The 272,620-nt window shown below is 45.5% G+C and overlaps 2 protein-coding genes across 5 annotated transcripts; one reads left to right on the top strand and one right to left on the bottom strand.

The window, feature by feature from the left end:
• Positions 1-17,864: 17,864 nt before the first annotated feature.
• On the bottom strand, positions 17,865-109,358 carry tmem255a (transmembrane protein 255A). 3 transcript variants are annotated; one of them, XM_070882818.1, is made up of 9 exons: positions 109,230-109,358; positions 108,901-109,043; positions 106,136-106,198; positions 89,647-89,736; positions 76,817-76,897; positions 59,692-59,780; positions 47,344-47,503; positions 39,650-39,796; positions 17,865-19,813 (listed from the first exon to the last, which is right to left on the bottom strand). In XM_070882818.1, the coding sequence occupies exons 1-9, from the start codon at positions 109,282-109,284 to the stop codon at positions 19,661-19,663; spliced, it is 981 nt and encodes a 326-aa protein (XP_070738919.1). In that variant the 5' UTR covers positions 109,285-109,358; the 3' UTR covers positions 17,865-19,660. The 3 variants fall into 3 exon arrangements, with proteins under 3 accessions (XP_070738919.1, XP_070738920.1, XP_070738921.1); XM_070882819.1 differs by having other exon boundaries at positions 109,009-109,043; XM_070882820.1 differs by lacking the exon at positions 39,650-39,796.
• A 39,344-nt stretch (positions 109,359-148,702) lies between these two features.
• atp1b4 (ATPase Na+/K+ transporting subunit beta 4) lies at positions 148,703-265,058 on the top strand. Of its 2 annotated transcripts, XM_070882044.1 has the most exons (9): positions 148,703-149,037; positions 149,236-149,307; positions 225,364-225,532; positions 247,580-247,708; positions 248,062-248,166; positions 249,175-249,371; positions 258,329-258,385; positions 262,206-262,298; positions 264,472-265,055. In XM_070882044.1, exons 2-9 carry the CDS (start codon positions 149,245-149,247, stop codon positions 264,631-264,633), a joined length of 975 nt encoding a protein of 324 aa, XP_070738145.1. In that variant the 5' UTR covers positions 148,703-149,037; positions 149,236-149,244; the 3' UTR covers positions 264,634-265,055. The 2 variants fall into 2 exon arrangements, with proteins under 2 accessions (XP_070738145.1, XP_070738146.1); XM_070882045.1 differs by lacking the exon at positions 247,580-247,708 and having other exon boundaries at positions 264,472-265,058.
• Positions 265,059-272,620: the final 7,562 nt, after the last annotated feature.

Genomic DNA, 272,620 nt, shown 5'->3' with positions numbered 1-272,620 from the left:
TTGTGGGACCATGCTGTGCACAAAATGTCCACGTTGGCCTACAATACCAGTGATTACACTTCAAAAGTACTTAATTGCTTATGAAACACTTTGGGACCTACTGAAAGTTCTTTCTTTACATCAACCTATTAGCCTTGGAATTATTTCTTCTGATATGTCACTCACTCAACCATACAAGAGAATTTGATGCAGGACCTGCTTACAAAAGGCTGAAGTCATGACAAAAGATTTCAAAGCTGATGCCTTGGTGCCAAAAAATGTTTCATTGAACTTTAACCAAGTGATCCTTCTCATCACACATTTGCATTTCTTTTGAAAATAGCGGTGCTTTGTTCATTTTGTTGAAATCTTTCCTCAGTCTTTGAAGGGCTTAGTTAAGCCTCAGTTGGTTAATCATTGCAGGTGTGTTCCACAAGGAGGACTGAAACCTTCTCGCCTCCCTTTTTGGATTTTTGGTTGGTTATTAGGGGGCAAGGACTTGTCTTTTATTTAACTTTTTTTAAAAAAAGAGATTTAATTTTCAACCATTTCTCCTGCTTCCTTTCAGTTCATTTTGCTTCTTGTGTCTCTGTTTTGATTTTGGCTTTATTCCCCTTTGCAACTAGGCAGTAGACAACTGACCAGATGGGAGAATAGAGAACTGGGGTGGGTTTGTGCAAAGATGGCTAGCAGGAAAGCGAATTGAGCTTGGATCAAGAAGAGATAGTCGGGGTTGGCAGGAGAGCATATGGAAAGACCAGAAGGACAGAGCAGCAGAAAATTGATTTCCCACACTGCCACTTTTGGCAGGGAGCAACACTCAGTTTTGCTGTGTAGACTGTGCAAACAAATGTTTTTTCTCTGGGGTATAAACTAAGTTTACTGCAGCAGTTGTGCATTCTGGAACATTTTTAATATTGCAGTTTGATTGTGATCTCCAAATAAAAAGGAACACTTTCCTGCATTGTAGAATGAGGTATTGCCGTACAACGATTTTCAAGTAGTTGGGAGAGTGTTAGTTATTTAGCCCCATCTCTAAATAAACTGGGCTTGTATCCCCTTAAGTCCCCATGTAGTGTGCAGTATTTTACATGATTGAAGCGAGCAGTCAGGAGACTTGCCAGTGGTTGCTGGAGGGTGTATGACAGCATACTTGGATTGCCAACTCCTGCAGACTGACAGACATTTATTTCCTTCACCCTCCCCTTTCAAAAAAACAGGCAAGGTTTCTAAACAATTTTCCATCATTCGGTATTTTTAAATTTTTAATGGAAGGCTATTTTGTGCAATATAGATTGTGGTAATGTTGTGCAATATAAATGCAGTTATACTGGCAGATTATTTGTCAGTCTGTTTCACACACCAGCCTGGAACAAAAGTTGGACGGATTAATTTTCCGATCTCTATAAGGTATATTGAGTACACATTGCAATTAACGATATTGTGATGTGTTAATTAGAAAATAATTTAAAACCATGTGTTTTTTTTTCTCCAGATGTTCTCCCTTTCCTGAAGGTAGTAACACACAACCCTCCCTGCCCAAGAGTACGTGCTTTATGTGTGTCCCAGGCAGTGCTCAACAAGCTATTCGACTGTGGGCCACGTCAGGACTGAGCTCTGATTCTGCCCACATCTGACGTGCTGGCTTACATTTTCTGCAGCGGTGAACTGGAATAGGAACCCTGGGTGATTTTCCCCTCCCCCACAACAGCCTGGAGATACTGAGGGCAATTATTGTGCCAGTCTCCCTCCCCGAGGCCAGCTGCCCTGGCGCCGATCAGTGTCGCAGAGCATATGTTTACGATTTTAGTAACCCTGGTATTTTTCAGAAATTTTATTTTGGTTATCTTAAAAATGTTTGACCACGTTTGCTTTAAGTGTGATTTTTAATTAGCCTATATACTGAAAAAAAAGTCTAGTCCTGATGTTTGCGGGCTTTGCAGATAATGACATGTCTCTGTAGCTGTGCAGGGCAGGAACTGGAGGTGGTGCTGCAGAAATAATGGACAGAAACGCCAGTTTCATAAATGCGACCAGTCCAGCGGAACCCGAAGCGTGTGCCTCAGTCGCTGCATTGTGCACTTGGAGGAAATAGCCCCAATTGTGGATGCCTCAGTTCTCCATACAGCTGCTCACCTCCCCAGCGTTTCGCTATCCACAGGGAACTAACTGCAAGCTGAATTAGGGGTCTCTGCCACCGCTAAGTCTATATATAGTCGGTCTTTGGTTGCTTTTACTCGATTTTTTTTGTCTTCTGTGTCTCAGCCTACTCTCAGAAGCGAGCCCTCTGTAAGAGTTCCTACTTGCCCCGATTTTCAGGGAGGGGGACTCAGAATTCTTAATCCGGATCTGTATGTACTGATTGGTAACGCCGAGGAGTTTCCCTGTCTCTGTTGCTTTGGGGGGTTGGACTGGATTTCTGCGTGCAGCTGTTTTTTTTGTTAACCCCCTGATGTACCGCGACTGAGTTAAAGGAGCCGCTATCAAGCCACAGCGAGACAGAAAAACTTTATTTTTTTATTTTGTCACCAATGAGCATTTTAGTTTGCTGTAACATAATCAGTACAAGTGATTAATGCAGAAGTACATTTGGAGACAACCCCTCAAAGTTGCAATCAGTATTCCCTTTCCCCCTTCACTGGGGTCATTAATCCAGTCACACTTCAGGACTCTATAATTAGTTCTGCTACCGACAAGCAACAGTCCTATTAGTATTTTAATTTTTTCCCGTACCAGCGTCATTAATAAAATGTTATGTACAGCTGCCCTGATTATTGAGTGGGTATAAATACTGACTGCTGAGATACTGAGCCACACAAGTGCTAGATTTGTTCCCTGGTTATTATTATGCTCACTGATCGCAGGCGGGGCAGACTGTGTATCATAGAATGGTTACAGCACAGAAGGAGGCCATTCGGCCCGTCGAGCCTGTGCTGGCTCTCTGCAACAGCACTTCAACTAGTCCCACTCCCCCACCCTTTCCCTGTAGCCCTGCAAAAATATTTCTTAAGGTTCTTATCCAATTCCCTTTTGAAAGCCATGATTGAATCTGCCGCCACCGCCTTTTCAGGCAGTGCATTCCAGACCCTAACCAAAAGTTGCTCCTCATGTGGCCTTTGGATCTTCTGTCAATCACCTTAAATTTGTGCCCTCTTGTTCTCGACCCTTCCGCCAATGTGAACAGTGTGTTGTAGTTAATGCCATTACCAGGCTACAGGGATCAATCACACTCCACTCGGCTAATTTGCATTGCTGCCTTACTATTCTCTGACAGTTATTTGTAGCCGGTTCCATTCCGTTCACAACCCTTCACCATGGAGTATTGTGTACAGTTTTGGTCTCCTTTCCTTAGGAAGGATATACTTTCCATTGAAGGAGTGCAATGAAGGTTCACTAGACAGTTTCCTGGGAATGGGGGGATTGTCCTATGAGGAGAAATTGTGTAGACTAGGCCGATATTCTCGAGTTTAGAAGAATGAAAGGTGGTCTCATTGAAACATATTACATTCTTTCAGGGCTTGACAGGGTAGATGCAGGGAGGATGTTTCCTCTGGCTGTGGAGTCTAGAACCAGGGGTCACAGTCTCAGAATAAGAGGTCAGCCATTTTGGACTGAGATGAGAAACTTCCCCATTCAGAAGGTAGTGAATCTTTGGAATTCTCTATCCCAGAGGACTGTGGAGGCTCAGTCTTTGATAAATTTTTTGATATTAAGGGAATCAAGGGATTATGGGGATAGGGCAGGAAAGTGGAGTTGAGATAGAAGATCAGCCATGATCTCATTGAATAGCAGAATAGGTTTGAATGGCCTACTCCTGCTCTTAATTAAGCTGGGACATTGAATAAATTTAAGACAGAGATAGACAGTTTCTTAACCGAGAAGGTAATAAGGGGTTAAGGGGAGCGGGCAGGGAAGTGGACCTGAGTCCATGATCAGATCAGCCATGATCATATTAAATGGCGGAATAGGCTCGAGGGGCTGTATGGCCTACTCCTGCTCCTATTTCTTATGTTCTTAAACTTTGCTCACCTTGTTAACTTACCCATATTGGTCAAGTATACACTATCCAGTGAGCCCCTGCTGGGAAGTGTGCGTGTATGGATGTCAGCTGAGAACAGGATTGGGCTTGGGTATGATACTTGCCACAGTCGAATAGCCTATAACCTCTCACTGTCTTAGATTAATGATGAAGGATATCCTCTGGGCTGAGCTACCATGTGTTGTTGCTACCTATGAGCTGTGCTCCAGCAGTGTTGCTATCTTCAGGAACGGAGGAGAAAAAATGTAATGTACCTTTTGAATTGTTAAGTAAATCTCTTTAAATTAATGCTACATAGCAATCCTTATTTCATACCATCGAGGCAGAGAGCTACCGGTTGCTATGGAGGCCTGGTCCATTAAGCTACAGTACCTGGTTCCCCACACCTTGCAAACCTAGAGAAGATATTTCCACTTGGGGTGGGGGGGGTGTGTGTAATGGACCAAAACTAGTCACTAATAAATCTAATTGGGTAAAAAAGTTTCTTCTGAATTCCCTGAGAGTGGTTAGAATGTAGAACTCGCTACCACAAGGAGTAGTTGAGGTGAATAGCGTAGATACATTTTAAGAGGAAGCTAGATAAATACATGAGGAAAGAATAGGTTATGCTGAAGGGGTTAGATGAAGAGGGGTGGGAGGAGGCTTGTGTGGAGCCGAAGCACCGACATGGACTAGTGGGCCAAATGGCTTGTTTCTGTGCTGTACATTCTATGTACTTGTGCGCTTTGCTATGAAAGTCTGTCTCAGTCCACCCCATTTCTATTCTTAGTATTCTCATTATATGTCTACTGGGTCAGTTGTAGTCCATCCTGGCCAGTTCTACTAACCTTGCACCCAATGAAGGTCAGCCACTGACCTACTACCTGTTTATCTGTGATGGTGGCCATTAATTAAATTACCAATGTTTCCTGTCATGTTACAGAGATCCATCACTCAATCCTATTGATTAACTGCTATGCTATTGTGAATGCATCAGTCTTATTTACTTTCTTGCGATGGGTGTTTGTCATTTATCTTTACTTAGTAAGTAATGGACAGCATTTACATTGACCTATTATGCTTATGGATGTTTATTACAGTCAATGCATTAGTTGCTCACTCAGCATTAGGATTCCATCACAGTCCATTTACATTGCTACCTTACTGTGTGTGTGGCGTGACCGTCATTTGCAGTCAGTCCCATTAGGTTCACAACCCTCCCAAATTGTGCTGCTTCTGTTAACCTACCCATTATAGATCACATTTACATTATCCAGTGATCCCCTGCTGGAAAGTGTGCATACATGGATGTCAGATGGGAACAGGACTGGGCTTGGGTATGATGCTCGTCACAGTCAAACAGCCCGTCGCCCCTCACTGGCTAAGAGCACTGATGAAGAGTGGCCTCTGGGGTGAGGTACCAAAGGGTTGCTGCTGTCCATGAATCATACTGCAACAGAGTTGGCACCTTCAGGAAAGGAGAAAAAAATTGAATGCATTTTTTAAATTGTTAAGTATGCTGTGGTTAACAAGCATTTCCACTAGCCGTTGGTCATGATAAAATGGAGAATATTGGAAAGACCAAAGCCATTGTCTTCAGTCCCTGGTCACCGACTCCATCCCTCTCCCTGACAAATGTCTGAGGCTGAATCAGACTGTTTGCAGCCTTGGTATCGTATTTGACCCAGAGATGAACTTCCGACCACATATTTGCGCCATCACGAAGACTCCCTACTTCCACCTCCTTATCACCCGACTCTGCCCCTGCCTCAGCTACTGAAACCCTCATCCATGCCTTTGTTACCTCTAGACTTCACTATTCCAATGCACTCCTGGCCGGCTTCCCATCTTCCACCCTCCATAGACTTGAACTCATCCAGAATTCTGCTGCCTGTGTCCTAACTCGCAAAAATCCTGTTCATTTATCACCCGTGTTTGGTGACCTATATTGGCTCCTTGTTTTCAGATCCCTCCATGGCCTCACCCCTCCCTATCTCTCTAACCTCCTTCAGCCCCCCATGAGATATCTGCACTGCTCCAATTCTGGCCTCTTGTGCATCCCCAGTTTTAATCACTCCATCATTAGCATCCATGCCTTCAGCAACTGAGGCCTTAAGCTCTGGTATTCACTCCTGAAATCTCTCCGCCTCTCTATCACTTTCTCCTTTAAGACGCTCCTTAAAACCTACCTCTTTGACCAAGCTTTTGGTCATCTTTCCTAATATCCCATGTGAAGCACCTTGGGACCTTTTGCTATCTTAAAAGGTACTATATAAATGCAAGTTGTTGTTGAACCATAGTAACCAAATGTTACCATGCTGTGGTCAAGTCAGTTCCTTTTATTACCTGTGTCACATGATGGTTGGCAATCATAGCCATTACTGCTTGCATGTTGTGATGGAGGTAGGTGCAGATAGTCACATTATCTGCCAATTGTACCACCATCACAGTCCTACCCATTGTGTTATATTTATCATGCTGGGGTGATCAACCCCATTTGTGAGCTAGCATGCCACGATCAGCCATAGCTAATATTACCTGCTCTCCAGCCCCACTGTGTTGGGAGGCTAGTGCACTACTGTGAGTGCAAAACATTTGATCCTATACTAAAAAAAATTTTTTTTGCAGTATTTCATTGGCTGTAAAGCACTTTGGGACATCCAGTGATCGTGAAATGCCCTATATAAATGCAACTCTTCCTTTCGTTGCACGCTAACATCAAAACTGTATTCAAAAATTCTATGACATTGTAATTCTGGAACTATTTGGACCAAGTATTTATTTAATCCACCTTAATGAACAGTGTACAAAAGCAAAATACTGCGGATGCTGCACTACAAAATAAAAACAGAAAATGCTGGAAATCTCCGGGTCAGGCAGCATCTGTGGAGAGAAAAGCAGAGTTAACGTTTCGGGTCAACAAACCTTCGTCAGAATTGGCAAATGTTCGAAAAGAACAGATTCTTAAGAAGCACTGAAAGGGGGAGGAGGAAGAAACAAAAGGGAAGGTCGGTGAGAGGGTGGAAGGTAGGAGAGATTAGAGAGACAAAAGGGATGATGGGCCGAATTGAAATAGTAATGACATGAGTTAGAAAAAGGTTGATCTAGATAGGGTGTGAGTGGCAGGATAATGACCAGCTGCCATTGGCGACGAGGAGAAAAAAAACCATAAGATCGGGAGGAGGGTGGCGGCGGGGGGGGGGGGGGGGGTGGGGGAAGAGAAAGGAGCCAAAGATGGGCAGAGGTTATGCTCTGAAATTGTTGCACTCTATGTTGAGTCCAGAAGGCTGTAAAGTGCCTAAACGAAAGATGAGATGCTGTTCCTCGAGCTTGCGTTGAGCTTCACTAGAACAGTGTAGGAGACTGAGGACAGAGATATCAGAGTGGGAGTGGAGCGGGGAATTAATGAACAGTGTAATATTTTGGAATGGAATCTCAACCAGTTCGGTACATTACTCCATATAATCAAAATACAGTCCAAGAGTTAACAAGTGACACTTTCAAAAGTAATGAGTATTACAAAACCACATTGAAAATATTTGGCATCTGAAGTAAAAGCAATTGAAGAAATTATGTACTCCTAAAACTAATGGTGAATGGTCAAACCTGGATTGGAGGGAGGAATGAGAGGGACCTTGGCAGTTTTGTGTATGAGCAAGGCCATTTGGCCTGTCCAGCTTGCTAATTCATGAGAAATGCATTAGCAACACATTTCAGTCAATCGTAGCTTCTCTTCATCAGAAAGAAAACTTAGCCACTTTCTGCATCTTGTACTATATCTTAAGCTTGTATCACTTTATTATCCGTACCAGCAATCTGTTGTGCTCTCTTGAAATGGTCCCTGAAAATAATTTGTGGTTTTCATGTTATGAAGTTTGTTCATTGTCTTTAAAGGGCAGAATCACGTTGCTTTCTCAGTTTACTTTTCTATAATGTGTACAATCCAAGCTCCTCAACTGTGTTTTCAAAGCACTTTGATTTAGACCCAGCTATTCTGGTTTCTGTACTTTGTGCTCTCTCTAGTACATTGTAAGGTAAGTTCATTACAACTGGATTCAATATTCTAAGGGCGGTCTCACTAGCAATGCTCCTATAAATGCATCTTAATACTGTGCTTTGTTACCACAATCTCATGTAGTTTGCACATTTTACATCACCTCTCAACTAGAATTTCCAAATCTTTAATATCACTGCCTAGTGTAATCATGATTGTTGTATTATCTTGCATTTTCTCACTTTTTAAAAACATTTTCACTCTGGTACTTTGGTACTTCAGTTCTATATTTTGGATGGTCACCTCTTTGTACATCATTTTGCAAGTTATTTGTTATAATTTTGTATGCTGCAGGTGTACAGATAATGTTCAATGTGAACATTCAATTGAAATTTTCAAGACTGAGATCGATGGATTTTTGTTAGGTAAGAATATCAAGCAATATGGAGTCAAGGTGGGTAAATGGAGTTGAGGTACAGATCAGCCGTGATCGAATTGATGGCTCGAGGGGCTGAATGGCCTACTCCTGTCCATATATTTATTTTACCCTTCTGTTATCATTTTACTGTTTTGTCCAGCCTAATCTCTTTCAACCTTCCTCTACTCTTCTCTCTGACATTATCCTTCCCCTTTCTATATTAGAATAAACTCTTCCCTATAAGGTTTCTGTTTAAGAAGTGGGTTGTTCAGTCAATAAAGCTCATTCCTGCCCATAATCATGGAACTAGTTCCCCTTGAATATGAATCCTTCCCCTCCTACTCCATGCCTCCAGCCACACGTTAACTTCTCATCTGGTTGCTCCTGTACTGGCTGGCTCATGGCATCAGTAGTAATCCTATCCATTGCTGGTCCTATAATAGGGTCGCCAACACTGGACGGACATATTCCTGGAGATTATCACATGACCTCACATTTCCAACTACCCTGTCAAACAGCTTTTTTCCCCCTCATGTCCACTTATTTTATAAATAATAAACGGTTGTGTTCAAAAATATTTTTTAAAAACACCTTTTTAATCATTTTTCTCCTGGATTGCTTGCAGCAGTGTCTGGGAGATTACTCTTCAATTCCTGGAGATTAGGGCAAGCCTGGAGATTAGGGCAACCTCAAAACTATAAAGTGATCTGAAAGTTGAAACATGTTGAATTTTCACCGTAAAATAGTAATTACACACGGCTTGGAAGAGAGTGGTTATTTGTAACAATATCTTCCATCTTGGCTATGGGCCCCTGCATTATTGTAAGTCAATGTGAAAGTTGAATCTTGACAAATAGAACACAGTTTTAAATTGTTTATTTTCAGGTTTTCTAGAAATGCAGTCTCGTGTAGAAGTGGAACATGGAAGCATAATTCAACTTTTAAATCATGATCAGGAAAAAGGATTCAGTTTTTCAGCAGAGTATTATCCAACAAACAGATGATTATTATATAATATATATAATCCCATTTGGGGATTCCTTAGAACAGTTTTAATTGTTGTTCCATTGCCATTATTTCAAAGGTTTGTCAGGAGCTGAAAATAGCTCAAATTAGGACATTCTTCTTTGAGTATACCCCACCCACCACTGGCGTTCACCAGGCTGGATTCAAGCAGCGCCACACGGTGACCGGATGTTTTGAAACACTGCTACGGGCTGATGTCAGGTTACACAATATCCCGCTGCCACGGTTATAAAACCCTGTGTATGGGGTCAGGGTGCCGATTCTCACTCTTTCACCTCTGTGACATCACCTGCCCCCAGCGCATGCCCTGCTACTCTTAAAATCCTTATCTTGACCATTATTCTCGTGAGGTTTGTCCTTCCTCAGGTTAGGAGACCAAAACTGTACACAATACTCCAGGTGTGGCCTCACCAAGGCCCTGTACAACTGTAGCAACACCTCCCTGCCCCTGTACTCAAATCCCCTCGCTATGAAGGCCAACATGCCATTTGCTTTCTTAACCGCCTGCTGTAGCTGCATGCCAACCTTCAATGACTGATGTACCATGACACCCAGGTCTCAGAAGAATGAGAGGGGACCTCATAGAAACGTTTAAAATTCTGACGGGGTTAGACAGGTTAGATACAGGAAGAATGTCCCCAATGTTGGGGAAGTCCAGAACCAGGGGTCACAGTCTAAGGATAAGGGGTAAGCCATTTAGGACCAAGATGAGGAGGAATTTCTTCACCCAGAGAGAGTGGTGAACCTGTGGAATTCTCTACCACAGAAAGTTGTTGAGGCCAATTCACTAAATATATTCAAAAAGGAGTTAGATGAAGTCCTTACTACTAGGGGGATCAAGGGGTATGGCAAGAAAGCAGGAATGGGTACTGAAGTTGCATGTTCAGCCATGAACTCATTGAATGGCGGTGCAGGCTAGAAGGGCCGAATGGCCTACTCCTGCACCTATTTTCTATGTTTCTCTCCAATGCATCGCTTATTAAGCTCCAATCTCCTCAAAATACATCTCACCCAAAACTCGAGAGCTGGTGACCTCACCTGCTATGCCGCCTGCCCTCTCCTCGTCAAACACCACTTGCTCTCCGTGCTCCAGCGAATTGTCACTCAAGGCCCTCATCTTTACTTTCAAATCCCCACTTAGCCAAACTACTTCAGTGGTCCTCAGACGTATGTCCCCGCATGGACACACTGTTCCTCTCACATTGGCCCGCTCCTCGTCCTCTGGTCCCCCCACTCCACCATTGGTGACTTACCAACTCCCATTCTTCCTTCAAAAGACCCCATAACTCTTCAACTTTGCTTTTGTCCTCCATCTGTCCCTCTTGCTGTGTGCTTATTCTCTGTCTGCTACCTTGTAGAATACTTAGAGACACTGCTCTGCATGCGAGGAGCAATATAGTGATACAAGTAGTTTTAGCAGCCAGGATGAATATTCTCTGCTCTTGTTCTCTATTGATTTTGATAGTAACCCTGTTGATTATCTCCTTATCTCTCGAGGATCATTTTATCTTAACAGCTTTTTTTTCTATCAACCTTTCTCTCTACTAGTTTCATTTTAGTTGCTAATTCCCCTCTCTCCGCGGCTTTGACTCCTTACAGGTTCTAATCACTCTCTGGTACTTTACCGAAGTGACCATTAGCCATACGCAAGCCTTGATTATTAGTGTTGCCAGGCTAGTTGATAATATGGATGGATCACAGCTGAGCCTAATCCTATGAATTCAATTATTTGACTAAAAGTAGCAAGGCCCTCACAGCGTTTAACAGACAGGATAAATGCCTACAGTGCCTGTAGTCTAAGCACGATGCTACCATATGCTGTATCCGCCCAGCATTTACCACCCAAATTCATCAGCTTTCCAGTCACAGAATGCCCCAAATTATTCAGGTGAGAATAGAGCAAAACAGCAGTCATAGGCATAAAACAACCAGTTCTGTTTGTCCCAGTTGGGCAACATTGGCTCATCAGTACCTCTGGAGAGGGGAGAAATGAGGGAGATGCTTGCCCCTCCCCACTGAAATTCTTTTGGTTCTTCCCTCTCTCCCTTGCTTCAACTCCTGGAATTGCCCAGATTATCTCCCTAATTGGTTGTACGTCAAGCTCTACTCGAGTCCCACCTCATCTACTGTCACCCAGTGCAAAATAAATCAAAATTAACAGTACTCAGCCATATTCTTTTCAAGTGTCTGCTTGCATTGCTAGCCATCTGGGAGGCGGTCTACAATATTCTGAACCACATGCAGTGCTTCAGTCTTCAAAACCGTTAACGGGGTTTGCAGGGCGGGAGGAGGAGACTGCACATTTTCAGGCTGAACCTCCACCATTTGCAGCATGGTCCGGCCATATAATCTGAGACACCTATGTTGGGCAATTACATTGGTAGCTCATCTTGACAGTCTTATGTTATATCTGGCAATTGAATCGGTTCTGCCACTGCAAAGGATGTCCCTTACTCATAATATTTAATAGAGCCAAAGAAGTTAGCAGCGATCTTTGTTGTACCCAATGCCTGACTGTTCATGACATCCTTATAGTTGAAATTGCTGCTTCAGTGATCCCAGAGAACCGTTTTCCCAGTCTGAGATAAATCGAACTACCACATGACTCAAATTGGGATCCCAATTTAGCCACACACAAATTCTAGGTGAATGGTACCAGATCACTCCACCAAACATGAAGGCTATACATTTCATATGGCCCAAAGCAAAGGGAAACAGGCTTCCAAGCAAAGGCATGTGAGAAGGATAGTATGGCACTTTCTCCATTACAGTATTTCCAGCAGGAAACCCAGTGGTCCAGTAAAAGGTGATTCTACCTGTTCCATATGTGCTCCATTGGTATCCTTGAAATAGGTCTTTGTCGAATCTACATAAGGCAGCTATGTGGAGTAACCCACATATGTTAACAAAACAAAATTGCTCGAGTTTAACAGGCATAGATGGTAACACTTTTGGTAGATGCATCTCGACCAATGGGATGTCTATTGCTTTCCCTTCCCTCCTCCTGGTCCTAGGTACTTTGGGGCTAGTCTCCATTGGTGAGTTGAAGATCCTGAATGAAAATTAAACTTTGCAAGGTCATCTTCATTCTTTGATATGCTGCACCATCCGCATAGTGTTCCCACCCAACCATCTCCTCAGACCTGGTGCAAGGATACATGTAAGAAGATTTTATACACAGGGCACTTTTTACTTACAGCTCAGGAGCAGTGGCGATATTTGGGTTAGCGCTACCAATGTAGCACGAGTGGCCATTGTCCACCACATGGGTTCCTTGGAACGTTGAATCCAGCGGGGTTTGGAGGATGCATCATACCTATGGATGTATGATGACGACCCTACGAGATAGGTAATCTTTCTTTGTACAAATCAATGGTTCTAAGCTACACATTTTATTAAACTCTAGGTGGCTACTCAGCTATTGCATGGGATACAGCAAAATATATTCCCATCATGGTCTGTTGAAAAATAATTTATAAATAAATCTATTACCTAGACATCATAATGGTAATTTTACATGACTTTTTAAAATTATACAATTCTAATATATGGTAGAAATAAACAGTAGACTGTTAAGTGGTCAACACAACAATAATTCAACTAATGATTCAGGAATAAATGTAATGTAGGTGTTAGTTGCCCTCTGTGTACTAGGCATATTGAAATTGTTAATTCATCTCTTATAAACTCGCTACATCAAGCAGACAATGGAAATCTGCCCCTGTGTAATTATTCCACTATTATTGTACAAATGTGCAGAATCTGACTGAGAATTTTATGCACAGGGCCTGGATTAAAACACATTTTGTGAAGCTTTTCAGTTAGTTGTTACTGGGAAAGTGAATTTCCGTTAAACCCCTGTGAAAATTCACCCCTTAGGTTTCCAGGGCATTACACGTTGGAAACCGGATTAATATCAAAAACTGGCAACAACATTTCTTGCAAAGAACCAAAATAGGTTAGCATTTACATCAATTGTTTTAAATTGGTAGCTGCATAGTTGGATAACTCACAGTTTATAGCAACACCTAGCAAGCAGCAAGGGTCTCAGGAATCACATTAGCAAACAAAATAGTACATTAAATACAATAAAGATTTTTTTTTAAATCTGCACACATACAATGTAGTGATAAGTTAAGGAGGTGTAGCTGTAACACTAAAGATGATTTTTAGTAATCATAAAATATGAAAGCCAAGTTCGACAGTTTAGTTATCAAACCCCAATGTTCTTTTATACCTTGAAAGATACCTTAAAATAAAAGTCTTTCATTCTTGTTCCAATTTGTGCCTTCCATTTTTACTGGTGTTATGACCAGTTTCAGCATTACTTCTTTACTTTTGTACTATATGCCCCTATTTACAAGACCCAGAATGCTAGTGGCCTTTTTATGGCTTTGCCTATCTGCATTCACACATTCAGGAAATTATGTATTTGACCCCCTAGGTCTCTCCCTCTCTCTCTCTGTTGATCCTTCAGTATCTTTCTAATAAGTGCACACTGCTATACCTTGTTTTTCTCCCAAAATATATATTAGTGTACGCACTTTGGGCATGGTGTGGCCCAGAGTCCCAGTATAGCCCAGTGCGGCTGTGTGGATTATGGTCTCGGTGAGACCTGGAACGCTATTGCTCAGACACTATTTGTTGAAAACTGGTTGTTCTCTTCCCCTCTTACTTGTCAAAATAAAATGATATATCTCAGCTTTTTAAAAAAAAAAGAGTAGATGTTCATTTTTGTGGCGCGGGTAATGGTGGTGGCCACACTGACTTCTCCAACAAATCTTCGAGAAGATTAAAATAGAGCAGGGCCCGAGCGTGTCTTATCCCCTCCAATCATCACACCTCAGATCTCCCACCATCTCTCCCGAAGGCGCTGCTCAGTGCCGAGCTTACGGCTCACACCCCACCGTAGGCAATTAGGCCCATACAGGAGAGCCTGGTCTCCAGTCATCTCGGAACCCCTTGCAAAAGGACCAAGACCTAGCTCTGCTAAGCCCGTGTGGTAGCCGGTGTGCAATGACCACCCCACGTTAAAAGAACTTACGCACCGGCATCTTCCACCCTTCAAAAATTAATTTCCGTATTGGACTGTACAGTCACCTGAGAACTAATTTTTGGAGTGGAAGCAAGTCTTCCTCGATTTCGAGGGACTACCTATGATGATTACTGTGCATTTATCAATCTTAAATTGCATCCGTCTGTCTGGCCATTCTGCTAACCTGTCTATGTCTTCCTGAAGAATTTTACTTTTTTGCCAGCCTTCTACTTTCTGTTGTCAGCAACTTGAGATTTTTCCTCCAAGTCCAAATCACCTATTTATATGGAGAACAGAAGTGGATCCAGTACTGACCACTGGGGTACACCACTTCCGACCCTTCAACAGTCCAAGCAACACTTTTTACGGCCTAACTCTGTTTCCTGCCCCCTAAACCAACTTGCTATGTCTAGACAATGTGATGAAGCAATTAAAGTGAAACAAAATTCCTATATACAGCCAGAAAAGTGGACTACTTGCTTAGTGAGGTTACACAATGCTGATACTTGGGGTACTTGCGTGTAGCCTTCGTCATCGTGCTACAAAATGGACAGTCAAAAACGCTCAATCCCAATACCCTAAAGCGAAAAAGTTTTAAACCTGTGGAGGATATAAATGACATCGTTTCCGCAATAACCTAGGAACTCATGCAGGCACCGCCCTTTCACGTGGGGCCACGGATAAACCGTAGATCTAACCATAGCTCCGCTTACCCGAATTTAAACAGACAGTCTAAACTGGATGAAACCCTGGCAGAACCAGGTTCCGTCTCAAATTTCCTTCCCCCCCCTCCTTCTAGGTAAAAATTTGGCGTTCCACCCTCGCTCAACACAGACATCGCACTTTAGGGGCATTGAAAGTTAAACTGGAAAAGACAGACAACTAGAAGAACAACTAGACAGACAACTAGAAGAACAACAGAACCTACAAGGGAGCAAGCTATCTTAGATCTGGTCCTGTGTAATGAGACAGGAATAATAAACAATCTCCTAGTAAAAGATCCTCTAGGAATGAGTGATCACAGTATGGTTGAATTTGTAATACAGATTGAGGGTGAGGAAACAGTGTCTCAAACGAGTGTACTATGCTTAAACAAAGGGGACTACAGTGGGATGAGGGCAGAGTTGGCTAAAGTAGACTGGAAACACAGACTAAATGGTGGCACAATTAAGGAACATTGGAGGACTTTTAAGGAGCTCTTTCATAGTGCTCAACAAAAATATATTCCAGTGAAAAAGGGCGGTAAGAGAAGGGATAGAAACATAGAACATAGAAAATAGGTGCAGGAGTAGGCCATTCAACCCTTCTAGCCTGCACCGCCCTTCAATGAGTTCATGGCTGACGGCATAACCAGCCGTGGATAACCAAGGAAATAAAGGAGTGTATCAAATTAAAAACCAATGCGTATAAGGTGGCCAAGGTGAGTGGGGAAACTAGCAGATTGGGAAAATTTTAAACGACAGCAAAGAATGACTAAGAAAGCAATAAAGAAAGGAAAGATAGATTACGAAAGTAAACTTGCGCAAAACATAAAAACAGATAGTAAAAGCTTTTTCCGATATATAAAATGGAAATGAGTGACTAAAGTAAATGTTGGTCCCTTAGAAGATGAGAAGGGGGATTTAATAATGGGAAATGTGGAAATGGCTGAGACCTTAAACAATTATTTTGCTTCGGTCTTCAGTGGAAGACACAAAAACCATGCCAAAAATTGCTGGTCACGGGAATGTGGGAAGGGAGGACCTTGAGATAATCACCATCACTAGGGGGGGGTAGTGCTGGACAGGCTAATGGGACTCAAGGTAGACAAGTCCCCTGGTCCTGATGAAATGCATACCAGGGTATTAAAAGAGATGGCGGAAGTTATAGCAGATGCATTCGTTATAATCTACCAAAATTCTCTGGACTCTGGGGAGGTACCAGCGGATTGGAAAGCAGCTAATGTAACGCCTCTGTTTAAAAAGGGGGGCAGACAAAAGGCAGGTAACTATAGACCGGTTAATTTAACATCTGTAGTGGGGAAAATGCTTAAAGCTATCAAGAAAGAAATAGCGGGACATCTAGATAGGAATACTGCAATCAAGCAGATGCAACATGGATTCATGAAGGGGAAATCATGTGTAACTAATTTACTGGAATTCTTTGAGGATATAACGAGCATGGTGGATAGAGGTGTACCGATGGATGTGGTGTATTTAGATTTCCAGATTTCCAAAAGGCGTTCGGATAAGGTGCCACACAAAAGGTTACTGCAGAAGATAAAGGTATGCGGAGTCAGAGGAAATGTATTAGCATGGATAGAGAATTGGCTAGCTAACAGAAAGCAGCAAGTCGGGATAAATGGGTCCTTTTCGGGTTGGAAATCGGTGGTTAGTGGTGTGCCACAGGGATCGGTGCTGGGACCACAACTGTTTACAATATACATAGATGACCTGGAAGAGGGGACAGAGTGTAGTGTAACAAAATTTGCAGATGACACAAAGATTAGTGGGAAAGCGGGTTGTGTAGAGGACAGAGAGGCTGCAAAGAGATTTAGATAGGTTAAGCGAATGGGCGAAAGTTTGGCAGATGGAATACAATGTCGGAAAGTGTGAGGTCATCCACCTTGGGAAAAAAAACAAAAAAAGGGAATACTATTTGAATGGGGAGAAATTACAACATGCTGCGGTGCAGAGGGACCTGGGGGTCCTTGTGCATGAATCCCAAAAAAGTTAGTTTGCAGGTAATCAGGAAGGCGAATGGAATGTTGGCCTTCATTGCGAGGGGAATGGAGTACAAAAGCAGGGAGGTCCTGCTGCAACTATATAGTGTATTGGTGAGGCCGCACCTGGAGTACTGCGTGCAGTTTTGGTCACCTTTCTTAAGGAAGGATATACTAGCTTTGGAGGGGGTACAGAGACAATTCACTAGGCTGATTCCGGAGATGAGGGGGTTACCTTATGATGATAGATTGAGTAGACTGGATCTTTACTCGTTGGAGTTCAGAAGGATGAGGGGTGATGTTATAGAAATATTTAAAATAATGAAAGGGATAGACAGGATAGAGGCAGATAGGTTGTTTCCACTGGTTGGGGAGACTAGAACTAGGGGGCATAGCCTTAAAATACGGGGGAGCCAATTTAAAACAGAGTTGAGAAGGAATTTTTTCTCCCAGAGGGTTGTGAATCTATAGGATTCTCTGCCCAAGGAAGCAGTTGAGGCTAGCTCATTGAATGTATTCAAATCACAGATAGATAGATTTTTAACCAATAAGGGAATTAAGGGTTACAGGGAGCAGGCGGGTAAGTGGAGCTGAGTCCACGGCCAGATCAGCCATGATCTTGTTGAATGGCGAAGCAGGCTCGAGGGGCTAGATGGCCTACTCCTGTTCCTAATTCTTATGTTCTTGTGTTATGGGCCTTTAAAAAAAATCCTTGATCTTTCTCACACTCTCTAACCATAAGATTGTGAGTGAGTATCCTTAGGATTTAAAATCAGTTGAACGCACTTCTGGAATATCACATGAATGGTTAAGATCTTTTAGTCACTCACTGGAATTACTTTCTCTCATTCTTCCTGGATTATGCGACCTGCCTGCTGATCATGGGATAGATGATGACTATGGTGTATATATACGTACATATCCAATAATAAAAGAGCATGTGTGGTTGTGAGCTGTGTAAATAACTGCACAATTTCTGGCACAAGGCTTCACACCTTCACAGAGCTGCCTCCATGAATTTGCACACACCACAACCATTCCCAAACACTAAAGTAACATCTCCTTTATATTCTATCAGATGGTAGTCAGGTTACAGGCAGTTCTGGAACGTAATCTTCAGCGAGGTTATACAAGCCTCTCTATGCTCATGCATGTTTTAAAAATTGCATCAGCCTCCAGACACACTCCAAGCCATTTGTTATCACACGTATAATGCAACAGTTACCGTTAAAAAATAAAATATTTCCTTGCCTGCCCCCAAGTTTTCCAAAATGTTCTTTCCCAGGAAAGGTCCACGCAGTATACAAACACCAGGAAACAATTTGATCTCAGGTTCCAACGGTGGCGCCCTGTAAGCAGCGGTTGTGCATTGATGCTTCTATTCATTTCTGAGCCTGTCTCCGTGCTTTGGGATAGGTGCTTCACGTGTGGCCACAGTTAGCTTTGAGTGAAATTGGTGACCAGAGCCATACTTGTTCCAAGGCATAATTTTCTCCCTCGCCCTCCCCTTCGCTTCTGAAGGCACTGACTCTTTGCTAGAGTGTCGCCTGTACCTTGTACCTCGGGCCATTACTCGATTGAACCATGATCCATGAAGAGCTGAGCCTTATTCTGTTCTCATGTCCTCGCACATGGACTTCCAACAGGGCAGTGATCAGGAATTGAAATCCTGGATGATCTTCCCTACTCCTTAATCCAGGAGCACTCAGATCAATTGCAGTGCCCACACACCTACCAGCAGACAGCACCTGACGCAGCACAGAAAGAGGTACAGACCTGGGGCCTACCTGGTCTGGCTGGCTCGTATTATGGCAACAAGGAAAATAAAATGGCATAATTTTCTAGCACACTGACCTGGTATACCACCAGTCCATGATATGAAAATGAGCCTTTGAACTAGTTTAGCACAGGATCTATTTCATAACAGTAGCATTGAAACTTTTATCTAGACACCAAGAATATGCACAGTCTTCATAAAGAGCAACACAGATTACTAAAAAGTGGGATTTCAATGGGTTTTAAAAAACACAATCAAAAGGTCATTTTATACTCCAAAGCTAAAATAGATTATTCACTTTAAATTATATATTTGTACAGCTTAATTGATAAATTAGCAACATAGGAATATAGGAACAGATGTAGGCCAATCAGCCCCTTGAGCCTGTTCCACCATTCAATTAGATCGTGGTTGATTGGACACTGCTTCAAATCTTTTATCGATCTTTTTTTAAAAAACTACAACCTAGAGTATAAGTGCGCCATTTCCCAACAAATAAAGACTAACTGACCCTTCACAATAGGTAGCAGGATGATATGCTGATTTTTTTTTTTTAAAAACAGGAGAGTTCCTCTCTACAAACTCATCACAATGAGTGAGTAATAAGAGTACGCACATGGAGATCGCAAAGTGATCCGCGTGGTTCGTGCCCTCGCCGTGGAGCGCTTCGAAAAGACCGAAGTCTGTAGTGATGATGAAAGCAAGGACTGATTTATGGCGTGTAGGGTGGTGGCTTTTCATCGGGTGGATAGTATGCCGGGGAATAGCGAGGAGGAGTGTTTGGTGGCCACATGTAACTTGACGCAGATTGTGAAATCGACTGTGAATCGTCAGATGGCGTTGAGGCTGAGAATATACTGGGATGCTGGTATAGAGAGAGAAACAGTAGTCGTTAAATGCATCAATTACACCAAACACCCTAATGTCTATGATTTGTTGTTTACCGTCAAATATTCCCATGTTATAGAAACAAGCTCATAAAATTTATCAAGCGTTTATTATAATGCTACTTTAAAATGCCTAATTTAGTACAAATGCATTGTTCATTTTTACATGATTAGGCACCTTGTTTAAAGAATAAAGCCATACAATAACTAGCATCCAGAGTTTAGTAGAAATAGTTTCTTTAAAAAATAGCAAATGCAATTTTACAGATAAAATTAGCAGTCACTACCAAACCAACAACAGACAATTAAAGGAAGTATTGTTTATTGGCATTTAAACATAAATTATTTCTTTACAGATATATTTATTTTCAATTTCAGTCCCTCTCCTCTCCTCTTTCTCCCCCCCCCCCCCCGCCCCACCCCCGCGCCCCGCAGGATAATCTGAAGATTGGAAAGGACTGTATCTGCAAACAGAGGGAAACCCTGTGTGGTAGGATGCAGCATTAAGAGATTGAGCTGCCAGCCATTATATGTTATAAGCTGGGGATGTACCCAGTAATCGACTGCACGCTTTGCTCACAGGCATGAGTCAGGCACGCAAACTGTGTCTTACCCAACAGCATTATCTCTGCAATTTGAATGTTAAGCATCCCTTCCTATACATGTCACATTTACAAAGTATTTACAGCTCAGAAACTGACCATTTGGCCCAACAGGTCCATACTGGTGTTTATGCTCCACACGAGCCACTTAAGTCTATTTTTTTTTAAACATAGAATTGGACATTGGATATATGGCACAGAAACAGGCCATTCGGCCCCACCAAAACATTGGTTAACGAACAGAAAATAGAGTAGGAATAAACAGATCATTTTCGGGTTGGCAGGCCTAAAGGATCAGTGCTTGGGCCCCAGCTATTCACAATCTATATCAATGATTTGAATGAGGGGACCAAATGTAATATATCCAAGTTTGCTGATGATACAAAGCTAGGTAGGAATGCAAGTTGTGAGGAGGGTGCAAAGAGGCTTCAAGGGGATATAGACAGGCTAAGTGAATGGGAAAGAACATGGCAAATAGAATATAATGTGGAGAAATGTGAAGTTATCCACTTTGGTAGGAAAAATAGAAAAGCAGAGTATTTTTTTAAAATGGTGAGAGATTGGGAAATGTTGGTGTTCAGAGGGACCTGGGTGTCCTTGTACATGAATCACAAAGTTAACACACAGGTACAGCAAGTAATTTAGAAAGCAAATGGTATGTTGGCCTTTATTACGAGGAATTGAGTATAAGAGCAACGACATCTTACTGTAATTATATAGGGCCCTAGTGAGACCACACCAGGAGTATTGTGTACAGTTTTGGTTTCCTTATCCAAGGAAGGATATACTTGCCATAGAGGGAGTGCAATGAAGGTTCACCAGACTGATTCCTGGGATGTGGGGATTCCTATGAGGAGAGAGTGAGTCTACTAGTCCTATATTCTCTCAAGTTCAGAAGAATGAGAGGTGATCTCATTGAAACATAAAAGATTGTTACAGGGCTTGACAGGGTAGATACGGCGAGGTTGTTTCCTCTGGACGAGGAGTCTAAAACCAGGGGTCACAGTCTCAGAATAAGGGGTCGGCCATTTAGGACAGAGATAAGGAGAATTTTCTTCACTCAGAAGGTGGTGAATCTTTGGAATTCTCTACCCCAGAGAGCTGTGGATGCTCAGGCATTAGTATATTCAAGACAGCGATTGATAGATTTTTGGATATTAAGGGAATCAAGGGATATGGGGATAGTGCAGGAAAGTGAAGTTGAGGTAGAAGATCAGCCATGATCTTACTGATGGCGGAGCAAGCTTGAGGGGCCGAATGACCTACTTCTGCTTCTATTTCTTATGCTCTAGCCCATGCTGGCGTTTTTGCTCCACTCAAGACTCCTCCCGTCTTTTCTCATCTAACTTTCTAAGTATAACCCTCTATTCCCTTCTCCCTCTTATGCTTATCTAGCCTCCCCTTAAAAGCATCTATGCTATTCGCTTCCTGTGGTAGTGAGTTCCACATTCTCACCACTCTTGAGGTAAAGAATTTTCTTCTGAATTCCCTATTTGATTTCTTGGTGACTACCTTGTATTGACGGCCTCCGATTTTCCTTTGTTTGCTAATGTGGATGAACATGCGTCCCCAAAAAACTGACCCAACATTTGAGACATGGTGAAAATGGAAAAAAAATACGGCTTTGTAATTTTGTAATTTTAAAAACAAATGACAAAAGCTGTAAATCCAAAATAAACACAGCGTAAGCACACAGCAGGTCAGGCAGCATGTTGTAAAGAGAAAAAGACAGATTAACATTTCGGGTCTAAACCCTTCATCAGAATCGTTTGGAATTAGTTGGCCGTGTGGTTTAACGTGACAGTTTTGAATGATCGAGAGCGTGGGACACGACAGATAACCAAATGTTCAACAGTGTCACTGCGCGTTCAGAACTGGATGTCCTCAGTGGGGGGGGGGGGGGGGGGGTGAGGGGATCAGTTTGTGGTCAAAGGCTGAGGAACCAAAAATGTGGTCCGCACCTTAGGGAGGGAGGTCCGAATGGCAGTGAGTGCCCCCTCTTTAAACCCCAGGACTCATTTGCAGTTCGGGAAGAAGTTTAATGACCCCACGTGAGCAGCCACGGTAAGCTGCCTGCAACCCCACCCCAACACACACACAGCCTTCCATGCAGTCTCATTATATATGCACCACTCCTTCATCTATTACCCTCACAGTACCAAGAGTCAGCTCTGAGAGCGAGATCAGACAGTTGGAAGCAGAGGCTCTGCGGAGGTCAGCTCCTGGCTCTTGAGCCCACGGACTCAGCTCTCTGGCATCCTGCTCCATGAAGAAACATAGAAACATAGAAAATAGGTGCAGGAGTAGGCCATTTGGCCCTTCTAGCCTACACCGCCATTCAATGAGTTCATGGCTGAACATACAAATTCAGTACCCCCTTCCTGCTTTCTCGCCATACCCCTTGGTCCCCCTTGTAGTAAGGACTTCATCACACTCACACAAAGGCACTGAGTGCCATCTTGGAGGATCTTCGACAGATGAAAGAGGTTACAGCGAAATCCAATGCCATCGTCAGCGCCAATAGCCGAGAAGAATCCAACACAAAAAGAGTGTTACCTTGAGTGGTGTTAGGACCAAAAACGTCTTTCTCGTCAGTGCCTTCCAGACAGATCAGTGCCTCCAAAGTGGATGCCTTGACTGCTGACCTCCAGGGCTTGAGAACCACTGAGAGAATAGCAAGTATAGGTGCAGCGTCCAGAATTCGGAACCCTCGGGACCAAGGGCGTTCCGGATTCTCCGTTTTTGCGGAGTTTGGAACATCTTTCTGACATCACGAATCTGGAAACACCCGAGCCCAGGTCCGGGTATTTCAGAACGTCAGAAAGGGGGAGGGGGGGGGGGGTTGCTCACCAAGGAGCTGTTCGGGCCGCTGGCCCCATTGATGAGGTCGTCGGGCGGGGCCCAGCTGCCAAGGAGATGTTCGGGTGGGGCCCCGCCGCCAAGGAAGTGTTCAGGTGCCCCGAGGCAAGGGCAACAGTGGTGAGGCGAGGTCAGAGGTCAGGCAGCAGCGGGACCTCGGTCAGCAGGGTCCTCGAGGTCAGCAGAGTCCGGGTTCCGGAACATATTACAGATTCCAGACGACCCTGCCACCAATCGGTCCAGAGTCCGGAACTCCGGAATTTGGACGCTGCACCTGTAGCTACGAAAGTTTCGGGGCTACATCTCTTGGTGTCTGCAGCATCTAATTGATACCATTAGGCCTGCCCTCCTGCTGATCAGTGGGCACTCAGATCCAGGGCCCAGCACAAGTGTCATGACTAGTATCTGCCTTCTTCTCTTCCGATGGCAGCCCACGTGACCTTTCCAGTTACACCCCCTCAGATGTCAAGATACAGGACTAGGCTGCCCATGTACCCGCAGTGGCAACGGAAGAGTTCTCTTAGGTTGATGGCCGCCAAGAGGATCATTGTACCTCAGCACAGCCAAAGCCAAGTGTTCCTTGTCTCAGGTATCACGGTAGCGGAGAATAGGGATAGGTTTAAGTGAGTGAGGCATTGGGGCAGGTAGCGTAGTGGTTATGTTACTGGACTAGTAATCCAGAGGTCTGGACTAATGATCCGGAGACACCAATTCAAATCCCACCATGGCAGCTGGAGAATTTAAATTCAGTTAATTAAATAAATCTGGAATTTAAAAAAAAAAGCTAGCATCAGTAATGGTAACCTTGAAACTACCGGATTGTCATAAAAACCCATCTGGTTCACGAACATCCTTTAGGGAAGGAAACCTGCTGTCCTTACCTGGTCTGGCCTACATGTGACTCCAGATCCACAGCAATGTGGTTGACTCTTAACTGCCCTCTGAAATGGCCTAGCAAGCCACTCAGTTGCACCAAACCGCCACAGAACAGTGGTTCAAGCAGCCGACTCACCACCATCTTCTCAAGGGCAATCAGGGATGGGCAATAAATGCTGGCCTTGCCAGCGACACTCACATCCCAGAAATGAATAAAAATTTTTTTTTTTTTTTTTTTAAATGGTTACGAGAAGCCTGCTGTAAATAAACACGTACATAGAAAAACCACCTTGTGATATGAAGTGTAGTGTTCAGAAGCAAGTCTGTTCTTTGGCGTTTGAGAGGATGTTTGGAGGTTAGTTTTCACCAGGTGACTGTTTCTTCGAAGCCTCCTTACCGAACCTTTGCCTCCTTAAGCAGACATCATCATTAAAGGATTGGCGTGGTCTGTAGACTCTGCTAGAAGGTATCTCTTAAGTTGGCCTTGTTCTCCTCATTTACATGAGGCTGGCGAGCCTTGCCCAAGTAGCTATTCTTGATGGGTGAGCCTCATAGTACATAAGAAATAGGAGCAGGAGTAGGCCATACGGCCCCTCGAGCCTGCTCTGCCATTTAATACGATCATGGCTGATCCGATCAGAGACTCAAGTCCACTTCCCCACCCGCTCCCCATAACCCCTTATTCCCTCATCGTTTAAGAAACTGTCTATTTCTGTCTTAAATTTATTCAATGTCCCATCTTCCACAGCTCTCTGAGGCTGCGAATTTTACAGATCCACAACCCTCAGAAGAAATTTCTCATCTCAGTTTTAAATGGGCGGCCCCTTATTCTAAGATTATGCCCTCTCGTTCTAGTCTCCCCTATCAGTGGAAACATCCTCTCTGCATCCACCTTGTCAAGCCCCCTCATAATCTTATATGTTTCGATAAGATCACCTCTCATTCTTCTGAATTCCAATGAGTAGAGGCCCAACCTACTCAACCTTTCCTCATATGTCAACCCCCTCATCTCCAGAATCAACCTAGTGAACCTTCTCTGAATTGCCTCCAAAGCAAGTATATCCTTTCGTAAATATGGAAATAAAAACTGCACGCAGTATTCCAGGTTTGGTCTCACCAATACCCTGTACAACTGTCGCAAGACTTCCCTGTTTTATACTCCATCCCCTTTGCAATAAAGGCTAAGATTTCATTGGCCTTCCTGATCACTTGCTGTACCTGCATACTAACCTTTTTGTGTTTCATGCACAAGTACCCCCAGGTCCCGCTGTACTGCGGCACTTTGCAATCTTTCCCCATTTAAATAATATCTTGCTCTTTGATTTTTTTTTGCCAAAGTGCATGACCTCACACTTGCCAACATTATACTCCATCGACCAAATTTTTGCCCACTCACTTAGCCTGTCTATGTCCTTCTGCAGATTCTTTGTGTCCTCCTCACACATTGCTTTGCTCCCATCTTTGTATCATCAGCAATCTTGATTGCATTGCAACTTGGAAGAAGGGACAGAGTGTCAGAGCAAGATTGAATATCAAAGATGTTATCTGGCTATTATGGAGGCCCTGAGCTGGCTAAACAAAAAGGCATGCTTAAAACCACATGTACACAAGATGACCACTCATTGACCTCGGGCTCAATTGAGCAATAAAGAACATCCAAAGAGGAACTAATATAACCATATAATAATATAAGGCGAGTGACACCTGGAAGAAGGGAAGAAATGGGTATTTGATCATGCGTTGGTACGACCAATCATGTCACTGTTAAGGTCTGTCCACGAGGACACTCGTGCCAAACCCTGTATAATTAAGGTGCTATTTGAACAGGTCGTTGGAGATCCTCTCTCAGGCGGTTGAGAAGTGAGATGTTCCCCCCTTCATGTGTTGGAATTAAAGTCACTGAAACTTATCCAAGGTCTGTTGAATCCAGCTTGTTGAGAAGGTAGGGCGATTCTCCCCATCAACTGGAGTAGTTGGCAGGAGAGACTCGCTGACCTGAAACGATGTGGCAGCTGTTGGGGTGAGTACTTTTTAAATACCACCTACAAGTTAGAGCTGTTAACTGTTTATGGGAAAGGAGGAAATCTGTAGAAAGAACAAATAAACGAGCCACGAAGAGGACAGAGACCAAGGAATAAGGATGACTTGGGTTATGAGTAGGCTCTGGCGCGGTCAACCGGGGCATGGTACTAATGAACAAGTATTGGTCAGGAGACGTGACAGAGATACAAGAGTAGCCCACTAAGGGAAAGGTAGCCGCTTAGCGATCTTAGAAATGGCCGACGAATATGACTGGTGACCCGAGGGATCTATAGGAAAAATGCCAGCAGATAAAACCATGAAACTAATTGAGGGAATGAAGAAAAAGGGATGGCAACCAGGCGATCCACCGGAGAGACAGGCAAAGTGGTGGGAGTGCCAGCCAAGAAATAAAGGGGACCGAGCTCATATGGTAGTATTTGCCTGCTATCGGGAACAAAATAAAGAGATGGAAAGAAAGGATAAGATAATACAGGAACTAAAAGCTAAAATAAAAAAGATGCACGAGGCAGAAGTAGGAATGGTACAAAATGTGCAGCAGTAACTGGGCGACCTACAGCGCCACCTATTCCACTACCTGCACCGGTACCAATATATCCCCCACTGGAACATTTAAGTGAAGAAATCGAGAATAGTGGGAGACCAGAGTGGGATGAGTTGGCCGATGAGGCTCGCAAATATAATCCAGACAATGATGATTGGGGAAGAAAAGGTGGGCCTCCCCCATACCAGAAGGTTTGGGCAGCCCCAATCAAGGTAGAATCAGTACCCGGCACCCTAGCTGTCCCAGCGGTACCGGCTGCCGGGCACGCCTGCAATTCCCGCCGTGGCGCCTCGGATAAAAACCACCTATGTGTCACTGACACCCGGGGTCACAGTGAAGTTATTACAAATGTTACCCAAGTTAGAGAGGAGATGAAGTACTGAAGAGTTTTGACAGAAAATACGGGAAATAAGAATATGCCACAGCTTTCACAACTGAGATGTGGCATATAAATTGGCCAGAAAAAGCAGCAAACCTGAGGACTGGGAGAATTTTATAATACAGCAGAGGAGGACAAAAGGGTTTAATACCAAAGGGCAGAAAAGGCTAGTGGGAGTTGTGTACAGACCACCAAATAGTAGTAGTGAGGTTGGGGACAGCATCAAACAAGAAATTATGGATGCATGCAATAAAGGTACAGCAGTTATCATGGGCGACTTTAATCTACATATTGATTGGGCTAATCAAACTGGTAGCAATGCAGTGGAGGAGGATTTCCTGGAGTGTATTAGGGATGGTTTTCTCGACCAATATGTCGAGGAACCAACTAGAGAGCTGGCCATCCTAGACTGGGTGATGTGTAATGAGAAAGGACTAATTAGCAATCTTGTTGTGCGAGGCCCCTTGGGGAAGAGTGATCATAATATGGTAGAATTCTTTATTACGATGGAGAGTGACACAGTTAATTCAGAGACTAGGGTCCTGATCTTAAGGAAAGGTAACTTTGATGGTATGAGTCGTGAATTGGCTAGAATAAACTGGTGAGTGATACTTAAAAGGTTGATGGTGGATAGGCAATGGCAAACATTTAAAGATCACATGGATGAACTTCAACAATTGTACATCCCCGTCTGAAGTAAAAATAAAACAGGGAAGGTGACTCAGCCGTGGCTAAGGGAAATTAAGGATAGTGTTAAATCCAAGGAAGAGGCATATAAATTGTCCAGAAAAAGCAGCAAATCTGAGGACTGGGAGAAGTTTGTAATACAGCAGAAGAGGACAAAGGGTTTAATTAGGAGGGGGAAAAGAGAGTATGAGAGGGAGCTTGCTGGGAACATAAAAACTGACTGCAAAAGCTTCTATAGATATGTGAAAAGAAAAAGATTAGTGAAAACAAACATAGGTCTCTTGCAGTCAGATTCAGGTGAATTTATAATGAGGAACAAAGAAATGGCGGACCAGTTAAACAAATACTTTGGATCTGTCTTCATGAAGGAAGACACAAATAACCTTCCGGAAATACTAGGGGACCGAGGGTCTAGTGAGAAGGAAGAACTGAAGGAAGTCCTTATTAGGTGGGAAATTGTGTTCGGGATTGAAGACCGATAATTCCCCGGGGCCTGATGGTCTGCATCCGAGTACTTAAGGAAGTAGCCCTAGAAATAGTGGATGCATTGGTGATCATTTTCCAACAGTCTATCGAATCTGGAGCAGTTCCTATGAACTGGAGGGTAGCTAATGTAACACCACTTTTTAAGAAAGGAGGGAGAGAGAAGACGGGTAATTATAGACCGGCTAGCCTGACATCAGTAGTGGGGAAAATGTTGGAATCAATTATTAAAGATGAAATAGCAACGCATTTGGAAAGCAGTGTCGGGATCGGTCCAAGTCAGCATGGATTTATGAAAGGGAAATCTGCTTGATAAATCTTCTAGAATTTTTTGAGGAGGTAACTGGTAGAGTGGACAAGGGAGAACCAGTGGATGTGGTGTATTTGGACTTTCAAAAGGCTTTTGACAAGGTCCCACACAAGAGATTGCTGTGCAAAATTAAAGCACATGGTATTGGGGGTCATGTACTGATATGGATAGAGAACTGGTTGGCAGACAGGAAGCAGAGAGTCGGGATAAACAGGTCCTTTTCAGAATGGCAGGCAGTGACTAGTGGGGTGCCGCAGGGCTCAGTGCTGGGATCCCAGCTATTTACAATATACATTAATGATTTGGATGAAGGAATTGAGTGTAATATCTCCAAGTTTGCAGATGACACTAAGCTGGGTGGCAGTGTGAGCTGTGAGGAGGATGCTAAAAGGCTGCAGGGTGACTTGGCCGGGTTAGGTGAGTGGGCAAATGCATGGCAGATGCAGTATAATGTGGATAAATGTGAGGTTATCCACTTTGCTGGCAAAAACACAAAGGCAGAATATTATCTGAATGGTGGCAGATTAGGAAAAGGGTAGGTGCAACGAGACCTGGGTGTCATGGTTCATCAGTCATTGAAAGTTGGCATGCAGGTACAGCAGGCGGTGAAGAAGACAAATGGTATGTTGGCCTTCATAGCAAGAGGATTTGAGTATAGGAACAGGGAGGTCTTACTGCAGTTGTACAGGGCCTTAAGTGAGGCCTCACCTGGAATATTGTGTTCAGTTTTTGTCTCCTAATCTGAGGAAGGACGTTCTTGCTATTGAGGGAGTGCAGCGAAGGTTCACCAGACTGATTCCCGGGATGGCAGGACTGACATATGAGGAGAGACTGGATCGACTGGGCCTGTATTCACTGGAGTTTAGAAGGCTGAGAGGGGATCTCAGAAACATATAAAATTCTGACGGGACTGGACAGGTTCGATGCAGGAAGAATGTTCCTGATGTTGGGGAAGTCCAGAACCAGGGGACATAATCTAAAGATAAGGGGTAAGCCATTTAGGACTGAGATGAGGAGAAACTTCTTCACTCAGTTGTTAACCTGTGGAATTCCCTACCGCAGAGAGTTATTGATGCCAGTTCATTGGATATATTCAAGAGGGTATTAGATATGGCCCTTTCGGCTAAAGGGATCAAGGGGTATGGAGAGAAAGGGGTACTGAGGTGAATGATCAGCCATAATCTTATTGAATGGTGGTGCAGGCTCGAAGGGCCAAATGGCCTACTCCTGCTCCTATTTTCTATGTTTCTATGTTAGTAAGAGCAAAAATGACTGAAGAAATGTGGCAACAGTTGGGACAACGATACAGGGACGACACTTGGTGTACGATGATGGCCCCCAATGTTGCGCAGTCGGAGGCAGAATATCAGATGTTTAAAGCAGACTTATCTCGGGTAGCAGGAGCAATACCCATAAACTGGGGAATAATCATGGGGGTCACTCAAAACAAGGGGGAATCCACACATGACTATGCAGAGCGAAAATGGTTGAGCTTCCAAGCATATTCGGGAATACTGAACCCCACCAGGGATAATCAAGCATTCCTAACAATATACAAAGATGGGTTGAGTACTACACACCAAGACGTATTAAAAACAGGGCTAGTCATAATGCAAAACTATGATGACTTGTCCAGATGGGCATCGGAGTTGGATGCTACTCAGAAAAGGAAAGGAGTCGGTAGAAGCGCACGTGGCCGCAGCTGCGGAAGGAACGAGTAAGGAAGGAAAACTATGAGCAGCCCCCTGACTTGTTTTAATTGTGGAAAAGGCAGCCACTTTAGTAGAGAGCACCAGCAGAAAAAGGAGGCTCAACGGAGGGGTGGACAATCAAGGTCGAAATGCCAGAACTGTGACAAACTAGGCCATACAGCGAGGAAATGCTGGGCTAAGAGGGGAGGGGCGGAAGGACAGGGACCTGAACAGATTAGAGGAGTCCCAGGAGGAGAACCACCCCTGACTAGGGAGAAGTGGTAGCGCTCCTTAGAGAAGCTCAGCAGCCTCCGCGGTCAACCCCCCGCAAGATACGCTTTCTAACGAGGACATCATAAGTATGCTGCGGTTGGCAGATACTCAATACGGGTTACCAGCTCCCGGTGAAGATGTGGGACCACAAAGAGAGGACCCAAGAATGTTTGTTAGCGCAGTGCGAGATGCTGATAGCCACGGGAGCGTCAATATCCATAACTAATCTAGACTTACCCCTTACCAAGGACATGATCAGCATACAAGGAGTGGGAGGAGGTAACAGAAAGTCAACTTCAAGTGAAATTGTACTATTGGAAGTATAGGGGATAATACTACCCACCCAGTTTTGGTGCTGCCTCAATCCTGAATGCACCATATTAGGAATAGAAACATTAAAAGGAAATAGGGGTACTAATAGACCCCCCCACGTGACTGAGTAGTCTGGGGAGACAAGCACCAAACTCAGTGTAAATTTAACCACCCGGGCCAGCAGCAGCAGCGGGTGGCTGGGATCCATCCAATAGATCTCAAGTGGGAATGAAAGGGCGCCTGGGGAAGTATATGTCAGTTATACCCTGCCCTATGGGCCCAACACAAACAGGTCTGAGAGTTGGTAGGGCACGAGTCAGTCAAGATCCCAGAACATAAAGCCCAACGGCAATACCCACTGAAGCCCGACGCTGAAGCAGCTGTCTTTCAGATCATGAAAGAATTGGAAAGGCAAAGGGTGGTGAGATAAACAATAGCTATGACCAACTCATTAGTATGGCCAGTAAAGAAACCAGACGCCTCATATAGGCTGATTATAGACAATACCACCTTAAATAAAGTTACACCCCGGGAGCACCCGATCGTGGCCAGCCCGACAAGAATTTTCAATAGCCTAGGCCCGGAACATAAAATATTCACCGTACTGGATATAGCAAATGGATTTTGGACCATACCCTTAGACGAGGAATCACAAGGGAAGTTCGTCTTCACTAAGACGAAAACAGTATACATGGACTAGAGTGCCCCAAGGATTCCAAAACAGGCCGAGTATATTCCACTGGACATTGGCTGGGGTCCTGGAGCCAATAGATGTAGGGGAAGGAAGTACCCTCTTGCAATATATGGATGACATTCTTATAGCGTCCACCACAGAAAAACAGCACGTGCTGGCATTGACCAGGTGCTTGTGGCCCTACAACAGGCAGGGCTGAAAGCTAACCCAAAAAAGGCCCAGATAGGGAAGGGCCACGTCACGTACCTAAGGTACGTAGTAACACAAGGGAAAAGGCAGACGTCCGAGGATAGGAAGGAGGCCGTTAGGACGATGCCAAAGCCAGGGACCGTAAAGGGAGTCAGACAGGTAGTATTCGGACTGTTTAATTATTGTCGGAACTTTATCCCGGGATATGCAGAAATGGCTCAGCCCATACAAGATTTAGTAAAAGGGGGAAAGCCCTCCCAGAACTGATAGATTGGGGCTTCGGACAAGAAGCAGCGTTTCAACAGCTGAAACAGACCCTTATGGGTGCCCCCACCCTGGGACGGAATAAGCCCTTCCACATTTATAATCACCACAGCAAAAACCACTATAATGCGGTGGTGACTCAGCAACATGGGGACAAGCAACGACCAGTGGCGTATTACTCCACTAAGCAACAACCTGTAGCTGCAGGATTATCTAGATGTGTAACTGCTCTCGACTGCACAGCCTGGGCAGTCAGAATTAGTGAACCCATAGTAATGTCAGGACAAATTATCCTACATACGCAACATACCCTGGTAGAGCTACTAAACACGGGGAGACTGAGAACAGTGTCAGACACTAGAAGGGTGATGTGGGAGGTGGTACTAATACCCCCGAGCTGCACAGTAACAATAGTAAAAGATAGCGGTAACAACTCCGCAGGATGGATCATTACGGAAGGCCAAGATCATGACTGTAACCCGATAGAGGGGGCAGAGCAAAGCAGCTCGATAAAAGGAAGAGCCACTTGAGGGAGTGGACATGGAGCTTTACGTAGATGGGTCCCATCGGTACATCGACGGAACGCCACGAACAGGATGGGCGGTAGTAGATGGTGAAGGGCAAACACAGGGAGTAGGGCAGTTAGAAGGGAGCCAAGTGGCCGAATTAGTCGCTCTAACACAGACAAAAGGTAAAAAAGGTAAATATACATGCAGACAGCCGATACGCGTTTGGGGTGATCCACGATTATATGGTAGCCTGGAGTCGGCAAGGTTATATGAGGGGAGGACCAATTCGACACGAAAACATAGTTAAGGAACTGGTAAAGGCTTCCCTCCAGCCCCAGGAATGCGCAATAATAAAGATCAAAGCCCATAAGAAAATCACTGACAGACATCAGCAAGGGAATGCATGAGTGGATGAGGCAGCTAAGCGAGCGGCAGAAGCAGAGGGCCTACAGGCTAAAATAAGCGCCTGTGCGCTTAGGCCAGAAGACGTAAATATGTTTAAAGTACAGGAGGTAACCCTACAGCAGGAAAATGACTACTGGAAAAGACAGGGAGCTAAACAAGGCGGGGACAGAATCTGGAAGAAAGATTGTAATGTGGTAGCCCCAGAGTGCATACGACAAAATCTACTGAGTATATACCATGGGTATGCGCATACAGGTAAGACCAGCATGACGAGTTCAATGTCCTGATGCTGGTGTTGGAGGGAATGGGACGAAATATAGAAAATTATTGTAGGAAGTGCTTAACATGCACAAAGCATAACCCAGGTGGAAAAATAAAGGTCAGAATGGGACACCAACCCCAACCAAAAGGACCATGGGAAAACCTGCAGAAAGACTTCACGGGCCCACTGCCCAATCACCAGGGAAAAACGTATTGTTTGGTTATAATAGATCAATTCACAAAATGGGTAGAAGCTTTCGCAACTAGAAATTGCTCAGCTGAGACGGTGGCTAGAATATTAGCAGAAGAAATTATATCTAGGTGGGGAATGCCCCTACAGATAGATTCAGATCAGGGTACACACTTCACAGGTAAAGTAATGAAACAAGCATAGAAACATAGAAATTAGGTGCAGGAGTAGGCCATTTGGCCCTTCGAGCCTGCACCACCATTCAATAAGATCATGGCTGATCATTCCCTCAGTACCCCTTTCCTGCTTTCTCTCCATACCTCTTGATGCCTTTGGCCGTAAGAGCCATATCTAACTCCCTCTTGAATATATCCAATGAACTGACATCAACAACTATCTACGGTAGGGAATTCCACAGGTTAACAACTCTATGAGTGAAGAAGTTTCTTCTCATCTCAGTCCTGAATGGTCTACCCCTTATCCTAAGACTGGCCCCTGTTTCTGGACTTCCCCAATATCAGGAACATTTTTCCTGCATCGAACCTGTCCAGTCCCATCAGAATCTTATAGGTTTCTATGAGATCCCCTCTCATCCTTCTAAACTCCAGTGTGTAAAGGCCCAGTTGATCCAGTCTCTCCTCATAAGTCAGTCCCGCCACCCCGGGAATCAGTCTAGTGAACCTTCGCTGCACTCCCTCTTTAGCAATAACGTCCTTCCTCAGATTAGGAGACCAAAACTGAATATAATATTCCAGGTGAGGCCTCACCAAAGCCCTGTACAACTGCAGTAAGACCTCCCTGCTCCTATACTCAAATCCCCTAGCTATGAAGGCCAACATACCATTTGCCTTCTTCACCGCCTGCTGTACCTGCATGCCAACTTTCAATGACTGATGAACCATGACACCCAGGTCTCATTGGTTGGAAAGTGGGAGGTACATTCAGATAATATTCTGCCTTCGTGTTTTTGCCCCCAAAGTGGATAACCTCACATTTATCCACTTTATACTGCATCTGCCATGTATTTGCCCACTCACCTAACCTGTCCAAATCACTCTGCAGCCTTTTAGCGTCCTCCGCACAGCTCTCACCGCCACCCAGTTTAGTGTCATCTGCAAACTTGGAGATATTACACTCAATTCCTTCATTTAAATCACTGATGTATATTGTAAAGAGCTGGTGTCCCAGCATTGAGCCCTGCGGCACTCCACTAGTCACTGCCTACCATTCTGAAAAGGACCCGTTTATCCCGACTCTCTGCTTCCTGTCTGCCAACTAGTTCTCTATCCACGTCAGTACATTACCTCCCAATACCATGTGCTTTAATTTTGCACATCAATCTTTTGTGTGGGACCTTGTCAAAAGCTTTTTGAAAGTCAAAATACACCACATCCACTGCATGCGCCCTACTGGGAATCAGGCAGAAATTACATATCCCCTATCATCCGGATTAGTAGAACGAACGAATAGGACCCTGAAGAATGCATTGGCCAAGGTGATCAACGAGACAGGGAAGGGATGGGTAGATATGCTGCCCCGGATTTTAATCAAGTTAAGGGCAACTCCAAACCGGACCCACGCATTTCAAACTAATGACGGTGGTGTGTATCTGTAAAGCATGCACTCCCATGTTCCGCCACCAGGGAGCTCATGCTCTGAAGTCCCAAGGAATCCCAGCATCCCTTGGGAGCACTGTATATAAGCCGGCCCTTAAGGTCTGTTCCTCATTCTGGAGTATCTTATTAAAGACTAAGGTCACTGTTACTTTAACCTCCCTGTGTGCAGCCTCATCTGTGTTAGGAACACAATAGACAGGAAGGGCAATGAGATTACTTGAGGTTCTAGTGACAGGGAGTGATGACGTTGGACCCTACCGGGACCGAGTGAGGAGATGGGTGATGGAATTATGTAAACAATTACACGATCCGAAGGCACACGCCAGGGATCAGCAAGTGATCAAGGACTTGGAAACTGGCAGCAAGGAACAAAAGGCTGAGATACCACAGGATGGGAGAAAGTTAATGGTAAAAATAAACCCTGAAAAACCAGGCTTTTCACCAAAATGGACAGGCCCTCACCAGGTAATAATGGTAAGCGATACATGCCGTGTGTGGCGATAGGTGGAACCGGACGGTGGAAACATTGGACACAGCTAAAACATTATGCATAACATGAGACCCTAACTGACCGGTGACGACCGGGAAAACATGTTGTGTTTTACAGAACCTTAGTCCTAGTAGGAGGAATACTGGGTAACTCCATCTTATACCATGACCCAGCAGTAAGTTGCCCATAAGGCTATCAAGGAAATATTTCTACTACAAACTCAATCTTTTGTGGAAAATGCCAAAGGGGGCGACTTTAAGTGGAACGGACAAGCCCGGATAAGGGACACTCATGGCAGAACCAATCATGGACATGCATGAATAGCTCGGACCAAGAAAATCCACACGTGTGTGGGTAAGATGTAACCTCACCAGAGAGGCAGAAGGGACTACCCCCATACCCATCAGGGAATCACAATGCGGTAATGGTTCCTTATGGGGAATGTTCGTGTGTAAGATAGAGATCCCAACCACCACAATAGCCCCAACCACAATGACCCCAGAACCCCCAGGATGCCCAAACATGACACAGGGGGCAAGCGGAGAATTAGTAATAAAAAGAACTAAAGACAAAATCCACTTCGGGGTACACCAAAGGGTAATTACGGTATTGTTAAACCCAACGGATATAACTATCCCACTGTTTTGCGGTAAGAAAACTATAAGCTTAGATAAAAACCTAACCCTAAGAGCCCTTGAGGGGTCTGAATCCAAGACTATGAAGTTCAACGTAAAAAAAGGGGAACAAAAACAGGAAAGGCGGGAGGAGAGAGAGAGGAATATTAGAAATGGTGGACGCGGGATACGCGCCAGGCGTTGACGGTTAATACAATAGATCTTCAAACAATAGAAGAGCAGGTCATCACCCTCACACAGACCTTCAAAGGACTGCTGGAAAGGAGAGATGACGACAAGAAAATACAGGCCCAGCTGGGGGATGGGGTGGAACGGGAACTGCTACAGGTTGCCCTTACATTGCGTGACCATGCAAAAACGATACATTTGATAACCAGGCTGGACAAACTATGAGTAAAAGAATGGCGACCGAGATAGTTTGTGCGGGATATGGGGCTTGGATGCTCAATACAGTAGAACATAACCTAGAACAACTCCAGAATGGGGAGGTGCCGGACTGGATGACCAATGATGTATTTGCTAAATGGACATTGGACAAGAATGATATCCAAGCCTGTGAGAAACATGGAAACATAGAAAATAGGTGCAGGAGTAGGCCATTCGGCCCTTCGAGTCTGCACTGCCATTCAATATGATCATGGCTGATCATGCAACTTCAGTACCCGGAGGAATAGCCATACCTGGGTCACTAAGAACAGGTGTGTAACCAGACATCAGAATATAATCGGGTTTGTTTTATCAATACCACAATACGACGTGACAAAGGGCAACATATTGTACCAAGTAAGTGATATAGGAGAAATTAGGAATCAGACCAGTGTGCGGTATCACAAATTGCACCAGTCCGTAATTAAAAAAGGGAAAAAATACCAAAAGGTGTCTATATTAAAGATTGTTATAAGAATAATCAAGTTGTTTTATGCCGTGAGCACCCAGACCTCGATAACAACGACTGTGGATATAGCCGAACAGAAGGATGTTTATTGAGTGTCACATAGTTGACATTGGACTCTGAAACGACTGCAGCCTCACAAGGGAAGGTAGGATGGTGTGTGAGCACCACGGCAGTCAACAGTGACGGTGGGGGGAGTTACCCACTGCCCTATCATGACCACCGACTTCTGCTTTGCGCCAAAATAAGTTGTCGATATTCAGGGATAAATCATATATCCAGAATTGAAAGGAGAGTCTATCAATGGGACGGTGGTGGACACTATTAAAGCAGGATATAAAGGTTTCGAGGAACCACAAGGACGACATTATACCCAGACTTAGTGAAGAACAAACTATGTTGGAACAGGGCATCCATGAACAACGGCAGAAGTACATCATCCTGATGAAGAAGATCGACAAACTCCAGAAGGACATTAAAGAAATGTTGGCAAACCAACCCTGATATGCGAGGCTTTGGAACTTTGGACTAAATGTGCAGGTGCGCCTCTGGATGAGAATAATATCCCAAGTATTGGTGATTGTGCAATGTGTGGTTTTAATGATATTTTAGATTGAATTATGTTGGAGATGTAAACGACGGATGAGGAAAGCCATAGCTCAGGCCCCCATAAAAACCTTAGAAGAAACTAAACCTTTAGTATCTAAGGAAAAATCTATAAAGCAGATAAATGGTGTGTAAAGGGAAAGAGATACGAGAAGCCAGCCGAAAGTAAGGGCTTGGCCACCCAGACGAACGGATTAAGCTGACAATATCACTTCCCCTTTGGATGAAATAATGAGGGGACGGCACATTGACCTATCTTGGGGTATATAGCCAAGGGCCAAAAGGAGGGATTGCAAGAGCAAGATTGAATATCAAAGATGTTATCTGGCTATTATGGAGGCCCTGAGCTGGCTAAACAAAAGGTATGCTTAAAACCACACGTACACAAGATGACCACTCATTGACCTCGGGCTCAAGGGAGCAATAAAGAACATCCAAAGAGGAACTAATATAACCATATAATAATATAAGATGAGTGACACCAGGAAGAAGGGAACAAATGGGTATTTGATCATGCGTTGGTACAACCAATCACATCACTGTTAAGGTCTGTCCACGAGGACACTCGTGCCAAAACCTGTATAATTAAGGTGCTATTTGAACAGCTCGTTGGAGATCCTCGCTCAGACGGCTGAGAAGTGAGATGCTCTCCCTGCACGTGTTGGAATTAAAGTCATTGAAACTTATCCAAGGTATCCATCTGTTGAATCCGGGCTTGTTGAGAGGAGAAGGGCAATTCTCCCCATCACAAGTCGTGGCATGATATTTGACTGTAGGATTCAGGACAGTAGAGCCTGATACTAGTCTCACCCGACATCTATACATTCTGACATACTTACCAGATCAAGTGCAGGAACCCTAGGATTATATAAGATAACATAGGATATATAGAAACAGGCCATTTGGTCCAACCAGTCCATCTAGCGTTTATGCTCCATTTGAGCCTCCTCCTGTCTTTTCTCATCTAAATCTATCAGCATAACCCTCTATTCCCTTCTCCCTCATATGCTTATCTAGCCTTCCCTTAAATGCATCTATACTATTCACTTCAACTACTCCCTGAGGTAGCGAGTTCCACATTCTCATCATTCTCTGGGTAAATAAGTTTCTTCTGAGTTTCCTGGTGACTATCTTATATTGATGGTCTTTAGTTTTGCTCTTTCCCAGAAGTGGAAACATTCTCTCTGAATCTGCTTTCATCATTTTACAGAACTCTATTAGGTCACCTCTCAGCCTTCTCTTCAAGAGAAAAGAGACCCAGCCTGTTCATCCTTTCCTAATTAGGTATAAACCTTGCATTTCTGGTATCATCCTTGTAAATCTTCTTTGCACCCTCTCCAGTGCCTCTATATCCTTTTTATAATATGGTGACCAGAACCGTATGCAGTGGAGGAAGAGCATCCGGGAGGATGCTGAGCACCGAGTCTCATCGCCGAGAGCATGCAGAAACCAAACGCAGACAGCAGCAGGAGCATGCGGAAAACCAGACTACCCACCCACCCTTTCCTTCAACCACTGTCTGTCCCACCTGTGACAGAGGCTGTAATTCCTGTATTGGACTGTACAGTCACCTGAGAAATCACTTTTAGAGTGGAAGCAAGTCTTCCTCGATTTCGAAGGACTGTCTATGATGATGATGACACAGTACTCCAAGTGTGGTCCAAGTATACTATCTGACTTTTCTTACCCTTTGAAGCCCAAGTATGCTGAGGCCAATTGTAACATGGCTACATAGATCAGCTATCATAGCACAGACCAAGCAACAAGTCTGGGATCCTTCTGGTCCATATGGCTCAGTGCCATCATGCTTTGCGCTCACCTATTGGACAAGCCGGCACTGCATTAATCTTAAAGCACTGGCAAAAAGTTTGGTATCAAAGAATAGCAAGATTTAAAGAACAAACACTCAGCAAATATTACAGAAATAAATACATTTCATTAGTGAAGTGGATAAGGTATTGGAAGAAGGGGCAGCGATATTATCTAAACAGTTCAACAGACAAGTACCTGAATATCATATGGGCTGTAAGGTGGCAGGTGTGGAGGCTCAGGGTAAAAGTTGGTATAGGCCAGTACCTGCTGTCCAGGATCATACATTATGGGTGGAGGTGGTGGTTCAGGTGCATGGGTAACACGAGAAGCAGTAGGGGTCTGCTGGAGTAATATCAGAGAAAGAGACATAAAACCACATGGGTGCAACAGGGGTGAACTCATCCTAAATCAATTTTGAAATCGCGACTTCCCGATAAACTGCTTAAAAGTTTTTCACCAAATTACTTCAGTTAAGCAGTTCTCAGGGTGATGTGGGTGAAATCAAAGGCTGATGTAATTTTTTAGAATAAAACCATTTTGTGCTATTTGCATACTTGAATATTTTATTTCTGAAATTTGACCACATAAAAGGCATCACAATCACCATTGCCTGCCATCAACCCACACTGCCAATGAGACGACAGATAACTGGGATGTGCAGAGTCAACTGAAAAAGTGTTCTTCCAATGGGAACGCTCCCACAATATTATTCGAGATGCAAGAAATGTTTAAATATTTCTCCAATGCACGCGGACTAAAAAGCAGGAGGAATGATTTTACTTAAAAGTGTTTTAAAGTTGTATACGTGAGCTGTAGTTTAAAATTATTCATACAAGAAATGATAAATTCCGCACTCCTGCCCGCACCGTCCCATGCTGGGGTACATTCGGATACCAGCTGCCGTCTGGTACTCCTCAAATCATGGAATCATTTGTGGCTCAGAAGGAGGCCATTCGGCCCACCTTGTCAATGCCGGCCAAAAAAAACCTAATCCCACTTTCCAGCTCTTGGTCCGTAGCCCTATAGGTTACGGCATTTTAATTGCATATTCAAGCACTTTTTAAATGCGATGAGCAATTCTGCTTCTACCATCCTTTCAGACAGCGAGTTCCAGACCCCTACCACCCTCTGGGTGGAAAGAAGTTCTCCTCAACTTCCCTCTAATCCTTCAACCCATTATTTTAAATCTATGCCCCCTGATTATTGACCTCTCTGATAGGGGAAATAGGTCCTAGGGATATGTTCGAGCCTAGCGAGTGAACATCAGCGGGCTTGACAATTTCCAGCACGAATGAGTGGATAGTGATTAGAGTAGGGCACCTGGCTACTTTTCCACATTTCATCGCCCAGTGGGGGCTTGGGACCATTTGCAGCACACTAAATGCTGCACTTGCTGAGGCCACCTAAATCGCACAGACTGGCCAACAATCTTGGGACCTTCCTGCTTCTATATCTCAATTCCAAACTCAGCAGTACCTTTACAGCAGTGCCAGCTGTGGTTCAGTGGGCAGCACTCTCGCCTCCGAGTTTCAAGGTTGTGGGTTCAAGTCCCACTCCAGGGACTGGAGCACAAAAATCTAGGCTGACACGGCAGTACAGTGCTGAGGGAGTGCTGCACTTTTGGACGTTGAACCGAGGCCCCGTCTGCCCTCTCAGGTGGATGTAAAAGATCCCAAGGCACTACTTCGAAGAAGAGCAAGGGGATTATCCGCGGTGTCCTGGCCAATATTCATCCCTCAATTAACGTAACAAAAATAAATTATTTGGTCATCATCACATTGCTGCTTGTTGTGTGCAAATTGGCTGCTGCATTTCCTCCATTACAACAGCGATTACACTCCAAAAAGTACTTCATTGGCTCTAAAACAAATGCTTTGGGACATCCGGTGGTCTAGAAAGGTGCTATATAAATGCAAGTCTTTCTTTCTTTAATAACTTAGCCACTGGGAGGTTCTATTGAAGATATCTGATTCAATGTTGAAGGGGTCTGGCCGTGACTCCTGATGGCACACTATAGCTACTCAACTAACATCCTCCTGGTTCGAGAGCAAGGGAGGCAGTTTGAGAAATCACTTGTCCCCTTCCAGCGCTCCCAATCTTCTTGCCATACTGAACAGAATGACTCACGTTGGGATTTGGCTCCACCGGCCATGGAAGCCCTCTAATACCTTGTCAAAATTGCTGCTCTTTCCACGGCAGCCTAGACAGTGAGGATTGGCAAGGCTGTTTGACTGTGTAGTGGCATTACAGACGAGCTAGATCCTGTCATCACCCAATGCACACACATGGATGTAGCTTGTGACTTTGTGCGACAGTGCAAAACAGTGAGTTTTACCACGACCACTTAAAGTCGAGATCTAACCCACGGACTTTCCTGTATTGGTCACCGGATAGTGACCAGGGAGCCCTTGCTGATTTTATCTCTCCCTAGTCCAGGGATACAGAGACCCTTCAATGAAGAGGTTAGTGGTATTTTAATACTGTAGAAAAGGGGAATTTAAAAAAAAAAAGCTCTTCACATGCGATACTTCTAAATGAATATTATTTAAATTTGACCAATTATTCAATGCATCACAGCCTTGGTCATGTCTTTATTGGGTTAACGCAGGCACTCGTCCCAAATGATACATGACTTCTCAATCATGATGAGCACTTAGCTTGTAATAGACACATCTTTTGGTACAGATTCTTTAACAAGGTCAGAGTTATTTTTCAAAACTGAAAGTAGCACACAGCCCCCTACGTCCTATTTCATCATCAGAATTTATTTTTGCTTCTTCACATGAAGATAACCAATAGGAGAATTTTTTTAAAAATTGAAGAGCTTAGAGGAAACAGAAAAACATTACAGAAACCACATTCTTTTAAAGACCAAATTCATTTTAAACTGTTCACTCAACCCAATTGCTAATTATGCTTTGCAAGTGTGCTAATCACTGCCGTCAGGCTAACACTTGCTGAGGGAAGAAACAAGTAGCAATATCTGCCCATTTATCACACGGTCTTAACACTTTGAAGCCAGCATGATAAATCGATTCCGTAGTAGTTATAGCACTGTGAAGAGGCAGCTGGTAACCTGGCACTGCACAACTCAGAAGTATGTCTCCAAGGCATTTTATATGACAATACCTGCCCGACGTGACGAGATCGCAACACTCTAGAAATGTCTTGTCTTAGCACTTTAAAAAAACATTTCATCTTTTGCTTTTCTCAAGGTGCAGGCTCACACCAGGGCCCCATTCCACATGTGCGAGCAGCTTTCCGGTAACTCACTGCATTGTAACAGAAAGGAGGCCATTCAACCCCTCAGGCCCGCTCTGCCATTCAATTCGATCATGGCTGATCTGTACCACAACTCCATTTCCCCACCGCAGCTCTATATCTAACAAAAATCTATCGCTCAAGCTTCAATTGTCCCCCCAGCATCCACAGCCTTTTGGGAGGAGAGAATTCCAGATTTCTACAACCCTTTGTGTGGAAAATACAAACACAAACTTACGTGTGGGTTGCATTTCATACTTAGAAGCAGTCAGTAAATGAGGCGTCAGTGCTGTCTGCATTAACAGCCACCCATAAGTACTTTCTCGTGGAGGTCACTGAATAGTAATTGGGAGCAGGAATCCAGGTTGAATGTTCTCTGCCTACCCGAGAGACATGGAGACTAACTGTAATATCCTACCATCACCTCATCAGCTAAATTAGCACAGAATCTGGACTGAATTCGAGCTATTCCTGGTCTGAATGGCTGAGCACCATCCTGAGTGATGTACTCACCTTATGGGGCTCTGTTGCAATTCTAGTCAGATATTATAAATTAGGATACTAATTTAGTTTTCTGATAGCTATGCCGGAGCTCAGGCCCTAAGCTCTAGCATTCCCTGTCTAAACCTCTTTGCCTCACTTTCCTCCTTCAAGACACTCCTTAACACATACCTCTTTGACCAAGCTTTTGGTCATCTGCCCTAATTTCTCCTTATGTGGCTCGGTGTCAAATTTTGTGTCTCCTAATACTCCTGTGAAGCGCCTTGGAAAGTTTCACTAGGTTAAAGGCACTATATAAATACAAGTTGTTGTTGTTGTTGTTGAAGCTAGTGATCATAAATCAGCACCAAGCTGAATACTCCGTATCTTCCAAGTGGAATCTGGGCCTAGAAATTGGTTCTAGCCAGCAGATCCCTTATTTGCATGTGCAAAGGACATAAAGCCTGTTTCTATGGGAACAGTAGCATAGTGGTTATGTTACTGGACCAGTAATCCCAAGGTCTGGATCAATGATCCGGAGACATGAGTTCAAATCCTACCATGGCAGCTGGGGAACTTAAATTCAATTAATTAAATAAATCTGGAATAAAAAGCTGGCATCAGTAATGGTGACCATAACCCTACCGGATTGTCGTAAAACTCCTTCGGATTCACTAATGTCCTTCAGGGAAGGAAATCTGCCGCCCTTACCTGGTCTGGCCTATATGACTCCAGACCCACAGCAATGTGGTTGACTTTTAACTTCCCTTCTCAAAATGGCCTAGCGAGCCACTCAGTTGTATCAAACCACTGGGAAAAACTGCAGCGGTTCAAGGCGGCTGCTCACCACCACCTTCTCAGGGGCAAGGAGGAATGGGCAATAAATGCTGGCCTTGCCAGTGGTGCCCACACCCCGTGAACAAAAAAAAATTCAGGCCTAGGCCCCGGATGTCTTTGTTGATGTCTACGCCAATATGGCGGCCAAGCTCGTCTGGTTCAGAAGGCGTGCGCACACGCTGCACGCTTTGGCAGGTGCAGCATCATTGAATTGCTAGAAGATAGTCCATACAAGGCATGCCCACCCAAAGGCCTGGGCTGAATCCAGATTTACAATTACTTTAATTCCAGCTTCCTGCCCCCGCCCCCACCAAACAACCACAATCATAGAATCATAGAAATTTACAGCACGGTAGGAGGACATTTTGGCCCATCGTGTCCACGCCAGCTGACTAAGAGCTATCCAGCCTAATCCCACTTTCCAGCTCTTGGTCCGTAGCCCTGTAGGTTATAGCACTTCAAGTGCACATCCAAGTATTTTTTAAATATGGTGAGGGTTTCTGCCTCTACCACACTTTCAAGCAGTGAGTTCCAGACCCCCCCACCACCCTCTGGGTGAAGACGTTTCCCCTCATATCTCCTCTAAACCTCCGCCCCCAATTACTTTAAATCTATGCCCCCCCTTGTTGACCCATCTGCTAAGGGAAACAGGTCCTTCCCATCACTCTATCCAGGCCCCTCATATTTTTATACACCTCAATCAAGCCTCCCCTCAGCCTTCTCTGTTCCAAAGACCAATCTTTGACCTCAGACACTATAAAGATCAGCAAAAAAAAAAAAATCACAACTCCAAATTCACTTTAAAAGGGATAATATAGGCCAGGAAAGTGGAGTTGAGGTAGAAGATCAGCCATGATCTTATTGAATGGCGGAGCAGACTCGAGGGACAAAATGGCCTACTCCTGCTCCTAATTCTTATGTTCTTATGACTCTTTTTTGTTTTACCTCAATTTTTAAGGAAAGTATTCTGTACATTATTTTGATGAATTTTTGTGCAAAAGATGATCTTTTCCTGTCCAGTTCTGATTAAAGAGGCAGTAAAATAAAAAGTTTCCTTCTCACGCGGGGGCATAGCTACTGCGAACAAGGTAATAAATCATTTGTATAGCTTTTCTTTTGAATCCAACAATGAATGCCCTTTGCATTACTCACACACATTTAATCACAACAGAAGAAATTCCGGAGGATTACATGAGCACAAAATAATGCAGAATTGCAGAATGTGACGAGTCGCCAGAGGGACTGGCCAAGGACTGCTGCGGAGATGGTGTGCCCTCTGGGAAAAGTAGCACTTACTCACTGTGAGGGGGCCGGGGAGGTGGGGAAATCAGAGCAAGAGCAGCACATCATTTAAAAGGTTGCTACAAAACTTCCCAAGATTGAGTTATTGGGCGGGATTAGAAAAGACCCGTGAGCTTGTTTGGAGAATGCTATGTGATTAAAAGAAGAACTTGCATTTATATAGGGCCTTTCATGAACGCAGGACATCACAAAGCACTTTACAGCCAATGAAGTACTTTTCAGTGTAATCACATTGTGCACAGCAAGAGCTCACAAACAGCAATGTGATCATGACCAGATAATCTGTTTTAGTGATATTGATTGAGGGATAAATATTGGCCAGGACAACAGGTATAACTCCCCTGCTCTTCTTCAATATAGTGCCATGGGATCTTTTACATCCGCCTGATTTAACGTTTCATCCTAAAGACGGCACTTCGACAATGCAACACTCTTTCAGTACTGCACTAGGAGTGTCTGCCCAGATTATGTGGTCAAGTGTCTGGAGTGGATTGGAGGGAGATCTTCCTCCACATCCGCTCCAAAAAGGAGAAAGCAAGTTTTTACTTATTCCTACCTCTCAAAAAAAAAAATGACACTGCAGCCAACGTGATATTGGGGCCAAGTTTTGGCCTGAGTTGCTCCTGTTTTTTTGGAGCAACTGGTTTAGAATGGAGTATCTTAGAAATTTGAATTCTCGGCATTTAGTTTGCTCCAGTTCTAGTCAGTTAGAACAGTTTCACTTTGGAACAACATTTTTTTTCCCAAAAGGGGGCGTGCCCGGCCACTTACACCTGTTTTCAAAGTTTAGGCAGTGAAAACTTACTCCAAACTAACTTAGAATGGAGTAAGTGAAGAGTTTTGTGCGTTCGAAAAAACCTTGTCTACACTTTAGAAAATCAGGCGTAGGTTACAAATTAGGCGTAGGGAATGGGAGGGCGGGGGGGGTTTAAAGGAAAGTTTACAAACATTAAACACTTCAGTTTTACAAATAAAGAGCCATCATCAATAATAAAATGATAAATACATCAATAAATCAATCAAAAAAATTTTATAAAAAATAATTTTTAAAAAAAGTAAATAAATAAAACATTTTCTACTTACCGACTGCAGCACCGAGAGTCCTCCAACAGCGTGCTGGGACGCCCCTCCCCCCCAGTGTGTGTCTTTCACTCTCTGTGTTTCTGACAGGGAGGGGAGGGGGAGAAGAAGGAGAGGAGAGAGAGAGAGAGAGAGAGAGAGAGAGAGAGAGAGAGAGAGAGAGAGAGAGAGAGAGAGAGAGAGAGAGAGAGAGAGAAGGAGAGAGGGAGGGAAGGAGAGAGAGAGAGAGAGAGAGAGAGAGAGAGAGAGAGAGAGAGAGAGAGAGAGAGAGAGAGAGAGAGAGAGAGAGAGGAGAGAGAGAGGGAGGGAAGGAGAGAGGAGGGGAAGGGAGGGAGGGGGAGAAGGGAGGGAGGGAGGAAAGTAGAGGGGGGGGGGGGGGAGGAGAGGCGGGGGGGGGAAGGGAGAGAAGGAGGCTGAACGGCCGGGCCCAAGACTTCAGGCTGGATTTACAGGTAGGTGGCGTCGGGTCTCGGGGGGGGGGGGGGGGGTCGTGGAGGTCCAGGGGTGGGGGGAGAGTCGCGGAAGTCCAGGGAAGAGGGGGGGGGGGGGGGGGAGAAAGAAAGAAAGAGAGTCGCGGAGGTCCGGGGGGGGGGGGGGGGGAGAAAGAGAGCGGGGGTCTGGTCGGGTGGGAGGAGCCTTATACACGCAGCCCTAGTGAGGCCATTCGGCCAGGGCTAGGGGCTGCGTGCTTCGGGCCCCTCTTACAGTTTTGGGCGCCTGGAGCTACTGCACATGCGTGCCCACTGTAGCGCGCATGTGCAGAGGTCCCGGCACTGTTTTCAGCGCCCAGCTCCAGAGGGCCTTCAGGGAGCCGAAGAATAGGCAAGTTTTTTTTTTTAGGCGCACTTTCTGGCGCGAAAAACGGGTGTCAAACTTGGGCCCTATATTCCACAATTGCTTGCAAAAATAAAGCTGAGAAAGTTCAATACCATATCTTTAAAGGAACCAAGGACTGCGGCTGTGATGATTCCAAGAAATAAACCCACGATGTTGAGGATCGTCGACGACCACAGCAGGTGGTACAGGTGGATAACCTCTTGGCAACTTCCGACATCATTATATTCATAATAACCACCCAAAGCGTCTCGACTGCATTAAAAGAACATAGAAAGATGAGAAAGTCTTCACGCCACATACCACCGAATTTCCTCCACTCCAAAAATGGGAGGGTAAACTCTGCAGGGGTGAATGTCCCATCCTGCAACTAAGCAGGGCGTACAACTTGACCAGCCTTTTCATCAGCGACATCCAGCTAGTTTAGGCAACTGGTTTGGAGAGCCAGGCAGCCAGACCCGACACTGTGAGCTGAGTATTCAGTGCTCTGAGTGTCAGACTGCCTGAATTCAATCGTAGCAAGTGGGGAATCAATTTTTTCCATTAATTTTCTCATGCATGGATACACAATACTTTCCAAACCATTTATCAAAAATAAATATGGTTTAACAAATGGATATATTTGTAATTCCCCCTTATTCCATTCATCCTTCATACAGTGCAGCAAAAACATCAAATTTACAAGGTGCGAAGATAAAAGCTGAAATATTAGAATCAATCTGATACTTGATACGTCCAGGTATAAAGTAGCAGATTCCTTGCAGGAGAGAATGCATTCCAGCTATCCTAAGGTGCTGTATCATAATCCAAACTGAAACGATATCTGCCTTTACTTGGAACTAGAAATGCCTTCTAAAGTGTGGGAAAGTTTTTAAGACACTGTGTTGAATTCATTGTTTTGAATATGTAAACTTGTGCCAGGTGACAGACACAGAATAGAATTTGTATATTACAAAATAAATGTGTTTGAGAAAATATGTTGATGAGGCAAATTTTAAGACAATGTAGTTGAATGTGTAATGAGACTAATTCAACATTTGACAAAATAAAATGCATGAACGTCATCAACACCAAGTGGTTAAAGAATAGAAAATATTAATAATGCTCATGATTGAACTAATGATTGCCATTTATAGCTTACATCGTTAAACCACTTGGTATTCAGTGACATACTTACCAGTGTGTTTATTTATAGGGTTTCTGGGGAGTAGAGCAATTTCACCCTAATTGTATTTGCATTCTCCACAGAGATGCACCCTTCTATGTATTTTATCTCGGCACCAATCCATTCATGCCCAAAGAGCAAAGGAAATTGAGAATTGTTGTTTTGTATATTCCGAACCAAAACAATATTGAAAATATAGAGTAGCAAGAAATATATTCCAGTGAATTACAGGAAGCAATCCACTTGCTCACATCTCCACACACACATTGCTATTAATAGGTGATCGGAGGGAGAGGGACCTGCAAATGCAGCCCTTGCCTCAGTCACTATAAAGTTCACTGCACTCCCAAACCTCCATTAGTAGAACAAACGCCCACTTCCATCAATTTACCCAACAATGTATTCTGCACAACTTATTTAACGGGCGATCAATTGCTGAGATAATAATGCATTAATGGTGCTTGCCATTATTTGCGGCAACAAATTAACGCGATATGAACAGTGAGGTTAAAAAAATCCAATTAATGGTATTTGCCGTGAGATGTGCCATTGCAGCAAATTCCGACCCAAATCTCTCAAGAGAAGACTCTGAAATGTCCGTGCACCTCCCCCCCCCCTCCCCCCTAGAAGCACAGGTATTGAAGAAAACCGCAGCACCATTTTGAATGGCAACATACATTATTTACCTATGACCAGTTACTTTCCATGGCATGGTGTATCCACGGTGCCAGGAGCTCAGAAGCATTTATTTGTGCTAACGCGAAGAACCTTTAATCCTATTGTTGTTTTCAAAGGCAGAGACAAACAAACTTTCTGTACCTGCCAGAATAATCCTGTTTTGCTTTTTACATGGATTACTTTAATTTCCTACAAGAAAAAGAGAATAATGGATGCACGTAAATGAATTGCAAGATCATAATCTATTCAAGGGATCCTAGTAATGATCATAAACCAAAAGAATTTAATTACCTAAACTACAGGAAATGAGTGAGTGCCTTGTATTTAGTCACAGCTTGCCACACCATACACTTTGCAGTGCAAATTAGCCTCTCCAACTTTGACGTCGTGGGGTGGGGGTCAGTAGATACCAGGTGGGCTCGCCGAGGTGGAAGGGGGAGGGGGTTTTGAAGAACAGGTTCAGCTGGTGGACAGGTTTCCCTGTAGACCTCACCATGTTATGTGAGGCCTGTCTCTTTCAATGCGTGGTCCCTTTAAACTTCTGCGCATGCACGGCATTTCCAATGTAAAAGCTTGTGAGCAGGCTGCACAGGGCCTTGCGGATTACTGTGTGGCCACGTACGGGCGCAGCTTAGAGGGAATATTGGTGGTGGGGAGAGGGGGATGAACCACAGCGAGAGTCTCCCTGGGCCATGTTCATGCTCCTCTTGGTAGCCAATTTTCAAGGTCCATTAGCAGAGGCTCCAGGAGGAATTCACATGCCTACTGTCTCACCCCAGGATACTGCAGGGTGTAAAGAAAAAGGGAGAAAACTCTAGGAGAATAACAACAATTTGTATTTATATAGTCCCAAGTTGCTTCACAGGAGTATTACAAGACAAAGAAATATTGACACTGAGCCACAGGAGATATTAGGGCAGATGACCAAAAGCTTGGTCAAAGAGATAGGTTTTAATGAGAATCTTGAAGGAGGAAAGAGAGGTAGAAAGGCAGAGAGGTTTAGGCAGGGAATTCCAGAGGTTGGGCGCAGGCAACAGTGGTTGAGTGATTACAATCGGGGATGCTCAAGAGGGCAGAATTAGAGGAACGCAGACATCATGGGGGGTGGGGGTGTGGGGCTATGGGGCTAGAGAAGATTACAGAGATTGGGAGGGGCAAGGCCATGGAGAGATCTGAAAACAAGGATGAGAATTTTGAAATCGAGGCATTGCTTATCCGGGAGCCAATGTCATCATCATAGGCAGTCCCTTGGAGTCGAGGATGACTTGCTTCCACTCTAATAGTGAGTTCTCAGGTGACTGAAGAGTCCAATGCGGGACAGTGGTTGAAGGAAAGGGTGGCCGGGGAGCCTGGGTTGACGCACGCTCCTTCCGTTGTCTACGCTTGGTTTCTGCTTGTTCTCGGCAATGGGACTCGAGGTGCTCAACGCCCTCCTGGATGTTCTTCCTCCACTTTGGGCGGTCATGGGCCGGGGATTCCCAGGTGTCGGTGGGGATGTTGCACTTTATCATGGAGGCTTTGAGGGTGTCCTTGAAGCGTTTCCACTACCCACCTGGGGCTCATTTGCCGTGTCGAAGCTTCACGTAGAGCACTTGCTTTGGGAATCTCGAGTCAGGCATGTGGATGATGTGGCCCGCCCAACTGAGCTGATCGAAGCATTGACCACGCTCTATGCTGGGGATGTTGGCCCGAGTGAGAACACGGACGTTGGTGCATCTATCCTGCCAGTGGATTTGCAGGATCTTGCAGAGGCAGTGCTGGTGGTACTTCTCCAGTGCTTTGAGGTGCCTGCTGTATATAGTCGACGTCTGTGAGCCATACAGGAGGGCGGGTATCACTACTGCCCTGTAGACTATAAGCTTGGTGCCAGATTTGAGGTCCTGGTCTTCAAACACACTCTTCCTCAGGTGACTGAAGGCTGCGCTGGCGCATTGAAGGCGGTGTTGGACCTCATCATCAATGACCACTCTTGCTGACAGTAGGCTCCCAAGGTATAGAAAGTGGTCCACATTGGCCAAGGCCTTATTGTGGGTTTTGATAATCGGGGGGGGGGCGTGGAGGGGGCGCGTGGCACTGCTGTGTGCCGGGGTCAGGTTGGTAGAGGACCTTTGTTTTACGGGTGTTTAGCACAAGGCTTATGCTCTCGTACGCCTCGGTGAAGGTGTGACGATGGCTTGGAGTGTGGCTTCCGAGTGTGCGCAGACGCAAGCGTCATCTGCGTACTGTAGTTCAATGACAGGATGGTACGACCTTGGATCTGGCCTGGAGGCGGGGCAGGTTGAACAGATTCCCATTTGTTCTATAATTTAGCTCCACTTCAATGGGGAGCTTACTAAGGGTGAGATGAAGTATTGCAGCAAGGAAGATCGAAAAGAACGTTGGTGCGATGATGCAGCCCTGCTTGATCCCGATCCAGACGTGGATTGGATCGTTGGTGGATCCATTGATCAGGATCATGGCTTGCATGTCATCTTGGAGCAGACGGAGGTTGGTGACAAACGTTTGAGGGCAGCCGAAACGGAGGAAGACACTCCATAATCCCTCATGGTTGATGGTGTCAAAGGCCTTTGTGAGGTCAAAGAAGGCCATGTACAAGGCTTGGTGCTGTTCCCTGCATTTCTCTTGTAGTTGTAGCGACGGCAACAGAAATAATGCCACAGAAAATCAATGCAGAGGCACTCAAGGACCCTGATAAGAAAACCCTATTCAGCCAGCGCCTCACTCCCAACCTGGCGACCCTCAATGACCCAGGGTGCCCACAGCGCCTGGTCTGCCCTCAAGGCCTCCATAATCAGCACCTGCGTAGAGATGCTCAGTCACTCGACCAGGAAACACCAAGACTGGTTTGACGAGAACGACCAGGAGATCCAGGAATTAATTATCCGCAAGTGCAAGCCATTTCTGAATTTAAAACAGCAACCCAACTCGAGAGCGAGAAAGCAGCTCTACAGACGGCTGAAGGCCGAGGTCCAACGAAAAACCCGCAACCTAGAAAACAGATGGCGGGTGCAAAAAGCGCAGGAGATCCAGCAGTTAGCCGACAACCACAACGTGCGTGGATTCTTCAGCGCTGTCAAGACCACCTACGACCCAAGCACCGAAGGCCCTACCCTACTGCTGGCCAAGAACAGAGAGGTCAGCGAGCATAGGGGAGAAAGGAAATAGGAAGTTGTTGCACTCTCACTGTGGCGTAGAAAAGTAAAAAAGATCTATTATTTGTTAAATTTCATTGTACACAATCCCCTTTTTGAAATGTTATTAATTTTGCTCTATGTAATAAGACAGCAGCACAGCAGAAGGAAGATCCTCTTCACCTGTCTTCCTGGAAAGCCTGAAAAATGGTACTGGGAACAAAGCAAGTTCCATGCTTCCCGGAAACCAACTTGCTATTTTCTTCCTCCCCAAAAAATGGCCATTTACTTTCCAGAGAGTTTTTGAGCTGGAATAGCCAGCAAGCATACTGGTCAGGGTTGAATAGCATATTATACATTGAGAAATTGATATATTAGAATTTTCACTCCGTTACCTTCAGGAGGGCTTGGGAAAAATTGCAGAGTTTTTAATCCTTTTCCTGCATGTGTTACCTGCGGTTATTTGGCTCCCTCATCAGAATAAATATATTACTGTACAGGCATGCTGAAAGAAGCAGGGTTAACGAGCCTGCCGGCCTGTTTGCAATTCATCTCCTGCCTTTTGCACAATCCAATTCAGCCACTCTCACTGCCTGGTTACCCTACGTCAACAAATCCACCAGTTCTTGCACATTCACAACGGAAGGAGCCAGTCTTATCTACAGCAGTCCGATATCCTGATCGGACCTTTCCCGGAGTCCACGTTTCTCCCAGATTCCCCCACCGGTGTTTTGCTTGTTTCTACTGTACATATTGTACTAAAATCATACACAAGATAAGGTGGTAAAACTGGGATCTGGTTTACCATAATTAGTGAGCAGAGTTTTCTGTAAGACCTCAAATACAGCAAAATGTATACATAGAAACGATAAAAGCAGCACTTAACACAGGACTGTTTTAAAAAAATTTACGTGTAGATTAGCAGCTTTTAGAAGGCAATATCCTTCTCCATATCAATAACCTGTGAGAAGCTATCATTCTACCTTTTTAAAATATTGCCCCTGGATTCCAAATTAATGAAGATTAATTTGGGATGTAAATGTCACCTACTTGTATTTCTAAAAAGGTTTTTCTACAAAGTGCCTGATGAGGGATGTTATGCTAAAATTAAGATCAATGGTGTTAAGGGGGATATAATCAGATGGATTGCAAATCAGCCAGAGGTGGTTTTAAATGGGAGTGTTTCCCCAATAGGGTCTGGTCACTAGTGGGGTGCACCAAAGATCTGTGCCAGGTCACCGCCTGTTCATTAACAATCTGGAGCAGAACACAGAAAGCACGGTTACTAAATTGCATCTGTCTTCACTAAAGAAGATGCTGCCAATGTCACAGTAAAGGAGGAGGTACTGGAGAAATTGGATAGGATAGAAATAGATAAAGAGGAGGTACTGAAAAGGTTGGTTGCATGCAAAGTAGAAAAGTCACCTAGTCTGGATGGAATGCATCCTAGGTTATTGAGGGAAGTAAGGGTGGAGAAAGCAGAGGCTCTGGCCACAATCTTCCTTAGTTATGGGGGTGGTGCCAGAGAACTGGAGGATTGAAAATGTTACACCCGTTCAAAACAAGGTGAGGGATAAACCCAGCAGCTAGAGGCTAGTCAGCCCAACGGTGGTGGTGGGGAACTTTGAGCCCAAGTTTCCGCCCCCTGTAAAAACGGTGCACCTCCATAAGGTGCGCCGACTTTCTGGAATAAAAACTTACCTGCTAACTCTCCGAGCTCCTCAGGACGTCTTCGGGCTCGGCGTAGCGTTGCACAAGGGGTGTGGGGCGGTGCCAGGTCCCCGCGCTGAAAACAGTGCCGGGACCTCTGCACATGTGCGCTAGAGCAGTAGCGCCTTGCAGCCCGACGCTCTGCAGTTCAGCCCCCACCGCGTTCAGCCTCCTACGGTCAGGTAACACATGGGTAAAACTACTGAATATGGCTGGGAGTAGTTTACTTCTCTGGCAATGTGTTTTGTGTATATGATGCTGTTTAGCATTGTTGTGTTCTTAATAAGACTGGTTGTCTGGGCAGAAGCCAATGGCTTTATAACTTTGAATCTTGATTTTTGAAAAGTTTGGGGCAAATGTATTATTTAATGGATTTTGGTCTAGTCAATTGTCAAAGTGAACATGTATTACTTGTAGCCAGAACCAAAATATTTGGCACAGTTTATCCATTTATTATTTCATGTAGACTATAATAGTAAACTGTCAATCTCAGGAAATTTACGTAGAATTATTGGAATACAGGCAAGAATTTTGAATGAAAGTCTAGCTGTAACAAATCTACAGGGCCTCCTGTTCAGCCCCCATGTTCAGGCTCTGTTCAGCCCCCCTCCCCCGCCCTCCTGTTCAGCCGTTCCCTGCCCTCCTGCCCCCCCTCTCTGTCACAAACACAGAGACACACTGACAGAGACAGCGAGAGACACACACTGACACAGAGAGCGAGACTGACAGAGGCACAAAGAGAGAGACTGACAGAGGCACAAAGGGAGAGACATGGACAGAAACACAGAGGCTGACAGAAACACCTTTCCTTCACATAAAGGTAGGACTTCTATTTTTTACTTGTTATTGATTGGTTGCTTATTATTTTGGTCTTGGTGCTTTAGATGCAGGGTTCCTTCTATTTTTTAAATTTGTTAATTAATTGCTTATTACTTTTTGTGCTTCGTTTAGTGCTTGGTGCTTTAAATGTACTTATGCTTCTTTAATGTTGTTGTATCAATGCAGAAGTTTTAGGCCATTTTAAGTGATGTGTTTAATGCTTTAGCCCTTTGTGTTTAATGCTTCCCAACCCCCGTCTCTGGCTGTGCCTGCACTGAACTTAACTCTAGGTAAGGTTTTTCAGAACTTACAAAGTGGACACTTACTCCATTCTAAGTTAATTTGGAGTAAATTTTCACTGCCTAAATTTGCAAAACAGGCCCAAGTGGCTGGACACACCCCCTTTTGGAAAAGAAAACTGAACTAAAACGAAACTAAACTAGCTCACTAGAACTAGAGTAACTAAATGCCGAGAATTGCGATTTCTAAGATACTCCAAACTAAACTAGTTGCTCAAAAAAAATTGGAGCAACTCCACCCGAAACTTGGGCCCAATAATCCAGAACAAAATTAATTGTCACGTGGAAGAATATGGGTTAATAAATGACAGCCAGCATGAATTTGTAAAAGGGAAATCACATTTGACTAACTTGATTGAGTTCTCTGATGAAGTAACGGAGAAGGTTGATGAAGGTAGTGCGGTAGATGTGTATATGGACTTTCAAAAAGTTGTTTGATAAAGTACGCATAATAGACATGTTAGCAAAATTGAAGGCCATGGGATTAAAAGGGACAGTGGCTGCATGGATACAACATTTTCTAAGACAGAAAGCAGAAAGTAGCAGTTGTTTTTCAGAATGGAGGGCGGAATACACAGTGGTATTCCCCTAGGGCAACTGCTCTTTTTGATAAACATTAATGACCTGGACTTGGGTATAGTGCATAATTACAAAGTTTACAGATGACACAAAACTCAGAAATATAGTAAGCTGCGAGGAGTGTAACAGACTTCAGGAGGCCATAGACAGACTGGTTAAATGGGCAGACACATGGCAGATGCAATTTAATGCGGCGAAGTGTATGTATTTTAGTAGGAAAAATTAGGAGAGGCAACATAAACGAAAGGATACAATTTTAAAGGGGGTGCAGGAACAGAAACACCTGGGGGTGTATGTACAAAAATCTTTGAAGGTGGCAGGACAAGTTGAGAAGGCGGTTAAAAAAGCATATGGGATCCCTGGTTTTATTAATAGAGGCATAGAGTACAAAAGCATAGACGTTATCCCATAATCACTGGTTAGGCCCCAGCTGGAGTATTGTGTCCAGTACTCAGCACTAAACTTTAGGAAGGATGTCAAGGTCATGGAGAGGATGGAGAAGAGATTTACTTGAATGGTACCAGGGATGCAGGACTTCAGTTACGTGGAGATTGGAGAAGATGGGGTTGTCCTCCTTAGAGCAGAGAAGATCAAGGAGAGATTTGAAAGAGGTGTTCAAAATCATGAATGATTTTGATTTTGATTTTGATTGAGTAAATAAAGAGAAACTGTTTCCAGTGGCAGAAGGGTCAGTAACCAGAAAACAGAGTTAAAGTAATTGGCAAAAGAACCAGAGGTGAGAATAGGAGAATTTTTTTTTTTTACGTGGAGAGTTGTTGTGATCTGGAACGTGCTGCCTGATAGGGTGGTAGAAACTGATTCAATAGTAACTTTCAAAAGGGAACTGGATAAATCAGTGAAGGGGAAATATTTGCACGGCTGTGAGGAATGGGACTAATTGGATAGTTCTTTCAAAGAGCCGGCACGGACATGATGAGCCGGATCTATAAGTTTATAGATGATATGAAATTGTGCTGTAGAAGTGCTTTAGAAGATGAAATAGAATACAAGTAGAACTGGACAGATTGGGCAAGTGGGTCCAAAAGTGGCAAATATGGTTCAATGTAGATAAGTGTGCAGGTTTCTGCTCTAAATACATGTACTAAATCTTTGCACCGAGGTGTGCAGAATTCAAAGATAGAGTATAATGAATGGGTGCAAGTTAAAAAGTTTGTAATGGAGAGATACTTGGGAGTGATCCTGGACTGCCCCTGAAGGTTCAAAGCTCAATGCCAGGCAGCCAAAGCTAGAAGGGTACTGGGCAGTATTGTTCAGTATAAAACTGGGATCACATTAATCATAGGATTTACTGAGGCTTCATCTGGAGCACCCTCTGTCTCTCCCCCTCACCACCCACCCCCACATCAAGAAGGACATATTAGCTCTGGTTTAGAGAAGAGCAGAGGATGTGTAAGTGCACTGAGTTATAGAATTAGACTTCATGCCTTGGGTTTGGGGACTTCATGTCTTTGCCAGGAGTGTAGACATCAATCTGATTCAGATCTTTAAAGCTATTAAAGGCATTCAGCTGGATGGATTGTTTGAAAACATGGGGCTGAGTAGAGATGGGGCAGGGAGGGAGAATTAAAGATGGGGATACAGGGATGAGTTCAAGAAGAAGTGGGACGAGTGCATATGGGCTTGATGGCCTTTCCTCATCCAGTGTACATAAAAAAACAAATCTATATTGCAAAACAAATCAGTAATAACAATTTTCAAGTAGAGATTGGAGAGGAAGAGGCAGAGAGTGTGCTTTATATACTGCTTTTTACATCCTCTGGATGTCCCAAAAGACTTCTCAATGAATTATTTTGCAAGTGTAGTCACCATTATTATGTAGGCCAATACAGCAGCCAATTTGTGTACAGCAATAATATAATAACTAGTTAATCATTTTTTGATAGGTAGAGAGATAAATCTCAGCTAGGACACTAGAAGAATTCTTCTTTATATATTGCAATGGGATCTTCGGTCAGTCAGTTTAGCATGTTAGCTTTTGCCATTTTCAGCACTTCCTCATTATTGCACCGAAGTGTCAGCTTAAATTATGTGCTCAATTCCTATTGTGGGGATTGAACCCACAGCCTCGTGTCACCCCTCGTCTTGGCAAAAACTCCCAAATAATTCACGCCATTCTTGTCGCAACAAAAGCTCCTTTGAGCAATGTATAAATAGCCGCATCTCCAAAGCTAAGCAATTGATCTTTACCGTGAGATCATCAATATGGGATCTAGACGGTAAAATACAAAGGGTTCCCTGTCGAACTCTCAGAAATAACAAAATATGGTCTGCATATAAAGATGAGGCCTGCTCCACACCAGTTGACCAAAGCTACAGCTCAAATACAGTGACAGATAAAAGTGGAGACTGTGGGCTCGACTCAAATTACATGCAAAGCAAATGGCTCCAACAAGAAGCCATTGATTGGGATCAATAATGTGGGCAAGGAGTGAAGTGACGCTGCAAAGTGGGCATTTAAAAACAAAGTGTTTTCATCGGAAAATTAATCAAATAACATTTATATATAAGTAATAGTTTATTTTATATAAATAGAGTGGCACCTTAAAACATTGCTCTTTCATTTTAGACGTCTGATTTAAGCAGAATCTAGGCTGACACTCCAGTGCAGTGCTGAAGGAGTGCTGCACTGTCGGAGGTGCCGTCTTTCGGATGAGATGTTAAACCGAGGCCCCGTCTGCTCTCTCAGGTGGACATAAAAGATCCCATGGCACTATTTCGAAGAAGAGCAGGGGAGTTATCCCCGGTGTCCTGGACAATATTTATCCCTTAATCAATATAACAGAAATAGATTATCTGGTCATTATTGTTTGTGGGAGCTTGCTGTGCGCAAGTTAGCTGCCGCATTTCCTACATTACAATAGTGACTACATTCCAAAAGTACTTTATTGGCTGTAAAGCGCTTGGAGACATCCGGTGGTTATGAAAGGCGCTATATAAATGCTAGTTTTTCTTTCTTTTAAAATCTAAGTGCTCAATTTCACATCCGATCAATTCACTTAAATGAGCAAGTATCCCAATTTTGCTCGATCATCAGAAGTTTTTTCATGAACTAGGGTGCTGTCGGCACCAATCTCCTACACTTTAAGGCGTATACAAGTTTTTTTTTGTGTGAAAAATTTGCAGTGCTATTTGAATTTGAAAGCATTGCTCCATGAAGCAGAACGGGATTACTCATTTTAATAATAGATTCTGAAAATACATTGGATTACATCAGAGGAACTGCAATATTACAAATGTGATTAACAATGACATATCTGACCAATAGTCATTGCCTAATATATGTTTTATAGTAGATTCCTTAAGAAAATGAATAGGGTGGGTTATGAAAATATTGGTACAAGGTACTGTATTTTTGGGACCTTGGCTACAACAACTTGCATTTATATAGTGCCTTTAACGTAATAAAACTTCTCAAGACGCTTCACAGGAGCGTTATCAAACAGCATTTGAAAACGAGTCACCAATGTTCCCTTTAAGCTGCGCAGCCATGCAGCCAGCTCTCCAGCTTTTAAATGCAAAGACCATGCATGCACTGTTAAAGGGGCTGCTCGCCCCCCCCCCAAAAATAAGGGGGAACATTACGAGCCACATAAAGAGATGACCAAAAGCTTGGTCAAAGAGATACGTTTTTAGGAGTGATTTCAAGGAGGAAAGAAAGGCGGAGAGGTTTAATGAGGGAATTTTGAGAGCTTAGGGTCAAGGCATCTGAAGGCATGGTCGCCAATGGTGGAGCAAAGGAAATTGGGGATGCACAAGAGGCCAGAATAAAGGAGCGCAGAGATCTCCAGGCTGGAGGAGATTCTAGAGATAGGGGAGGGACGAGGGCATGGAGGGATTTGAAAACAAGGATGAGAATTTTAAAATCGAGGCTTAGTCGATGAAGGTCAGCAAGCACAGGGGTGATGGATGAATAGATTTGGTACAACCCCCAATAGTATGTACTTCTACTGATGTAGACTGAAAAAGAAAAGAATAGTTAACTCACATCAAAGCAAACATTACTTCAAAATGTACAAATGGAGAGGTTGAAGTGAAACCCACCTGCCACATTTATAAAGGTCACAACAGTAGCAGGTATTGCTCTTTATTTTCAGAATGCAGGGACCACGTGACTGACCTGGACACGTCACCTAATGGAAAAAATAAATCCCGTCACCAGACAATAAGCAATAAAACTTTATTTCTGTACTTAACCTGAAAGAAAAGAACCCAAACAGAGCAAGTGAACCTATCAGACATTTATCGACAAACATAAATAATGCCACAGATGCTGCCTGACCCGCTGAGATTTCCAGCATTTTTTTGTTTTTATTTCAGATTCCAGCATCCGCAGTATTTTGCTTTGTATAAATAATTTCTTTCTGCCAAGTTGTGTAATACACAAAACCTGTACACTTTGAGCCCAAAGTATTTTGGCGGTTTTGTTAAATGCTATATGACTTATGTATTTTTCCCTTTTCAGTTGCCCACCTTTAAAGGCGAACATGCTTTAAAAAAGCAGCAGATTTGCATCTATCTAAATATACTGACCTCCTGACACTAACAGTAGCAGCCAATGTTCCGCCGAATTCTTATTTGGATGCATGGTCCCTTTAAGGGGCTACATGGCCAGAGTTTCACACTAACATTAGAATGTGTGGGCAGTTTCGAGGGAACGCTGGTAACAACTCCACTATTTCAATAGTAAATTAGTTCAAAGGAAGTTTATATATTCCATATTTGTTTTGAACAGGACTGAGTAGTTCCACACTTTTACAGGTCACAACGTCAGTACATGTTGGAACTTGTTTCTTTAAATAAATTCCCTAATGCCAGTTTTCACTTCATTCTGTGGGCTAGTTTATTGACCAGAAATTGGTAATTAATTAGTGAGTAAACATTTAAGCTAACAACTTATATGCACAAGGTATTAGAAGTAATTTGTAATAAGGTGTCTATGAAGGAATACAATACATTTCAATTAACTAAATTTGCTTTATTTTACATACTACATCTGAAATATAATAGAAGGGATACAATCTCAAAGTGTGCCATAAGGCATTTATAATGAAGTTAAAAGAAGAAAGAAACAGAGGCTAATTCTATTGATATAAAACTTTTAATATGTAATATGGTATTTGACAATTCGGAAGGACAGACAGAAAGGAAAAGAAGGTGGGGTAGCTCTGTTAATAAAGGATCAGTGCATTAGTGAGAAACAATATTGGCTCAGAAGATCAAGATGTTGAATCAGTTTGGGTGGAGATAAGGAATGATAAGGGGAAAAAGTTGCTGGTGGACATAGTCTATAGGCCCCCTAACAATAGCTACACTGTTGGATGGAGTATAAATTAAGAAATAATGGAGGCTTGTAAAAAAAGGAACAGCAATAATCATGGGTGATTTTAACCTTCATATTGATTGGACAAAGCAAATTGGCCAGGGTAGCCTTGAGGAGTTGTTCATAGAGTGTATCCGGGATAGTTTCCTTGAGCAGTACATTGCAGAACCAACCAGGGAGCAGGCTATCTTAGATCTGGTACTGTGTAATGAGACAGGATTAATAAACAATCTCCTAGTAAAGGATCCTCTAGGAATGAGTGACAAAAGCATGGTTGAATTTTAAATTCAGTTGAAGGGTGAGAAAGTTGGAACTCAAACCAGTGTCCTAAGCTTAAATAAAGGAGACTACAAAGTTATGAAGACAGAGTTGGCAAAAGTGGACTGGGAAAATAGATTAAAGTGTGGGACGGTTGATAAGCAGTGGCAGACATTTAAGGAGATATTTCATAACTCTTAACAAAAATATATTCCAATGAGAAGGAAAGACTGTAAGAGAAGGGATAACCATCCGTGGCTAATTAAGGAACTAAGGGATGGTATCAAATTGAAAACAAGGGCATACAAAATGGCAAGACTAGTGGGAGGCCAGAGGATTGGGAAACTTTTAAAAGCCAGCAAAGAACTAAAAAAATGAGAGGGGGAAGATAGATTAAGAAAGCAAACTTGCACGAAATATACAAACAGAGTTTCTACAGGTACATAAAAAGGAAAAGAGTGGCTAAAGTAAATGTTGGTCCCTTAGAGGATGAGACTGGGGAATTAATAATGAGGAACAGGGAAATGGCAGAGACTATGAACAAATATTTTGTAACGGTCTTCATGACAGAAGGCACTAAAAACGTTCCAATAGTGGATAATCAAAGGGCTATAGGGAGGGAGGACCTTAATACAATCACTATCACTAATGAAGTAGTACTCAGTAAAATAATGGGACTAAAGGCAGACAAGTCCCCTAGACCTGATTGCAGCCACTTCTTTTAAGACCCTAGGATGCAAGCAGAGATAGTGGATGCATTGGTTGTAAATCAACCAAAATTCCCTGGATTCTGGGGAGGTCGCAGCGGATTTGAAAACCACAAATATAACGCCCTATTTAAAAAAGGAGGCAGAGAGAAAGCAGGAAACTATAGACCAGTTAGCCTAACATCTGTGGTTGGGAAAATGCTGGAGTCCATTATTAAGGAAGTAGTAGCAGGACATTTGGAAAAGCATGATTCAATCAAGCAGAGTCAGCATGATTTTATGAAATGGAAATCATATGACAAATTTGCTGGAGTTCTTTGAGGATATAACGAACAGGGTGGATAAGGTGGAAACCAGTGGATGTGGTGTATTTGGATTTCCAGAAGGCATTCGATAAGGTGCCACATAAGATGTTACTGCACAAGATAAAAGTTCACAGGGTTGGGGGCAATATATTTTCATGGATTGAGGATTGGCTAACTAGCAGAAAACAGAGTCTCGGGATAAATGGGTCATTTTCCGGTTGGCAGACAGTAACTAATGGGGTGCCACAGGGATTGGTGCAGGGGCCTCAACTATTTACAATCTATATTAATGACTTGGATGAAGGGACCGAGTGTAATGTAGCCAAGTTTGCTGATGATACAAAGATGGGTGGGAGAGTGAATTGTGAGGAGGACACAAGAAATCTGCAAAAGGATATAGACAGGCTAAGTGATTGGGCAAAAATTTGGAAAATGGAGTATAGTGTGGGAAAATGTGAGGTTATCCACTTTGGCAGAAAAAATAGAAAAGCAAATTATAATTTAAATGGAGAAAAATTGCAGAGTGCTGCAGTAAAGAGGGACCTGGGGGTCCTTGTGCATGAAATACAAAAAGTGAGTATGCAGCTACAGTAAGTAATCACGAAGTCAAATGGAATGTTGGCCTTTATTGCAAGGAGGACAGAGTATAAAAGCAGAGACATCCTGCTACAACTGTACAGGGTATTGGTGAGGCCACAACTGGAGTACTGTGTACAGTTTTGGTCTCCGTATTTAAGGAAGGATATACTTGCATTGGAGACAGTTCAGAGAAGGTTCACTTGGTTAATTCTGGAGATGAGGGGGTTGACTTATGAAGATAGGTTGAGCCTATACTCATTGGAGTTTAGAAGAATGAGAGGTGATCTTATCGAAACATATAAGATAACAAAGGGGCTCGACAAGGTGGATGCAGAGAGGATATTTCCACTCAAAGGGGAAACTAAAACTAGGGGCATAGTCTCAGAATAAGGGACCGCTCATTTAAAACTGAGATGAGGAGGAATTTCTTTTCTCACAGGGTTGTAAATCAATGGAATTCTCTGCCCCAGAGAGCTGTGGAGGCTGAGTTATTGAATATGTACGGATTTTTGAGTGATAAGGAAATAAAGGGTTATAGGGAGCGGGCAGGGAAGTGGAGCTGAGTCCATGGTCAGATCAGATATTAAATGGCAGAGCAGGTGAGAGGGGCCAAATGGCTTACTCCTGCACCTATTTCTTATGGTATGATTTAAAAAAAATACTAACCAATCTCCCATGGCATTGCTCATGAGGGGTTAGGGTTTACCCTGCTGCAAGGGGGTGGGAACAAGGATCTGGTAGAATTTGAGAGGTGCGCATTTCCACAGAAAGAATTGGGAATAAAGTTTGTATGAGATCCTCCCAGAGAAAAAGACGACATGTTTTTTGATTGATTATTAGAAATTAAAAATGCAAACCAAAGAAAATATGTCCCTTGTATACTGCAAGTAGAAAATTAAATAAATAAATCTGGGAGAGCAGCAATTTGCCTTTACTGCCCATGTGATTAGGGTTTTCGAGTTTTCATATTAAACACCAAAAATATATAAAACCCAAGACAAATTAATTTCCAGCTTTCCTTATTTACTAAATAACCTTGCAATAGTGGTGTTCTCAAATGTTTCATTTAAATTAATACTATTATTGAGAACATCCCTCCAAACATGAGGCATGGTGCAGTCCTTTCAGAACTTGCTATCCTGTATATGAACAATGATTGTTTCAAGGTCTCGAGGTACAGGCACAACTAAAAAAAAAAGGCAGCGGCTGTAACCATTTAGAATACATTGCAGACGAGCATGACCTCGATCCTGGGGGGACGGGGTAAGAGATCGGGTTGACACAAAGAGGTTGTCCTGGAAGTTGCGAGGGGGTCGGGGGGGGGGGGGGGGGCGGAGGAACACTCCTGCTCCTCCTGGCCAGCAGTCAGTTCTGAAAAAGCACTTACCTGCTGGATCCAGGAGTTCTCGCCTCCCTTTATCTGCCAGGTTTCCAGAGCCCCGGGAAACCCAGCCCATAGCCATTAAACCCAAAATGGCTGCTAAAATCTGAGTCACACAGCAGGTTGGGGGTCAGGCTTTCCATTTTTAAGAATTTATCACCCCCCCCCCCCCCGCTACCATCAATGTTCCCCCTAAGGTGCGCGACCATGCACCAATCATGAGGTTCCACACAGGCCAATCACCAGCTGCTGCCGCTGGAAGAAATACCGCACCGAAAAAAATATTAGAGGGAACATTGTTTAAAGCCCCCCGCCCCCAGCCACTGTTCCTTCCCCATTTTTGTTTTTTCTTCTAGCTATAATCTAACTTTGACTCTGTTCTTGCCAATTGCATTTGTGGAACTTCAGCTATACATAGTTTTGCTTTCAAAGTTACATGTGGAATTCTCTGCTCCAGAGAGCTGTGGAGGCTGGGTCACTTAATATATTTAAGGTGGAGATAGATAGATTTTTGAACAATAAGGGAGTGAAGGGTTATGGGGAGCAGGCAGGGAATCTGAGCCCAAGATCAGATATGATCCTATTAAATGGCGGAGCAGGCTTGAGGGGCCAAATGGCCTACTCCTGCTCCTATTTCTTATGTTCTTATGTCCTTATACCTTTACCTTGTTTTTGCATTGAGTAAATTCAAAATGACTTTAACTGGGGATTTTCACCTGCAATTGATTTTTTAACCAATACACAGAAGTGCAGGATGGGTTGTTGGTCTAACAAACGGCAGGTTCAGGCATGCTCTGTTAATTGCCACTCTTATCACAGTCGGGGAAGATACACTTGGCCCTGGATTGAGGAGGGGAACATTGACGACAGTTCCTACTCCTAATAACTCGTCACTGACTCCAACCGGAAGGTGGTTTGTGCAGATGTTGCACGAGAACAGGATTGCACACTTGGCTAATCCCCACCTTTCTCTCTTCCCCTTCCCGCCCCCCCCCCCATTCCCATAGTAGAATGACCCCTCAGCACTCATTGTGGAGACTTTCAGGTGAATAATGGCTACTTGAAGAGGCAGAGGGCCACTAGTGCCTGTGGGTCTGTCATCCACTTGTGAGTGAATACCTTCTAGCGTGAAGATGAGGGGTAAAAATTGGCAGAGGAGGAGGAAGGAGAAGAAAAGGGAGATATATTGGAAGTGCAGGGTTTCAGAGCTTGAGGGGCGGCTGGCGTCACTACAGCACGTACAGGAAGCGGTGAGTTTTTGGATAGCACGTTACAGGAGGTGGTCACCCCTCAGCTGCAGAGAGTTCAGGCGGAGATTGAGTGGGTGAGTAGCAGGCAGACGAGGAGGAACAGGCAGGACTCCCCTGGGAACGTGGCACGCACAAACTAGTCTTCAGGGTGATGACACCTCAGGGGAGTACAGTCAGAGCCAAATCCACGGCACCATGGGAGACTCAGCTGTATGGGGGGGGGGGGGATGATGTGGGGGGGGGGGGCACAAGAAAGTGTAGAAATGCAGTTGTTCTAGGGGATTCGATAGTCAGGGAGATAGATAGTTGCTTCTGTAATCACAGGCGCAAATCTTGAACAGTGTGTTGCCTCCCTGGTGCCAGGGTAAAGGACATCACCGAACAGGTGCAGCACATTCTGTGAGAGGGAGGGGAGCAGCCAGAAGTCACGGTCCATGTTGGAACCAATGACATAGGTCGGAAAAGGGCGGAAATCCGACCGGCAGAGTTTCAGGAGCTAGGAAAAAGATTAAAGAACAGGACCTCAAAAGGTGGTAATCTCTGGTTTACCCAATGCCACGTGCTGGTCAGTACAGAATCAGGAAGATGGTGTGGATGGCCAAGGAGGTGACGCAGGAGGGAGGGCTTCAGATTCCTGGGGCATTGGGACGGGTTCTGGGGCAGGAGGGACCTGTACAGGCCGGACAGGTTGCACCTGAACAGGGCCGGGACTAATGTCCTCGCAGGGAGGTTAACTCGTGCTGTGGGGAGAGTTTAAACTCATTTGTCGGGGGAGGGGAGACAAGGAACACAGAAAAATAGGAGGGACAAACGACAACAGAATATAGAATAGTGTAGAAAGAATAGGAATTAGATGGGGGTCAATTGAAAATATCAAAACGGAGACTGATAGATTTTTGTTAGGCAAGTGTATTAAAGGTTGCAGAACCAAAGTGGACAAGCAGAGTGAAGATACAGAGCAGCCACAATCTAATTGTATGGCAGAACAGGCTGGAGGGGCTGAATGGTCTCCTCCTGTTCCTAGCTTCCATTTGTTCCTTCCTATGTTATTGGAAAGTGAATCAACTAAATCATTTCTATTTAAAAAAACAAATTGTCTGGGAGATTACTGTTAAAATCTGGCTCAGACTTTTGAGCTGAAAAATGGCTGCAATGGTTCTGAATGAGTTGGAGAGCCTCAACTTAGTTCCAACTAGTCCACAGATCACATGGCTCTGGTTGGGGTGGAGTATAGAATGTTTCAGTACAAGGGGGTCTCAGTTGTGTGGGGCGGACTGGTTGGGCTGGATGCGCTTTACCTGTCCGCCATTGTTCATTGGTTTATATGTCATCTTCAGGGTTGCTGACCAAGGGCTGTGTGGCTCTCTGTTGGCTGGCACGGACACGATGGGCCGAAATGGCCTCCTTCTGCACTGTAGATTTCTAAGATCGGGAGAGATGTAGAACGGGCAGCTGATCTGATATCACCAAAAGTCAAAATAACCTCCATATCTCTTTGAAGGTGGGCAATGTTAACCCTTAAAATGCAAGAAGAGGTTTTAGCCACCTGTAGTTATTATAAAAGCGACAGGCTCATGCTCAGCAGTTGGGACTGCTATGATAGTTGAATACACAACTCTCCGCACTGAGCCACATGCATCAGGAAGTCCCCAGGTACAATTCCTAGATGGGGCCGAGTTAGCCAATCTCAATTGGGGTGGCATTAGGGGTATGCTTTCCCCAACCCCCATATTTTGGACATGGCTTATGTTGTCCTCCCTGTCACATCCTGGAATTGATCTGGCTATCTGTGCCTCTATCTCTCCCAAATTCTTGATATATGGTTGTACCTCTCCCTTTGGCCTGTGTTCCTAGTGAGGAAGGAGAGGTGAGGGGGTGGAAGGAAAGAATGATCAGCCAGGGCTCCTGTTCCTGATTGCTATAGAGTGACCCTCGTTAGAAAGGGTGTGCACAAGGAGAGGATTAAAGCACTGCTAGAATGCCTCTCATGAACAATCACCAGGTTAGCCATCATTGTCTAGGATTCACACAGGACTAACATATGAGGAGAGACTGGATCGACTGGGCCTGTATTCACTAGAGTTTAGAAGAATGAGAGGGGATTTCATAGAAACATAAAATTCTGATGGGATTGGACAGCAAGAATGTTCCCGATGTTGGGGAAGTCCAGAACCAGGGGTCAGTCTAAGGATAAGGGGTAGGCCATTTAGGACTGAGATGAGGAGAAACTTCTTCACTCAGAGAGTTGTTAACCTGTGGAATTCCCTGCCGCAGAGAGTTGTTGAGGCCAGTTCATTGGATATACTCAAGAGGGAGTTAGATATGGCCCTTACGGCTAAAGGGATCAAGGGGTATGGAGAGAAAGCAGGAAAGGGATACTGAGGTGAATAATCAGCCATGATCATATTGAATGGTGGTGCAGGCTCGAAGGGCCAAATGGCCTACTCCTGCACCTATTTTCTGTTTCTATGTATGTTTCTATGAAGAACGGTGACTCAGCCAAGGTACCAGAACATTGATTTCTCCCCCTCTCCAAAGGCAGTTTTCATTCCCCAACTTCAGAATGAGGAGAAAACTGGGGGTGGGAGGAAAGGGGCTCAAAGGAAGAAACGTTCACAATGCAGCATGGATTTCACAAGTACTATACACAAAGCTGGCAAAATGTCTGGACTCTGCTGTAACAGAGGACGTACGATCGCAGAGCCTGCATGATTACCTGAAATTAGTGGCTGGAGTTTTTTTTTCTAACAATCATGTAGAAATGTGCAACAAAAACTGAGCTGAAGGTGTGGCTGAGATAGCGAAGAACGTCTGAAAATTGCAACAAAAGAAAAGGATTTATTTAAGACTAATGTTCTCCGATTAAAATCTAGTTTTACAAAAAAAAAAATCATACTTCATTTTTTTCCTTCTTCATTATATCGCCTCCAGTGAAACTCTCTCAGAGTCAGACACTAAGTAGAGAATATCAAGTTGTAGTTTTCAATACTAAGCATGGCAGTGCTGAAGTCTTAGAAATGGCAGCACAAGAGGAGGACACTTGGCCCACCGCACATGTCCTGCTGACAGCTCATCAACTGGAGCCACTTACTCTAATTCTACTTCTATGCCCATATCCAGTATTCTCTTAAGCAAGTCCTTTACAATTATGCAGCTCCTTTTTAAATGATGGTTCTGATTTTGGGACTGTATTACAGGGGCAGACTGACCCCACCATCCCCCACCCCCCCCCGAAAAGGCTTGGGACTTTTGGGGGTTTTCGTGAACAAACAGGAGCACGGCACCAATATTATGGAACCATTTGCTCGATCTCCCACATGATGCGTTCGATATTTTTCTCAGTGCTCTGTGTCAACATTACTCCTGTAAGTGAATCCTTGTGCCTTCTGAACAGATGGACCTTATACATACAGTATCTGGTGATGTAGGGCTGCCCAGGCTTGAAGCAAAACTCTAACTTGCTCGCTGGAAAGCTGAAGCATGCTCACACTATCGGAGTGTGTGGCTTATACTATAATCTACGAATCGGGCTACTGAAAATAAAAACAGTAGCAATAGATCAAGGCCACCGATGTCTCTTGATTACAGAAAGTTTACAATTCCTTGGACATATAAATAAAAGGTGTCCACAAACAAAGACTTGTAGTGGAAGTTGAACCCACCCTCGGGGAGCTTCGGCACAGGCCCCCTCTCCACGGACTGTAGTACAGTACAACTGGAAGAGCTGATCAATGGGGTGAAGGTCATCATACCCAGTAGGCAAATGGTCGATGCCGGTGTTAATGCTCCACACGAGCCTCCTCCCACCCCTCTTCATATCCTTCTATTCCTTTCCCCCTCGTGTGCTAGCCTCCCCTGAAAAGCATCTACATTATTCGTCTCAACTACTCCTTGTGGTAGCAAGTTCCAGATTCTCACCACTCACTGGGTAAATAAGTTTCTCCTGAATTCCCTATTATTAGTGACTATCTTATATTTATGGCCCCTAGGCCCCAAGTTTCCACATGATTTGCTCCTGATTTTTAGGAGCAACTGGTGGAGAACGGAGTATCTTAGAAATCGCAATTCTCCACATTTAAGTTTTCTGCAGTTCTAGTCATGTAGAACAGTTTCACTTTGGAACAGAATTTTTTTCTCAAAAGGGGGCGTGTCCAGCCACTGACGCCCGATTTGAAAGTTTCCACAGTGAAAACGTACTCCAAACTAACTTAGAATGGAGCAAGTGAAGATTTTTGTAGGCCTGAAAAAATCTTGTCTACACATTAAAAAAAATCAGGCGCAGGTTACTAAATTAGGCGTCCGGAACGAGGTGGGGGGAGGGGAAGGGATGTCATTACATTCTACAATAAATCCTTAGTTATACTTGTACAAATATTTCCAACCTGAATAAAAATTTATAAGCAAAGAAAAGATTAAATAAACCATGTTCCTACCTGTGTGAAAGTGCTTCAGGCAGGGAGAAGGCTGCAGGAAGCCTCACAAGTTGAGGCAGCCGTTCCCGACGGCAGCGGGGGGGGAGGCAGTGAGGGCCCAACCGACGGCAGCGGGGGGAGGCAGTGAGGGCCCGACCGATGGCAGCGGGGGCAGGAGCGGGAGGCAGCAGTGAGAAGGCTGCAGGAAGCCTCAGAAGTTGAGGCAGCCATTCCCGATGGCAGGGGTGGGGGGGGGGGGGGGGAGGCAGTGAGGGCCCGACCGACAGCAGCGGGGAGGAGGCAGCCATTCCCGATGGCCGGGGGGAGGGGGGGGGGGGGAGAGGCAGTGAGGGCCCGACCGACAGCAGCGGGGAGGAGGCAGCCGTTCCCGATGGCGGGGGGGGGGGGGGGGGGGGAAGGCAGTGAGGGCCCGACCGACAGCAGCGGGGAGAAGGCAGCCGTTCCCGATGGCGGGGGGGGGGGGGGGGGGGGGAAGGCAGTGAGGGCCCGACCGACAGCAGCAGGGGGGGGGGAAGCAGGGAGGAGGCAGCCGTTCCCGACGGCAGGGGGGGTGGGGGGGGGCAGTGAGGGCCCGACCAACAGCAGCGGGGGGGAGGCAGTGAGAAGGCTGCAGGAAGCCTCAGAAGTTGAGGCAGCCATTCCCGACGGCTGGGGGGGGGGGGGGGGGGGGGGGAAGGCCCCCATGCCGTCGGTCGGGCCTGTCGGGAAACGGCTGCCTCAACTTCTGAGGCTTCCTGCAGCCTTCTCACTGCTGCAAGAAGTCTCAGTGCTGATGGCAATGTGGTTTTATTAAAAAATGTTAAAAACTGAACTACAAAATGGCCGATTGCCAATGTTTCCTTCACACTGCGCGTGCGCGAACGCTCCAACACGCACGCGCAGGGTTGCCGGCACGAAAAAACTCATTTAAATGGTATCCGCCCCCTCCTACTTACAAAATCGGCGCGAGTGGTAGGCTCCGCCCCCTGGGCGCCGCACCAAGCAGACATCGAGCTGCAAAGCGCTCGAGAATAGTGCGTTTTTTTTTCAGGCACAGTTTTCGGCGCGCAAAACGGGCGCCCAGCTCGGAAGGGCGCCTGTTTTGCCGTGTGTGGAAACTTGGGGCCCTAGTTTCTGAATCCCTTAAATGTGAAAACATCTCTGTCTACCCTATCAAATCCCTTCATCATTTTAAAGACCTCAGGTCGAAGGTAATTTCTCAGCCTTCTACAGCCAGGTAAACAATATTCAGTGATTCTGTCGCCTATATGGACTCATCTTGTCCAATCAGCAGCAACTCATTTGCCTTTGAAGTGACAGTTTACATACCTGACACTATCCACTTCAACATGGAGAAGACAAGTCAGCAGAGACACACACAGAAAGCCGAGAGATTCTCTCTTATCATGCAGTGAGCAAATTAAAGTGACTCTCAAAATCTCCTAATAGATATCTTTAAGACGTGAAGTGTAACAGATCTCTGTATCCGTCACAATTATGTGATCATCTCTGCCTGAATAGACACTTGTGGTAAAACATTCCATTTTAATGACCTGCTGTGAATTTGATTCTAAATGCCTCCTTCATAGTGATAATCCAGGAGGTCATGCCTCCCCTCATTACGGATACGCCAGCCAGCAGAAGCAAACTTTCATGGCTTACCTTTTCATTACTCATCCTCTTTTTTTAAAAAAACCTTTCAGAATTATTTTTAAAAGCCACCATTGTTTGAGCTTTTCTCCGTAACTAACCTCTCATTCTTGGTATCATCCAAGTGAATCTATACCAATGATTCTGATATCCTTTTGTAAGGGGCTGTCGAGAACTGCGCAATATACTCAACTATGGCCTAATCAATGTCTCGTACAAATTCTACATTACATCCTTGCTTTGAATTCAAAGGACAGAATAAATCTTCACTTAGAAAGACACGGATTATTCAAGGACAGACAGCACGGATTAGTTAAGGGAAGGTCGTGTCTGACTAACTTGATTGAATTTTGAGGGGAGGTAACCAGGAGGATCGATGAAGGCAAAGCGTATGATGTAGTATATATGGATTTTAACAAAGCTTTTAATAAGGTCCCACATGGCAGACTGGTCACAAAAGTAAAAGCCCTTGGGATCCAGGTCCGACTGGCAAGTTGGATCCAAAATTGGCTCAGAGGCAGGAAGCAAAGGGTAATGGTTGATGGATGTTTTTGTGACTGAAAGGCTATATCCAGTAGGGTTCCGCAGGGCTCAGTACTGGCTCCCTTGCTTTTTGTGGTATACATCAATGATCTAGACTTGAATATAGGGGGGTATGATTAAGAAGTTTGCAGATGATACTAAAATAGGCTGTGTGGTTGATAAAGAAGAAGAAAGCTGCAGGAAGATATCAATCAACTGGTCAGGTGGGCAGAACAGTGGCAAATGGAATTTAATCCAGAGACGTGTGAGGTAATGCATTTTGGGAGGGCCAACAAGGAAAGAGAATACACATTAAATGGTAGGATACGGAGAAATGTAGAGAAACAAAGAGACCTTGGAGTGCATGTCCACAGATCCCTGAAAGTAGCAGGCCAGGTAAATAAGGTGGTTAAGGCGGCATACGGAATGCTTGCCTTTATTAGCCGAGGCATAGAATACAAGAACGGGGGGGGGGCTATGCTTGAACTGTATAAAATACTGATTAAGCCACAGCTAGAGTATTGCGTGCAGTTCTGGTCACCGCATTACAGGAAGGATGTGATTGCGTTGGAGAGGATACAGAGAAGATTTACGAGGATGTTGCCGGGAGTGGAGACGGATTGGATAGGCTGGATTTGTTTTCATTGGAACAGAGGAGGCTGAGGGGATACCTCACTGAGATATATAAAATTATGAGGGGTCTAGATATAGTGGATAGAAAGGGCCTATTTCACTTAGCAGAGGGGTCAACAACCAGGGGGCATAAATTTAAAGTAATTGATAGAAGGTTTGGAGGAAATTTGAGGGGAAAATTTCTTCACACAGAAATGTGGGGGCTGTGGGGGTCTGGAACTCACTGCCTGAAAGGATGGTAGAGGCAGAAACCCTCACCATATTTAAAAAGTACTTGGATGTGCACCTGAAGTGCCGTAACCTGCAGGGTTACGGACCTAGAGCTGGAAAGTGGGATTAGACTGGATAGCCTCTTGTTGGCTGGCATGGATCCAATGGGCCGAAATGGCCTCCTTGCGTGCTGTAAACTTCTATGATTCTATGGTTCAATGCCCTATATACAAGGACAATCCAAAACAATATCTCTTACAAAGGCAATGCCTATAATAACTTGATTACATTTGTCAAAGGTGTCATCCAAGACTTGGAATGAACCCTGTTTTACTGAAGTATACCTCTCATGTGCAAGTGGCAAACTCAAGGACTTTCCTGGGATGTATAAATGCTCTCCTAAAGTAGTCTCCTGGATTTAAGTTGTACTCGAGTACATTATAGGATACATTGCACCGAGTACAGATCACTTAAATAATAAAAGCTAACAATACTTCAGGGATCCATTCATAGTCCAGTCCAACTCAATCCTAAATATGGCATTTAAAATACTTGAATTTCAAGACCTATCTCTGCCACATCCTTTTCTATTTGTAGGTTGTATATCTGAGGACACTATGCCCTCCACAGTTCATGTACATATTTTGTCAGTCACTCTGGACTTCAGCACATTACTTGTATCTCCCTTTCATTTCTTCCATCTCGGGCACTTTGCCCCCTAATCCCTACCCCAACCCACCATTACTCCTCTACCATTCTGCTTTCCGGTCACCGTCCCAGGCTTGAATCCTCCTTGAATAACCCATAATGCCTACCCCAACTGGGCCTCTCTTGGCATTCTTTGAAGGGTCCATCAAGACACCTGTCACTGCCTCATGAGCAGCAACTCCAACTGCCCCATTCCCTTCTCTCTGACCTTGCTATCGAGCAGGTCACTGGGTGCTAACCTGCTACTTAATGATCCTCTAATTTTTTGGGTGCGCGGCCTCTTTAACATTCCAATTATCGCAGGTGTGGTTTTTCCATTTAAAAGCCGGTGAGCCAGCCGCGTGGGACCTCCAGAGTGCATGCAGTTTTAACAGGATCACTGCTCCTACCTGTATTGCTCCCCCCCACCCACCACTGTCCTCATGGACACTACAAGTGGAATTAACAATCATCGTCTGTCTCCACATTGTCTGTTCACATGCCGACAAGATCATAGAATGACACAGCACAGAAGGAGGCCATTCGGCTCATCGTGCCCATGCTGTCCTTGCCATCCACGACCTGATTATGAGTCACTGAATTGACATCATGGCTTTGACTGAAATCTGGCTCACGGGTAGCAACACTTTGCCCCTTACTGAAGCCTCAATGCCTGGCTGTACTTATTATCTCCTGTCCCGCCCAAACCACCATGGTCGTGGTGCGGCGCTCATCACTAAAGCACAACATGGCATCTCGCCCTTCTCCTCTGGTAGTCTCCTCCTTCAAACACCTCACATTGATCCATCCTTTTCGCCTTTTCTTTAAAATCCTCATTGGCTATGGCTATCCCAAGACCCACCCCGAGATTTGCGCTGATATCTTCCATCCTTTCGTCCCCGAGTCTCTGCACTGAACAATCTCCCAATTTCAACCTCTGTCTTGGCTCCCCTTACCCGTTCGCCTTTGAATTCACTGCCCTCCCTAAACATCAACTCTTCTATGCATATTCATGGGCATTTCCTGGACCTTGGCCTCTCTACTCCCATAGTCTTCATTAAAGACAAAGCCATCTCCGACCATTTCTTGTAGCCCTCACCACCCACATCCCCGCAACCCCTTACAATCCCTCTTCCTTATGCGTACAGCTCAGAAAAAACTTCCAAGACACTTCCAACTACACCATCAAACTTCCAACTTCCTAATCTTCAGCTCCTCTATTCACCACGAGCCTACTGCAGCCTCCATCTGCTCAACCACGCCCCCTCCTTTGAAGCTCTTGTCCCCAGCAAAACCTTTACTCTCTCCCATCCTTTCTTTCCCCCGGTATGACCCCACATCTTCGCTCCAAGTTCAAGGGGCGCAGACATGAGTGTGTCTTGCACACTGGTTTTGCCATCCATCACCAGATCTGGCTGGATCACATCAAGTGCCATCAGGCCTCACACTCCTCTGCCAGAACCACCAATTACTTGGAACATTATGCACAACACATATTAAACCATCGGTTTAAACGCCTCTTCCTTGCTCCCTCCACCCTCTCTGCCCACAACGGGTGTGAGCAGCTCATGAATTTCTTGGTCACCAATATTTGAGATCATCTATTCAACTGCTTCCCCGTGCCCATAAAGCCAAATGTCCCACAAGGCTCCCCCCACCCAACTCTGAACCCACGTCATTCTCTACCATCTCCCTCACACTCACCCTGATCATGAGATCCATCTCCTGCTCCCTTAACCTCATTCCCACTAAACTGCTGCCCACCCAACTTCCCTTCCTGGGTCCCATGTCAGCTGACATTGTAAATGGTTCCCTCTCCTTAGGTAATATCCAACTCCCCATCATCACCCCTTCCCAAACAAACCATCCTAAACTACAAGCTGTGTCCCCATCTCCAACTCCCTTTCCTCTTAAACGTCCTTCAACATGTTGTCACTTCCCAAATTTGTGCCCACCTTTCCTGCAATTCTAGATCTGAATTTCTCCAATCAGGTTTCCACCCCTGACACAGTACCAAAACTGCCCCAACGAAAGTCACAAACTACAGTCCATCCTTTGTGACTGTGACCACAGTGCTTTGTCCTTCCTTGAGGTGACTCATCCTTTAATTATCCTTCACTCCCTCACTGTGGGGAAGTGAATTGTGAGGAGGACCCAAAAAATCTGCAAAGGGATATAGACAGGCTAAGAGAGTGGGCAAAAACTTGGCAGATGGAGTATAATATGGAAAAATGTGAGGTTATTCACTTTGGCAGAAAAAATAGAAAAGCAAATTATAATTTAAATGGAGAAAAATTGCAAAGTGCTTCAGTACAGAGGGACCTGGAGGTCCTTGTGCATGAAACACAAAAACTTAGTATGCAGGTACAGCAAGTAATCAGGAAGGCAAATGGAATGTTGGCCTTTATTAAAGAGGGATAGAGTATAAAAGCAGAGAAGTCCTGCTGCAACTGTACAGGGTATTGGTGAGGCCACATCTAGAGTACTGCGTACAGTTTTGGTCTCCGATTTTAAGGAAGGATATACTTGCATTGGAGGCTGTTCAGAGAAGATTCACTAGATTGATTCCGGAGATGAGGGGGTTGACTTATAAAGATAGATTGAGTAGGTTGGGCCTCTACTCATTGGAGTTCAGAAGAATGAGAGGTGGTCTTGAAACATATAAGATAATGAGAGGGCTCGACAAGATGGATGCAGGAGAGCATATTTCCACTCATAGGGGAAACTAAAACTAGGGGACATAGTCTCAGAATAAGGGGCTGCTCATTTTAAACTTAGATGAGAAGGAATTTTTTCTCTCAGAGCATTGTAAATCTATGCAATGCTCTGCCCCAGAGAGCTGTGGAGGCTGGGTCATTGAATATACTTAAGGCGGAGATAGACAGATTTTTGAGCAATAAGGGTGTAAAGCGTTATGGGGAGCGGGCAGGGAAGTGGAACCGAGTCCATGATCAGCTCAGCCATGATCTTATTGAATGGCGGAGCAGGCTCGAGGGGCCAAATGGCCTGCTCCTATTTCTTATGTATCCACATGATCCTTGTAGGGAGTCATCTCACCTCCCCACAGTACTGCACGAAGATATGCTGAAACAAAAAATAGGAACAAAACCAAAGTAATAGGAGTAAAAGGGGTCCGTGTACATGATAGAGAATGTCCAGGTTTGTTATGTTTGAGCCACGGTAAAGAGCAACTTTGAGCCACTCAGAAATGCCAACACAATAACAATGCTGAGCCCGCACTGGCAAACGTACCTCTGCATTATAATCATCTGAAGGGTATGGAGTGCCACTGGAATAATACTGACATCTCCCCGCATGGAACGGTCTGATATCCTGCAGCAAAAGGAAAAAAAGCATTACTATTCAACATTTTATAAGGCAACTGAGATCTGCTTCACTCTCTGCACTGAAAACAGACAAGATTTTGAAGAGCAAATTTAAATTTTAACAACTGTATCAAAGCTTAACACTTTTATTGAACCAGTTAGAAAGTCTCACATTGTAGAGTGAAGGGTCTACGCTGGGCAATAGGGCATTATCCCAAATGTGACGAGTTCACGGTTGGCACGAATATTCGGAATTCTGGGGCACTGACATTCGGCACAGATCGGAGTCCTTCAACCTTAGCATTGTTCAGGGGCTCCTACGCCCAAATTGGAGGGGGGGGGGGGAAGAGGGGGAGGGAGGGGGAGGGGGAGGGGGAGGGAGGGCCAGAGTGGGGTGAAACATGCTTCAAGGCCCCACATAAAACAAACCATGTGCCTTCAACACTTGTATTTCCTTCAGGCTGTTGTGTGCTGATGGGGTTATCTGTTCCAAGAGTGAAGTAACGGAGTATACAGTAACAGATTAGGTTCCAAGACCACGTCTTGCTGTGCATCCAGTAGTTTGCACATGTCATAAGCTTATATTTAAGATCTGTTTTTGAGTGGTCAGCTGTTTTGAAACTGCTGGTCAGCTCTTGCTAGTTATTTTTAGGTTGGCATTTATATTTTCCACTTTTTGCATCCAGCACACCCTGGTCAGATACAGCTCAGCTTAGATGCAGGCACTTTAAAGCTCTCTCAATACTGTGCCATAATACAGCTCAACTCCTAACTCAGTAAAGAATCCTCAATGGCACCGATAGGGCAGCCACTGACAGTCCAGCCAGATTGTTAATTTAGCGCGATTTGGCAACTGGATCGAGATTGCAATTTAATTATGCTTTGGTTCCTCGCCGTCACAGAAGAGACTATCCCATCAATGGGGCATAACCTTAAAATTAGAGCTAGGCTGTTCAGGGCTGATGTCAGAAAGCACTCCTTCACAGAGGGTAGTGGAAATCTGGAACTCGCTCTCAAAAAGCTGTTGAGGCAAAGGGTCAATTGAAAATTTCAAAACGGAGATTGATAGGCAAGGCTACTGAGGATTACGGAACCAAGACAGTATATGGAGTTAAGAGACAGATGAACCATCATCCATTTGAATGGCCAACTCCTGTTCCTATCAGCCTGAACTAGATTCAAACCTAGTTCCCAAACAGTAGCGCTAAATCTGGTACATCACTCATCCCCTCGTAATAAGTATCACTTTGTAAAGTCAGCTAGGAATGGACAATAATTATTGGTCTTGCCAGTGACGCCCACATCCTGAGTATTAATAGAAGAGTATTTGTAAATTAAGCAGCAATTTCTCAATAAGCAAGTTTAGCTCAGAATAAAACCCAGCTTCTCAGTATACGAAAGCTGTAAGCAATGTTTGATCTTGAGAATCAAACTGCATGGCCCATTAAGCACATCTGTTTCAGTTCAGTTAAAGATTGAATGATCTCTGTAGTCAAAATGACAAGCAAAGCAGATGCAACTCAATGCAGTAATCAGTGTAAAAAGTTGCCAGCTGTTTCTTTGCAGCGTTGGGAGGATAGGTGTCCTTACTTATAATTTACAGCACAGAAACAGGTCATTCAGCACAACAGGTCTGCGGAGGAGCGGGAAGGTCATGGCGGAATTGCGACGAGTGATCGGGGTGGAGGAGTGGTGGGTGATCGTGGCGGAGGAGCGGCGAGAGTTCGTGGTCGCAGGTGCGGCGAGAGCTCGTGGCGGAGGAGTGGCAAGAGCTCGTGGTCGGAGGTGCGACAAATGTTTGTGGCGGAGGAGCGGTGAGAGATCGTGGTGGAGGTGCGGCGAATGAGGGTACGGGGCCCAGCAGAGCCGAGGGCCCAGGGGCAGTACGGGCCAGCCCACACTGCGATGTGTGTGTGCACTAGGTCCATGCAGCAGAGCAGGTCTCCAGTCGTCCTAGTTAACCCTTGCCACTGGATAAAGGCTCAGCTCTGTCAGGCCCATGTGGTGACTAATGTGCAACGGTCACCATACGTTAAATAAAATCCACACACGGGCATCTTCCACCCCCTCAATTGAAGTTCAGGACTGGAACATCAGGGCCTTCATTGAAACATCTGTGAACTCATGTGGAAGCAAGTCATCCTCGTTCAAGGGACCACCTATGATGATCTATGGTGTTTATGCTCCACATGAGCCTCCTCCCACCTTACTTCATCTCATTCCATCAATTTACTCCTCAAAATAATAGGATCTACAATATTAAATGTCAGATTCACTGATTTATTAAGCATACAATAATTAAACATACACTGAATAGCAGCCGCTTAAGATAAAAACTTGCTAGTTTTAGCCGGAGAATTCGAACATATTACACTTTCGAGCTCAGTTGTACAGGTTGATCAGACCTTAATCGAATGCTACAGTATCTGCTCCAACGACCACTTTTGATAGCTTTTTTCCACCACCCCTTCTACATGACAAACCACACATTTCTGAATTATCCAGTACATCTCCATAACTTTAACAAACTTGTCCCTTATTAATAATTTTAGTTTTAACAAGTTCTTTTTGCATGGACCTGTAAAATTCCCCAACTTTCTCTCTCGGGTAGGTGCTTATCTTCAAGGCTTCAAGGCATTCTAATGCATGAACAAAGGGAGGGTGTCTGCTTGTACATAGTCACTGGAATGTCTTTTGATTAAGTTTATTGTCTATTACTTTGTCAGTTATTATTCGACAGTTCAGTGGTCACGGCATCAAAATTGACTTATACTTTCTTGCTTAACCGGTAAAAGCTAAAGGTGACTATTACTGCAAAATAAAAGGGAAATCAATAGCAGCATAACATTAGCAGACTTCAGACATTCTGATTAACTCTTGCCTTACAACAGCACAAATACTAAATACAAAAGTACTGCCGTCAATATCGCTTCAGGCCGCAGGGTTGCTGCTGCAGTGCAAATTGATCTCAAATTTCTCCCTATGTACTGTTGAACACAGGGAGGCAATACATAATATAAGAAATAGGAGCAGGAGCAGGCCATTTTGCCCCTCGAATCTGCTGCGCCATTCAATAAGATCATGGCTGATCTTGCACTATCCCCATATCCCTTGATTCCCTTAATATCCAAAAATGTATCGATCTCCGTCTTGAATATGCTCAACAACTGAACTTCCACAGCCCTCTGGAGTAGAGAATTCCAAAGATTCACAATCTTCTGAGTGAAGAAATTTCTAAATAGTCCTAAATAGCCAATCCCTTATTCGGAGACTGCGACCCCTGGTTTTGGACTACTCAGCCAGGGGAAAAATCCTCCCTGCATCAACCCTCTCAAGCCCTGGAAGAATTTTGTAGGTTTCAATGAGATCACCTCTCATTCTTCTAAACTCTAGAGAATATAGGCCTAGTCTATTCAATCTCTTCTCATAGGACAATCCCCCCATCCCAGGAATCAGTCTGGTGAACCTTCGCTGCACTCTCTCTATGGCAAGGTAACAATTTAATTTCAAGTACAGATTTCAACCAATAAAACAGTTGCCAGATTAGAAGCAATTATGTAAACATGAATTAATATTATATATGGCACAATAAACACCCATGAGCCAATAATTCAACCAGGACAACTTATATGGTCCTAGCAGAAATTTTCATGTGATCATACTCAGCATGCTACAGAAAAATGTGAATTAAAATTCAAAATGTTATAAATTAACTGAAACATTTGAAACAAAATTAGTACTGTAAAGTCCTGTCCCTGCATAGTCTACGTGCACCCGCGACCACGGTTTGGTGTGCCAGGGCCAGGGGCTCAGGTGGGCCTCCCTGGGGGCATTACTGAGTTGGGCACAAATGGTGCACCGCCGGACGCAGAGCTCCAAGTCCGTGTCAATGCCAGGCCACCAGACGTAGGATTTGGCTATGGCCTTCATGAGAACGATCCCCGGGTGCTCGCGGTGGTGCTCCCGGACAAATGCCTACTCGGCTGCCCCACATCAGGCAGTCTGCCTGTAGTGACAGCTCATCCATGCGCCTATGGAAAGGTTTGATCTCCTCGGGGCAGGCATCGCGAGCCTCTGCCCAGTTACCAGTTAAGACACATCTTTTTACTAGGGATAATGTGGGGTCGCTGGTCGTCCAGGCTCTGATTTGGCGAGCCGTCATGGGCGAACCTGTGGACTCAAAAGGCATTGATTGCCATAACTATCTCACAGTCCTGTTCGTCAGACTCTTCCGTGGTCGCCAGGGGTAGCCTGCTAAGTGCGTCGGCACAATTATCTGTGCCTGGTCTGTGCCTCATGGTGTAATCTTAAGAGGCCAGTATGAGTGCCCACCGTTAAATTCGTGCCGAGGCGTTGGCATTTATTGCCTTGCTCTCAGATAGTAGGGACGTGAGGGGCTTGTGGTCAGTTTCTAACGCGAACTTGGCCCCGAAAAGGTATTGTTGCATCTTTTTGACACCGTACACGCACGCGAGCGCCTCCTTCTCCACTATTCCGTACCCGCGCTCCACCCGTGAAAGTGATCTGGAGGCATAAGCTATGGGTTGTAATTTACCCGCACTATTGACATGTTGTAAAATGCATCGGACCCTGTACGCTGATGCATCACATGTAAGAACTAGCTTTTTACCTAGATCAAAGAAAGCCAAAACACTGTTGGAACACAGAAGGTTGCGTGCCTTATTGAAGGCACGTTCCTGGACGTCCCCCCAAAACCAATCGCACCCCTTTCTGAGTAGCACGTGGAGAGGCTCCAGCAGCGTGCTTAAGTTCTGCATAAAGTTCCCAAAGTAATTGAGCAGCCCGAGAAAGGCGCGCAGTTCTGAGACATTCTGGGGCCTGGGTGCCAGGTGAATTGCTTCGGTTTTGGACTCTGTTGGGCGGATTCCATCAGCGGCAATCCTTCTGCCCAAAAATTCAACCTCGGGTGCGAGAAACAGGCACTTGGATTTCTTAACTCTTTGGTCTACCCGATCCAACCACTTTAGTACTTCCTCCAAATTGCAGAGATGGGAGTCGGTGTCCCTGCCCATGATAAGTATGTCGTCTTGAAATACAACCGTCCCCGGGATGGACTTGAGCAGACTCTCCATGTTGCGCTGAAATATAGCAGCTGCCAACCTGATGCCGAATGGGCATTGATTGTACATGAAAAGGCCTCGATGTGTGTTGATGGTGGTGAGTAGCTTAGACTCGTCGGTCAATTCTTGCATCATATACGCAGATGTGAGATCTAGTTTTGAGAAAAGTTTTCCTCCAGCCAATGTGCCAAATAAGTCCTTCGCTGTGGGCAGCGGGTATTGGTCCTGTAGGGAGACTCTGTTTATGGTAGATTTGTAGTCCCCACAGATTCCTACAGATCCATCAGGCTTCATGATTGCGACGATGGGACTTGCCCAGTCGCTAAATTCCACGGGTGAGATAATGCCTTCCCGCAGAAGCCTGTCCAGTTCATGTTCAATCTTTTCCCTCTAGCCTTGTGATGGACCGGTCTAGCATCCTGTGTGATGTAGATTTTGACTTTAGCCGCTTTGAAGGTGCCCACACCTGGCTGAAAGAGATGTTCAAATCGACTTAGAACTGTTGAGCAGGAGGTCCGTTCCTCTGACGACATGGTGTGAACATCATCCCATTTCCAGTTTAGTTTTGCCAGCCAGCTTCTCCCCAGCAGTGCTGGGAGATCTCTGGGGACAATCCACAGGGGAAGTCAGTTCACTGTCCCTTTGTGTGTGACTGAGAGCATGGCGCTGCCAAGGACTGGGACGATTTATTTGGTATAGGTCCTTAGTTTGTTGTCGACCCTTGTGAGCTTTGGTCTGTCTCTTTTGTGTGGCCACAGCTGTTCAAATTGTTGAGCGCTCATGAGAGATTGACTCGCTCCCGTATCCAGCTCGGGTGACGGGTATCCCATTGAGTAGGACCCTCATCATTATTGGAGGCGTCTTGTTGTAAGAGCAGTGGCCATTGATCGTGTTGACCCACTGTACCTCCGTGTCCTGGGTACTGTCCCCACCGTCTTCTGGTCTGCTTTCCGACTCTTCCGATTCATATTCCAGCCGAGCTGCCATTTTTCTGCAGATGCAGGCCAGATGCCCTGTATAGTCGCAGTTTCTGCAAACAGCATGCTGAAATCGACACCCCCTTGATGAGTGCCTTCCCCCACATCTCCAGCACAGACCGCTTCCATTGTTTCCAAAGGATGAACTGCGTCTGGCTGATCTCTCAAGCTTCTCTCAGTTTGTAGTTGATTGCTCGCATTGTGGGTTGATGAGGTGTGAACGGCCGTTCATGTGGCCCTTGATGGCTTCTGGCACCACTGCCTGCTGTTGAGGCCTGCTCTCCTGCCTTTGTCTGTGTGTGGGGGTAGCGGCTTGTTTCACGCTGTGAACCCCTTGTCCGCTGTTTCGTTAGTTGTCGTACCCGCAGTGTAGATCAACCTAGTTTCTTCTTCTCCTGCCAAAAATGTCTGTGCAACCAGTGCTGCTGCCTCTAAGGTCAAGTTCTTGGTCTCTAAGCTTTCGGAATATGCCTGCGTGGCCTATTTCCTCAATAAAAAAGTCTCTCAGTACTTCTCTCCTTAGTTGATCAGAGAACTCACAAGCTAGCCAACCTCCGAAGTTCCGCCACGAAGTCGGGTATGCTCTGGCCCACACAGCGTCTGCAGTTGTAGAACCTGTGTCTGGCCATGTGTAGGCTGCTCACTGGCTTCAGGTGGTCTCTTACCAGTGTGCTCAGCTCCTCAAACGACTTGCTTGCTGGTTTCTCAGGTGCCAGCAGGTCCTTCATTAAGGCGTATGTTTTCGAGCCACAGCTGGTCAAGAGATGGGCTCTTCTCTTGTCTGCTTTATCGTCGCCCAACCAGTCTTTGGTTACGAAGCTTTGCTGGAGCCTTTCTATAAAGTCCTCCCAATTATCTCCAGCATTGTATTTTTCATCTGAGTCGTTGGTCGCCATTCTGTGGATTCTGTAATCCCATCCTCGTCACCACTGTAAAGTCCTGTCCCTGCAGTACAGATTCACACGAGGCACATACTAAAGTCAAGGTCACTCAGGACCTGCACCTTTATTACACAGCTCTCGAATGCCACACTTGCCTGAGACCTGTCCTTATATACCTGTCTGGGACAGGTATCCAGTGTCTTCTGCAAGTGCACCCCTGGTGGTAAGGTAAGCTTGTGGTTACAGGTCATCTCTAGTTACAGTCATGCATAGCATGGTAAGATAGTTATGTACAGTAGTGTGCGATACATGACAAGTACAATGTTGTTGTTGTTGGTTAAACAGACCTCTACCTGCGGAGGCTGAACGCCAACTCTCCGACACCTCCTCCTACCTCTCCCTGGACCAGTACCCCATCACCAAACATCTAGGCATTGTTCTGGAGAACTTACCTCCCTCCGCCCCTCCAGTCAACCCCACCCTGCACAGCCCGCTTCTATCTCCTTCCCAAGATTCACAAACAGGACTGCCCTGGGAGACCCACTGTTTCAGCCTGTTCCTCCTCCTACTAAACTTATTTCTTCCTATCTCGGCTTTATTTCTTCTCTCCTTGTTCAGTCTCTTCCCATGACCTCCACCACTTTTAATCGTTTCCAGTTTCCTGGCCCAACCCGTCTCCTTTTCACTATCGACACCCAGTCCCTCTAAGCCTCCATCCCTCACCAGGACCGCCTGCCCCCAGTCCCCATCCACTACCACCTTCTTCCGTCTGGCTGAACATCTCCTTTAACGCCACTGATTTCCTCCAAATAAGAGAGGTCACTATGGGAACCCCTATGCGTCCAAGCTATCTATGCCTGCCTCTTCATGGGATACGTGGAACATTCTTTGTTCCAGTCCCATCTCCACCTCTTTTTCCAGTACATTGACAACTGCATCAGTGCCGCTTCCTGCTCTGGCCCAAACTGGAAAATTTCCTCAACTTTGCTTCCATTTTCCACCCCTCCCTCAGTTTCACCTGGTCCATCGCCACCTCGTCCTTTCCTTGACTTCTCTGTCTCCATTTCTGGGGATTGGCTGTCGACCAATATCCACTATAAGCCCACTGACTCCCACAGCTACTTTCATTACACTTCCTCCCACCCCGCTTCCTGTAAGGACTCTATTCCATTCTCTCAGTTTTTCCATCTCTGTCGCATCTGTTCTGACGATGCCACCTTCCACCCGAGAGGGCAGACCTTAGTTTAATGTCTCCTCTGAAAGACGGCACCTCCGCCAGTGCAATACTCCCTCAGCACTGCACTGAAGTATCAGCCTAGATTATGTGCTCAAGTCTATAAACTGAGGCTTGAACCCATGACCCTTCTGACTCATAAGCAATTGTGATACTACTGAGCCAAGGCTAATCAGGAAGGAGTTAAATGTCAATAAAGAGAGAATTGTTAAGTGTGAAGTGGGACTCGAGAGGAGAAACTTGTGTGTAAATAGAGGATAACTAGAAATAAACAAGTATTTTGTTTGTGTTTACAGAAGAACAGGATTATGGGGAGAAAGCAAATTCTGAATTGATTAAAAGCAAGATGAGAGATATAATGAATTTAAGGAACGAATTAGAGAAGTTCGTTCATCTAAACGGAGGACAAAGTGCTGGGACCTGATGGGATACATCAAGGATCCTGAGGGAAATGGAGGGGGTGGAATAACAGAAACCCAAAGAATTATATTTCATGGTTCTATTGAAAGTAGATGTGTGCTGGAGCATGGGAGAGCGGAAAGCAGCCCACATGGAATTCAGATAGGAAGATCATGCATGAGTGAGTTCTTCGAGGAGGTGACGGATATGGTGGATGGGAGAAATGCAGTGGATGTGATCTCCTTGGACATTCAGAAAGCTTTTCACAAGGTACCACACAGGGGCCTGTTGGGGAAGATTAAGAGATATGGAATTAGAGGAGAAGCGCAAATTTGATTTGTAGGGAGAAAAGAGCAAGCAGGAGTTAAGGGCAGTTTCTGAGTGGTTTGAATGTGGGTAATGGTCTCCTGCATGGCTTTGTTCTGGGACTGCTTCTACTCGCCGTGTATTTCAATGACTTTGATATACAGCTACGGGGAGTGGTGTCTAAATTTGCAGACGATACTAAACTAGGGGCAAAAATAAATCAGTCAGAGGACCAAAGGAAACTGCAAAGGGATATTGACAAGATGGTGGAATAGGCAAAAGAGGAGTAGATTGAATTCAATGTCAATAAATGTCAGGTGGTCTACTTTGGTAAAAAGAATAAAAGTAATAATTATACGTTGACTGGGGGAAAGCTGGGTGATGTGGAAGAGGGAAAGGATTTGGGGGCTCAGATTCATAAGAGGTAGGTATTAGGCAGTCCCTCGTATCGAGGATGACCCACTTCCACACCAAAAAAGGATGAGTTCACAGGTGTTTCAATGAGGGGGCTGACTTTCTAGGTCCTGAACTACACATTGAAGGGTGGAAGGTGCCTGTGCATGGATTCTTTTAATGTGGGATGGCCATTGCACACCAGCCACCACACGGGCTTGACAGAGCTAGGTCTTGATCCAGCGGCAAGGGTTAACCAAGACGACTGGAAACCAAGCTCTGCTGCACAGATCCAGTGCGCACACATGCTCCTACTATCCATAGATCGCAGTGTGGGCTGGCCCGTGCTGCCCCTGGGCCCTCGCCTCTTCTGGGCCCCGAATTCGCCTCTCCTGGGCCCCGATCAAAAATGGAGCAGTTAGTAACAGGACATCAATTAGTCTCATAAGACATTAAAGGCAGCTCCTCAAATTGATAAGTCCATAAAAAGACGAAGGAATTCTGGGTTATATTGCAGTAAGTTTAGAATATAAAAGTCAAGGTGTGATGGTATATCTATATAAAACTTTAGAAAGAATACAGTTGGGAGTACCGTATCAGAAGGATATTGAGCTAATAGAGAGGGTACAGTCCAGATTCACCAGGATGCTGTAGAGTATGAGGAATTACAAATATGAAGATTTGAAAAACTGGGATGGTTTTCAGCAACGTGTATTTATATAGCGCCTTTAACGTAGTGAAACATCCCACGGTGCTTCACAGGAGCATTATGGGACAAAATATGTGTGACATCAAGCCGCATAAGTAGAAATTAGAGCAGATGACCAAAAGCTTGGTCAAAGATGTAGGTTTTAAGAAGCATCTTAAAAGGAGGAAAGAGACGTAGAGAGGCTGAGAGATTTAGGCAGGGAGTTCCAGAGCTTTGGGCCTAGGCAACAGAAGGCATGGCCACCAATGGTTGAGCGATTATAATCAGGGATGCTCAAGAGGGCAGAATTAGAGGAGCGCAGACATCTCGGGGGGTTGTGAGGCTGAAGATTACAGAGATAGGGAGGGGCAAGGCCATGGAGGGGTTTGAAAAGGATGGGAATTTTGAAATCGAGGCGTTGCTTAACCGGGAGCCAATTTGGTCAGTGAGCACAGGGATGATGGGTGAACAGAACTTAGTGCGAGTTAGGACACGGGCAGCCAAGATTTGGATCATCTCAAGGTTATGTAGGGTAGAATGTGGGAGGCCAGCCAGTGCAACAAAAGGAGATTATGGGTCGATTCAATAGAGGTGTTTAAAATTATGAAGGGGAGGTGCGAACCAGAATAGATAGAAACAAACTTTCCAGTGATGGAGGCATCCTGACCAAGGATACATAGATACAAGAGTAAATGCAAGTATTTTAGGACAGAGAGCAGGTGAAATGTTTTCTTTTACACATAGGGTTGTGAGGCACTACCAGAGTTAGTGATTCAGGCAGAGGCCATGGCAACTTGAAGAATAGGATCAGTATACGGTTGAAGAAAAGGGGAATAAGCTGAAATGAGAACAGAGCAGGCACATGGGATTATGCTGCAATGTGTGGAGGATAAACACCAACACAGACTGGTTGGGCTGAATGGCCTGCTTTAGTGTTGTTATTCTCTGTAACTAGGAAAAAAGGAGGAATATCTGCATTGTGAACTTCCCCATGGATGCCGTCCAATGGCACTTCAAGATCGACCAACACTGTCCAAGCAGCAATTCCTTTCTTCTCACCCCAAAGATGCCATGTCCACCAAGCATCCCGGCCGGAAACGCAAGGCATTGGTCCAACGCTAATGAATTCAGCAGAGGCGGAGATACAAACGGGTGACCATGGGAGTGGGAGTTCAGCACTAAGGCTAACGATTTGAAAGCCAACAGATCCCTCCAGTGCGTTGTTTATTAATTGACACTCCTGCGACTGTATTAATGGTCCACAGTAAATAGTGGAGAAAGATCAGGGAGTGGAAATTCGATCTGTCGTCGCCTCAGTTTGCATCCCAGAGGAGCGCTAATGGTGGCGGAAAGAATTTCTGGGCGGGCGGGCAGCCAGTTTCCAGCGCCCCGCCGAGACATTCGGTGTTGGATTTGCGGAGGCGCGGAGCAGTGCCGCAAGGGGGAGTCGGGCCGGTGTGCAACGCCCGTGGTAGCGACACCATTTTGAAATTTGTTTTCTGGGGGACCTGTAGTGCCTCGGAGCACCCTACTGGGACCGCCTGGGAAAGCGGGCGGTCTGAGCTGTGAGGGAAGCAATGTCTACCCGAGGGAAGTGTGATTATTTTTTATTTTTGCGATTTTGTGGCATCAGTAAGGTATTGGAAATGATTTCGGTGATTTTTTTTTGCCGATTAGGGCGTTCCGAGACCGGCTCTTTAGCTCAATTGCTCAGCTGGCCATGCGCCCTACGAGAGGTGTGAAACAGCTCCTTAACGCTCCGCCCCACACTCTGGGCCCAGCTGATGAATTTTGCAGCTCCAGATGCAAACCATTTCCCGTCGCAAAATTTACCGCCCGCCGCCATTGGTGCCTCAAAATGGGCGGTACCGAATTTCCATCCCCAGGTCTTTATACCGAAGCAACTAAGCAGGCAGTGTGTGTGTGTGTGCGTGAAGGGCTGCACTGTATGCTAGGAAGACAGAGTCAAACTGTTCAGATCAAAGAGTTTCTTTGAGAAAGATTTGTTTGAATAAAACAGAAAACAATGCATCTATAAAATAGGTGTATGCAAGCAGTTTTTTTTGTTGGTCTCGGCTCTCAAATAAAATTAGGGAATATGCAAAGGCAAGATACAGTGTAGATGCTGAGAGATTGTTTCCCCTGGCTGGAGTGTATAAACTAGGGGGCATAATCTCATAAGGTGTCGATCATTTAGGACTGAGATGAGGAGGAATTTCTTCACTCAGAGGGTTGTGAATCTTTGGAATTCTCTACCCCAAAGGGTTGTGGGTGCTGAGTCGTTGAGTATATTCAAGGCGGAGATAGATAGATTTTTGGACTCTAAGGAAATCAAGGGATATGGAGATCGGGTGGGAAAGTGGAGTCGAGGTCGAAGATCAGCCATGATCTCATTGAATGGCAGAGCAGGTTCGAGAAGCTGTATGGCCTACTCCTGCTCAGAATTCTTATGTTCTTATGTAACCACAGAGAATTACCCTGGCGTTCTTGATGTCCAGCATTTATCTCTGTTGCGTCTATCATTACTTGGCAGAAGTGGCACATGGACCACAGGTTCCTGGAATCAGAGTGTCTCAAGTAATCACATGAATTCCGGAATGTACATGCAAATTATTTTACAAGGGCTTGTCCCTGTGAATTGATATTAGTATTCTTAAAAGCCAAGTGCCTAAAAGTCAGGAGAAGATAAAGATACTTTCCAAGTGCCTTAATACATGGGGCTGTACGAAAACAAACACTAACACGCAACATTGAAACTCTTTGGCAAAACAACATTGATAGAAGGGGTCATACTCACAATATGTCTGGCAGCAAATACACCATCAACAATGGCACAACAGAAAGACGCCACTACACCAAAACTGATGAACACGATCGATGCCACCAGCTGAAGAAACAGAATGTACATTTAATGCAAAAAATACTGGCGGTGCAGAGTATTCAGACATGAAAAGCCATTTTTGTATTTTTACTTTGTCTTGAGAGACACGACGATAAAATGGGTTGCAGAACTTATCCAAATGTTGGCTTGAACAGACCAAAGTTAACCGCTTGAGAAGTTAGACCAAAAAGGGCACAATAAACATGGACATGGCTGGCAGATGATCTTAGATGTTGCATGCATTTCATAACTTGTGCGCACAGTGACAACGCAAGGTCCAATTTCCTGAATGTTTGCTTCTGTTAGGGAGCCTTCACACCAGGATCACATAAAGCAACAAATTGCACCAGTGCTCCCCACAAATTTCCATCCGTCAATTGGATGAAAAATCATTCAAAGCACCCAGGATTCCCCAATAACTATTTCTGGCTCCCCAGAAAGAGCTTCCATTCGGAAAATCAGCTCCACCATGTCAATGAGCTACAGTTTTTGTTTTGCCGAGATGCTATCATAACTTAAAATTAAGTTAAATTATAGAATCACACTGCTTAGAAAGAGGCCATTTGGCCCATCGTGCCTGTGCCGGCTCTTTGATGGAGCTGTCCAATCAGTCCCAGTCCCCTGCTCTTTCCTCATAACCCTGCACATTTTTCCTTTTCAGGTATATATCCAATTCCCTTTTGAAAGATGGCATTGTATTTGCTTCCACTGCCCTTTCAGGTAATGCATTCCAGAAGATAACAATTCACTGTGTAAAAATATTTGTCCTCATCACCCCTCTGGCTCTTAAATCTGTGCCCTCTGGTTACCAACCCTCCTGCCAGTGGACACAGTTTATCCTTATTTACTCTATCAAAACCCCTCATCATTTTGAACACGAGATTGGGAAAATCATTATTCTTTTCACAGTGCCTCAAAACTCTTAAACTGTTACTTTTTTTTTCCAGTTTTCACTTCCTCTTAATGTACAGGTTTGTTAATGTCAAAACATGGTGTCACCTGACCAGATCTTCATCCCCACCTTCATAGTTATTCCAGCTTCAGGAAAGGTGAACAGGCTGGCTCTCTTTTCTCTTGAAAAAAGGCTGAAGGATGATTTAATAGAGGGATTTAAAATTATGAAAGGTTGAGAGTGGATACAGAAAGAATTTTTCCACTTGTGTGTAAGAGCATAACTATAAGGCCATTAATATAAGATAGTCACCAAGAAATCCAAATAGGGAATTCAGAAGAAATTTCTTTACCCAAAGAGTGGTGAGAATGTGGAACTTGCTACCACAGGGAGTGGTTGAAGCGAATACTATCGATGCAGTTAAGGGGAGGCTAGACAAGCATATGAGGGAGAAGGGAATAGAGGGTTATGCTTGTAATGTCTGTAAGCTTGTAATGTTTGATTACATATTGAAATACTCCTCATACAACTACTGGTGGAACACCAGCAGAGTTGTTTCTCAAACGACAGCCACGAACCAGATTCTCATTGTTAAAACCAAATTTGGCACATTCCGTAGAAGAGACACAATTAAGACAGAAAGAGAATCATGATAGAGGTAGAGTAAAAGAGAGAAGTGTGAAATTAAACCAGAAGGAGAGAGTGAAGAACCATCACCATAAATGGTTAAAGTGGTTACCAGGAAGAATAGTGAGGATATGTGGTCCTTGCACATATTTGGTAAAGATGTTTGATAATGGACAAGTTAGGTTTATTCATATTTTACCTGCAGACATGGAAGGAGTTGAAGGTGGGAATGGTTCAATTATTTCTGACTCATCAGATAGTTTTGATACACCAGTAGCAAATCTTAAATCCAATGTACTGGAAACAAATCCAGGAGAGAATCAGAATGAAAGTCTGAGTCCGAGTCAGGAAAACAAAGAGCCTGAAGTTAAAGTGAGTTCAAATGAAAATCAAGGAAATTCCGTGGAGGAAAACGTTCCTCAGGATGAGTCTCGAATGAGTGTGAAATCGACTCCATGTTTGGAAGGATCTGTTCGAGACGAAGATATCCTCTTCGAAACAGAAAACAAGTGGTAAAGTTAAATTTGTAAATATGGAAAAAAATAAGTTTATATCCTGTGTTATGTATAAACATGAAAGTTATGTATGATGTTTGTTATAGTAACTTCTTCATTAAGGAGGGAGAAGTGTAATGTCTAAGCTTGTAATGTTCGTAGCGCCACACTGTGGATGTGGATGTTTTGTGTACTGCAAGTGCAGGGTTAATAATAAACAGAACCAGGCAGATTTCCAGAGGCTTCCGAGAGAGCTGCCTGCCATGTTGGAAGCTGTGTGTGCTTGTGCTCTGTGAAGATATCACAATGCTGATAGAGTTAGATGAGGAAGGACGGGAGGAGGCTCGAGTGGAGCATAAACGCCAGCATGGACTGGTTGGGCCGAATGGCCTGTTTCTGTGTCATATCTGATGTTATCCTATGTAATGGGGCTTGACCCTTCACTGAGATGGGGGGGCGGGGGGGGGGGGGAAGGAAATGGAAAGGGAGAAAGGGAAGGGGATAGTTTTAGCATTTCTTGTATCTGGAAAAAAAATGCCATCGCTGTAAGAGAACAGCTTTAAAACAAGCTATGCAGCGAGTTTCTGACCGCAGCTGTGCCAAGCAGAGGCCAGCTGCTTGCTCTCAAACCAGGAGAAAAGGCTGATGAACCCAGGCCGTTCCCACAGCTGGCTACTGAGTGGCACTGACAAAGCTCTCAGAGCAAGTCAACTCCCTGGCTTTTGCATCTGGGGATATTGTATAGTACGATGACATCCCAGAAAATCAAATGGTGGAAACACACAAACAATAACTTCAACAATAAAAATGTATTACTGAGTGTAAAAAAATTTGCAGTACATATGACAATAAAACTAAGACAGATTCTTGCAAGGATTATGTGAAGTTGTTTCCCATGTTTACAACAAATGTCCACCGTGGTTCAAGTGGGTAGCACCCTCGCCTGAGTCTTAAGGTTGTGGGTTATAAGAACAGAAGAAATAGGAGGAGTAGACCATACAGCCCCTTGAGCCTGCTCCGCCATTTAATACTATTATGACTGATCCGATCATGGACTCAGGTCCACTTCCCTGTCCGCTCTCCATAAACCCTTATTCCCTTATTGGTTAAGAAACTATCTCTGTCTTAAATTTATTCAATGACCCAGCTTCCACAGCTCTCTGAGGCAGCGAATTTCACATATTTACAACCCTCAGAGAAGAAATTCCTCCTCATTTCAGTTTTAAATGGGCGGCCCCTTATTCCAAGATCATGCTCTCTAGTTCTAGACTCCTCCATCAGTGGAAACATCCTCTCTGCATCCACCTTGTCAAGCCCCCTCATAATCTTATACGTTTCGATAAGATCACCTCGCATTCTTCTGAATTCCAATGAGTAGAGGCCCAACCTACTCAACCTTTCCTCATAAGTCAATCCCCTCATCTCCAGAATCAACCTAGTGAACCTTCTCTGAACTGCCTCCAAAGCAAGTATATCCTGTCACAAATATGGAAACCAAAACTGCACGCAGTATTCCAGGTGCGGCCTTACCAATACCCTGTATAACTGTAGCAAGACTTTCCTGCTTTTATACTCCATCCCTTTTGCAATAAAGGCCAAGATTTCATTGGTCTTCCTGATCACTTGCTGTACCTGCATACTAACCTTTTGTGTTTCATGCACAAGTACCTCCAGGTCCCGCTGTACTGCAGAACTTCGCAATTTTTCTCCATTTAAATAATAACTTGCTCTTCAATTTTTTTCTGCCAAAGTCTGTTCAAGTCCCACTCCAGAAACTTGAGCACAAAAATCTAGGCTAACACTCCAGTGCAGTACTGAGGGAGTTCTGTGCTGTTGGAGATGCTGTCTTTCGGAGGAGATGTTAAACCAAGGCCCCGTCTGCTCTCAGGTGGATGTAAAAGATCCCATGGCATTATTTTGAAGAAGAGCAGATGAGTTATCCCTGGTGTCCTGGCCAAAATTTATCCCTCAATCAACATCACTCAATTACAGATTATCTAGTCATGGTCACATTGCTGTTTGTGGGAGCTTGCTGTGCGCAAATTGGTTGCCATGTTTCCTACATTACAACAGTGACTGCACTTTTTTTTTTATAAAGTACTTCATTGGCTGTAAAGCCCTTTGGAACATCTGGTGATTGTGAAAGGTGCGATATAAATGCAAGTTTTTTTTTTTTAAACAGTTTAGAGAATACAACTATACTCCTTAAATTAATGATTATTTCTAAACACTAGAAAATAGAACATTTTCCTGAATGACAAGAGTGTTACAGTGTGGATCAGGGCAGAGACCTATCAAATACCTCATTGTTATCTACATGGTCAGAGCAGTTTCTATATTTAATACTAATTCAGAGCATTTTTTCAGCCTGTGAATAGATCATTTGCATTTGTCATTACCACGGTCAGGACGGGTTAAATTACCCGTAACACGATGACCAGAATTGAATCAGATAGCAGCACTTATTCCGGATGAATAGACTGTCAGACAGACAAACAAGTTCATAGAAAACATATATACTGACAGCTACATTTAACTTTGAGTGTTTAGCATCATTCTAAATATTGTATTACCATCAATGAAAAGTCTCTGGTTAAGACCCATGGTAATTCTTGATTTTAACAGATCTATACTGACCAGAAATTCGAAACCATCTGTGCAAATACGGCTACATGAATCATTGGGTTTCCAGACTGTAAAGGGTAGAACTGGTCTGGTACAAAAAAAATGATTGAGATGAAGTTACATAATCCATACTGTTATTAATTGACCTTCAAGTGAAGCCTAATGGCCCAAATGTTGCCTCAGTTTCCAAATGGAGACCTTAAGTCCACCACTTACTTAGTCTCAATATCCATTAGGTTATATTCGACTCTTGGAGAAAATCCAGTCCTTGATTTCATGCCTTACTCTGCATAAATTAGTGTAAATGTTCAGCAGAAATTACTTGCATTCACGTGGAGCTTCCCTGTGTGAAAACTCTGCATTTATAATTGGGAAGCTCAGCATTTCAGGAGCAGAGCTAATCAACGTGTAACTGGGAGCGAACAGTTTTAATGTAGGTCTCCGAGAGGTCAGGAGCAAGAAATGAGTTTCAGTGCCACAAGATCAAAGCTTCAATGGTCTATGTAGATCATATGAATCCAAAAGGTAAATGGATCTTGCCATTGGCCTTCTATTAATTCTTATAAAAACACTAGTTAAATCTCCTGTCAGTGGACAAAAGGTCTATCTCAAGTACATTTGCTCGTGATTCTGGTTGTCTCGGACGACTTCTCCTTCCTTGTGTAACTGTCTCCTTCTATCTGTGTCCTCCCTGTTCTATACATGTCGTAAACTCAACATCTACCTCTCCCTTTATCCTCTTCATCAGAAAGGTTGGCCTTGTGACAGCAGGCCTCGTGTGGAAGATGAATGTGAATTTCATTGAAGATGTGTGAAGACAGGATGCGTCATATTTTGATATGTTTTGCTGCTCAGTGAGATGCATGCTGTCAGAATATGATGGCATGACGAAAGTACTGGTTTGTATGGCTTCAATCAGACCTCATCTGAAAGCTTGGCTTGTGAGAATTTTATTTATAATCTAAAATAAAAACAGAAAATGCTGGAAATACTCAGGTCAGGTCAGTCAGCATCTGCGGAGAGACACAGAGACAGAGACAGAGTTAACGTCTCAGGTCGACGACCCTTCATCAGAATTGATTTTCATTTAATTAAGTTGTGAAGATCATCATCATCATCTGGGGTGCATGGATTGTCCTTTGGAACAAATATGTGAAAATCTCAGTGCCAGTCTTGATAATCAGATAGCTAGCCAGGGCACTCACCAGATAGCGTAACTCACCAATAACATCAGAGGAGCAGATTCATTATTAGTAGCTAAGACTCTTCTTAGTCTCAGCATCCTTTACTTATAAGAACATAAGAAATAGGAGCAGGAGTAGGTCCTACAGCCCCTCGAGCCTGCCCCGTCATTCAATAAGATCATGGCTGATCATCGACCTCAACTCCACTTTCCCGCCCGATCTCCATATTTTTTAATTCCCCATGACTCCAAAAATCTATTGATCTCAGCCTTGAATATATTCAGAGACTCAGCATCCACAGCCCTCTGGGGCAGAGAATTCCAAAGGTTCACAACCCTCTGAGTGAGGAAATTCCTCATCTCTGTCTTAAATGGCCGACCCCTTATCCCGAGACTGTGCCCCCTATACACTCTAGCCAGGGGAAACAACCTCTCAGCACCTACCCTGTCAATCTCCTTCAGAATCTTGTATGTTTCAATGAGATCACTTTTCATTTGTCTAAACTCCAGAGAGTATAGGCCCATTCTACTCAATCCATCATAAGACACCCCTCACATCCCATAAATCAATCGAGTGAACCTCCAATGCACTGCCTCCAAGGGGGTGTAGATAAGGAAACCAGGAGTTTTGGCACAGTGGAGCCCTGGGTTAGGTATGGTCCAATGTCATCATACATTGAGCACCAAGAGGAATGAAGGCCAGTATTGAATTATCTGCACATAATCACGTCTGAAAATGTGTTGCCTTGTTGGAATCGTTGCTGAGAAGCTTGACAAGAGGCATTAGTGGCAGTGCATTGGAAAGCAAAAGTGCTTTTCCTTTGCCAGTGTAACCACTATTATGGAGTACCAATAGTACCGCAAACTGCCATGATTTCACGCCACAGCACGACAGTAGGTGGAGGACCTAGTCATGCAACCCAGTGGATGGTGGGAAAAATTAAAATGCAGATTCACCTGAAAATCACAGCTTTCACTGTACGACTCTTCCAAGGTCACTGGTTGCATGATAACAGCAATAGTTACAAGTTACCATCAAGGTTGTGTTTTGTCAAGCAGTACTATCAGTCTTCAGCTGTTCCCTCTGAGGAACATACTAGCAGACACAACAGCTTTGTTCAACCATGTAACCATTAGGTTGCATTGACTAGGTTTTCCTCTGAGCGGTGAACGAACAGGGCCAGCCATTTGTTAGATTTGCACATTCCCATTGATGGCAAGTTACTGAAAGCCAACACATCCAAAAAGCACAGCACCCTCTACAGGGAAGCTGGGTCCTGTGCGAACAACTGTGTATCTTTTTAACCAGAATCGTTAATGAGCAGCGCAGAGTCTGAACCAGGAAGTGTAAGTTAGAATATTGAATTCAATGTCAAATCAGATACAGAAAGTAAAATACAAAGAGGGAAAGAAAGATTGGATTAAGAGAGTGAGAAAAAAAACAGAAAGAAAAAGTAAAGAAAGGAAAATTATTTTTAAATCTAAATTATTAAAAGCTGAAGGAATGAGACTTCACGCTTGTAAAAGTTAATTTTCAGTGCCAGGGTGGTCGTTTGGCAGTAATTAAGACTTCACAAACCATTAAAAGGATACTTAGACTGGAATGTACATGCCCGAATTTTGGGCCCAAATTTGGCCCTCCATTATTTTCGGCACATTTATGTGAAGTGTGCCGACTTCCTGCGCTCAAAACGGTGCCGAAAAGATATCCCCATATTCTAACCCCTCTGCTGACTCTCCCGGGGCTTGACGCGGCGTGGCGAGTCCATTGGGAGGCGGAGCTAGGGCCCTGCGCCTAAGAGTGCCGGCAGCTGTCCGCATTGGCAGTAGAGCGTTCGCGCAATGGCAGTAGCTCCTCCCATGATTATGATGATGCGTGCCTGCAGCATGGGACCCAACGCGTCCCGGGCCGAGTGGCCTGCCGCACAGGCTGGTCACTGCCTTCCCGTGCTGAGGGCTACAAGAAACAGGTTGGTGCGAGGAGACTTTTGATCGGGGGGGTTGGATGGAGGAGAGTTTCTTTAAATGATTTAGAAAAAGTCTCTGTCAATAGCACAATGCAATTGGCTGTTGAGGTGAGAATGACCAGAGAAAACTTTCCTTAGGTTTGATCTCAGTACCAGCAAATATCTGGTTGTGGCTTTTGTTTTGGTAGTAATCATGACTTGGGTCAATTTTTTAAAAAATATCACCAATTCTTAGTGAACAATTGCATGGATGCCCGTAGATACCCTGTTGGGAACATTCCATCAGCACCCACGGGTGCCTTATTGGGGAGTAACTACATGGGCACCCTCAGGTACCTTGTGTAAGTGACCATTGTTCATTCATGTGCAAGCCCAAGCCTTGACAATTGGAGAAAGGCAGGCTATGTGACCACAAGGGACTTCACAGCCTGTTCCACTTTTCACCTGACCTCTACACATAGAACAGTTCCATCAGGCTCAATGGATAGCGACCAAGAGCTGGAACCTCGGTTGATTTTCCGCTCCCTAACCCGATGACAACAAGGCCAGTTGTATTACTCCCATCATTGCACCACCCACGATCACTACCTCATGATGGCGTGATGAAACAAGATAACAACTTGCATTAACATAGCCCTGCTAACAAAATATTTGATTCATAAATGGTTTTATGAAATCCTTTGTCTTCTGATATAAATGATATTAAAAAGTGCATATTTTATGAAGCTTTATATAGTGGAATGTGTAAATTATGCAACGGTTACAGTACAAGATCTGTATTAGCTGTTGTGAAGGTGTTTAGTGCTTTGCAAGGTCCTCTCCACTTTCCCCCCGCCCACCCCCCATCTCTGGCTACCTGCGCTGATTTCTTAACTCTCCGCAAGGGTTTTCTGTGTGGCCACAAAAGTTCGTTTGGAACAACTATTAGCTGTCCAATCTGGCTTAAATGGCCAAAACTGGTGTAGGTGGCTGGTAACACCCCCTTTTGAAAAGAAAACGAAACTAAAAAAAAAAATCCTAACTAATTCACTTACACTGGCGCAAATTAAATGTGCAGAATGGGGATTTTTAAGATACTCCAGAAAAATCAAGTTGCTCCAAAAAAAAAAAACAGAGCAACTCCTGGGCAAATTTGGGCATTATCTAGTGAGTTTAGTTCATATATATGACTTCATGCTGTTCAATGTATTTGAATGGTGAGTCAGGCGGTGTGATACCGTTTTCACGCAGCTTCTGGAGCAGCAGGGCATCTCGGACTGCAGCATCTGGATTTCTGCGTTTAAGTGGGTGTGTGTGGTTGCCAGAAGTTGTTGATTCACACATAAATAACGGTGAGCACCGTTCGCCTCACCGTTATTTTCGCAGCAAAATCTGGCCAAATGCAAATTCTCGACACAGTAGAAACCACTTCATTGGCGTGCAAATAAACAGGTTGTGTATGGACGGAGCAGCTGGGAACGGATTTCACTGAATGATTTCCAGTGGACTGATTGGGATGGCCAAGGCCAATCCATCGCGTTAGAGAAGGATGATTGCGGTTCAACCGACCGACATTTCAGTCAGCTCCCAGACTCAGCTGTGTTAATGCACTAAGACAACAACTGGGCGAGTGGGGAGATGATAAGAACATAAGAACGAGAAATAGGAACAGGAGTAGGCCATACGGCCAATTGGGCCTGCTCTGCCATTCAATAAGATCATGGCTGATGATCATTGACTCAGCTCCACTTCCCCGTCCGCTCCCCATAACCTCTTATACCCTTATCATTTAAGAAACTTTCTATTTCGGTCTTAAATTTATTTAATGTCCCAGCTTCCACAGCTCTCTGAGGCAGCGAATTCCACAGATTTACAACCCCCAGAAGAAATTTCTCCTCATCTCTGTTTTAAATGGGCGGCCCCTTATTCTAAAATCATGCCCTCTAGTTCTAATCTCCCCCATCAGTGGAAACATCCTCTCTGCATCCACCTGGTCAAGCCCCCTCATAATCTTATGCTTTTCGATAAGATCACCTCTCATTCTTCTGAATTCCAATGAGTAGAAGCCCAAACTACTCAACCTTTCCTCATAAGTCAACCCTCTCATCCCCAGAATCAACTTAGTGATCCTTCTCTGAACTGCCTCCTTTCGTAAATATAGAAACCAAAACTGCATGCAGCATTCCAGGTGTGGCCTCATCAATACCTTATATAGCTGTAGCAAGACTTCCCTGTTTTTATACTCCATCCCCTTTGCAGTAAAGGCCAAGATTTCATTGGCCTTCTTGATCACTTGCTGTACCTGCATACTCTCCTTTTGTGTTTCATGCACAAGTACCCCCAGGTCCCACTGTACTGCAGCACTTTGCAATCTTTCTCCATTTAAATAATAACTTGCTCTTTGATTTTTTTTCTGCCAAAGTGCATGACCTCGCACTTTCCAACATTATACTCCATCTGCCAAATTTTTACCCACTCACTTAGCCTGTCTATATTCTTTTGCAGATTTTGTGTGTCCTCCTCACACATTGCTTTTCCTCCCATCTTTGCATCGTCAGGGGATCGGCCAGCATGCCAATAGGTCAGCTCAGAGTCTCAGGTCACTGGGCCATTTTCCCTGCATTTCAGCGCGACGCAGCTATCCCGGGTGCCAGAAGATTAGCCGAGGCGCACAGCTGGGGAGAGCACAGCAGAGAAAGCCCAGCCTCTCCCACAACTGTTTGCGTATCTCCCTGACTGGATGATCTACCCAGCGACCAGTATTTCAGTCAACCGTGAGACTCAGCTATTTTATCAGCCCCTAAACAAAGCAGTGTCTTACAATGGACTGAAATGGGGGGTGGGGGCGGTGACGGAACAGTAGTACCAGTGCGCAAACAGGATTTAGTCTCAGTTGAATGAAATGCCTGGGCCAAGGAAGACTGCAGAACAGTCAGTCATTGTGCCTTCTGTTAGGCAAGACGACCACATAATTGGGGAGACTTGCTTTTCCCCAGGAGTGCCCTAATATCTTCATAAGGCTTCATATCCTTCCTGTGATTAGGTTTCTAGAACTTTATACAATATTATAAATAGTTCAACAACAGCCTCTTTAGATTTGTACTCTATTCCTCTGTTAATGCAACCTTATTTAGTGCCTTGTTTACCATTTTTTTTTTTAAAAACAGCCACACGCAATACTGAGAGTTTCATCCATTGGAACCCCTGTGGCAGGTGAAATGTCTCCTATTAATAATTTGTGAAAAAAAAATCAATTTTGTCTTCAATGTGATTCTATTTTCAGCAGAAGCAGTTTCATCCCATAGGTCTTTTTTTAATTAGCACATACCACTTAATAAATCTTTTTTTTTGCTTCCTTGCTCCAATGCTAATTATCTTACATTCGGCCACAATGAGTTGCACCAACCTCCCATTGGCCCAGTTACCTAAAAGATCGAAATCCTTTTAAATACTGTAGTTACAGTGGGCCCAAGTTTCCACACGATAAAAAAAACTGGTGCCCCTCCGAGCTGGGCGCCCGTTTTTCACGCCAAAAAAAAAAAAAAAAAAAAAAAAAAAAAAAAAAAAAAAAAAAAAAATCGCAATTCTGGAGCGTTCTGCAGCTCCTTGTCTGCCTGGCGCGGCGCCCAGGGGGGCAGAGCCTGCACTCACGCCGATTTTGTAAGTGGGAGGGGGCGGGTACTATTTAAATTTGTTTATTCCCTGCCGGCAACGCTGCGCGTGCGCGTTGGAGCGTTCGCGCATGCTCAGTGTGAAAAAAACATTGGCACTCGGCCATTTTTGTAGTTCTTTGTAGCTGTTTAATTTTTGAACATTTCTTTAATAAAAGCACATTGCCATCAGCACTTGCAGCCTTCTCACTGTTTCCTTCCTCCCCCCCCCCCACGGGAAAGAACGGGCGCCTGCTCTCCCCTCCCCCCGCGGGAAGAACGGGCGCCTCCCCTCCCCCCGCGGGAAGAACGGGCGCCTTCTCCCCCCCCGCGGGAAAGAACGGGCGCCTCCTCTCCCCACCCCCCCCCCCCCGCGGGAAGAATGGGCGCCTCCCCCCCCCCCCGCGGGAAAGAACGGGCGCCTCTTACCCCCTCCACGGGAAGAACGGGCGCCTCCTCCCCCCCCCCTCGGGAAGAACGGGCCCCTCAGGCTGACTGCAGCATTCTCCGTGCCTGAAACACTTTCACACAGGTAGGAAGATGGTTTATTTAATCTTTTCTTTGCTTATAAATGTTTATTCAGGTTGGATTTATTTGTATAATATTTGTAGAAGTATAAATAAGGATTTTTGTAGAATTTAATGACTTCCCTTCTCTCCCCCCCCCCCCACCTCATTCTGGACGCCTAATTTGTAACCTGCGCCTGATTTTTTAATGTGCAGAACAAGTTTTTTCAGTTCTACAAAAATCTTCACTTGCTCCATTCTAACTCAGGTTTGGAGTACGTTTTCACTGTGGAAACTTTGAAATCAGGCGTCAGTGGCCGGACACGTCCCCTTTTGAAGAAAAAAATTCTGTTCCAAAGTAGAACTGTTCTACCTGACTAGAATTGCAGAAAAAAAAGTGGAGAATTACGATTTCTAAAATCAGGCGCAAATCATGTGGAAACTTGGGCCCATAATTCCTCATTACTTGATCTGCTTCATAATTTTGGTATCCATTGCAAATTTGAAGACAGCTTATCATACACTCATCGAAGTCATTCATACATATTAAAATGCCAAGGGTCACAAGACCGATCACTGGAGGATCCTACTGGTAACCTCTTTCCAACTTGAGGTGCTCCCACTGATAGCAACCCTCAATTTCTTGTTACTAAGCCATTGTTCTATCCAGTACCATATTTTACACTCTATACTGTGACTCTTTGCTTTAGCCATTAATGGTCAATATGGAACCTTATCAAAAGCGTTTGGAAAATCAAATATATTAACTGCATCGTCCCTATCTTCAAGATCAAAAATGTTGTTTGAAGAACTCTGTCAGATTTGTTAGTTATGACCTCTTTCAGGAATCAATGCAGATCGTCCTTTAACAAGTTATCTTTTATCCAAGTGTTTTTACCTGCTAGATTTCAAAATAATGTCAAACACTTATTTGTCTGATACTGGTGTTAAAATCTTGACTATATTTTCCAGGGAAGCTTATTTATATTTTTTTCCAATGGAGGTACATTAGCAACTTTCCAATTCTGTTGAATTTCTTCCAAATTTAATAATCTTGCAAAAATGTCACTAATTTCAAACCCCTCTAAGAATTACAGGAACAATTTTAACCTAACCCAGCCCATCGAGAAATCGACGGAATCGGGTGCAAGGCTGGTTTATACCCACCATGAGTTTACTCTCCATCATCTGATCCCGTGGGTTTCCTGTCCGGAGAAATTACCCCCCAGGTGTCCAAACCAAGTGCTTTCTTTATTTTATGAGTGCCCAGTGCTTCTTTTCCACAAGCCGCAGCCATTCCACAACAACAATGATCGACAAACTGAGCCAAATGACATTTTATGATTGTATTGGTCAAAGGAGGGAATGCTGGCCAGGGTGCAAAGAGCGCCCTGCTCTCCTCTGAACAGTGCCAGGGGATTCTGAATATCTACCCGAAGAGCAAGATGAGGGCTCGGTTAACGCCTCTTCCAAAGGCCCGCTCCTACGACAATGTAGAATCTGGAGGGTTGGCTGAAATTTGTACCAAAGTGGGGCTCAAACTCTTATCTTTCTGTTCCTGAGCTGAGCCAATGGGAAACAACAGAGCTCTTCCTGGACCATTATTGATACTTGCCCACAGGGTTCCTACTATATCATCAAGGATAAGATCATATCCGCACAATTCCTGCTACACCACCACCGATGGGCACTTATCTGCACAACTTTCCCTATTCCATTATAGATAGGCATTTACCATTACATGTTGCCCATTACATCCTCATATACAAATTCACTTTTTGTAGATCCACCCTACAGATTCTCCATTATATCTGTATTAATGCCAAAGAAAATTCATAAAGTAACACTTAACCCCTGATAACAAAAGAATGGAATTTCTTAATGAACAGATACAAATACTAAAGGCACTATTAATAACAACTTTTATTTATATAGCACCTTTAACATAGTAAAACGTCCTAAGGCACTTCACAGCAGTGTTAAAAGTCAAAAAGTCAAAGAGAGATAAATTTGACACCGAGCCACACAGATGAAATTACAGAGATGACCAAAAGCTTGGTCAAAGAGATAGGTTTTAAGGAGCGTTTTTGAGAGGGGTAGAGAGGAAGCGAGGTTTAGGGAGGGAGTTCCAGAGTTTAGGGCCCAAGCAGCTGAAGACTCGGCCACCAATGGTTGAGCAGTTATAATCAGGGATGCTCAAGAGGGCAGAATTAGAGGAGCGCAGACATCTCGAGGGGTAGTGAGGCTGAAAGAAATTATAGAGATAGGGAGAGGCGAGGCCATGGAGGGATTTTTAAACAAGGATGAAAATTTTGAAATCAAAATAGTAAGTAGTTACCATTTAACCAGTTCTGCTCCATCATTCATATGATGCTGAGTTTTGAAACCATCTATTTCACTCATTTTATTGCAGAAACAAATTGAATCTTCACTTTAATGGGTCACAACCACGTTTTTGGTTTTAACACATCTTTCCAGCTACAAAGGGAATGGCATCATCAAAAAAAATCTATACTTAGAAACACTCAATATAAAATACTAAACAGAATACCATATGGCCTTCCATGTTACGTGATTTTAAATCGAAATCTACCAGTCTGGTTAGAACTTACATAGCACAGAAACAGGCCATTCGGCCCAACCAGTCCATGCCGGCATTTATGCTCCACTCAAGCCTCCTCCAATCTTGCCTCATCTAACTATCAACCTTCTCCTTCATATGCTTATCTAGCCTCCCCTTAAATGCATCTATACTAATCTCCCCCAATTACTCCCTGTGGTAGCGAGTTCCACATTCTCTGGGTAAAGAAGTTTCTTCTGAATTCCCCATTTGATTTCTTGGTGACTATCTTCTATTGATGGCCTCTAGTTATGCTCTTCCCCACAAGTGGAAACACTCTCTCTGTATCAACTCTATCAAAACCTTTCATAATTTTAAAGATCTCTATCAGCCTTCTCTTTTCAAGAGAAAAAAGAGACCCAGCCTGTTCATCCTTTTCTGGTGGGTATATCTTGGCATTTCTGGTATCATCCTTGTAAATTTTCTCTGCACCCTCTCCAATGCCTCTATATGCTTTTTATAATATGGCGACCAGAACTGTACGCAGTACTCCAAGTGTGGTCTAACCATGAACTTCTTCATGGCTTTGTTTCTTGTTAGTTATACGGGCAGCTCCACTCGTGGAAATAAAAACAAGAGCCATCCATTGAGCATCGTCTATGTGTAACACGACTTAGCCTTTGAGTTCAAGTCATCCTCTATTTTCTGTTCTAAAACAATGTCAAAATGGATATGTTGGGAGAAGGAAGAACAGACTTACTTTTGAAGTAATGTAGGGAAACATAACAGCCAATTTGCACTCAGCCAAGTCCCACAAACAGCACTAAGATAAATAACCAGATAATCTAATGTTGGTGCTGTTGGTTGAGGGATACATGTTGGAAAGGACACCAGGGAGAATGCCAATGCTCTTCTTCGAAAAGTGCCTTGGGATCTTTTACATCTGTCCTGAGAGGGCAGACAGGGCCTCCGTTTAACATCTCATTTAAAAGACGGCACCTCCAACAGTTCAGCACGCCCTACATTATATGCTCAAATCTCTGAAGTGATCCTTGAGCTCATGACTCTCTGACTCAGAGATGAGAATGCTACTCTGAGCTGTCCAACACTTACTAAGTGAGCTACTAACTTAGAAGAATTTTATTTATTTTGAAATCCAGTGCTATGATTAGCCGGTCACTATTTAATCAGAATTTTAATGACAGATTCCCAAAACACATCAGCGACTATGTAAAATTCAAACCAGCTCCATACTCAATTAAAGTCAATTTTCTATTGTACTGGTTGTATTTTTATTGTCATTTTTTGTTACAACTGAACAGCTTGCTAGGCCATTTCAAAGAGCAATTGCTGTGGGTCTGGAGTCACATCAGGTAAGGACAGCAGATTTCCTTCCCTAAAGGACATTAGTGAACCAGATGGAATTTTAGACACCATCTGATAATTTCATGGTCACCTAGCTTTTTATTGCAGATTTATTTAATTAACTAAATTCCCCAACTGCCATGTCCCGATTATTAGTCTTGGCCTCTGGATTACTAAGTCCAGTAACATAACCACTATGCTACCGTTGCCTTGAAGCAATACACAACAAATTAAACATACTGGAGATAATGTGGTGTCTGTCAGTTATCACTGTCTAACCAAACTCCTGGAGTCTATCCTGGCAAGTGCTTCACCCACAATCCATTAAACTGAATGTAGTCACCTCATTTCACTTCTGACTCTTTTACACTGACCATATCCAATACTCAGTGCAGCTAATGCAATTTTCTATTAAAGGATCTAGGGAGTAAGCATTGCAATGAATAAATAGCCACACTCATATTTACATTTCTATATTTTACAGGGCCTTCCGAAGGGTACACATGTTGCAGCTCACAAGTATGCAGCAGTATTCCTTTAGAAAACCTTCTACTTACCATCTGTCTTTTATTTTCAAGTAGATTCGCCCCAATCAGTCCCAGAAATGATCCGAAACCAAGCTGAAATAATCCAAAACCAATGAAAATTATACTTTACAAAAAACAACCAGAAACTATAGTTTGAAAAATTCAGTCACTCCGTGCTTTGTTGACATACACACTATCTGCATTGTCAGATGTTGCTGAATAACTTTTGTTTTCATAACTTTCAGAATATTAAAGGCAACATGAACACAAACAGTTAAAAATCTGGCACGGTATGACACGCATCAAGTGCAACTTTGTTTTAAAAAGCTACATGGAACATTTTGGAAAGCTGAAAACAAATAAAAATAAATATTTCCCTGAATGAGTTGCATTTCTGATGCATCACGGTGCCAAAGTAACAAAAAGGGAACAGCACACTTGTATGGTTTTACTTATATCCCTTAACTCCTTATTCTTTTACATTATGTGTTATCTTTTTTTAATTTCCTTCACCTCACACATCATTCCCAGCTATTTTCTCTTTCTCTCTGTGGGGAAGACAGTCCGTGCTCTGAGTCTCCTCAATGACCTGAATGAATACTGAAAGTCACTGTGTGAGGACACAGACACTAATACATTGCACCACTGGGCCATCTAGAAGTAAAAAGAAGGCACTGCACTCGTGAAAGTGCTTAAACCATTTCTTATGTTGCAATAATGTAATGCACAAAGTGGCAAGTTACATTTCAACATGATTTACATCAACTCACTATCAGACAGTGAACACCAAATCAAAATGTAATTAACTTTTTCTCATCTGGTGCATTTTAGCATTTTCAGATTCTCATTCTGTTCAAAGGATTTGGCTGCAATTTAAAAAAAAAAGATAAAATCTGTGTTCTGTACCACTGCTCTTCACTGTTTAACATTAAACACACAAAGGCATAACTACATCACTATATCATGGAAGTCGATAGACATGGCGTTTCCGTGCTTGGATCATATATCACACAAGCAACAAAAGTTGCAGCTTCTGCCACCACGCAGGTTATCAGATGTTGCCAGACATAGTCAGTAAATCTGGCCCTCACAACAGTACTGCTAAACTTGGACAACAGCGAGGCAGGGTGTAAGCAGATATCCCCATCAGCCTCTGCAGAGACAGCCTTTATCCGAACCGTTTCTCTCATGTAATGCTTCGCCATCCCCCAACGCTGCACTCTCAGTCCTCACCCGTTACACCACTGGACGCTCCCAGGCAGAGCCTTGAATTTTCCATCCATTAAAACCGACCTCGGAAAATCATGGTCTGTGTGCCCTTGATGGACTCCCAACAAACACCGTTTTCTGACGGGAGCACAAAATCACACCCTCTCCAGCCTAATGAAGGGAGTCCTCATCCATGCCTCCATCAGATCCCCCCACACCCCACCTCCATCACATGTACCTTGTACTGACCACCTGCACTTTATACTGCCAACCCATGTCTCTGCACTCAGCCACATGTGCTACATATTTCTCATGGGCCTCCCCTAACCTTGTCTCCTACTGAACTGTCAGCTCCACATTGTGCACGCTCTTTATCTTGTCTCACCACAACAACATATCAAACTACAAACTGGTATGCTTATTACCTACAACGTCTCCAATCTTTTACATTGATCAACAATTCCCCTTCCCTCCCGACACTCACCAACTATATCTCCTTAATAAAACTTAATCAGTATGATGACTGGAAGAGGCATGTCGTTTATCCAAACCCCACTACAGGTCTGTGCTTTTCCAGTAGAGTCATGAACTCTGCAGCCGAATGGTTCTGGAGTTTCAGTGTAGATTCATACAGCACAGAAACAGGCCATTCAGCCCAACAGGTCCGTGCCAGTGTTTGTGCACCACACAAACCTACTTCATCTCACCCTATCAGCAAAAATCTTTCCTTTCTGTTCCTTCCACCCTCGTATGAGACATTAAACTGAGGCCCTGTCTGCTCTCAAGTGGACGTAAAAGATCCCATGGCATTATTTCGAAGAGGAGCCGGGGAGTTATCCTGGCCAATGGTTATCCCTCAATCAACACAACAAAAACAGATTATCTGGTCATTATCACATTGCTGTTTGTGGGAGCTTGCTTGTGCACAAATTGGCTGCTGTGTTTCCTACATTACTACAGTGATTACACTCCAAAAGCACTTCATTGGCTGTAAAGCGCTTTGAGAAGTCTGGCGGTCGTGAAAGGCGCTATATAAATGCAAGTCTTTCTTTCTTATGTATTTGTCTCGCTTTCCCCTTAAATGCATCTGTTATTCGCCTCAAACACTCCCTGTGTTAGCAAATCCCATATTCTAACCACTCTCCCTGGGTAAAGACGTTTCTCCTGAATTCCGTTTTGGATTTATAATTGATTTATAAAATCATACATTTACTATGTGTTAGTACAATTCTAGCATTAGTTAAATCGCCAAATTCTCGTCCTAACTGGAGAGCACTATGGATTACTAAAGGCAAACAGTAAATTTCCCTCGATTTAAGTACCTGAGACAATCGGGCATTGCAAAGACTGGCAAAGTTTTATTCATTCTCAAGAACAGAGCCAGCGGGCGCGTACTTGTTCCTGTCGCAATGCTTGTGAGACGATAAAGGGAAAATAAAACGCACGAAGATCAAAGCAACGAACGGAGGGTGTGAATAATTCCAACACATTGCCCCTGCCCCACATCCCCGCGCACTCACTAACAAACCCCGAGCCCTTGCAGTTGCAGTTGCTTTGTAAAAGTTAACTCTGATCACACTACTCACAATGACCCCGGGGTAATATCCTCCAACTGAAACATTGAGAGTCCTTGTGGTAGCTGCCAAGCCTACAGTCAGAATTAACACCGAGGCGATAAGAAGGGCACCACTCACCAAGAGAGAAGCTTTCTTCCTTTTATTGAACAGCCCTGTAAAGACACAGCACGCCGTTACATCCCCTTCACACACAAAAAAAACACTCCCGAGCTAGCATTTCATGCAGAGGTCAGCCGTGGCAATGATTGACTGCGTGTCACTCACTCACTCTCTCGGTGCAGTTAAGCTGCATTCAGACAAAACCCCTCGCTTTCACCTTGCAGCAAGTCTTCACTTACCTGCGGAATCGTGCAGGGTTATTCCACTGGGCTGCTGAGTCAGTGGCCGCTGCATTGCTCAATCGCCTGCCTGCCTGCCTCCTCCTCCTCCTCCCCCCTAGTGCCTTAGGCCGCCAGCAGTGCATACATGTCGCCTTGGCCACTAAACCCCCGCCAGATGTTGCTGCTTTTGTACGGAGCCCGGAGATCGCCGACTTCCCGCCCCTCTCTCCCCGCTTGTTCCCGCACTGCCGTGCTGGCTCCCGGCCTGCGCGCATGCGCCAGGCTCTCTGAGCACTGAGCCAGTCCTTGGGCTTTCTCTGCAGAGCTCCTGGGACTCTGATGGAGAGTTCAGGGGTGGGGAGGGAGGACAAATTCTTGCCACGAGAGGCAAGGAGGAATGTTCATGGAAAGTGACAACATCTTCCTGCTGCTCCTCTTCTCTGCCTGTGTCCTAACTGGCACCAAGTCCCGCTCACCCATCACCCCTGTGCTCGCTGACCTACATTGACTCCTAGTTCAGCAATGCCTCGATTTCAAAATTCTCAACCCTGTTTTCAAATCCCTCCATGGCCCTCGCCCCTCCCTATCTCTGTAATCTCCTCCAGCCCCACAGCCCCTCGAGATATCTGCGCTCCTCAAATTCTGCCCTCTTGAGCATCCCTGATTATAATCACTCCACCATTGGCGGCCGTGCCATTTGCTGCTGAGGCACTAAGCTCTGGAACTCCCTGCCTAACCCTCTCTACCTCTCTTTCCTCTCTTAAGACACTCCTTAAAACCTACCTCATCTGCCCTAATTTCTCCTTATTTGGCTCGGTGTCAATTTTTTTGTCTTATAATACTCCTGTGAAGCATCTTGGGACATTTCACTACATTAAAGGTGCTATATAAATACACATTGTTGGGTCCTTTAATTTGCAGGTTAAAGGAATAAACTGCACTATTCTGCTAATGGCCTTAATTGCTGTATTTAATGAGATTTCACGTTTGCAACACATCTCTTTAATTGGCTGGCTGATTATAAATTCAAGAAATTAACCTGACAGTAATTAAATCTGTTGCAATAATCCCTGTCCTGTTAGTTTCAGCACATGTTAGACGTAGGAAACCAACCAGCGACCGACTGATTTATTGAATGTGGGACAAGTAAAAATGTTAAATCGGAATTACAGCAGTTTATGGTAAGATGGGTTACAAGAATGGTTGTTTAGGCATGTCCTTGCAACATAAGTAATCTAGAACACATTTACATTCAGAAAGTTTACTCCCGGTACCTTTAATACAGAAATGGATGCAGCGACCCATGGTATTTATACTAATTAAGATAGTTTTTTAAATGTTGTTCTCATGATGTGGGTGACGCCGTTATTGCATCTCCTTAGTTGTTCTGCGAAGCGGTGGTGGGCTGCCTTCTTGAACTGTTGCAGACCTCATGGTAATGTTGCTCCCTTCACGTGTTAGTTCGGGAATTCCAGGATATTGACCCAGTTAGGGATGAAGGAACAGTGGCATTTGTCCAAGTCAGGATAATGTGTGGCTTAGAGGGGAACTTGAAGGTTACAATTTTCCCACAGCATTGCTGCTCTTGTCCTTGTCAGTGGAAGAGGTCGCAAGAGAAAGATGTGCTGCTGAATTAACCTTGATGAGTTGCTGCAGGGTATCCTGTAGCTTTTACACATGGCAGTGAACTTTCTAAATGTAAATGTGTTCTAGATTACTTCGGTTGCAGCAACTGCTTTTATTCTCAAATGTCCGTTCTTGTAATCTGACTCCGCTGTAAACTGTTGTAATTCCAATACATTTTAAACTGTTCCACAATAAATGAATTAACCTGTCGCTGGTGGTGGGGGTAGATATTGAATCCAATGGCAGGGGCATCAGTCGATCAAACTGCTCTGTCCTGAATAGTCCCTGGCCAAAGACCGCTCTAAGTGGAGGAAGTGCATCCGGGAGGGCGCTGAGCACCTCGAGTCTCAATGCCGAGAGCATGCAGAAATCAAGCGCAGACAGCAGAAAGAGCATGCGGCAAACCAGTCCCACCCACCCCTTCCCTCAACGACTATCTGTCCCACCTGTGACAAATCTGTGGCTCTCGTATTGGACTGTTCAACCACCAAAGAACTCACTTCAGGAGTGGAAGCAAGTCTTCCTCGATTCCGAGGGACTGCCTATGATGATGATGGTGATGCTGGGATTTTTCAGTGTCATTGCAGCTACACACATCCAGGCGAGTGGTGAGTATTCCATCATATTCCTGACTTGAGCCTTGTTGATTTTGGAAAGGCGTTGAGGGGTTTCAGGAGGTGAGACACTTATCGCAGAGTACCCAGCCTCTGCGCTACTCTTGTAGCCATGGCTGCAGTGTTCAGCTTCGTCAATGGTAACCTCCAAGATGTTGTATTGACAATGTTGTAAAAAGTCTGGGGATAATGGCTGGGCTTTCTCTTGTTCAAGATGGTCATTATCTGGCACCTATGGCAACAATTTCTACATTTCAAAAGTGCTTAATTGGCTGTAAAGCACTTTGGGATGTCCTGTGCTTTATAAATGTAAGTTCTTTCTCTACTTGCCAATTGTCCGCTTGAGCCCAATTTCTACTGTAGCTTGGCACGGGCTGTAGGAATTGTGAATGGAGTTGGACACTATGGAGTCACCAGCGAACAGCCTACTTATGACACTATGATAGAGGGAAAGTTATTAATGAAGCAACTGAAGATAATTGGCTAAGGACAGATAGCGGCGCATAGGTTCTCAGTTTTGGGCTGCTAGGTCGATCCTTAGCTTGTCCCACTTAGCATGGTGGTAGTACTACACTGCATGATGGAATATGTCCTAATTGTGGAGACGAGATTTTGGCCTACAAATTGGATTAGGTCCGAAAATGGGGCCAGCGATATTTTCCTGCACCTGTTGAAAGTGTTCCAGGCAACAAGCTAAGTTCGTTCTGCTTGCTCATTATAATGATTGGAGTGCTGATCTCAGCACTAAATGCACTCCTGATTGGCTTAGGAACATAGGAATATCGGAAAAGGAGTAGGCAATTTAACCCCTCGAGCCTGTTCCACCATTCAATGTGATTATGGCGATACTGCGACCAAACTCCATATCTGCCTTTGGCCCATTTCCCTTAATACCTTTGTTTAACAAAGATCTATCAATCTCAGATTTATGTGTGTAGAAGTGTTTCCTAATTTCACTCCTGAAAGGTCTAGCTCTAATTTTTAGACTATGTCCCCTAGTCCTAGACTCCCCAGCAGAGGAAATAGTTTCTCTCTATCTACCCTATCTGTTCCCCCTAATATCTTGAAAACTTTAATCAAATCACCCTGTAACTGTTTGAATTCTAGGGAATACAACCCGAATTTGTGTAATCTCTCCTCGTAATTTAACCCTAGGAGTCCACGTATCATTCTGTTAAACCTACACTGCACTCCCTCCAAGGCCAATATATCCTTCGTAAGGTGTGGAACCCACAACTGCTAATAGTACTCCAGGTGTGATCTAACCAGGGCTTTGTATAGCTGCAGCAGAACCTTTGCCCCCTTGTATTCTAGTCATCTAGATATAAAGGCCAGCATTCCATTAGTCTTTTTGATTCTTTTCTGTACCTGTTCATGACATTTTAATGATATATCTAAGTCTCTTTGAACCTCCACTGCTTTTATCATTCATAATTTAGAAAATACCCTATTCTATCCTTTTTAGGTCCAAAGTGGATGATCTCACATTTGCCTACAATTCTGCCCATTCACTTAATCAATCAATATCGCTTTGCAATTTTATGCTTTCATCTACACTGCCGACAATGCCGTCTACCTTCGTGTCATCAGCAAATTTGGCTATGTGGCTTTCTATGCCATCATCTAAGTCATTAATAAATACGGTGAATATTTGAGACCCCAAAACAGATCCTTGTGGGACACCATTAGTCACATCCTGCCAATTCGAGCACTTGCCCATTATCCCTACTCTCTGGGGCTGAAATTCAGCCTCTCGAATAGGCCTCTTACCGCCGGGAAGCGGTGACCAAGTGGTGGAGTTGAGTGGCCGCCGATTTGCAGTCGAATGGCCGCCGCCAGCGAAATTCTGCTGGGGGTTTTTGCAGCGGTGCTCCCTTCCACCCCAGTTCCACCGCGGTATTGTGGATGCGGCTTTAAATACATAATCAGAGCGCGCACTGCTGCCTCTCCGCCCTGGAAGCAATATTTAGTATAAAAAATGCAACCTGCTGCCTGACGGTGCTCCCGACAGCTTTTTGTGTCGGAGCACTGTGCTGGCCAGCTCGAGACCACCAGCAGAGGTGAAAGCAGTGTTGGATGAATTGCCATTATTTCGGACTAAACTTTTTCGGACTTGTCAAAACTTTTGCGGACTTGTGAAAAATTTCTCACTCGCCCTTTTGAGATCGGCAGTGAATACTAGTGGCCTGGGGGCCTCAATCTGTACTCCACAGAGGCCTCATAGTGAGGGTTGAGCCAGCAGACGCAATGAGCTCAATGCTAGCAGGAGAATGCCTGGTGCACATCGTGCGCGGCAAGGAGGCACGCAGGAGAAGGTGGCGCCATCAGCAAAGTCAGGAGGAGGGTCAGGTATGTAATGTATGAATAAAGAGTCTGACCAGATACTGTGAGCTCAAAGTAAAGTGTGACCGTAGTCTTTTATTGCAGGTCTCCAGAGTGTCTCTCCAGCCTATGAGGCCTCCTTAAATACAGGTGCTCCCAAGGGATTGTGGAATCCTTTGGGGCTCCAGGGGATGAGCCCTCTCCTGGTTAAACAATGTATTTACAGGTTTACATATATAACAACACTCCCCCCCCCCCCCCCCAAAGTTAATAGTGTAACTATTTACAAGGTGAGTCGATCTGGGGTCTTTCTTTCCCTGGTTGATTGTCTCGGTGCAAATGCTGGTTTTGGTGAGTCGTTTGTTGGGCCCTCACTGGGCTGCTGTGCAGCTGGCCTTGCTGGGCTGCCTGGTGTGGCGAGTCCTGCTGGGCTGCTGTGGGTGATGGGTTCTGCTTCGTGGTCAACCACTGTGTCGGTTGCCACTGGTGTGTGTGTTGGGGGGTCGAAAAAGGTAGGGTCTAATGTGGGTTTCTCTGGATAGTCCATGAATCTGAGTTTGGTTTGGTCCAAGTGTTTCCTATAGATGAGTCCATTTGAAAGTTTGACCCGAAACACCCTACTCCCCTCTTTGGCCACGACAGTGCCGGGAAGCCACTTGGGACCTTGTCCATACTTGAACACAAATACAGGATCATTAGTCTCAATTTCGCGTGACACATTTGCGCTATCATGATATGTACTTTGTTGAAGCTGCCTGCTCTCTACCTGTTCATGTAGATCAGGGTGGACTAACAACAGCCTTGTCTTAAGTGCCCTTTTCATGAGCAGTTCAGCGGATGGAACCTCAGTGAGCAAGTCGGGTCTTGTGCGGTAACGAAGCAGGACTCGGGATAGGCGAGTCTGCAGTGAGCCTTCAGTTGCCCTCTTCAAGCTCTGCTTGATTGTTTGCACTGCTCTCTCTGCCTGACCATTGGATGCTGGTTTGAACGGTGCAGATGTGACATGTTTGATCTCATTGCAGGTCATGAACTCTTTGAACTCAGCACTGGTGAACCATGGCCCGTTGTCATTCACAAGGACATCAGGCAGACCGTGCATGGCAAACATGGCCCGCAGGCTTTCAGTGGTGGCAGCGGATGTGCTTGCCAACATTATCTCACATTCAACCCATTTGGAGTACGCACCTACAACCACTAGGAACATTTTACCCAAGAACGGGCCTGCATAGTCGACATGGACCATAGACCACAGTTTGGATGTGGGCCGATGCATTCGTATTTATCCCCTTACTTTCAGAAAAGAGGGATATCAGTGGCTTATGGTCAGTTTCCAATTCAAATTTGAGCCCAAAAAGATATTGATGCATTTTCTTTACCCCATAAACACACGCTAACGATTCTTTTTCAATCATGCTGTAGGCCCTCTCAGCCTTAGACAGACTTCTGGATGTATAAGCAACCGATTGCAATTTCCCAGATTCATTAGCATGTTGCAATGCACACCCGACACCGTATGACGACGCATCAAATGCTAGTACCAAACGCTTACATGAATCATAAAACACAAGCAATTTGTTTGAGCATAACAGTTTTCTAGCTTTTCCAAAGGCATTTTCTTGGCTTTTACCCCATACCCATTCATCTCCTTTACGCAGTAAGGCGTGCAGTGATTCTAACAGTGTGCTGAGACCCGGTAAAAGTTACCAAAGTAGTTCAGGAGTCCTAGAAATGACCGCAGCTCCGTCACGTTCTGTGGCCTCGGTGCGTTCTTGGTTGCCTCCATCTTCGAATCGGTGGGCCTGATGCCATCCGCCACGATTCTTCTCCCCAAGAACTCCACTTCAGGCGCCATGAAAGCGCACTTCAAGCGTTTATCCTGAGCCCCACGCGATTAAGCCGCGAAGAACTTCCTCCAGGTTCTGCAGATGCTCGATTGTGTCCCAACCTGTAACCACGATGTCATCCTGGAAGACCACCGTGCGCGGGAACAACTTCAATAAACTTTCCATGTTTCTCTGGAATATCGCCGCAGCTGATCGAATCTCAAACGGGCATCTGTTGTAAACGAAGAGACTTTTGTACGTGTTGATGCAGGTGAGGCCCTTCGATGATTCCTCCAGCTCCTGCATCATGTAGGCCGAGGTCATGTCCAGCTTCGTGAACGTCTTTCCTCCCGCCGGCGTCGCAAAAAGTCGTTTGCCTTTGCTAGTGGGTATTGATCCTGCAGGGAGAAACGATTGATAGTTACTTTGTAATCTCCACAGGTTCTGATGGTGCCATCTCCCTTGAGGACTGGAACAATCGGACTGGCCCACTCGTTGAATTCGATCGGCGAGGTGATGCCCTCGTTGCAGCCAGTCCAGCTCAATCTCCACCCTCTCTCTCATCATGTACAGTACTGCTCTCGCCTTGTGATGGATGGGTCGCACCCTGGAATTAGGTGGATCTGCACTTTTGCTCCTTGGAACTTCCCGATGTGGTTCGAACAGCGAGCGGAACTTGTTTAGGACCTGGGCACACGAAGTGTCACCGACGGGCGAGAGCGCTAGGACGTCGTCCCAGTTCCAGCATATCTTCCCCAGCCAGCTCCTGCTGAACAGCGTGGGGCCATCGCCCGATACCACCCAGAGTGATAACTGTTGCACCGCTCCATCGTAGGAGACCTTTACAGTAGCACTGCCGATTATGGGAATCCGTTCCTTTTGTGTAAGTTCTCAGTTTCGTGTGAATGGGAGTCAGGACTGGCCTTGCTGCACCACAATTTATCAAAAGTCTTTTTGCTCATAATGGACTGGCTCACGCCTGTGTCCAGTTCCATTGACACTGGGAGTCCATTTAATTCAACCTTCAGCATCATCGGGTGAGACTTTGTGGTAAATGTGTGCACCCCATATACCTCTGCCTCCTCGGTCTGAGGCTCTGGTTCGGCGTGATCCGCCGTGGATCTGTCCTACTCTGCAACATGGTGGTTTGCAGGATTAGCAGGGTTTGCAGCTCGCCTGCACATACGTTGGAGATGTCTCATTGTTCCACAGCCCTTGCAAACGTATCCTTTGAAGCAGCATGAATGGAAACGATGATCACCCCCGCAGCGCCAACAAGGTGTTAATGGCCTTGCATTCATCACCCTTGATGTTGGACTCTGAGACATCTGCGGACATGCAGCTGCAGGCATGTGAGGCCTGCCCTGTACGTTACGATTCGAAAACAACATTACTTTGTTCACAGTACTTATAGCAGCACTCGTGTGCTGAGAGATTTGCTTGATATTGTCACTGGTGACGCTGAATGCCTGGGCTATCGCTATGGCTTTACTCAAGGTTGGGGTCTCTACAGTCAAAAGTTTGCGAAGGTCATGGCCAATGCCAAGTACAAAGAAGTCCCTGAGCATGTGTTCCAAATGTCCTTCAAATTCGCAATATCCTGCAAGGTGTCTTAGCTCAGCACCATAGTTCGCCACTTCCTGACCTTCAGACATCTTGCCCGTGTAGAACCGGTAACTTGCCATCAGAATGCTTTCCTTTGGGTTAAGATGCTTCCAGACCAGTGTGCACAAGTCATCATATGATTTCTCTGTGTGTTTCGCTGGAGCGAGCAGATTTTTCATGAGGTCGTACGTTGGTGCCCCGCAAACGGTGAGGAGAATCGCCCTTCGTTTGGCAATGTTCGCTTCTCCTTCCAGCTCGTTGGCCACGAAGTATTGGTCAAGTCACTCCACGAAGGTTTCTCAATCATCTCCCTCCGCAAATTTCTCCAAAATGGTCACTGTTCTCTGCATCGTTGCGGTGGGGTTCGTTATCTGTATCTCATCGCCAGTTGTAGTGTATGAATAAAGAGTCTGACCAGATACTGTGAGCTCAAAGTAAAGTGTGACCGTAGTCTTTTATTGCAGGTCTCCAGAGTGTCGCTCCAGCCTGTGAGGCCTCCTTAAGTACAAGTGCTCCCAAGGGATTGTGGGATCCCTTGGGACTCCAGAGGATGAGCCCTCTGGTGGTTAAACAAGGTATTTACAGGTTTACATATATAACAAGGTACGCTGACCCCCCGCAATAGATAGTGGGCGAAGAGGCAGATGCTTGCCAGCAGCAGCCTGCAGAAGCTGAGGACCATGAAGAGGATGAGGGAGAAGGCAATCAGCCAACTGCCATAGGAGGGGCCCAGCATAGAGTTGGGGGAAGAAGGCCCTACCGTGCAAGGATGTACCGCCAGCAGTTTTCCTTCATGGAGCTCACAGATGAGCAATGTCTGCGAAGGCTCCGATTCAGGAAGGAAGCTGTGCAATCTCCTGTACCCAGATCTGCAGCTTCCGACAAGGCTGAGGACAGCTCTGACTGTTGAAACCAAACTGACCATTGCATTAAACTTTTATGTAACTGTCTCTTTCCAATCTGCAACTGCAAACATATCTAACATATCTCAGTTCTCTGCCCGTCGCTCCATCCGTCAAGTCACAGATGCTCTCTACAAGAGAAGACTGGAATATATTTTGTTCCCGATGACCAGGGAGAAGCTGGTGGAGTGGCAGACCGGATTTGTGCAGATTGTGGGGTTCCCCAGGGTGCAGGGCGCCATCGACTGCACACATGTCACACTGAGGGTGCCACAAACTCATGTGGCGATGTTTATCAACAGAAAGAGATTCCACTCCCTCAGCTGGTGTGAGACCACCAGCACAGGATCATGGCAGTTGATGCCCGGTATCCAGGCAGCAGCCACGATCTTCATCCTGTACCAGAGGAGTGTACCCGCCATATTCTCGAGCACAAACCAAGATTGTAGATGGCTGCTTGGTGACAAGGGATATCCCCTGTGCACTTGGCTGCTGACTCCCCTTCGCAACTCCATGACTGCTGCCGAACACGCTTACAACAACTTTCATTCAGCCACCAGGTGTTTAATTGAGCACTGCATTGGGATCCTTAAGCAGAGGTTACGTTGCCTGGACTGCTCTGGTGGAGTGTTGCAGTACTCGCCTGAGCGGGTCTCCCTATTCGTGGTGGTCTGCTGCATGCTTCACAACCTGGCAATCATAGAAACATAGAAAATAGGTGCAGGAGTAGGCCATTCAGCCCTTCGAGCCTGCACCGCCATTCAATGAGTTCATGGCTGAACATGCAACTTCAGTACCCCATTCCTGCTTTCTCGCCATACCCCTTGATCCCCCTAGTAGTAAGGACCTCATCTAACTCCTTTTTGAATATATTTAGTGAATTGGCCTCAACAACATCCTGTGGTAGAGAATTCCACAGGTTCACCACTCTCTGGGTGAAGAAGTTTCTCCTCATCTCGGTCCTAAATGGCTTACCCCTTATCCTTAGACTGTGACCCCTGGTTCTGGACTTCCCCAACATTGGGAACATTCTTCCTGCATCTAACCTGTCTAAACCCATCAGAATTTTAAACGTTTCTATGAGATCCCCTCTCATTCTTTTGAACTCCAGTGAATACAAGCCCAGTTGATCCAGTCTTTCTTGATATGTCAGTCCCTCCATCTCGGGAATCAGTCTGGTGAACCTTCGCTGCACTCCCTCAATAGCAAGAATGTCCTTCCTCAAGTTAAGAGATCAAAACTGTACACAATACTCCAGGTGTGGCCTCACCAAGGCCCTGTACAACTGTAGTAACACCTCCCTGCCTCTGTACTCAAATCCCCTCGCTATGAAGGCCAACATGCCATTTGCTTTCTTAACCGCCTGCTGTACCTGCATGCCAACCTTCAATGACTGATGTACCATGACACCATTCAGATAATAGTCTGTCTCTCTGTTTTTACCACCAAAGTGGATAACCTCACATTTATCCACATTATACTTCATCTGCCATGCATTTGCCCACTCACCTAACCTATCCAAGTCACTCTGCAGCCTCATAGCACCCTCCTCGCAGCTCACACTGCCACCCAACTTAGTGTCATCCGCAAATTTGGAGATACTATATTTAATCCCCTCGTCTAAATCATTAATGTATAATGTAAACAGCTGGGGCCCCAGCACAGAACCTTGCGGTACCCCACTAGTCACTGCCTGCCATTCTGAAAAGTATCCATTTACTCCTACTCTTTGCTTCCTGTCTGCCAACCAGTTCTCAATCCATGTCAGCACACTACCCCCAATCCCATGTGCTTTAACTTTGCACATTAATCTCTTGCGTAGGACCTTGTCGAAGGCCTTCTGAAAGTCCAAATGCACCACATCAACTGGTTCTCCCTTGTCCACTCTACTGGAAACATCGTCAAAAAATTCCAGAAGATTTGTCAAGCATGATTTCCCTTTCACAAATCCATGCTGACTTGGACCTATCATGTCACCTCTTTCCAAATGCGCTGCTATGACATACTTAATAATTGATTCCATCATTTTACCCACTACCGATGTCAGGCTGACCGGTCTATAATTCCTTGTTTTCTCTCTCATGAGAGGCCAGCCGCTGGAGATCGATCCTGCAGTAGCACTTCAGCAGGAGGCAGAGGAGGAGGCTCAAGAGGAGGAGGAGGAGGAGGAGGAGGAAGAGGACCAGGATGTGCGTCGCCAGACACCCAGGAGGCATCGTTACCATCCCAACCATGCAAGGGAAATGCAGACCCGTCTCATTGCAGCTCGTTCCCGATAAGTTAATGCCCACATCACGCTTCATCTTTGCTTTTCCATGGTCATTCCAATGAGTCCTTTCATACACCATTGCCCACCGTCAAATGATACACCTGCCCAGATATAGGAACACAAAATAAAGATTTATTACATAATAAAGAAAGGTGCAAAAAACCGACACATAATCATTTCTCACCCTTATGCATCTCCTTATAACCCCTCTTACGCAAACCTATCCTGCTACTACGCTGCAGTGTCTCACCTGTGGCTGCCTCATGGGTCTGGGAAGGCTGCTGTGTTTCCTGTGTGGAAGTTACAGATGTCTTTCTAGGATGCCCTCGACCAGCTCTGGCCCTGAAATGGCCAGCTGGAGACTGGGCAGCACCCTCCTGGGAGAGTTCAGTCGGCCTTGGCTCGGGTGACTCCATGCTTGGAGGCAATGGCGGAGTGACAGGTCTGGGGTCAGGAATGCTGTGATCCTGAGAAAGCACATCATCAGGATCTTGGTCTGAGGAGCAGCACATTACCACCGACACCAATCTGAGAGAGGTCAGGTCGGTGCTGTGGTGCCACACCGGAAGGTCCCCCGTGGCCCGTGGTGGACCCAGCCGCGAATGTAACACTGAGGTGTCGAGTGGCATCGAGCTGAGGCTGCATGAGAGCAGCCAGAATCTCAAAGCCACCAGAGATGACAGCAGTAAGACACTCCCTGGCCCGTTGCCCAGAGTGCATAAGAGCATTCTGAGCTTCCAGGGCCGCGGCCATCCTCTCCAATCCAGCACTGATACTCTTGTTCCCTGGTGCCTGTGCTGCAATGGCAGTTGCCACATCACCAATGAGTCACGGCATCACAACTGGATCCACACGGTCTCTCTGGGAGTCCACCACCGCCTGCACACTGACAGTGATGGGCTTCATGGTGCGCGCAGAGCTGTGTACAATGCGGGAGGCGGACTCTTCCACGGTCCTGACCACTTCCGACAGCCTGTCCGGCACCCTTGCCACTGCCCCCAACATCCCGGAATGCATGACCTCCACCCTTCTTTCATAAGCCCCAACATCGATGGGCTCATCTGAGTCCTCTTCAGCAGAACTTGCCCCCCGGAGAGATGGCACCCGTGGTTCCCTTTGCCCGTCACCATGCTGCAGCCTGCTAGGCCCCGATGCAACACCCAGTGCAGATCTCTCTGCTATCTCTACTAGATCGGACCACGTACTCCCAATATCTGAGCTGGCGCGTGTGACTGTAGGAAGCAGTGACGCGGTGCTGACAGCATTGTCCCCTCTTCTTCTGTCTCATCTGATATGGTGCCAACAGATGGAGTGGCCTCCAGGCTCCTATCCAGGCTCCAGCCCCCAATGTCCTCCAGGCTGTCAGGATCGCCATGGCTGTCATTACCCTCTTGACTGTCCTCCAGGCTTGGCCTCTCAGTCTCAACATCAGCCTCTCCCTGGCCTCGGCTGCCACTGTCCTCATGGCTGTCGTCCTGTCTTGCCCTCCCACTCGCACCAGGGCTACGACCCTCACCTTGGCTCTCACTCGGCATCTCATCTATAATCATAAATGGCACAAGGGCTGCCGTGAGGGGGAGGTAGGGAATTGACGCATGGAGGCTGCAACTTGCACACTTTCAGAAGGAAAGGCACAGTAGGCGCTGGCGCTTTCAGGGAGAGATAGCATTAAAGGAGGGCCTTCCCTTACCCATGCTGCCCACAGCGGGATCCACAGAACTGGAGGCCACAGGGAAGGCAGCATGTCTGCCCACAAGCGCCTCAACCCTCTCCTCCAGAGGAGTCAGGATCTGAAGCTAAGCCTCGCCACCACCAGTCCTCCTTGTGCGCAACCTTGGCCTGCAAAACAAAGAATGGTTGCTCAGTAGCAGTGTCATGAAGCATCAGAAATGAGTGCACAAGTGTGTGTCCCTGACATGCAGCTGTATCTGTGACATGAAAGGGCACCTCCATTGCGAGAACATGCACACATATACAGAGGCCTCAACAGTGAAATACTGCTTCAGTGACTATATAATGAAGGTGGGAAATGAGAGAAGGATGAAGGAGAGGCTTGCAGATGGAAGGTCAGCAGTTGGTGGAATAGGTACTCACTTTCGTCAAACGAAAGATGTCATTCATCCTTTTTCAGCATTGGGTGGCGGTGCGATCATGAATGGAGGTCCCTGAGACCTCCACAGCTATCTCCCTCCACGCATTTGTAAACACTTCCCGAGTCGGTCTGCCTGCGTCAGGGTACAGGACTTATCTCCTTCCCTCCACAACCTGCAAGTGCGTCTTCAGCTCGGCTACTGAGAAACGGCTTGCCCTCCTTGCTACAGGTGCAGCAGCCATGACCTTCACTGAAAGGCCGTTCCTCCTCAGGGCTGAGCTGCAAACCCTGGCCTTTAAGAAGGCCAGGGACCAGCTGGCTCGTTAACAGCAAATCACTAGAAGGTGAATTTCCCCGTCCAAACTCTGCTCCCCGCTCCCCACTCACACCGCTGCAAACTGCCGATTCCCGCCGGACAGTACTGCTGGCAGACATTTCTTTTCAAAAGTCACTGAATTTTGATCGAATGGCCGCTGCTACCATTGTGGCGGTAATGGCGGCCAAAAAGCAGTAGGTGCACCCCGTTTCGAGCGGACCTGAATTTCTACCCCTCTGTCCCCTGCCACTCAGCCAATTTCCTAACCAGTCCAATAATTTGCCTTCAGTTCATGGGCTTCAATCTTAGTTAACAGTCTCTTATGAGGGACTTTATCAAATGCCTTCTGGAAGTCCATATAAATAGCATTCTCCTGTCCACTACTTTAGTCACCTCAGGTTTGTCAGGAGTGACCTACCGTTCACAAATCCATGCTGGTTCTCTCTGATCAGCTGAAAATTTTCGAGGTGTTCAGTCACCTTATCTTTAATTATAGACTCTAATAATTTCCCAACAACAGATGTTAAGCCAACTGGTCTATAATTCCCTGGTTTCCCTCTCTCGACATTGCGCATTTCACTCTGCTATTTAACAATCTTCCAATCTAAAGGAGTGATTGCTGAATCGAGAGAACTTTGGAAAATTATAGTTAGGGCATCTGCAATGTGCTCACCTACTTCTTTTAAACCCTGAGATGGAAACCTTCTGGTCCTGGGGAGTTGTCATTCTTTAGTGCCATTGTTTTTTTTCATTATTGTTGTTTTACTTCATTACTACAGCACTTCAATGCTGTAGAACACTGACAGCACAAATGTCAAAATAAAGTTGGCCATTTAAGAAAACCTTAAATGACGTCACCCAACCTGCTCCCTCTAATTGGCCAGGAAAGGCGCTGGGCGTGCTTATCAAGTCCAATCAAGGGAAATTCATTTTACACAGCGGGATGGAGCCAGCAGCGGGGTCAGGACCCGCCACCAATACTGCCCATCACGGACCCGCCAAGATCAGCAAAATCGCAGCCTTAGCAGCTGTTTCGCATTTCTCCCGTTATAACACTACGTTTGAACTCGATCATGTTACGATCGCTATTATATAAATGTTCACGCATCATTAGGCTGTTATCTAAATCTGGCTCATTACTCATTATTAAATCTAATATGGCATGTCCTCTTGTTGGTTCGAGGACATGTTGTTGTAGAAAACTATCCCGGACATACTTAAGAAATTCACTACCTTTCTGACAGGTGCTAGTCTGCTTATCCCAATCTATATGAAAGTTAAAACCCCTCATTAAAACCACTCTGCCTTTGCTACACGCTTGTCTAATCTCTGTATTTATACAATCTAGCACTTCACAGCGACTACCAGGGGGCCTGTACACAATTCCCACTAAAATCCTTTCCTATTTCTTAATTCTACCCATGAAGTCTTCATTGCCTGCTTACCTCTCATTATATCCTCTCTTGTCATTGAAGAGATTTCATCTTTAATCACTAAGGCTACTCCTCTCCCTCTACTATTTCCCTATCTTTGCTGAAGACTTTATGTTAGATCTCTTAATTTCCAATGAAATACGAACTCCGATGGTAGTTTTAACTTTTTAATTTAGAGCAACAAGCTGCTGGCTGATTGCCAGTTTCTTTGTCTTACTGAAACCACATGGTCAAAATGGCTGTATTTATGCCTGGATCAATTTACAGAAAAGAACTCGCCTTCTTTGACCTTATTGGCTCAATTGAAAGTCTCTTAACGTTTTATTGGCTCGCTACCTAAGGTCCGAAAATGTCAAGTTGATTGATGAGTTAATGCAACATGCCGAACTGCATGTAGCAGCCTTGACTTGGGGGTCTGTGAATTTTCACAGTCTGTCTAAATGAGCCTGTTTGAATTCTCTATCAATCCCCCCTTTGATTCTTTCACAAATTGAATCATAAAACTTCAGGTATCACTGGTTAAACATTCTATAAAATAATTTCATACATGTTAATAGAGTTTCCTTCTAAAATTTGTTGATGTGTTTCGCCACATGTCCGGACTAGTAGCTTCCACACAAATTTACACCAACCCGAGTTCCATCGTGGCCACAATGGAAGTCTGGTTTTAATAGGTTAATTAACCTTATTCCAATTTAATCCAAATCAATAACTTAATTCAACCAGTAAACAACCTTTCCTTAAGCATAACATACTCCTGTGCCACGTACAGATGGTCTGCTGGGACCTGCAAGGTCTCTCACCTGCGGGACCGCAGCTACAGCCGCCTGGTCGCAACAAAATTTAATCAACACAAACAAACAATTTACATGTAATTCCCTTGGTACTCTACTATTTCCCTTTGGTGCAGAGGGTCGGCTAGTAAGAAGTAGGCCTATGCCTAGAATACCTACAATCAATACTACAGTAAATTTATACATTTTCGCGAAAAGTAATTGTCCTTATTAGATTTCAGCTTCAGTTACGGGTGCTCATTTAACGTGTGAAGCGTGGATCCCCGGGCTTTCTTTCCTTGGACTTTAACAGCTGCCTGGGTGGTCAATAACACTTGATAAGGTCCCTCCCACTTGGCACCCAAAGGTTCTTTATGCAACTTTTTCATATACACCCAGACTCCCGGGATGATGTCGTGTCCTCCTTCGGGTGGATTACCCCAAGCTGCCGATACCTGTCGGGAAACAGAACTAATAGCATTGGTTAAGTTCTGACAGTATGATAACAAAGTGTCACTCATTAAGTGAACATCAGCTTTCCGTAAATCGATAGTTCCTGGCAGCGACATGGGTCTTCCTCTTATAATTTCAAATGGGCTTAGACCTGTAGTTCTGTTCGGGGTTGCCCTAATGCTACATAGCACTATTGGTAGTGCCTGGGACCATGGTGTTCCTTCTTGGTGATATTTGACAAGCTGTTGTTTCAGAGTTCGATTCATTCGTTCTACTTGTCCTGATGATTGTGGATGATAAGGACAGTGTAAATCCCACGTAATCTTCAGTAACCTACAGACTTCTTGGCAGACAGCACCTGTGAAGTGTGTTCCCTGATCTGAGTCAATGCTACTCGGGACTCCCCATCGGGGAATGTAATCCTTACACAAGACCTTTGCAGTGTGATTGGCTGTGGCTCTTTTAGTTGGGACAGCTTCTACCCATCTAGAGAATCTGTCGACCATGACAAGAATGTTAGTGTATCCTTGGCATGAAGGAAGAGATATATAATCAACCTGCAGATGCTGGAATGGTTCAACAGGGGCAGGGGGTCTCAGTTGGGGCATTACTGTGATGGGTCCAGAATTATTTTTCTGGCAGACCACACAGCGGTCTGTTACCAGCTGGGCATGTTTTTTAAATCCCCGACCCCACCAGCTTTTCTGAAACCGTGCCGTCATCTGTTGTGAGGCCAAGTGTCCCCACGAGTGGATCTGTTGGGCTAAAAAAGGCATAAGCGCTTGTGGCGCGACTGGCTTGTCGGTAACTCTTTGTCTCCAGACACCATCTTCGCATAGCTTAATTCCTGCCTCAATCCATGTCCATTTTTCCTCTCGGGAGCACTCGCCTTGTATTGTTTGAAGGTCTCGTGTCAGAGTCCTGAGTGCTTTCAATCTGCATATCTGTGTTGGTTCTTCTGGAGGAACGCCCTGTGAGGCGGCATCTTTAGCTGCCTGGTCGGCTAGGGCATTTCCCTGTGCTTCTGTGGTATTTTCCTTGATATGGGCCTTACACTTCAGGATGGACACTTCCTGAGGTAGTTGTATGGCCTCCAGTAAATCTCGGACTTCTTTTCCATTTCGGATAGGTGTACCAGCAGCAGTGAGGAATCCTCTTTTCCGCCATAACAGACCAAAGTCGTGAGCGACTCCAAAAGCATAACGCGAATCTGTGTAGACATTAGCTGTCTGTCCTTCTGCTATTCGACATGCTTCTGACAGGGCCCGTAACTCGGCCTGTACCTGAGGGTAAACGTCCTTTTGCCACTACCTCATATAAGATTGTAACTGCCCATCCTGATTTTCTGGTACCATTGTCAACAAAGGGGGAACCATCTGTAAACAGGATGAGGTCTGGGTTGTGCAGAGGCTCCTCTGCTGCTAAGGCTGCTTCTTCTGTTTCTTTTAAAATCTCCACGCAGTCATGCTCTTCACATTCTCCCCCCTCTTGCTCCCTCGATTCTGACATCGGGAGCATAGTTGCGGGATTAACCGGGCTGGCCCGGACGATATGGAGATTAGGAGCTTCCAAAACTGCTGTCCAGCGGGTCCATCTTGCTGCTGTCACCTGAGACATTCTATTCATAGACAGCAAAGCGTGTACAGTGTGGGGACACTTGACAATCAGCTTTTGGTCGAGGACTAGACCCGCAGTGATCATTACCGCTCGACATATAACTTCCATGGCCCTTAGGCAACTTCCCCATCCGAGGGCTACCGCATCCAGTTTTGCCGAATAATAGCCAATAGGTCTTTGCCGATCCCCATGTTCTTGTGTCAGTATAGCTGTCATATATCCTTCTTTCTCATGAACAAACAGGGTAAATGGCTTACCACTGTCGGGGATTCCCAGAGCCGGTGCTGAACACAAAACCTTTTTCAAACTCAGGAAGGCCTCTTGTTGTTCTTTAGTGAGGGTGATGGCTTCTTTAGAGGCACGTTTCCCCTTTAAAATATCATTCAGTGGCTGAGCAAGCTGTGTGAAGGAGTCAATCCAATTTCTGTTAAAGTTACACAATCCCAAAAAAGACCTTAGTTCCTGAATAGTGGTGGGTTTTTTAGCAGCCCGAATGGTTGCAGTTCTATCCTGGGTAAGTTCTCTCTTTCCTTGTGAAATCTTTTGTCCCAGGTATACAACCTCTTCTTGGGCTTTTTGTGCTTTGTCGATGCTGGCTTTATGTCCTTTCAGCCGAAGGTGATCCAGCAAAGCTCGTAAATCTTGTTCATGCTGTTCTTCCGTGTTTGAAGCTAGCAGGATATCGTCTACATATTGGATGACTGTGGATGTCAGGGGAGGTAATTCTCGCAAATGGCTTTGTGGAATACCGTAGGGCTGTTGTGGAAACCCTGCGGTAACCGGGTCCAAGTATACTGTTGTCCTTGGACAGTGAAAGCAAACCACTGTCGAACCTCCGGTGCCAGATGCACCGACCAAAATCCGTTGGCCATATCTGTAACCGAGAAATATTTATGTTCCGGTTTGAGGGCATTAAAAATGGTGGAGGGATCTGCGACCAAAGGAGCTTTTTGATCAATACACTGGTTAGCTTTCCTATAATCGACAGTCAAACGCCAAGTCTCATTAGATTTCTGTACTGGCCACACGGGGCTATTGGAGGAGATATGCGTTTTAATAAGCACCCCTTGTTTCTCCAATTGCTGAATAACCGGTAAGATTCCCGCGATGGCAGTTGGACTGATGGGATACTGTTTAGTGCATGGAGGCTTGGGCCCTGTAAATGATGCAGGCTCCATCTGGAGTAGGCCACAATCGTTCTTATCTTTAGCCCATATCGGGTGTTCCTTCAATTCTTCTTTCTTCAAAGTTCTAATTGACCATGTCACCCGACCATCCTCGAAATGCAACGATGAATCTATTTGGATTAGAACATCCATTCCCAAAAGGGGTTGATCTACTGGACCTATCCAGACCGGCGTGGTTAGTTCATGTGGACCCAGCCCTATAAGTACCGGTGTTGTCCTTTTAATTTCCATTTTATGGCCTCCAACTCCATAGGCTGTACGTGCCCTACCATCCAACGGCAAAAAGTCTCCATATTGTAGGGGTAAGCATGTTAATTCCGCCCCTGTGTCTAAAAGACAGTCCACATCCTTATCGCCCACCCTCACAGTTACATATAGCCCATCTCCCCTTTGTTGTATTAGTGCGAGGAGGGGGGCCAGGGTGGGCTCTAATCGTTTTTTGCTATCCCAAGTAACTCCTTCTGTTGTTGTATTGTCAGTCGCTTAAATGCTTCTATGAGTTCGTTATCTTGTGACAAGCCTGGTTTGTTGGCTGAATTGTATCCCTGGCTGCGTCCTCTTCCCCAGCCACGACCTTTCTGTTTTGCCCTGCACGTCTTGGCCCAGTGACCTTCTTTCCCACAATAATGACATTTTCCAGGTAATTTTTCTAATGACTGTTTATCGGAATCCTGGGATTTTCATCCCATAGCCTGTACAGCTCGGACTTTAGCTCCCATATCCTGATCTAATTGGTTACATCGATCCACCAATGCTGCAAAGGTAGTTCCTCTACCTTCCCAGTCCAGTAACACTACCTTAAGCATTTTGGACAGTTCTGGCTTTAGACCTGCCACGAAAGCTGCTTTCAGGGGTCCAAACACTTGTTCATCCATTTCCTCATCCGTATTATTCATACCCGAATGTTCTAGCCACGTGCATCTAAACCGCTCGTCATACTCCAGGACCTCCTCTTTCCTTTCTGTTGGCAGGCTGCAATTTTTCCCCAGCCTGTCTTAGCTGGACTGAAGGCTTGCAGCCAGTGTTTAATCGCCTCCCATCCTGCGTCTAATTCTTGCTCATTCTGCCCCAAAGCTTCATCTACCTTGTCGTGCAATTTTCTTCCCTGTGTTTTTGGCACCATTATGGTCAAAATTTGCACTCTGTCCCAGGGATGAAGTTGATATATATTTCTTAAGCGGTCCAATTGGTCCCACGTTTTTACTCCCCCTTTCTTTGGATTGGGCAATTCCTTGGACCATTTATCAATTTTCACTGGGTCTGCCGGATCATGAACTAAGTATTCTGCATACACCCTTCTCTTTGTTTTTTTGGTTCCGCCCTCATCCGCAGTCTCTTCTGATTTGACTACAACTCGTCTTTTTTTAAACGGGGCAAAGCGCACCCCTAATTCTTCATCATCCTCCGACACTGTATTGTCGGAGGATTCAGAAACCATATCTATTCCTCGGTCGTGTCTTCGGGTTTGCGCTTTTAATTTATCCAAACATGGGTACCCTGGGAATTGATCAATACATTTTCCTTTTCCTATTACTGTCTCTTGACCTAATGATTTTTACCATTCTTTAATTTTACCTTTAAGATCTTTAACTTCCGCTTCCAGCTTTTCAAGTTCAAGCTTTTTCTGTCGCAGCTGTGCACAAACTGCTTGCAATTGATCCTTTGTACTGGTCAGTTCTCGATCATGTTGGGAACGCATTATAATTTCATTCCGGTTTCGAATCTGGCCCATAACCATTAGGGACCATCTAGTTCGCTCTTTATTTTTCATACGGGTCGTTTTTCCCCAGACCCTTTTAATCTCGTCCAAGGACCATTGTCCTTTGGAGGTTCAGTACTTTTGTTCGATCTTAATACAGGTTTTAGATAAGTTGAATTGTTGCTCTATGTATTCTTTCAACTGTTCGAGAATTAAATCTAGCGAAACTTGAGGTGGTGCCTGCCCACCTTTAACAGTTGTAGGCAATTCTTTGCCCTTATCTCCTGCTGCCATTTCTTTACTGAGTTCTTTACTGGGGTCTCGAGTCGTAGGCCTGCTAGCCGATCAATAGGTCGGTGATTAATTAACTAACACACCGCCGAAGTTTAGACGTCTATGGGACCTCGAGCTGACTACCAACCAGAGGGTTCGCAAACCGGAGGCTTTCGGAATCGCGTAGAAGGAGAGGCGAATTTAGACTTTTGACCGAGGACTTTTTTTTAAAAAGAGGAGTTCTTACCTCAATATGTAGGTCCGATGTCCAAAATTCAGTTTCTTTCCTCAGCGACCCTGCTCGCAGTGCCAAAATTGTTAGATCTCTTAATTTCCAATGAAATACGAACTCCGATGGTAGTTTTAACTTTTTAATTCTTGGCAGAGAGCAACAAGCTGCTGGCTGATTGCCAGTTTCTTTGTCTTACTGAAACCACATGGTCAAAATGGCTGTATTTATGCCTGGATCAATTTACAGAAAAGAACTCACCTTCTTTGACCTTATTGGCTCAATTGAAAGTCTTTTAATGTTTTATTGGCTCGCTACCCAAGGTCCGAAAATGTCAAGTTGATTGATAAGTTAATGCAACATGCCGAACTGCATGTAGCAGCCTTGACTTGGGGGTCTGTGAATGAGCCTGTTTAAATTCTCTATCACTTTATAACCTGGTATATTTAGTTCCCAGTCCTGACCATCTTGCAGCCATGTCTCCCTAATTGCTACCATGTCATACCCTCCAAGTTGAGTTTGCGCTTGCAGTTCATTCAATTTATTCCTTATACTAAGTTTGTTTGTAAAAAGACGCTTATTTGGGCCACACACTCTAGCCTGTCCTTCAGCTCTAATGTTGTACTCGCATTTTTCTTATTTCTCTCTCCTGGTTTGATCACTTTACATCCTTTAGTTTTCTCTTTACCTGTAGTGCCTAAAGCACAATTTCTGACTGTTACCCTACTCCCTTCCCTTTTGTTTGCTTTTGAACTATTATTTCATAGAATGGTAACAGAAGGAGGCCATTCAGCCCATCGAGCCCGGCTCCCTGTAAGAGCACTTCAGCTGGTTCCATTCCCCCGCTCTTTCCCATAGCCCTGCAATTTTTTTTTCCTTCAGGTACTTATCCAACTCGCTTTTGAAAGCCATGATTGACTCTGCCTCCACCACCCTCTCAGCCAGTGAATTTCAGATCCTAACCACTCACTGCGTAAAAAAGTTTTCCCTCATGTCACCTTTGGTTCTTCTGCCAATCACCTTAAATTTGTGTCCTCTGGTTCTCGATCCTTATGCCAATGGGAACAGTTTCTTTCTATCTACTCTGTCGAGACCACTCATGATTTTGAACACCTCTATCAAATCTCCTCTCAACCCTTTCTGCTCCAAGGAGAACAACCCTAGCTTCTCCAGTCTATCCACATAACTGAAGTCCCTCACACCTAGAACCATTCTTGTAAATTTTTTCTGCACCCTCTCTATAAGGCCTTCACATCCTTCCTAAAGTGCAATTCACAGAATTGGACACAATAGTCCAGTTGAGTCCGAACCAGTGTTTTGTAAAGGTTCATCATGACTTCCTTGCTTTTGTACTCTATGCCTCTATTTATAAACGGAATGACTATTCGTACCAACGCTTTTCTCTTCCTTCTGCGCCTGCATACTCTGGATCCCAGCCCCAACGCCGCCCACTCAAAACCAGAACCGGATGCGGGACCCCGTAATTGACCACGTTGTCCAAGCCAGCTGCTGACCCTCTGACTGAGCCGGGCAGAGAGGGAGAGAGGGGCGGCGGGGAGAGAGGGGCGGCAGGGAGAGAGAGGTGGTGGGCGGCGGGGAGAGAGGGGCGGCAGGGAGAGAGGGGCGGCAGGGAGAGAGAGGCGGTGGGCGGTGGGTAGAGAGGGGCGGCAGGGAGAGAGGGACGGCAGGGAGAGAGAGGCGGTGGGTGGTGGGGAGAGAGGGGCGGCGTGGAGAGAGGAGCAGTGGTTAGAGAGACACACATGGTGGTGGGGAGAGAGAGGCGGTGGGTGGTGGAGAGAGAGGGGCGGCATGGAGAGAGGAGCGGTGGTTAGAGAGACACACATGGTGGTGGGGAGAGAGGGGCGGTGGGTGGTGGGGAGAGAGGGGCGGCGTCTAGAGAGGAGCGGTGGTTAGAGAGACACACATGGTGGTGGGGAGAGAGGGGCGGCGGGTGGTGGGGAGAGAGAAGCGGTGGGAAGAGAGAGGCGACAGGGAGAGAGGAGCGGTGGGTGGTGGGGAGAGAGAGGCGACAGGGAGAGAGAGGCGGTGGGTGGTGGGGAGAGAGGAGCGGTGGGTGGTGGGGAGAGAGAGGCAACAGGGAGAGAGAGGCGGTGGGTGGTGGGGAGAGAGGAGCGGCGGGTGGTGGGGAGAGAGGGGCGATGGGGAGAGAGGGGCGGTGTGGAGAGAGGAGCGGTGGTGAGAGAGACACACATGGTGGTGGGAAGAGAGGGGCGGTGGGTGGTGGGGAGAGAGAGGCGGCGGGGAGAGAGGAGAGAGGTGGTGGGGAGAGAGGCGGCGGGTGGTGGGGAGAGAGAGGCGGCGGGGAGAGAGAGGCGGCGGGGAGAGAGGGGCGATGGGGAGAGAGGGGCGATGGGGAGAGAGAGGCGGCGGGTGGTGGGGAGAGAGAGGCGGCGGGGAGAGAGGAGAGAGGTGGTGGGGAGAGAGGCGGCGGGTGGTGGGGAGAGAGAGGCGGCGGGGAGAGAGGAGAGAGGTGGTGGGGAGAGAGGCGGCGGGTGGTGGGGAGAGAGAGGCGGCGGGGAGAGAGAGGCGGCGGGGAGAGAGGGGCGATGGGGAGAGAGGGGCGATGGGGAGAGAGAGGCGGCGGGTGGTGGGGAGAGAGAGGCGGCGGGTGGTGGGGAGAGAGGGGCGACAGGAAGAGAGAGGCGGTGGGTGGTGGGGAGAGAGAGGCGGCGGGGAGAGAGGAGAGAGGTGGTGGGGAGAGAGGCGGCGGGTGGTGGGGAGAGAGAGGCGGCGGGGAGAGAGGGGCGATGGGGAGAGAGGGGCGATGGGGAGAGAGAGGCGGCGGGTGATGGGGAGAGAGAGGCGGTGGGGAGAGAGGGGCGATGGGGAGAGAGGGGCGATGGGGAGAGAGAGGCGGCGGGTGGTGGGGAGAGAGAGGCGGCGGGTGGTGGGGAGAGAGGGGCGACACGGAGAGAGAGGCGGTGGGTGGTGGGGAGAGAGAGGCGGCGGGTGGTGGGGAGAGAGAGGTGGCGGGTGGTGGGGAGAGAGGGGCGACAGGGAGAGAGAGGCGGTGGGTGGTGGGGAGAGAGGAGCGACAGGTGGTGGGGAGAGAGGGGCGGCGGGGAGAGAGGGGCGCCGGGGATAGAGGGGCGATGGGGAGAAAGGGGCGATGGGGAGAGAGACACACATGGTGGTGGGTAGAGAGAGGGGAGATAGGGAACTTGGGGAAGATGGATCATGTTTCTCGAAAAGCTCGGTACGTCTGGGACATCGTTGGAGTGGATGAAATGCAGAAGTCACGACACTGTCACTATCCACTTCATACCCAATAAACTTGTTAAAAATCCGTGGCCTACAAAATGTCCCATCTATGGCCGTGGGAGCGCGACGGGGTAAGGTCATGTACTTGTGCTGGGGTAAGAGACTTCGGCTGGGAGAGGGATGCACTTGTGCTGGGGTAAGGGACTTCGGCTGAAACTTGGTGGCTTTTGCTGGGTTGTTTGAGATCTGTCCTCTCTGGCTTCTGAAGTTAGAATGGATTGAATTACAATTTGCAAAGTCAGTCAGAACTTGGGCTGGGCAGTTCCAGTTACATATTCCAGAGAAATTTCAGGGTGTGGCTTATCCTCCAAGGGGACCAATCAGCAATAGGTCATGTGATAATGGAGAGCCAATCGGAGACACGGCGGCCATTTTATTAGTACAAATAAACACGCCCATTTATAAAGCCCAGGATCCCTTATGCTTTTTTAACCATATTCTCAACCTGCTTTGCCACCTTCAATGATTTGTGCACATATACCCCCCTGTCTCTCTGTTCATTCACCCCCTTTAGAATTGTACGTTTTAGTTTATATTGCCTCTTCTCGCTCTTCCTACCAAAATGTAGTACCTCACATCTTTCTGCTTTAAATTTCATCTGCCACATGTCCACTCATTCCACCAGCCTGTCTATGTTCGCTTGAAGTCTATCACTCTCCTCCTCACTGTTCACTATACTTCCAAGTTTTGTGTCATCTGCAAATTTTGAAATTGTACCCAGTTTACCCAAGCCTAAGTTATTAATATATATATATCAAGAAAAGTGGTCCTAGTACCGACCTCTGGGGAATACGACTGTATACCTTCCTCCCGTCCACAAAACAACCATTCACCACTACTCTCTGTTTCCTGTCACTTAGCCAATTTCGTATCCATGCTGCCACTGTCCCTTTTATTCCATGGGGTTCAACTTTGCTGGCAAGCCTATTATGTGGCACTTTATCAAACACCTTTTGGAAATTCATGTACACCACGTCAACCACAATGCCCTCATCAACTATCTCTGTTACCTCATCAAAAACTCAATCAAGTTAGTTAAACATAATTTGCCTTTAAGAAATCTGTGCTGGCTTTCCTTAACTTATCCATACTTCTCCAAGTGACTGTTAATTTTATCCCTGATTATCATTTTTAAAGCTTCCCCACCATCAAAGTTAAACTGACTGGTCTGTAGTTGTTGAGTTTATTCTTACACCCTTTTTTGAACAAGGATTTAACATTTGCAATTCTCCATTCCTCTGGCACCAGCCCAATATAAGGAGGATTGGAAGATTATGGCCAGTACCTCCGTAATTTTCACCTTTACTTTCCTCAGCATCCTAGAATGCATCCCATCCGGTCCTGGTGTCTTATTTACTTTAAGTACAGCCAGCCTTTCCAGTACCTCATCTTTATCAATTTTTATCCCATCCAGTATTTCAACTACCTTCTTTCACTATGACTTTGGCAGCGTCTTCTTCCTTGGTAAAGGCAGATGCAAAGTACTCTTTTAGTACCTCAACCATGCCCTCTGCCTCCATGCATAGGAATCCTTTTAGGTCCTTAATTGGCCCCATCCCTCCTCTTACTACCCGTTTACTATTTATATGCTTATAGAAGAGTTTTGGTTTCCCTTTTATGTTAGCTGCTAGTCTATTCTCATACCCTCTCTTTGTCCTCATCTCCTTCTTCACTTTCCCTCTGAACTTACTATATTCACTTATATTCTCAACCTGACATCTGTCCTACACCCCCTTTTTCTGCTTCATCTTACTCTCTATCTCTTTCATCATCCAGGGAGCTCTGACTTTGGTTTCCCTACCTTTCCCCCTCGTACCTCAACTGTACCCAAACCATCTCCTCTTTAAAGGCAGCCCATTGTTCAATTACAGTTTTGCCTGCCAATCTTTGATTCCAATTTACCTGGGCCAGATCTATTCTCAACCACCTGAAATTGGCTTTCTTCCAATTAAGTATTTTTACTCCAGATTGCTCCCTGTCCTTTTCCATAGTTAATCTAAACCTTATGATACTATGATCACTGTTCCCTAAATGTTCCCCTACTGACACTTGCTCTACTTGACCCACCTCACTTCCCAGAACCAGATCCAGCAATGCCTCCTTCCTCATTGGGCCAGAAATGTACTGATCAAGAAAGTTCTCCTGAATGTTCTTCAGAAATGTTTCCCCCTCTCTGTTCTTTACACTATTACTATCCCAGTCTATAGTAGGATAATTGAAATCCCCCATTATCACTACTCTATAGTTCTTGCACCTCTCTGTAAATTCCCTGCAAATTTGCTTCTCTATATCCTTCCTCCTGGTTGGCGGCCTATAGAATACACCTAGTAGTTTAATGGCACCTCTGTGGTTTTTCAATTCTAACCTAAAAGATTTTGTCCTTGATCCCTCCAAAACATCCTCTCTTTCCTGCACTGTGATATTCTCCTTAATCAATACTGCCACACCAACTCATTTCCTTCCTTCCCTATCTTTTCCTGAACACCTTATATTCAGGAATATTTAGTACCTAATCCTGCCCTTTTTTGAGCCAGGACTCTGTTATCACCACAACATCATATTCCCATGTGTCTATTTGCGCCTGAAGCTCAGCAACCTATTTACCACGCCTCGTACATTCACACACATGCACTGTAAACCTTTCTTAGACCTTTTTGTATTCTCTCTTAGTTTGACCCCACCGGATATCGTATTTGTTAGGTATGGAAGAACGGCAAAAGACTGAGGTACTGTGAACTAAATCTGACGTGACCTTAGTCTCTTTAATACAACTCCAGAGTGCCTAAGTAGCGTGGCAGACAACCTTTTATACTCCCTTGCACGAGGTGTGCAGGTGACCCTTGGGCCTCCAACAGTTGCACCCTCTGGTGGCAAGTCTTACACAATTACAATGTTTGCATACATGACATCACTCCCCCCCCCCCCCCGAGTCTTTGATACAAATTATTTACAAGTTGAGACGACCCGGGGCCCAAGCTCCCTGGTTGATCATCTGTGTCATGTATCCTACGTGGTTACTGTTTGTACTATTACAAGGTGTACCACCAGAGGGCGCCGCAGTGGGAGACTTATAGGTTACCTGTACAGGTGTACCAGGCCTAGTATAAAAGGCAGGCCACCAGGTGTGATCCTCACTCTGGAGATTTTATCAATAAAGGGTAAGGTCACTACAGTTCAAGTACAACACATTGCCTCGTGGAGTCATTATCAGAGCATCTAAAGACATAACAGTCTAAGTTCAAACTCTGGAATGGGTGAGTTGGTCAGATCATGGCTGCACTGCGGCACGGCTGGTCTGACAGGACTGTTGGAAATGGTGGGTTCATCCTCTTGATTGATAGCGAGGTCGATTGCTGGTTGGGTGTGTGTTGGTGGATTGATGATGGTGGTGTCCTCTTCAGGTTGTTCCTGGTTGTCGGTGAACCGCAGTTTGGTCTGATCCAAATGCTTTCTGCATGTTTGTCCATTCAATAGTTTGACTATAAACACTCTATTCCCCTCCTTGGCCAAGACAGTGCCAGCGACCCATTTAGGGCCATGACTGTAATTAAGGACAAACACTGGGTCGTAACATCAATGTCATGCGATACAGCCACGCGATCATGGTACATGATTTGCCGGTGACGCCGGATTTCCACATGATCATTTAGATCCGGGTGGACTAGGGAGAGCCTGGTTTTGAGTGCTCTCTTCATTAATAATTCTGCAGGGTAAACCCCAGTGAGTGAGTAGGGTCGCGTCCGGTAGCTGAGCAGAACCCAAGATAAGCGGGTCTGCAGGGAGCCTTCCGTCACGCATTTCAAGCTCTGCTTGATAGTTTGGACTGCCCGTTCTGCTTGACCATTAGATGCGGCTTAACGGGGAAGACCTGACATGCTTGATGCCATTGCGGGTCATAAACTCGTTGGATTCCAAGCTGGTGAAACATGGTCCATTGTCACTGACAAGGACGTCGGGCAAGCCATGGGTGGCGAACATAGCCCAGAGGCTTTCAATGATGGCAGTGGTTGTTCTGGATGAATGATTACACATTCAATCCATTTAGAGTAAGCGTCCACTACAGCTAAAAACATCTTTCTGAGAAATGGGCCAGCAAAATCTATGTGGATCCTGGACCACGGTTTGGAGGGCCATGACCACAGAATCAATGGAGCCTCTTTTGGTACACTGCTCAATTGTGAGCACGTGTTGCACTGGTGTACATATGAATCTAAGTCCGAGTCAATGCCAGGCCATCAAACATGCGACCTGACTATAGCCTTCATCATGACTATGTCTGGATGGATATTGTGTAGGTCGCGTATAAATGTTTCCCTGCCTTTTTTTAGCAAAACCACATGATTACCCCATAAGAGACAATCCGACTGGATGGACATTTCATCTTTGCGTCGGTCAAACGGCTTAATTTCATCTTGCATTTCCCCGGGAACGGCCGACCAGCTCCCATTGAGGATGCAACTTTTACAAGTGATAGCACAGGATCCTGGCTGGTCCAGGTCCTGATCTGGTGAGCAGTGACTGATGACCCCTCGCTCTCAAAAGCATCCATGACCAGAAGCAAGTCTGCGGGCTGCGCCATTTCCACCCCGGTAGTGGGTAATGGTAACCGACTGAGGGCATCGGCACAGTTCTCCGTGCCTGGTCTGTGGCGGATAACATAGTCATAGGCGGACAATGTTAGTGCCCATCTTTGGATGCGGGACGAAGCATTGGTGTTTATACCTTTGCTTTCTGAAAACAGCAAAATGAGTGGTTTGTGGTCAGTTTCAAGCTCAAACCGAAGTCCAAATAGGTATTGGTGCATTTTCTTAACCCCAAATACACATGCTAACACCTCTTTCTCGACCATACTGTAGGCTCTTTCAGCCTTAGACAGACTTCTAGACGCGTATGCAACCGGTTGAAGTTTTCCCGATACATTGGTTTGCTGTAACACACAGCCGACCCCGTACGAAAATGCATCACAAGCAAGTACTAATCGTTTACACGAGTCATACAGTACAAGTAACTTATGAGAACAAAGTAGGTTTCTGGCCTTCTCAAAGGCTATCTCTTGAGATTTACCCCAGACCCAGTCGTCACCCTTATGTAGCAACATGTGCAACGGTTCCAGAAAAGTGCTTAACCCGGGTAGAATGTTACCAAAATAGTTGAGGAGTCCCAGGAACGAACGCAGCTCCATCACATTCTGTGGTCTGGGTACATTCTTGATGGCCTCTGTCTTTGAGTCCATGGGTCTGATGCCGTCTGCCACAATCTTTCTCCCCAAAAATTCGACCTTTGGCGCCAGGAAAACACACTTGGAGCGTTTCAGTCTGAGTCCCACTCTGTCACTCGACTTAGAACCTTTTTCAGGTTGTGCAGGTGTTCGGTGGTGTCACGACCGATGATCAGGATGTCGTCTTGAAACACAACAGTGTGCGGAATCGATTTCAGCAGACTCTCCATGTTCCTCTGGAAGATGGCAGCAGCTGAGTGAATCCCAAAAGGGCATCTGTGGTATATAAACAGTCCTTTGTGCGTGTTGATGCATGTTAATCTTTTTGAAGATTCAGCCAGCTCCTGTGTCATGTAAGCGGAGGTTAGGTCCAACTTGGTGAACAACTTCCCCACCGCTAACATTGCGAATAGGTCATCTGCCTTGGGTGGGACCGGAGGCACATGTGGGACTGGAGTCACGTGTAGACAAGACCAGGTAGTAGTGTCAGGTTCTCTTCCCTGAAGGACATTAATAAACCAGTTGTGTTTATACAACAACATGGCAGCTTTTGCAGTTATTTTTATTGAACTAGCTCATAGATTATCAGATCTATTACATTCAGTTTCACAACTTGCCATAGTGAGATTTGGAATCAGAACCTTTAGGTTTCTAATCTAGTACCATAACCACTGCACTGCTCTTCCTTACCAATAATCTGTATGCAGCATCCTAAATCAGTAGATGTGACACTGCTAAGCCGCTCGGTGGTGGACTTTGAAGTTGCCCACACACACTACATCCGATGCCCTTGCTTCCCTCAGAGCTGTCTCCAATTGATGTCCCACATGGAGAAGTATTGATCCATCAGTTGCTCATTGAAATTTCTTGCATTTTCTCTGCAATAGTGGTGTCAGCTTACTTGTCTAGCTTTGCTCGGATGCAGGCAGGAGTGAGGCTATCTGTCTGCCTCTGATTGAAACAATCTACAGGTTGTCTGTGAAGAATCACCAGTGCCAGATTTAGTGCTACAATCAAACAGCCCCAATCCCAGTCATTTCAAATAACATGGGCATTAGTACATCCACTGTCACTATAATGCTAACCATCAAAACAAGCCCCCTGTCTCATTTCAGCTGTATTTGTAACCCAAAATGGTAAACCATAATCCTGTGCGCCATTCCATGAAATGATCACTTGGGAACAAAATAAAATCACTATCCTAAACTAGAATTCAATGATTATTGATTATTTAGTTAATGGTGTCATGCTCAACATTTGAAACGTCCATTCATCCTTAGTTGTATCATTTGAGTCAGCCAGCAACAGTCACCATATCCTGAGTAATATATTTTGTGTGGCTGTAACTATGGCTCATTATCTCTTCTCATCCTCCTTGACCTCTATCCTGTCTTCAACAATGTCTCCATCCTCCTCCAATGTCTCTCCTTCACTGTCAAACTGCAAGACACTGTTATCTCCTGCTTTCACTCCTACCTGACACAATATAGGCATCACATTGCTGTCAATGGCTTCTCCTTCGCTGTGTGGATTGTCACCTTTGATGTAGCCCAAGATGTCCATCCTGTGCCCCCTCCTGTTTACTATCTATAGGCCATTCATTCTACCTCTTCTTCCCACCAATAAAAACATTTATTCCATGCCTTTTCATTTTGTGACTCAAATTATCTAAGGTCCTTATAGCCAACCTGTCTGGTTGAACTATCCACAGGCTTCAATTCATTCAATGTAGCCATTGCCCTCAACCACACAAAGTCCCGCACTTCATACCTTCACCTCCTCAATTTCAAAATTCCTAGCCTCACTTTCAAACCCATCCCTGGCATCACCCATTCTATCTGAGGGATCTTTTCCTGCTCATGTCTACTCACACATCCTCCTCCACTCCGTTAGTATCGAGTAGAGAGAGACGTACCGGTGCAGCTCCAGCTGAGAGAAGGCAAAAAAGAAGTAGAAAGAAATCAAAAGGTGACGTCACAGCCAACATGGTAAGTGATTGGCTGGTGATTGGTGAGTAGTTTTTCTTTTTCTTTATTAGTCAGTAACTTTTAACATTGTTGTCGCCAATTTAAGTGCATCTAAGGGTTAAGTCATGGCAGGACAGCTCGGTCACGTGATATGCTCCTCCTGTACCATGTGGGAACACGGGGACAACACCAGTGTCCCTGACGACTACATGTGCGGGAAGTGTGTCCACCTCCGGCTCCTGACGGTCCGCGTTGCGGAGTTGGAGCTGAGGGTGGATTCACTCTGGAGCATCCACGATGCTGAGAATGACGTGAGTATCACGTGTAGCGAGTTGGTCTTACCGCAGGAGAAGGGTCCACAGCCAGCGAGGGAATGGAAGACCAGCAGGAAGAGTAGTGCAAGGAAGGTAGTGCAGGGGTCCCCTGTGGTCATTCCACTGCAAAACAGATACACTGCTTTGAGTGCTGTTGAGGGGGATGACTCATCAGGAGAGGGCAGCAGCAGCCAAGTTCATGGCACCGTGGCTGGCTCTGTTGCACAGGAGGGCAGGAAAAAGAGTGGGCGAGCGATAGTGATAGGGGATTCAATTGTAAGGGGAATAGATAGGCGTTTCTGCTGCCGCAACCGAGAATCCAGGATGGTATGTTGCCTCTCTGGTGCAAGGGTCAAGGATGTCTCGGAGCGGGTGCAGGACATTCTAAAAAGGGAGGGAGAACAGCCAGTTGTCGTGGTGCACGTTGGTACCAACGACATAGGTAAAAAAAGGGATGAGGTCCTACGAAATGAATTTAAGGAGCTAGGAGCTAAATTAAAAAGTAGGACCTCAAAAGTAGTAATCTCGGGATTGCTACCAGTGCCACGTGCTAGTCAGAGTAGGAATCGCAGGATAGCTCAAATGAATACGTGGCTTGAGCAATGGTGCAGCAGGGAGGGATTCAAATTCCTGGGGCATTGGAACCGGTTCTGGGGGAGGTGGGACCAGTACAATCCGCACGGTCTGCACCTGGGCAGAATCGGAACCAATGTCCTCGGGGGAGTGTTTGCTAGTGCTGTTGGGGAGGAGTTAAACTAATATGGCAGGGGGATGGGAACCAATGCAGGGAGATAGAGGAAAACAAAAAGGAGGCAAAAGCAAAAGACAGAAAGGAGATGAGGAAAAGTGGAGGGCAGAGAAACCCAAGGCAAAGAACAAAAAGGGCCATTGTACAGCAAAATTCTAAAAGGACAGAGGGTGTTAAAAAAACAAGCCTGAAGGCTTTGTGTCTTAATGCAAGGAGTATCCGCAATAAGGTGGATAAATTAACTGTGCAAATAGATGTTAACAAATATGATGTGATTGGGATTACGGAGACGTGGCTCCAGGATGATCAGGGCTGGGAACTCAACATCCAGGGGTATTCAACATTCAGGAAGGATAGAATAAAAGGAAAAGGAGGTGGGGTAGCATTGCTGGTTAAGGAGGAGATTAAGGCAATAGTTAGGAAGGACATTAGCTTGGATGACGTGGAATCTATATGGGTAGAGCTGCAGAACACCAAAGGGCAAAAAACGTTAGTGGGAGCTGTGTACAGACCTCCAAACAGTAGTAGTGATGTTGGGGAGGGCATCAAACATGAAATTAGGGGTGCGTGCAATAAAGGTGCAGCAGTTATAATGGGTGACTTTAATATGCACATAGATTGGGCTAACCAAACTGGAAGCAATACGGTGGAGGAGGATTTCCTGGAGTGCATAAGGGATGGTTTTTTAGACCAATATGTCGAGGAACCAACTAGGGGGGAGGCCATCTTAGACTGGGTGTTATGTAATGAGAGAGGATTAATTAGCAATCTCGTTGTGCGAGGCCCCTTGGGGAAGAGTGACCATAATATGGTGGAATTCTGCATTGGGATGGAGAATGAAACAGTTAATTCAGAGACCATGGTCCAGAACTTAAAGAAGGGTAACTTTGAAGGTATGAGGCGTGAATTGGCTGGGATGGATTGGCGAATGATACTTAAGGGGTTGACTGTGGATGGGCAATGGCAGACATTTAGAAACCGCATGGATGAACTACAACAATTGTACATTCCTGTCTGGCATAAAAATAAAAAAGGGAAGGTGGCTCAACCGTGGCTATCAAGGGAAATCAGGGATAGTATTAAAGCCAAGGAAGTGGCATACAAATTGGCCAGAAATAGCAGCGAACCTGGGGACTGGGAGAAATTTAGAACTCAGCAGAGGAGGACAAAGGGTTTGATTAGGGCAGGGAAAATGGAGTATGAGAAGAAGCTTGCAGGGAACATTAAGACGGATTGCAAAAGTTTCCATAGATATGTAAAGAGAAAAAGGTTAGTAAAGACAAACATAGGTCCCCTGCAGTCAGAATCAGGGGAAGTCATAACGGGGAACAAAGAAATGGCGGACCAATTGAACAAGTACTTTGGTTTGGTATTCCCGAAGGAGGACACGAACAACCTTCCGGTTATAAAAGGGGTCGGGGGGTCTAGTAAGGAGGAGGAACTGAGGGAAATCCTTATTAGCCAGGAAATTGTGTTGGGGAAATTGATGGGATTGAAGGCCGATAAATCCCCAGGGCCTGATGGACTGCATCCCAGAGTACTTAAGGAGGTGGCCTTGGAAATAGTGGATGCGTTGACAGTCATTTTCCAACATTCCATTGACTCTGGATCAGTTCCTATAGAGTGGAGGGTAGCCAATGTAACCCCACTTTTTAAAAAAGGAGGGAGAGAGAAAACAGGGAATTATAGACTGGTCAGCCTGACATCGGTAGTGGGTAAAATGATGGAATCAATTATTAAGGATGTCATAGCAGTGCATTTGGAAAGAGGTGACATGATAGGTCCAAGTCAGCATGGATTTGTGAAAGGGAAATCATGCTTGACAAATCTTCTGGAATTTTTTGAGGATGTTTCCAGTAGAGTGGACAAGGGAGAACCAGTTGATGTGGTATATTTGGACTTTCAGAAGGCGTTCGACAAGGTCCCACACAAGAGATTGATGTGCAAAGTTAGAGCACATGGGATTGGGGGTAGTGTACTGACATGGGTTGAGAACTGGTTGTCAGACAGGAAGCAAAGAGTAGGAGTAAATGGGTACTTTTCAGAATGGCAGGCAGTGACTAGTGGGGTACCGCAAGGTTCTGTGCTGGGGCCCCAGCTGTTTACACTGTACATTAATGATTTAGATGAGGGGATTAAATGTAGTATCTCCAAATTTGCAGATGACACTAAGTTGGGTGGCAGTGTGAGCTGCGAGGAGGATGCTGTGAGGCTGCAGAGCGACTTGGATAGGTTAAGTGAGTGGGCAAATGCATGGCAGATGAAGTATAATGTGGATAAATGTGAGGTTATCCACTTTGGTGGTAAAAACAGAGAGACAGACTATTATCTGAATGGTGACAGATTAGGAAAAGGGGAGGTGCAAAGAGACTTGGATGTCATGGTACATCAGTCATTGAAGGTTGGCATGCAGGTGCAGCAGGCGGTTAAGAAAGCAAATGGCATGTTGGCCTTCATAGCAAGGGGATTTGAGTACAGGGGCAGGGAGGTGTTGCTACAGTTGTACAGGGCATTGGTGAGGCCACACCTGGAGTATTGTGTACAGTTTTGGTCTCCTAACCTGAGGAAGGACATTCTTGCTATTGAGGGAGTGCAGCGAAGGTTCACCAGACTGATTCCCGGGATGGCGGGACTGACCTATCAAGAAAGACTGGATCAACTGGGCTTGTATTCACTGGAGTTCAGAAGAATGAGAGGGGACCTCATAGAAACATTTAAAATTCTGACGGGGTTAGACAGGTTAGATGCAGGAAGAATGTTCCCAATGTTGGGGAAGTCCAGAACCAGGGGTCACAGTCTAAGGATAAGGGGTAAGCCATTTAGGACCGAGATGCGGAAGAACTTCTTCACCCAGAGAGTGGTGAACCTGTGGCATTCTCTACCACAGAAAGTTGTTGAGGCCAATTCACTAAATATATTCAAAAAGGAGTTAGATGAGGTCCTTACTACTAGGGGGATCAAGGGGTATGGCGAGAAAGCAGGAATGGGGTACTGAAGTTGAATGTTCAGCCATGAACTCATTGAATGGCGGTGCAGGCTAGAAGGGCCGAATGGCCTACTCCTGCACCTATTTTCTATGTTTCTCCTTGTCACTTGTTCCCTCCACTCTACCACTGGTGACACCACACTTTAGTTGCTACACTCCTGTCCTCTGAAATTCCCTGCTTAGTTCCCTCCACTCTACCTCCATACCTTCTTCTAAAAGCCATCTCTTCAACCATGTCTTTGGTCCCAACCCATTAACCATCTCTTTTTTTCACTTTTCCTCTCTTGCTTGAGATACACTGTTTTGCCCTCACACTGTTAAGTGCTTTAAGACATCTTCCTACATTGAAAAAGTACTCTAGAGGAACAAATTGTTGTAGAAAAGGCAGAGGATTTAAGATATTAAAAATGTCTCTAGAAACTGTACAAAATAATTTTCTCATCTGGTTGCTATATAACAAATATAGAATATTGGGTTAGCTGTCTGTGATGGTGAAGAATTATGTAATCCCATGAGCTTTAGAGAACTGATGAATGATAGAACACACAGACCTCGTCTATGAGTCAGCTGGGAGGAGGTCCATGCCATCAGGGGATTGGCCGCACCAATGGGACATGGGAGCTGAGACACGGAATAGAGCTAAATTCAGCAGTGTGAAATGCTCCAACCTTAACAAGGTGGACATGGGATGAACAAAGGTTGGTCCAAGTGGAGTTTTGGGCATTGTTGCGGAGATTAAATGTGATGAAACCTGGGCACACCACAAGTTGTGCATGAAGCCTTATTCTGCAAAAGATACAGCTGCTTTCATACTCAGCAATCAAGAACAATCAACAAAGGTGTGTTGTGATTAGTAGGAAGGCTCCCCACATCCCATTTTCTTTACTCCTGAAGGTACTGACTCGGACAGTTCCAATGCTGCCAGCCATGCCTCATACTGGGGGTACAGTCTTACTGGTAATGACAATGTAAATCAATAAAATAATCACTAATGAACAAACAAAACTAGACAATAACATGAAGAAGCAAGTCTGATCTCATATGTCACCGCAAGGAGTGGTCACTGGGATTCTTTCAATACACCCTTTAGGGAAAATATGGGAAATTAGAATAGAAAAAATATTCATCAGGCTTTAAATATACCAGCGCTATTCAAAATCTTTGCTGTTCCTAAAACCTTACTTTTGTATTTTAGACAAATGACACAAAACTTGGAAGTATAGTGAACAGTGAGAAGGAGAGTGATAGACTTCAGGAAGACATAGACAGGCTGGTGGAATGAGCGGACAAATTGCAGATGAAAGTTCACGCAGAAAAGTGCAAAGTCATACATTTTGGTAGAAGGAATGAGGAGAAGAAATCTAAACTAAAGGGTACAATCCTAAAGGGGGTGCACGAACCGAGAGACCTGGGGTATATGTGAACAAATCATTGAAGGTTGCAGGGCAGGTTAAGAAAGCAGTTAACAAAACATACGGGATCGGCTTCATGAATAGAGGTATAGAACACAAAGACGTGGAAATTATGATGAACCTTTATAAAACATTGGTTCGGCCTGTCCAATTCTGGGCACTGCACTTTCGGAAGGATGTGAAGGCCTTAAAGAGGGTGCAGAAAAGATTTATGAAAATGATTCCAGGGATGAGGGACTTCAGTTACGTGGATAGACTGGAAAAGCTGGGGTTGTTCTCCTTGGAGCAGAGAAGATCGAGAGGAGATTTGATAGAGGTGTTCAAAATCATGAGGGGTCTGGACATAGTAGATAGAGAACAACTGTTCTGATTGTCAGAAGGGTCGAGAACCAGAGGACACAAATTTAAGGTGATTGGCAAAACAACCAAAGGTGACATGAGGAAAAACATTTTACAGAGCGAGTGGTTAGGATCTGGAATGCACTGCCTGAAAAGGTGGTGGAGACAGATTGAATCTTGGCTTTCAGAAGGGAAGGATGGCTACATGATAGAAATCCCGTTACAGCCCGGGCTCTAGTTGATGAAATAATTAATGATTGATACCAGTAAGCTCAATGACTGCTGACCATTCAACAACAGTACCACGTCCCTTTCCTTTCCTCTAACACTGACCAGCAGCGTGGCAGCCCCGAACTGCAAGGGAACATCTGCGGCAGGTCAGGACCTTAAAAGGGATGGTGAGTGGCGGCCTGGGAGCAGCATGGCAGCCCCGACCTGCGAGGGAGCATCTGCGGCAGGTCGGGGCCTTAAAAGGAGCATAGCACTACAGGATACAGCGTGAGCTGGTGCAGGAGGATGACGGCTGTGAAGAGGGTGACTGGACTGGACGTCACCATAACCCAGGTCGGTGACTGGAGCGTGGGCAGGCACAGCAGGAGCGACGAGGTCGGGGCGAAGGAGCAGTGAGAGAATGTAGAAGGATGTGATCGGGGCCCAGGAGAGGCGTGAGTTCGGGACCCAGAAGATGCGAGGGCCCAGGGGCAGCACGGGCCAGCCCACATTGTGATATGTGTGTGCACTAGGTCTGTGCAGCAGAGCTGGTTACCAGTCATCTTGGTTAACCTTTGCCACTGGATCAAGACCTAGCTCTGTCAAGCCCGTGTGGTGGCTGGTGTGCAACGGCCACCACACGTTAAAAAAATCCACGCACAGGCATCTTCTACCCTTCAATATGCAGTTCGGGTCGGTCATTGAAACACCTGTGAACTCATTGAACTCATCCTTTTTTGGTGTGGAAGCGGGTCATCCTTGATCCGAGGGACCACCTAAGAAGAAGGATAAGTACCTGAAAGATTAAAAAAATTGCAGGGCTACGGGGAAAGGGCGGGTGAGTGGGACTATCAAGTGCTCTTGCAGAGAGCCGGCACGGGCTCGATGGGCCGAATAGCCTCCTGCTGCTGTAACCATTCTATGATTCTATGACAGTACAATAATCTCAGACATTCGCGTCACTTCTTCAGATACATCTACTTATTTAAAATTCTGCATGTGCATTTGTAAATCTCACCGCACGGTTATTTTCTTTGCAATCCAAGTGCACAGATCATTATTAAAATTAAATATTATTTAACATTTTTTTTTGCAAAGACTGCAGTTAGAGCGAACAGGTGCAGATTAAATGGGAAGGTAAATACATCGCGTTCAAATGTCAGCCGACGCTTTTAAAATGTAATGCGATACTGGAAAGAACACAATAAGCGGAGCAAACGATGAGGCTTTTCAGGAAATGGGTCAAAACATCATCAACAAAGTGCATTTCCAGACACTCAGCATTTAACTGGAGGACAAACTGCAGGTTTACAGAAAAGCAGTATCACACAAAGACAACAAACACTACACAAACATACTCACAACACGGGCCACATAAAGACAAACAACTACTGAATATAAATAACAAAAGTATGACGCGGGGAAAAACACGTCCAAAATAAGATTACAGAGACACTGGAAAGTTTTTCTGAGGCTTGTCAGTGACTTCTTGATTGAGAAAGTTATTTTGCTTCAGATTTTATCCTCTCAGAGGGAAATTTTTTTTTACTGGGTCAAGCTTCTGAACTGTGAATTCAATATGAGAAAGATTAAAAGTGAGCCTTTAATTCTCTGTTTATTGGTGTGTGTGTTTAGACTTTTTGTGAGTCTGGATAAGTTTTACTGAACTTCGCTGCATTGAAACTGAGCTCTTTACACATTCATGGCTATACTTGCGCTCCACAGCACAGTGTTAAATATAGACCCTCGGGCCAATGCACATGGGAATCCTGATTGACAACAGCACATTGACTCAAGGGGAACGGACTTATTCAATAATAATTGGAAAGCAGCACGTTGTTTTGAAGTTAACCGATCGAAGGGTGTGTTTCTCATTCCGGTGATCAATGGGCAAAAATGAATGTCATAAATCACTGAGCAATCTTGTGCAGTTCCACATTTGGGGAAAGATGTCAGAGGATAACGAGACTCCATCTTAATCTGAGAGTGTTTCCTGTTGCATCGTCAGCCTTCTGATGGAAGCAAGTTATGTTGTGACCCTTAGGTACAATTCCTCTTCGCAAGGTCATATCCACGGTATACAGAACCGTCGACCCACCGCTACAAAGAAAAGCAAGGTATTTGATGTGATTTTCAATGCGATTTGATTTCAAACGCCTCTTATTCGTCCAGTGTATTGCAACCATTCTGCATGTAGATTGAGGAGTTATAGCCAATATCAGATCTCTATGTCTGGCACTGTTTCTGAACACTTGTTAGAGAGAATACTCACTGCAGTTGTCCGTTTGGTCAGAATTCTTTATTTTCTGTCTTAGTAAAGAACCATGGCGATGAATTCCGCACCTAGTGGGGCAGAGGGACATCATGGGAACGACATTAAAACGCCGGTAAGTTTCCTGTGTCGACCGTTGGGCATTAATGCCACTTTTCCCATACATACTGTTGCTGCTGTCGGCATTATGCTACAAAGACGTCGCTTTTCTGACAATTAAACGGATTGAAAGTTTTTAAAGAATCAAGAAGGGACATACAACATTCCGTTTGTGATCTTTCTTAAAAAAAATGATGCTTGGTTTCTAAGAACATGAGCTATTTATAAATAAAGTGAAGGATAATTTGGTCATCGTTTTAAAATAGGAAAATTAAGCCTTTGAAATAGGAAATCGTGATTTATTGTACCAGAATATTGTGAACGGGAAGTGGGGTTTTGTATTTTAATGCTGGACTTGAAGAGACTCCATAGATCCATCAATCTAATCAGTCAGCCACCACATTACAGCACCACAGTGCACTTGCAACATTTATCACCATCCATTTGTTTGTCATGCAGAGATCTGTAATTTATCATTCTTTGAAATGAAAAAGGTTGATTACTTTTAATCACAAATTCCTCTGAGATAGTAAGTTTGATATTATATTGTCCCCTCAAGGTGAAAAGGTTATAGCTTGTTCCTTGCTCATGCATTATTTACTTTTTTAAAATTCGTTCATTGAGATGTGATCATCACTGGCAAGGCCAGCATTTATTGCCCATCCCTATTTGCTCTTGAGAAAGTGGTGGTGAGCCGCCTTCTTGAACCGCTGCAGTCTATGAGATGAAGGTGCTCCCACAGTGCAAAAGGGGAGGGGGGGGAAATTCCAAGATTTTGACCCAGCAACGATGAAGGAAAGGCGAGATATTTCCAAGTCAGGATGGTGTGTGAGTTGGAGGGGAACCTGGAGGTGATGGTAATCCCAAGTGCCTGCTGCCCTTGTCCTTCTAGGTGGTAGAGGTCACGGGTTTTAGAGGTACTGTCGAAGAAGCCTTGGCGAGTTTCTGCAGTGCATCGTGTAGATGGTACACACTGCAGCCACGGTGCACCGGTGGTGGAGGGAGTGAATGTTTAAGGTGGTGGATGGGGTGTCAATCAAGCCAGCTGCTTTGTCCTGGATGGTGTTGAGCTTCTTGAGTGTTGTTGGAGCTGCACTCATGCACCCAAGTGGAGAGTATTCCATCACACTCCTGACTTGTGCCTTGTAGATGGTGGGGAGTCTGGAGGTGAGACACTCTTTACTCACCTGCTCTTGTAGCTGTAGTATTTATGCCCAGTTAAATTTCTGGTCAATGGTGAACTCCAGGATGTTGATGGTGGAGAATTCGGTGATGGTAATCCCGCTGAATGTCAAGGGACGGTAGTTAGACTCTCTTTTGTTGGAGCTTGTCATTGTCTGGAGAATGATACTTGCCACTTATCAGCCCAAGTCTGAATGTTGTCTAGGTGTTGCTGCATTCGGGCACGGACTGTTTTATTATCTGAGGAGTTATGAATGGAACAGAACACTGTGCAATCATTGGCAAACATCCCCACTTCTGACCCTATGATGTGGAAGGTCATTGATGAAGCAGCTGAAAATGGTTGGGCCTAGGATTCTGCCCTGAGGAACTTCTGCATTGAGGTCCTGGGGCTGAGATCATTGGCCTCCAACAACCACAACCATCTTCCTTTGTGTTAGGTATGACTCCAGCCAGTGAAGAACTTTCCCCCTGATTCCCATTGACTTCAATTTTACCAGGGATCCTTGATTCCACACTCGGTCAAATGCTGCCTTAATGTCAAGGGCAGTCACACTCCCCTCACCTCTGGAGTTCAGCTCTTTTGTCTATATTTGAACCAAGGCTGTAATGATGTCTCATGCAGAGTGGATCTGGTGGAACCCCAACTGAGCACTGATGATCAAGTTATTGGTGAGTAAGTGCTGCTTGATAACACTGCCGACAACACCTTCCATCACTTTGCTGATGATTGAGAGTAGACTGATGGGGCAGTAATTGGCAGGATTGGATTTGTCCTGCTTTTTGTGGGCAGGACATACCTAGGCAGTTTTCCACATTGTCGGGTAGATGCCAGTGTTGTAGCTGTACTGGAACAGCTTGGCTAGATGCGGGCTAGTTCTGGAGCACAATTCTTAAGCACGACAACCGGGATGTTGCCGAGACCCATAGCCTTTGCTGTATTCAGTGTGCTCAGCCGTTTCTTGATATCACGTGGAGTGAATCGAATTGGCTGAAGGCTGGCTTCTGTGCTGGTGGGGACCTCAGGAGGAGGCCAAGATGGATCAACCAGTTGGTAATTCTTGCTGAAGATGGTCGCGAACGCTTCAACTTTGTCATTTGCACTCATGTGCTGGGCTCCACCATCAGTTGCATAACTACTGTCAGTTGTGACTTCTAAGAGCCGAAATTCACTCCCGCTGGAAACGGGTTGCACCTACTATTTTTCTTGTGTTTTGTCCGCTGCAATGGATGTGGCAGTCCATCTTGTGAAATTCAGCTCTTTGTCGTTTTTTTCGAGCGGGGCGGAAGTCCGTCATAATGGAGGCGGGAGTGAAATGCACACTCCGCCGCTGTCAGACATCAGCACCAGGCTGGTGACGTCATCGCGCTGGCGCGTCAACACGTCTCATCCCTTCACTTAAAGGGGAGGGCCGCTGCGAACTCTGCAGCTTTTTAAGTTAGGTCCACTGGGCCACCAGGGAGGGTTTCGGTCGGGTGGCCGACAAAAAAAAATAAGACAGTGGCCGCGGCAGTGCGCCCTCCCCTCTAATGGAGACCTCACTGCCATTTTACACACACTACAAACACAGTGCAACAACAGAAAAAAACTGTTGCGGACACCGTAAGATTTTCTAAGGTGAATTTTGCTTGCGGGGTGGGACATCAGCAGTGCGCGCTTTGATGATGCACTTAGGAGGGTTCGGCAGCAGCGGGGCGGAAGTGGGGACTGCCAGCAAAACCATCATAGAAAATTTTGAGAGCGGCAGCTATTCGACTACAAATTGGCGGCCATTTGACACCACCGCGTGATCGCCGCTTTCCGGCGTTAACAGGTCTTAATCGGGAGGCTGAATTTCGGCCCCCTAATGTCTTCATGTATCCTGTGCAGTGGCCACATCACAGTCATAGCTCCTTTCAACTTCACAAATCCAGGTGTGGTAGGGTCAGTCTCTTTGGTGGCTCCATTAGATGTCTGCTGATCTCTGTGTTTGGACAATACTCTAAGCAAGGGAATCTTAATGGCAGGAGTGGATGTCAAAGATGAAACTGCACGGTCAAACAACATTTGTCCTGAATCGTGATCATGATGTGAGAGAGCCCAGTTTTGAGCTGGCGTCTGCATTGAACTGGAATCAATGAATGCCCAAGAAGTGACTTTGGCACCACATAGAAAGCTTGCAGGGCTAGAAAGTTAATTTTCAGAATGGCTCATCTCTTGGAGACAATAGAAGGAAAAAGAACATTGAGACAAAGTGGCCAAAGAGACATGGAGAGTGCCTCCATATTATTGTGACCCCTGAGCTAAAGCAGTGATTCCAATTAGACAATGTTATCATAAGAGTTAAGAACAAATGCAAATGCCCAGTTCAAATGATTGGCTGCCTGTCATAATGGCTTCTCTGCAAATATCATTTTTTTTCTGCTTGTGGTCTTGCATCAATGTTTTTCATTTTCCATCTTTTGTACAGATTGAACCTCCCTTATCCAGAACTCCCTTATCCAGAACTCCCATATCCAGAACCACCCCTTGTCCAGAACCATTCCGGCCACTGGATGGCGCATGCGCAGAACTCCAACATGAACAAATCGAATAAATTGAAGTCCTTCCTTGCTGCCGACTCCCGCAATTGCTGGCCTGACCCTGCAATCCACTGTACCCTCACCCCATGATCTCTCTACTGCACTACCAGCCCCAAGCCAGCCAGCCCCAATATCCCCTCTACCATCCAATTTAACGTGAACAGCCCTTATCCAAAAAATCCCTTATCCAGAACAGGCCAGGTCCCGAGGGTTCCGGATAAGGGAGGTTCAACCTCTCCTATCTTGTTAAAAGTTTGAAGTGTGGGAGGGGTGGCTAAAGGTTTGTTGGTGAATAGAACGACATTGTAAACATATTTGTACCATCTTGTTAAAGGGTTGAAGTGTGGGAGAGACGGCCAAAGGTTTGTGGGTGAAGAGAACCACATTGTAATCATATGTTAAATTGAAAAAAAGATTATATTGGTATCTTGACATTAAATCAAAGCGTGAAATGCTTTAGAGGCAAGAAAGAGATAAGATGCAAGGTCACATCCTTGTTTAATGCTGGAGGTACAGGTTATGGGAGGCGAATTGTGGTCACTGACCCAAACTCTGGTGATCATAAGAACATAACAACATAGGAGCAGGAGTAGACCATTTGGTCCTTTGCGCCAACTCCTCCATTCAATAAGATCATGGCTGATCTCATCTTGGCCTTAACTCCACTTTCCTACCCACTCCCCATAACCCTAGACCCCTATAGTTCAAAAATCGATCTATCTCCACCTTAAATAGATTTAATGACCCAACCTCCACAGCTCCCTGGGGTAGAGAATTCTAAAAATTCATGACCCACTGAGAGAAGAAATTCCTCCTCATCTCTGTTTTAAATGGGCGACCCCCTTATTCTAAAATGATGCCCCCTAGTTCTAGATTCCCCCACAAGGGGAAACATCCTCTCTGTATCTATTCTGTCAAGCCCCTTCAAAATCTTATACCTTTCAATAAGATCACCTCTCATTCTTCTAAACTCCAGTGAGTATAGGCCCAACCTGCTCAACCTTTCTTCATAAGACAACCCCTTCATCTCAGGAATCGACCTCGTGAACCTTCTCTGAACTGCCTCCAATGCAAGGATATCCCTTACAGACCAAGGATATCCCTTACAGACCAAAACTGTACACAGTACTCTAGATGTGGTCTCAACAACGCCCTGTACAATTGTAGCAGGACTTCTCTGTTTTTATACTCTAGCCCCCTTGCAATAAAGGCCAACATTCCATTTGCCTTCCTAATTACTTGCTGTATTTGCATGATAACCTTTTGTGATTCATGTACAAGGACCCCCAGATCCCTCTGTACTGCAGCATTTTGTAATATCTCTCCATTTAAATAATAATTTGCTTTTTTATTTTTCCTACCAAAGTGGATAACCTCACATTTTCCCACATTATACTCTATCTGCCAAATTTTTGCCCACTTACTTAGCCTATCTATCTATACACCATTACAGATTCTTTGTGTCCTCTTCACAACTTGCTTTACCACCTATCTTCGTATCATCAGCAAATTTGGCTACATTACACTCAGTCCCTTCATCCAAATCATTAATATAGATTGTAAATAGTTGAAGCCCCAGCACTGATCCCTGTGGCACCCCACTAGTTACAGTTTGCCCACCTGAAAATGATCCATTTATCCTGACTCTCTGTTTTCTGTTAGCCAATCCTCTATACATGCCTATATATTACCCCCAACCCCATGAGCTCTTATCTTGTGCAGTAACCTTTTATGTGGCATCTTATCAAATGCCTTCTGGAAATCCAAATACACAACATCTACTGGTTCCCATTTATCCATCATGCTATTGCATCCTCAAAGAACCCTAGCAAATTTATCAAACATGATTTCCCTTTCATAAAGCCATTACTGACTCTGCTTGACTGTATTACAATTTTCTAAATGTCCTGCTCTTACTTCCATAATAATGGACTCCAGCATTTTCCAAATGACAGATGTTAGGCTAACTGGTCTATAGTTTCCTGCTTTCTGACTCCCTCCTTTCTTAAATAGGGGCATTACATTTACAATTTTCCAATCCGCTGGGACCTCTCGAATCCAGGGAATTTTGGTAAATTACAACCAATGCATCTATCTCTGCAGCCACTTCTTTTAAGACCCTAGTGTCATGTATGTAACCTCTATGTAACACCACTGCAATACTGTATATACTTAAGCAATGCACACCTTGACCACAGGGGGTGAACTTGTGGGAGACACTCCTTACCTGGTCATCCAGGTATATAAAGGGAGGTTCCACGCAGAGTCATCACTTCTTGGTCCTGTGAATAAAGGTCAGGTCATAGAGTGACCTTGTCCATAGAATGTGCCTTGTGTGGGTTTTGTGCCATTGAGTAAAGACATTGCATTGGCGACGGGAAATGGGAATCAACAAATGACGAGAATGGCCACCGGTAGCATAGGAATGGTACTGTGTTGGTGAGGACTGGGACGATTTCATTGAGAGGCTGCAGCAAAGCTTTGTCACGAAAGAATGGCTTGGAGATGCAGCAGCCAACAAGCGAAGGGCCCATCTGCTGACCAGCTGCGGACCTAAGACTTACGCGCTCATGAAGGACCTACTAGCATCCAAAAAGCCGGTGGACAAAACCTTTGAAGAGCTCAGCAAACTAATCGGTGAGCACCTCAAACCGTCGAGCAGCATACACATGACCCGACACAGATTCTATACCCACCGACGTCGCGAAGGACAGAGCATACCAGACTTCATTGCGGACCTCCAGCATTTGGCCAGCCTCTGTAAGTTCACAGACGCCGGCAGGGGGGAGATGTTAAGGGACTTCTTTATTGAGGGCATCGGTCATGCGGGGATTTTCCGAAAGTTAATTGAGACCAAGGACTTAACTTTGGAAGCGACGCTGTTGATGGCTCAGACTTTCATGGCGGGGGAGGAGGAAACCAAAATAATATACACGCGCAATTCTGCCTCCAACGCAGCAAGGGATCAGGGAGTCAATATCATAAATGCGACTCAGAGCCCTGCAGGCAGGCAAGGGCAGTTCGACACACCCCAGGCAGCAATAGACCCCAGAGTAGGTTTTCAACAGAGACAATGGCAGACTGAACGGACATTTACGTCATCACAGTGGGCAATGCGGTCCGGGATGGGGCCATTGACACCCACTAACAGGGTACTCAAGAGCAGTCATAGGGACAATCAACGAGGAATGCCGGGTCATAGCTCCTTTGTTCACAACAATGGGAATCTCAGCTCATGCTGGAGGTGTGGGGGCAAACACTCTGCCAGGACTTGCAGGTTTCAACAATTTGTCTGCAGAAATTTGCAACCTCAGTGGCCATTTAGCTCGAATGTGCAGGAAGCCTGTAACCAGGCTAACTTATGAGGTGGATGGACCAGAAGAGGGTTCTGTGAGGCAGGATGACTCTTGGAGCAAATCAATGGACGCTGAAGTTCAGCGGGTTCATGTGGCAAACATTCACAGCTCATATACCAAAACACCACCTATGATGATGAAGGTTTTATTAAACGGCATCCCTGTACACATGGAGCTGGACATGGGGGCCAGCCAGTCACTCATGAGCGTTCAACAATTCGAAAAGCTATGGCCACTCAAAGCCAGTAGACCCAAACTAGAACGCATTGAGACACAACTACGGACGTATACCAAAGAAATCATTCCAGTACCATGCAGTGCAATGTTGGTGGTCACACACAATGGATCAGTGAACCGGCTGCTGCTCTGGATTGTCCCGGGCAATGGTCCCGCACTGTTGGGGAGGAGCTGGTTAGCTGAGATGAACTGGAAATGGGGGATGTGCACGCAGTGTCATCTGTGGAGCGAAGTTCGTGCTCACAAGTCCTACAACAACTTGAGTCACTATTCCAACCTGGCGTTGGGACGTTCAAAGGTACCAAAGTAGTGATACGCATCACCCCAGATGCCAGACCAGTGCACCACAAAGCCAGAGCGGTGCCGTATGTGATGCGGGAGAAAATTGAAAACGAATTGGACCGTTTGCTGAGAGAGGGCATCATCTCGCCCATTGAATTCAGCGACTGGGCGAGCCCCATCGTTCCCGTCCTAAAAGCGGATGGTTCTGTCAGGATCTGTGGCGACTACAAGGCCACAATCAATCGGGTGTCCCTACAAGACCAATACCCGCTCCCGAGAGCGGAGGATCTTTTTGCCACGCTGGCAGGCGGCAAGCTGTTTACCAAGTTGGATCTCACTTCAGCTTACATGAACCAAGAATTGGCCGACAAGTCTAAACTACTGACCACCATCACTATGCACAAGGGACTGTTTGTTTACAACAGGTGCCCATTTGGCATTCGATCAGTGGCCGCGATCTTTCAAAGAAACATGGAAAGCCTGCTCAAATCCATTCCTGGAACAATCGTATTTTAGGACGACATTCTCATCATGACACCGAGGAACACCTCCACAACCTGGAAGAGGTGCTACGCCAACTGGACCGGGTAGGCCTGCGACTCAAGAAGTCTAAATGTGTGTTTTTGGCTCCTGAGGTTGAGTTCCTGGGCAGGAAGGTTGCTGCAGATGGGATTCGGCCCACCGAATCCAAAACAGAGGCGATTCGACGAGCGCCCAGGCCCGGCAACACATCGGAGTTGCGTTCATTTCTGGGACTCTTGAACTATTTCGGGAACTTTCTGCCGAACTTAAGCACGTTGTTGGAGCCACTTCACGTGCTCCTGCGTAAGGGTTGTGATTGGTTTTGGGGGAACTGTCAAGAACGGGCTTTCAATCGGGCGCGGAACCTACTTTGTTCAAAGAAGTTATTGACCCTGTACGACCCCTGTAAGAAATTGGTTCTGACATGTGATGCATCGTCCTATGGGGTTGGGTGCGTGTTGCAGCAGAGTAATGCTGAGGGCCAACTACAACCTGTGGCTTATGCTTCCAGGTCGCTCTCTGAAGCAGAACGGGGATATGGGATGGTTGAGAAGGAGGCACTCGCATGTGTCCATGGTGTAAAAAAAATGCATCAGTACCTTTTTGGCAGGAGGTTCGAATTAGAAATGGACCACAAGCCGTAAACATCCCTGTTGTCCGACAGCAAGGCTGTCAATGCCAACGCGTCAGCTCGCATACAGCGATGGGCTCTCACGCTGGCTGCTTATGACTACACCATCTGGCACTGGCCTGGCACCGAGAATTGCGCTGACGCGCTCAGCAGGCTTCCACTGGCCACCACTGAGGGGGCAGCAGAGCAAAGCGCTGAGATGGTCATGGCCGTTGATGCCTTTGACAGCGCAGGCTTCCCCATCACAGCCCGCCAGATCAAAATCTGGACAAACAGAGATCCCCTCCTATCTCTGATTAAGAAATGTGTCCTGACTGGGGATTGGGCGCCAGCACATGGAGGCCAGACCTTTCAGGGGAGCTTGCGGTGTGGGTTCGAATCCACACTCCCTGAAATTTATGAGAATGGGTGAGTAACGAGGCACCACACACAGTGGGTAAGAGTACAAAGTGGCTAATGTTGTTTATTTAGAATAGTAAACACCAAGATAGAGGGCATTGTAAGAGGTCATAAATAGCAGTAATGGCACAATCTCACTCAACAACACGAAAAATCTCGCAACAGGAAAGGGGAAAATAAGAGGTTAACACATTCCACTCACACACAACCCCACCTCCCATTTCTACCCTTCTTACCAATTCCTATCCTAAATTGAGTCTGTGAGGGGGTTTGGGCTCTACTCACAATCCTACCAACTCCGGGGTTCTGGGGGCACTTATTTCAGCTCGGGGCCCCTCTGGGGTGGGTTTTACGTTGTTGGTCGGTTCGGTTTTCCTCCTCGATGTTGCGTCGGTTTCTTCTCTTTGCCTTTCGGTTGGCTCCTAAGCAAAAAGCTGTTGGAGTTAAGCACACCTTCCCCAGAGCGAGGGCCCTGTGAAAAACTGACTCAACTCCCAAAAGCTGACTCCGACCTCCAACCTCTGATTGGTTTCCTTGCTCAGCTCAGCTATGGGAAGTCACTGCCACTGCCTGCTGGTTTTCAGTCTCGGTGGCTTCGTCTGTGGAACTGCTGCTTCTTCCTCTGGTGGAGCGAGAGCGAGAGGGAGAGAGAGAGAGAGCTCTTTCTGGATACAAGTTGCAAGCTCCCCAACTGTCTCCACACCCTGCTGCTTCTTCCTCCCGGTGGTTCTGTGGGTCCTATAACCAATTTAGTTCTGGCCTTTTCACCCTCAAACTCAGTTGGTGATCCATTGTGTAAGTTTGGGTGGGGAGATAGCTTTGAATATTTAATCAGAAGATGTCACAGGTACAGATAGGTGTGAGGACAGGGGTATTGTTTCAGTGCACAATTGGTGCCTCAACATCTGCTGGTCCATTGTCTACTGTCCATATTAATTAGGTAGATGATGGTCCACATTCATAATTTGATTAGAGGTGAGTCATATTTTCAAACTGGGCTGGGTAGTCCCCATTGGTTGAGGATTTCCCTGCTTCAGGCCCGACTCGACCCCTGATTGGCCTGCCAGAATGCACTTTTCCCCCATTGGCCAGTGCCTCTGTCTCGCTTGTGAGCCAGACTCCACAATGTCTGTATCCGCCCACACATTTCCCAGCCTGCTTGGTCTGAGGTTTTGGTGGCCAAAAAATGTTCATTTAAAATGAATAGAACGATCCCCATGTTAGTTTTCTTGTCCTTAGGGTGTTTCAATAAAATGTGGCCGTGGATTTTCGAACCTTACACTGCCCCATTAAAACACTCTGTCTCAGGGTGTTTTCAAAATGTGAAGCAAAACCTTTTTCCTCTCACAGAGTCAATCTTCCCCAAATCTTACCTAAACCCACGATAAAACATTAAAATACACCAAAGGTATTCATACATTTGGAATCAATACAATACTGAAAATGTAAAAATGCTTCTCAACCAATCCCCTTCACCAAAATCATAATAGTACATAGTATCACACATAGTATTACAGATAGGGAGGTACGGACCTTTTACAAGGTACATACTTTTCTTTACAGTGCAATACATTCGGCTCGTACAATCAGTCCTGTCATACTGCCTAGACTTTGCTAGCCCTGCCTTTTCGTTTGGTCTTTGACTTGGCCTCCCGCATAGCTTTCTCAATTTTTAAATGACGACCCTTTTTCCTAAGCTGGCAGTGGATCGCCAGCAAATCGGTTACGATGATCAGCTGTGCCACTACCAGGGCATGAGAGAGGATGTGGTCCCAGGCTGGGACCTCTACATCCAACCCCCAATCCCACCAGGGCCTTGAATTTAAGTCAGCTATCTGGGCTCCCAATTTGACTTTTTTTTTGTTGTAGGGTGAAATAATGTTTCTGGGAGTTTTGTGCTGCTTTGAACAGATCGGTCAGGTTCTCTGGTAAAAATGGAATGTGGTATCCGAAATTGTCCATGCTATCATTGATGCCCAGGTGTTGAAACCGGTAAAAACATCATTCCAGATTCCTCTTCTGTGTCTTTTTGGTTTGACGTTGTCTTTGGGTTGTAGACGGTACAGCAAAGTCTTATTCAAATAGCCAAAATCGAGCTCGTAGAATGTCCTGAAGATTTCTCGAAGGAGAGCCTGGAAGAGGCGTTCTATCTCTTTTGGGCACCACTCAGGTAGGTGCACCTCGGTAAGGTTTAGGATGACGGAGGCCATGGCTTAGTGGACCCCTTGGTATAGCAGCTTGTCCGTGGGAACCAAAACCAAACCGTTCTCTGGTCCCTGGGTGGTGGTAGGGCATCTGTCCGTGTCAGTTGGTTCGGTTGGGGCTGTGGGCAGGGGCTGTCTGGGGTGTGTGCTTAACTCGGTGGAGTGGATAGAGCTGGAGTGGCTTACTATGCCTGTGACCATGCTCCGGTCCCATCCCATCCACTCCCCTTCATCCCGCCACTGTCGGGAGAACGATATGGAGATGCCTGCCGGGCATATCTTCTCTGATCCCCACATGCACACACACATTCCTAACTCCGCCTCCCACCATTTATCCCAACACACACTCACACCCCCTTGGGTGCCCGTGATGGTCCGGTAGGTGCTGTTGTCCAGTCTCTCCCAATCTGCTGTCGGGTTTCCCATGTCCTTGCTCAGCTTCCTGAGGCATCACCACCTTCCCACCGGGATGTGCCCCATACAGGTCAGGCAAACCCTCTTCCCAACCACTACCCTAACCCGGGATGCGGTCACCTCAATGCTGGGGCAGGAGACTGATGCTTCCCCATACGTGACCCCGGGGTGGCTGGAGTATCTAGTGGAATTGGACCCCAACCACCCTGGCCACCTTCCCCTGTGGGTATATATTGCGGGCCCCTCTACCCCTGGTGTCCTTTCTCCTGTGGTGACAGTCGGTGCCTGCCCCCCTGAGTATCCAAAAATAATGGCTTCTTCAGTCTCTCCCCGGTAGCCGATGCACATTCTGATATAGTTGCACAGGAGCAGGATTTTCCTCATCTCTGGTTCCTTTTCTGAAAGACAAACCCTCATTTGGTTCAAAAACCCTGAGCCCCCTGGCTCATCCCTCCCCCATTTTCCACTCTGTCTACACCTCACAGTACCCCTGCACGGGTTTGAACTGTGTGTGCCTATCGGTCTTGCCACAAACCACAATTTTACTGTGGAAGTCAAGGGGTTTCAACTAATAAACACTTGAAACAACAAACAAACCTTACACAAAAGCGGAAGTGAGAGAGAAAAAAAGTCCAGGCTCCCTATCCTATTGGCTCAAAAGCCTCACTGTTTACTCCCTGTATTGCAGAGGCCACCTGAGCCCCACTACACTAGAGAAAACTTTTTATATATATATATATATATATATATATATGTACACAACTACTGTTCTCCCTTTTAATCTGCTTGCCACCCTCCTTGGTTTTCCTTTTATGCGGGGGAATGTAGGGGGGAGACCACCTCTCCTTTGGCCTCTTGGGCCAGACCGACCTCCGCGGCCCCTCTGTCTCCCCTGCCAAGGTGTCCCCCGAGCTTCGGATGGTGCTTACTGGGCTGGTACAGCCCCTCACCCCCTCCAGGGATGGCTCACTGCCCTCGGGAGCAATGAAAATTCCCCCGGCAGTCTCCTCACTGCCGGGGACTCCCGTATCCTCTGGGGGCTTTGGGTTGTACAAGGGTTCCACCCGAAACCACTCGCAGCTGATACTCTCACAGCGTTTCCTCAGTTCTTCTAGGGACCACTCACTACTGGGACCCACCGCCACCCTCTCTTCTGCAGGCTCTGGGCTGTCTGCACCAAAGGTTAGGCTATCCCTGACAGGCTCCTCACTGTCGGCGGCCCCTTCCTCTGGTACAACCCCTTCCCTGTCAGGAGACTCTCGTTCTTCCAGGGACCACTCACTGTTGGGACCCGCCGCCACTATCTCACTTGCAGGCTCTGGGCTGTCCGCACCGAAGGCTAGGCTAGCCCCGACAGGCTCCTCACTGTCGGCGGCCCCTGTCTCCGGTACAACCCCTTCCCCGTCAGGAGACCTTGGCTGCGGGGTCACGTCCAGTGACTAGCTGCCTGCCCTGTGCGGTCCTTTTCCCCTAGTACCTCTCGGGAAAGTAAAACAGGCTGCTAGGGACGGTGGCACCCTTGGCTGCGGAGTCCGAGCGGATCTCCTAACGGGTGGAGGTGAGTCCTCGTCCCATATGTAAGGTGGGAATCCTCCTTCCTGTGGGTCCCAAATCTGTGGGTAGTTTGTACCTGTGAAGCAACTCACTGCTCCTTGTGGTGGGATTGGTGGGGCTGCAGTGGTGGGCTGGGGGCCTGGGCTTCCCGTCGGGATTATCCCTCCGGGCTGCTCTTTCCCACGAGGTTTTGCCTTGTTGGGATTAAACAGTTTACATTGGTTAATGTAAAACCATTTAACCCGGTAGGGCATCTTGACCACGTATACCATGTGGCTTGCCTTGTCGACAATGCTGTAAGGCCCCATGTATAGTGGCTCAAAAACTCCCACCCTGGCAAAGTTGCGGACCATGACCTGGTTCCCCACCTGCCACTCGTGGTGTTTGCTCGGTTCCAGCAGCAATTGGTTGGTCCCATGTTAGTGGCTGCCTGCCAGTGAATCTGCTTGAGGTGCTCCAACAGACTCTTGGTAAAGCGGTCACTATTCACCTCGATTACCTAAGCTTCCGTCAGGGGCAAGTACATGGGTGGGGGTTCACATGGCTCTTCCAGTCATGAGCTCGTATGGGGAATACCCCATGCTTTTTGACTGGCTGGCCCGGCTCCCCATCAAAACCAGGGATAACCTCTCCACCCACCTCTGTGGGGAATCCCCAGTCTCCTTCCTGAGTTTTTCTTTCAAGGTCCTATTCATACGCTCCACTAGCCCCGAGGACTGGGGGTTGTAGGCAATGTGCCACTTCCCCTCAATCCCCAGCACCTTAAGGGTTGCCTGCATGACCTGTCCCGTGAAGTGGCTCCCCCGGTCGGACTCCACGTACTGTTGAAGCCCCCACCTGGAGAACACCTCCCTAACCAATATCCTGGTGGTTCCCGCTGCTGTGGCTGTTCGGCAAGGGAAGGCTTCAACCCACTTTGTGAAAGTGTCCAACAAAACCAGGCAGTACCGGTACCCTCCCTTAGCCACAGGTAGGGACCCTTTGTAATCAATTTGTATCGATTGCCATGGTCCCTCTACTCTCCTTGCGTATCCTAGAGACACCTTTCTTTTCTGGGGATCTGGATTATTGGTTGCACAGACAAGACAGTTCGCGCAAAATTCACGAGTATCTTCCCGGAGCTGGGCCACCACCCGACCTGTTCCACCCGTTGCCAGGTGACCTCCGGTCCGGGGTGTCCTGCTCCAGGGCCTGCGTGGGCCAGCTGAAGGAACTTCCTCTGGTGCTGCTGGGGCACTATCCACTGCTCTCCTTTAAACAACATCTTCTCCCTAACATGGATGCCTGTGCCTCCGTACGGTCCTTCGACCTTTTCTCCCACAGTCAGCTTGTCCATGACAGACCTGAGGACGGGATCTCGTGCCTGTACCTGCTGGAGATCCGGGGCCAAAGCTACCCCTGTGCTCCCTTGTGTCCCCTGTCCGCCCCGGATAGCTGCTATGGGGCCTGCCTCGAGCGGGTTCCACTTGGTTCCCGTTCAGGCTCCCTCTTTGGCCAGTTGATCTGCCTTTTGGTTCCCTGCAGCCCTGGGCTCATGTTTGTTATGGGCCATTTCTTTGTGAATGCAAATGTCTGCCCCGGTCCCTACTGCCTGCATGATGTGCTGCAGTAGGGGTTTTATGGCCAGGGGCTTACCATCTGCAGATGTATACCCGCGACAGGACCAGATGGCTAGGTACTCCGTGCAAGCATTGCAGTTGAACATACTATCTGAAAAGATGGTATAGGGCCGTGGGAATTCATCGGGGTGGGTGACTACATACATGACTGCCGACAGTTCAGCATGCTGGGTGCTCATGGTGTTTGGGAGCTTTATGGCCCTGGCAATGCCTGCCTGGGGATCATAAATCCTGCACCCTGTGAGCCTTTCCCCCGCCACCACCGTGCTGGACCCGTCAACATAGATCTCCCGGCCGTGGGGATGGAACCCCGCCCGGAGCCCTATGTCCACGTCCCAGATCCCCTCAACGGAGCAACGGTGGGCTTTCCCGGGGTACAGCATATTGGCTGCCAGTCGGGGCTCACACATCCCTTTTACTCTCAAATCCACCTGTGAGAGCAGGAGGGTCCAGCGAGCAATTTGTGCGTTGCTCACTGTCCCATCCTTAATTCTCCCATCCAGCAGCATCTGAGTGGGGGTGTGATGAGTGAGGAAGGTGATTGGGGACACTCCTGTAAACACCTGCGACCGCTTCACAGCCCAGTGGGTGGCCAGCAGATGCCTTTCACAGTTTGAGTAACCCCTCTCAACCTCAGTGAGGACCCTGGAGGAGTAGACCACCGGCCTCAGCTGGCCGTGCCGCTGTTGCATCAGCACAGCACTTAAGCTATCCCCGCTGGCTGTTACCTCCAGGAAAAATTCCTCACCCTCATCTACCGCTCCCAGGGCCGGAGCTTTCTGCAGGTCTCCCCTGAGGCGGGTAAACGCTGCATCACAGTCCTTATCCCACTCCCACTCCACGACTTTGCGCAGGAGCCGGAGTAGGGGGGCTGCAATGGCTGCGTAATCCTCAATGAAGTCCCTGCAGTAACCGGTCAGACCCAGGAACGACCTCACCTCTGCAACTGTAGTCGGAGCCAGTAACTCCTGAACTGCCCTCCTCTTAGCCTCATCAATGGCTCTCTCCCCTGCCCGCACAGTCAGCCCCAGGAATTTTACCTCTGTCTGGCCGATCTGTGCCTTCTTAGGGTTTACTTTAAAACCCTCCTCGTGCAGCAGTCCCAACAGCTCTGCCAGCAGGGGACCGTGCTCTTCCTCCAAATCGGAGAATAGCAGCACGTCGTCCACATACTGGACTAGCTGTCTGGGTCTGCTGAACTCTTTCAGGCAGTTGGCCATACACTGATGAAAAATGCTCAGACTGTTGTGGAAGCCCTGGGGAAGACAGTTCCAGGTATACTGCTGTCCTTTGAATGTAAAGGCCAATTTGTACTGGTCCTCCCGCCGCAGTGCGATGGACCAGAACCCATTCAAGATGTCCAGTACCGTAAAGACAGGCTGCGGACGCGGGGATGGCTGCGACTAGGTTGGCTACGGCTGCCACTGTGGGTGCACAGGCAGGGATATTTTTATTGAGGACTCGGTAGTCCACTGTGGCCCTTCAAGAATTGTCCGGTTTCCTAACCGGCCATAGTGGAGAGTTCACATGTATTGCTATTGGTCTCAACACTCCCTGTCTGACTAGAGATCCCAATGCGACCTCTAGGTCTGCCTCAGCCTTGCCTGGGAAAATTATACTGCTTCTGGGGCTTAGACATGGGGTCCCCATCTACTCTGACCTCGACCCCATTTACCCGTCCACAATCATGCTTATGCCTGGCAAATGCTGCCAGGTTGGCCCACACAAAAGCCAGATAGATCATCGGGGTGTCATCCATCAGAGCGCCGAGGTCATATTCCTCCTTCGGCTTTACAGTGCAGAGGGAACCCTTCCCCTGCTTCCCCTGGATGACTGCTGTACCTTCCCCCTCCTGACAGTGGTTCCTCAGGTCGACCAGAATTTTCTGGCTGCTGAGGAAATCTGCTCCTAGGATACCTTTACCCACTCCCTCCCATGGCAGAAGGACACACTTCCACATGGTGTGGAGAGTGCCTATGTGTATCTGCAGTGGTTTGGAGAAGAAGCCCTCGCGTTTTTCTCCAGTGAAGCTGGTTAGGCAGTAGGGGATCCCACTGGATAGGGATGAGGTGGTCGGGTCGTCTACATGAACCAAGGTGCACGAGGCCCCTGTGTCCAGCAGATACTCCCCCCGGACCCCCTCAACCCTCATCATGACACGCGGTCTGCTCCACGCATCATAGGTGACCGGGCAGAGGTACACGGGATCCTTGGGGTCTAGTCATTGGAGGGTGTTGGTCTGGGCCTGAGGGACTTCTCCCCCGGTCACGGCTGCGACCTTCCCAGTCTGGGTAAGGAGTGCCTGCAGAGCCGCGAGGAGACCCTCGAGTGGGGCGGCAGGGCTGGGCACAGCTGGCTTGGGAGGGCTTGCGGCCGCGGGGACTGGGGTTGAGGTTGGGGCCTGTGGACCTCTCTTTTCCTGCCTCGGATCCCGACATTCCCTCCTCATGTGCCCTGTCTTCCCGCACCTGTAGCAAACCACCTCTCTGCCTGCCTGCCAATTCCCTTCCTGCCTCCACTCTCTCTTATCAGAGCCGGGGGCGGATCTCACACACCTTCCCCTTGGTGGGTTTCTCCCCCTGATTCTGCCATTTCGAAAAGAGAGGGTCAGCTGTCTCAGCACCATCTCCTCTGTGGCTTGGGGGTCTCTGAAATCGAACCACAGGTTGGCCTGGGAGCGCAATTCCGGTAGGCTGTTTGCCACCAGTGCATGCAGCCAGCGACCACGTCGGTGTGCATCCAGCTGGGTTCAGTCCAAATTCCCCCCATTGGCTTCCTCATACACTGGCCACAGTCGATCAGCGAATCCCTGGGGGGTCTCCCCGGGTCTCTGGACAGTGGCCTGTACCCGGTCGAACGGACAGCCGTTGTTCAACCCCATGGCTTCCAGGATATCCTCCTGGAGAGCGGCCACTGTTCGCTGACCCCTCTTGCTCTCAGCAGAGAGAGCCTGACACAGGGCTGGGTCCATTGAGAACAGGAGCAGTTTGCTCCGTTCAGTCTCATCGCAATCATTTATGTCTCCTATCTGCTCTACTTCCATAAAGTGTATAGAGGGGTCTCCCTTTCGGGTAAGTTTATTCACATGGGCCATCATCTGCCGCAGCTGGGTCGCACTGTGGGGAAGCACGTACTGGTTCTGTAGGGGACCCTCAGCCTGACCCATTGCAGGTGGTCCGAATCTATTCTGCCTGATGGGGCACATTGGGGCTGGTCCCGGAGGTTTAGATTCCAGCATTTCAACCTGTCTCTCCTCCGGGATCCCCACTGGGACTGTGGAAAAGGGCCTGTAGGATTCTTCCTCCCTATCCTCCTCCCCACAGCCTGTTTCACGATGTTCCCCCTTCTGCACCTCGACTGGGCTGATAAGGCACACCACTCCTCCTTTACTGGGTACCTTGCTTTCAGCCCAGCCCAGGGCTTTTGCCTCAGCTAGGGCCAGAGCTTTGGTGTCGGGCCGGGTGGGGATTCGAGTCTCGGGCATTTCCAGAGCTTTTTCTCCGGCTAGAACAAGGGCTACTTTGGCTTCAGCCAGAGCCAGGGTGAGCCGATCAATTTGTTCCTGAAAGGAACGATGATCCGCCTCTGCCCTGCTGTGGCACGCCTGAAGCACAGCCTGTAGCTGGAGACTCTTACCCTCTCCCAACCTTCCCTGGTTCTGAGCCTGGGCAAGTTCCTCCTGCAGTCCCCTGACATAACCTTTTTCCTCAGTTACCTGGAACTGAAGGTACTCCCTGTGGTTGCGATAGCTTTCTCCATCCCTCTCACGTTCCTTCCTCTCCCACTTTAAATCCTGATCCAGCTTTTCCCTTTCTTTGCTGGTCTTTACTAGCTCCTCTCTCTGCTCAGCTAATTCTGTCTGCAGGACGTATACCTGCCTGTCCAAGACCTGTATTTGCTTCCGAAAGCAAATCAGCCACACTGCCTTTTCCACTGATCTTTTATAATCTTTACTCTGGGTCCACCTGGCTGCTGCGTCCTCAGGCCGTTCAGCCCTCAGCAGCGCCTGCACCCACTTCCTTGAGCAGTTTATCCTTGCTGTTACATACCTAGCAATTCTACCCTCCATTTTATACTCCTCTCCACCAAGACTCACTGTCTCTTCACCCTCACTCAACGCACGTCCCTTCGTGGTCGCCATTGTAAGGGGAGCTTGGGGTGTGGGTTCGAATCCACACTCCCTGGGGTTCTGTGTGTGCGATTTATGAGGATGGGTGAGTAACGAGGCACCAGACACAGTGGGTAAGAGTACAAAATGGCTAATGTTGTTTATTTAGAATAGTAAACAACAAGATAGAGGGCACAGGAAGAGGTCATAAATAGCAGTAATGGCACAATCTCATTCAACAACACGAAAATTCTCGCAACAGGGAAGGGGAAAATAAGAGGTTAAAACATTCCACTCACACACAACCACACCTCCCACTTCCACCCTTCTTACCAATTCCTATCCTAAATTGAGTCTGTGAGGGGGTTTGGGCGATACTCACAATCCTACCAACTCCGGGGTTCTGGGGGCACTTAATTCAGCTCAGGGCCCCTCTGGGGTGGGTTTTACGTTGTTGGTCGTTTCGGTTTTCCTCCTCGATGTTGCGTCGGTTTCTTCTCTTTATCTTTCGGTTGGCTCCTAAGCAAAAAGCTGCTGGAGTTAAGCACACCTTCCCCAGAGCGAGGGCCCTGTGAAAAACTGACTCAACTCCCAAAAGCTGACTCCGACCCTCAACCTTTGGTTGGTTTCCTTGCTCAGCTCAGCTGTGGGAAGTCACTGCCACTGCCTGCTGGTTTTCAGTCTCGGTGGCTTCGTCTGCGGAACTGCTGCTTCTTCCTCTGGTGGAGCGAGAGGGAGAGAGAGCTCTTTCTGGATACAAGTTGCAAGCTCCCCAACTGCCTCCACACCCTGCTGCTTCTTCCTCCCGGTGGTTCTGTGGGTCCTATAACCAATTTAGTTCTGGCCTTTTCACCCTCAAACTCAGTTGGTGGACCATTGTGTAAGTTTGGGCGGGGAGATAGCTTTGAATATTTAATCAAAAGATGTCACAGGTACAGATAGGTGTGAGGACAGGGGTATTGTTTCAGTGCACAATTGGTGCCTCAACATCTGCTGGTCCATTGTCTACTGTCCATATTAATTAGGTAGATGATGGTCCACATTCATAATTTGATTAGAGGTGAGTCATATTTTCAAACTGGGCCGGGCAGTCTTTATTGGTTGAGGATTTCCCTGCTTCAGGCCCGACTCGACCCCTGATTGGCCTGCCAGAATGCACTTTTCCCCCATTGGCCAGTGCCTCTGTCTCGCTTGTGAGCCAGACTCCACAATGTCTGTATCCACCCACACATTTCCCAGCCTGCTTGGTCTGAGGTTTTGATGGCCAAAAAATGTTCATTTAAAATGAATAGAACGATCCCCAGGTTAGTTTTCTTGTCCTTAGGGTGTTTCAATAAAATGTGGCCGTGGATTTTCGAACCTTACAGACCGTTTCACAGGCAGATGGATGAGCTCTCCATCCAAGCCGACTGCCTACTTCGGGCAGGGAGGCATTCATCAGGGAACTCCCCAGCGAGCATCCAGGCATCGTGTTGATGAAGGCCATTGCCCGATCATTGTTTGGTGGCCGGGAATTGATTCAGACCTGGAACACTGTGTTCGCAGGTGCACGACGTGTGCCCAGCTGGGTAATGCCCCCAGGGAGGCCCCGCTCAGCCCGTGGCCCTGGCCCACCAGGCCATGGTCACGTATTCACGTAGACTACGTGGGCCCGTTCATGGGAAAAATGTTTCTCATTGTGGTAGATGCGTACTCGAAATGGATCGAGTGCATCATTTTGAATTCGTGCACGACATCCATCACTGTGGAGAGTCTGCGTGCGGTCTTTGCAACCCACGGCTTGCTGGACATTCTTGTTAGCGATAATGGCCCATGTTTCATGAGCTACGAATTCCGGGAGTTCATGTTGGGCAATGGCATCAACCATGTCAGGACAGCACCGTTCAAGCCGGCCTCCAATGGCCAGGCGGAACGTGCGGTCCAAATCATTAAACAAGGCATGCTCAGGATTCAAGGACCCTCCCTTCAATGCCACCTATCGCACCTCCTGCTGGCCTATAGGTCCCGGCCGCACTCACTCACGGGGGTCCCGCCCGCTGAGCTACTTATGAAACGAACACTCAAAACTCGGTTGTCCCTCGTTCACCCAGACCTGACCGACATAGTTGAGGGCAAGCGCCAGTCCCAAAACTAGTACCATGACCGAAATTCAAGGGGGAGATGTATAGAAATAAATGACCCTGTATTCGTCCTCAATCACGCCGTGGGTCTCAAATGGCTTGAGGGTACTGTAATAGACAAAGAGGGGAACAGGGTCATCGTGGTTAAACTTAACAATGGGCAGATATGCCGGAAGCATCTGGACCAAGTAAGAAAAAAAGGTTCAGCATGGACACTGAGGGACCCGAGGAAGATCGAGATGGTGCTCACACCACCGCCAGTGAACGAGCAACAAGAATATTCAGCAGCAGGCACAGTCCCAGCGGTCAGCCCGGACAGGCCGGAATCACGACAGGTGACAGACACTCACACATACAAAGGCTCAACAACCAGACCCCCAACTGTGGCACACCACGAGGGAGCATAGACCACCTGAAAGACTTAACCTATGATCCCAATAAGACTTTGGGGGGAGGTGATGTCATGTATGTAACCTCTATGTAACACCACTGCAATACTGTATATACTTAAGCAATGCACACCTTGACCACAGGGGGTGAACTTGTGGGAGACACTCCTTATCTGGTCATCCAAGTATATAAAGGGAGGTCCCACGCAGGGTCATCACTTCTTGGTCCTGTGAATAAAGGTTCAGGTCATAGAGTGACCTTGTCCCTAGAATGTGCCTCGTGTGGGTTTTGTGCCATTGAGTAAGGACATTACACCTAGGATGCAGGCCATCAGGTCCAGGGGACTTTTCCATCTTTAGTCCCATTAGTTTGCCTATTACTTTTTCTCTAGTGATAGTGATTGTTTTAAGTTCCCCCCTCCCTATAGCCCCTTGATTGATTATCTATTATTATTGGGATGCTTTTAGTAGTTTCTACCGTGAAGACTGAAAGGAATAGAGGGTCATGCTGATCATTAGATGAGAAAGGATGGGTGGAGGCTCGAGAGGAGCATAAACGCTGGCATAGACTGGTTGGGCCTGTTTCTGTGCTGTATATTCGAAGTAATTCTATGCAATGAAACTCAGCAATTAACCAGAATCGTCGACATCCAATTCTCCATTTAACTCTGCTGCTTTGATAAACCGAGCTTCCAACACTTCCATTTCCATTGAATCCATTTGCTTCTTCATTCCATCATATTCACGGGAAGATGTTTGACGAGATTGAGGAGAGGCTGAGGAACATTTTCTGTAGATCCTCACATTCTGCTGAGTCAAATGCTGATTTGAAGTCAATATAAGCACAGTCCTACTGCTGAGAGAAGTCATGATGCAGCTCTGCTAGATGTATAAGCAGAATTGACCTTTAGTTGAATGTTTGGCAGTAAAAGGACTGCTAACGTTGTACTGTTTTTTAAAACGATGTGCTTATTTGTACTGCCAAATGGCCAACATGCTCCACCCTTTGTTTCTGATTGGTCCCCTTGGAAGATAAGCCACACCCTGAAGTTTCACAGGAATGTGTCACTGGAACTGCCCATCCCAAGATTTGACTGACTTTGCAAATTGTAAATAGATCTACTTTGACTTCCTGAAGCGACAGAGGACAGAGCTCCCCAGAAGACAGCAAGGGCCAGCCAAAGTGCCTTACCCCAGTCCAAGTACATCCCTCCCCCAGCCGAAGTGTCTTACTCCAGTCCAAGTACATCCCCCCCCCCGCCGCCCCATAGATGGGGCATTGTGTGCAGATTGTTAACAGGTTTATTGGGTATGAAGTGAATAGTGACAGTGTCGTGACTTCTGGATTTCATCCACTTCAACGATGTCCCTTGTAGGGGGTTGGGAGAACGTGATCCATCTTCCCCGAGTTCCCGCTCTTCCCTCCGATTTCCCCCCTCCCCCACGGTGTCTCTCTCTCTCTCCCCCACCTCCCCTCCAGCCCCTCGCCCACCTCCAACCTCTCTCTCCCCCACCAGCCTCTCTCCCCCCCCCCGCCCCCAGCCTCCCACTGTCCCCCCCAACCCCAGCCTCTTACTCTCTCCACCTCCCCAGCCTCTCTCTCCCCCTCAGCCTCTCTCTCCCCCTCAGCCTCTCTAACTCTTCCCCCAGCATCACTCACTCTGCCCCCAGCCTCTCTCTCTCTCCCCACTCCCAGCCTCTCTCTCTCCACCCCAGTGGTAGTGGGTAAAATGATGGAATCAATTATTAAGGATGTCATCGCAGTGCATTTGGAAAGAGGTAATATGATAGGTCCAAGTCAGCATGGATTTGTGAAAGGGAAATCATGCTTGACAAATCTTCTGGAATTTTTTTGAGGATGTTTCCAGTAGAGTGGACAAGGGAGAACCAGTTGATGTGGTATATTTGGACTTTCAGAAGGCTTTCGACAAGGTCCCACACAAGAGATTAATGTGCAAAGTTAAAGCACATGGGATTGGGGGTAGTGTGCTGACATGGATTGAGAACTGGTTGTCAGACAGGAAGCAAAGAGTAGGAGTAAATGGGGACTTTTCAGAATGGCAGGCAGTGACTAGTGGGGTACCGCAAGGTTCTGTGCTGGGGCCCCAGCTGTTTACACTGTACATTAATGATTTAGACGAGGGGATTAAATGTAGTATCTCCAAATTTGCGGATGACACTAAGTTGGGTGGCAGTGTGAGCTGCGAGGAGGATTCTATGAGGCTGCAGAGCGACTTGGATAGGTTAGGTGAGTGGGCAAATGCATGGCAGATGAAGTATAATGTGGATAAATGTGAGGTTATCCACTTTGGTGGTAAAAACAGAGAGACAGACTATTATCTGAATGGTGACAGATTAGGAAAAGGGGAGGTGCAAAGAGACCTGGGTGTCATGGTACATCAGTCATTGAAGGTTGGCATGCAGGTACAGCAGGCGGTTAAGAAAGCAAATGGCATGTTGGCCTTCATAGCGAGGGGATTTGAGTACAAGGGCAGGGAGGTGTTGCTACAATTGTACAGGGCCTTGGTGAGGCCACACCTGGAGTATTGTGTACAGTTTTGGTCTCCTAACCTGAGGAAGGACATTCTTGCTATTGAGGGAGTGCAGCGAAGGTTCACCAGACTGATTCCCGGGATGGCGGGACTGACCTATCAAGAAAGACTGGATCAACTGGGCTTGTATTCACTGGAGTTCAGAAGAATGAGAGGGGACCTCATAGAAACGTTTAAAATTCTGACGGGGTTAGACAGGTTAGATGCAGGAAGAATGTTCCCAATGTTGGGGAAGTCCAGAACCAGGGGACACAGTCTAAGGATAAGGGGTAAGCCATTTAGGACCGAGATGAGGAGGAATTTCTTCACCCAGAGAGTGGTGAACCTGTGGAATTCTCTACCACAGAAAGTTGTTGAGGCCAATTCACTAAATATATTCAAAAAGGAGTTAGATGAAGTCCTTACTACTAGGGGAATCAAGGGGTATGGTGAGAAAGCAGGAATGGGGTACTGAAGTTGCATGTTCAGCCATGAACTCATTGAATGGCGGTGCAGGCTAGAAGGGCCGAATGGCCTACTCCTGCACCTATTTTCTATGTTTCTATGTCTCTCTTTCCCCCCACCTCTTGCAGCCTCTCTCTTCCCTCCCAACCTCTCTCTCCGCCCATCAGCCTCTCTCTCCCCCCCAGCCTCTCTCTCTCTCTCCGCTCCCCCCCCCCCACCGCAGCCTCTCTCTCCTCCTCCTCAGCCTCTCGTAGAAACAGAGAAATAGAAATTTACAGCGCAGAAGGAGGCCATTTCGGCCCATTGTGTCCACGCCGGTCAACAAAGGGCCGCACGGCCCTCGGTCAGCAGCCCTGAAGGTTACATATAAACCTACGAACAATAAACAATGGCGGAAAGGCAAAGAGCACACAGCCCAACCAGTCCGTACCCCACAACTGCAACACCCCTTATATTGAAATCTTCTACGCTCCACCCCCCTGCTGCAACTGTATAGGGTATTGGTGAGGCCGCACCTGGAGTACGGCATGCAGTTTTGGTCACCTTACTTAAGGAAGGATATACTAGCTTTGGAGGGGGTACAGAGACGATTCACTAGGCCGATTCCAGAGATGAGGGGGTTACCTTATGATGATAGATTGAGTAGACTGGGTCTTTACTCGGAGTTTAGAAGGATGAGGGGTGATCTTATAGAAAAATTTAAGATAATGAAAGGGATAGACAAGATAGAGGCAGAGAGGTTGTTTCCACTGGTCGGGGAGACTAGAACTAGGGGGCACAGCCTCCAAATATGGGGGAGCCAATTTAAAACCGAGTTGAGAAGGAATTTCTTCTCCCAGAGGGTTGTGAATTTGTGGAATTCTCTGCCCAAGGAAGCAGTTGAGGCTAGCTCATTGAATGTATTCAAATCACAGATAGATAGATTTTTAACCAATAAGGGAATTAAGGGTTACGGGGAGTGGGCGGGTAAGTGGAGCTGAGTCCACGGTGAGATCAGCCATGATCTTGTTGAATGGCGGAGCAGGCTCGAGGGACTAGATGGCCTACTCCTGTTCCTAATTCTTATGTTCTTATGTTCACCCCAACCGGAGCCATGTGATTTCCTGGGAGAGGCAAAAACCAGATAAAAACACAGGCCATTTTAGGGAGAAAAAAAATCTGGGAAAATTCCTCTCCAACCCATCCAGGCGATCGAAACTAGTCCAGGAGACCACCCTGGCTGTATTCGATTCCCTGCAGTAATTACCATTATATCTGCGCCGGCCAACAAAAGGTTATCCGGTCTAATCCCAATTACCATTTTGTGAGGGTTTCTGACTAATTCCCGGGATGGCAGAACTGACATATGAGGAAAGACTGGATCAGCTGGAATTTAGAAGAATGAGAGGGGATCTCATAGAAACTTATAAAATTCTGTCAGGACTGGACAGGTTAGATGCAGGAAGAATGTTCCCGATGTTGGGGAAGTCCAGAACCAGGGGTCACAGTCTAAAGATAAGGGGTAAGCCATATAGGACCGAGATGAGGAGAAACTTTTTCACCCAGAGAGTTGTGAACCTGTGGAATTCTCTACCACAGAAAGTTGTTGAGTCCAGTTTGTTGGACATATTCAAAAGGGAGTTAGATGTGGCCCTTACGGCTAAAGGAGTCGGGGGATATGGAGAGAAGGCAGGGGTGGGGTACTGAGGTTGCATGATCAGCCATGATCATAGTGAATGGTGGTGTAGGTCCGAAGGGCCGAATGGCCTGCTCCTGCACCTATTTTCTATGTTTCGGCATCCACCACTTTTCCAGGCAGTGAGTTCCAGATCCCCATAACCCTCTGGTAAAGAAGGTCCCCCCTTAAATCCCCTCTAAACCTTCCACTAACCATCTTAAAACTATGCCCCCTCATAATAGACACCTCCACCAATGGAAATAGGCCCTTACTATCCACTGTATCCAGGCCCCTCAATATTTTGTACACCTCAATGAGGTCTCCTCTCAACCTCCTCTGTTCCAATGAGAACAAATCCAGCCTATCCAATCTGTCCTCATAACTAAGATTCTCCATTCCAGGCAGCATCCTAGTAAATCTCCTCTGCACCCTCTCTAGTGCAATCACATTCTTCCTATAATACAGCGACCAGAACTGCATGCAGTACTCCAGCTGTGGCCTAACCAAAGTATTATACAATTTAAGCATAACCTCCCTGCTCTTATATTCTATGCCTCGGCCAATAAAGGCAAGCATTCCGTATGCCTTCGTAACCACCTTATCCACCTGGCTTGCAACTTTCAGGGATCTGTGGACAAGCACTCCAAGGTCCCTTTGTTCATCTATACTATTAAGTGGGATCCAGGGCAAAGTGGCAAGTTGGATCCAACATCGGCTCAGAGACAGAAAACAAAGGGTAAGGTTGATGGGTGTTTTTGTGACTGGAAGGCTGTTTCCAGTGGGGTTCTGCAGGGCTCAGTACTAGGTCCCTTGCGTTTTGTGGTATATATCAATGATTTAGACTTGAATGTAGGGGGTATGAGTAAGAAGTTTGAAGATGACACAAAAATTGGCTGTGTGGTTGATAATGAAGGAGAAAAGCTGTAGACTGCAGGAAGATATCAATAGACTGGTCAGGTGGACAGAACAGTGGCAAATGGAATTAAATCTGGAGAAGTGTGAGGTAATGCATTTGGGGTGAGCTAACAAGGCAAGGGAATACACAATAAATGAGAAGTGTAGAGGAACAGGGGAACCTTGGTGTGCAGCTCCACAGATCCCTGAAGGTAGCAGGACAGGTAGATAAGGTGGTTAAGAAGATGTACGGGATACTTGCCTTTATTAGCTGAGGCAAAGAATACAAGAGCAGGGAGGTTACGCTTAAACTGTATAAAACACTAGTTAGGCCACAGCTAGAGTACTGTGTGCAGTTCTGGTCACCACATTACAGGAAAGATATAATTGCACTAGAGAGGGTACTGAGGAGATTTACGAGGATATTGCATGGACTAGAGATTTTTAGCTATGAGGAAAGATTGGATAGGCTGGGGTTGTTTTCTTTGGAACAAAGAAGGCTGAGGGAAGACCTAATTAAGGTGTATAAAATTATGAGGGGCCTAGTTAGAGTGGATAGGAAGGACCTATTTCCCTTGGCAGAGGGGCCAATAACCAGGGAGCATAGATGTAAGGTAATTGGTAGGAGGTTTACAGGGGATTTGAGGGGAAATGTTTTTACCCAGAGGATGGTGGGGGTCTGGAACTTATTGTCTGACAGGGTGATAGAGGCAGAAACCTTCACCACATTGTAAAAGTACTTGGATATGCACTTGAAGTGCCGTAACCTACAAGGCTACGGACCAAGAGCTGGAAAGTGGGATTAGGCTGGATAGCTCTTTGTTGGCTGGCACGGACACGATGGGCCGAAATGGCTTCCTTCTGTTCTGTAAATTTCTATGATTCTATAATTCTCTGAAATCAGGTTGCTGTGCTCACCTGTCTTGATGGAAAGGAACTATTAGAGTTACACTTGCAAAGCTACATTAGTACAAATGTTTCTGGACAGTGACAGAGCAGCGATCAGATGAGAGGTGGTGCATTCATTTATTTAAAAAGGGACCCTTATGTCTCAATCAAGCTGAGAGTTTCTGTGGCATCACATATCTCCATTGACTTGAGAGCATGATCGGCCCATGTAGGCATTGTGTTGATCTATTTCAAAGGCACTGCATCAAGGTGGACGGGTGGCAAGGTTACTTAAAGATATAGTGACCTTTTCCATTGTGCAGATGGCAAAGATGCTGCTAAGTCAACCAATAACAGACCTTTCCAAACATGCAGTCACACTAAAATCAAACAAGTGAAGCCAGTGACATAAAAAACAATTCAATACATTTGTGGCAATCAATGTTTCCTTGGGGCCAACAGGAACAATGCAAATAATTTAACCCTGCCTCTCCAAGATTGTTGTTAACATTGGAGGACATACTTGGCGAATGTTTCTGTTGCTGGAACATGAAGTAGAATCATAGAATGGTTACAGAACAGAAGGAAGCCATTCGGCCCATCGAGCCCGTGCCGGCTCTCTGCAAGAGCACATCAGCTAGTCCCACTTGCCCGCCCTTTCCCCGTAACCCTGCCAATTTTTTTCCTTCAGGTACTTATTCAATTCCCTTTTGAAAGCCACGATTGAGTCTGCCTCCACCACCCTCTCAGCCAGTGCATTCCAGATCCTAACCACACGCTGCGTAAAAAGGTTTTTCCTCATGTTGCCTTTGGTTCTTTTGCCAATTGCCTTAAATCTGTGTCCTCTGGTTCTCAACCCTTCCGCCAATGGGAACAGTTTCTCTCTATCTAGACCCCTCATGATTTGGAAGATTGTTGAAAATTGTTGACCAGGTAATGAGTGGCATCCTCCTCCTCCTCTCAGTGTATCGTGCCAATGATGGATGGATATAATCAGATACTCCATGGAACACAAAAGCTCCTGCACTGTTTTGAGCAGGAAAATGTGAAAAGTAAGCAGCCAGGGTACAATCCTAGAGATGCGGTGATTTATAGATATTGTGAATTTAAGGGTTCGGGGAAAAACTTTGTAGAGCCATCTCTCAGCAGAGTAAATAAGTGGAGTAAGTTGATTCAGTCCATCAACATGGACATGATGGGCCGAATTTGTAATTTTCTATGATTCTTTGATTCTATGATTAGAGTCCATGACAAGTTTAGTTGTACATAGTCTGTGGAAGGAGTAGGCTTGATGGTCCAAAGAAAAAAAGAACAATTATCTCTCATCCCTTCCTAAAGTGGCTGAGTAATTCTGTGCTACAGTTTTATAGAAAGAAAGTTTTCATTTATATAGCGCCTTTCATGACCACTGGATGTCCAAAGCACTTTACAGCCAATGAAGTACTTTTTGAAGCGTAGTTACTGTTGTAATGTAGGAAATGCAGCAGCCAATTTGCGCAAAGCAAGCTCCCACAATCAACAATGAGATAATGACCTGATAATCTGATTTAGATGTTAATTGAGGGATAAATATTGGCCAGGACACCAGGGATAATTCTCCTGCCCTTCTTTGAAATAGTGCCGTGGAATCTTTTACATCCAGTGGAGAGGGCAGACAGAGCCTCAGTTTACCGTCTCATCTGAAAGACGGCACCTCCGACAGTGCAGCACTCCCTCAGCACTGCACTGGAGTGTCAGCCTAGATTTTTGTGTTCAAGTCTCTGGAGTGGGACTTGAACTCACAACCTTCTGACTCAGAGGGGATGGTGCTACCATCTGAACCACAGCTGTCACTATAGGTGCAGTCAGATATGTCCTCCAAGTGGTATTTTTCCTTTGTAAGGCTAGGCAGTGTGGAGGGCACCACAGGTAAGCCCGATCCTGTCCTTACCCATCATCCATGCAGATTCACGAGCCAGTTGGAGTCACTGGATAGCAATCAGAAGGGAGAACCTGGGCTGATTTTTCTCCGTCGTGGCCCAGAAGGAGCTGAGGTAATTTGGGGTACCTCCACCATGGAAATCAGCTGGTTCAACACTGACTAGAAATGGACCCTTTGCTGTGTACGGCTCAGTACTACACTTGGTCTATTTTGTAAATGGTGAGAAGCTAGGAATTATGCAGAGATTTCGGGGTTCAAGTATAGAAATCACTAAAAAGTAGAGGCAGTTAAAAAACTATTTGAAAAGGCTAATGGAATGTTGGCCTTTATCGGAAGGGGGCTGGAATCCAAAGGGGTGGAAGTTATGTTACAGTTTTATATAAAGCTGTAGTTAGATACCATTTTGAGTACTGTGTTCAGATCTGGCCACCACACCTCAGGAAGGATATATTGGCCTTGGGCGGGGGCGGGGGGGGGGGGGGGGGAGCGGCAGCGGCAGCGTAGATTCACCAGAATGATACCTGGAATAAAAGGGTTAAATTATGAGGACAGGGTGCTAGACTTTGTATTCCCTTGAGTATAGAAGATTAAGATATGATCTAATTGAGGTGTTTAAGATGATTTGAGGAGTTGATAGAGATAAACTATTTCCTTTGGTGGGAGAGTCTAGAACAAGGAGGGCACAACCTTAAAGCCATCGATGGGTGATGTCAGGAAGCTCTTACATAAGAACATAAGAACATAAGAAATAGGAGCAGGAGTAAGCCATTTGGCTCCTCGAGCCTGCCCCACCATTCAATAAGATCATGGCTGATCTGATCATGGACTCAGCTCCATTTCCCTGCCCACTCCCCATAACCCTTTATTTACTCCCTTATCGCTCAAAAATCTATCTCCGCCTTAAATATATTTAATGACCCAACCTCCACAGTTCTCTGGGGCAGAGAATTCCATAGATTTACAACCCTCTGAGAGAAGAAATTCCTCCTCATCTCAGTTTTAAATGGGCAGCCCCTTATTCTAAGACTATGCTCCCTAGTTTTAGTTTCCCTTTGAGTGGAAATATCCTCTCTGCATCCACCTTGTTGAACCCCCTCATTATCTTATAAGTTTCAATAAAATCATCTCTCATTCTTCTGAACTCCAATGAGTATAGGCTCAACCTATCTTCATAAGTCAACCCCCTCATCTCCAGAATCAACCTAGTGAACCTTCTCTGAACAGCCTCCAATGCATTTTATACTCTATCCCCCTTCTTCACATAAAGAGTAGTGGAAATCTGGAATTCTCTTCCCTCCAAAGAACTGTTGAGGCTGAGGGTCAATTGAAAATTTCAAAGCTGAGATTGATAGATTTTTGTTAGGCAAGGGCATTAAGGGTTACGGAACCAAGGCAAGTAGATGGAGCCATGGTCCAATTGAATGGCGGAACAGACCCCTGTCCCAAGGTTCCTCTGTATGTTCCTATGGTGCTGCATTTATGTACTAGGCCATCTGGGAAACCTGAATGGCCTTTCTTTTCCAATAACAACAACAACTTCCATTTATATAATGCCTTTAATATAATAAAATGGCCCAGGCATTTTACTGTTATCAAACAAAATTTGACACCGAGCCACATAAGGATATATTAGGGCAGGTGACCAAAAGCTTGGTCAACGAGGTAGGTTTTAAGGAGCGTCTTAAAGGAGGAAAGAGATGTAGAGAGGCGGGGAGGTTTAGGGAGGGAATTCCAGAGCTTAAGGCTTTGACAGCTGAAGACACTGCTGCTGATGGTGGAGTGATTAAAATTGGGGAAGCGCAGGAGGCCAAAACTGGAGGAGTGCAGAGATCTCAGAGGGTTGTAGGGCTGGAGGAGGTTATGGAGATAGGGAGGGGCGAGGCCATGGAGGGATTTGAAATCAAGGATGAGAATTTTAAATTCGAGGCCATGCTTAACCGGGAGTCAATGTAGATCAGCGAGAACAGGATGATGGGTGAGCGGGACTTGGTGCGAGTTAGGACACCGGCAGCCGAGTTTTAGCTGAGAAAACCAGGTCCAGGGAGCACCGATATAATCCAATCCTTATTTTAAAGCCATACATTCTGTTTTTAATATTTATATAGCACTTTGACAAAACTTAGGGCATTTTGAGAAGTAGAGAAGTAGATTTTATTGTACCCTAGGAGATTCGCTATAGAACAGCCTGAGGAACTAGAAGGCACAAACGTGTGATGCTGTAGTACCTGGCAGGTGGGTATCATTGCATTGTGATCAGTTTACATAGGCAATTTGCATTATAACTGTGAACAGTAATCTATAATGGAATACGTTGACACAAGAGGTGTGCAAAGCTGTAAGATTTATAAAATGTTATGTAGATATAATTAAAAAAATACTATTTGAGTACATTCAAGATTGCAAACCATTCATAGTTATTAGGGCCTTATTCTCCTCTCAGTATTTTAGGATCATCCTGGAGAATGATAATCTCTGGCTTCTTTTCTCCATTTTGAATCGTCTCCTTCAACCATTTTGCTCTGTGCCCACATCCTCACCATTAACCATAAGTGTGCAGAGCTCATGGACTTTTTTATCACCAAAATAGAGACCATCCAGTCAGATGCCTTGGCTGCTTTCCCCCCCCCTCCCCCTTTCCCCTTGCCCACCAAACGAAACCTCTCTCCAGACTCTCTCTGCGTTGGCCCTGAACCCTTTCACTAGTTTCTGTGCCATTTCCCTTCACACCCTCTGTGAGTTCATCTCGTCCATATCACTCACCTCCAGTTCCCGTGACCCCATTCCCACTAAACTGCTGATCACCCAACCTTCCTTCCGGGTCCCTAGTCTAGATGACATTGTAAATGGTTCCCTCTTCCCAGGTACTGTTCCTCCCACCCCATTAAAACTGGCATTATCACCGCCTCCTCAAAAAAAACACCTTCGGCCACATGTCCTTGCAAACTACCGGCCCATTGCCAACCTCCCTTTCCTCCACAAAGTCCTTGAACTGCACAATCCGTGTTTATTTCTTCTGCAACTCACTGGTTAAATTTCTCCAATCAGATTTCTGCCCCTTCCACAGAACTGAAATGGCCCTAACCAAAGTCACAAATGACGTTCTCTGTGACCATGATGCAATATCCCTCCTTCTACTCCTAAACCTCTCTGCAGCTTTTGACATGGTTGACCACACCATCCTCCTCCATTCCTTCTTTTCCATTGTCCAGTTTGGTGGGATGCTCCTTGCCTGGTTCCACTCATGCCTCTCCAATCATACCCAGAGTATCTCCAACATTGGCTTCTCTTTTATAACTTTTGCACCGCTACCTCCGGAGCCCCCAAGGATTTCTTCTCGGTCCATTCCTCTTCCTCATTTACGCACTGACCCTTGGTGATGTCACCTGCATCCTCTTCACCACCTCTTTTGACCACTCCACTGTCTGTGTACTATCGGACTATATCCAGGCTTGAATAAGCTGCAATTTCCTTATGGGAAGGCCAAAACCATCAGCTTTGGTCCCAGCAACAAACCCTGTACCCTTGCCAATGAGACCATCCCCATCCGTGACCAATGTCTCAGACGATTCACATCCTTAATATCCTATTTGACCAGAAGCTAAGCTTCTGACCCTATATCCACTCCTACCTATTTCCTCCTCCATAACATCGATTGACTGCACTGCTATCTCAACCAATCAGGTGCTGAAACCCTCATTTATGCCGTTGTTATTTCCAGACTCAACTAATCCAATGCTCTCCTGATCAACTACTGTCCCATCTCCAAAATCCCTACCAGCTCCACCCTCTGTAAACTTAAAAAAACATTTGCACACAGGATGTGGGCGTCACTGGCAAGGCCGGCATTTGTTGCCCATCATTAATTGCCCTTGAGAAGTAGTGGTGAGCCGCTGCAGTCCTTGTGGTGAAGGTACTCCAACAGTGCTAACTTTTTCATGGCGCTTTGGTACAACTGAGTTGCTCGCTAGGCCATTTCAGAGGGCAATTAAAAGTCAACCACATTTCTGTGGGTCTGGAGTCACATATAGGCCAGACTGGATAAGGACAGAGATTTCCTTCCCTGAAGGACAGTAGTGAACACTCTGGTAGTTTCATGGTCACCATTACTAATACTAGCTTTTTAATTTTAGATTTATTTAATTAACTGAATTTAAATTTCCTAGCTGCCGTGGTGGGATTTGAACTCGTGTCTCCAAATTATGGCTGCATCTATTTGTAATAACTGAAATGCAGCCGTTTACCTGATTAGCTTTCCAGACCTATTGCTGATTGGTCCCCTTGGAGGATAAGCCACACCCTGAGGTTCATCTGGAATGTGTAACTGGAACTGCCCAGCCCAAGTTCTGACTGGCTTTCCAATTTGTAATTCGGTCCATTTTGACTTCAGCAGCCACAAAGGATAGATCTCCCCAAGAGCCACCAAGTTCCAGCCGAAGACGATTACCCCAGCGTAAGTGCATTCCTCCACCAGCTAAAGACCCTTACTCAAACGCAAGAATGTAGCCCCCGCCCCACCATAGATGGGGCATTGTATGCAGATTGTTAACAGGTTTATTGGGTATGAAGTGAATAGTGGCAGTGTCGTGACTTCTGGATTTCAGCTACCCCAATGATGTCCCTTGTAACACACGCACCGGGGTTGGAAGAATGTGATCCGTCTTCTCCAAGTTCCCTCTCCACCCTCCGATCCCCTCCCCCACCTGTGTTTCTCTCCCTCCCCCGCCCCCAACCTCTTTCTCCCCCCAACCCCAACCTCTCTCCCCTCTCCCCCCCAAGCTCTCTCTCTCCCCTCACTGGGTGGGGTGGGGGGGGGGGGGGGTGTGGAGATGGTTATATTTGTCCTAACTCTCGCTTCTGCACATGCGTTGGGAGATGCATGCGCAGAAGGGAGACTTAGTACAAATAGTTACTCCATCAGATTATTAGTCCAGGCCTCTGGATTAGTGGTCCAATAACATAACCACTATGCTACCGTAGTGATCTGGAGGTCCTGCGCAGTCCGCTCACCAGCTTTACAGTGGAAGAAATCCCCAATGCGCGAAGATTTGAATGGGCTGCGCAGCCAGTTATTGGGAACTTACACAAAAGAAACATTGCCCACCATCCCTGTCCTCAATGACCTAAATTGGCTACCTCTCCAACATCACCCCATGTTTAAATCCCTTCATGGCTTCAGCACTCCTTATCTCTGTAACCTTCTCAAGCTTTAACTCTCTGCCCTCCCCCCACCCCAAATAACAAAGTCTCTGATCCTCTGACTCTGGCCTCCTGGGCACCTCCTCTACTTTCAACCCCACCATTGGCATCGTGTCTTCAGCTTCCTTGAACCCTTCCCCTCACCGTTTCATTTTGCGTGGATCCATGGGCATTCCGCTTCTTGCACCAACACCTTGTGCTGACATTATACCTTGTGCTGACATTATAAGTATAGACATTTTGGAATAGCGTGCACTGATGGCCCAGTGGGTAATTGCACTGCACCTCCCATGCACCTCTGGCTCTCCACCTGCCTCTTCTCCTTTAAGACCCTCCTTAAAGCCCAACTCTTTGACAAAGCTTTAGCTCACCCCTCCTAATAAAGCCTTCTTTGACTTGGTCTCCAGTGTTTTGATTATGTCTTTGTGAAGTGTTTTGGGATATTTTTCTACGTTAGAGGCGATAGATAAATGGAAGTTATCGTCAGTTCACTACTTCCCAGTACACAAGCCAGTCTATAAAGTCTTCACAATTAAGCATGGGAGAATGTATTCAATTTAAAGTATAATGACACAAATTATATATGATCCCATAGCTTTGTAAAATGAGGATTCATTGTTTGCTGGTCCCCGAGTTAAAGAATTTACCAAGGACAAATTTTAACGTAACAAATCTTAATAATTGTTCAAATGGTTAAACACTATTTAAACTCACAGGGTAAGAGATTTAAACCTAGAATCTTATTCTTTAAACTAAGAGTACACATTAAAAACTGGTGAATCTTCTGAACTAAGAAAAAGTTTAAGTGAGTATATTAGCCATGCCACGTTTTAACATTGTCACCCTGGGAATGAATGAGTTTCTTCAGATCAAAGCGATGTGTCGTCCAGTAATGAAAATACATTGTTAGGAACAATTCATGTTGTTTCTTAGCACTTGAAGTTTAACAAAAGAGAGAGAGTGTGCAAATAAACAGAAAGCGTTAAGTTATAAACAGAAAATGCAAAGTTAAGCCTGGTAGTGATGTCTGCACATCAGGACCCATTTAATCCTTTTTGATGTCACATTTAAAAAATGCTAGAGGTCTGGGCTTGAACCCAGGTCTACCATTTCTGCTGTCATTTTGTTGAGTTGTTTGTATTACCTATTCCCAAGTGTGACCTTGAAAGAACACCATGACCCTTTACAAGTGGAGAAATAAGAACAATATCCAGAGGACATATTGGTCTTATTGAAACATATTGTAAGCAGAGTCACTGATTTGCAGTTTTCACTGGCGGAATCTTGAATATGGTCCCCAAAATACAGATTAAAAATCCAAAAATCTCATAACCCTTTGTAATAAAAAACAGTTTGATTTATTCAGTAACCGTAAATCCAATGAGCCTATTTATAAACAGATAGCATACAATCCCCGAAGCTTCAGTGAAATCCACATATTAAAAAAGGAATTGTGATTTATTTAGTCACTGCAAAATAGTGGCCCAGATTGTAAGGTTTCCTGATATCAAATGGTGTTCTTGGTGTGTTTTCTTCCCCTCCATTTCATTTTGCGTCGGTCCATGGGCATTCCGCTTCTTGAACCAACATACTTTGTGCTGACATTATAAGTATAGATATTTTGGAATAGTGTGCACTGCCTGGTGTGGGACTGAGCCATTGTATTTGACCTTGCATCTCCAGGTAAGGGACAAGGAGGTGAGGGCTGGATCAAGAACAAGATCAGCAGTGATGTCTTCCACCACCTCCCTAGGTTGATTCTAGGAATGAGGGGGTTGACTTATGAGGAAAGGTTGAGTAGGTTGGACTTCTACTCATTGGAATTCAGAAGAATGAGAGGTGATCTTATCGAAACGTATAAGATTATGAGGGAGCTTGACAAGGTGGATGCAGAGAGGATGTTTCCACTGATAGGGGAGACTAGAACTAGAGGGCATAACCTTAGAATAAGGGGCCGCCCATTTAAAACTGAGATAAAGAGGAATTTTTTCTCTGAGAGTTGTAAATCTGTGGAATTTTCTGCCTCAGAGAGCTGTGGAGGCTGGGTCATTGAATAAATTTAAGACAGGGATAGACAGTTTCTTAACCGATAAGGGAATCATCATAGGCAGTCCCTCGGAACCGAGGAAGACTTGTTTCCACTCTTAACATGAGTTCTTAGGTGGCTGTACAGTCCAACACGAGAACCACAGTCTCTGTCACAGGTGGGACAGATAGTCGTTGAGGGAAAGGGTGGATGGGACTGGTTTGCTACATGCTCTTTCTGCTATCTGCGCTTGATTTCTGCACGCTCTCGGCGATGAAACACGAGGAGCTTAGCGCCCCCCGGATGCACTACCACCACTTACGGTGGTCTTTGGTGGGGACTCCCAGGTTGTCAGTGGGGATGTTGCACTTTATTAGGGAGGCTTTGAGGGTGTCTTTGTAATGTTTCCTCTGCCCACCTTTGGCTCGTTTGTCGTGAAGGAGTTCCGAGAAGAGCGCTTGCTTTGGGAGTCTCGTGACTGGCGTGCGAACTATATGGCCTGCCCAGCAGAGCTGATCAAATGTGGTCAGTGCTAAGGGGTTATGGGGAGCGTGAAGGGAAGTGGATCTGAGTCCATGATCGGATCAGCCATGATCTTATTAAATGGCAGAGCAGGCTCGAAGGCCGTATGGCCTACTCCTGGTCCTATTTCTTATGTTCTTATATGTTCTCCCTCTCCCCCAGTTGAAGAGCCTTTCAATTCTGGATTTTTAAAAAAACTTTGAATGAATGAGGTTTTATTTGAGAATATCAGTCTTTTACAATTCTGCGACTGTCTTTAACATATTACACTCTAAATAATCCAATTTTGAGAAAATAGAAAATGTGTTCATATTTCAAAAATACCCTCAATTTTCACGTAATTCCGAAGCAGGTTTTGTGGATGATATCCTTTATTATACTAAAGATGGTTATTGCCACTATGCTGGGGTAAACAAGAGGCAAAGAGGTCTGGAAAAGTTAATAGAAGAATCAAAATAATTCAGGAAATTCATCCTTCTCAACACCATTATGTCTGCCTTACTTTCTCACATTACAACAGTGACTACACTCAACTCTGGTTGTTACTTGCTCGGTTTTCCACCAGCTGATTGCTGATTTTAACTGGTAATACAGTGGCTATTTTTTTAAATATTGAGTGTTAAAGCCTTCAATCAAACCCATCAAAGTTTATAATTATATAGGACTCTCCAATGTCTGCAAGTATCACATAATCATTGATGTTTTATATATACCCTGACCCGAGAATGCATATAAATGTTGTGTACAGTACAATACTGGAATAAATTTACTTTAAAAAAAACATCAATTGACAACCGCTGAAATAAAACAGCTGGATATTAACATATTGCCAGCATTGACTAGGTTGAAACATGAACAATGGCTTAGAGGAAGTGCTGGAGGGCTTCTGGAACTATACCCGAGCAAGGTACAATGCATGTAGGAGAGGAACAGTGAGAATGGAGCTGGGTGTGAAGCAAAGGCGTTTGGGGCAAGTCTTGTTTGTTTGTTTGTTTGTTACTTTCATCTAAGAAATGGAAAACATCCTGATGCCAAACACATAACTAGTTTGAAAGAGTCCAATATTATCTCTCAATACCTTAGCCAGGACAGTGGCAACTACTTTAATCCAAACACATGACTTTTTAAGTTGGTTTAATACAGATTAGTTGGATAGTACTGCGCTGTGAACACTCCAGTTCTGTTAAATATGGAAGTTGGTCATCGATGTGAACTAAGTCAAAACACCCTCTACAGGTGGTGTGGATTTACTGCCAGAAAGACACGAACATATGGTGCACTAACTCGCAATGGAGCAGAAGGAATAACAGCAGCACACAGCTTGCGCAATGGACCCTTCTGAATGCATTTAATTCAGTTAGTCCACACTGAGAGAATAGATGGGCCCTGAATTTGCGGTTGAAATGTCGGCGGACTCTCAGAGCACGGCGTCATACCGCCGTTGAAACTGACCGCAAGTTAGGGATTTCCTCATGCGGTTTCTCTTGGACTCTGTGAGGGAGTACAGAGTCCGGAGCTCTGCAGCGTTTGAAAGGAAGTCCTCAGAGGGAGGATCGCATGCTGTCGGGGCGGTTTTCCTTGCAATGCTGGTGGCGTACTCTTTAACTACTCCGCCGACTGCAAGTTTCGTTTGGATCCTGAATTATATTTTGCAAAGACTATGTTGTGCAGAGTATCAGAGTATCTCCTGTCTAATGACGAGAAAGGGCCCAGCCAGTGTGACACAGACAGCAAGTGGGATAAATATGGTTTGTGACTTCTGATCAATTGCAATGTTGTATGACGATCAAAAATCACACATTTTGCTGATATAAATTCTGTTGTACTTTTAATTACATGAAAAATGTAAGCATGAGCAATTAATGAATTGCTTCTACATTAGAAATAGGAGCTGGAGTAGGCCAGTAGGTCATTCGAGCCTGCTCTGCCATTCAACAAGATCACAGCTGATCTTCCACTTCAACTCTACCTTCCTGCGCTATCCTCATATCTCTTAGTTCTCCGAGTTCCCAAAAACTTATCGACCTCTCTCTTGAATATAGTCAATGACTCAGCATCCACAGCTCTCTGGGGTAGAGAATTCCAAAGAGTCACAACTCTTTGAGTGAATAAATCTTTCCTCATCTCAATGCTAAATGGCTGTGACCCCCGTGTTCTAGATTCCCCAGCCAGGGGAAACATTTTCTCAGCATTAACCCTGTCAAGCCCCTTAAGATTTTTATGTGTTTCAATTAGATCACCTCTCATTCTTCTAAACTCTCGGGAATCTAGGGGGTCTGAAAGAGAAATGAAATGAAACAATATACTGGAAACACACAGCAAGCCCTTCAGCCTCTAAAAGAGGCAGATGTTTTGGGTGGAACCATTGTGAGATCAATTCTAATGCAGGGTCGTATCCAAAACATTAATTATCTTTCTCCAGAAGCTGTTGGAAGATCAAAGATGCTCTGCTTTTTATATCAGACATTCTCGCTGCTGAAAAAGAACAGTTTCTGATTTCTTTATTTAGAATCATAGAAATTTACGGCACAGAAAGAGGCCATTCGGTCCATCGTGTCTGTGCCAGAATGATTGGAAATACTTTTGGGATCCTCCGCTTTAAATATCTCTCTTGTATTAATTCCCCTTATGAAATCTATTTTACCATTAAATGATTAGCCTGTCCACATACTTTCTGAGGACTGCCGAGAACTGATCAAATCAATTTGCTGTCACCTCTCAGCAAGACAGTTGGAAAAAAGAATGACCGCTAGCTGGCTTGAAAAGAGTGCTGTAGGTTGTTAATCAAACAAAAGCCAGTATTGGAGTATGCAATATGCCCTATTGAGTCTCTGTGGCACAATGAGAGTACTGAAGAAAACTGCCACTATCATTGGTCACGCCGTTCCATTCCATTTGTGACGCCCTAATACTGTTTACGCAAATCTGACAGTAACCCAAAGTTTTTTAAAGACAAAGGAAACTTCAATGATTTTACTCTTAAAGTTAACTCCACAGGAGTGGTCTGTCCATTTGCAAAGACTCAGAATGATTCCCCTCCGTTGCTTCTCAGAAAATGTCTGCTCTGTTTGCACATTCTATCCACATTTGCTGCACGGATTGGATAGGCTGGGTTTTTTTTCTTTGGAACAGAGGAGGCTGAGGGGAGACCTTATTGAGATGTATACAATTATGAAGAGCCTAGATAGAATGGATAGGAAGGACCTATTTCCCTTAGCAGAGGAATCAATAACCAGGGGGCATAGATTTAAAGTAAGTGGTTTACAGGGATTTAAGGAGACATATTTTCACCCAGAGGGTGGTGGAGGTCTGGAACTCACTGCGTGAAAGGGTGGTAGAGGCAGAAACCCTCATCATTTAAAAAGTACTTGCATATACACTTGAATTGTCATAACCTACAGGCTACGGACCAAGAACTGGAAAGTGGGATTCGGCTGGATAGCTCTTTGTCGGCTGGTGCGGACACAATGAGCCGAAATAGCCTCCTTCCGTGCTGTGAATTTCTAGATTCTATGATTTCTATGATTCACTGTTTATATTCTCTGTGCATAAGTGATGCGGAGTTATTATACAATGGAGTAAATGATCCCACCTCTCAACCTTGGTGAAAACTTTGCTGAAAAGTCAGTGATTCACAACAAGGTGGTAGAAACAGCTTGATGTGAATCTTTAATTGATTTTAATCTAAGAAACACGCTAATACATATTCTGTCCTGATAATAGCTCCTAGCAGATACATTGGTTTGGGCCCAGCCTTTTATAAATCATGAGGCAGAGGGATGACTGGGGTGAAATGACAAACGCATTTTAGTGACCATTCTAGTGATGAATTTATAACTTCCATATTATGATCAGGCCTCCTATATGCAACATGTTGTATCCTGTAGTTTTTCTATATTTGGGCTATTTTTCTTGAACACACACATGTACCTTTATTGCTTTCTTTCCAATGGGCTTTCTTTGCTTCCCTTTAACACTTTCTCCTCTTTTCATTTGGCAGTGGGGTAGATCTTGACGTTGTGCGGTACTGTAAAACAGGTAATTGCGATTCGGCAGCCCGTTTTACATCGCTTCTGATTTTTATTTACATTGAAGTCAATTGAAAGAAAAATCGGGTGGGGTCTAAGTTGGGGAGCCAATTCAATATTGCCCATTTTACATTATCGCCCAAAGCTAATATAAATCCCAAAGTAGTGCACACACTGCAACAAATTGCTGAAGTATCTCACAGAATATGCAGCCTCACATATTTTCTAAGGAAGCCTTGAAGAACCTTAATAGCCATTTTCATAGTTAGCTGATAACATGCAAAACACCGAGACATATGCATTTTAGGGAACTAGTTCCTGCAAAATTTAACTCTTTTTGCTTCACCTCGACAAAGTGCCTCCTCCCAACCTCAATAATTTGCATTTATATAGCGCCTTTAAAGAGGTTTTTTGTAAATTATTCATTTATGGGATGTGGGCATCACTGGCATTTATTGACCATCCCAAATTGCCCTTGAGTAGGTGATGGTGGTGAGCCACCTTCTTGTGGTGAAAGGACTCCCACAGTGCTGATTTTGTCGTAGCGGTTTAGTACAGCTGAGTGGCTCGCTAGGCCACTTCAAAGGGCAGTTAAGAGTCAACCACATTGATGTGGATCTGGTCAGATCGATATAACTTCCCCAGCTGTCATGGTGGGATTTGAACTCACGTCTCCGGATCATTAGTGCAGACCTCTAGATTATTAGTCCAGTCACATACCCACTATGCTACCGTACCTGTACTGATGTAGTAAAACATCCCAAGGTGCCTCACAGGAGCATAATCAAACAAAATTGGACACTGATGCACATAAGGACATGAGGACAGGAGACTAAAAGCTTGGTCAAGGAGGTCGGTTATAAGGAGCATCTTAAAAGAGAGAATAGTAGAGAGATGGTTGGGGGGAGAAGTTTAGGGAGGGAATTCCAGAGCTTGGGGCCTAGGCGCCTGAAGGCATAGTCGTCAATGGTGGAGCGATTAAAATTGGGGATGTGCAAGAAGCCAGAATTGGAGGAGCACAGAGATCTCATAAGGCTGGAAGAGGTTATAGAGATACGGAGGACCGAGGTCATGGAGGGATTTAAAAACAAGGATAAGAATTTTAAAATCAAGGCATTGCCAGAGTGGGAGCTATTGCGGGTCAGCGAGCACAGGGGTGATGGGTGAGTGGGACTTGGTGCGAGTTAGGATAACCTGAGAAGAGAACCCCAACTGCATCAGTGATTTTTTTTCCCCCACTCTGTTTTCTAAACCAGTAATGGTCTCTCTGAGTGAAATTGCCCATTTCTATTGAAGTGTGGGCAGCTTTGTGCTATGGGACAGGGTTCACTGAAAACTGGGCTGAGGCTGCCTGAATTCATTTCACATAGAATGCTGAGAATCAACAGAGGAACTGTTATGTATGAATAAAGAGTCTGACTGGATACTGTGAGCTCAAAGTTAAGTGTGACCGTAGTCTTTTATTGCAGGTCTCCAGAGTGCCTCTCCAGCCTGTGAGGCCTCCTTAAGTACCTGTGCTCCCAAGGGATTGTGGTATCCCTTAGGACTCCAGGGGATGAGCCCTCTGGTGGCTGTACAAGGTATGTACAAGTTTACATATATAACAACACTCCTCCCCCCGCCCCCAATGTCAACAATGTAACTATTTACAAGGTGAGTCGATCTGGGGCCTTTCTTTCCTTGGTTGATTGTCTCGGTGCAAATGGTGGTTTTGGTGAATCGTTTGATGGGCCCTCGCTGGGCTGCTGTGCAGCTGGCCTTGCTGGGCTGCCTGGTGTGGTGAATCCTGCTGGGCTGCTGCGGATGATGGGTTCTGCTTCGTGGCCAACCGCGGTGTCGGTTGCCACTGGTGTGTATGTTGGGGGGTCAAAGAAGGTAGGGTCCAAAGTGGGTTGCTCAGGATAGTCTGTGAATCTAATTTTGATTTGGTCCAATTGTTTCCGGTGAATGAGTCCATTTGTAAGTTTTACCCGAAACACCCTGCTCCCCTCTTTGCCCACAATAGTGCTGGGAAGCCACTTGGGACCTTGTCCATAATTCAAAACAAATACAGGATCATTGATTTTAGATTCGCGTGACATATTTGCGCTATCATGATATGTACTTTGTTGAAGCCACCTGCTCTCTACCTGTTCATGTAGATCAGGCTGAACTAACGAGAGCTTTGTCTTAAGTGCCCTTTTCATGAGCAGTTCAGCGGGTGGAATCCCAGTGAGCGAGTGGGGTCTCGGGCGGTAGCTAAGCAGGATTCGGAATAGGCAAGTCTGCAGTGAGCCTTCAGTTACCCTCTTCAAGTTCTGCTTGATAGTTTGCACTGCTCTCTCTGCCTGACCATTGGATGCTGGTTTGAACAGGGCAGATGTAACATGTTCGATCCCGTTACGGGTCATGAACTATTTGAACTCGGCACTGGTAAACATGGCTCATTGTCGCTCACAAGCACATCAGGTAGTCCGTGCGTTGGAAACATGGCCTGCAGGCTTTCAGTGATGGCAGCGGACGTGCTTGCCGACATTATCTCACATTCAATCCATTCGGAGTATGCATCTACAACCACAAGGAACATTTTACCCAAAAGCAGGCCTGTGTAGTCGACATGGATCCTGGACCACGGTTTGGAGGGCCAAGACCATAAACCTAGTGGCGCCTCTTTGGGTGCATTGCTTAACTGTGAGCATGTGTTACATCTGTGCACGCAGGACTCTTAAGACCGCATCGATACCGGGCCACCTCATGTGGGATCTGGCTATCGCTTTCATCATTACAATGCCTGGGTGGGTGCTGTGAAGGTCACTGATGAAAGTGTCTCTGCCCTTCTTGGGGACCACTACCCGATTGCCCCACAGAAGGCAGTCTGCCTGTATAGACATTTCTTCTTTGCGCCGCTGGTACTGCTTTATCTCTTCCTGCATTTCCACTGGAACACTGGACCAGCTCCCGTGAAGAGCACAATTTTTTACTAGGGACAGTAAGGGGCCCTGGCTTGTCCAGGTTCTAATCTGTCGGGCTGTGACAGGTGATTGCTCACTCTCAACTGCTTCCATAACCATGACTAAAGCTGCGGCTGCACCATTTCCATCCCCTTGGTGGACAATGGCAGCCTACTGAGAGCATCGGCACAGTTTTCTGTGCCTGGCCTGTGGCGGATGGCGTAGTTGTATGTGGACAACATGAGCACCCATCTCTGGATGCGGGCCGATGCATTCGTGTTTATCCCCTTACTCTCGGAAAACAGGGATATTAGTGGCTTATGGTCAGTTTCCAATTCAAATTTTAGCCCAAACAGATATTGATGCATTTTCTTTACCCCATAGACACACACTAACGCTTCTTTTTCAATCATGCTGTTGGCTCTCTCAGCCTTAGACAGACTTCTGAATGCATAAGCAACCGGTTGCAGTTTCCCGAAATCATTAGCTTGTTGCACTACACACCTGACGCCATATGGCGATGCATCACATGCTAGTACCAAACGCTTACACGGATCATATAACACAAGCAATTTGTTTGAGCATAACAATTTTCTAGCTTTTACAAATGCATTTTCTTGGCTTTTTCCCCATACCCATTTGTCTCCTTTATGCATTAAGGCGTGCAGTGGTTCTAACAGTGTTCTGAGATCCGGTAAGAAGTTACCGAAGTAGTTCAAGAGTTCTCGAAACGACCGTAGCTCCATCACGTTCTGTGGCCTCGGTGCGTTCTCGATTGCCTCTGTCTTCGAATCGGTGGGCCTGATGCCGTCCGCCGGTGATTCTTCTCCCCAGGAACTCCACTTCAGGCGCCAGGAAAACGCACTTTGAGCATTTTAACCTCAGCCCCACGCGGTTGAATCGACTAAGGACCTCCTCCAGGTTCTGCAGATGCTCGACTGTGTCCCGACTTGTAACCAAGATGTCGTCCTGGAAGACTACCGTGCGCGGGACCAACTTCCGTAAACTTTCCATGTTTCTCTGGAATATCGCCGTGGCTGATCGAATTCCAAACGGGCATCTGTTATAAATGAATAGACCTTTGTGCGTATTGATGCAGGTGAGGCCCTTCGATAATTCCTCCAGCTCCTGCGTCATGTAGGCCGAGGTCAAGTTCAGCTTCGTGAATGTCTTTCCTCCCGCCAGTGTAGCAAAAAGGTCGTTAGCTTTTGGTGGTGGGTATTGATCCTGCAGAGAGAAACGATTGATAGTTACTTTGTAATCTGCACAGATTCTGATGGTGCCATTTCCCTTGAGGACTGGAACAATCGGACTGGCCCTCTCGTTGAATTCGATTGGCGAAATGATGCCCTCTCTTTGCAGCCGGTCTAGCTCGATCTCTACCCTTTCTCTCATCATGTACGGTACTGCTCTCGCCTTGTGATGGATGGGTCACGCCCTCGGAACTAGGTGGATCTGCACTTTTGCTCCTTGGAACTTCCCGATGCCTGTTTCGAACAGCGAAGGGAACTTGTTTAAGACCTGGGCACACGAAGTGTCATCAGCAGATGAGAGCGCTCGGACGTCGTCCCAGTTCCAGCATATCTTTCCCAGCCAGTGTTAAGTCCTGACTCTAATGTACTGACTCACACGAGACACATGCTGAAGTCAAGGTCACTCAGGACCTGCACCTTTAATTCCAGCTCTCCAGTGCTGCACTTGCCTGAGACCTCCCTTTAAATACCTCAGTGGGACAGGTATGGAGTGTCTCCTGCAAGTGCACCCCTGGTGGTAAGGTATGCTTATTGTTACAGGTCATATCCAGTTACAGTCATGTATAGCATGGTAAGAAACAGTTATATACAGTAATGTGAGATACATGACATCACCCTCCCCCAAGGTCTTATTGCCTTTATAGATTCAGTCTCTCAGGTGGTCTGTGCTTTCGCGTGGAGCGTTTTAGTTGTGGTTCAGTTGTTTGCCTTGGTGCCTGTTTTTCTTTTGGTGTGATTGCTGGTATCTCGCCTGGGCTGTCTGTTTCGTTCGGTGTGATTGCTAGTATCTCGCCTAGGCTGTCTGTTGAGACTGCCCTTTCCTCAGGTTGTTCCACCTATCTGTCCACCAGGTGTGGTGTGAGTTCCACATTGTAGTCTGCCTCTGGTTCTTCAGTGTTATCAGTGAATCTACTTTTTACTTGGTCTACGTGCCTCCGGCAGGTTTGGCCATTGTCCATTTGTACAACCAGTAGCCTGTTTCCCTCTTTGTCTGTCACTGTCCCTGCAAGCCATTTGGGACCCCGGCCAGAGTTTAGCACAAACACTTTGTCCCCTATCTCATTCCACCTCCCCCTCAAATTTTGGTCATGGTACTCAGTTAGCTATTGACGCTTAGCCTCAACAATTTCATGCATGTCTGGGAGGATTAACGAGAGCCTGGTCTTTAAGGTTCGTTTCATCAATAGTTGCGTGGGGGGAACCCCAGTCAACGAATGCGGACGAGATCTGTATGCCAGCAGCAGTCGCGACAGACGGCTCTGCAGCATGGGACCTTGGATTCTGAGCATGCCTTGTTTAATGATCTGCACTTCTCGCTCCGCCTGGCCATTGAAGGCCGGCTTGAAAGGTGCCGTCTTAACGTGATTTATACCGTGGTCAACTATAAAATCATGAAATTCTGCGCTGGTGGAGCATGGATCATTATCACTGACCAATATGTCAGGAATTCCGTGCGTTGCAAACAAGGTTCTAAGGCTCTCCACATTGGTGGAGGTGGTGCTCAAATTTAAAATGGTGCACTCGATCCATTTTGAAAATGCATCAACGTCTACGAGGAACATTTTGCCCATGAATGGGCCCGCATAGTCTACATGCACCCGCGACCACGGTTTGGTGGGCCAGGGCCAGGGGCTTAGGGGGGCCTCCCTGGGGGCATTACTGAGTTGGGCACAAATGGTGCACTGACGGACGCAGAGCTCCAAGTCCGAGTCAATGCCAGGCCACCAGACATGAGATCTGGCTATTGCCTTCATAAGGATGATCCCCGGGTGCTCACGGTGGAGCTCCCGGACAAATGCCTCCCTGCCTCGTAAGGGCATAACTACTCGGCTGCCCCACATCAGGCAGTCTGCCTGTAGTGAGAGTTCATGCATGCGCCTATGGAAGGGTTTAACCTCCTCGGGGCAGGCATCACGAGCATCTGCCCAGTCACCGGTTAAAACGCATCTTTTAACTAGAGATAACGTGGGGTCGCTGGTCGTCCAGGCTTTGATTTGGCGAGCCGTCATGGGCGAACCTGTGGATTCAAAGGCATTGATTGCCATGACCAACTCACAGTCCTGTTCATCGGACCCTTCTGTGGTAGCCTGCTAAGCGTGTCGGCACAGTTGTCTGTGCCTGGTCTGTGCCTTATCGTGTAGTCGTAAGCCGCCAGCATGAATGCCCACCGCTGAATGCGTGGCAAGGCGTTGGCGTTGATTGCCTTGCACTCGGATAGTAGGGACGTGAGGGGTTTGTGGTCGGTTTCTAACACAAACTTGGCCCCGAAAAGTTATTGGTGCATCTTTTTGACACCGTACACGCACGCGGGCGCCTCCTTCTCAACCATACCGTACCTTCGCTCCGGCCGCGAAAGTGACCTGGAGGCATAAGCAACGGGCTGCAATTTACCTGCATCATTGACATGCTGTAAACGCACCCGACCCCGTACGCTGACGCATCACACGTAAGGACTAACTTTTTACCTGGGTCAAAAAAGGCTAAAACACTCTTGGAACATAGAAGGTTGCGTGCCTTATTGAAGGCGCGTTCTTAGGCGTCCCCCCAAAACCAATCGCACCCCTTTCTGAGTAGCACGTGGAGAGGCTCCAGCAGCGTGCTCAAGTTCTGCATAAAGTTTCCAAAGTAATTGAGTAGCCCGAGAAAGGCGCGCAGTTCCAAGATATTCCGGGCCTGGGTCGAATCGCTTCGGTTTTGGATTCGATTGGGCGGATTCCATCAGCGGCAATCCTTCTGCCCAAAAATTCAACTTCAGGCACGAGAAACAGATACTTGGATTTCTTAACTCTTAGGCCTACCCGATCCAATCGACTTAGTACTTCCTCAAGATTGCGGAGATGAGAGTCGGTGTCCCTGCCCATGATGAGTATGTCATCTTGAAACACAACCGTCCCCGGGATGGACTTGAGCAGACTCTCCATGTTGCGCTGGAATATAGCAGCTGCTGACCTGATGCCGAATGGGCATCAATTGTACACAAAAAGGCCTCGAGCGGCAGTTGGTGAGAGGGGAGCGACCTATCAAAAGCCCAGCAGGAGATCGAGAGCCAGCGGCAGTTGATGAGAGGGGAGCGACCTATAAAAGGCCCAGCGGGAGATCGAGAGCCAGCGGCAGTTGGTGAGAGGGGAGCGACCTATCAAAAGCCCAGCGGGAGATCGAGAGCCAGCGGCAGTTGGTGAGAGGGGAGCGGCCTATAAAGGCCCAGCGGGAGATCGAGAACCAGCGGCAGTTGGTGAGAGGGGAGCGACCTATAAAAGGCCCAGCAGGAGATCGAGAGCCAGCGGCAGTTGGTGAGAGGGGAGTGACCTATCAAAAGCCCAGCGGGAGATCGAGAGCCAACGGCAGTTGGTGAGAGGGGAGCGACCTATAAAAGGCCCAGCGGGAGATCGAGAGCCAGCGGCAGTTGGTGAGAGGGGAGCGACCTATAAAAGGCCCAGCGGGAGATCGAGAGCCAGCGGCAGTTGGTGAGAGGGGAGTGACCTATAAAAGGCCCAGCGGGAGATCGAGAGCTAGCGGCAGTTGGTGAGAGGGGAGTGACCTATAAAAGGCCCAGCGGGAGATTGAGAGCCAGCGGCAGTTGGTGAGAGGGGAGCGACCTATAAAGGCCCAGCGGGAGATCGAGAGCCAGCGGCAGTTGGTGAGAGGGGAGCGACCTATAAAAGGCGACCGGTGCAGCTACAGCGGGAGAGAAAGCAAAATAGAAGTAGAAAGTAATCAAAAAGTGACGTCACAGCCAATGGGGTAAGTGATTGGCTGGTGATTGGTGAGTAGCTTTTCTTTTCTTTTTTATATCAGTAAGTGAACTTTAGCATTGATATTACCAATTTAAGGGTATCTAAGGTTAAGACATGGCAGGAGAGCTTGGTCACGTGATATGCTCCTCCTGTACCATGTGGAAACTCGGGGACACTTCCGGTGTCCCTGGGCGCTACGTGTGTGGGAAGTGTATCCGCCTCGAGCTCTTGACGGTCCGCGTTGCGGAATTGGAGCTGAGGGTGGATTCACTCTGGAGCATCCACGATGCTGAGAATGACGTGAGTATCACGTGTAGTGAGTTGGTCTTACCGCAGGAGAAGGGTCCACAGCCAGATAGGGAATGGAAGACCAGCAGGAAGAGCAGTGCAAGAAAGATAGTGCAGGGGTCCCCTGTGGTCATCCCCCTGCAAAACAGATACACTGCTTTGAGTACTGTTGGGGAGGATGACTCATCAGGGGAGGGCAGCAGCAGCCAAGTTCATGGCACCGTAGGTGGCTCTGCTGCAAAGGAGGGCAGGAAAAAGATTGGGAGCGCGATAGTGATAGGGGATTCGATGGTGAGGGGAATAGATAGGCGTTTCTGCGGACGCAACCGAGACTCCAGGATGGTATGTTGCCTCCCTGGTGCAAGGGTCAAGGATGTCTCGGAGCGGGTGCAGGACATTCTGAAATGGGAGGGAGAACAGCCAGTTGTCGTGGTGCACATTGGTACCAACGACATAGGTAAAACAAGGGATGAGGTCCTACGAAAAGAATTTAAGGAGCTAGGAGCTAAATTAAAAAGTAGGACCTCAAAAGTAGTAATCTCGGGATTGCTACCAGTGCCACGTGCTAGTCAGAGTAGGAATCGCAGGATAGCGCAGATGAATACATGGCTTGAGCAGTGGTGCAGCAGGGAGGGATTCAAATTCTTGGGGCATTGGAACCGGTTCTGGGGGAGGTGGGACCAGTACAAACCGGACGGTCTGCACCTGGCAGGACCGGAACCAATGTCCTAGGGGGAGTGTTTGCTAGTGCTGTTGGGGAGGAGTTAAACTAATATTGCAGGGGGATGGGAACCTATGCAGGGAGACAGAGGGAGACAAAAATGAGGCAAAAGCAAAAGACAGAAAGGAGATGAGGAAAAGTGGAGGGCAGAGAAACCCAAGGCAAAGAACAAAAAGGGCCACTGTACAACAAAATTCTAAAAGGACAAAGGGTGTTAAAAAAGCAAGCCTGAAGGCTTTGTGTCTTAATGCAAGGAGTATCCACAATAAGGTGGATGAATTAACTGTGCAAATAGATGTTAACAAATATGATGTGATTGGGATTACGGAGACGTGGCTCCAGGATGATCAGGGCTGGGAACTCAACATCCAGGGGTATTCAACATTCAGGAAGGATAGAATAAAAGGAAAAGGAGGTGGGGTAGCATTACTGGTTAAAGAGGAGATTAATGCAATAGTTAGGAAAGACATTAGCTTGGATGATGTGGAATCTATATGGGTAGAGCTGCAGAACACTAAAGGGCAAAAATCGTTAGTGGGAGTTGTGTACAGACCTCCAAACAGTAGTAGTGATGTTGGGGAGGGCATCAAACAGGAAATTAGGAGTGCATGCAATAAAGGTGCAGCAGTTATAATGGGTGACTTTAACATGCACATAGATTGGGCTAGCCAAACTGGAAGCAATACGGTGGAGGAGGATTTCCTGGAGTGCATAAGGGATGGTTTTCTAGACCAATATGTCGAGGAACCAACTAGGGGGGAGGCCATCTTAGACTGGATGTTGTGTAATGAGAGAGGATTAATTAGCAATCTCATTGTGTGAGGCCCCTTGGGGAAGAGTGACCATAATATGGTGGAATTCTGCATCAGGATGGAGAATGAAACAGTTAATTCAGATACCATGGTCCAGAACTTAAAGAAGGGTAACTTTGAAGGTATGAGGCATGAATTGGCTAAGATAGATTGGCTAATGATACTTAAGGGGTTGACTGTGGATGGGCAATGGCAGACATTTGGAGACCGCATGGATGAATTACAACAATTGTACATTCCTGTCTGGCGTAAAAATAAAAAAGGGAAGGTGGCTCAACCGTGGCTATCTAGGGAAATCAGGGATAGTATTAAAGCCAAGGAAATGGCATACAAATTGGCCAGAAATAGCAGCGAACCTGGGGACTGGGAGAAATTTAGAACTCAGCAGAGGAGGACAAAGGGTTTGATTAGGGCAGGGAAAATGGAGTACGAGAAGAAGCTTGCAGGGAACATTAAGGCGGATTGCAAAAGTTTCTATAGGTATGTAAAGAGAAAAAGGTTATTAAAGACAAACGTAGGTCCCCTGCAGTCAGAATCAGGGGAAGTCATAACGGGGAACAAAGAAATGGCAGACCAATTGAACAAGTACTTTGGTTCAGTATTCACTAAGGAGGACACAAACAACCTTCCGGATATAAAAAGGGTCAGAGGGTCTAGTAAGGAGGAGGAACTGAGGGAAACCTTTATTAGTCGGGAAATTGTGTTGGGGAAATTGATGGGATTGAAGGCCGATAAATCCCCAGGGCCTGATGGACTGCATCCCAGAGTACTTAAGGAGGTGGCCTTGGAAATAGCGGATGCATTGACAGTCATTTTCCAACATTCCATTGACTCTGGATCAGTTCCTATCGAGTGGAGGGTAGCCAATGTAACCCCACTTTTTAAAAAAGGAGGGAGAGAGAAAGCAGGGAATTATAGACCGGTCAGCCTGACCTCAGTAGTGGGTAAAATGATGGAATCAATTATTAAGGATGTCATAGCAGCGCATTTGGAAAATGTTGACATGATAGGCCCAAGTCAGCATGGATTTGTGAAAGGGAAATCATGCTTGACAAATCTTCTGGAATTTTTTGAGGATGTTTCCAATAAAGTGGACAAAGGAGTACCAGTTGATGTGGTATATTTGGACTTTCAGAAGGCTTTCGACAAGGTCCCACATAGGAGATTAATGTGCAAAGTTAAAGCACATGGGATTGGGGGTAGTGTGCTGACGTGGATTAAGAATTGGTTGTCAGACAGGAAGCAAAGAGTAGGAGTAAATGGGTACTTTTCGGAATGGCAGGCAGTGACTAGTGGGGTACCGCAGGGTTCTGTGCTGGGGCCCCAGCTGTTTACATTGTACATTAATGATTTAGACGAGGGGATTAAATGTAGTATCTCCAAATTTGCGGAAGACACTAAGTTGGGTGGCAGTGTGAGCTGCGAGGAGGATGCTATTAGGCTACAGAGTGACTTGGATAGGTTAGGTGAGTGGGCAAATGCGTGGCAGATGAAGTATAATGTGGATAAATGTGAGGTTATCCACTTTGGTGGTAAAAACAGAGAGACAGACTATTATCTGAATGGTGACAGATTAGGAAAAGGGAAGGTGCAACGAGACCTGGGTGTCATGGTACATCAGTCATTGAAGGTTGGCATGCAGGTACAGCAGGCGGTTAAGAAAGCAAATGGCATGTTGGCCTTCATAGCGAGGGGATTTGAGTACAGGGGCAGGGAGGTGTTGCTACAGTTGTACAGGGCCTTGGTGAGGCCACACCTGGAGTATTGTGTACAGTTTTAGTCTCCTAACTTGAGGAAAGACATTCTTGCTATTGAGGGAGTGCAGCGAAGATTCACCAGACTGATTCCCGGGATGGTGGGACTGACCTATCAAGAAAGACTGGATCAACTGGGCTTGTATTCACTGGAGTTCAGAAGAGTGAGAGGGGACCTCATAGAAACGTTTAAAATTCTGATGGGTTTGGACAGGTTGGATGCAGGAAGAAAGTTCCCAATGTTGGGGAAGTCCAGAACCAGGGGTCACAGTCTAAGGATAAGGGGTAAGCCATTTAGGATCGAGATAAGGAGAAACTTCTTCACCCAGAGAGTGGTGAACCTGTGGAATTCTCTACCACAGAAAGTAGTTGAGGCCAATTCACTAAATATATTCAAAAGGGAGTTAGATGAAGTCCTTACTACTCGGGGGATCAAGGGTTATGGCGAGAAAGCAGGAAGGGGGTACTGAAGTTTCATGTTCAGCCATGAACTCATTGAATGGCGGTGCAGGCTAGAAGGGCTGAATGGCCTGCTCCTGCACCTATTTTCTATGTTTCTATGTTTCTATGTGTGTTGATGGTGGTGAGTGCTTAGACTCTTCGGTCAGTTCTTGCGTCATATACGCAGATGTGAGGTCAAGTTTCGAGAAAAGTTTTCCTCCAGCCAACGTGGCAAATAGGTACTCCGCTCTGGGCAGCGGGTATTGGTCCTGTAGGGAGACTCTGTTTATGGTAGACTTGTAATCCCCACAGATTCGCACGGATCCACCAGGCTTCATGACGGGGATGATGGGGCTTGCCCAGTCACTGAATTCCACAGGAGAAATTATGCCTTCCCGCAGAAGCCGGTCCAGTTCGTTTTCAATCTTTTCCCTCATCACATGAGGCACAGCTCTAGCCTTGTGATGGACCAATCTGGCATTCTGTGTGATGTAGATTCTAACTTTAGCCCCTTTGGAGGTGCCCACACCTGGCTGAAAGAGATGTTCAAAACAGCTTAGAACTGTTGAGCAGGAGGTCCGTTCCTCTGACGACACGGCGTGAACATCATCCCATTTCCAATTAAGTTCTGCTAGCCAGCTTCTCCCCAACAGGGCTTGGAGATCCCCGGGGACAATCCACAGGGAAAGTCGGTGCACCATCCCTTTGTGTGTGACTGAGAGCATGGCGCTGCCAAGGACTGGAACGATTTCTTTATATAGGTCCTTAGTTTGGTGTCGATCTTTGTGAGTATTGGTCTGCTGCTTTTGTGCGGCCACAGCTGTTCAAATTGTTGAAAGCTCATGAGGGATTGACTGGCCCCTGTGTCCAGTTCCATGTTGACGGGTATCCCGTTGAGTAGAACCCTCTTCATAATTGGAGGCGTCTTGGTGTAAGAACAGTGGACATTGATCGTGTTAACCCGCTGTACCTCGGCGTCCCGTGCACTGTTCCAACCGTCTTCTGGTCCGCTTTCCGACCCTTCCGATTCGTATACCAGCTAAGCTGCTGTTTTTATGCACATGCGAGCCAGATGCCTTGTGTAGTTGCAGTTTCTGCAAACGGCATGCTGAAATTGACACACCATGGTTGAGTGTCTTCCCCCACATCTCCAACACAGACCGTTTCCATTGTTTCCGTAGGATGAGCTGCGTCTGGCTGATCGCCCTTGAGCTTCTCTCAATTTGTTGTTGATTGCTCGCATTGTGGGTTGATGAGGTGTGATCGGCTGTTCTTGTGGCCCTTGATTTTCATGGCTTCTGGCGCCACTGTCTGCTGTTGAAGGCCTGCTCTCCTGCCTTTGCCTGTGTGTGGGGGTAGCGGTTTGTTTCACAATGTGAACCCCTTGTTCCGATGCCTCGTTGGTTGTTGTACCCCAAGTATAGATCAGCCTCGTTTCTTCTTCACCTGCCAAGAACGTCTGTGCGACCAGTGCTGCTGCCTCTCAAGTCAAGTTCTTAGTCTCTATAAGCTTTTGGAATATGCCTGCGTGGCCTATTCCCTCAATAAAAAAATCTCTCAGTCCTTCTCTCCTTAGTTCATCGGGGAACTCACATGAACTAGCCAGCCTCCGAAGTTCCGCCACGAAGTCGGGTATGCTTTGGCCCACACAGCGTCTGTAGTTGTAGAACCTGTGTCTGGCCATATGTAGGCTGCTCGCTGGCTTCAGGGAGGATGGTCTCTCACCAGTGTGCTCAACTCCTCAAACGACTTGTTTGTTGGTTTCTCGGGTGTCAGCAGGTCTTTCATTAAAGCGTATGTTTTCAAGCCACAGCTGGTCAAGAGATGGGCTCTTCTCTTGTCTGCCTTATCGTCGCCCAGCCAGTCTTTGGTTACAAAGCTTTGCTGGAGCCTTTCTATAAAGTCATCCCAATTGTCTCCAGCATTGTATTTCTCATCTGAGTTGTTGGTAGCCATTCTGTGGACTCTGTGATCCCGTAACTCGTCGCCACTGTTAAGCCTTGACTCTAATGTACCGACTCACACGAGACACATGCTGAAGTCAAGGTCACTCAGGACCTGCACCTTTAATTCCAGCTCTCCAGTGCTGCACTTGCCTGAGTCCTCCCTTTGTATACCTCAGTGGGACAGGTATGGAGTGTCTCCTGCCAGTGCACCCCTGGTGGTAAGGTATGCTTATTGTTACAGGTCATATCCAGTTACAGTCATGTATAGCATGGTAAGGTACAGTTATATACAGTAATGTGAGATACATGACTGCCAGCTCCTGCCGAGCAGTGTGGGACCATCGCCCGGTACCACCCAGAGTGGTAGCTTGTGCACCGCTCCGTTGTAGGAGATCTTTACAGTAGATTACGGGAATCAGTTCCCTTGTGTAAGTTCTCAGTTTTGTGCGAATGTGAGTCAAGACTGGCCTTGAGGCCTTGCTGCACCACAATTTCTCAAAAGTCTTTTTGCTCATAATGGACTGGCTCGCGCCTGTGTCCAGCTCCATTGACACCGGGAGTCCATTTAATTCAACCTTCAGCATTATTGGGGTACACTTTGTGGTAAATGTGTGCACCCCATATATCTCTGCCTCCTCGTTTTGAGGCTCTGGTTCGTCGTGATCTGCCGTGGATCTGTCCTCCTCTGCAACATGGTGGTTTGCAGGATTAACAGGTTTTGCAGCTCGCCCGCACATACGTTGGAGGTGCCCCATTGTTCCACAGCCCTTGCAAATGTACCCTTTGAAACGGCATGAATGGAAACGATGATCACCCCCGCAGCGCCAACAAGGTGTTAATGGCCTTGCATTCATCACCCTTGATGGTGGACTCTGAGACATCGGCAGACTTTCAGCTGCAGGCATGTGGGGCCTGCCCTGTACGTTGCGATTTAAAAACAACGTTACTTTGTTCACAGTACTTGTAGCAGCACTCGTGTGTTGAAAGATTTGCTTAGTATTGTCACTGGTGGCAATGAACGCCTGGGCTACCGCTATGGCCTTCCTCAAGGTTGGGGTCTCTACAGTCAAAAGTTTGCGAAGTATCATTTCATGGCCAATGCCAAGTACGAAAAAGTCTGTGAGCATGTGCTCCAAATGTCCTTCAAATTCGCAATGTCCTGCAAGGCGTCTTAGCTCGGTGATATAACTCTCCACTTCCTGGCCTTCAGACCTTTTGTAGGTGTAGAACTGGTACCTCACCATCAGAATGCTTTCCTTCAGGTTCAGATACTCCCGGACCAGTTTGCACAAATCATCGTACGATTTCTCTGTGGGTTTCGCTGGAGTAAGCAGATTTTTCATGAGGCCATACCTTGGTGTCCCGCAGACAGTGAGGAGAATCAACCTTCCTTTGGCAGCGTTCGCTTCTCCTTCCAGCTCATTGGCCACGAAGTATTGGTCAAGTCACTCCATGAAGGTTTCCCAATCATCTCCCTCCGAGAATTTCTCCAGGATGCCCACTGTTCTCTGCATCGTTGGGTTCGTCATCTTTATCGCATCACCAATTGTTATGTCTGAATAAAGAGTCTGACTGGATACTGTGAGCTCAAAGTAAAGTGTGACCTTAGTCTTTTACTGCAGGCCTCCAGAGTGCCCCTCCAGCCTGTGAGGCCTCCTTAAGTACCTGTGCTCCCAAGGGATTGTGGGATCCCTTGGGACTCCAGGGGATGAGCTCTCTGCTGGCTGTACAAGGCATATACAAGTTTACATATATAACAGGAACGACTTTCATCCCATTAGGTTTGCCTTCATAACAATGGCTTCATTTCAAAAATAAGTCATTAGATATCGTGAGGATGTGACAAGGCTCCAAATAAATACAAGTTCTTTTTCTTTATTTGTCTATCCTGGTATCAGACTTGTGTCTCAAAGGTGAAAGAATAATTTCCTAATGCACTGTGCTAGCCAGTCATCCTAACTAAAGGTTCTTAATGAAAACGGTTTGGTTTCACAAAAACACAGAGATATAGAGTGTGGTATAGCTTCCTAGCAACCAATTTCCACTTGTTATTTTTGAGAACAATTCATCTCGGACTGTGGCGCTAAACCGGCAACATCGTATAGACTGCCTGTTATAGATCACGCTTGAAATTCAGTCCCATTGACTTCAGCTGAACTGAATGTCAGGTGGGGAGTATAACAGTCCTAGAGTATCGCTGAGAATGGTAGCATAGTGGTTATGTTACTGGGCTAGTAATCCAGAGGCCTCGACTAATGATTTGGAGACATGAGTTCAAATCCCACCACAGTAGCTAATAAACCAGTAATGGTGACCATGATTGTTGTAAAAACCCATCTGGTTCACTAGTGTCCTTTTGGAAAGGTCTGGCCTATATGTGACCCACAGCAATGTGGTTGGCTTAAATGGTCGAGCAAGCTGCTCAGTTGTATCAAACCGCTACAACAAAGTCACTATGGGAGTGCAACGATTCAAGAAGGAGAGGCGCACCACCACCTTCTCAAGGGCAATTAGGGATGGGCAATAAATGCTAGCCTTGACAGTGACGCCCACATCCCGTGAATGAATAAAAAGGGGTACGGTCCATGCGATAATGCCTGTTTTGCACCACCATTGAAGATGAATTTCTACCCCAATGAATCCTCGATATTTTTACAAATATTGCACACTGAAAATTGTTGAAAATAGTGGATGCATTTGAATATTTTACAATGGTTAATATGTTATAGGGCTGTTTCACTAATAGAAATCAAATAGGGAATTCAGAAGAAACTTCTTTACCCAGAGAGTGATGAGAATGTGGAACTCGCTACCACAGAGTGGTTGAAGCAAATATTATAGATTCATCTAAGGGGCAGCTAGATAAGCATATGAGGGAGAAGGGAATAGAGGGTTATGTTAATAGATTTAAATGAGGAAAGACAGGAGGAGGCTCAAGTGGAGCATAAACGATGGCATGGACTGGTTCGGCCGAATGGCCTGTTTCTGTGCCGTATATCCTATGTAATCCTAAGTAAACAGGTAATCCTATTGAAAATTACAAAAGAAGAGGGACCTGGGAGTCCTTGTGCATTGTTATGTATTGATGTGTGTATCGTCCTGGTACCTTAAATGTAATGAAAGCACAATGCTATACCACAGAGGGCGCTGTGATGGGAAACCTGGAAGTACCTGCAACAGGCACTATAAAAGGCTGACCACCCACACCTGAGAGGCACTCTGGAGCTGAACAATAAAGGACGAAGGTCACAGCAGTTATATTTACACCAAACCGTGTGGAGTCAGTGATTTGTGTGCTACATACACCACATTGGCGACAAGGAAGCGGACGAACTCCATGCAACCATGGCTACTCTGGGCTCGCTAAAGGATTTTACCGTGGGCAATGATTGGGAGGCCTTCACGGAAAGGCTCGAGTACTACTTCACAGCAAACGACCTGATGGAGGACACGGACGCAATGAGAGATAAGCTTAAGGCGATATTGCTCTCCAGTTGTGGAGATGAGGTTTACTCATCAGGGATTTGCTGGCACCTGGGAGCGCCAGGGACAAGTCATACGAGGAGCTGACTGAACTCATTTGTGACCAGTTGAAACCGAAGGAGAGCATTCTCACGGCCAGATACAAATTTTACCATCACTGCAGACCTGAGGGCCAGGATGTCACCAAATATGCTGCGGACCTCAGGAGACTCGCGGCGCCGTGTGATTTTGGTGCACACCTTGACGAGGCGTTATGGGACGTTTTCGTTATGGGGATTGGCCACGAGGGCCTCCTTCACAAACTGTTAGCCACGGAACCCACAGTCACTCTGACAAAGGCCATCACCATCAGCCGGGCCCATATGACCTCGACTTGCAGCACTAAGCAAATGATCCACACAGTCTCGAACCCGGCAGGCACTGCCCACAGGATAGCGCCCACAACGGAAAAAACTGCAGAACGTGGCTCTGCCCGGGGCAGAGAGCATGGACCTCGGGGTCCTGGAACTCGGAGTCCGCTGAGGGGGGCCAATCAAGCAGCACCATGCTGGCGCTGTGGAGGAAGTCATGGGGCTTACCAGTGCAGGATTGCGGAGTACACGTGCAATACCTGCCACACAAAAGGCCACCTTCAGCGTATGTGTAAAAGAAATCGGACTCACCATGTAGCTGAGGAGATGGGGGATGATCCACCATCCAGCGAGGAGCAGGTAGAAGATGATGAGGTGTTGGGACTGTACACGTGTACCGACGATTCACCCCCAGTGATAAGGGAAGTAAAAATCAACGGAGTTCCTGTGAGTATGGAAGTAGACACGGGCTCGGGTCCATCGTTGATGAGTCGGAGAACTTTTGATAAACTGTGGATTAACCCAGCTGCACGACCCAAGCTGGTCCCGGTCACGGCGAAGCTGCGTACCTACACCAGGGAACTGATACCTGTTCTCGGCAGAGCGATGATGCAGGTATCCCATGGGGACGAGACGCACGGTTTCCCTTTGTGGGTCATTGCAGGCGATGGGCCGACGCTCCTCGGCCGGAGGTGGATGGGGACAGTCCATGGGAGCTGGGAAGACATCACCACTCCACAGGCTGCTGCTCCCCGGGGTGCTGCTGTGCCCCGGGTCCCCAGAGAGCAATGCCAACCGAGCTGGAGCTGCAGCCTCAATCCACCCACAGGCAAGCAGAGCAAGCCCCAGCCCCGGACCTCACACCGAGATCCTGCAGCCTCAGCCCCCACAGGCAAGCAGCCCTGCACAGAGGGGCCTAGTGGGGGGGGGGGGGTGAGCCGGCGGGGTGTGAAGGATCCAGGATGGCCGGCAGATCGGAGGGGCCCACGCAGAGGGAGAGTCGGGCGGCGGCAGCAGTTGGAGGTCGGCGGCCACGGCGGCCGCAGGGGAGGCGGCAAGTGTGGCCGCTGGAGAGGCCATGACGGCCGCAGGGAAGGCGGCTACGGTGGCCGCCGGAGAAGCGACGACAATGGCCGCAGGAGAGGCGGCAAGTCAGGGGAGCGGAGGGGAGCGGAGTCGGAGGCTGCGGCGGCGGAAGGCATCCGGAGCAGCAGAGAGCAAGATGGCAGTGGCCTCGGTCCAGAGCATCAAAGATGGCGGCGCCCAAGGAGAAGCCTCGTGGAATCTTCCTGCATCAAATATGGCGCCTTAAAAAGAAAATGCACCCGGGAGTCTTAAAAGGGCCTTACCATGTGGTGGTCCCCACAAAGGACTTCTGTAAGGCAGAGCAAGTCTAAAACGAGCCATGTTAATGTGAGATGGTGGATTTATAATAAGAATTTAATGCTGAATGGCCACTGTATTTGTGTAAAATAATGGATATGAAGTACAATTAATGATAAGGGCTAACAAGAAAATCAGGGATCCGTTACTAGTCAATAACTAGTTAATGTACCAGATAACATGTACCATACTAACGCACTGTCTATGCCTACCTGCCTTCCGTTGGACAAGTGTGATGTTATGTATTGATGTGTGTATCGTCGTCCTGCGTCCTGGTGGGGGGGGAAGTGTGATGTTATGAATTGATGTGTGTATCGTCCTGTTATCTTAAATGTAATGTAAGCACAATGCTACACCACAGAGGGCGCTGTGGTGGGAAACCTGGAAGTACCTGTAACAGGCACTATAAAAGGCTGACCACCACACCTGAGAGGCACTTTGGAGCTGAACAATAAAGGACGAAGGTCATAGCAGTTAGATTTACACCAGACCGTGTGGAGTCAGTGAAGTCTTCCCAGCTCCCACGGACCGTCCATAAACGACGGCATGGACTGGTTCGGCCGAATGGTCTGTTTCTGTGCCGTATATCCTATGTAATCCTAAGTAAACAGGTAATCCTATTGAAAATTACAAAAGAAGAGGGACCTGGGAGTCCTTGTGCATAAAACACAAAAAGTTAGTATGCAGGTACAGCAAGTAATCAGGAAGGCAAATGGAATGTTGGCTTTTATTGTAAGGGGGGATGGAGTATAAAAGCAGAGAAGTCCTGCTACAACTGTACAGGGTATTGGTGAGGCCACACCAGGAATACTGAGTACAGTTTTGGTCTCTTTATTTAAGGAAGGATATACTTGCATTGGAGACAGTTCAGAGAAGGTTCACTTGGTTGATTCCTGAGATGAAGGGGTTGACATAAAGAAAGATTGAGTAGGTTGGGTCTATGCTCATTGGAGTTTAGAAGAATGAGAGGTGATCTTATTGAAACATATAAGATATTGAGGGGGCAGATGCAGAGAGGATGTTTCCCCTCGTGGGGAACCTTGAACTAGGGGGCATAGTTTAAGAATAAGGGTTCGCCCATTTAAAACTGAGATGAGGAGGAATTTTTGCTCTGAGGGTTGTAAATCTGTGGAATTCTCTGCCCCAGAGAGCTGTGGAGGCTTAGTCATTGAATACATTTAAAGCGGAGATAGACAGATTTTTGAACGATAAGGGAGTGAAGGGTTACGAGGAGCAGGCAGGGAAGTGGAGCTGAGCCCAAGATCAGATCAGCCATGATATTATTCAATGGCGGAGCAGGCTCGAGGGGCCAAATGTCCTCCTCCTGCTCCTATTTCTTATGTTCGTATGTTCTGAAAGGTTTGGACTATCCTGCTCCTCCTTTCCCTCACAAATCAACATATGTAGACCCCGAACTGGAAACAAGAATACTTCTGTGGATTGGGAGAGGGAGATTTAAGAAGAATCTATAGTGCCTGTGCAATGGAAATTAAATACAGATGCAATAAGTGCCGCAATATTTTATTTTGCTGTGGGACAAAGGGAAATATTAAACTGTTACCTGATGTCCTGGCGAATTGTTCATTCTTGAACAATTTTTCATTCTTGAAATGAAAAGTTGGATTAAAAATGGTATTCACATAATTAAAAAATGAATACCAATTGGCTGCATAGAATCCCCCCACCCCACCCCCCCACCACCAGAAATAGTACAGTGGACCAAAAATCACATTTGACCAGATTAATCATTTATTTTCATCTTGTCAAGCATTAATAATTCACATTTAGCTGTAAAAAGGTCTTGGATACAACCTTGCAGTCTGTAGATTTTTGCAGCTGATCTTGCAAATCCTAGGATAAGTAATTAAGTTATTGTTGAGATAATTGATAACAAGCTCTTACGTTCCGAAAGTTGGTTGAGTCACAACGTTGGAAGCTGTGCAGTATTTCTACTCTAAGTTACATTACAAAGTATTGCAAAGTATTTACAGCACAGAAACAGGCCATTCGGCCCAACAGGTCTATGCCGGTGTTTATGCTCCACACAAGTCCCCTCCCTCCCTTCTTCATCTAACCCCATCAACATATTCTTCCATTCCTTTTTCTCTGTCACCTTACCCTTAAATGAAACCTCCTCGCCCGGCTATACCTTCCACCACCTGCCCCGTTCAGACCGCAGTGATGACAGTGTGGCTCTCATCACTAAATCACACCTTGGTCTGTCCCCCGACTCCTCCAGCACTTTCTCCTCCCTTGAGCATCGCACCCTATTCCACCCCTCTTACCTCTCATTTAAAGTTCTCGTTCTCTCCCGCCCACCCAAGTATCATAAAAATGATAGCACCGAGATATCCTCACTGCTTTCCTTCCTCAGCATCTACACTGAGTGACTTCTCATCCTCGGTGATTTTAACCTTCATCTCAATTCATCATACTCTCCTCTGAGTTCACTAGCCTCCTATCCTCCCTTAATCTGTCCTTCCATGTGAACTCCCCAACCCATATTCACGTCCACCCCCTTGACCTTGCCATCTCTCATGATCTCGCTATTCCCACCGTGTCAATTGCAGATAAGGCCATCTCTGACCATTTCCTTGTGTCGCTCTCCACCCACATCCCTCTTCCCCCACCCAACCCTACCTCCTTCTGTGACCGCCCTAGAAAAAACTCTCTCCAAACTCTCTTACAACTGGACTTACAAAATCCCAACAGTCTAGCCTTTGGCCCTCCATTCACCACAACATTTCTGTAGCCACCGATCTGCTCAACCACAACCTTGATGCACTAGTCCCTATTAAAACCATTACTCTCCCTCACCCTGGCTGTTCTCTCTGGTATTGCTCTCATGTTCACTTCCTCAAGACCAAGTTTCGCAGACTTGAATGGATATGGTGGACAACTGGTTTAACCATTCACCACCAGATCTGGCTGGACCACGTAAAGCGTATCGGCTCCTACTCTTGACTGACAAAACTGCTCACTATTCCAGGATCATTCTGGAACAAAGGTAATCCCCGACTACTATTCTATTCTGCTAACCATCTTCATAAACATAGAAACATAGAAACATAGAAAATAGGTGCAGGAGCAGGCCATTCAGCCCTTTGAGCCTGCACCACCATTCAATAAGATCATGGCTGATCATTCACCTCAGTACCCCTTTCCTGCTTTCTCTCCATACCCCTTGATCCCTTTAGCCGTAAGGACCATATCTAATGAACTGGCATCAGCAACTCTCTGTGGCAAGGAATTCCTCTCCCCTCTCCCCTGTCTACACCACACTCGCCTCCAACAAGTGCGAGAAGCTCATGGACTTCTTTGTCTCGAAGGTTGAGACCATTCGATCAGCTGCGTCTGCCACTTCCCTTCCTTCCCCTGGCCCACCGGGCCAAACTTCCTCTAAGGTTCCCCCTGCACTACCTTTGAACTGGCACAGTTTCTCTCCGATCTCCCCTCTTAACCTCTCCACGCTCATCTTGTCCATGAGACCCACTTCTTGCTCCCTTGACCCTATTCCCACCAAAGCACTGACCACCCAGCTGACATTGTTAACGGTTCGCTTTCCTCAGGTACTATCCACCTCTCCTTCATCAGCCCACTCCTCAAAAAATCAACCCTTGACTGTTGTATATGGAGAAAGAGTCAGACTGAACACTGTGAGCTCAAAGTAAAGTGTGACCTTAGTCTTTTGTTGCAGGTCTCCAGAGTGCCTCTCCAACCTGTGAAGCCTCCTTAAATATCTGTGCTCCCAAGGGATTACGGGATCCCTTGGGAGTCCGGGGAATGAGCCCTCTGGTGGCTATACAGAGTAAATACAAGTCCACACATATAACAACATTCCCCCCCAAAGTCAATAGTGTAACTATTTACAGTGTGAGTTGATCTGGGGCCCTTCTTGCCCTGGTTGATTGTCTCGGTGTGAAAGCTGGCGTTGTTGAATCATTTGATGGGCCCTCGCTGGGCTGCTGTGCAGCTGGTTTTGCTGGGCTGCCTGGTGTGTTGGGCCCTGCAGGGCTGCTGTGGATGATGGGTTCTGCTTCGTGGTCAACCATGGTGTCGGTTGCCACTGGCGTGTGTTTTGGGGGATCAAAAAAGGTAGGGTCCCAGGTGGATTGCTCAGGGTAATCCGTGAATCTAAGTTGGATTTGGTCCAAGTGTTTCCGGTGAATGAGTCCATTTGAAAGTTTGACCCGAAACACCCTGCTCCCCTCTTTGGCCACGACAGTGCTGGGAAGCCACTTGGGACCTTGCCCATAATTTAATACAAATACAGGATCATTGACTTCAATCTCGCGTGACACATTTGCGCTATCATGGTATGCACTTTGTTGAAGCCGCCTGCTCTCTACCTGTTCATGTAGATCAAGGTGAACTAACGAGAGCCTTGTCTTAAGTGCTCTTTTCATGAGCAGTTCAGCAGGTGGAATCCCCAGTGAGTGAGTGTGGTCTCGTGCGGTAGCTAAGCAGGACTCGGGATTGGCGAGTCTGCAGTGAGCCTTCAGTTACCCTCTTCAAGTCTTGCTTGATAGTTTGCACTGCTCTCTCTGCCTGACCATTGGACGCTGGTTTAAACGGGGCAGAAACGGGGCAGATGTGACATGTTTGATCCCGTTACGGGTCATGAATTATTTGAACTCAGTACTGGTAAAACATGGCCCGTTGTCGCTCACCAGGACATCGGGTAAGCCGTGTGTGGCAAACATGGCCCGCAGGCTTTCAGTAGTGGCAGCGGACGTGCTAGCCAACATTACCTCACACTCAATCCACTTGGAGTACGCGTCTACAACCACAAGGAACATTTTACCCAAGAACAGGTCTGCATAGTCGATGTCTACCCTAGATCACGGTTTGGAGGGCCAAGACCATAAACTTAGCGGCGCCTCTCTAGGTACATTGCTTAACTGCGAGCATGTATTACATCTGTGAACGCAGGACTGTAAGTCCGCATCGATACCGGGCCACCACACGTGGGATCTGGCTATCGCTTTCATCATTATGATGCCTGGGTGGGTACTGTGGAGATCATTGATGAAGGTGTCTCTGCCCTTTTTGGGGACCACTACTCGATTGCCCAACAGCAGGCAGTCTGCCTGTATAGACATTTCATCTTTGTGCCGCTGGAATGACTTTATCTCGTCCTGCATTTCCACTGGGACACTGGACCAGCTCCCGTGAAGCACGCAGCTTTTGACAAGAGATAATAAGGGGTCCTGGCTTGTCCAGGTTTTGATCTGCTGGGCAGTGACGGATGATTGCTCAAATGCTTCCATAACCATGGCTAGATCTGCGAGCTGCGCCATTTCCACCCCCGTGGTGGGCAATGGCAGCCTACTGAGAGCATTGGCGCAGTTTTCTGTGTCTGGCCTGTGGCGGATGGCATAGTTGTATGTGGACAACGTGAGCGCCCATCTCTGGATGCGGGCCGATGCATTGGTATTTATCTCGGAACAGGGATATAAGTGGCTTATGGTCAGTTTCCAATTCGAATTTTAGCCCAAACAGGTATTGATGCATTTTCTTTATCCCATAGACACACGCTAACGCTTTCCACCTCCGTAACATCACCCATCTCCGCCCTTGCCTCAGCTCATCCGCTGCCGAAGCCCTCCTCCATGCCTTTGTTGCCGCTAGACTTGACTATTGCAACGCATTCCTGGCTAGCCTCCCGCATTCTACCCTACGTAAACTAGAAGTGATCCAAAACTCAGTTGCCCGCACCAAGTCCCGTTCACTCATCACCCCTATGCTTGCTGACCTACATTGGCACATTGTTAAGCAAAGCCTCAATTTCAAAATTCTGACCTGTTTACAAATCCCTCCATGGCATCGCCCCTCCCTATCTCTGTAATCTCCTCCAGCCCCACAACCCCCCGAGATGTCTGCGCTCCTCTAATTCTGCCCTCTTGAGCTTCCCTGATTATAATTGCTCAACCATTGGTGGCCGTGCCTTCAGCTGCCTAGGCCTTAAGCTCTGGAATTCCCTCTCTAAACCTCTTCACCTCTCTACTTTTATTTCCTTCTTTAGTATGCTCCTTAAAACCTACCTCTTTAACCAAGCTTTTTGTCATCTGCCATAATTTCTTCTTATGTGACTCGGTGTCAAATTTCTGTCTGATAATACTCCTGTGAAGTGCTTTGGGATGTGTTACTACATTAAAGGAGCTATATAAATACAAGTTGTTGTCGTTGTCATGTGCTTATCTAGCTTGCCCTTAAATGCATCTATGCTATTTGCCACAACCCTCCCTGTGGTAGCGAGTTCCACATTCTGGGTAAAGAGGTTTCTCCTGAATTCCCTATTGGTTTTATTAGTGACTGTCTTATATTTATGGCCCCTAGTTCTGGTCTCGCCCACAAGTGGAAACATCTTCTCAACGTCTACCCTATCAAACCCTTTCATAATCTTGAAAACCTCTAACAGCTCATCCCTCAGTCTTCTCTTTAATCTTTCCAGGTAGGTATAACCTTTCAGTTCTTGTATCATGCTTCAAGTGTTCACCAAAAGCCTAGAATAATTTTTCTCCATAGTTCACAATATAACGTCACCAGAGTTTTGTTGTCTGCCAGAAAACACATTCAATTACTTTGGTAAATTCAAGGCATGGGCAGGTTTGATTAACAAATGGTTAAGATCAGCACAATGCATTCATTCAGTAGATCAATCACTTTATGTGTCTTCTGACTACTGTTCTTTACGTAGCACTGCAATTAATCTAATAGATGTCCAATACAGTGGAAGCCATCTATCATTCTAAGTAGGTCGTTAAATAGATTTAGGATTGTAGTTCTGATGGAAAGTACTGTTTAAGCTGCAATATAATACGACATCATAAATCGCATCTACTTTTCAAAAATATTTTTTTAGATCTTATCTTAAAATCCACATGCATTGGTAAAACATCAGTAGATTTGATAAAAACAGATTTTTTTAAAAAACAAACAAAGTTACAGGTGGACATTACGCTAAAGCAACACTTCACTCATAATCTTCATTCTATATTTTGCGAATATAACAGAGTTTGTTTAGCTGTCTAAACCAGAAAGTATGGCCCCAATATTAATGGGCGGGTTTGGTTAGCCGGAGTGGGGAGTTTCAGTTGGGAAACCCGGAAATCCCGGTTTCACCACATGTTGTTGAGTTTTAACTCTGCAACATGCAACTTTTTTTTAACTGGATCCCCGTCCGGATGTCAGCCTGATTGACAGGCTTGGCTTCCAGTCAGGCGAGGAGCACTGGCCTATGAGCAGTGCAGTAAAGGCACTTATCTTCTCCCCTAAACTGTCCTCGCCTCCCTTCAGCTGCCGGCTTTCCTAAGGCCTGGGAAACCCAACCGCCCAGGGTTAAATCTGTAAAGCAGGTTATATATAAGGCTTCCAGCCTCATTATAATATTTAAAGATCCAACCTGCCTCCATTAAACCCGGAAGTGAGCGGGTTGAGGTCGGGTGTGAGATTTAAAAAATGTTAACAACTCAGCCGACCCCAGCCCAGCCATTTCTGGGGGTTGAAATTACCCCAATTTTTCTCATTCCTGCTGTAATATATTTGCTTCATGGTTTTTTGCTTCGGAATTCATAACAGCACATTGCTATTAAGAACTAGTTGGTTTATTAACAAAGGTTTAACAATCACACTACACTTTACCAGTTCATCCACTAGGTTCACAACTGCATACCTCATCATGGATGACCTAGACCCAACTGACTGGGGTTTTATTGAGTCTTGTGAACATCACATGACTGACTAAGCCACTCACAATGCAACAGCTCTACAACTATTTTAGTATAATTTTAAATCAAGTATCCACTTTTGTAAGGGCACCAAAACCCACAAATTAACAATTAAACATTAAAGGGAACCTTGTCAAATCAAATTTAAATTCTGTTCACTTTTGAAATGATGCACTCCAGTCTCTCCGGTGCCCACCTCTCGTGGAAGGCCACGAGCGTACTGGTCGACACCACATGCTCCATCTCCAGGGACAACTTGGCGCGAACATAGCCACGGCAGAGAGGCAGGCAGTCGGGCTGAATGACCCCCTCGACCGTCCACTGCCTGGACCTGTTAATGGCCACCTTGGCCAGGTCCAGGAGCAGTCCCTCGAGGAGGCCCTCCGACCTGCCCACTCCCCTCCGCACCGGGTGCCCAAAGATCAGGAGCGCGGGACTGAAGTGCAGCCAAAAATCGAGGAACAGCCCCTTCAAATAATGGAAGAGGGGCTGCAACCTCACACACTATAAAAAATATGGAACACGGACTCTTCCAGATTGCAGAAAATGCAGGCGGCCTGGGAGTCCGTGAACCGACTTAAAAACTTATTGCATGGGACTGCCCCATGCAACATCCTCCAGGCCAAGTCCCTAATAGATAAAGGAAGGACTCCTGCATAGAGAGCCCTCCATTGCCCTGCGCTCCCCCCTCCCCCCCATCTCCGGATGGCAATGCAATAGCTCTACAAACCTGTGAGCATCCTCACATGTGCATACATTACACCTGCCTATTTTATTGATTGCCTGATTACAGTTTTATTCCAGAGTGATTGCAGTTATAATAAATCTTTACTGAGTCATTTCTGCATTCTCAAAATAGTCCATCACTGGTTCATACAGGTTAGTAAATATAGTCTCAGGATACAGGTCGGCCTTTTAAGATTGAGATGAGGAGAAATTTTTTTACTCAGAGGGTTGTGAATCTTTGGAATTCTGTAGCACAGAGAGCTGTGGATGCTGAGTATTTGCATATATTCAAGGCTGAGATAGATAGATTTTTGGACTCCAGAGGAATTAAGGGATATGAGGATCGGTTGGGAAAGTGGAGTTGAGGGTGAGGATCAGCCATGATCTTATTGAATGGAGGAGCAGGCTCGAGGGGCCTTATGGCCTACACCTGCTCCTAATTCTTATGTCATATAATCACAGCTAGTAATTTTAAAATATCACATATTGATTTCTGTGCATCAGGGATTGCATCGTATTGTATTACTTGCTGCAGATTCATGTGTAATAGAATATATTTGCTACAAAGTATAACCGAGTAAGAGGTAGTAGACCTTACTACAAATGTGGTTTAGATATCTGGGGGCAGAGTTTCTGCTTTGGGCACAATCGGTGATCCAGGCAGAAATTGTGCCCGTTTTGAGAAGTGTATTTTATTTTGCTCAAACTCACTTGCTCATATCACCGAACGCAAAATCTACCATGAGCCAGCATAATAGGGCAGCATTTTAAAATGTTATTTTTTAAAACGTTGCTTTCAAAATATTCCTTGATATATTTAAGAGTGGCAACTTGGTGCAGTTTGATTAATACAGCTAAAAATGATTTTATCACAAAAAAATAAGCATTTTTAATGAGTGTCAATCCACCACCTGTGATTAGCCCGAATTTAAATGACTGAAAATATACAGAATCATTTGCAAGTTGTATTGGGATACAGTACTCAGTTTCTTTGTAAATTTTTTACAAATAATAATTTAAATGCTTTTAAAACGTGCCTATTATTTTTCTTGCAACCAAAAGATCCAGTTTAATTTTTAGAGCCTCCTCGAAGGCCTGCAATTGAGCGCAAACTCTCAACGGCGATTAATTCACCCTGGGGGCGTGGCCAGTTTTGGGGGCGGGGCCAGCTTCCAGCACAAAGTTTTTTGGACTAGCACAATAGATTGCAAAAACTCAATTTGCATCCAAAGTGGAAACTCTGCCCCCAGATATCTAAACCACATTTGTAATAAGGTCTAATACCTCTCTACCTCTCTTTCCTCCTTTAAGACGCTCCTTAAAACCTACCTCTTTAAACAAGTTTTTGGTCATCTGCCGTAATTTCTTCTTTTGTGGCTCGGTGTCAAATTTATCTGTTTTGTCTTGTAGCACTGTTGTGAAGCACCTTGGGACGTTTTACTACATTAAAGGTGCTACATAAATAAAATATATTATTATTATTAATAACAATCTATTATACTTTATAGCAAATATATTCTATTATACATGTAATTTGCTTAAAATTCAGTGACCTTTTGCGCTGGTTACATCGATTTCGGGTGAATTGCGCTGAAAAAAACAGCGCAACTGAACGGAAACTCCAGGCCGACATGTTTAACTCCCAAAAATATTTAGAAAAAAATCCTTGACATATTCTAATGAGACCTTCCTTGTAATAGGAACATAGGAATTGCTAAATGAAAAAAGACCAAGGCCCATCCAGTTCAACTGCTACCATCCAGGTAGATGCATGATACAATGACAATGGAGTTGCTGACCAATAATAATTGGCTTGTAGGCGTTTTAGTCAATGTGCAGCCCTTCATTGCAGCATTCTTAATATTACGTGGCTAACACAGTGTAGCAGTAATTACTGGAAGTGTTTCCCTTCTACCAGATTTGGTAATGTTGCCGTGCTCACAGTCCATTGCAAATGCTGTAATGGTAATGTCTGTCCTTACTTGCTCCAAAGACGGTGCTGCAATAGTTTAAAAAATAATGGGGATTAACTTGGTTCTGTGCCGTAACACAAAATGGGCAATGGAGAATCAGCAGCCCATTCTACACCCCGCCAAACCTTCTTTTCATTAATGTCCATAATGAAAAGAAGACTTGCATTTATATAGCGCCTTTCATGACCTTGGGACAACCCAAAGTGCTTTACAGCCAATGAAGTAGTCTTTTGAAGTGTATTCACTGTTGTAATGTAGGAAACGCGGCAGCCAATTTACGCAGAGCAAGCTCCCATAAACAGCAATGTGATAATGACCAGATAATCTGTTTTTGTAATGGTGGTTGAGGGATAAATATTGACCCAGGAGATGGGGATAACTCCCCTGCTCTTCTTCAAAATAGTGCCATGGGATCTTTTACGTCCACCTGAGAAGGCAGCGTCCTCTCTAGGTTTAACGTCTCAACTGTACAGTTGTACAGGGCATTGGTGAGGCCACACCTGGAGTATTGTGTACAGTTTTGGTCTCCTAACCTGAGGAAGGACATTCTTGCTATTGAGGGAGTGCAGCGAAGGTTCACCCGGGATGGCGGGACTGACCTATCAAAAAAGACTGGATCAACTGGGCTTGTGTTCACTGGAGTTCAGAAGAATGAGAGGGGACCTCATAGAAACATTTAAAATTCTGACGGGGTTAGACAGGTTAGATGCAGGAAGAATGTTCCCAATGTTGGGGAAGTCCAGAACCAGAGGTCACAGTCTAAGGATAAGGGGTAAGCCATTTAGGACCGAGATGCGGAGGAACTTCTTCACCCAGAGAGTGGTGAACCTGTGGAATTCTCTACCACAGCAAGTTGTTGAGGCCAATTCACTAAATATATTCAAAAAGGAGTTAGATGAGGTCCTTACTACTAGGGAGATCAAGGGGTATGGCAAGAAAGCAGGAATGGGTACTGAAGTTGAATGTTCAGCCATGAACTCATTGAATGGCGGTGCAGGCTAGAAGGGCTGAATGGCCTACTCCTGCACCTATTTTCTATGTTTTCTATGAAAGACGGCACCTCCAATAGTGCAGCATTTCCTCAGTTCTGCACTGGAGTGTCAGCCTAGATTTTGTGCTCAAGTCCCTGGAGTGGGACTTGAACCCATAACCTTCTGACTCAGAGGCAAGAGTGAGACCCACTGAGCCACAGCTGTCAATGGAAAAAATAAATTGGACAGGGTGTAAAATGGCTGACAATTCACTATCATTGGGATCAATTCACCCCCAATATTGTTATTCTGCTTCTTTTTCTTGTTTGCGCCAAAGGGGGCTTTGCGGCTGCTTTCAGCCTTTTACAACAAACATGGCTAGCATGGTCTTCAGTGTCATTATCTCTCTGAAACTGACTGTAACTTCAGGATTTAGTGCATGCGCAGCCAAACGCAGAAATCCTGAAGTAGGGGTCGGTCATTCACTCCTCTGACACTGGCTGTGCTGTGGACCCGTTCCCGCCACCGCACCTTCCCCCCCCGCCCCCGCCGCCTCAAGCTGGCAATCGGTGAAATTCGGGAAACTGAGGAAAACATTTCTGTGTTAATATCGCTGTTGAACACCGCATTAAATATTAGACCTTGTTGGAATAGGTGTAACTGGGGTTTTAACAGCGTATTGACTGGTTAAACAAACATTCTGGACTTGAAAAACAAATTTTATATTTGTGGAATGTCAAATTGAGCTATTATATAAAAAATTACTAGATTTTTTAAAAAAAATTAGAAACAAAGTTTGTTCGTGATATTTCAGCTTCTACCTTAACCACATGTGTATGTCCCAATCTTTATTTTGCTCCTTGTAACATTTTTTAAAAGGGCAGATAATCAGTGCTTTTCATTTCTTGGTTTGCTGGTTGTGAGAATTCTTCAATAGATTGGTTGCTTAGATAGCTTGATGACATCACTGATGCACTACGCTAGGAATCCCCTATTGATAGCACTACAATCAATTACACGTCTCTTCACCGCTGACCGCAAATTATGGTTTAACATGTCCTCCAAGTAACCATGAGCATGGCCTGGGATGGTGACACTCCCCCACACAAGGCAATCATATATTCTTCAGTTTGTTTTTCTTTGAACATAAACCACACATGGCAAGATGTACAGTGAACGATTTTCAAAGAGAATCGTTATTGGTTTAAAAATACATTGGGCTGCTTTCATATGGCGGTCTGGATATTATCAAAAGGAAGCAATGTCTCTTTTTTTTTAAACAGAGTTTGTTGTATAAAGAGATCATGAATATGATCTGTTTTAAATCTATGAAACTAAGCTGCTTCGCAGTCACAAAAGGATGCTTATGCTTTTCAATTAAATGGATTGTAATCTGCAGGGTATAATCTTCAAATACTATGCTCCAGTGTCTTGTATAATTTTATTAATGCTGGCATACGCGGAACTGTCCCTCTCTCATAATATTAAGAACATCAGAAATAGGAACAGGAGTAGGCCATACGGCCCCTCGAGCCTGCTCCGCCATTCAATAAGATCATGGATGATCCGATCATGGACTCAGGTCCACTTCCCTGCCCGCTCTCCATAACCCCTTATTCCCTTATCATTTAAGAAACTGTCTATTTCTGTCTTAAATTTATTCAATGACCCAGCTTCTACAGCTCTCTGAGGCAGCGAATTCCACAGATTTACAACCCTCTGAGAGAAGAAATTTCTCCTCATCTCAGTTTTAAATGGGCAGCCCCTTATTCTAAGATCATGCCCTCTAGTTCTAGTCTCCCCTATCAGTGAAAACATCCTCTCTGCATCCACCTTGTCAAGCCCCCTCATAATCTTATACGTTTCGATAAGATCACCTCTCATTCTTCTGAATTCCAATGATTAGAGGCCCAACCTACTCAACCTTTCCTCATAAGTCAACCCCCTCATCTCTGGAAACAACCTTGTGAACCTTCTCTGAACTGCCTCCAAAGCAAGTATATCCTTTTGTAAATATGGAAACCAAAACTGCATGCAGTATTCCAGGTGTGGCCTCACCCAATACCCTGTACATCTCCGCATCAATGTCTGCCTTTGTTGATAAGAGGCTCCCGAGATATGGGAAATGGTCCACGTTGTCCAGGGCCAAGCCGTGGATCTTGATGATTGGAGAGCAGTGCTGAGCGGCGGTGACAGGCTGGTGGAGGAACTTTGTCTTACGGATGTTAAGCATAAGGCCCATGCTTTCATATCCCTCAGTGAATACATTGACTATATCCTGGAGTTCAGCCTCTGAATGTGCGCAAACGCAGGCGTTGTCCGCATACTGCAGCTCAACGACAGAGGTTGGGGTGATCCTGGACCTGGCCTGGAGGCGGCGTAGGTTAAACATCGCCTCCAGTGCACCAGTGCAGCCTTCGGCCATCTGAGGAAAAGAGTGTTTGAAGACCAGGCCTTGAAATCTACCACCAAGCTCATGGTCTACAGGGCTGTAGTAATACCCGCCCTCCTGTATGGATCTGAGACATGGACGATGAATAGAAGGCACCTCAAGTCGCTGGAGATATATCACCAACGATATCTCCGCAAGATCCTGCAAATCCCCTGGGAGGACAGGCGCACCAACATCAGTGTCCTCGACCAGGCTAACATCCCCAGTATTGAAGCACTGATCACACTCGATCAGCTTCGCTGGACTGGCCACATAGTTTGCTTGCCAGATACGAGACTCTCTAAGCAAATGATTTATGCGGAGTTCCTTCATGGTAAACGAGCCAAAGGAGGACAGCGGAAACGTTATAAGGACATCCTCAAAGCCTCCCTTGTAAAGTGCGATATCACCACTGACACCTGGGAGACGCTGGCCGAAGACCGCCCGAGGTGGAGAAAGTACATCTGGGAGGGCATTGAGCCCTTCGAGTCCCAATGCAAAGAACGTGAAGATGCCAAGTTCAGGCAGCAGAAGGAGTGCGTGGCAAACCAGCCTCACCGACCCCTTCCCTCGACAAATGTCTGTCCCACCTGTAACAGGGTCTGTGGCTCTCATATCGGACTGTTCAGCCATCAAAGAACTCACTTTGGGAGTGGAAGCAAGTCTTCCTCGATTCCGAGGGATTGCCTATGATGATGACACTGTACAACTGTAGCAAGACTTCCCTGCTTTTATACTCCATGCCCTTTGCAATAAAGGCCAATATTCCATTGGCCTTCCTGATCACTTGCTGTACCTGCATACTAACCTTTTGTGTTTCATGCACAAGTATCCCAAGGCCCCGCTTTACTGCAGCACTTTGCAATCTTTCTCCATTTAAATAATAACTTGCTGTTTGATTTTTCCTGCAAAAGTTCATGACCTCACACTTTCCAACATTATACTCCATCAGCCAAATTTGTACCCACTCACTTAGCCTGTCTAGATCCTTTTGCAGATTTTTTCTGTTCTCCTCACACATTGCTTTTCCTCTCATCTTTGTATCGTCGGCAAATTTGGCTACGTTACACTCAGTCCCTTCCTCCAAGTCGTTAATATAGATTGTAAATAGTTGGGGTCTCAGCACTGATCCCTGCAGCACCCCACTGGTTACTGATTGCCAACCAGAGAATGAACCATTTATCCCAACTCTCTGTTTTCTGTTCATTAGCTAATCCTCTATCCATGCTAATATATTACTCCCAGCTCCATGAGGAGGCTTTCTTTGCAACTGCTGAGTCACTGATCAGGCAATGTCAAAGAGTCCCAGCAGAGAATAATATACTGTAAGACATTCCTGAACATCTAGGGATTTTGCAGGTTTGTGTAATATAACAGCGCTCTACCGATCTGACCTCAAACTAAACTTGCCATTGGTGTCCCGCCTCTCACTAATTCAGGCAAATCTGGCTGGGGACAAATCAGAAGATAAAGAAGAAGTGGTAGTGGGAACAGAAATGGTGGCAGCCAAACAAGATGAATCCTGGGATGAAAAAATGCAGCATTTTAAAGTTTTTCTATGGAATCCGGAAAAGAGAGAATTCCTGGGAAGAACATCCAAGAGTTGGTGTGAGTAAAACTAAGTGCATGCTTAGTGCTGGTTTACAGTTTCAGATGTTCACAAAAACTGCAGCCACTGAAAAAGTAATCTCAATCAGATTATGTACCTATAAGAAATAGATTTTAAGCAATTTCCCGATCAGTGGCGGTAATGTGAATTTTGATTCAGAAGACTAAGGCACTATTTCAGTTAATAAAATAGAAAATAAGGGGCAGAGAATATAAGGGTCAGAGAATAAAGGAGTATAATAATTATTAGAAGAGTGCCAGTGTTAAATGGTGTACACACCCACAATGCAATGGAAACTCTATGATCAAGCAGCAGTCAATTATGAGTCAATATATAAAATAGCATTTTGCAAACAACACTACCCATTAATTAATTTGGATTAATTCACACACGTGCTATGTATCTTTGTCAAACTAATAGGAGTATGTAATGGTGATTGTCTTTGCAAATGTGAGTGCGTGTGTAAACATTCTTTCTGGGATTCTGCATAATTGTCCCAAAACGAAAAGATTAATTTATAATCCTAATACAACATGAGAGATGTCAGCAGAAAACACATACAGGAAATGCTTGTTACCATTTATGATTCTTTTTTCTTCTTAAAGTATCAATCTGACCAGGTCAATAAAATTGATCTTGTCATTAGAAAAAAATAATCTCTCTTCACATTATATAAATGCATTTGGCCGTGGAACTACATTTGAAAATTTGTATGCATTCCAGCTTGTCAATCCCTTTGAGAAGAAAGGGATTTGTTTGTTTCAAAGCTCCAAAGCTGTACATCTGAGAACTTTCCCAGATTCTACTAATAAAGTTAATACATGGGCCCAGCTGAAGTATTAGAACAACTTTTCTAGGTCCTTTTCAGATTCCGAGCTCACACAAACTTTAGCCAGAAGCAATGATTAGATTTTTTCTGTTGTTTGAGTCAGATTGACCTCCTGTAAATTGACTAAAACATTAAACTGCAGCAACCTATACATAACTAGGACTGGGAATTGTCAAAGAAGGAAAAATGAAAGCTCCACGATACACTCGCTCTCATCTTAAAGTCTCATGTAATACAGTAAGTAACTGCTTTGACTAGTTTGAAAGGTCTATCAAAAGCTTTAGTAATATTCTTGTCTGTCACTGACCTGGAACAACTGTACTGATGCAGGCATTTGCAATGAGCAGGTTCTATCTACCCTCCACTGAAGGAATTACAGGAGTGGAGTGTGGAAGAATTTGCAGATTTATTTCCAAGACTCAGGGTTCTGGTGTAGCCGCCTTATGATACAGACCAATAATTTATCCAAAAGTAACCTAAACATGCTGGACCCACAAAAGTATTTAGCTTTGAAATATGTCTTGTCTTAAAAAACTTCACTTTCATTAGCAGGTCGTTCATTAAATGTGATTGGAACTATTTGCTCATGTGAAGGGTAGATGCCAGTTGGGCCGAATAGCGTGTTTCCATGTTGTAACTTCTATGTATTTCTATAACAAGCATTCCCTTGTTTTTTTACGAAGAGGAATTTCACCTCTGTGATGTTTCACCTTTATCATCTTCTTTTACAGAGGATTACACAAGATATTCATCATCTAGTTAACTATTGGCCGGGAAATTCCACCCGTGTCGCTGAATGAGAAGTGTGGCAGAAATTCTGTTCACGCACAAGATACAGGGTTTCCACCACACTGGCGGTGAAGTAACACCAGTGGAGTGGGAGCAGCTCCAGGAATTTCTCAGCTCATGCCTCCAAATAAAAATCTTCATTAATTAAGACATACTTAAATCAAAGAGGCTGAAATTCCGGTTAGCACTATTTTTAGTTTATTGATTAATTCATTTGCATACAATTTGTAAGTGCAGCATTTTAATGATGCTGTTTGAAATAGATCACGTAAGAATTTTATGTGAATACGTTAAATCATAAAGTGCTAAAAACAGTGCTGAATGGAATTTGAACCTCTGAACTCCATCAATGTACTGCCCTGAGGTTGTGATTTTTATTTCTACATTCAGGATATTTTCCCAAGACATTCAGCAGCACAAGTGTGAGACTTTTGGGCAGAAATTCCGGCCTCCCGGGTCCGTACGGAGTATGTATGGACCCGGGAAGGCATCGCAAAAGCCGATTTTCAGCGCACAATGCGCATGTACTGAAAACCGACTTTTCCAATCTGTCAAGCTGGAGCTTAACAGATCTTCCGAATCTCGGCAATCACGACGTTTGCATGGGCAAGATTGCGGTATTTACCCATATCTTGCCTGGCAAATGTCCTGAAAACTCTCGCGCCTGATAAAAGCAGGCGCATAGCCTACTTTTACAGGCGTAAGAGTTTTAAAATACACAAAAAAATTTAAAAATAAAATGAGAAAACACATTTTATTGTTAAACACCCTCCTACTATGGTAAGGTTATTTTAAACTATAATTAAAAAAACTTTTTTAAAAATTGGAAAAATATTTTTTTTATATAATACATAAATAACTTTAATTTAAATTAATAAAAATATATGGTGTATTTTTTCTATTTTTTATTAGTGTTTTGAGTGTTTGGGGAGAGTTTTTCATTCATAATAATGGGAACTCCAACTTATGGAGTTCCCATTATTATGAATGAGAACATTCTTTACCTGATTGGCTACCCAGAGCCATGTGACTGCAGCTCCAGCCCTGCACACGTCCTGACGTGCACACACTGTGATGCGCAGTCAGTGGAGGCCTCAGGACCGGGAACTCGCATGGGTGCAGCAAGAACAGGCAAGTGCGCATCTTTTTAAGTTTTATACCCAATCGCCCGCGGGAAGCAGCCGAATGGGATTTCTGGGCCAATGTGTTGTTTAATATGTTTATTAATTTGCTATGTCAACTACTGAAATATCTTGGGGCTTGAAGTTATGCTCTGTGAACATTAAATGAAGGGCCATGTCACTTTTAAAATAACAAATCAAGAAATTTCTTACAAGCGTTCATACATTCATACATTAATCTTCAAACAGCGTAATTGCAAGGTCTTGGTGTCCCAGCAAGTTTTTTTTTAGTTATCTCTGTGTGTAATTGCCCATCTGGATAAAGCCTGTTGGCGCCTCTGGGAGGCGCTAATGGGGCACAGATGCACTAATGCATGATCGCAGCGGTCAGAACCCTCACCCCTGGAATGGCCCCGGGACATGGAGCGCGAAAAGTGATTTGTGCCCTGCGATTAGCACGCTGGCACACCGACCCCATATTGCCCCACGCCAACCCCTTTGCACCCCGCGGGGGAAATTGTCCCATGGGACGCGAGGACAGCGTGGGGGTGATGCCACCAATAGATTCTCGGAGTGAGAAGTTGTGGTGGGTGGGGCGCCCCGGCTGCCCTTAAAGGGGAGGTGGTAGCGTCATGGCTGCCATCTCTTTTCCATTGGCCAACGTTTTAGTCCACCCATACTGGTCGCTGGTGCAGCCGGACCGCCAACAAGCAGCCCATCGCCCCCTCTTGGGTGGCTCAAATGGGTGCCAGTAAAGCAACAGTTCTCAGCGGCCCTCCCCTCTAAAAGAAGGGGAGGGACGTTGTGATGGGTCAATGTGCTCAGCGAGGCGCTGAGAGTCACGCCCCGCGACCGCCCCGCACACTCCCGGTTACCGCCTCACACATTTTTGGCCTTTACGGGGCAAATTCCACACTGGGGCTGGCACTTCCCGCGCCGACGCTAAACTTTCATATAGTTCAAATGATGCACCCCAAATCCAGTGCAGGGCAATTTCAGTCCCTATATCTTTTAGAAATAACTCAGGAATGCGACAATAATCGCACTGGGGTGGGCTGGTAGCAGAGCCGATCACCACTCAGTGATATTGAGGGTACAGACCCCATTTTCATTTTCTCCCTTTCACCAATCAACACCAAAAGCTTGAGCAACCTGCCCAGCCCTTCACTTGAGCTGCTCTGAACCAGCAGCTTTCAGGTGTATTGGGCTGGCTCAAGAATCATCATCGCCTGCAAGGGACTATCTGCGCTGCCTTCTTAACATTCTATAAAAGAGAATGAAGTACTGGACTTTTAATGTAAAGCACCCCACCAGCCCCACTTCAGTAATGCTAAAAAAGGAAACTAATCTGTCAGCCATTTGCTCTTCCTCTCTCACCAGATGATGTGTAACTGCTGTCAATCAGTGAGTGTCTCCATGGCATGCTATTCAACCTTGGATGCCATTAACGAAGCATCAAATTGAGGAATATTCAGTGCTGTCTGATTACTGCTACTTGCTTGGTCGATACTGGATTCCCAAGGCTTGGAATGCTCCTGGTCAGAATCCAGCACTGGCCTCAACGTCAATCTCTGAGACCTCCAGCAGACCTGTTGATATTTTTCATCACTGGTGTTAGTACTGCTGCTCTCTGCAGAGCGGGCAGTCCCAACAATGACAAGTCATCAGAAAGAAGAAACAAAGAATGAATTTTGGAATAACACCTTTTGAGTTTGTTTATTTAATGATTATTATTCACCTGACATAGATGTGGCAGCACTCTGCATTGAAAGCATGCCACTCACAATTTTTTCTAAAATTATTGTCAACTTGATTTATTTATTTTGTATCACTGTTGTCCCTGAGGTTTGGGGGTTTGAATTCCCACTGGAAGGCCGGAATCTTCCTCGCCCTGCAAGTGCGGGTTTGGAGCTGGGCCCACTGTCAAAATGGCCCTGATTGACAGCGGGTCAGGATTCCGCTCCGATTCCGCCTCCGTGTCACTTACTCTGCTGTCAGGTCTGTGTGTGGATCGCAGAACCGACACCAAGCGGTGGGCCACTTCATTAAGGTACTTAACAGGTAATTTAGTGCTATTTAAGAGCATTAAAAGTAGGCACTTACAATTTTACCAGCTTTTGATGGGTTTGATGTCCCTTGGGGAACAGGCCAGATAAGTGGAGTCGGGTTCTCAGTGACTCTCTATTGCTTTGGCTAGTTGACAGCTGTAGAAGTGGTATAAAAGCTACCATTTCACAACTGTTCACTTTCCAATGTCAGAAGGTGAAGCCTTCAGGTTTTGGAAGAAACTTTTGAACTGTATGCACTTTGGGAGTATTTGCAGTGAACTCTCTATTCACTGTCACCGCCTTGGAGCAACCTCTCTCACCACTGACAGATCGCTTCTGTCATTTCAACTTCCCCTGCCATCTATTCCAGCAGCATCGGTGCCCTTGACAAAATCTCACTTTGGTCCTTAGAATCCCACCACGATCAGCCCCAACACCAACATCACTAAACACTGCAACATCACCAACAGCTACACCAACCTACTCTGCAATCATCTGATGCTGCACAGGAAACAGGGCATCAGCACTTGACCACATTGCTGCCCGGGAGGCCAGAGATGGCCTCAGCATGGCCACATTTACTTCTCTTGACACTGTACACCTTGACTGCCACATGATACGCCAGGGTGGCACCACCCCACACCAGCTCCATAAAGCATCCTTGCAATGTCCAAGCCATTTCTCTCACACTCATCACCAGTGTGTGTGTGTGTGTGTGTGAGGAGGGTGGGGGGGAGGGGGGAGGGTGTGGGTACCCTTGGGGGGGGGGGATACCCATATGTCTCAGCATTCACTACAACTCACTAAACCACTTCCAAAGGTGCCTACAAATCTGTCCAAGAACGCAAAGTGCTGAAAATAAAGATTTCAATGTTTGACAACACATTAACATAACTTTACATGAACATTGTCTAAAGGACCCAAGTGTTTACCATTGTGTGTTTTTAGTTGGTATGATTGGACAAGGATGAGGGTAAGTGTGTAAATTCCTGGATTCTTTTACCTCAATCTGGTTCAGTAAAATTACTGAGTCGAATACCTCTTGTGCTTTGAACAAAGCAGTCTTTATTATACTGGCCAGTAAGACCTATCAGACAGAAGACATATCCTCTGGATAGAGCGTACACACTCCCTACGGATAGGTGAAGTTACATCGTAAAGCGTCAACAGTTATACAGTTTTGAAATCAGATAACAAAATACAATTAGATTGACATTCTAACTCAGCCACTCATTAGTCAATCTATATGAGATGTTTTTTTTCTTGAAAGCTCAAGTATTGCCTCTAAATGTTTCAATCTAGTGGTGTGACTATTAACTGAGACCTTGCAATTCTGCAGATTTATTTCATGTTACAATTAGATGTTATTGGCAGGATTTAGTGACTTGAAACCTTGAGAAAGACTGTTAGCTATGCTGATGTTGCACTATTTGCAATCTGACATTCTCCCAGCTATTCTTCCATGGCTTATACATTTTCATATATCCCGTTTACTTTACTGTCCTTAATTCCATATATTCCGTTCAGATATCCACATCCCTCCTTTTATCATTCTATGATAACATTTAGGATCATTCTAGGAGTATTGCATTCATCCGTTCGCACTCCCTTTCCAGAATCATATTATTGTTGAGTAGTTCTCTAGTTTGTTGGATCATAACCCAGGAACCCTTGACCACAAGAGGGTCTGCTAACCTTGTCATCATTACTTTACAGCAGAGGTTAAGGCAACCAACAATCAAACAGCAGGTAATTATTATTACGATGAGAACAATTGCCCCATGTATTAGATAGGATCTCCAAGATCCACCCAGAAACCAATCAAACCTGCTAAGTTCTTTTGCTGGTGTGGATAACTTCTTCACCTCCCTCCTTATGTGATCGGCAAGGTGGGTTATGTTTTCTGAACTATCAGGAATGTAAGTGCAACATTCAGATCCTATCAGGGCACACGTTCCCCCTTTCTCAGCTAACAGGTAATCGAGGGCCATTCGGTTTTGTAATGCTACGGTCCTTATCGCTACCATTTCAGCTGTGATGCCCTCCAGAGCCTCAGCAGTGCGGTTAGCTACCTATTCCAATATCGTTTCTTTGAATCCATCTAACAGTCTCAGTTAGGGCCAGTGGAACGGTGCGCAAAGGAATTCCCCCTTTGGAATGTATAGGGATATGTGAACACACCCAGCATCTAGTGAAGTGCCCTTTTTCCGCATAAACGTAAGACATATACAAAAAGGTGTTTACATGGAGCTCTCGCCTTTGTCTTCCTTCCCGTGCGCCAAAACTGTCATATATCAATACTATTATGCAGACAGTGGCATACAGACATAGTCTCATCTTATAAATAGTCCAATTATTTAGCTGATAAAAAGAGTTCTGTTTTCCCGTTTCCCTTCTTCAGGTCTCCGTCAGTGTATTTGGCTGTCTTACGGGTAAAAGTTCAAACTGATCCTCCTTCAACTGCCTTGTTCAGCTATGGGGAAGAGGAGATCTGGAACAGAAACAGGAATTAGACTAACCAGCAAAATTTGTTTAAATGGTGTTGAGCTTGCAGTGGTGCAGGTGAACCCAGGCACTTTTCCCCTCAACCTTGGCTGCAGTGGGGGTAGTGAGTGACACCTAAAAAGGCCCCTCCCATTGTGGCTCTAATCCCTTCCGAATCCATACTTCCCTGGTGCCACGAGGGACAATTCGGGTAAAACTGGGAGGTCGAGGTGAGCATCTTGAACCTGGTTTTGAACTAGTTGCAGAGCCTGAGTCAGAGAAAGAACATAGGTGGTCATCAGTCTAGCTGAGATCTCATATCTAGGAACAATTTCCCTCATTAACACCTTAACAACAGTCTGAGTCTTATTGTCCAGGTTAGGGTAGGCTTCAATCCATCGGCCAAACACATCTACTATTACTAACACATATTTGTAACACTGAACTTTTTGCAACTCAATGTAGTCCAACTGAAATGTCTCAAAGGGACCTTCGGGTAGGGGCGTTTTACCCCAATCACAGGGGACTCCCTTCCCTGGATTATGTTGCTGGCCAACCAGGCAATGACTACTGATGTTCTGGGTGAGCGCCTGGAGTCTAGGGTGCCACCAAGTAGCCAAAAGTGTGTCACTCGTGGTCCTTGCTCCACAATGAGTAGCAAAATGCATACATTCAATAACTCATAGAGCCAACTTGTCAGACATGCAAGTCTGTTCCGCGGGAGTGGTCCAGAGTTTAGAAACATTGTCATAAGTACATGCATAATATTTCCACAACAGTTTATCTTTTTCAGGAGCGTCCTCCTGTGCTTTTGTAACATCTTGGATGGTTGGCATTGGTTTTTCCGAGGCTAACTTATCCTTCGCAGGATTTTTAGTCTGACTCATAATTTTGGGCATTACCATCTGTTGGTCACGAGAGGCCTGTTTGGCCTCTTGGTCAGGACAACGATTCCCTATATCAACCAGAGAATTTCCGGTAGTATGGGCGGTACATTTGACAATGGCAATGCGTTTGGGGAACATGAGGGCTTGCAACAAATCAGATACTAACTGTTTATGAGATATCTCATTCCCCTGTGAGGTTAGGAATCCCCTATTTTTCCATAATTGTCTGAAATCATGGGCCACCCCAAAGGCATACCTAGAGTCGGTATAGATATTGACTTTGAGATCTTTGGCCAAGATACAGGCTCGGGTGAGGGCAAATAGTTCAGCTTGTTAAGCAGAATAGGCGGTTTCAAAAGCGGCAGATTCCAAGACCTGATTCTCCTGGTTTACTATGGCGTATCCTGAGATTCGTGTATCTTCTGGATTAATGGAAGTACTTCCGTCAACATACATAAACAATCATGACTGGGTTCTTCCTCATCTTGGGTTGGCTCAGTAAGAATACAGTCTGGATCTTCCATTGGTACATCAACTAAATCTTCCCTGACTGATGTGGCCTCTTAAATTAAAGATAAGCAATCATGACTGGGTTCTTCCTCATCTTGGGGTGGCTCAGTAAGGAAACAGGCCGGATTAATTGCAGTACAGTGCCGAAAGGTCAGTTTAGGATTGCCTGTGATTTCAGTGGGTTCTGTCGGATAGAGGGCCAGTCCACATTGCCCTGCACTGGGATCTCAATCGGATCAATGGGAGTATAACCCACTTGGGAGGGGTCCTCTGCCCACACATGAGGATCCACATAGTCAGGTATCTCCGAGCCAGTATGATGCTGTAGAGTCGTTAAGACCTTCTCGGGGTCCCCATGAAATTGGACTGTTCGGCCATGTTTTACGATTTGCACATCCAGGCTGGTAGGGTCAGCCTCATCTATGGCCTTGCGTACCATAACTCCCAATTCTTTAGCATGGTGAGGGGCTAATACTTCACGAGCAATATGTGGTGCCATTGTTAGGGGCTGTTTCCACAGATTCTTATCCACTTCCACAAAATCTGCCTCTCTTTCCAGTCCAGTCACTCTAGCCCTTAATAGAATTCCCTTCACTTCCCCTTCGTGATCCTGATAAAAGTTCTGCAGGTCCTGATTCTTTCCACTGGGATCGTATGCTAGGGTCACGTGATAGGGTGCCTGCGGCAGGTCCAGAGACCACCACTGAGGGGTTCTAGTGGTATAATACAGCCGCTTAAGGATTTCCTGTTTTACAATAATCCCATCATCTCCACACTCCAAATGCAACTGGAATTTGCAAAGGAGGTCTCTAGCCATCAAGTTACAGTCCAGATTGGTTGTGATAACAACTCGATGTTCCACCGATTCTTCCTGGTAACCCATTTTAACCGGTTCTGACACTGGGAATGTCGAGATTTGTCCCAGGAATCCTGAAAGTTCCTGTGTTTCAGTAGATGCAGGGAGTTTAAGCTTTGATTGTACAGAAGACATGAAGGCTCCTGTATCTATCAAAAAGGGTTGCCACTCATTCAGAATGGGTTCGTCGTCCGGGGAGGATCCCTGCACAATCAAGCTGTGTAGTCAATTGGGGGACAATTGACCAAAGGGGTTGTTTCTGGGAGAAGTTAGTGTAAGATCCTCCTCTCCCCCCTTGCCCCCCTCCTCTTCCTCCTCTTCCTTTTCCATGCTGACGGTAGGGGCAATTTTTATTCCAATGTCCTTCCTGCCCACAATTAAAACAGTCAATTCCTCTTACCCAGTCCCGGCCTCTTCCCATACCATGCCGGGGACAATAGGGAGGTTTATTAGCAGGGCTCGGGCCGTTTGGTTGTTTAGTATAACCGTATCCTTGCTTATCCATCCAATCCTGTATGCAACACTACGGTTCTATTGATCCTTCCTCCCGCGATGGCTCTTCCTTTCTAGTCACGTATTCAGTCTTGACCCGGGTTGGGGGTGCACCTCCCCCCTCCCCTTTCTTTTCCTGCCAATAATATCTAACTGTCCTCTCCATCTGTCTGGATAGCGTGAGCAATCAAATAGTTGTTTGAAGATCACAGACATCTATAGAGAGGTGGTCTGCAGCTTGTTGTGCATCAGGGTTTGGCATTGGTCTGACAGGGAATTGGTGTCGGGACTTTGGGATCTTGGAAATCAATTCTAGGCCGGAGGATGTTTCAGAGCTGTCTGACTGCTTGACAGTTCTGCGTCTCGATTGGCGGGGGTGTTTGCTATGTCTTTCACAACTTGGACTGGTAGATTGACTAGAAGATTTACGGGACTGTTTGTGATGTCGAGATATAGTTCTGCCCTTTCGAGTGTGAGATCTGGTCCTTTCGGCTATATTGCTTGTAAACTGGGGATCCGAATCGCTATCAGAGGATGAGGAGTCAGTTCGGGTTTGTTGCTTTGGTGGTATGGGGTTAGTTTTAGCTCCTCTTTTTACCGGAGTGTTAGGTGGAGGGTGTTGGGAAGAGGACTGGAGCAAGAGGCCAGAGGGTGCGGGAGGCGCCATTGGGCGCTGAGTCAGTGGCCACTCATCAATTTCATCATCAGCCTCGGTTAACACAATGCCAGCCATTTTAACTCGTAGTTGATCAATACCTTTCTCAGAGGTCCCAGAGGGTCTCTTAGCAAGTTTCTCATGCGCACATTCTTTTTTTAAGATGTCTACAGTTTTAACATGTGTTCCCTCTGTCAATGAAAGTCCTAATTTAATAGCATTTGTTTGCCAACTTGACAGAAGTGATGCATCTTTTAATTTTTGACAATAATGTCGGCAGGTTGCAATTAAATTTTTATCCCCTTTTCCTCGTCCCCTTCTCCAAATTAATCCCTGTGCTTTTTTGTTACCTCTACGCTTCTAGTGCCACCTAGAGGCCACTGGTCATCCCCTAATAATTTGTTCAGGGCTCCTGATAATTTTCTAAAGTCTTCAGCTCTTTCAGGGAATTCCTCACATAACTTTTGTAGCGGACTATCCGCATCTGTGGTTTTATCTAACTGATTACCCATCTTCACGCTGCCCCTCGTATTACCGTGTCGTTACGCGTTCGTGTCATCATGCAATTTAAACAAACTTAAAAATAGACACAGACTTTACAGAAACTAACACTGACTTTTAACCAACTCCAAATAAACAAACTTTACTAATGCTAACACTGATCCGCGTCGCCGCGCGATTTAGAACACTTAAGATTCCCGCGTCGCCGCGCGATTAGAATACTTAAGACTTAAAACACAAGATAAACAAAGACTTCTAACACTGATCCGCGTCACCGCGCAGTTCACGTCGCCGCGCGATTTAGAACACTTAAGATTCCCACGTCGTCCTACAGTTCACGTCGCCGCGCAATCCGCGTTGCCTCGCAGTTCATGTCACCACGCAATCCGCGGCGCCCCGTGGCTCACGTCGCCGCGCGATTAGAATACTTAAGATTTAAAACACAAGATAAACAAAGACTTCTAACACTGATCTGCGTCGCCGCGCGATTTAGAACACTTAAGATTCCCGTGTCGCCGCGCGGTTCGCGTCGCCGTGTGATTAGAATACTTAAGACTTTAAAACACTTAAAACTAACAAAGACTTACTGACACTAGCACTGACTTTCGCGATTCGCGTTGCTGCGCCTTCACGTCGGCCCACGTTTACTCGGGTGCGTGTTGCCGCACGTCCCACGTCACCACGTGTTCACGCTGCCATGCGTCTGCGTCAGCCTTCCTTTACTCCTTTACTCGGCCGCACTCTTGCGCCGCTGCACGTCTGCGTCACTACGCGTTCGCTTCACTGCGCGTTCGCGTCGGCCCTTCTCCTCTCGGCCGCACGCTCGCGCCGCTGCGCGTCTCGCGTCGTTTGTGCGTCTGCACCGCTGCGCGTTCTCGTCGGCCTTACCTTCCGAGTTGCTGCGGGTTTTTAAATTCAATCAGAGCCTAGACGGGCCAAGTGATATACAAGGTCGACGTCGTACCTGAGTTGAACACCTATCCTCTATTTAAATCCCCATTTTATTCCCTGTGAGCCTAAGTTTCTAAATTTGATTTCTTATGAGCCTCAATTAATTTCTTTCAGTCTCCAAATTTCCCTATCCTTTCACGTTACTGCGCAGTTTAAATTCAATCAGAGCCTAGACGGGCCAAGTGATGTACAAGGTCGACGTCGTACCTGAGTTGAACACCTATCCTCTATTTAAATCCCCATTTTATTCCCTGTGAGCCTAATTTTCTAATTTTGATTTCTTATGAGCCTCAATTAATTTCTTTCAGTCTCCAAATTTCTCTATCCTTTCGCGTTACTGCGCAGTTTAAATTCAATCAGTCAATGAAAGCCCTAATTTAATGGAGTTTTTCTGCCAACTGGACAGGAGTGATTTATTTTTTTACTGCAGTGGAATTTTTTCATAATTTAAAATCTCAGAACATTTTTTTCTTTTAGCACCTATTTAGTACGTTACTTTTTTTTTTATGACTAGAGAAGTCTGGCACGTAGGCTGTGGACTGCTTTTCGTTATCTCAATTGTTCCAGCCTCAAGGTCGTGTTATTTAATATAATTTTTTTTTTAAATCCTTTTGAATCCATCTCAGTTGTTTTGCTGTGCCTTCTCTGAATGTTTTCTTTCAACAGTTTTTCTCTTTTTTTTTAACCACCGGGACCATGTAATTTTTTCTTTTTTTTTCAACAAACCTATCCTTTGTGCATTTCCTGGCTCCGTAACTTATCATCCGAATATACGTAATTCAATAAGGTTCACACTCTTAAACTTCCCACATACAGGACAACATTACGAAGGGTTAAAACAAACTTTCATACTGTTTGAGATAAAACAAACCACAACTCCCTGGCTTTTTTTACAGTAAAAATCACAGAAGCATTTCTCATTTAAACAGACATTCACAAGAGTCTCTTTTCTTTCCTATTAATTTTTGGATCCATGATTGATCATCTATCCCTATCTAGCTCTAACTATAACCTATCATTCCAAGTCGCCGCTTGGTTTGCGTCATCGCGCAATTTCCCTATCTCTATCCCTATTTTAAGTTTGAAAGATATTCACCAGATTGTCCTGGATCTCGTTCAGACACTACCTGAGAACCAGCGAGTGGCTAAACTTTCCTCAGACTTTTGAAACCGGGGGAAACTGGAGCAGTATTGAAATCATACTCACTCCAGTGGCCACTTTCCCCTCGTCTCGTCCAAGGCTAGTCTGGCTCTTAATTCGCAAGTTTTCGGCAGTCGTCCGTTGAGATCCCACTTCTGACACCAAATGTAAATTCCTGGATTCTTTTACCTCAATCTGGTTCAGTAAAATTACTGAGTCGAATACCTCTTGTGCTTTGAACAAAGCAGTCTTTATTATACTGGCCAGTAAGACCTATCAGACAGAAGACATATCCTCTGGATAGAGCGTACACACTCCCTCCGGATAGGTGAAGTTACATCGTAAAGCGTCAACAGTTATACAGTTTTGAAATCAGATAACAAAATACAATTAGATTGACATTCTAACTCAGCCACTCATTAGTCAATCTATATGAGATGTTTTTTTCTGGAAAGCTCAAGTATTGCCTCTAAATGTTTCAATCTAGTGGTGTGACTATTAACTGAGACCTTGCAATTCTGCAGATTTATTTCATGTTACAATTAGATGTTATTGGCAGGATTTAGTGACTTGAAACCTTGAGAAAGACTGTTAGCTATGCTGATGTTGCACTATTTGCAATCTGACATTCTCCCAGCTATTCTTCCATGGCTTATACATTTTCATATATCCCGTTTACTTTACTGTCCTTAATTCCATATATTCCGTTCAGATATCCACAAGTGTGAGGGGGTGAGATGGAGAACTGACAATGTAGATAGAGAGGGATGGGTGGAGATGCAAGGTAAGTTGGTGTGAGTAAGGAGTAGGATAGGAAATGAAAAGTGATGGGGATGTGTTTAAGTAGGGGGAAAGGGATAGGCTGAGTAATTACAGGCCAGTCAGCCTAACCTCAGTGGTGGGAAAATTATTGGAAAAAATTCTGAATGACAGGATAAATCATCAATTAGAAAGACACGAATTAATCAAGGACAGTCAGCACAGATTTGTTAAGGGAAGGTCGTATCTGACTAATGATTGAATTTTTTGAGGAGGTAATAAGAAGGGTCGATGCGGGTAATGCATTTGACATGGTGTATATGGATTTCAGCAAGGCTTTTGAAAAGGTCCTACATGGCAGACTGTTCACGAAAGTAAAAGCCCATAGGATCCAGTGCAAAGTGGCAAGTTGGATCCAAAATTGGCTCAAAGGCAGGAAGCAAAGGATAATGATTGGTGGGTGTTTTTGTGACTGGAAGGCTGTTTCCAGTGGGGTTTTGCAGGGCTCAGTACTGGGTCCCTTGCTTTTTGTGGTATACATCAATGATCTAGACTTGAATATAGGGAGTATGATTAAGAAGTTTGCAGATGATACTAAAATTGGTTGTGTGGTTGATAATGAAGAAGAAAGCTATAGACTGCAGGAAGATATCAATTAACTGGTCAGGTGTGCAGAACACTGGCAAATAGAATTTAATCCAGAGAAGTGTGAGGTAATGCATTTGGGGAGGGCTGACAAGGAAAGGGATACACATTAAATGGTAGGATACTGAGAAGTGTAGAGGAACAAAGGGACTTTGGAGTGCGTGTCCACAGATCCCTGAAGGTAACAGGCCAGGTAGATAATGGTGGTTAAGAAGGCATATGGAATGCTTGCCTTTATTAGCCGAGGCATAGAATACAAGAGCAGGGGGTTTATGCTTGAACTGTATAAAACACTAGTTAGGCCATAGCTAGAGTACTGCATGCAGTTCTGGTCACCACATTACATGAAGGATGTGATTGCACTGGAGAGGGTACAGAGGAGATTTACGAGGATGTTGCCGAGAGTGGAGAATCTTAGCTATGAGGACAGATTGGATGGCTGGGTTTGTTTTCCTTGGATCAGAGGAGGCTGAGGGGAGACCTCATTGAGGTGTATAAAATTATGAGGGGCCTAGATATTGTGGATAGAAAGGGCCTATTTCCCTTAGCAGAGGGATCAACAACAGAGGGGGCATAAATTTAAAGTAATTGGTAGAGGGGATTTGAGTGGAAATTTCTTCACGCAGAGGGTTGTAGGGGTCTGGAACTCACTGCCTGAAAGTGTGGTAGAGGCAGAAACCCTTACCACATTTAAAAAGTACTTGGATGTGCAGTTGAAGTTCTGTAACTTGCAGGGCTATGGACCTAGAGCTGGAAAGTGGGATTAGGCTGGATAGCCTCTTGTTGGCCGGCATGGACACGATGGGCTGAAATGGCCTCCTTCCGTGCTGTAAATTTCTATGAATCTATGATTCTATGTAATGAGTGGCATAGCAGGATGAGGTTGAATGTGGCATTGCAGTAACATTTCCTGATCTACTGAGAGGATTGAAAGATTTGCACCACTGCAGCCAGTTCTTCCTGACGACATTCCTGCTTGTGCCCTCCTGTGCAATGTGCAACCGAGCTGCGTTGGTGTCTTGGAGAGGTCTCTTCCACCCATGGGAAGGGAAGAGAACCTCCCTGCGTGCTGTGATTCCCTCCATAAGCATCTGGAGGGAGTCATGGATGAGCCTGGGTGCAGCTGTGCACCTTTCTGCAATGATTGTCAGTATTTGTAACACCTCAATGCTGTAGAACACTGACAGAAGAACTGTCAAAATCATTGTGGGCATGGTCCCTTTAAGGAAACCGGCTGATGACGCGTCATCAAATGACGTCATCAGGCCGACTTCCTCTTAATTGCCATAAAAATCTACAAGCACAATCATCGGAAGATTCGGCACAGAGGGTGGGCTCAAATCGGGAGCACGTTCCCCACACACCACCAACCCTGGCCGCATTCTACTCGCTGTACGTGGCGAAATCGCGGCCCCTGATTTGAGCATTTTATCTAGGCTGACATTCCAGTGCAGTGCAGAGGGAATGCTGCATTGTTAGCGATACCGTCTGTCAGAGGAAATGTTAAACTATTTTATTTTATTTGTTCCGGTATGTGAGCATTGCTGGCAAGGCCGGCATTCACTGCCCATCCCTAATTGCCCTTGAAGAAGAGCAAAGGAGTTGTCTCTCAACCACCACCAGGTAAAATGTATTTTACTGGCCATTCATCTCATTTGCTGTTTGCGGGACCTTACTGCGTGCAGAATTGGCCACTGTGTTGGCTTACATAATAGTATAAGAATTATTGATCGACTGTGAAATGCCTTGAGATGTCACGAGGGTGTAATACGGTACTATATAAATGCAATTTGTGTGATGTTTCAAATTGTGCCATATAGCTGTTGTCATTGAGAAGTGAAAGGACGAAGAGCTATAGTGCAGGTCACCACCAAGGTCGAACAAAAGAAAAGGAGAAGTCGAGGTAGATCAAGAAGCAGTGATTAGATGATGCTCGGCTTGGGTTTTGAAAGCCCTGGAGACTGTAGCAGATGGGAAGGCACCTTATCAGGCGTACCGCAGTGTACAGGTCCTGGGAAAGAATACATTAAAGTAGAAGACTAGACTTGGGGCTGGATTTTCCGGTCCTTTGCGCTCCGGGTTTCGCCCCGGAGTGGCGGGAAAGGCGGTGGCGAGGTCTCCAGCGCCCCGCTGCGATCCTCGGGTCGGGTTTTGTGGCGACACTGAGCAGCACCACCGGGAAGAGCTGCGCCGGGTGTGCAACGCCCCTAGTTGCAACACCGGCACACCTGCCCGATCCGTCGGCCCGGAAGTGCGCCCGCAATGACCACCTGGGAAATCAGAGCGGCCCAGCGTAGCCGGAGGTGCAGAGGAAGGTAAAGTGCTGTAAAAGTAAGTGCAAGTGCTTTTTGTATTTAATCGTTTGCAATTTGTGTTGTGGTGATGTTGGCAATGTTTTAGGAATGTTTTGCTGTTCTCCCCCCACCCAGGCCTCTCTCAGAGTGCACACGGCTCGGCTCTTTAGTTCGTGAGATTCCCAGCCTTGCCCCACGAGAGGTGTACAACGCCTCCCTTAGCGCTGCGTCCCCTGATGGGGGGGCCCAGTTACCCAAACGTACATACTAAATCGCAAACTATTCCCAGCCGGTAACTTCGTCCCCCGCCCTCCCCCACGCCTCCATTTTCACCCTGAAAACAGGGAATAGCCTAAAATCTAGCCCAATAAGTCCACAATTCAATAAAGTGAAGTTGTAGAGAATGCGTGGAGCTAAGAACAAGGCAGAAAAGTTTAGAGGAGAGTGGCCATAATAAAATTTCTAAAATACGGGAAGGGATGAAAGACTGCAATAGAGAGGTGAGAAAAAGAGCAAGAGAGGACTAGAGGTGAGGGAGATTGCTATCAGACAGTAAACTTTTTCTTACATTCCATTCAGGAGTGTAAAATAGTAGAGCTGCCCAAATATGTGAAAAATATTAAAGTCTTGAACAAACTTGGGCTTTATGGAGAGCCAGGAATGTTTTCTGTGTATGTTGAACTCCTGTATTGTTGCTTATGATAAGTTGGAGGATATGCTGTTTTATAATTATTCCATTTAATGTGCAATTCGTTATTCAGTTGATAAGGTCATCTGCATGTAAACTGCCCCATCCCTTTAAGCCAATAGAGTCTAATTACTGTAAATTGTCATATCCTGACATCAATCAGAGGGAAATAGTTTTTTTCTGTAGATTGGCAGATGCTTTTAAATCCTTGGCTCTACCCAGATTAGACATTCCATCAGGGTATTACTGGAATATGTTTAAAAAAATATATACTTTTAAAGAATGTTTTGCATCTTCACATTTTAACAGTTTCACATTTTAAAGTTTGTTTTCTTAAGTGTTACACCTGAAATATGAATGTACTCGAGATGCATGGCATATATATTATTTACTAGCACATCTCCCGTTGTATTAATACGCCAGGTAGTATTAACTGGGACAATAAGGCACAGTGGGCCAGAATTTGAGGTCTGTATGAATATATACTCTCAGAGTATGTCGTCATACTGCCTTTGAAATGGACAGCAAGTTCGAGAATCCAGAACTTGCGAACTGTCAAGTTCCGACTTGATAGATGATCTGCACCAACATTGAAGTCCTTATGGCTGGCCGGGAGTTGGGCTGTTGCCCATCAACTGCCCAGCAATAAGTATGAAAATATTACGGCTGGTGCAAACAGGTGCAGGGCCCATTTGCCCTGCGTAAGGGGATACGTGCTGACAAGATAATTAAGAACAAAAGCAAATACTGCGGATGTGGAGATAATTAAGAAATTGCACTCCATTAATGTTCGGAAGGTTAAACAGTAATACGAAGTGGTGAAAATAGCTTTCCAATTTGTACATGAAAAAAATAAATGATTTACTTAGACGATTCTGAAAAACATATTATAGAAGATGGGGCATAACTCCCAGAGATTATAGGAATTCCAATGTGTGTAAGAAAGACGCACTTCAAATTTGCTTTGCAGGGAGAAAACTTCTCCAGCTCTACTTGCAGCAGGTCTGGGGTCAGTCCCCTCTGGATGGAAGCTTTCTAATTGGCGTACACTTGGTTGTGTGTAGCCCGGAAGAGTAGAGGTGATTTTCAAACTAAATTATTGGAAATGCAATTTTTAAAAAGCAAAGTAGCACCACAATTTTGAACTAACCATATTGTTTTTTCCTAAATGCTTCAGACCCCAAAACTACAAATTTAAGTATATTTTTGAAATACTGAATTTTAAAGGAAGAATAGCCCTACCATCTCTAATAGTATTGATACGAGACCTTCTATTTACTGATTGGAGCCCACAAGATCCCAGGTACGCTTCCGCCCCGGGTGCGCCCCTGGGATCCGTGGGCCCTTACGTTATACTCATCTCTGTAGCTACTTTTCGGTTGGGGCCTCGCAGCAGGTAAGGGCCCATTTGGTTCTAATGCTGGCGACGTAATCCTTAACTACGCCTCTGACTGCAAAATCCGGGCCATTAATTTATCTGCATGATGCTGACCATAGTATCTGGGAGCACTGGGAAGGGAGGCCAGGGTCTAGAAGTACTGGGATGGGGGTCTCAGGGTCTCGTAATACTGTGAAGATGGTACCATGGTCCGGGAGGGAGTCCTGAGGTAATGGGAACAGGACAGAATGGAGGCTCTGGGAACACTGGGGCAATTCCTGGGATCTGAGAAGCATTGGGAATGAGATTGTGGCTGATCTGTTACCTAACTCCATATACCTTCCTTTCCCCCATATTCCTTAATACCTTTGCTTTACAAAAATCTATCAATCTGAGATTTAAAATTAACAATTGATCTAGCATCAACTGCCGTTTGCGGAAGAGAGTTCCAAACTTCTGGCATCCTTTGTGTGTCAAAGTGGTTCCTAACTTCACTGCTGAAAGGCTGAGCTCTAACTTTTGGGTGGAAATAGTTTCTATCTACCCTAACCGTTCCCCTTAATATCTTGAAAACTTTGATCAAATAGAAACATAGTAACATAGAAAATAGGTGCAGGAGTAGACCATTCGGCCCTTCGAGCCTGCACCACCATTCAATAAGATCATGGCTGATCATCACCTCAGTACCCCTTTCCTGCTTTCTCTCCATACCCCTTGATCCCTTTAGTCGTAAGGGCCATATCTAACTCCCTCTTGAATATATCTAATGATATCACTCTTTAAACTTTAAATTCCAGGGAATACAACTCTAATTTGTGCAATCTCACGTTGTAATTCCACCCTTGGCGTCTAGGTATCATCCTGGTAAATCTACACTGCACTTCCTCCAAGGCCAAAATATCATTCTGAAGGTGTGGTGCCCATAAGTGAACACAATACTCCAGGTGTGATCTAACCAGGGCTTTGTATAGAGGAGGAAGGCCACAGGGTCTGGAAGCATTGGGAGCTGTCTCATTATATTAAAAGGTATTCCAAATGTAGTCGACAGGTTTGTGAACTTAGAGAGAGGGAGGAGGGAGACCTTGGCAGGGATGTAGTGGGTCCATCATCCATGGCGAAGGGGTTTTTGAGCATTGGGAGAAGAGTCTGTCAGTTTGTGGTGGTGGGGGGGCGGGGAGAGGGGGGATAGGATCTTCCAGAATAGAAAAGTAGAACACTAATGTTAAATGTATATAGAACCTTGGTTAGATTATACTTAGTGTACTGTGTGCAGTTCTGGTTTCCATACAAAAAAAGGATAGTGAAGCACTGAAGAAAGTGCAGAAAAGAATTACAAGCATGTTACCAGAATTGAGAGCATGCAAGTAAAAGAGAAATTTTAATATGTCACCTGAGGTGTGATGAGGAAGTTGTAACAAACCGAAAATGTGTGGTGTACGTACCATTTTTATAATATTACTGGTAAATCTTCCATGGCATTGGCCATGATAAGTCAGAATATATGCTTTATAAGGACAGGATCATTGTACCATGTAATGCAGAATACACTATTCTGCTGCTAAGGTGAAATCATTCTTTTAAGGCCAACAAAGTCTTATTGCTGTGATGTACAAATTGGGTGAGGTCGGAGATTAATTGCTCTTTGGGCTGTAGATTAGAATGCTGGCTTTGTTTCTCTTTTTTTAAGTTGTGGTTAGTTAGGGATGAACAACATTCTGGCTCCTGTGACATTTGAGGTATTTTCACAGCGGGAGACCCAGTACATTCCAAATGACTGCTTTTGTTTATTTATATTCTTTTTGAACTGTGACAGAGTCTGCAGTGTTACACTTGAAGTGTGATAGATGGGATATGTACACTGAGACATAACTCTTCCTTTAGGGTTTCTCCAGATCTCCAGTCATAATTACAGTGGACAATCATGGAAATTCAACTCCAACATTTTTTAAAAATCATATATAAATTTACAACTAAATATGTGTATGTCTAAATAGATAATCTTAATAACTATATATTTCACCATATAACATCCAAAATGACACCTGAGGTATTATTTAAATGAGTACTTTATGATTCAGATGTTATCTTGATGGTTAAACAAAATCAGATTGTGCCTGTAATGCCCAACAAAGTGATTTCAGAATTCCAGCCGGCCTTCAGGAAGAAAGAGCCAACTAAAGGCAAAGTGCTTCCTACCAGACAAGGAGGCATTTGATAAAAGGATTTCAATGGGAAAATCTAAATTAAAAAACTTGCTCCCTGTAAAAGTGACCTTGAAGGTGTCGGATTGTTGTAGAAATCCAACTGGTTCACGAATGTCCTTTGAGGGAAGGAAACCTGCTGTCCTTATCTGGTCTGGCCTTCCTGTAACTGCAGTCCCACACTCACCTGGTTGATTCTTAACAGCCCTCTGAAGTAACCTAGCAAACCACTCCATTGTGTCAAACCAGTACATTGCAGTGGTTCAAGAAGAAGGTCCACCCAATTAGTGATGGGTAATAAATGGCCAGCCTTGCCAGAGATGCCCACATCCCAAGAATAATATTTTTTTGTTATGTATCCTCATTGAAATGTTCCAGGCATATTGAAAATCCACATTTAAAATAGATAATTGCAACAAATTTGATTATAGGAAGTGAGGGCCTGGCAGTGTTGCAATGTAACCCATTGGAGCACCAATGCAGTTCTCTAAACTGGCATTGATTCCCTATTCCATTCACTCATTAGCCTCAGCCATGTTGCTGTGGTAATATGATGATTAGACTCTCGACGGCTTCCTCATGGGAATGGAAAAGTGTTGTAACTCGGCTGTTCGTGCAGACCTCCATTGACTGAAAAGTGGCACAGGAAGAGGTATGGGGGCAGGCTGACCACAGGAAGTGCATAATCGAAGTACAGACGAGAATTCGGAGAGAATAATGGTGCAACAAATTGGACAGTAACATACTGTATTCTTAAAAGGGTGAATTAGTGCATACATGGATTACTGACTTGAATATATTTTTGTTTACTTTGCAGCTCTTATTTTATTTTTCTACTTATGCTTGTATTCCTTTCTGGCTGGGATGTTTTCTCTCTGCATGTATGGGATGCTAACAACGATCAGTCCATATACACCAAAATATCGCGACCGTGTCAACAATCCAGGTACTTACCCATGTGACTGAGCACTGAAGTATAGGGACAACAAGAGATTACAGCTACAATGAAAGATTAGAAGCTCCATTATCCTTGTTGTCCAACTATTGACATATCAACTTCAGGCCATTTTCATTTGCACTGTTCAAAAGCAACCAATTACCTTCGCCCATGTACTGAAATGGTCTTGGATTACATGGATAGATTGAATCCTAAATAAGTGAATCCCTAAAGTAATTAAAAAGTAAGCATGCTACTATAAAGAGCTGTCAGAAAGAGTGATGGACTACCTGTTTGATTTCACCTTGATGTTAGCTGCTTGATGAAAATCTGGACTGCCAGTAATCTTTCCATTTTCCTAGGGGTGATGATCAGACCATACCTTGGTGGATTTGTGATTGCATTCAACTCAGCAGAGGAGAGCACGTGGTCACATTATGTGAAGAACTTGCACCAATTCCTTGAACGTAAGTTTCTATATATCTTCATCAGCAATCTTTTTAAAATTGCCCCCAAAAAACCTCATTAGAATGGAAATCAATTGAGTATTTAGGAATATGGAAGGAAAAATGCCAATTCTGCAGAATTCTAAGGCTGACAGAAGTACTTATGTTCGGACATCATCTTCGTCAATTCTCTATACACAATGTTTGAAAAATTTAACCACTGATTTAGTGTCTTACTGTTTGAATTGTCTCCCCATTCTCTCACTTTCTCGCCTTATGTCTCTTTTCCTCTTATGCTTCTCTCCTTCCTTCCTGATCCTCACAAATTACCAACCAGCTGGTGCACCACATCCTACAATTTATAACGTTTGCCGAGAATGTGCATTTTCTCAGAAAACCTGAGTGGCCATTAATTGTGTTCCTGAATACACAGTGATGCACTAATGGAGCCCATTTGTTTTTGCTTGCCGCTGCTGTTTGTAGCAACTACTGGCACCATTTTAAATTGAATCCGTCCACACCAATTGAAGATGCCAGTGAGTACAACAAAAACCCAATAAAAACTGCTGATTCGGGAACTCACTCCCGTATCTGTACAGGAATCCCACATTACTTTTCAAACTATGTATACATGGGTGTCCTGTTCATTCTTGTGTGAAACAGAAAATAATTCTTACAACACTCTAGAATTATGGAATGTCACAGCAGAGAAATGGACCATCAAATCTGTGCCAGTGCTTTTCTTTACGTAAGCCACCTAATCCAATCCCAGTTTCCAACTCGCTCCCTATTCCTTTTAACCAACTATCTAATTCCCCTTTTAAAAGCGAGTTTGGAGACTCTGCTTAAGTTGGTGCCGGAGAATTCCATAATCTAATCCCCTGCATATAATGACATTTTGTTTGTAATCACTCTCTATATTCTTTTTTGCGATTATCTGAAACTTGTTACTGTCTGGTAGACCAGTGAAAACAATCCATTGTTACACTAGCCTTGGGGTTTTTATGACTTTAGTTTTATTCCTTACAGCCTACAATGACAGTACCCAGGCTATTAAGAACATTCCATGTTCCCCCGGGCAATACTTCATGCAAGAGATGGATGAGAGTGAAGAACGATTAGCTTGTCAGTTTCATCGGACCATGCTGAAAAACTGCTCCGGAATTGAAGATCCCACCTTTGGATACGCTGGAGGGAAACCCTGCATCCTTCTGAAGATGAACAGAGTAGGTTGGCGTTACTGAGAGATACAGGGAGCCGTCTCTGCTTTCCTAGTCAATTGAGAACAAATTATCGTGGCAGCAACAATGGGGGGATAGGGTGGGGGGCAATAGGTGGTGAGAGGGCTCTGCACACCCAATACCAGTTTTTCGTCAACGGTTAAAATCGGCCTACTTGGTCCAAGGCCTTGCTCTATAGAAAAGTAAGTCTGAATCACTGCCCTCGTTATTTGTGTGAATGATATATTTAATTTCACACTGGCAGACCCATGACTTTAGGTGCAAAAGGCCTAATTCCCACCACTGTGGAAGATAATCTGAGATAATAAAGGCAACGGTAGCATAGTGGTTATGTTACTGGACTTAGTAATCCAAAGGCCAAGACTAATAATCAGGACATGGGAGTTCAAATCCCACCATGGCAACTGGGGAATTTAGTTAATTAAATAAATCTGGAATAAAAAGCTAGGTGACCATGAAATTATCACATGGTGCCTAAAATTCCATCTGGTTCACTAATGTCCTTCAGAGAAGGAAATCTGCTGTCCTTACCTGATGTGACTCCAGACCCACAGCAATGTGGTTGACTCTTAAACATAGATGACCTGGAAGAGGGGACAGAGTGTAGTGTAACAAAATTTGCAGATGACACAAAGATTAGTGGGAAAGTGGGTTGTGTAGAGGACACAGAGAGGCTGCAAAGAGATTTAGATAGGTTAAGCGAATGGGCTAAGGTTTGGCAGATGGAATACAATGTCAAAACGTGTGAGGTCATCCACCTTGAGAAAAAAAACAGTAAAAGGGAATATTATTTGAATGGGGAGAAATTACAACATGCTGCGGTGCAGAGGGACCTGGGGATCCTTGTGCATGAATCCCAAAAAGTTAGTTTGCAGGTGCAGCAGGTAATCAGGAAGGCGAATGGGATGTTGGCCTTCATTGCGAGAGGTATGGAGTACAAAAGCAGGGAGGTCCTTCTGCAACTGTATAGGGTATTGGTGAGGTCGCATCTGGAGTACTGCGTGCAGTTTTGGTCACCTTACTTATGGAAGGATATACTAGCTTTGGAGGGGGTACGGAGACGATTCACTAGGCGAAGGGTGATCTTATAGAAACATTTAAAATAATGAAAGGGATAGACAAGATAGAGGCAGAGAGGTTGTTTCCACTAGTCGGGGAGACTAGAACTAGGGGGCACAGCCTCAAAATATGGGGGAGCTAATTTAAAACCAAGTTGAGAAGGAATTTCTTCTCCCAGAGGGTTGTGAATCTGTGGAATTCTCTGCCCAAGGAAGCAGTTGAGGCTAGCTCATTGAATGTATTCAAATCACAGATAGATAGATTTTTTAACCAATAAGGGAATTAAGGGTTATGGGGAGTGGGTGGGTAAGTGGAGCTGAGTCCATGGCCAGATCAGCCATGATCTTGTTGAATGGCGGAGCAGGCTCGAGGGGCTAGATGGCCTACTCTTGTTCCTAATTCTTATGTTCTTATGTTCTTACGTCTGATTCTGAGAACAATTTAGCCCAGGTAGCTGTTCCCAGTTGCATGACAAAGGAACAGATGTAATTTTGCACATCTTTATTTTCCAGGTTCTCAGAGAATTTAGTTCGAGTTGGTCTTAATCCTTTTCCATTGACAGTACAGGAAATTGAGAGCAAGGGGGCGATTCCACTAAGCTACCTGCAATTTATATAAGACATCCACAGCAGTACTACATCCTCTGGGACCCACTCCACTGGGAAATCTAACGCTTCTTGGATACAGAATATTCACGACCACCCAGCAATAGATCTCTCGGCATTCTGCTTGATCTTAAACTGTGCTCCCGATCCCATATTCTCTCCAGCTCAAAAGTTTGCCTAGATTCATCTCCACATCATCCGCCTCTGCCCCTATCGCAGACCATTTGCCACTGAAACCGTCATGCATGCCTTTGCCACCTCCTTAGTCCTGTGCTATCCTGGTTGGCCTCCCATCCTCCTTAAACTTCAGCTCATCCAAAACTCTGCTTGTCTGTATCCTATTCTGTATCAAGTTCTGTTTGCCTATCGTCCCTGTCCTCACTGAACGACATGGTTCCCGGTGGCTCAAATTTAAAGTTGTTGTACTTGTGCTTAAATCTCACATCTCAAATCTCACGGATGAGACATTAAACATCTGCTCTCTCAAGTGGATGTAAAATATCCCATGGCACTGTTTTGAAGACGAGCAGGTGAGTTATCCCCAATGTCCTAGCCAATATTTATCCCTCAATCAACATAACAAAAACAGATTATCTGGTCATTATATTATGTTCCTAACACAGGGAGACTGCACACAGGGAGGTTAAAGTAACAGTGACCTCAGTCTTTAATAAGACACTCCACAGTGAGGAACAGGCCTTAGGGGCCGGCTTATATACAGTGTTCCCAAGGGATGCTGGGATCCCTTGGGACTTCAGGGGATGAGCTCCCTGGTAGCAGAACATGGGAGTGCATGCTTTACAGATACACAACATCACTCCCCCCCCCACTCCAAAGTCAAAGTGAAAACTATTTACAGGGTGAGGCGGTCGGGAGCCTTTCTTTCCCTGGTGGACCGCCTCGGTACAAATGTCTGTTCTGGTGTGTTGGCTGTGCCCTCGCTGGGCTGGCGTGTTGTTGGCTATGCAGGGCTGCTAGGTGAGCCTGGCCTTGCTGGGCTGTTGGGCGTGATGGGTTCGATTTCCTGGTCCGGTGTGGTGTTGTTGATCCTTTGGGTGTGTGTTGTGGGCTCGAAAAAGGTGGTGTCTGCTGTGGGTTGTTCAGGGCAGTCTGTGAACCGCAGCCTCGTTTGGTCCAGGTGCTTTCTGCAAATTTGTCCATTGTCTAGTTTGACTACAAACACCCTACTCCCTTCTTTAGCTATCACCATGCCCGCGATCCACTTGGGACCATGTCCATAGTTTAGCACATACACAGGGTCATTCAGATCAATTTCCCGTGACACAGTGGCGCGACCATCGCTTACATTTTGTTGCTGCCGTCTGCTCTCTACCTGATCATGCAGGTTGGGGTGAACCAGCGAGAGTGTGGTTTTAAGTGTCCTTCTCATGAGTAGCTCAGCCGGGGGCACCCCTGTGAGCAAGTGGGGTCTCGTGCGGTAGCTGAGCAGTACTCGGGACAGGCGGGTTTGGAGTGAGCCTTCTGTGACTCGTTTAAGGCTCTGTTTGATGGTTTGAGCTGCCCGCTCTGCCTGCCCATTTGAGGCTGGTTTAAACGGGGCCGAGGTGACATGTTTGATTCCATTGTGGGTCATGAATTCTTTAAATTTGGCATTGGTGAAACATGGCCCGTTGTCACTGACCAGTATGTCAGGCAGGCCGTGGGTGGCAAACATGGCCCTCAGGCTTTCAATGGTGGCGGTGGCGGTGCTTCCCGACATTATTTCACATTCAATCCATTTTGAGAAAGCATCCACCACCACCAGGAACATTTTACCGAGAAACGGGCCCGCATAGTCGACATGGATCCTCGACCATGGTCTGGAGGGCCAGGACCATAAACTTAGTGGTGCCTCTCTGGGTGCGTTGCTCAGCTGAACACATACACTGCATTGCCGTACACAGGACTCTAAGTCAGAGTCTAAACCGGGCCACCACACGTGGGATCTGGCTATCGCTTTCATCATTACTATACCGGGTGTGTGCTCCGGAGATCCGAGATGAATGTCTGCCTGCCCTTTTTTGGTAGCACTACGCGGTTACCCCACAATAGGCAGTCTTCCTGAATGGACAGCTCGTCCTTTCGCCGCTGGAACGGCTTGATTGGCTCTTGCATTTCAACAGGGATGCTGGCCCAGCTCCCATGCAGTACACAGTTTTTTACTAGGTACAGCAGAGGACCTTGGCTGGTCCAAGTCCTAATCTGGCGGGCCATGACAGGTGATTTATCATTTTCAAACGCTTCCATGACCATCAACAAGTCTGCGGGCTGCGCCACCATCAACAATTTTGCAGGCTGCACCATTTCCACCCTTGTGGTGGGCAATGGTAGCCGACTGGGAGCATCCGCACAGTTCTCGGTGCCTGGCCTGTGGCGGATGGTATAGTTATATGCTGATAGCGCGAGTGCCCACCTTTGTATGTGGGCTGAGTCATTAGTATTTATCGCCTTGTTTTCAGCAAACAGGGATGCGAGGGGCTTGTGATCGGTTTTCAGCTCAAATTTGAGGCCAAACAGGTACTGATGCATTTTCTTTGCCCCGAACACACACGCTAATGCCTCTTTCTCAATCATGCTGTAGACCCTCTCGGCCTTAGACAAGCTCCTGGAGGCATAGGCGACAGGTTGCAACTTCCCCGCAATGTTAGCTTGTTGTAATACACACCCGACTTCGTACGATGACGCGTCGCATGCTAGCACGAGTCTTTTACACGGGTTATACAATACAAGCAGCTTGTTGAAGCATAAAATGTTTCTGGTTTTCTTAAAAGCAATTACTTGGTTTTTTTCCCATACCCAGTTCTCACCTTTGCCATGTAGGGGCTCTAAAAAGGTGTTTAACCCCGGTAGGAAGTTACCAAAATAGTTGAGGAGTCCCAGGAACGACCGCAGCTCCGTGACGTTCTGTGGCCTGGGCGCGTTCCTGATAGCCTCCGTCTTGGCGTCTGTGGGCCGAATGTCGTCCGCTGCGATCCTTCTCCCCAAAAACTCCACTTCTGTTGCCATGAAGACGCATTTGGACCTCTTCAGCGACAGCCCTACGCAATCCAGTCGCTGGAGGACCTCCTCCAGGTTTTGTAGGTGCTCGACGGTGTCCCGACCCGTGACCAATATGTTGTCCTGAAAGACCACCGTTTGTGGTACCGACTTGAGTAGGCTCTCCATGTTTCGCTGGAAGATCGCTGCAGCCGACCGAATTCCAAACAGGCATTTGTTGTCGATGAACAGTCCCTTGTGCGTGTTGATGCAGGTGAGGCCCTTCGAAGACTTCTCCAGCTCCCACCGAATTCCGAAGTCAGGTCGAGCTTGGTGAACATCTTGCCTCCTACCAGCGTCGCAAATAGGTCGTCTGTCTTAGGTAGCGGGTATTGGTCCTGTAGCGAGAAAGGATTAATAGTTACTTTATAATCACCGCAAATCCTGACCGTGCCATCACTTTTGAGTACTGGAACAATCGGGCTGGCCCACTCGCTGAATTCCATTGGGGAGATGATGCCCTCGTGTTGCAGCCTGTCCAGCTCGATTTCCATTCTCTCCCTCATCATGTGAGATACTGCTCGCGCCTTGTGGTGAATGGGTCATGCCTCTGGGACCAAGTGGATCCGCACCTTTGCCCCGGAAAAGTTTCCAATGCCTGGCTCAAAAAGGGAAGAAAATTTGTTCAGAACCTGGGTACATGAGGCCTCATCGACATGTGATAGCGCTCGATGTCATCCCAGTTCCAGCGGATTTTGCCCAGCCAGCTCCTTCCAAGCAGTGTGGGGCCATCGCCCGGGACAATCCAGAGTGGCAGTTTGTGCACTGTGCCCTCGTAGGTGACCTTGACCATGGCATTGCCCAGGACAGTGATGAGCTCTTTCGTATATGTTCTCACTTTTGTGTGGATGGGGCTCAGGGCTGGTCTGAATGCCTTGTTGCACCACAGTCTCTCAAACATCTTTTTACTTATGATCGATTGGCTAGCGCCAGTGTCCAGTTCCATAGTTATGGGTAAGCCATTCAATCTTACGTTTAGCATTATAGGTGGACATTTCGTCAAAAATGTGTGCACCCCGTGTACTTCAGCATCTGCTTCCTCTCTCTGAAGCTCGAAATTGCTTTGAACCACCATGGACCGATCTTCCTCTGCGACTTGGTGGTTAGCAGGTTTTGCAGAGCTTGCAGCTCATTTGCAAGCTCGTTGGAGGTGCCCCATTGTCCCACAGCCCTTGCAAACATACTCTTTGAAGCGGCATGAATAGGCTGAATCGAAGCCTCCACAACACCAACAAGGTGTGAATTGCCTTGCATTCATCCTTTGTTGGGGACTCTTGAGTCATCTGGGTCACCTGAAGTCTGCTGGCAGTTGCAGACTCATGGGTTCTGCCTTATACATTTCTGTTCGCAAGCACAGTTCCAGTTAATTTATGAACATTGCTAGCACTTGTGTGCTGAGAGATTTGTTTAGTGTTATCACTAGTGGACATAAACGCCTGTGTTATCGCAATGGCCTTACTGAGGGTCGGTGTCTCTACAGTCAAATGTTTTCGTAGGATGGTCTCATGGCCAATGCCCAGTACAAAAAAGTCTCTGAGCATTTGCTCCAGGTTGCCATCAAGTTCACATTATCCTGCAAGTAGCCTTAGCTCGGCGACGTAGCTCGCCACTTCCTGACCTTCAGATCGCTGGTACGTGTAGAACCGATACCTCGCCATCAGCACGCTATCCCTTGGGTTAAGATGCCCCCGAACCAATGTACACAGCTCCTCACACGACTTATCTGTGGGTTTCACCAGAGCCAGAAGATTCTTCATGAGGCTGTAAGTCAGTGCCCCGCAGACTGTGAGGAGGACTGCTCTCCTTTTTGCAGCGCTTCCTTCTCCGTCCAGCTTGTTGGCTACAAAGTACTGGTCTAGCCGTTCAACATAGGCTTCCCAGTCCTCACCCTCTGAGAACTTCTCCAGGATGCCCACAGTTTGCTGCATCTTTGCGTTGGATTTGTATTCTCGTCGCCAGTTATTGTGTTCCTAACACAGATGAGGCTGCACACAGGGAGGTTAAAGTAACAGTGACCTCAGTCTTTAATAAGACACTCCAGAGTGAGGAACAGGCCTTAGGGGCCGGCTTATACACAGTGTTCCCAAGGGATGCTGGGATCCCTTGGGACTTCAGGGGATGAGCTCCCTGGTGGCGGAACATGGGAGTGCATGCTTTACAGATACACAACACATTATTACACTGCTGTTTGTGGGAGCTTGCTGTGCACAAATTGGCTGCTGCATTTCCTACATTACAACAGTGACTACACTCCAAAAGTACATCATTGGCTGTAAAGCGCTTTGAGTCGTCCGGTGGTCATGAAAGGCACTATATAAATCTAAATCTTTCTATCTTTTATGAACTTGCCCCCTCCCACTCTCTGTGACCTCCTACAACCCCTCCCCTAAACTCTCCATTCCTCTGACTCCCACTTCTTGTGCATCCTTGCTCTCCCTCACCCCACCATTGTTGGCTATGCCTCCAACCGCCTCGGCCCCATGCTCTGAAATTCCCTCGCTAAACTCCTCTGTTTCTGCACTTCCCTGACTGCCTTTAAGGTCCATCTCTTTGACCAAGCTTTTCATTACTCCTCCTAATTGCTCCTTTTTTGCACCTGTTTTTCATTATTCCTCCATGAAGCACCTTAAGACATTTACCTACATTAGGTGCAATATAAATACAAGAAGTGGTTGTTGTAAATGTTCTAGCCCTTCTCATGTAGAACGGATTTTCTTGGCCACTTTTGTGTTCACAGAAGATTTGTTGATATTTGTCTACAAGTGTCAATAAACCTTGGAACGTTGATAGACTCTGGGATTTCCTGGCATCTGCTATATATGAAGCCAGAAAACCTCTTAACTACTGCCTGCCACACACAAAATCTGCTGATTAAATTAAGAAAGAAGAAAGAATGTATGTTTATATAGGGCCCTGAGGACATCCCAAAGTGCCTTACAGGCAATGATTTATTTTTGCTGTGCAGTTGCTGTAATGTAGGCAAACACTGTCGCCAAATTGCCCACAGCAAGATCCCACAAACAGTACATGAACTAAGTGACCAGTTCATCTGTTTTGGCTCTGTTGGTTAAAAAAATATATTTCTCAAGATGGAGGCATCACTGGCAAGTCCGATATTTATTACTGATCCTTAGTTTCCCTTGAGAAGGTGATGGTGAGCCGCCTTCTTGAACTGCTGCAGTCTGTGTGGTGATGAAGATGCTCTCACCATGAGGTTAGGTAGGGTGTGCCAGGATTTTAACCTAGCAACAATAAAGGAACGGCGATATATGTCCAAGTCGGGATGGTGTGAGACTTGGAAGGGAACTTGGAGGTGATAGTCTTCCCATGCACTTTCTAGGTGGTGGAGGTCAAGGGTTTGGGAGGCGCTGCTGAAGAAGCTTTGGCAACTTGCTGCAGCTGAGGGATAAAAATTAGCCAGGCCACTGGGAGAACTTTTCCCCTTTTCTTGAAAAAGCTACATTTAATCATTTATATCCACTTGAGCAGGGTTTTGGTTTAATGTCTCCAAGAATGTAACATTCCCTCAGTAATGCACTGAAGTACCAGCCTGGATTATGTGTGCAAGTTCTGGAGTGGGGGCTTGAATCCATGCCCTTTTGACTCAGAGTCCGTGTTACCAGTGAGCCAAATGACACTTGAACAATTAGAAACTCATTCTCAATATGAATAATACCCATTTTGTTTTTATCAACTGTTATCAACTATCAATTACCTCTGGGACTGTATAATAAATGTCATATACCAGTACCTTCATTAATACAGACTTCAAACATTGCATTATTTTATTGCCTTTCTGTATTAAAATAATTTTCTGCTCTCTTTTCAGATCATCCCCCATTATTCAGGAGGGAGAGGGGGAGGTGTCAGTACTTTGGCATTGCCACATTCCAGCTGGTCATTATAGGTGCAGGATATTTTTGCCCAGCTCGTGGTTGATTTATCTCTGCCTCCCTGTAAGGAAATACCTTAACCTTCACTCAATATCTCAATTGAGATCAGATCACTATGTTGGTGCAGAGATTTGATATCTGAGCTAATCTGAGATAAATAACATCTTTTCATTCATTTTGCATTCATTTATTATGAATAACTCTTTGAATTGGATCAAAGATTTTAATGAAACTCTGATTTCGCACCAAAGAAGATGGGCCCTGTAGAGGAAGTTCTGATTCTTACTTACTTGTGTTATATGAAATAAATATTCAGGAGCCTTGCAGTGAAATTTGCTTCTTTTTGTAGATAATTGGTTATCTGCCTGGGAAAGGAATAACACCATATGTGAGCTGCGAAATCATGGTGAGTGACGTTTCATCAGTGTCTGAACTAAGTCTTGCGTTGGAATATTCTAACCTCAAATGTCATTCCATAATGACATATGGATGCAGCTTAGCACATCGTTCAATGATACTTAAAAATATTGCACACAGTGCTTTCTAAATTGTCAAGCTGGCAGGTTTGTCGAGTAGTGCTGCCAATTAATGTTGAATTACAAAGATATCTGTTTGTGAACCTCAGTCTTATAGGGACTGAATGGAGACTAACAAAACACATTCCACATAGAGATAAGGGACTTTTAGCTCAACAGTTTAAATCTGATTCTAACCAAGGTCCCAATGGACAGTGCGCTAACCCACTCTTCTTTTGCATGCTAGAGCAAAGCAAATCAAGTGTCAATATCTAAGTCAGCTATCCAGGCCAAAGATTCATATCTAACAGCGTGGATATCTTGTAGGCTGCCTGCGAATTCCCTGAGGGCAGTGCTCAATGATGTGCTCCAGGGTCAGATTATGAGCTCCACAGTCGCATAATGGGAATGCTTTAATCTTCCACCTATGGAGAAGGAGGCTGCATCGACCGTGACCGGTTCTGAGGCGGTTGATGGTTGTCCACTGTTTGCGAGGAAGGTTTGATCCTTCAGGTTGTAATGTGGGGTCCTCAATAAGGAATCCATTCCGTATGTCGTAGTTCTTCCAAGCATTTTGCCACTGGCTAACCCATTGCTACAGCCATCGCCATCACTTATCTGTTACATTTGACAACTCATAAACTTGCATCAACTTGGCTTTGAGTTACCACAGTGAATGTAAATGCAGTGCATGTCATTAATGTTGTGCTGCAAGTGTCAATGATTTGTGGGAACAGAGCTTAGATCTTTGAATTTGTTTCTCTGTAACTAGATTAGTCATTAGAACTGTTACTGCAGTGCCCATTAGTGAAAAGACCACACATGTGATTACACTTAAAATGATCAACTCACAAAAAAAAACTGGCTGCAAGAAGTTCATTTGTTTTCCAAATGTAAATCTCTTCTCAATCATGAGTAGTAAGTAAACACTTTCCCCGACTAACTGTAAAAAAAAAGCGGTTACCAGTTTGGATGTAGACCCTTTTCCTTTGCCATCGACCTCTCGGTCTTGTTTAAATAATGTACTTTTATTTCTTTTATTTCTGAACAACCGACAATCTCTGTTTCCAAAAGGTTATGCTTGTGAAAGGATTCTAGGCCCCATGCGTTGAAGCCTAAAATACAGCATGTTACTATTTTTAAATGGACGTACTATACTGAGGAACACTTCTTTTAAAGCTTCCCCCAACTGGGAAGAAGTCCAAGCTTTGATATATGGCCTGGTTAGATGCTGTAACTGGGTTCAGTCTGTTGAGACCTTCATAAATCTTACATGTTGTGCTTTGTCTCTTTTGCTGTTGCTTCAGTTGAACAAAACACTTGGAGCTTTATTTACTATCTTTAATTTGTCCTGAGGGATTAGGTGATGCAATAGGTTAGCACACTGTCCTTGTGCCTCTGGAAACTGGGTCTGAATGCGGCACAGGCTAATTGGATGAAAACATCCTCTCTCTACTTCCTGTCATTGTTATGTGAGAAATTAGTTTGGGCGGTCTCAACTTGGTATCAGTTTGGCCTGTCCTGCAACACAAAGCTGTCCAAATTGGACAATGAATGCTCAATCTAACTAAAGAGCATAAGAATGGCTGTGTGGGATGTGCTTCTTGTGCAGTAGTGGGTGATCTAAGGTTGGGTTTAAGGCACATTGCTAGGGTGGTATGCAGGAAAGGTTTACTCTGGATCTGGCTCTGCTATGTCTGATTGGGTGATGACATTAAGTGCCCAAAATGGAAAAGTATTCAAATTTGCAATGCATCGTTGAATTTGATAAATACCAAGAAAGCTCATAGTTTCCCTGCATTGTTGAAGGACAAGCTAGATAGGCCTCCCTCATCTGTAGGTTTCTTTGTGATCTCTATACTAGTATACCACTACTCGCAAAGCTTTAACAACTTCCTCATGAGTTGGAAAATTTACTCAACAATCCTCAGGAACAAGCTACTCTCCCAAGTATGACCAACTGAAATATAAAAGCACCTTGCCAGTATGCAAGAGACATCTGTACATCTCTGCCTCCGTTGGCCTGGAAATTCCATGGGGGTTCATATAGTGCCCTGGTGTAACTCTGCCAGGAGACTGGCAGAAACCCCCAGGAGAATGGTATAAACAAACATTTTTAGTTGGTTTTATGTGCGTTCTGCTGAAGTTACGGCAGCAGACCGGGAAAACCCTTGTGGCATTTCAGAGCCAATAGCTGCGATGCTTCACCGTTTATTCTTTTTTTAATGGCTCCTCCCTTGTTTAGGGGACGGGGTGGACAGTTGAACACTTCCCAAGCCACTAACCTCATCTATACTAAAGATGCACCCTATTCCTCAGTAGCAACTTTCTTTCTGGTTACCATTAATAGAATCATAGAATGGTTACAGCCCGGAAGGAGGCCATTCGGCCCGCCGAGCTCATGCCGGCTCTCTGCAAGAGTACCTCAACTAGCCCCATTTCCCCGCCCTTTCCCCATAACCCTGCAATTTATTTTCCTCCCGGTACTTATCCAATTCCCCTTTGAAAGCCACGATTGAATCTGCCTCCACTACACTTCAAGGAATGGCATTCCAGATCCTAACCACTCACTGCGTAAAAAAGATTTTTCACGTATTGCCTTTGGTTCTTTTGCCAATCACCTTAACTCTGTGTTCTCTGGTTCTCGAACCTTCCGTCAATTAATAGTTTAGACAAATTAAGTTCATTTAAGTACTTAAATAAAATCATAGTCTTCAAGTGGTGAGTAGCCTTTAGCTCATTTTTCCCTGTTCGTTGTCCTAGTAATTTAACTCCCCCACCCCATCACCCCAAAGCTACCATTAACAACATGGCTGCCCCGATGGAGGGTTAATTTCAAAAGATACTCATCACTTATTGATCTCAATTGCAGCCCATCTCAAGCATAAATGAATTAGAAACTAAAAAGCCTCAACTTTACAAGCCAAACACTGTGAAACGTGTTGGGATTCTACCTAATCTTTCTACATTGCCTAGGACGTGTAATTTCTACACAATGTCTTCCGTAGTCTAAGCTGAAGCAAATATATTTATTTAACAGTCTGGTAAGAACTAGAGGAATTTAACCATTGACTGTAGTGGAACTTAGGAACAGGAGGAGGCCATTCAGCCCCTCGAGCCTGTTCCGCCATTCAATTAGATAGAAACATAGAAAATAGGTGCAGGAGCAGGCCAGTCGGCCCTTCGAGCCTGCACCGCCATTCAATATGATCATGGCTAATCATGCAACCTCAGTACCCAATCCCTGCTTTCTCTCCATATCCCCTGATCCCTTTAGCCGTAAGGGCCACATCTAACTCCCTTTTCAATATGTCCAACGAACTGGACTCAACAACTTTCTGTGACAGAGAATTCCACAGGTTCACAACTCTCTGGATGAAAAAGTTTCTCCTCATCTTGGTCCTATATGGCTTACCCCTTATCTTTAGACTGTGACCCCTGGTTCCGGACTTCCCCAACACATGGTTAATCTGTATTGTAGTGGAGTTTGAACATCAATTGAGAAAGATATTAGAACTCCTACTTTGGAATTCTTTATAGACTCTAACATTCCTAGCTATTAGAGAGCATAATGCTTCTAGTCTATGATACTTCAAGATGACTAATAAATTTTGTCTACACTAAACCTTCAGTAAGGAAAGTCTTCTCTGTTCTTAACAGACCCTTGAAAATACCATTAAAATAATATAAATATGCTCTTGCTCTTTTCAGAAAGAAAAGAAGAATAATGCTATAATTCACTTCTACCCAAATAATGGAACCTTTGATCTCATGTACTTTCCTTATTATGGCAAACTGACACATGTAAGTGGATTAAATTCTTTCTAATTCAGCAGGTGATTATCAATGTTTTTTTGAAATGAGAGATTCATGATAATATTTACTGCTATATTGATTTTTCATCTTCCACCCAACATTACGATTCTAGGCTTTGACACAGAATGAATCGTAATTACAGGTACTTGGTTACAGACAGCAGAATATTACAGATTCAACCAAAGATTAGCGATACGATTGCATGATCAAAATGATTACCTGTTGAAATAATAAGGGTGAAAGAGATTGCTTGCAACTCCTATTCTACTTATTCACAGGCAGAATAATAGCTGATATTTCAAAATGAGAGGTCATTGTTGAAATAGCTTGCCTTAATATCACTTTCACAGTGGTACTTCAAAAAATAAAATTGTTCCTGGAATATGGGCGTCACTGGCAAAGCCGGCATTTATTGCCCATCCCTACTTGCCCTTGAGAAGGGGGTGGTGAGTCACCTTTTTGAACCGCTGCAGTCTGTGTGGTGACGGTATTCCTACAGTGCTGTCAGGGAGGGAGTTCCAGGCTCTTGAGCCAGCGACGATGAAGGAACGGCGATATACCTCCAAGTCAGCATGGTGTGTGACTGGAGGGGAACTTGCTGGTGATGGTGTTCCCATATGTCTGCTGTCCTTGTCCTTCTAGGTGGTGGAGGTTGCAAGGGAACACTATCTAAAAAGTCATTTATATAAATCTTATAGTACACATGATTTAAAAAATCAGTAAACAGGGCATGGCTACAACAACAACTTGCATTTATATGCTACCTTTAATGGACTAAAACATCCCAAGGCGCTTCACAGGAGTGTTATCAAACAAAATTTGACGCCGAGCCACATAAGAAGATATTAGGGCAGATGACCAAAAGCTTAACATAAGAATTTGGAGCAGGAGTTGGCCATCCAGTCCCTCGAGTTTGCTCCGCCATTCAATAAGATCATGGCTGATCTTCAGCCTCAACTCCACTTTCCCGCCCGATCTCCATATCCATTGATTCCTCTAGAGCCCAAAAATGTATCTATCTCAGCTTTCAATATACTCAATGACTAAGCATCCGCTGCCCTTTGGGGTAGAGAATTCCAAAGATTCACAACCCTCTGAGTGAAGAAATTGCTCCTCATCTCGGTCTTAAATGGCCAACTCCTTATCCTGAGACCATGCCCCCTAGTTCTCGACTCTCCAGCCAGGGGAAATAATGCCTCTCGCTTGGTCAAAGAGGTAGGTTTTAAAGAGTGTCTTAAAGGAGGAAAGAGAGGTAGAGAGGCATAGATGGTTAGTGAGGGAATTCCAGAGCTTAGGGCCTTGCAAGCTGAAACAATTAAAATCCGAGATGAGCAGAGGCCAGAATTAGAGGAGCGCAGAGATCTGAGAGTTGTGGGGCTAGAGGAGGTTACAGAGATAGGGAGGGGCAAGGCCATGGACGGATTTCAAAACAATGATGAGAATTTTAAATGCTAATAAGATCAACCCTGATGAGTGACCGAATTGGTATTGGTTCACGTATGCAATCCATTACCAGTATATTAAACCAGATCTCCAACAATGTGGACTGATAGTGACATTGAAAGCATCCTCATTTTGTTGTGACAATTCTGGCTCAATATCGAGTTGATGCTGAAATTATAGCAACCTGTAAATCTGCCACAACTTAAGTAAAATGGTTAATTATTTTTCATGCTGTATGCAAATCGTTACAGATGAAGATGAACAGAAATTAATGATATGTTGCTCATATTTTTAAAATTTGGGATTGGGAAAGTGAAAGTGTTTAAAATGAAAATCAAATTACTCATGATACTGAAGAAGAGCTTGGATCAATGTCACATGATGAATTCCATGAAACTGACCTGGAAATTATACATTATGCAACTTTAGATCAAAATTATTTCTAAATTTGTTGTCCTGTGCTTTCCCAAATCTAATGGTCCAACATTAAGTCCCTGGTGACTAATCTACTTAGTTAGATTCATGATAAGTGACAGAATCAGATTTTAAATGTATTTTTCTTACATTTACCATCTTTGGTAAAAACATTTTCAATGTGTTTCTGACTAATCCTACTGTTACTGGAAAGAGGGATAACTACAATGTAGCACATCATGCCAGATCTTATCTTTTTGAAAGAGGTGAAACATTAATCAGTTTTGTCTTTTAACAATTCTAGGTAAATTACTCAATCCCAGTGGTGGCAATGCAATATGAAAATATGAAGAAGAACACTGACGTCCTCATTCAATGCAAAGTAAATGGGCCTGGCATCAAAAATGACATCTTTCAAGACCGATTTTCTGGCAGGATTTTCTTCACACTTAATATTCAAGAATAATGTGAGATGAGGGTTCCTTTGTGCAAGATATAGACAATGGTACAGTATCTGGTGACTTGCTTTCTCTGCCAGGTATCTGAAAGACTTGTATTATTAGCATGACTGCTCTATCGATAAGGTGTAAACATTTAGCAGAGTAATCCCTCTCCTCTTAATTTACTGAATAACTAAAAAGATTTATTTGAAGATAAAATCTGATTTTGTTTGACTTTGATTTCGGTACAGCACCACTGAAAATATATTTCTGTAAAGTTTCCCTTGTATCAAATCATTATAGCTAAAAATAAATGTAAAATTATAAAGTGTTAAACTTGCACTTAAAACTTGAATGAAAAGTTTACAGTTTTATCCCACTTAAATTTCTCAGACATTCAATAATTATTCGACATCTTAGATTTTTGCCTGAAATTTCTAGACTGAGTGGTTCACTGTTTTCTGAGGAAAATAAAAGTTTTATATTGAAATGAGTCATTTTACAAGTGTCTGTGTAATGCACCCCTTGCATTGTGAACTGCTTAAAAATACATTGGTCCCTCACTAGACCTGATACCAAAAACATTATCTGACGGAGTAGAACATGTAAGAATAGCAGGACAGAATAAATTCCTCTAGTGTCCCAACCTGTGCAAAACTGAGAACGGCTCACGCAGCACAACAAAAGACTGAAGACAACATTAAATCATTAAGGGATGCTTTCTTTTAGGACCCAATTAAATTTAGAAATGATTGACTTTTCCAGTTGTTCAGTCAATAAAAGTAATCATGTGATACACGTCCATTCCAATCACCACAAAACCCCTTTTGACTAACCTACTTCATGTACAGTTAGATTCATGGTAAGTGACAGAATCTGATTTTAAATGTATTTTTTCTACATTTACCACCTTTGGTAAAAACATTTTCAATGTACTTTCTGACTAATCCTACTGTTAGTGGCAAGAAGAATAACTACAGTGTAGCATGTCAAAAAAAAATCAAACAAAAAAGCTAAAGTGTTGTATCTGTAAGTATGATGCAACACACACTCTGGAAAGTGTTTCAAATGTCAAGGTTGAGAGGTCTGCCCTCTTGTGGCCTATTGAATTATTTCAGCTCTTCATATGTTACAGGCTTCGAACAGGTTCACACTACAGAAATTACAACTTCAACTGAACAACCTTAAAGAAAACTGTGGATACGAGTCAGTCACTTCCTGCTGTCTTTCCTGAAAACCTGCCCTCTACACGAGTAGGAACCAGGGATTTACAAGCAGCTGCCAAACTACAGAAATATCTCGCTGCAATTAGCCTCTGACTGATCTCAGACATACGTATTTAGATCATCTCCCAGCAGCGAGCACGTGAACAATGCCCTTTAAGGGACAGTAATCCAGAGGTCTCGACTAATGATCAGGAGACAAGAGTTCAAATCTCACCACGGCAGCTGGGGAATTTAAATTCAATTAAATACATTTGGAACAAAAAGGCTAGTATCAGTAATGGTGACCATGAAACTATCGAATTGTTGTAAAAACCCATCTGATTCACTAATATCCTTTCGGGAAGGAAATCTACTGCCCTTACCTGATCTGGGCCTATATGCGACTCTAGACCTACAGCAATGTGGTTGACTCTTAACTGCCCTCTGAAATGGCTGAGCAAGCCATTCAATATGTTTCCTCCAAACTCTAACCCCTCCCGAGCCCCGCCTGAACTCTGCACCACCACTGGTGCTTTTCTCTACCCCTGGTGGATGTGCCTCTAGCTATCTAGACCCTGTGCTCTAGATTTCTCTCCACGAACCTGTCAAGCCATTCAATGCTATTCAAGAAGGTGGCTCACCACCACCTTCTCCAGGGCAATTAGGGATAGACAATAAATGCTGGCCTTGCCGGCGACACCCCGTGAATGAATAAATAAAAAATGCCCAGCTCTATCTCAACAGCTTATGGTCATAAATGTGGTCCAAACCCCTGACTGCCTGTGACTGTGAACAACATCATGTTTGATCAGTTAGATCTATATCTATAGATAATACACTGCCCATATCATTTCCTAGTAATTATTCTACCCCAAAGATTCTGATGCAATAGCATCACAATCATTAATTGGATTGTATAGACAATATAACATATCAAGAACATGAAGTTTATTAATGTACTGTAACTTAAGAGTCAGGTTGATGATGTAACCCAAATCTGCACCAATGCTAGGAGCAGCGGTATCATCTCCAGGAGCTTGACTTTTCCAGCTGATGCGAAGCCAGATGTAAAATCATTCTAAACTAAACTTTTATCGATTAAGAGTGCTGCACTCCCATTGGCTCTCTGAGCATTTGACTTTAATCAGCGATGAGCATAGCTTCGTTGTCACTGGGCTAGAGTGACACTGGAGCCAGCAGTGTAATTCAGGTCTGCCAGTAGTATAACGGGCCTCTAGTGGTTGCAATTGTCCATGCTGGCATTAGAATTGGCCAAAACGTAATAAAAGTCCCATGTAAAATTAAACCAATATCAAAATTATAAAGGTATCTAAGGTGTGATTTTAATGCTGCAGTTTAATTTTGTCATTTGTGATACAGTTACAAACTTATGTTCCACAATATAATATTCAACATGTTTCCTACAAACTCTACCCCCCTCCCCCACCCCGCCCCCGCCTGAACTCAGTGCCACCACTGCCACTTTGCTCTACCATTGGCGGATGTGCCGCGAGTGATCTAGACCCTTAACATAAGAAATAGAAGCAGGAGTAGGCCATACGGCCCTTTGAGCCTCTCCACCATTTAATACGATCATGGCTGGTTCGATCATGGACTCAGGTCCACTTACCTGCCCGCTCCCCATAATCCCTTATTCCCTTATTGTTTAAGAAACTGTCTATTTCTGTCTTAAATTTATTCAATGACCCAGCTTCCACAGCTCCCTGAGGCAGTGAATTCCACAGATTTACAATCTGAGAGAAGAAATTTCTCCTCATCTCTGTTTTAAATGGACGGCCCATTATTCTAAGATCATGTCCTCTAGTTCGAGTCTCCCCCATCAGTGGAAACATCCTCTCTACATCCACCCTGTCAAGCCCCCTCATAATCTTATACGTCTCAATAAGATCACCCCTCATTCTTCTGAATTCCAATGAATAGAGGCCCAACCTACTCAACCTTTCCTCATAAGTCAACCCCCTCATCCCTGGAATCAATCTAGTGAACCTTCTCTGACCTGCCTCCAAAGCAAGTATATCCTTTCTTAAAATGGAAACCAAAACTGCATGCAGTATTCCAGGTGTGGCCTCAACAATACCCTGTATAACTGTAGCAAGACTTCCCTGCTTTTATACTCCATCCCCTTTGCAATAAAGGCCAAGATTCCATTGGCCGTCCTGACCACTTGCTGTACCTGCATGCTAACCTTTTGTGTTTCATGCACCAGGATCCCCAGGTCCCGCTGTACTGCAGCACTTTGCAATTTTTCTCCATTTAAATAATAACTTGCTCTTCAATTTTTTTTTCTGCCAAAGTGCATAATCTCACACTTTCCAACATTATACTCCACCTGCCAAATTTTTGCCCACTCACTTAGCCTGTGTCCTTTTGCATGTTTGTTGTGTCCTCCTCACACATTGCATCTCCTCCCATCTTTGTATCATCAGAAAACTTGGCTACGTTACACTTGGCCCTTCATCCAAGTCATTAATATAGATTGCTATTAGTTGGGGTCCCAACACTGATCCCTGCGGCACCCCATTAGTTACTGATTGCCAACCCAAGAATGAACCATTTATCCCGACTCTCTGTTCTCTGTTAGCATGGATAGAGGATTGGCTAACTAATATATTATGCTAAACCCTGTGAACTTTTGGTAAATTAGTAAAAAGAAGTAACACTGAGGACACTTGAGGTCTGGACGCATCATATGATGTAGTTATAAATAAATCTACGTTTTGTTTTCATATCCGTTGCTAAGAAAGAAATCTACCATAGCAACCATTTATTTCATACATACTTATTGACATTTCAGACGGACATGCGCACTCATTTGTCAACCATATAATTATAATAATAAAAGAATAGTACTGATTTTTTTTAAAAGACAGAAGTACTGAAAAAACAAAATAGATGTAAAAAAAAGTTAGGGGCTGAAAAGGAATGCATGTCTATGAATCATCATCAGAATCAAGGATGTCTGTTTCCTCAGCCCTCGAAGTCTCAGGCAAAGATGCAACATTCTCACATCCTATAACCGAGCAGATGTTGGTGCAAGGTAACTTGTTGAGAAGACAAGAGCACACTGAGTCTTTTTGCATGAATGTCCATTCACTTGCGATCAAGGCCCTTGCCATCCATCAGCTTTTCGTGGATGATTACATCGACATTATGGCCTTGACGGAAATTTGGCTAAGGGATGATGATACCTCACCTTTAAACGAAGCCCCCCTGCCTGGCCATTCCTTCCACCACTTGCCCCGCTCAGACCGCCGTGGTGGTGGTGTGGTTCTCTTCACCAAATCACACCTTGGTCTGTCCCCTTCCTCCTCCGGCACTTTCTTCTCCTTTGAACATCTCACCTTATTCCACCCCTCTCACCTCTCATTTAAAATTCTCGTTCTTTGCTGCCCACCCAAGTATGATAAAAATATTATCACGGATGTATCTTCACTGCTTTCCTTCCTCAGCCTCTGCACCAAGTGACTTCTCATCCTCGGTGATTTCAACATCCATCTCAGTTCATCATGCTCTCTCTCCTCTGAGTTCACTACCCTCCTGTCCTCCCTTAATCTCTCCCTCCATGTGAATTCCTCAACCCATATTCACAGCCACCCCCTTCACCTTGCCATTTCTCATGGCTTCGCTATTCCTACCATGTCAATTACAAATAAGGCCATCTCTGACCATTTCCTTGTATCGCTCTCCACCCACATCCCCCTTCCCCAATCCAACCCTACTTCCTTCTGCATCCGCCCCTGGAAAAAACTCCAAACTCTCTTACAACTGCACTTATCAACTCCAAATTGTCCAGCCTTTGGCCCTCCTTTCACCATGACATTTCTGCTCAACCACACTCTCACCACCACCTTTGACGCCCTTGTCCCTATTAAAACCATTACTCGCTCCTTTCCTGGCCATTCCCCCAGTACAGCCCTCATCTTCGCTCTCTTAAGTCCAAAGGGTGCAGACTTGAATGGATGTGGCAGACAGCTGGTTTAGCTATTCACCACCAGATCCGGTTCGACCACATAAAACATTATCAGCTCCTACTCTTGTCTGCAAAAACTGCTCACTATTCCAGGATCATTCTGGAATGCAAAGATAACACCTGGCTACTATTCTCTACTGGTAGCCATCTCCTTAAACCCCTCTCTACTGTCTCCACCACACTCACCTCCAACAACAAGTGTGAGGAGCTCATGGACTTCTTTGTATCAAAGATTGAGACCATCCGATCAGCTGCCTCTGCGAGTTCCCTTCCTTCCCCCTAGCCCACCGGACCAAACTTCAACTGAGGCTCCCCGCTGCCCTAGCCCTAATCTCGCATCTTTCTCCAGTTTCTCTCTGATTTCCGCTCTTGCCCTCTCCATGCTCATCTTGTCCATGAGACCCACTTCCTGCTCCCTTGACCGTATTGAGGAGGTTGGGCCTCTACTCATTGGAATTCAGAAGAATGAGAGGTGATCTTATCGAAACGTATAAGATTATGAGGGGGCTTGACAAGGTGGATGCAGAGAGGATGTTTCCACTGATGGGAGAGACTCAAACTAGAGGGCATGATCTTAGAATAAGGGGCCGCCCATTTAAAACTGAGATAAGGAGAATTTTTTTCTCTCAGAGGGTTGTGGATCTGTGGAATTCACTGCCTCAGAGAGCTGTGGAAGGTGGGACATTGAATATATTTAAGACAGAAATAGACAGTTTCTTAAACAATAAGGGAATAAGGGGTTATGGAGAGCGGGCAGGGAAGTGGACCTGAGTCCATGATCGGATCAGCCATGATCATATTAAATGGCGGAGCAGGCTTGAGGGGCCATAAGGCCTATTCCTGCTCCTATTTCTTATGTTATGTTCTTATTCCCACTAAATTGTTGATCACCCAACTTCCTTTTTTGGCTCCCATGTTAGCGACATTGTTCATGGTTCTCTCTTTCCTTTCCAAAGTCCTTGAACGTTTTGTCGCCTCCCAAATCCATGCCCATCTTTCCTAGAACTCAGTGTTTGAATCCCTTCAATCTGGTTTCCGACCCTGCAACAGTATTTAAGCGGCTCTCATCAAAGTCACAAATGACATCCTTTGTGACTGTGACAAAGGCAAACTATCTGTCCTCGTCCTCCTGGACCTGTCTGCATCCTTTGACATAGTTGACCACTTCATCCTACTCCAATGCCTCACCTCCATCATCCAGCTGAGTGGGACTACACTCGCCTGGTTCCGTTCCTATCGATCTAATTGTAGCCAGAAAATCTCCTGCAATGGCTTCTCTTCCCGCCCCGCATCGTTACCTCTGGTGCCCCCCAAGGATCCATCCTTGGCCCCCTCCTGTTTCTCATCTAGATGCTGCCGCTTGGCGACATCATCCAAAAACACGGAGTCAGTTTCCACATGTACGGTGACATTACCCAGCTCTACCTCTCCACCAGTTCTCTCAACCCCTCCATAGTCTCTTAATTGTCAGACTGCTTGTCCGACATCCAGTACTGGATGAGCAGAAATGTTCTCTAATTAAATATTGGGAAGACCGAAGCCATTGTCTTTGGTCCCCGTCACAAACTGCATTCTCTAACTATTGACTCCATCCCTCTCCCTAGCATCTATTTGAGGCTAAACCAGACTGTTTGCAAACTAGGCATCATATTTGACCCTGAAATGAGCTTCTGGCCACATACCCATGGCATAACTAAAACCGCCTATTTCCACCTCCATAACATTGCCCGCCTCCACCCCTGCCTCAGATCATCTGCTGCTGAAACTCTCATTCATGCCTTTGTTACCTCTAGACTTGACTACTCCAATGCACTCCTGGCTGGCCTCCTACATTCTACACTATGTAAACTTGAGGTTATCCAAAACTCGGCATCCCGTGTCCTAACTCACACCAAGTCATGATCACCCATCACCCCTGTGCTCGCTGACCTACATTGGCTCCCGGTTAAGCAACACCTCAATTTCAAAATTCTCATCCTTGTTTACAAATCCCTCCATGGTCTCACCCCTCCTTATTTCTGTAATCTCTTTCAGCCTCACAATCTCACGAGATGTCTGTGCTCCTCAAATTCTGCCCTCTTGAGCATCCCTGATTATATCATCATCATCATAGGCAATCCCTCAGAGTCGAGGATGATTTGCTTCACTCTAAAAGTGAGTCCTCAGGTGACTAATGAGTCTAATGCAGGACCTACAGTCTCTGTCACAGGTGGGGCAGACAGTGGTTGAAGGAACGGGTGGGTGGGAAGCCTGGGTTGACGCATGCTCCTTCCACTGTCTACGCTTGGTTTCTGCTTGTTCTCGGTGATGGGACTTGAGGTGCTCAGTGCCTTCCCAGATGCTCTTCCACTTTGGGCGGTCTGGGCCAGGGATTCCCAGGAGTTGTTGGGGGTGTTGCACTTTATCAAGGAGGCTTTGAGAGTGTCCTTGAAGCGTTTCCATTGCCCACCTGGGGCTCACTTGTCGTGTCGAAGCTCCGCATAGAGCGCTTGCTTTGGGAGTCTCGTGTCAGGCATGCGGACGATGTGGCCCACCCAATGGAGCTGATCGAGCGTGGTCAATGCTTCGATGCTGGGGATGGTGGCCTGAGTGAGAACACTGACATTGGTGCGTCTATCCTGCCAATAGATTTGCACGATCTTGCGGAGGCAACGCTGGTTTTACTTCTCCTAGGGTCCTTACTTCTGCTTGCACCCTAGGGTCTTAAGAGAAGTAGTGGCAGGAATAGTGGATGCATTGGTTGTAATTTACCAAAATTCCCTAGATTCTGGGGAGGTCCCAGCAGATTGGAAAACTGCAAATGTAATGCCCTTATTT

Source organism: Pristiophorus japonicus, chromosome 6 (genome assembly GCF_044704955.1).
Source record: "Pristiophorus japonicus isolate sPriJap1 chromosome 6, sPriJap1.hap1, whole genome shotgun sequence".
Taxonomy (NCBI): domain Eukaryota; kingdom Metazoa; phylum Chordata; class Chondrichthyes; family Pristiophoridae; genus Pristiophorus; species Pristiophorus japonicus.
The sequence above is the reverse complement of the archived record's forward strand: the minus strand, read 5'-3'. Positions and strand labels throughout refer to the sequence as shown.

Coding starts and splice junctions, on each gene's coding strand:
- tmem255a (XM_070882818.1), bottom strand. CDS start 109,284: ATGCAGCGGCCACTGACTCAGCAGCCCAGTGGAATAACCCTGCACGAT. Junction 106,199..108,900: donor GATATTACCCCGGGGTCATT/GTGAGTAGTGTG, acceptor GGATTATTTCAG/CTTGGTTTCGGATCATTTCT. Junction 19,814..39,649: donor ACAGCCCATATGATATTCAG/GTACTTGTCTGT, acceptor TCTCTATACCAG/CATCCCAGTATATTCTCAGC.
- atp1b4 (XM_070882044.1), top strand. CDS start 149,245: ATGGCGATGAATTCCGCACCTAGTGGGGCAGAGGGACATCATGGGAAC. Junction 247,709..248,061: donor CGACCGTGTCAACAATCCAG/GTACTTACCCAT, acceptor CCATTTTCCTAG/GGGTGATGATCAGACCATAC. Junction 248,167..249,174: donor CTTGCACCAATTCCTTGAAC/GTAAGTTTCTAT, acceptor TATTCCTTACAG/CCTACAATGACAGTACCCAG.